The sequence below is a fragment of the Carassius carassius genome, chromosome 38 (assembly GCF_963082965.1).
Source record: "Carassius carassius chromosome 38, fCarCar2.1, whole genome shotgun sequence".
Classification (NCBI taxonomy): Eukaryota; Metazoa; Chordata; class Actinopteri; order Cypriniformes; family Cyprinidae; genus Carassius; species Carassius carassius.
The window spans coordinates 15143873-15382974 of NC_081792.1; the positions used below are offsets into that span (position 1 = coordinate 15143873).

The window sequence follows — 239102 nt, forward strand, 5'->3', positions numbered from 1 at the left end:
TCATCCCAAGGGCTGGACAAAGTCAGTTATTGGCCTAATGAGCTTAAAGCTCAATTTTATATATGGTTGTGTACATTCATGTGTGTCTGTGTGCAGGATTTATATGTATGTAGCCTACTTGATGATGATAAAATAGCTTAGGGTATAAGATATTCAACTAGATTATAATATATGACTTATTTACCTTCAACTAAGATGACCAGTATAAATAAACTACCTAAAGGTTTAATCCTTGCACATATTAATATATGTAGTCTAAGGAGCAAAACTCAAGACCTGTCTTTATTTTTGCAATTAAACAAAATAGACATACTTATGATTTCTGAAACTCATCTGGATCACTTCATAGACAATTCAGATGTTGATATAGGGGGGTTTTCAATTTATAGAAATGATCGAAACCGGTTTGGAGGTGGTGTGGCCATTTATATACGGGATAATTTCCCTGTTAAACTGAGACATGACTTAATGCTTGATGATGTTGAAGTGTTATGGTTACAGGTACAACTTCCACATTTAAAACCGATTATTCTTGGTTGTTGTTATAGGCCACCTAGTGCCAGGATAGAGTATGTAAATGGTTTATGTAATATGCTAGACAAGGTGACTGAGGAAAACAGAGAGCTATACTGGCTGGGCGATCTAAATATTGATTGGCTGTCGGATATTTGTCCTCTGAAGAATAAGCTTAAAACTATGACAGACACCTGTGGTTTATCTCAATTAATGGATCAACCAACAAGAATTTCTAGTAACAATACAGGATCTTTAACATCAAAATGTATTGATCATATTTACACTAATAATCCTTTAATGTGCTCAACACCCGTTTCTGTAATAGTTGGCTTTAGTGATCACAACTGTATTGCTGTCTCTAGGAGAACTAAGCTACCTAGAGCCTGTCCTAAAATCATTATGAAAAGATCTTATAGGGCATTTAATGAGGAGAGTTTTCTAAATGAATTGGATAATATTAAATGGAATTTGATAAGTGACATTGATGATGTGGATGCATCTCTTAATTTATTTATGGATTGTTTTATGAGAGTTGTTAACAATCATGCCCCATTAAAGAAATTTACAGTTAAAGCCAAAAGTGCCCCTTGGGTTGATACTGAGTTAAGGAGCTTAATGGCTCAAAGGGAAGAGGCTAAAAAGGTTGCGGTTCTTTCTGACTCTCTTGAGGACAGAAATTTTTATTGTATTTTAAGGAATCAGGTGACCAAGGTGAACAGAGTGAAAAAGAAAAAATATTTTCAGAAGAGAATTGACGATAGTGGTACGGATTGTAAGAGAATGTGGAATGTACTCAATGAAATCATGGGGGAAAAATCTACTTGTACTTCTTTTGTTGAATTGAATGGAGTTTATTTGACTAAGCCAATACAGATTGCAGAATTATTTTAATGATTATTTTGTTAATAAGGTTTCTAACTTTAGAGAGACAATGAAATACACTGTTGATTCCAACTCAAATGAGCTAATAGAGAGGTGTATTATGAAAGATAAACTGTGTAGTTTTGAATTTCATCAGGTTAATGTTGTGCAGGTGGAAATGTTGCTGAGATCTTTGACTGTTGGTGGGTCTGCTGGTACAGACAACTTGGATAGTCGGCTGTTGAAGTTATCAGCTGGACATATTTCTAAACCAATCTGTCACATTTTTAACAGATGTCTGATTAGTGGTGAGTGTCCAAAACTTTGGAAGGAGGGTAAGATAATTCCTTTACCCAAAGACACAAAATCAACTTTCTGTGGTCCAAATAGTAGGCGTATAAGCATTTTGCCTATTCTAAGTAAATTATTGGAAAAGATTGTATTTAAGCAAGTGCAAGATTACTTTTCTAACAATGATTTGACTACGATGTTTCAGCATGCTTATAGGTATGGTCATTCCACCTGCACTGCAATGACACAAATGTCGGATAGCTGGCTAATATCAATTGATAATTCAATGCTAGTGGGTACACTACTACTGGACTTCAGTGCTGACTTCGGTGTGATCGACCATGAAATTTTGATTTCCAAACTTATTAGTTATTATTATTTATTAGTTAGTTCCTCAGCAATCAAGTGGTTTAAGAGCTATTTGTCGGAGAGCTCGCAAAGAGTTTATTTTAATGGTGCATTATCTTGTAGCAAGTCCCTGGATTGTGGTGTTCCCCAAGGAAGTTGCCTCGGACCTTTGTTATTTTCAATTTTTACAAATGATATGCTGTATATACTCAGTAAGGCTACATTTACTATGTTTGCTGATGATACTACTCTTTATTATGCAGCCCCTACATCAGTATTGTGCATGAACGCTTTCAATGAACGACGTTCACTGAACGCGTTCATATTTTCGCCGGACGCTGAACTGAACGAATCACTTTTCATACAATGAACGTGAACGAGAGCGGCGCTCACTCTGGCAGGAATGAACAGCACGCGCAGTTCACGTTCACGCTCATTTGAAAAGTCAGGTTTTACCAGGGCTTAATTTGAGCCGAAACATGTTCCGTCACCTCCGACATTGGATCCGGCACATCCTGTGTCACTAAAATTAATTGTCTAAATGAAAAAAAAAATTACTGTTTGTGTAGTGTTCAATGTTTTCGACACATGACTTGCGCGCTTGTTGTACTAGTTGAGATTGCTGTTAGCCTCGATCGTTTCACGCAGGGGAAAAATGACAAAAAGACAGAAAAATTTGCTTAACTTTTTCAAATACGCTGGACAGTCAGATCCCAAACAAGCAAAAATCGTTTCTGCTGATCAAAAAGGAGACCACGGTGGACACAGTAGCCTAGTATCGATATCTCGTTATTTCGACATAATAAGGGGACATTCTAATCTGCATTAAGCCACATTAAGCGTTCTTATAATGGTTTTCTATGGGAGGAAAATGCTTAACCGTTCATATTATGGGCTCATCTGATTTTTTGTACATAGCATAGCCTATTTTTTAGGATTTTAGTATCATAATGATTAGGCTAATAAATGCACGCACAATTATCCGTGAACTTGATTTGAACAAATGCCTTTCAACTTGTGTGTGCAAAATTCAGAATTAAATTAATGTGCAGAAATTTGTACAAATAGAAAGTAGGCTATGTAGGCATAGCTACTATACTGTTGTAGCCATTAAAAAAGCGCGTTTCATATTTGTTAAAATATTATAATGTTATTTTTTTTCCTTTTATGTTGATTTATGAAAAGTGAACAGCACGACCGAGTAAGATAGGATGCGCAATATGAGACATGGAGCGGGTCAGACATGATTTTGACCGTTGAAGTTGAAGTTGTTATAGAAAGCCTTTCTTTAAAGTGAATTTCTATTTATTTTGAATTTCTTTATTTTATTGGTACAATAATTTTGATTAGTTTTGGAGTGGCAGTGATTTGCAGCTGGTAATGGATGGTAAAGAGGTTCTATTGAGTAAGATAGTGGCTTATCTTAAAAAGAATTCAACAAATGAACGTGAACTAGTTCGTTTTTAGATATGTGAACTTAGTTCATTTTTTTTTTTTTAATTAACTATGAACATGAACTAGTTCATTATCATCTGTGTGAACTGAACTTTGAGCTAGTTATTTTTAAGTATGAAATGGCACAACACTGCCCTACATGTTCAGAGCTTAATCTGGTTCTGTCTTGTGAGATAAGCAAATTGTATAACTGGATCAAAACAAATAAACTTGTTCTAAATATTTAAAAAACTATGAGTATAATATTTGATTCTAAGTATAGATTATCTGATAATCCTAAAATTAATATACAAGTAAATGGTCAAAATATACAGCAAGTAAAAAAGGTGAAGCTTCTTGGACTTTGGCTTGATTCCACATTGTCATGGTCTGATCACATTAATACAGCTGTTGCTAAAATGGGTAGAGCTGTTGCAGTTATGCATAAATGTGCACAGTATCTAAATTCACAGCTGTTTAGTCGTGTTGTTTGTACATTGGTTTTGTGTCATTTGGATTACTGTTCTGTTGTATGGTCTGCTCCGTCAAGCAGTCATTTAAAAAAATTACAAGTGGCTCAAAACAAGGCTGCAAGACTGGTTCTTGGTTGTTCTTCGAGAACTAGTGTTGCAGAGATGCATGAACGTCTTGCTTGGCTGATGGTCAAGCATAGACTATCTGTTAAGATGTTAGTATACCTTCATAGAATTATTAATACTCGGACTCCTAAATTTCTTTATGATTATATAATTTACTATTCAGATATGCATTCACATTACACAAGAGGGGCAAATAGTCGACAGATTTCTTTACCCCTACCTAAATCTGACTCTAAGGACCGTGTTTTATAGGTCAACTGTGTTTTGGAACAAACTTCCAGTTGGGGTTCATGAAATCAAGGGAAAAACTGGTTTTAAAAAAAGACTAAGACTGTATTTGTTTTCAACATCATAATATTGTCTGGATTGGTTGAGTGAGGTTGTATTATGTGCTATGTTGTTTTTCATTATTTTATTATTATTTTAATTAGTACTTTTTGTATTGTTATTTTTTTTTTTTTTTTTTTTTTTTTTGTTCTCTTATGTGTATTTACATATGATATATTTGGGAGTAATTGTGATTGTAATTATTGGGTTTTGTATGTATTGTTTGGATCCCAGGAAGACTAGCTGTCGTCTCTGCGTCAGCGAATGGGGATCCTTTTAAATAAATAAATAAACAAATAAACTGATTATTTTCATCCTTGAGCAGAATTTTCACCTCTCATAAACCCCCCCGATGGTCATGCATGGGGCCTCAGAGACCGCATGGACACATAGACTAATCCACATCTGCCCTTTCTCTTTCAGACTTACAGTTTTTACATTGTACAAATAAAACAAGCAGTTCCCATAGGCTTCAGCTGAAGCAGCACCCAAGCCTAGGGAGAGGAATATCACTGAGACATGTGGAGAAGATCTTATGACTTAGTCCAGTAAGCAGCTACACTAGAAACAAGCAAACATTCCTTAAACTTTAATTACCATTTGCATGTTAAAAACACTGAAGCAACAACCTGGCTACCACCCACACTTTAGCATAGCAGGAGCAGCTTTTGTACAGGAAAGAACAAATCAGTTTCTTCAGAAAATGTCAAATTCTTGCATGCATTAGCTTGCCAATATGTGCACGTCTGTTGTTTCAATATTTATGTAGAAGGTCTCTCTTTTTGCTAACTTTATTTTCATAACTACCCTACAGTTATGGTTAAATGCCATGTATGCTTTCTTAATGTTTCATTATTGATTCTGTTCACTTTTCCAGTGCTTGTCAAAATAGTTAAGCATTGGCTCAGAAGATAAAAAGTTAAACACAGGCTCAGAACTTACCCAGGATTCACATCTGCTATAGGCATATTCAGTTTTTATAGATACTAGCATTTTTGCCCTATAAAGTCATTTGATACCTGATATCCATCAAACATTGTACTGTACCATGTGCTCTGGTAAGATATGCAAGTTTCACTGCAGTGCTTTCAGTCTCAGGTTATCTTTGGGTGGAGTTGGGTGTCAAATTTAAAGGGCAAAATCACTCCATGACTTTAATTAATCCCACTCCTACCTCTAAACCTAACCATAACCATTTCTTAAAAATATGTACAGTATAAAGTAAAACATCAAAGACAGATACATGCTATCACAATCATGTGTTTATTTAAAAAATGTAAAAGAGTACCAAAAGTAATTCAAATGGCGATGCTTTGCAGTCGTCTCTGGTGAATACAGTAGGTTTGTGTAAGGTGCAGAGCAGAATTTAAGATAATTTCTGAAAATATTATCCAGATTATTATCCTGATCCACTCATGAAGGCGCACATTTCTCATTCAAACACACCTCACTGGAAACATTGTAATTGTCTATTTTCATTATCGAGTTGGTAATTGGGATGCTAGCTTAAAAGGACGATGCTCCAAAATTTCAAAATTATACTCGCCCTCATGTTGTTTCAAAGCTGCATTTCTTCTTTGGAACATAAAAGGAGATAATAGTTTGAAGAAAGTTATATTGAACCACATTAACTTTTATTGAATGGCCAAATACATACAGGGTTGGAACAACATTAGGTAAATGATGACAGAATGATTTTATATTTGGGTGTACAAAACCTTTAAGATGTTCCTTCAGCTGAGTTTGCCCATTTACCTTCAAGTCAGCTACAGTGGCAACTTAATGGTAGTCTATCCCAGTTGAATTTAAGAGTGTAGCTTCAGTGAGTCTTAGCCCCAGCAAATTCAGCCATGTACATCTGGAAATTAAGTGACTTCAAGAAATAGGCAAACTGATAGAATCCTTAAATAGGTCCAAGATCTTTGAGTGCCCCCCAGCCTTTGCTCTCTGCATCCTTTGTGAAAGAAAATGTTTTCTTTAAAATGCTAGTCTATCAGAGAAAGAAAAAGAGCTTTATGAAAGGTCATGGTGAGGGCGTACTGAAGATGGATACAAGATGGTAATCATTTACATTAGAAATGTGGCTTGCACTCTATTCTGAAGCCTTTCTGACTGTAACGCCAATATTATTAATATTACTCAGACTGGCCCAGGTTTTTTTGTTCTTTTTTTCCCAGTAAAATGTAAATGGACTGCTTGATCAAACAGATTTTCAGAGAAGATGTTTGTTCTACTGCAGTGTGTTTTTGTAAAGGTTAATGTATTTCAGGGGGCTTTCAGACACATATCTTATCCTTTCTGATAGACCTTAGACATTATTCTAATAAACTTTAAACTGTTTTTGATTGTTCTTGTTTTTGCTAGCTGAAAATATTTAAATAACTGACTAATCTCACATCATTCTTTGTAGACCGCTGTTATTCCCTGGCTGTTTACACTATAGAATAACAGATCCACAGAGTAATGTTAGGTTGCAGTTTTCTGCAAATGACCTTAATTTTCTTGTGTTGACTCTGAACACTTCACTATTAAAGTAGCTCGGCTGAAAACAAACTGTATAGGTTCATCAGAGACCAAGGAGAGGTCACAGATATCTTATTTTGTTTCTCTACATGGCCAAAGATGCAATCAATTGTTGGGTTCTTATCACAAACTTGCTGTATTAGCAAGAATGTCTGGACAGTAAACTCAGATAATCACTTTTCCAATAATTTGTTCATGACTATCATATTAGCAAAGGACATATGAACAGCATTGCTTCCTTGACTTGAGTTATTGGTCAGCTGAAAGACTCAAGCTTGAATTTCCATGTCGCTTCATGCATGGTTATTAAATCTGGCTGACAAACATTCTAAGGTGTATAGTTATTTTCAGGGAAATGCACAGCTAAAGTTATTCCAGGCAGGTCTTCACCGCATTACATGTCCATATCACTTCACCAAACAATTTCAGTTATTTCAAAGGTCTTTACAGCTTACAACAGCAACAGAACCAAAACTCACAACGACACTGAAGAAGCAAATAAATATACAGCAAGATTAAAATGTCAAATTATTTAATTATATAAGCATAAACTCTCTTTCTCCTGCTCTCTCTCCTTTAAAAATGCATACACATAAATCACATACATACAAGTGCACAAAAACACTGAGGCATGGGATGAAATGCATAAGAAATTAATTCATTAAAGACAAAAACTTAACGAATGTCTTAAAATACAACATCTTTACAGTATTTGAGGTGTGATAACCATAGTATAAGTGGAATAATTAACTCCAGTCCATAGAATTATTAGAAAATAATGCAAACAGGAGGTGTAATGGCCTCAATCTGAATTCAATGGCCCATTGTCAATAATTCCTTATTTATTTTTTATATATGGCATATCTGCATAGCTGACTATAGCCAATTTCTGATTGCTATTTCACTGTTCATTGGCATTCTAAAGCTAAAAAATGGCAAAAAAAAAGCACCCTAAAAGTGTCAAATGCGTGGTCTATGTGACATGAACATTATTCCAAGTCTTTTGAAGCCTTAAGATACATTAGATTTGTGAGAAGAACAGACTGAAATTACCTGTCATGCATAGCTCCTGACGATATATCGATAAACTTTCCTCAGAAGCTGACGTTTATCTTGAGTGAATCCACAGTATGAATAAAAGGGTCGCAAGTGAGCTTTTGGAGTAAGTGACAGTTTTTGTATTGTTTCATCTCTTTTTTCAGTGGTGTTAAATATTGAGGAGGAAGGTGAAGGTGCTTTAATCAGTGGCGACGCGGTGCATGGTAACTAGGAATGATGAATAGGCGTGCTCTCTGATATGAATCTGAGATCTTGAATAATTGATTTTAGAAAGAAACATCAGAAGTAGGAATCCAAAAGTCAGGTCATCAGTGTCAGTGGGTGATGTATGGAGAGCAGACTAAGAGTCCATTTCCCTCAGGTCCACTGGGAGACTGAGAGATGAACGGCCTGGAGGAGGAAAGCAAAGAGTGGACGATAAAAGGGTAAGAAAGGGGCTGGAACAACTAGATGTCTTTGCTTTTGTCTTATCTTGCCATGTCCATTTCGGATCCAGTTTTATGTTTCTCTCTTTTGTATTATTTTAAGGAGACTGTTTAAAAATGTATCTATTGTCACTTTATGTAAAGGAATGTAATTTCACTCATCCTCAAATTTACATGAGGTTGTTTCTTCATCAGAACAGATTTGGAAGAAATTCAGCATTACATAACTTCCTCACCAGTGCATTGAATGGGTGACATCGGAATAAGAGTTCAAACAGCTAATAAAAACATCACAATAATCCACAAAATTATGACTCATGCAGTGTTCCTGTAGCTCAATTGGTAGAGCATTGCTCTAACAAGCGCAAGGTAGGGGGTTCGATTCCCTGGGAACACATGATAGATAAAAATGTATAGCCTGAATGCACTGTAAGTCGCTTTAGATATATGCGTCTGCTAAATGCATAACTTTAATTTTTAATTGTAATTTAAAATATGAGATCTCTATTGGTAATAATGCTTTCTCCAGTGAAAAAGTCATCTCATCTGAAACAAGAGAGAAATATGCTCAGATCAAGAACTGTTTACAATTTGCAGAGGGTCAGACATACTTCATTGCTAGAAACAAAATGTCCCACTTGCCTTCACTCTAATGTTTTCATTATCTGGTGTCCTGTTTTTTGATACCAAAGCTAAAACAGAAGGGTTAGTTGCACAGTGCTGTTTTTGAGGACAGTTACAGCACCATTTAAATTGTGTTGCTTTATCACATTGGATTTTTTTTAACAAAAGGACACAAATGCAATTCCCATGTGCCCTTCACTATCTACTTTGATAGACATTTGATGATGGCTGTCATTCAAAATTATGGCTAGAAGAAAAGCCAGAGGTCAGATGCCTTAATAATCACTTTATGAAACCCTAAGGCAGCTGTTGGCCTCAGAAGGTCAGCGCCTGCTTGCCATAGTCCCCAGAACATGCCCCAGATCAGACGCAATCTGCACTCCATTCAGAAAATTACCTTGAAAACCAAATAGCATTGCTCTGGAGTTGGTTAGACACAAAAGAGGATATAAAAATAGCGAATGGGCCTTTGAATCAATGCTTTTTTTTCTCTCCTCCATTTCTCCACCTTAAACTTTAGCCATCATTTCAAATGTCTTGCACTCTGTGCAGCTTTATTATCATTATTTTTTCATCAAACCTTTATAGATCCCATAAATGTCACTTTTTTTCTGATGGAATAATTCTGAAACCACAGTTATATCATGTTTATTCTGCAACACGTCGAGCTGTGCTCATGTGCTGAATGTTTGAAAAATGGACAAACTGCTCTGAAACTGCCAGTATACAAATGAATTTGTAGCTGCAGAGAAAAGTATGTGAACCCTTTTTGGTTAATTTAAAATTAGGGATGCACTGATGCTGCTCCTGTACTCCGATATCAAAAATGTGTGAGCGTGCTGTGTCCAGACAAAGAAACACCGATAACAGAGAGCAGAATGGAGTTATTTAGATTAAGGATGCCTATGAAGTACTTGTATGTAATTAATGTTAAACATTCAATATTCAAGGCCTGTATACTGATGTGTGCAAGCTTTGCTTATAAGGCAAAGAATGTTGGAAATTACATTGGTTTTCGAAGAAAGTATTTTATAATGCTGTATTACGCAAAATGAGTAATCATTCCTGTCTAGTAAGGCTGAAAAAAGGCCTTTATGAATTGCATGACCTGAGTCTCATTCCTACCAAGCTAGTTGATTTTTAATATATTTTTTTCTGGGTATTCATGAAAGTCAAAGAAGTCTATGCTCAGCCCTTTCTTATCCCAGCAAACACATAACAGTGAGAGAGTCATAAAGGTCCGGTCAAGCCTGAACCGCTTGTCTGTTCTTATTCAATCAGCGTCACCTTCTTTCTTGAGGCTGCCATACATTGGCTGTTGAGTAAATGTTTATTATTTACTCTTTATTTACTCACCCTCATGTTGTTCCAAACCCTTTATTTATTTTAATGTGAAAATATGAAATCAGTATTTTAAAATAAATGTAATGATGGTTATGTTATCTAAATCTTTAAAAAATGTCACTGTTTCCACAAAAATATTAACTGTTTACAAAATTGAAAACAAGAATTGGCACATTAGAATGATTTCTGAAGGATCATGTGACACTTAAGACTGAAATCCTAAAAAAAAAAAAAATTAAGCTTGTTCATCTCAGGAATAAATTACATTTTAAAATATTTTCAAATAGAAATTGTTTTTTTTTTTATTGTAATATTTCTCGCTATTTATTTATTGTATTTTAACTTAAGTAATGCAGCCTTAGAAAGCATAAGAGACTGTAAATGATGACAGAATTATAATTTTAGGTTAACTATCCCTTTAAACTGATTTTAAACAGGTACAGTATGTTACCATTGCAGACATCTTGAAGAAAAAAAGAGTATTTTGATATCACTCAATTAAATTCCACTTTGCAAGAAGGCTGGAAGAAATCTCCAACTGAGGCCTCGCAGGTCCCCGCACTTTACCAACACAACATCTCTGACCTACTTCAAACATGATGTGTGAGAGGAAGAAGAGAATGCAACACAAAACAAGCATCTCTCAGTATCTTCTCTGACTGCTAATAGAGGGTTTATTCCACGGGGATTGCGAGAAGCCACCAATCTGCTCTCTTTCTTCCACACGTAAACACCTCAGAGACAAATATGAAGTCTCAGTCTGTCTTATCCCACATCCTCCTTCAGAACAGCCTCTTTGAAAAATGCACAAACACCGGGTTTTATATCGGTTTCTGTGCCATGCACCTGAAGGAGATTTTACACTGTGTCAATTAGAGCGCGTAGGCTTGTGTCTTCCTTCTTCTTTACCATGAGGGAATAATTAAGATGAGCCTTCAATACGCAACGTTCCACATCATTCTCCGTCCTGAAGCTATCATTAATATTGATTTTAAGGAAAACTGCAGAAATCCTGTCTCTCAAAATGCTGGAGGAGGATGAAGTGACAAGTTTATGTATGTCATTTTTTTATTTGTTAACTGCTAATTAAGATGTAATAATTGAGCAAATAGAGACACACTGTTATTTATACACTTTGGGGCAAATTCACTAATCAGTTGCACCATTTTTGCATAGTGTATTTTAGCACAAAAACATCAACAGTGTGGTCATCATTTTGAGTTGAGTCTGTCTAGGGCCCAAGTTAATATTTGAATAATTTAACAAAACACTGACACGTTTGCAGTTCTGATGTTCTGATTTTGGTTTATGTTTCCATGACAAATGTGACTGAATATTTAGTCTTTGTTAGTAAGTGTTTTTGATTTCATTGTTTTATATTACAATTTTTTTGTTTTATTTTTGATGATTTAATTATTTATTTGTTTTAAATTAATTCCTAATCCCTCTATCGTTCCTTCACAAATCTCAGTTTGGGAAACCTTATTGGTTAGCAGTGTGCTTGGCTTTCAAAATGTGAATCTATGGATTCAGTTATAGTCTATACTATTATATGTAACAATTAGATTAGTGATCTTTATAGTTCAGATGACATACATCAGATGAAAAGTTCTTTTAACTATCAGAATTGTATTTGGGGCCCTAGATGGCTGAAAATTAGGCAGTAAAACAAAGCAGACATTGCATGCAAATACACGTGTACCCTGTTTAGGTGAATTTGGTTTAACTTATGGGCCAATGCAGCTCTTTCATTGAAATTCAAATGAGGAGACAGGAACATAATATTTACTTGTGGAGTTTTAATCAGGTCAGTGCAACAAACAATTTCATAACACTGCAGTCAGGAAAATCAGTTTCAAATTTAACACTAGCACAGGTTCTCTTGTAAAAAGTAACAAGCTAATAATGTCAGGGTGACATATTGGCTTTTTCAAAAAAAGGGAACAATGATGGGTTGGATGGGGGGGGGGGTCTTATATTTCTTAACCCCAAAAGTGGGGCTAATACTTTTTAATGGTAAAAACGGGTACAAAATGGTTAGCATTATTTAATATAATGCTAATGCGTTATTAACAGGTATAAGGATATTTTATCTAGAAACACAAAAGGTTCAAAAGTTGACAACTGGGGCAGTACCTTTACAAAGGGTACATATATTTACCATTTAGGTGCTAATATGTAGATTTTTGGTACTAGTAAGTTGTCTATGCGCAATCTTTTGGGGGAAAATGAAATACAAAGCTGCACCTTTTGAAAAGGTACCAGCCCATTGACAGTTTTTTTCCTTTTTTCTGCAGTAAAAACTGTATAATATGCAGGCAGAATTTTCATTAATTTCTACTTATATATTTCTAAAATAAATATAATTTATGAACTAATGTTAATGAGCCTTATTGTGAAGTGTTCATTTCAGTTAATTTAGCTCACAAACTCATTCCTTTTGTTTTATGTTTTTTATATAAATATGTGCTTCTAATAGGTTTCCTTAATTTGCCACTGACACACATTAGCTTTGCAAGCAATCCTGCCCGGGATGAAAGCACAGGACTTTGTGTATGGGAGTCATTTGCTATCGTACCTGAAGCTGCACAAAGCTTTTTCCACCGTTTTCATTTCGATGAATGGGACGCAACAATATGATTCACACTGTCAGTGTGAATGCTGTAATCTTGCTAACGTTATTGCATGTGATATGTGAATCCGGTGTAACCTTTACTGAAGGTAGTGATTAAAAAGTTATTTGCCAATAGCACACAAGCCTTGAATATAATAATTTGTTTTTAAGCTTTGTGAGAAGGCAGGATCTGTAGAACAGTCAAAACAATGCATATACGTGCATACTGGTTGTACAAGGACTTTAGATAGCATGTCAAAAGAAAAATAAAGCCAAAACCCGGATGTTATAAGGCAATTTGATAAAAGATTATGTATGGTCACCCTAATATTGTCAGAAATTTGCAATGTTTAAATATTTAACTTCAGTGTAAATTTTTGAGATCTCACTTCTGATTTTTATGACAATATCATTGTATCACTTTCAGGGTGGGATCCTTCTCTTGATGTTTTAAGATTTAAGAACATTTTCACTTAGATTCCAGGTAAAGTCTGTTTTTTCCTGTTTTAGAACCAGAAAGCCGAAGTCTTTGTCTGGATCACGCAAAACTTTTTTTTTTTTTTTTTTTTTTTAGCTTTTGTAATTCATTTCCAGGCCCTTTTGGCCTCGAGGCACCTCTGAGCAAAGCAAGATTGTTTCATACGTGCTTCAGACACTCACCCCACTAAGTTTATGAAACATTGAATGCACTTCCTCTTCTTGCTTTAGAGTGTCTCACTCTGAAGACATCTTATGTTGTAAAACATGCACTCCACAAAGTATGCCGCATAAGCCTCATAACTATCCAAGTGTGTGTTAGATTCTCTAATCTACTTGATATAATCTTGGTTACTAATAAAAATAAATAAATAAATAAATAAAAATAATATTTTGTCATTACTCAACCTTAACTCAAAACAATTGTTTTATTAACAAGACTCTTTTCCAAATATCTTTTGTATTTCACAGAAGAAATAAAGTCATACTGGTTTGCAATGACATGAGGGTGAGTAAATGATGACATAATTTATTTCTTAGCTTGAACTGTCCCTTTAGGGCATTTTTCAACTAAGGTGCAATATGGAGAAATCGTGGGTAGCAGCAGCACCAGACCAGCATTTATCTGTGGTGCTTGGATGCAAACAGCTGGCTCCTAGTGTTTGGACTGGTCTAGCCCAGCTTGGCATGGACAGCGGTGACAGATGCTTGGAAATATTAGGAGCCCAAGAGATGAGAGACTGAAGGAAGGGTAGAGAGTGAACGCTACAGTAACGATAAAGCCAGTGGTTTCCCCAAAACACAAGCGTCACGATGTGAAAAAAAATATAATCATAAATGAGAAAACCAAACCCCAAATGACGAAACAATGCAAAACAATGAGACGCGGAATAGATTCGCTGTTGTAAACATACATTATCGCCATGAGAAACAGCTAATTGGATGATTTTTATTTTAAGTCGTCCTTAGAGGCATATAAAGATGTTCAAAGAAAGACCATGTTTTAAGTTTTAGTGGCACACAACACTGATGGAACACAAATGTGATTTTGAAGCTCCTAAAATAAACACGAGCCATTTTCATGAAGTCAGCCAGCACAAAAGGAGTTTTAAAAACACAGCTACTTAAATGCTAATGCATTCATCCAAGCTAATTCAGAAATCTTTTTTTTGTTTACCCTGCTGCCATAATGTAATGGGTAAAACCTTCTCCCCCTTCAGTGTGCTTTTGTGGTAGTGCATTAGTTACAAATTATACTAATTTTGTTACATTCTGTGCTTCACGTCAGTGCCATTAAGTCCTTCATCTGTAGCGGCTCTATTTTGCTGAGTCACGGCCATTACATTACTGTGCTAACGCTCTGATGAAAGCAATGGTCAACAGGGCGGCCATAATAAAATTCAAGGTCTGTGCTAAAAGTTCACAGGGACTCATAAACTTTTTCCTCATTACATACTCATGGTTTCCTTTTTCCTCACACCATGTCAGCGTATCAAAATTAGATTGCTTCCATTATAATCAATGGAGCTGTCAAGACTGGAAGCTACATGACATAATGCTCCTTCAGTTGATGGTAGCCACTTTTATGTTCCTCTTTAGTCTTTTTATTGATGCTTTTATGCAAAGCAACTGTCAGATGCATACATTTAAACTGTATTTAAATATGTAGTATCTTATATTTTCTCAAGATTTTTTTTGTTTTTTTCAGTGGTAGTTTGTAGACTTTCTCAAGCCATTGCAATGCAATGTGGCATCATCGGCCACTAGTGTACATGCATAATTGCCTTGTTAACAGTTACATGGGTGCCAATAAGCTCAGCAGGTAACCAGTCACTTGGTCTCTTTAGGACACCCTACTGAGAGAGTAATAAATATCTATCTCTCGCTGTTTTGGTACACTGTATTTTTTCCCCATGCTCCCTTTAACAACAGTTGTTCCACTCCAGCCAGTGATTCCAGTCTTGGCAGTCTTGCACATGGAGACCATCGAGTGTCTCAGACAACAGCAGGACGAGAAACACCCTTTGGCTAGGCTCACTGTCTGCACTCAAGTAGAACCATGTTCCCACCATCTGAAATGAATCTCCGATTTAAGCATCAGTGGGAGAAGTCAAGTGCTTTATCTGTCCGATCTCGATTCACTCATCTACACTCGCACACGCTCTCAAACATATTTTTCAGCCCTTAGATATTCATGTGACGACAGCGTGGGCAGGTTCTCTGCTCCAGCTGCTCTGTGCAGCATTTGTCAGCTTTACTGTCACTGAAATGTCACAATGTAGTCAGTTGTGTCAAGAAAGAAGTAATAGATCTTGACACGACTGCCTCAGCATACGCCTGTAAAATTTCAAGAGATTTGGTTTGCCTACATTTCATATCCCAGTTGGCCCCCGAGAGACAGTGGTTTCTGTTGCTTATACAGTATAGATTTGGTTAGAAAAAGTAATATGAAAAGGCATAAATGAATATCTAAATATATTCATTTCATATATATATTCATATATATATATAAAAGTGTACTTGTTTTGACTATACTTGTGAGGGCCAGATGTCCTCACTTATATTGTGAAATTCTTGGACAAACCAATAGTAGGGGTTGGGTTTGGTGATCATTAACCTGATACGAAATCAGTGGAAGAATGTTCAATGTCCTCACTAACATAGTGAAACTAATGTGTGTGTGTGTGTGTGTGTGTGAATCATTTTGCCTACCTATACTAATAAGCCATTCTTTGCAACTGGGTCCTGGATTTTCTGACTATTAGAACCCAGGTAGTAAGGATTCACAAGAACACATCTCACCCTTTCATTCTGAACACCGGAGCCCCTCAGGGATGTGTCCTCAGCTCACTATTGTTTACGCTACTAACCCATGACTGTGTTGCACAGCATCAGGACAATCATATCATTAAGTTGGCTGACAATACAACAGTGGTGGGCCTCATCTCACATAACAACGAGACAGCATACAGAGAAGAGGTGAAGGATCTGGAGTGGTGGTGCAAAAAAAATAATCTGACCCTCAGTGTCAGTCAGATGAAAGAAATGATAACTGACTCCAGAAAGACATCTGCGACTCACTCTCCACTGCTCATTAATGGTGCTACAGTGGAAATAGTCGGAAGCTTCAAGTTTCTGGTTGTTCATTTAACAGATAATTTCTCATGGAACAAGAACATCACTTCGTTGGTGAAGAAAGCCCAACAATGACTACACTTCCTGAGAAGACTTAAAAAAGTAGGCATAAGTAGCATTATCATGATCAACATTAACAGTTGTGTAGTGGAGAGCATTCTGACCAATAACATCACAGTCTGGTTTGGCAGGTGTTTAGCCTCTGACAGGGGGGCTCTACAGAAGGTGGTAAAGGCTGCCTAGAACATCAATGCATCCAGTTTCCTACTGTAACTATGGAGGACATCTACAGGGTGCGATTCCTTAAGAAAGCAACCAGAACTATGAAGGACAGCACTCACATGCGGTGCTGAAGTGTTCTGCCTACTCCCTTCTGGAAGAAGACTCCAGTGTTCAAGAATAAACTACAAGACTGAGAAACAGTTTCTTTCCCCAGGGGATCAGGTTACTTAACACCTGTGGTTGACCACTGCCCTCATCTTTTATCTCTGTCTCTTGTGGGCCTAGCAATGGACTATTATCTCCCAACATACTTTGCATATATAGCGCTGCATATATTTGTCTATTGTGCTGTGCTGTCATTATTGTTGCTATTGTTAGATGTGTACGTATTTATTGCATAATGATGTTATTGGATGTTATCGAAACTGTGTTTCGATTCTCCCTCTGGGAGAAATAACAATAAACACTTGAACTCTATACTATTCATATTACACATTTTAACCACATTATTCTGTATCAGGGCCATCTGCAATATAAAAAAATTTCTGGAGTTTTTAAAAAAGTTTTAATAGATTAATTATTATTATTTAAAAGTACCTTTTGAAGTAAATATTCTGTATGATATTTAATTATTTACCTATTTAATTATTGCTTAATTTTTCTAATATATATATATAATATATATATATATATATATATATATATATATATATATATATATATATATATATATATATATATATATATATATATATATTTGTTTTACATAGGTTAGGTTTATATATATATATATATATATATATATATATATATATATATATATATATATATATATATAATATATAAATATATAAAATTTAATGTGCTATCTGATTGTTTATTTATAGTCATTCTTTATTATCCAAAAATCATGTCGGATAATAAATACCACTGAATTCCCACAACAGCATCAGCACATAAAGGGGACGACTGTTTCTGTGTGCCAGGCGTGCCAGCTGCAACTTTTTTCTGGCAACACTCAACAGCCAGCGAGAGCCGCGCGCAACACAAAGAGCCATTTAGATTGCACAAACAGGCAAAGAAACACCGCAGCAATCTGAATTAGAATATTGAATTGATTGCAAACGCAGCTGCGGTCAGTCTTCTATTAAAAGTGTGATGCTCTGAGCATATTTCAGACTCTTTGTTCAAACCCTCCAAAATCTGGAGAATTGAGGAAGCATATTGTGAAATTAAACCATCCGGTCTTGTCTTCTTTCCAGGCTGCAGTTGCATACAGAAATAAACATGCATACAAGATTATATCAACTGTATAGGTGCCTTTCTGTTCGGCTACAGTCGGAAGTCTTGCTTTAAGACGTGTGAGGCGATATTGTCATACACACGAGCACGCCTGCACTCACACCAATCAGTACATTGGGAAGAGGAGAGACTTGTACTGAGTAGCTTCTCCATAGGAGAGAAGAGCTGAGAGGAGAGAGATAGACTGAGAGAGAAAGAGAGAGTGGGAGAGCGAGAGAGAGAGAGAGAGAGAGAGAGAGAGGGGGGTGCCGTCGCATGTGCAGGACCAAAAAGTGAAGAGGCAAATTAGCTTGTTATCCCCCAAAGAAGCTTCACCTTCAGAGAGAAGCGTGAGGAGGCTGAAAAACAGGAGGAAGACGTTGCTTCTCTGGTGATTTAAAGGTGACATGACGAGCCTCACGTCCCTCAAACCCCAGCTAGTTTCTGACAGCGTTTCACAGCTGTGACGGGAGTTTCTGCTGTCGGGTGCCTGACTGTGTTCGGTGGATTGCAAACAGGACTTGCACCAGAAGAGGGGATAAAGGGCAGGAGCGGGAACAGAAGTCTCCTCATCCCTCCTCTGACCCGCAGATCCGAATAGGAACTTTAGCTGGGAAGCTCTTTTCTGAGAGCATGGTTGGATTTATGACTATGTGCTGAGGATATTGGATGAACAATTGACGGCACGTTTCTTCCCACCGTATCTCACAGGTAAGATTAGGTGTGATTGTTGTGCCATGGTAGGATATGAAACAAAATCTTAATTCTACTGGAAGTCACCTAAAAAGAATGACTAGAAAGTCAAAAGATGTGTGCATTTATTAAACGGAAAACTTGACTAGACACTTTTAAGCATGCATTTTGTTCGTCTCTGACTCCGAGTCATTGATAATTTGCCTACATGCTTATCATACAGTCTATGATGCTCATCAGTGATGCTGAGAGTAGACAGTTTCAATACGGTGCAGATTTTCCTGCCAATCCAAAACTCAAATTAACATATGATGGCCAGTATTTTACATTCAATAACACTCACGAGCTGTGCTTTGTAATAAAATCTGAAATACAATGCAAGAACAAAATAGAGTAGTGTTTCTTTTTTCTTTTTTTTCCAGAATATTATGTATGAAACCACGCAGAAATTGTAAAATAATAATAATTTATATTATTGTTATTATAAAATAAAATATTGTAAATGATTAACATTTATTTATATTATTATTAATAGTTTTGTTGTTATTATTTATTTCTACCTTCATGTCAACATCATCTTAAGTGTGTGAGTACAGGATATCTCGTGGTGGTCGTGTGCAGGTGTGTCTGAGGATGGTGATGCTGAGCATATGGACCACAAAGTAAAACATGTAAAAGCATCCAACCAGATGATTTACTGTATCAGATCAATGCATTAATTATACAATAGCTGCGAGCACCTACTCCCAAAGCTGCTCTAACTAACTTGTCTGAATCTCAGACACCATTTCATGACTTACAGTGTTACCTGGAAGATGAAAGATATGCAAGAAGACAGTTGAAGTTTTTAATTTGGGGAGTTTGCCAGCCAAAGGGAGAGAATAGCACTCCTCTGGGAACAGTTCACATTTCCACAAAACTGTGGATTAAGGAGTCTTTAGTGTAGCAAAGGGGATTACAATGTGCTGTTAATAATGATTTGCTTAATTTTGAGACTTGATGAATATTCATTGGAAATTTCAATGTCATTTGAGGGTGCACTGAGTGATGCCCGTCAGCTTAAAGAGTGTAGGAGAACTGTGCCATGTACCAAACTTTAATAAAACACTGTTTGCCAAGATTTTGGAAGATGAGTCGAGGACTGATTTAGAAGTGTTAAAAACAATCCAGATGTCAGTCTTTGGTTTACAAATTTAAATTTAGACTTGTTTAAACATTCAAAGAGCTTGTGTATTGAGTATGTAGGCTAATAGTTTATGTTTTGACTATAAATCATTGTCATTATATAATAAAGCAGAACTCATTTGGTTTGTGTTCCTGTCTCGCAGTGCCGATCAATCCAAGGTTATGCACTAGTTATGAAAGGACTCACCATAAAGTAATGCAAACAAAAAACAAGGTTATTCCCTCAAGATTAATTAGTGTGGTTTTGAGAATATGTAATGATCAGTCAGTGGTCTTAATGTACTTTACCTGATGATCTAAAAAAAAGCATTGTTATTTTTAATTTATACTGACTTAAAAGTTACAGTGTGAAATTATGATTGTTAACGGTGCATTATTCAGTAATGTTGAAGGCTGAAATAATACGTGCAGGTGTGTGTCAGATAGAATAAACATTCTGCTTTTATCTTCTGGCTTTGGTGTCTTTTCTCTTCAGCTGGTGCTCCTGCCATGTCCTGGCTCCTGTGTCTGTGGATAAGTGTTAGCTGCTTACTGCTGTGCCACGCCACTTTGTACGAGACCATCCAGCAGCATCATGTGACCCACCCGGGCCGCAACGCCATACAGATTCTGGGTCAGTGTCTCATTTAAGCCATATGTTCCTTGTCACTGAGTCAGTGATGTGTTCGTTGAAGTGTTTAACTCTGCTGGTTGTGGTATTCCCTGCATCGTAGATGTTCGGTTTAGGGACGCTCATGTTTTAAAAGGCATATGAGATCGAGATGACTTTGCATTGACTTTATCGCTATCAGTTTTGCATAAAAGTGAGCCTAAGTCCATAAAATGCTCATCACTATGATTGTGAAATTTGGTAGGTGTGTTATCCTCTTCTTGTGCCCCACCTCTGTTATGTAAAGAGATTTACATAGAAACCCAGCTCAAGACGCTTTGTTCTTGTTTTCAACGAGTGACTTGTAAAGGGTTTTGCATCGTGAGTTTTCCTGAGACTGCAGCGGTGGAAATCTTCCATGAGCGTATGTGTGCGTGTGCGAGACAGGCTTGAGGCTAAACTCTCCTATCAGCATGCTGTGAATATGAGCAGCTTTGATCACAGAGGCTCTGGTGGAAATGACAATTTACGTCTATCGCCCGCTCTATGGAAGTATTTGGCAATTAAGAAGTGTTAGTCTATGAGGGCTGACGGGAGGAGAGACAGCAAGGTGGGTCTCTCTTCAACACTAAGTATGCAAATGGAAGCGATTGTGGCATACTTCAACAGCGGAGCAAGGCTACAAAGAACTCCAAAGCAATTTAATGCTGCGCGAGTTAGTATGCCGCATGCACATATATTTGCAATGTCCTTATAGATTATGTAGTAAATGTGTTTGTTGCTTCATTAATGCTGATTTAGCATCCAGGGTAGAAAAAGGAACACACCAGGAGTCCAAGTATAGTGAAGTGTGATTAGTGCTTAAACTATTGCAAACTTTGTTTATTTTTTTAACATCTCATAAGACCGCATACATATTACTTCTCAGAAAGCACTTCAAACTCATTAAACCAATACAAGGAGAGAAAAGTGCGATGAACGTCAGAAAGACCCGGATGAATTTTTAACACAGTGCTTCCAGGTCCAGCAGAGCATGGTGCCAGAGATGTACAAAGAAAGAGCATGCCCCTAGTAAGTGTTCCCTGAATTATTGAAGGGGTCAGCTGAACAACAAAAATAAATCATGCCCCATCACACTCCGCGATATATGGGAAAGTTAGACAAAAACGTGTGTGATAAATCATATCTCTGGTGTTAGAAAGGTCAAAAAGGACTCGTAATGGAGGGTTGTAGTTTTTAAATACACTCCCACTCTCGCACGCATCCATATTGCATTGGCTGAAGATCTTGTTTTGCTAAAGTTCTCATGGTTTAGTACATATAGAAATGTTGTTTTAAAAATGTAGAAAATACCAAAGAAGGTTACATGTTTTTACTTCAAAAACAAAACCTGTCTAAACTGCAACTTTAGTGAGTTTTATGTAAGTGTTTAAATAACATTATCTGCGTTGGACCATCATGGCAGTACCACAATCCATGTATGTTCTTTTTTAAATGCAGTGAGTAAAAATGTTGCAAAGATTTTCATACTGAAGTGACCTAGTAATTGAATAACAGGTTGAGTTCTTAGTGGGTCCACATTTCTGACTGAATCATGATTCAAAGTATGAAATCTTAGTCTACGGTAGGCTTGCCACGATAGATGGTGCTGACAGTGATGGTGATGTGCTTTTAACCTATTTAAAAGCAAAGGAAAATTAGGAAAAAAATAGGGAAAATTCAAACGAACTAAAAACAAACAATTCCTTAACACAAATTGCAGCTATGTGAAAGTGAAAGTAAAATGTGCACTCAGCTCTTACAAGCTATTTAATAGAGAAGGATGAAAAAAGAGGGAACGCTCCCGCGGTGATACTGGTATTACGGGTGTTGTCACACGTTGATTAACCGGTGGGAAGATTTCCTCACCGTCACAACCATAGTCTACAGTTCTAACTCTGTGGTGTAATACTGCATCATTTAGATGAACCATGTTTAATGGAGACTTTTTATGTAATTCCTTTATAATGGTAAAGGTGCAAAGACATGGAACACACTAATTAGGTGTCCCTGAGCTCAAGCTTTCCTGCGTAGGCCCAGTTTTGTTGCTAACTGAATCAACAAGCATGTAAAGCTGGGTCTATCGGCAGTATTGTTAATGAGCTTTCTTGATGTCAGGTTTCAGACATAATTGACTACCCTTGAGTATCACCTTCTGGCTTGTGTCATCTTCACTGACTTTAAAACTGTATACTTTGCATGTTATAGAATATCTTACATTGCAGTAACTTATTGAATGGAGAGTTTGATGAAGGTTTTTTAAGACATCAGCTCTGCTTGACACATGTTAAGCACTGATTTTTGACAAGAAAAACCAGCTTGTATGTTTTTACTTTTGTATTTTTGTATATTTTTGAAAAAAAAAATTTGTTTGTCTGTTTTGTTTATACTATTCTTTCTTGCAACTTTCATTTGAATTGATTGAGTTTCTCCACCCACGTGTGCAGTTCTTGTAAAGTTTTGTAAAATAGAAATAGCACTTTCACTCAAGAATTTGATAATACACTGGCTCCTAATCACTTGGACACCAGCAATTTTCTTGGAATTAAAAAAAACTATTAATACCTTAATTAAAATTGATTTTGTAATTCTACAACCATCTCTACTTTCACTAAGAATACCTTTTATTATAAATAGGTTTCCATTGCTTGAAGGAGATCTAACATTTTGAAAAGGTTTTTAATTTTTATTTTTTTTTATCCATGGTGCTATTATCCAGCAATCAAAGCCTATTAAAAAAGTAGCTAAGATTAAAAATGAGAAAGGAAAGCAGAGCATGATTCATTTTGAAAGCTGTCATCATTTATTTAACTGTGAAACACCCCCACCGATGAGACTTGAGGACAAACACTTTATAACAGTGCCAAAAATGCTTCAAAACCCAGATAGGAGAGAACAGCACCAAATTACTCTGTGGGTTAGACAGAAGTGTATAAGTGTAGCCAGGAGCAATTGTATTTCCATAGGTGGACATTTAGGTCCCTGAGCCAAAATCTTTTGTAAATGATGAATTGCAGGCTGATGTCTTTGATGCTGAAAATATGTTTAAGGCAGACATTTATCTTTGTACATTCTCTCTTAATGACAATTATTATAAACTCAAGATTTGACATGTTGTGCTAATTGATTGACAGCAATTTCTATTTCAGGAAGAATGGTTTAGATAATGTTTAGTTTAGTGCTATTTACGGCAGAACATTGGTTTGTACTTGGTTGACTTGTGATAGATAGACATTGCAGATTTAAGTCTGGCATGTAACAAGTCCATTAAATCGGTCAGTATCAGTTATTGGCCATTTGTTGCAAAGTACTTGCCTTTTAAGCTCACCCAGTGATTAAGATAGAGATTACTGTTTATAAAGTGATAACATTTTACTTTTACTCCTTTTACTTTTTTTTTTAAAGAGGCCAAAATGTATTTAAGTGCCCCTATTATACCATTTTTAAGGTCGCTAATATTGTTTTATGAGTCTCTTAAAACAGTTTTACATGCATGCAAGATCAAAAAACATGTTAGTTTTCTGAGAAAATAGTAAAAAAAATTACATTTAAATTTTTTTAAATAAAATGTTTTTTAATAAATTTCGTAAACAACTCATGCAAAGCAGTTCAAAGAATCAGTCTCGCTAAACCCCTCCTTTACATGAGATGGAGCAGTCCTTTTTGATTAGTCCAGAGCCGTAGAGATTGGCTCTGGATTGGTCTACCGCATCAGCGCGTGTCGGAAACGAAACGCCCATTGCAATGACGGAATGACAGGACCGGAGACTTGTCATTACCATAGACTGTGGTCAATACATAGAAAACATAGTATCGATTGAACCTCACCAATTCAAGTCAGAGTCTGATGATGAAACGGTTGAACTGGCTGATCGACAAGAGACTGATTCTCAAGCATGACTGGACTAGGACATTTCAGTGGTAAGTGTCAAGTGTTAACAAGTTTGTGGTAATTATAAGATGTGATCAAACAAATTTACTCTCACAGCGTAGGATACAGAGTCTTCTCGAAATGATGTTAACCACATGGAAATTTTATTGTTGATGAAAAACATGTGCAGACATTATGCAAATGTGTTACGTCATGACGTAGAGCCGTAACAGAATAAGATTTGAATTTCTGACAACTCGTTTAGGCGATTGAGAGCCGACTCTTTTTTTTTTTTTTGATAGACTATTACTTTATTTATCGTGCACTGTAGGCTTCACAACTTTGCTGATAGTTTATGTTCACACATAGCTACATGACACACTGCATGAAAGGTTATGTTCGAAAAGGCGTAATGGGGCACTTCAAAAGAAATAGCCTATGTTTATGCAGTGAATACAGAACTCATGCAGTTTAGTAGCTTTAGCTGCACAGTTAGCAGAATCATTATTTGTTTTAGGATGATGGATACAGTAGTTGTCAGGTCAGAGGTGTCTCTTTACAAGTGTAATCCTCCATGCAGTTCAGGCATTTCACAATACTGCAGAAATCGGCTTACCTCCTATAACAGCAGCTTGACATGAATATCAAAATGGATTTGGTTGCTTTTGAATTCTCTCTCTGTCCCCCACAACCCAATTTTTGAGGAGCAACCAAAACATCCCATCGCAGCTGAGGCTTATATTGAGTAACGAGTTGAGTCACTCCGCTGCTCCATCACCTGTTCAGGCCCCGGCTCCAAGTCGTCCGCATCCCATGAGCCCGTGCAGGACTGGCCCCCGCCCGCGTTCCACTCTCGGCCGAGATTGATGGTGGTCCAATTCCGGGCAGCCAATTCTGGTCTCTCAAGAAATAATCCAATACATTGACTGATGAGCACAATGTGACATGACACAATCCCAAACTCCAGTGTTTCCCTTCCTCCTCCCTCCTTACTAAATGAATGCCCATGCCGCTCTGGTTTTGGCCTGATACAGCGACCGCTGCTGAATATTTTCCGATCAGCTGGTGTTGTAGCCCAGCAACAGAGAGAGAAACTAACCTCATCTCTTTTCGCGTTTATTTGCTTGCCTCCAGAGTCTTCCTGAGAATATGAATGACCAATATCGTAGGTGCATGTTGGGTCATAGTTTGATTTAACCTTAGTCATCGTGGTCTCCTGTTATACAACCAATGACGACAGTGGATTATGAATCAGATATGCTCTCACTTTCATCAAATTATGTTAACTAGAGTTTTTAATAATACAGCAAGTGTTACATTTTTTTTATGCTTGAATAAAATTAATCCGGGTGTGTTTACGTCAGTGGTGGCTGGTGCTTTTCAAGAGCCTGGAAGCACAGATGTTATGTACTGTATGTAGAAATAAAATATTCTAACATGCTGACTGTTGTGTCAATTCATGGTTACAAGTTGTAGTGAGCACTCTAGCCTAGATTCACCCAGGATACTCAGAGCACTCCCAAACTGTAGGGGGCAACCATGCACCAGGAGTTGGATGGTTGACTTTGAACACTGACTTTGTGCTTATGAAACATTTTAATATTGTTTAATATTTTTGTGGAAGCTGTAATATATTTTTAAAGAATTCTTTAATTAATAGATTTTGTATAGACTTTTGTAATTAATTCTGTAACATTAGGCTAGCTGGGATGATTCACTCTCACACACTAACCCCATTTCACCTCATCAGGATCTTCATGCTGCCCACATGGACATCGTAACTAAACTTTATCAGGTTAAACTTTTTTACATTTTTTTCCTTCTCTTTTTTACTCTTTCTTGTTCTCAGTTTTTGTGCTTTCTTTTGTTCTTTCTTTTTCATTTTGCCTTTTCATGATTTCTTTCTTACTTTCACACCTGGCTTTCGCGCTTTCTCTGTCTTTCTTTTTCTCTCTCTGTCAGATGTCTCTCTCGAGCTGCTCCTGATGCCCTTCCCCCTTCCATCTTTTTCTCGGCCTCCTTTTTTCTCTCAATTTCCTCATCTCTATCTGGCCTTCAGACGATTTGTCATGGATCAGATGAGACAATTTGTCATGGATTATTGCTCTTAACTGTGTGTGTGATAGTGAAGGCAGTCACTGGAAAAGCTGAAGAATCCTATTACAGTTCTGTATATGTGTGCGCGCTCATATGTACACGTTTGCGCATTCGAGTAGAATCCGGATCGCACACAAACCTTTACAAATCTATTGCATACAATATGGAATAGCAGAATCATGCGTGTTGGGATGTTTTATCTGCATGTTGTATGTAAAAGACATTGTTCTGGTACCTGTTGGTTTGCGTACTTTGTCACCCAAAATAAGCCACCGTATCAAGGTTGCCCTGATTTCCCAATTAGCTTTACCCATGCAGAACATTAAGAAAGTGCGTTTTATTTGGATTTCTGCTGTTTAATAATGGAAATCTTTACTGATATTACAAAGATTGCAGTAAGAGATGTTCTTAATCTTTTTTTCCTGGTGAGCGCATGCAGCTCAGCAAAAGTGAGATATGGAGGTTATTCATATTTACAAAGCAAAAAGGATGCTCTGTGCATTAAAGGATTTTCTTTGCCAAGTGCAATGAGACAGGACAGGATTAGAGACCTGTTCCCTTATCGCAGCCTCCGCCTGAAAATAAGGTGGGCATAGAAGCTCTTTCCATCCCCAGGAAATTCATTCATTATGACTATATGCATCTTGAAAACGTCCATCGTGGAAGAGCTCCATCTGAGGATATTCTAATTCATGTCAGAGCCTTGATATCATTTGCATTTTAGAATTTCGATTACATGTGCAAATTACAGCTGCATCTGACTCATGTCTTTGTTTGTCCCAAAGGTTGAGTTCTTAGAAGCGCTTTCTGTCAGTCAATTTAGGTAGAGGAGTTTCGAGCGAGAAGCAGAGATGTGGAACCACAGGCCAGCCCGACCAGTGGTCAATGCTTCCGTTAAGTGAAATGATCCCAGACACCGAATTCCCCATCTGGCTGACTGCAATGCAGGCAGAGTACATGAGCCATGTAAAATGTATTCCAGCCCACAAATCATTGTGACTGTTTTGTGCCTCTCATTCAAAGCACTATGAATTCTTATTCTGCTATTTGAAATCACAAGCAGGGTATTAATATAAAGCCACAGCGCTTCTCTCTCTTCTCTTGGCTCTTTCAGTGGATGCTACTGCAGATGGCTTGGACCAGTTTGCACCTTAATATCTACTTTGTTTAGTGACAGTCAGGATTTATAATCCTAAATGTGCCATTTCCGAGACTGTCAACAATCTGTACTTCTCTGAGTATCAGGATGATATTTGGGAATCTCTGGCTGCTGTTGTATAATTGGAAAGACAAGGGCCAAATTTCCGCTATTGATCTCAGTGATTGAACTTAAGGTTTTCAGTTTTATTCCACTTGTTGTTCTTTCTTTTTATTTCTTTTTCTTTTATTTTTTATCTTTTTTTCTTCTTTCTTTTCCACGAATCTCACCCTTCAGGCGTGTAAGTTTGACTAGAGATGCAGTTATTGACTGGGTTGTTCAAAGTGTGATTCAGGTGTAGATCAATCCCCACCATGTTGCCACAGGTCATGTTTTTCCCCTGGAGTTGTTATTTTTCTTCATTTTAACAACTTTGTTTTCCCTTTTCAAGAAAATCATAAGTCTGTTTGAATCACTGAATCGTTATTCATTTTCAGTCTTATGGTTTACGTTTATCACTCTTCTGTTCATAAAGTTGCCAATATATGCATTCAGTAGAACAACTGAAATAATAAATAATAATAAAATATTATATAATTAACAGGAATTACTTAGATTAATTAAATTACTATATATATATATATATATATATATATATATATATATATATATATAGTAGTATTAATTAATTTTGTCCTTTCCTGAATTTGACATTGGTTCATGGGATTGAGGTATCGATAAAGTAGCTGTGGCCAAAATCATTATTTTATTAATTTCCCTGAATTGTTCTGTTTGATTTAGTCTCATTTTGTTTGTTGTATGTAGGATAAGGAGTGAGACTTGATTTTTGTCCTTGGCTAAATGACCTAGTCAACAAACACATCCTTCATCTCTGGCCCCAGTGGACATTACCTTCCGGAAAGCTTTTCCCCAGCGTCTATACCTATTGTTTTACATCCATGACTTGCATGCATCACTGTCTAGTTTTTTTTTGCTGTTGGATCACAGAAACACAGGTCTGAGATGACTGTGCTTTTGTGTCCAATATAGCAAATTTCACTGCGGGTATTTAGAAGAAATTTTATTTGAACTGCTTCAGATAGACACTGAGAGGCTTTTGCTGCACTTTAGTTTTACCACTTTCTAAGTGACCTCCTCCAGAAATGTTCGTAACATCCCGGGATTTATAAACACACTGCAAGAATATACATTTTTGTCATACTGACCCTCCTGAAAACAGCTGAAACTAGCCAAAACTGGTTTGCTGGACTTCCATGTCAGTTTGGAAGGTCTATTTTGGGTTCAGACAACACACTCTCATGTAGTGGTCGACTGATAGGTTACCAAGGCTGATATATCGGCTGATATTTGGCATTTAATTACTACATTGGCCAGTAATTTTTTTCTATTTGGCCGATATGTTGGAAGAGGGATTTCTATTTTGACAGTGCTGAAAACACCAGTGCCTGAACTATAATGTAGTCTTCACTAGTTTACTGTCTCTGTTTAACAGTTCTGACTAATAAATTAATAAACATAGTAATTAAACTGTTAATGTTATGTCATTTTCATTTCATATTCGCTGTGTGCTGTATGTTTATTTGCTTTTCATTCTTTTTTTTTAAAGAATTTCTTTGTGAAAAAATACTTTAATAGACGTTCAGGATTAGAAAGTTTCCATCTAAATAAACCACTTAAATTTTTCTATTAAGTTAACGTGGCTAATGACATCAATCACATACAATTTTTTTTATGCTTCACTAATGGTTAATTTTAAGTGTTGTGGGTTTGGGGTGGACCTTCATGCTTTTCCAAATGAATCACTTGGTACAAATTGCCACCTTGCAAAATATTTTCGATTTCTCGTTTACTGTATGTTTTATTTATGTTTTCCCATTATCCGGTTGGTTTTAACCCAGTGACTGATTAGCTATAGTAAAGCTTGGACAGGCAAATAAAACAAACTAAGCACATTAAATGAATGAAACCCTAAAAATGTTTGAAAATGAAAAGCTCTGCGTTGTCCCCTCCATCTCTCTTTCCCAGAAGTCTTTGTTTATAGCATAACATTATATCAGGGCGGTGGGCATCACAATGGAAGGGAGTGTATAAAATCTTCCCTGTGGATGCAAAGAGCACAGAGAAATGCATTGATTGCCACAAAAAAAAAAGTAGATTAAAAAAACGGCCCTGTACTCTCATAAGCTGAAAACTCTGAAATGCGTATGTGACTTATGGTGTATATCTTCTCTTTCACCACCTGTCACTTCCGCCGTATTGTTCGTCCATTCTGCCGAAGCGAGGATGAAGCAATTATAGTTTTTTACTCTTCGCTGGAGAGGGCAAAACAGGATGGCAGTTTGCGATCTCTCTCCAACTTTTCTTGAATACATTTGGACTGTCACGCCGAATCCAAAAGCCACGAAGGCTGGTAAGGGTACAGGGGCCGGACGTGACAGTCGATTGTGATGTGTTTATGTGTGTGTGGGTTCAGTACGGATAGTTGTGGAGGAGGCAGCGAGGAGTTCTCATTAAGGTGGTGCATGTTTGTGTTGCGTGACAGGTCCTCTGCCTGACACTGTGACACTTTCTGTGACATGGAGGAACAGAGAGGAAGGCATAAGAGAGGGAGGGAAAGAGAGAAAGAGAAAAAAGGTAGCAGCTATGGATGTTGGTAATATGCCTCGGAGTGGTGTTCTCAGAATTTTTTGTCATGCACAAAGGTGCCATTTTGACATCAAGCGTCATGCTTGAAGAATGGCTCTGTATGGCTCTGCACCTGGCTCTTAAAGACACCTGCAAGTTTTTGCATCATATGCCATCATTGCACCTTTTTTCCCCCTGGGGTCGTTCCATGTTCTTGATCAATAAGTCCTCGTATAACATTATTTGTCCATGTCACGACAGTTCAACACAGTTGAGTTGCCATACAGTGGTCCAAAAGTCCAGTGAAGGCCGCTTTTGAAAATGCTTACGTTTTGTATTTTTCTAATTTAATCCTAACTTTTTAAAATTACAAATAATATTATCTGGGTTAGTTTAAAGTTTTTTTTTCTTCTTTTTTTCTTGTAGATCTATGAATTAAGTAAGTTTTTAGAAATATTATGTAATTTGTCTTTTTTATGTTAAGACTAGGCTAGTTCTGTCACAGTGTCTGGGTTGTGTCCCTGGGTGTCCACTAGATGTCCTCCTTCTCACGGTGTCTATCACCTTATCACTTTCTGTCTCCCTTATTTGGTCACCTTCCTCCTTGTTTAGGTAATTGATTGTGTTCCCCACCTGTCTCCTGTTTCCCCATCATCCTTGTGTGTATTTATACCTGGTCTGTCTGAGTCTCAGTCACGGAGTCCTTGTTTAATGTTGTACGTTAATTCTTGCCCGTCATCTTGCCTTGCCTTGCCGTCGTGTTTGTTTATGTTTGGATTGCTCTTCCGGTTTTCGACTCACGCCTGGACTGTTTATGCTCTGTGGATTAACCCCTAATAAAAGGCATACCCGCTATTGGTTCTCTCTCCTGTGTGTTCTGTACACCAGACGTGACAGAAGGACTCCGTCACTTTGAGACCCAGCGGTATGTCGAGTTACGCTTCTTCCCCAGCCTCCGAGCGGGAGAGAGGCATTCAGTTTGAGGGAACCCGCCTGGTCGTGTTTCGCGGGACCAGGGGAGGGCGCCGAGGAGGAGGTGGGCGAGAGGAAGCCCAGCATCGCTCTCCACCATGGCTCCCCTTTGACTCTGGGCTCACGTGGGAGGGACCAGAGCCGCCGTCTCACCAGGGCAGAAGGAGAAAGCCAGCGACACTGCCCATGAGGAACGCGGGTCCAGCACCACAGCACAAGAGGGCCACCAGCCCAGCGCCACGGTGCAAGATGGCCGCCAGCTCAGCGCCAACGCCCAGGAGGGCCGCTGACTCCTTCTTGGATTATTTCGCTACGCTGTCCAAGATCCTAGAGATTCCCAAGACGGTTAATGTCATGGCTGCGGAGCCAGCGCCACAGCACAAGATGGCCGCCAGCCCAGAGCCACAGCACAAGATGGCCGCCAGCCCAGCGCCACAGCACAAGATGGCCGCCAGCCCAGAGCCACAGCACAAGATGGCCACCAGCCCAGCGCCACAGCACAAGATGGCCGCCAGCCCAGCGCCACAGCACAAGATGGCCGACTCAACGCCTGAGTCTCCAGACGAGGTGTCGCCGACTCGCCAACATAGAGGACGGAGGAGGAGGAGACAGGCGTCTACCGTTCCTCAAAGCCCAGAGGACGTTCCCGAGGCGGTGCCCGAGGCCGTTCCCGAGACCGAGGCGGTGCCCGATGCTGTTCCCGAGGCCGAGGCGGTGCCCGAGGCTGTTCCCGAGGCCGAGGCGGTGCCCGAGGCTGTTCCCGAGGCCGAGGCGGTGCCCGATGCGGTTCCGGAGGCTGAGGCGGTGCCCGATGCTGTTCCGGAGGCCGAGGCGGTGCCCGATGCTGTTCCGGAGGCCGAGGCGGTGCCCGATGCTGTTCCCGAGGCCGAGGCGGTGCCCGAGGCGGTGCCCGAGGCTATTCCCGAGGCCGAGGCGGTGCCCGATGCCGAGGCGGTGCCCGAGGCTGTCCCCGAGGCCGAGGCGGTGCCCGAGGCTGTTCCCGAGGCCGATGCCGAGGCGGTGCCCGAGGCTGTTCCGGAGGCCGAGGCGGTGCCCGATGCTGTTCCCGAGGCCGAGGCGGTGCCCGAGGCTGTTCCGGAGGCCGAGGCGGTGCCCGATGCCGAGGCGGTGCCCGATGCTGTCCCCGAGGCCGAGGCGGTGCCCGAGGCTGTTCCCGAGGCCGATGCCGAGGCGGTGCCCGAGGCTGTTCCCGAGGCCGATGCCGAGGCGGTGCCCGATGCCGAGGCGGTGCCCGATGCTGTTCCGGAGGCCGAGGCGGTGCCCGATGCTGTTCCGGAGGCTGAGGCGGTGCCCGATGCTGTTCCGGAGGCCGATGCCGAGGCGGTGCCCGATGCTGTTCCGGAGGCCGAGGCGGTGCCCGATGCCGTTCCCGAGGCCGAGGCGGTGCCCGATGCCGTTCCCGATTCGGTGCCCGTGCCTGAGGCCGTTCCCGATTCGGTGCCCAAGACCGGTCTAGAGTCAGGACCAGCCACTGATGACCTTCCGGGGTCAGGGCGGGTCACCGTGGGACGTTCGGAGTCAAGTCAAGTCACTGGGTGGGCTGCTGCTCGGGCCTGTTGGACTCCGGCATCGGCCACAGGGGGGTGGTGGTCATCCGCTCCGCCCTGGGGGACTCTGGCGTCGACCACGAGGACGTGGTGGTCCTCCGCTCCACCCTGGGGGGTTTCCGCTCTGACCACGAGGACGTGGTGGTCTTCGGCTCCACCCTGGGGGGCTTTTTGCTTTGACCACACGGACATGGTGGTCTTCTGCCCCGCCCTGGGGGGGCTTCATGTTGTGTTTGTCTGTTGTTTTTGTATTTACTCCTGTCCCTGTTCCTCTCTGTAGTCTGGCCCTCCATCCCTCCCCCTGAACCTCCTCCAGTCCTCCTCCCTCCTGGTCTTCCTGTTTTGTGTTTACTGTCTGGTGCCTGTTTCCAATGTCTTTCTTTTCTGGCCCTCCGTCCCTCCCCCTGAGCCTCCACCTGTCCGCCTCCCTCCTGGTCTGTCTTGTGTCTGTCGTGGAGCGTCTGGGAGCCGCTCCGTAGAGGGGGGGTTCTGTCACAGTGTCTGGGTTGTGTCCCTGGGTGTCCACTAGATGTCCTCCTTCTCACGGTGTCTATCACCTTATCACTTTCTGTCTCCCTTATTTGGTCACCTTCCTCCTTGTTTAGGTAATTGATTGTGTTCCCCATCTGTCTCCTGTTTCCCCATCATCCTTGTGTGTATTTATACCTGGTCTGTCTGAGTCTCAGTCACGGAGTCCTTGTTTAATGTTGTACGTTAATTCTTGCCCGTCATCTTGCCTTGCCTTGCCGTCGTGTTTGTTTATGTTTGGATTGCTCTTCCGGTTTTCGACTCACGTCTGGACTGTTTATGCTCTGTGGATTAACCCCTAATAAAAGGCATACCCGCTATTGGTTCTCTCTCCTGTGTGTTCTGTACACCAGACGTGACAAGTTCTGGTTATATGTATGATGTGCATGTTTATTACTTAGTAATTGATGGTATCTTTTTTAAAAGTACTTTTTGGAATATTTGTTTAAAAGTATTTCTTCTTCTTTTTTTAATTCAAAATTTTATATAATATTTTCAAGCATTTTTTCAGACTTTTGGATTTCACTGTATTATTACAGTCAAACTGTTCGATCGTTTTTTTTTTTCATTCCTAACCTTTTTTCCCCCCTTTTCTATTTAACCTGTCCAGCACTGTTAATACCTTTTTGATATTGTTCATTACATTAAGAAAATCTCTCTCTTGTCTCTGTGCATTGCTGAGACACGTGAGCTCTGCCTGTTACGGCTCCTTTCTCTCGTCTGTGCTGCTCGAATGCAGGGGTGTGAAGAATTACTGTTCCGCTGGAATTAGCCTGAGCACCACTTCAAGTCCGAATCAATGAACGAGACTTAAATTACATTTAACAGATGAAAGCCCCTTCACCTCTGATAGCGCACTCTACCCAACGACTACGTAATGGGCAAACCCTCTGAGAAGAGGTGCACTGGATGAGTAAGAGCCCATTCCCTGGTTACTTATCACAGATTTTTGCTCTTGCGTCAAGAACATCTTTGGTACTTCCTGCGTGACAATGAACAATGTGACACTATGTCTATGAGAGATGCACTAAAAACAAGAGGAAAATTATGTTAGATTGCTCATATTTGGTTCTTTCATAGCTTTTATCTATCTATCTATCTATCTATCTATCTATCTATCATTCTGTCTGTCTATCCATTGATGTAGTGATCTGTCAATCTTTAATTCTATCTTTTGTTCTATCATTCTGTTTATCTATCGTTTGTTCTGTCATTCGTTGTTTTGGTCTAGCAATCATTCTGTCTGTCTATTGTTCTGTCTGTCTATCATTCTAGGGTTCTATTAGTCATTCTATCCATCGTCCTGTCATCCTATATTGTTTTATTGTTCTATCTGTTGTTCTGTCTATTCATTTTAATTCTGCACTTCTGCAACTCTTCTTTTACACCAATTACTGAAAAATTCCAGAAATGAATTGGAATTTAAAAGCAATTCTCAATTCAGTTCTGACTGACAATCCCTCTGCTTTGGTTAACGATTCTGTTCTTTAGTCATATGGAGGAAATTCTACATTAATCGGGTCAATCCGAGTAAAACGATACCAAAGAAACAGACTCAGATTAATTGGTTCTAAGGCTGCGCTGACGCTTACATAGTTTATTCCCAAAATGCCCCTCATAAAATGATGCCCTTGTTGGTCTAGAATTACATCTTTCTTTCAGTCTAGTTTTATAGGAAACATAAGATCAGATGAGTTGCAGTTTCGGCCTGAAATGCTAGCCGGTATTTATTATTCAGGATTGAGTGCGATAGCCGCGGGGCCAAAGAAGAAAGTGCTCAGAGGCTGAAGGCTGTAGCCGGCACTGGCCCAGAGAAGATGCACAGGATCAATCCTTGAAAAATGACCAGCATCTATCACTATTTGCAGATGCGTCTCTTGGGAGACACAGAGACTCATCATTGAGGACCGTGCTGTTTGGGCATTTACATCTGTCTGTGTGCGTGTGTGTATGTGTGTGTATTTGTGTTGCTATGCAGACAGATGGTCTCCATTTGATCAGGGAGGGGTAGTAATGGCAGAGGAGATGGTCTAAACAAGTCCCTGTCACCAGGACTCATGAGTTAGCCATCATCTCAGCTTCCCCCTCCATAAATATGTTAACATTGTTAAATGGACCACATTCTGCAGCTGCCCAGCTGAGGGTTGCGCTGCCAGGCACATTGGGCACATTGCCATCGGCACATTTTAGAGTGGGCTTGTGTCAAAATTTTACACCTGAGGATCTCTTAAAACAATTATATGTGTAGATGATATGTCATACAGCTAGTTTGTCAAAGATACTCTCTTCGAAATAAAGATTCCAAAAGGGGATTTTCACAGTGATGCCATGGGAAAAAACTTTTTTGGTTCTCCAAAAAAGCTTTCAGTGAACAGTCCTTAAAAGAACCACTTTTTGCGTAGTGTGAAGAACATTTTTAAGCTCTTAAGATCCCTTTTCTGCAGTACAATCTTAAAAATAAAGGTTCTTAAAGTGTGCTTTTGCAGAAATACCATAGAAAAAACAATTTTGGTCCTCCAAAGAATCCTTTAGTGATAATTTCTTAAAAGAATCATTATTTTCTTGGTGTGAGACTGTGAGGTAAAATTATTATTATTAAAAATTATTCATCTAAAGAACCTTTTTTTCCACTGTAAAGAACCTTAAATGCATGTAAAGTTTCCATGCACTGTATTTTAAAGAGCCAATAAAGAACCTTTATTTTTAAGAGCGTTGAAGGTGAACATTTTCAGTGTACCGCATTTTTCGGACTATAAGTCGCACCTGAGTATAAGTCGCATCAGGCCAAAAATACGTCATGATGAGGAAAAAAACATATATAAGTCGCACCGGACTATAAGTCACATTTATTTAGAACCAAGAACCAAGAGAAAACATTACCGTCTCCAGCCGCCAGAGGGCGCTCTATGATGCTCAGTGTAGACTACAGGAGCACTGAGCAGCATTAGAGCACCCTCTCATGGCTGTAGACGGTAATGTTTTCTCTTGGTTCATGTCTCAGTTCATTTCTCTTGGTTCATGTCAAATTAATTTTGATAAATAAGTCGCACCTGACTATAAGTCGCAGGACCAGCCAAACTATGAAAAAATGTGCGACTTATAGTCTGGAAAATACGGTAATAACAACAAATCCAGCCTGTTGCCTGACTGCAGATATTACTCTGTTCAGCACGTACCATGGATTATATCACATGCTAGGCAATAATATTCCAATAGCATGTAAACAAACGCCAATGTCACCAATGTCTTTTTTTAAAACCGTTGTTATTGCACATTTAGACATGTAGGCGATGCGTCAGAATGTATTTTACTGGCTTATCTTGACACACTCGCAAATCCATTTTTGAAGGTTAGATTTTAATAGCAAGACTAATTCTGCTCTTGTCTGCCTTTTTCTTGGTCTAATGAGATGTTAGATTACACGTTTTACCCTCTGCGATAGACAGAAACTAATCTCTGAATGTTGTATAAAAAAACGCACTCGGGCCATAAAGGTGACAGCTCCGCGGGCCTAAATCATGATATTAGCTCCTTAATGGGCCGATATAAAGCTCAGCAGTGAAACACTGAAGGAGACCTGTTCGTTCGGGAATCCTGACCAATTTTTTATGTCTCGTGTCTGGCTCATAACTGAAGCACTTTCAGGTTAACTGGAGGCTTAGTTGCACACTGCATGTTTATCAATATTGTGAAGACATAGTTGAGCAGAACTGCTGTCTATGCAGTTATGAAACACTTCTTCATTAATCTTACAGACTAAGGTTCTATTTTAGCCCTGTGTGTGTGTGATTTCCATCTGTGCAGCTCTGCATGGGTGTGTGTGTGTGTGTGTGTGTGTGTGTGTGTGTGTGTGTGTGTTCACAGTTTTTTGTCTTTCAGCCAGCTTGAAGAGGAGCGCTATTATACTCTATAAGTAACTGTGCAATTAGCATTTGAATGGTAATAATGGTAAGAATTCATTTTCAATGCTTTCAAATCACACGCTGACAAATTAGCAGTCATTATATGTCACTGAATCCTAATTGACTGAATCCATTGATGAAACCAGCATATTTAAAGGGCCAGTTCATACACAGAATTCTCCGGCAGTTAGATGCCGACTTCATGGTCATGGATGATAACTTCACTGCAGTCAAAAGTGAGTGCTACAATCTCAAAATCATAAGATGATGTAGTCTTCAGTCAATGTAAGCCAGAGGTATCAGAATTAATATTCATAGTGTTTGTTTTAAAGGGTAATGTACAGATCAGTGTCGGTCATTACTACAAAAACACCATATGTATATATATGTATATATAAAAAAAAAAATATATATATATATATATATATATATTGTGACGAGTCAGCTGCCTCCTCCCTGATTGTCACCGGCACCCCGTCCTAAATCGCCGCCCTTCACCAGGCTCCCGACTGGAGTGGGTGTGTGAGAGGAGGGGCGCTGCACGAGTCAGGGCTGGCGGCGTGTGATGGGGCACACCTGAAGGAAATGGAGCCTCATCACATGCCGCTGTTTAAAAGCCCAACGCGCCTCTCCTCGGGAGACCGGTCTCTTCCCCGTGCGCGCACACTGGTGTCCTCGTGGGGCCAGGGAGGGTGCGTTGAGGGACTCCCGCACCACCAGAGATGTGAGCTGCCGGACCCGCGATCCGGATGAGAACCGCACTCGTTTACACGGCCGTCGGGCCAGGATGCCGGGCCGTCCATCCCCTGCCTCGCGCCCCTGACCGAAGAGGGGAGCGCGTGCGGCCGCCGGACTCCGCCCCTTACCTGGACCTTTCCTCCATGAACACTGCCCGACCCACACGAACCCCGAAGCACGACGAGGACACCAGATTCCCTGTTTATTTTGGACACTCCTATATATACATATATAAAGTTCATTGTAAGTTGGTGATGATGATTATTATTATTATTACATTTATTAAATGGCTACCTACCAAATAAGTGTACATTAATTATATTATATTATATAATATTATTATTTTCATAAATAATAATAATATAATAATATTATTAGTATTTATGAAAAAATATTACATTATATTATATTTACACTTATTTGGTATGTAGCCATTTAATAAATGTAATAATAAAGAATTTATACATTTACAAGACAAGAAATATTGATTTGAACTTACATTTGCCTACTTGTGCAGTTCACAATGTCCTTAAGGAAAATTTGCTTAAAAAAATAAATAAATTAAAAAATAAATTAAATAAAAGCATTATTTGCAAATGAAATAAATCAGACAGTGCAGTCTGTTGAGACGCTGAGACAAGATTTAGCATCAGATTTAGATCAAATTAAAATCAATGAAAAGCCTGTTCATGAAAAGAAATTGTATTTTGTGGATTGAGGGAAATGGGAAATTATATTCATTTCTCTCTCTCTCTCTCTCTCTCTCTCTCTCTCTCTCTCTCTCTCTCTCTCTCTCTCTCTCTCTCTCTCTCTCTCTCTCTCTCTCTCTCTCTCTCTCTCTCTCTCTCTCTCTCTCTCTCTCTCTCTCTCTCTCTCTCTCTCTCTCTCTCTCACACATAAACTCTTATTGTTGTTCTATCAAACTGACAGCCACCTTCAGCTTCAATTCTCATCGTCCAAACCACACACACAGATGAGTCATCCACACATAAAGATAAAAGATTGGATGTTTAAAACAATAGCTTATTGAAACTCATCGCTGTGAAGCCAGTGAAATTATATATATATATAAAGACAATGCCCATTTTTATTTATTTATTTATTTTTCTGAACAAAATGTTCCAGATAATTTCAACTCTTGGCTCAGCTTTGCTAAACAAACTCCAAATGCTGTCCAAACCGAGATGAGGAAAAACTGAAAAAAACCTGAGAAGAGTGTCCTGCATAGACAGTTGCTTTTTCCAAAAAGCTGAAACCCTAATTCTGTCTGCCTCCTTCGGTTTTTAGGCCTGATCTAGGACTCTGCCACTCTCCGTATGATAATTGTCTTACTGCTCTAGCCGTCGCAGCCAGCACAAGCATTTCTCAGCCAAGAGAATGTGTCAAGCATTGTATTTAGCCACTCATTCACACTACTCCAGCAGGCTAAAGCAGCAATACTGCCAAATCATATGGTTCTTATAGAGGAGACAAAAGAAGGGGGAGACAGTGAGGATCAGATTTAGGTTGTTAGAGAAAACATCAGAACTTTGAGGCAGAGAGCAGCTCCAAAATATGACACTCAGTGTGATTTCACAAGTAGGGTTCCTGGATGAGCAGCTTTTGTTGCTTCTGGAACAACAGTTCTATCAACCAATCAAAGCTCTAACCCTACAGTCAGGTCATTCCTGTTGGGCAGTATCTTTCGAAGTGTTGTGTTGTATTTTAAGAACATATTTCTGTAAAACCACGAAAGGGAAAAATGTTGCTGGCAAAAAGTTTTAGTTTTTGTTGTTTACTACAAAATATCACAGAATAGACTCGCTTTAGAATTCTTCACTGCTAAGGTTAACAGGGTGAAAATGACTTTGATCAATTATTAAAACTGTATTCAAAACACATTTTTTATTATAGAAAAGGGGACAAAAAGGACATATTTGGTTAATATTGCCATTTATTACTGTAGAAGTGGAGCATTTGTTCAAACTAAAACAGAGAAATTATATATATATATATATATATATATATATATATATATATATATATATATATATATACTGTATAAAATTAACATCTTTTGTAATCATCAATCCTGTAAAAATAAATAATAATGTTTTTCTAGGATAATAATGTTTCCACAAGGAATATTGTCCTACTCACTCTATACAAATCACATCAAAAAAAGAGGCACAGAGGAGGCAGAGGAAGGTGATAAAGGGAGAGAAAAGTGCAGAGTTCTGAACTGGACTGGTTTGACAGCAGTCTAGTTTTTGAGAGATTAGAATTTTTGTGAAATGGTCTTGCAGAGTTGGTCCACTTTTCAGCTTATTCTGGCCAAGAACCACCCACTTAAAGAAGAGTCTGGAAGGAAGGAAAATATCAGGCCATCATGCAGAGTTTGCCAAATCGAGCATCTACTTCTGGAAGTGCTTTTTTTTAGCAGCCTGGCGTCTTGAAAACATGACTTTATGACTTTCAATTATGACATGAGTCTCATTGCACCAATAAAATAACCCTGACTTACCAGCCGGTCAGATTTAGACATATAAGATTCTGAGCCATTTTTGAGCTCGATGTAGATTTATGGATGACAGTGAGTAGGGAAATAAGTACATTTTCTCCTTATAATACAATATTTCCCTTTTCCTCTGCCAGGGCTTTTCAGCAGTGTGTGTGTGTGTGTGTTTATTTGCAGATCTGCATAACAGAGCTGGTTATTGTCACATACTGTGGATACCTGCAGTCTCCGAGGGCAATGCTGTGCCTGTGTCTGTCAGTTGTCAGCTTCTTGTTGTGATGAAAAGGGATTGAAAGAGCAGCAGTTGCTCTCTCCTCTCACTATTTGCTCACTATGTGCAGCTCCAAATGACTTTTTAAGGTTGACTTGCTGGCTCAGAAGACTTTTAATCTTTTCATCGTTGTTGAAAATCTTGAATGGAAAAGAGGCGAGACTTTAAAGTTCACAACATTCTGATTAAGGACAGATGTCCCTCATCTGATTATGAAAGCATGTTACATATACAGTACATGCAGCAGTTAGATTCAGGATGCCCTTTGAGTGTCTTTAAGGTGTTAGTGTGTGTTATCCATTGAAAGGAAACTGTTTCATTTCTATGCACCACTTTAACAATATATAGGGATCAAACATGATGTGTACCTATATATATCTATCTATATATATGAAATCTTCATGTATTAAATGTAATATCAAATCAAGGTAAACATTGCAGTTTACTACTACTATTGTTTGTTGGTATATTGATGTCTGAAAATGATTAAATATAATTAATTTAATTAAAAATAATGGGAAAAAAATATTATTTTGAGCTTGATTTTTACTTCATTTCACTTCTTGGATTTAACATTTATAAATATAATTGGTTACAATGGCTGTTTGCACGATATTAAAATATTTCCTCTAATTAAAAAGAAATGTTTTAGAGCAAATACATAAGCATCAAGATGTAGACTATATCCAATGTCATCAGAAGGCTGAAAAATATACAATTATTATTATTATTATTGGCTTTGGCTGTACTGTACAGCGTGGAGGAGCCGTCGTGGATTTCAGAGCTGTTGAATGCTGTTCTCTCTTGCTTTAAGTGCAGAGGCTCTTTATGTCATTTCTTGCCCTAAAAGACTCTTATTCTCTCTCTCTTTCTCTCTCTTTCCTTTTTGATGCCATTTGCTCCTGGGAATAATGTGCCATTATCTTTTAATCAGGTCCTGTGTCTCAGGACTTGGGCTGATATGCAATGCGTTTGGTGGATCAATGTTTTCAGGCTTCACATCTTGTTTTAATCAGGCTATCATCTCTTCATACTCTCTCCAGCAGACAGAGCATCTGAGCGTCTGAGTGTTTTTCTCAGGGTTACACACACACCTGAAGATGGATCCTATTCTCGTGACTTGCTCTTTGAGTGGTGTAGAAGTGCGGTGGAATCAGATGGAGGTTAGATGACTTGTAAACAGAATGACGGAATGTTACTTTTAGAAGTAATGTTATATTATCAAGTTACTTTTTCTCAAGGGATCTCTCATTTCTAGAATGGTAGCAATATGTTTGGCTTACTTTTATAATTCAGTTGCTGGAATATTTTTGTACTCCTCAGACCAGACCGGCTAATTTATTAAGAAAATAAATAAATAAAAATATATATAGTATAGTATATAAATGTGACAATATAAACTGCATATAGCTTGTTTGTCTACAGTTGTAAATCAGAAAGGCTGTTTTAAATCACAAAATTATAGAGAATAAAAAACCAAAAAGCAGTCTAGATGTTGACTTGTCACCTGTAGGAACACACACATACTCTCTTCTAAAATCATTAACTGTCTTTTATTTGTATATTTGTACATTATGCAGACTCTGCTTCTAATTAGGGTTGGTCACATTCCAGTTACTCTTCTTATAAAAATAATTCAGTTTGATTACTCATAATAATGCATATTTCAGGCTAAAATTTGGGTGCATTTCTCTGATAATAAAGATACTATATTTATCACAATATTAATTTACCATTAATGGGGCAGTAAATGATATCCATGTTTGCTGCTTTGATAATGGATGTAAAGATTTGATATTAGCTAACCAAGATTTGGTTAAAATTCAACTCCACAGAGCAATCTTTTTTTTATTTTCCCCTAAATTCTGTTTTCCCCTTGTTTTTTTCCTAGATTCTCTGTTTTATGATTCGATACAAATCTATCTTAAAAAATGTTGTCTTAATCAATACAACTTTAACAATTTAAACAATCTTTTAAAATGTAATGAAAACATTATGAATTTACAACAAAACTTTGCATTTTTATTTATTTTAATTTAGACACTACACAACAGCACTGTGTAACTGTATATCATACAACTTTGGTTCCTATTATAAATTAGGCTATTATTATTACTTGAGAATGACATTTTATTATACAACATAATTTTATTTCTGTCAGAATTTCATCAAGTTCAACCAGACTTTTTATTATGATGGTTGAAGTTCTTTCAGTATTGCTTTCAGTTTCAGTGTTGGTAGCTTTTCTGAAAGTGAACAGTGTAAAGCCGGTGAAGTGATTCTCAGAGCAGCTCTGGAGACGAAGTTCATGTCCTCATGTATTGAGACGCAGTTGCTGAAATCACAGCGAGTGCCGTGTGTGTTTGTGTATCAGATGAAAACACACCATTCATTTACACAGAACATGTAGAATTAGCGGCAAGCACTGACTGGCTGTTGTTGCATTTATTAGACGTTTTATTTGGAGTGCGATTTACTTGGGCAGCGTGCGTCTTACATAGTTGGCAACCTTGTATACTTTCCAACAATTATACCCCATATAGATGTTTTGCTGCTTGCAGTCTAGACAGTTTCATTGATTCACTTATAATAGGAGTTCTGTTACGTCACGTTGCACTTCTCATTTGTAGCATACTGTACATGCGGTATCATTCACAGTGCTTATGCCCATGTGATTGTTACGGGGAAGGACATAAAGGGTCAATAAATAAATGAAATGTTAACATGTTACTTATTTGATAAAGTACTGTAGGTATTATGTTGTAAAGTCAAAAAATAATTAAAATAATGAAATTAAACTGTTGAATCCCCAAAAAAATCTTGAGTTGAGTTTTTGCTAATACAACAATAGCTGTTTTAAGTTTTGTATCCTTGATTTTAATGTGCACTAAGTATTTATTTATTGTTTGTTTGTTTGTTTGTTGTGCATAAATAAATATGTTGAAGAATGATGTCCACAGGAAAATGATTCATCATTTTATAATACATTCAAATGTAAAACAGGTATTATAAATGAATTATTTCACATTATTACTGTTTTACTGTATCAAATAGATAGATCACTTAACTGTTTTTAAAATTGTAGTGTGTACATTAAATGACTCCATATATACATATATATATATATATATATATATATATATATATATATATATATATATATATATAGACAATCTGTTTTATGAAATGTGTAAAGAAATACTGAGTGCACCTTTAAGTATTAAACATATTAAATAATTTTGGTTTAATAGCTTTGCAGGTATTTTTGAGATTAAGGACAATACAGATATCAATAAGTAGTGGAAGTGCATATGCTGCAACAAACTGAATAAAATAATGGAATAAATGGAGAAATATTCTTGGCATTTTGCCGGTTTGATAAATAAACAACTCCTCTAACTGCATCTTCCTTTCACTTAGTCAGGAAATGTTTTCTAAACCGCGGCCTGCAGAAATAACAACTCAAACAATATATACAGCATATAGGCTACAGTATTTGTCATATCTTGACAAACCTTTGTAAAATCTGGCATGTCAGTGCAAAAATGACACAGGGTGACAGAATTAAACTGAGCGTTTTATTAAAAAGCCATGAGATCCTGGGACGAATCTTCCATTTGCATTGATCAAACAAGTTCAACTGTGCACGCTCTGAGTCCCGTGTGTAAGTGAACCCTAAATAGAAAGGTCAGCATGGCCCTGTGCATTATTCATGATGGAAAAGAGAAAAGAGAACACCGAGCAGTGTCTCAAGGGGTCGTTGTACATTTGGCCCACCAGTACCCCGCATTATGTCTTTCTCTGTAAGCCACCCAGATCTAACCACCCTTTTAATAGCAGCAGAATCACTGTGGCTTGCGTCAATGCTGCAGAACCTCGGCAGACCTCACTTTACCTCCTCCGGGAATTTAACATAACTTTGATCTTCAGTACAATGGCCATGTGAGATTCCCCTCCCTCTTTATGCCTTTGATTTGTTTCCAGGCTTTTTATCAGATGATTAGGAGACAGAAGCCATGGAGGGTTGAAGTAATGGCAGAACTGAAAACCGAGAATGTAGTTTTTTATTTCCTTTATAGACATAGAGCAAATTAAATATTTTGGTTTTATAAAGGTATATAATAAAATAGAAAGTAAACTGTATAATAATTTAATTTAATAAATAATAAATTATTTATAAACAATACAAATGTAATAAATTGTTTGTTATATTATCATAAATGTATGTATAATTTTTTACCTTTAATGTTATTTTTCAATTAGTGTAATTATTTTATTCATTCGTTTTTATTGTTAACATTTATTATACATTTGTATTACAAATGTATGTGTGTAATACAATTTTACAATTAAACTGTACATACATATGATTAAATAGTCTAAAAAATCTTATTTAATTAATATTTATCATTTATTATTAAATATGTAATTATTTATTAAATATTACTAAATGATTAATTGAATATTAACCGCATAACAATTGAATTATACACACACACATAAAACATATAATATATATTTTTTTATTCTGTGTGCAAATTATTTAAATACATTATTATTATTATTATTATTGAAGAAGCATAAAAAATCCACTTGACTCATATCTCAGTATAAATATGCTTGCTTTGTCATGTGAGTGGATTTGCACGTATGTGTATAAATATGATATATTATGGTACTTATCCAATGAGGATTGGCATGCATGTCTGTCAGCCCACAGACATTTAAAATGCTTATAGAAAGAATATCCATATGTGTGCATGTGCATGTACGTACACACATGCTCCTGATGTCATTTGTGTGTGTCTTTATAAAATTCTCCCCAGCAATTGTTGGTGTAATAAGACTGATGAAAAATTAATGGGGTCCTCTGGTTTTATGACTCAGTAATTGCATTTGGATATTCAGCAGTCTTGCTTTTGCATAACTGGCTGGTGGACTCGTTTAAGGGGGAGAGAGAAAGACAATAAGATAAAAAACAATATCAGCTAATTTAAAGCTCACAGAGGCAGTGGGGGATTTTGATACAGGAAATAATATATTTTACAGAGGGGGAAAATATCGGCTTTGATTTCATTTGAAAATATTAGAGTACACTTCTAGAGATAGTGTACTTCTACAATCTAAAAAATGATTTTTTGAAGCTATAAATAAAGATTATTGGAGAACATTTTACATAAATACTATTTCAATCTTCCTCAAAAATGTCATGTTTCATTCACTGTGGTACTTGCTCATGTCTTTGTAATTAATTGTGAAATTTATAACTAGCAATTTCTGGTCAGATTTTTTAGTGCACATATTACATAACATATAAAACATAAATAATGAATCTGTGAATCAGTGAGCATTATTTATTTCCATATGACAGCAAATTAGTGGAAAGCACATACAATTATTTGATAATTATTTTATGATTGAACTATCTTCCTGTGTACCCTCTAAAAAAAACTAAATCATTATCCAGTCATGTATATAATAAAAATGCTATTTAGAGGTCCATATTAGCATGTTTAATGAATCTGCAGTACACAACGGTGACCTGATTTAATGTTACATTATTTGGATGCACTACTATAATGCATTTAATTAGCTGCTAATGTTGAATGGCTGAATAAAGTGTTTTTGGCTCAGTGTGTGCGTTTACAGAGACCATTGTTTTGTGAGTGATTTGGTTAAGCCAGTGTAATCTCTCATTAGCACTGGTGTATTTGAGCTGTGTGCTGTTGTCTTTGTGAGGAGGATTGAACTCATGCTGCTCTGAAATGCTGTTTTAAACGTGGTGGTTAGGGTTAGGCGATAACATGTAGTTGAACGCGCACAGAGTGAACACACATACTTAAATGTACACTTACAGACACTGAAGTGGTGGTTTGAACCTCAAAATAGGTGTTAGAGTATATGGTTGATGTCACTTATATCCCGCTGCGCTGACAGGCCCCCTTTTAAATTGTAATCTTAAGGTTGAGTCCAGCACACTGACATCCGACCTGCACATTTCCTCTTCTTTTCTTACTTTACTACATTCAAAGCTCACCTTGAACCAGGCGATCAATCATTTTTGGAGAAGAAGTGGATTTAAATTGTTTTCTGCTGTACTTTTTAGAAGGGTTCAGTATTGGGTTTGATGTGTTTTTGAAAACCCATGCAGGAAAAGTTCATTAGTAGCAATTGCTCGATCTCAGTTCTGTTAAGTCCTGCTGGCTCAGGGCAGAAATACAATACACCCACTCACACACTGAGATGGACACATGCAGAGATGTCTGGGATTTTGTCAGTGGGCCCAATTCTATTCCCCAACCCACAAAGTTAGCTAATGGAAGTGGTTTATTATGAGGGTTTTGTCTATTAGTGAGGCTCGGTCTTGGTGGAAAATGGTAAAGACTAAATGTAAGACATCGACACAGTCATATTGACAGAGTCGGTTGAAATTATTATTATTTTTTATATTTATTTTTTATTAAAATTAGGTCAAGTGAATTTAATGTCTCATTTGATTTGCCATCCAGCCATGTAGGAGTTCTACAACATGTACTGTATGTATATAAAAATATCTATCATAGATAGATAGATAGATAGATAGATAGATAGATAGATAGATAATAGAAAATATTGTAAATATGTATAATTATATTTCTATATTGTTTTATAATGATTATAATTAATAATTGTAATTAAATATAGAATATTATGTGGAAAACTTAATGTACATAATCTATATAGTCTATTAAAGCAAGCACTGTGCCACATCCTCAAGGAGCTTTTGCAGCAATTTGTTGCCTTATTGCCTGATGAAGCATGTCACCCCTCATCTTCAGTGACATCTACAACTCCCGGCCTTCATTGGAACAAAATGTTTTCTGCCTGTGCACTGTCCCTGGCACTTTAATTGACTTACACAAGCATTTTTTCCCATGTTTTTATTGTTATTATTATTTAGAAGTCTTGTATACTTTCCCTTATGCCACCTATGTGCATTTATAATCATTCTCCCAACCTCCTTTCCCGTTCTCTCTCTGTCGCACTGGGGATGCTGGTTTATGGGGAGCGACAAGTTGCTGGGCTCCTGCAAATCTGGAGCCTGCCAGAGACGCTCAACCGCACTGCTTCAGCAAACCCACACATCAACCACCCAGTCCCTTTCTATTGCTCTTTTTCGATTCTCTGCATGTTGCTGGCATTTTTATATAATATTATTTGGAATTTGAGTAGGTCTGAGTATGTTTGAGGTTTGAGTATGTATAATATCATGGTCTTGGAATTTGAGTATGTCTTTCATTAACTTGGCTCATTAGAGTAACAAGAGTTGTAGGGTTGAATGAAGAGATCATGCCTGGAAAAAAAAACAAGAGCATCTTGAGATAAGAGAGGCAACATGTTCAAGTCCTAGATGCTGCTAGCTGATGATTGTTCCAGTTTGTGAAGGGAGGCTGAGAGTGCTAATGGGGCAGAGTGGCCAGTTTGATTGGCGACTCTGAGACACAGTGCTCCATCTCACTTATCCTCCGTTTGCTCAATTTCCTCTGAGGAAGATGACACACCTGGGGTCCCACTTCATCTCAAACTCTTTCCAAACCTATCTATCTATCTATCTATCTATCTATCTATCTATCTATCTATCTATCTATCTATCTATCTATCTATCTATCTATCTATCTATCTATCTATCTATCTATCTATCTATCTATCTCTATCGTCATTCCATCTATTGTGCTATCAATGTCTATCACTCCATCTATCGTTTTATTGTTCTTTCTATATATTGTTCTATCATTTTATTGTTCTGTCTATCTATCATTATTTTTTTTATTAATCTGTCTGTCTATCTGTCTTTCAATACCTCTCTCAAAATGCCATGGGTATGACAGTGTTAATGTATCTTCTGCTGCTGCAGAGCAAATATGGACTTGCTAAAATAGATACAATGATATACTACTGTGAGCTTTTAAGAAATGCATACATTCCATAGCAGATGTAGACAGGTGGAGCTGGGGGAGGTGGAGGGTTTCAGAAGAGCAAGCTTACACTACAGGACTTAAAGTGAACCCTGTAAATAAATTATCTCTTTATCTTATCTTTTTTAAAAAGTAAGCTCATTTGCTGCAGAATTACTAGAGGCCAATCAGCCTGTACTGTGTAGTAAATTATGTGATTGCCACCAAATTGCATGTAAAGGATCATCTATCCCCATCGATCTAGGGGAAGTCGTGGTTAGAGAGTCGGACTCGCAATCAAAGGGTTGTGAGTTCGTGTCTCGGGCCAGCAGGAATTGTAGGTGGGGGAGTGCATGTATAGTGCTCTCTCCACCTTCAATACCATGACTGAGGTGCCCTTGAGCAAGGCACCAAACCCCCAACTGCTCCCCGGGCGCCGCAGCATAAAATGGCTGCCCACTGCTCCGGGTGTGTGTTCACAGTGTGTGTGTGTTCACTGCTGTGTGTTTGCACTTTGGATGGGTTAAAAGCAGAGCACGAATTCCGAGTATGTTTCACCATACTTGGCTGTATGTCACGTCACTATCACTATCAATCATCTAGAGTTTCATGACTGAACTAGAGCCGTCTGTCTGTCCAGCTAGCCAGCTGCCTATCGTTATATCTATTTGTGATGAGTGGGGTGGGGATGAGAGCCATGGGAATGGAGCGAGGCCAGTGGAGTAATTGATAATGACGGACACCTGTGCTACTCACTGGCCTCAAGTCCCACGGAGGAGCTCTGGAAGGATAAAAGGAGGAGTAAGGACAAGTGAGGACCGGGCCTGGATTTTATGTTTTTCTTAGATTATGTTTCGTGAGGGCATGCCACTTTTACTTTCGTTTTCTGTTTGTTTATTTGTTTATTAATGTTTGCCGGTTCCCATCTCCTTTTTCCCAAACTACAAGCATTGTTACACCATTGTTCTATTTTTCGGTCATTCTTTCATGAGCCTATCCACAATCAACTGTCAGTTGTACGGTCAGTTTGGCCGATACATTTCTATTCTGCTATTAATATCAGAAAGTAGGGGTGCACGATATATATCGGCCAATGATAAATACGCATCTCGTCAGTAAAGCCGGTTCTCTAACAACGTATCCGTGTAGTAACAGCTGCTCTATGTGAAATCACGCACCTGATGGTATTTACCGCTGATTAGATAACCGGCTTTACTGACGAGATGCGCATTAACCATCAGCCTATATCATGTACCCCTATCAGAAAGGTAAATGATATATTAGTTTTTCATGTACTGTCGGCATTTAACAAATACACGTTTATGTCATTTAAACAAGTCTTTAAATATTCAATAAACATTTAATTCCATAAACCTCGCAACCATTTGGCGAATCCACTGTGCATTTATATGGACAGGACAATTCTGCACCAGCCACAAACTATAAATCCTTGATTTCAAATTATGCACACTATCTTCAGTTTGCCACTGACATATACATGTCATTTCCCCTATGTAAAATGAATGTTTCTTGGTATTTATTTGAGAATATATGATTCCCAGTTCAAACTAATTTACAGGATTACCAAGTCCAATGTTGATTGCTTTTTTGTTTACTTCCTTTTCATTTGTGTTTTTAACAGTTTCTTCATTTGTGAAAAATATTATAATTTCTCTGGGTTTACCTTATTTATATGCTCTCTTTCACCACTTCCATGGGGTCAGTTTATTAAAAGCCCTGTACAGTATATGGCACATCTGCCTTGTGTGATCTGATCACAAGTGGTCAGACGAAACAGATCAGTGTCACTTCATACTGATATCATTGAGAAGGAGATTTAAAATACCTGATCCAGTCAGACCTGAACAGAATCATGTTATAAATCTAATGTGCAAGTATTAAATGTTCTATTTTGATTGTTGCTTGCTGTGTACATGCCCTGCAAACACTAAAAGCCCTTCAGGAATCAGATTAAAAATTTAAATCAGTGTGGTTAAGTAGAGGCTTTTTACTCAGGTTAAATTTAAAGAATAAATTCCCAGACCTTTATACTCCCAAAAGAAATTAATAATATGTACTGGTCTCATAAGCAAACAAAGCAAAACAGAGAAAACAAAGCAGACCTCAGATCAGCAGGTAATACAGAGCATACACTTAGGATAGACGCTATTGCAGAGGATGTAAAAAGGATCAATTTTCGTCTACCAGCAATTGCAGTGTTTCGACAATAGAGAGTATCAGCTTAAGTGTTTCCGCTTATGCACAGTCATCTTTGGCTCACGGCAGTGGGCTGTTTTAACGTCACAAATGTGACGTTGTTTTCACGCTCTCACTCTAAACTGTGTGTGTAAGCATCCTCTCTTGAGCAGCGCTAGACTGTGCATGTCTCAAGGGCTTCAGAATCATTAGGTAAACCAAACCCTTAAACTTGAGCTTAAAATCAATGAACAATGCTCCCTGAGAGGAACAAGATGCATAGACAGCCCTGGGCCAACACGACACTTCACCATCACGCCACTACAGAAACAAAAGTTTATTTCAATGCCATCAATCAAGAGAATCATAAACAAACACTGCCCCTAAAGTTAAAGACATATCTTTATTTCTGTCATTTTTCTCTCTGTACGTCTATCCACCTATCCATCCATCTGTCCGTCCATCCATCTATTTGTCTCCACGATCGCTTACACAAAAGCAACATCTCTCTTCTCTCTCCTCTTTTCTCTCCTTCACACCATCTCACTTTCTTTCTTTTACACATGCCCTGACAAAACAAGCACTAATATATTTTAGGCTAATAGAGCTTTTACAGTCTTGAGTATCTCGGCTTTTACTGTAAGTGCTACATTAATGCTAACTGTGTTCATCATTCGCAGATGGAGTATGTTTTATCCCATTATGACAGACTATTGAAAGCTTCCCTGTTAACACTGCTCAAGATTTCCTCTTGAAAGGTGTTGTAAGGTAACTAAAGCTTTCATTCAGTGGGCTCACCTCACTTCCAATGAACATGTATTTGAATCAAGAGGAAGAGCATGTTTAGAAATGACAGCTACTGTATGTCCTGCTCCATTAGAAGTGGATGCTATTGTTAGGATCTGCTTAAAGGAGCTGTTTCTACATGATACAACGTTTAAGATGTATTAATGTATCCGAATGTGGCCACAATAATGATATTTATTTTTTCACTTAAACCTTATTGAGAAATTGACAGTGTGTAACATTGTATACCCGAGTGTGTGTCAGCATGTGTTGAAATATCACTGATTTAAAATGGATTTCTTGGTCTTTGTGGTCTAATTCTTCCATAGGAGACAGTGTTTCCACACATAAATTAAAGTGCACATTTTCCTTAATGTGGCGGAGAATTAGTTCTTAAGTTGAGATTTTGTGTCTTGGCAGTGTTTGTGTAGTGTTTGTGGCTCTGATGTTTGTGGTATGTGTGTGTGTGTGTGTTTGCGATTGGTCCCATGGGAGAGATCGTGTGGGGCTGGGTTTTGAGAAGCTTACTGAATCAGACATAAAAATCAACTTCTGGAACAGCTGTGCGGAGCATTGTTTACAGAGCCCTCATTGTGGACACATTAATCACAACAGCACATTACCCACAAAACCACCAGCTGTGGTGTGTGTGTGTGTGTGTGTGTGTGTGTGTGTGTGTGTGTGTGTGTGTGTGTGTGTGTGTGTGTGTGTGTGTGTGTGTGTGTGTGTGTGTGTGTGTTTGTGTGTTTCTCATCCATTTGTGACAAAGGTGCAAGTATTGTCCGAGGAAAGTCACATCGATGAGCTCTCACTTTATAAATCACTGCTGTCAGTTTGATCCTCACTATCCTTTCTTTCCCTCACTCTCTTTTTGCCCCATCCATCAAGGTATATATATATATATATATATATATATATATATATATATATAAATATATATATATATATTTTATGCATTTAAAATTTGCTTGGCAATGGTGGCAGCAGACTTTAACAGTGTAAACAGACATCTGCAATTGCACAAAGCTGTGTCAGTACTAGGGACAAATATGTTAAATATGTTATCATTTTTCAGTGTGTATTCCATTTTTGTAGGTGTGCATATGTAGTTGTTTTTTTTTTTTTTTTTTTGAAAAAGTCATGGATGACAATGGATGTCCCTCAATGGAGATTTTATTAAATTTAACTATTTTTTGTGCCCAGAATTTAGCTAAATTTGACACAACCTCCCAATGGACATCCAGGGACAACCACAATAAAACACTGAAAACACAGAGAAGTGTAACACTAGATCAAGTAACCAAAAAAAAAAGAAAAAAAGATGAAACATGTTCTCTACAATTTATTATTAACTATAAGTTATTTGAGTACAATTTACAATAAATTACTATTTCTGTTTTTCTACTTCAAAATTTTATGTTTAATTCAATGTGTTACTTGGATGTATCAAAAACATAATGAACCATGACTGTAAAATCTATCTCTCTGTCTGTCTGTCTATCAGCATTTGATATGTTCTCATTCTGTCCTTCATTTCTTTTAGTATTTTCGAAAAGATGGACAGGAAACCTTGAATCTGGCTAGGAAAAAGGCACAAACAGGTTGAAAGACACAAGCAATGTAATTCACAAGGCTCAAGACAAAGGTTTTAGTTGCATGGGGTTGAGCATTTCAAACAGTGTTGAAACTGTGAGCTTAACTTTGTGGAACAGCAACATTTGTATTCAACATCCTAATCAACCACTTAAATTCAATTCAGAGATATCATAAATCTTGCCAAATGAGCTTTAATGCATTATGATTGCACAACACCATCATTTGGGCTAGAAATAGCATTAGGTCTACTAACAAACCCTACACATACATAACACTCATCTGACTGCGTGAATTCCCCTGTGTGCAAATTTATTGGCCGTGCTGGGTCTTGATACCCACACAGTCACATCCTCTTTATCTGCACCCCAGCAGAGATTCATTTTCAGAGCCGTGCTGTATAAATCCAACAGTGGTTGGATGTGGTGATTTTTCTCTCAAGCTGACGTTTTAATGACAGGGGGAAATGGTGGGAGCTCATTTGATAGCGAGGTGATGATATAGCTGGCAGCCCTCAGTAGAGCTGAATGCTGTAGTTTATAAGCAAGGAAGTAGTTGTTGCCGAGACACGCCGCTGCTCATAAAACACATTTTCCTTGATCAGCCACATGGGAAAAACCTGAGTAGCTGCGTCGAACAACGCTTTGGGGAACGCGCTTAGCATGAGCGACTCTGAATATCGTGTGTAATCAGTCCAATGGAAGAGCGTGACGTCACAGGCGGGGTGACGTAAGCGACCAGGAAGCTATAAAAGCACGTGCCGTGCAGCTGGCGTCAGCTTCGCGTCTTTCAGCAAGCGCTCTGTGTGTGAATGTCACTTGTTTGTCTTGTGAGTCTTATTTACTGTTGTCTGTCCAGTTAGAGCTCCAAGTCATCCCGAAGAGCAAGGTGAAATCCAAGCATTCTGATGGCGATTCGTGTGTTCCTTCCTGCCCGCGATATATAACGGGTGGGGATACACACAGCTTATGCGTGGTTTGCCTGGGAGCGAAGCACGCTGAGTTGGCTCTCGAGGGGGCCGACTGTCCGCACTGTGAGCGTATGTCGGTGCGGCTGCTTCGTTCACAGAGGGCCCTCTTCGAGGAGGGGGCCTTCGCCAGCGTTCCCCACGGTGCTGGTCCTGCAACTGCCAAGGCAAAACAGCGGCTGCACTCGTGGGGTTCGCAAGTGGATTTGGTGGAGGGAATTGAGATGGGCCAGTCACTATCTCCTTCCACTTCCTCCAGATCCGGCGCCCAATCCCTGGAATCGGAAGCACGCTCTGCGGCTCTTTCCACCCAGGGAGAGGGATCAACGCGCCGCCTCTATTCCTCAGAGGAGGTCGGCGTGGAGTCGGTCGACAGGGATTCGCAGCCCCATTCGCTGCAATATGAGGAGCTTTTGGAGGTGGTTACTCGCGCGGTGGCCAAATTAAGCATTGAGTGGCCCGCCGAAAAAACGACAGAACCGCAGCGAAGCAAGCTTGATGAACGCTTCCTGTGGGAGAGAGCACCTCCCAGCCGGGGCCCTCCATTCTTTCCCGACCTGCATGATGAGATCGCCAGGTCGTGGAAACGCCCATTTTCAGCCCACCTCTACATCCCCTCGTCTGACTACTATGGCAATGTAGTGGGGATGGGAGAGCACGGCTATAGAGCGATGCCCCGGGTGGAACAGACGCTCGCGAGCTATCTGTCCCCCAGTGCGGCATCGTCTCTGAAGGCCCCAGAATTGCCCTCAAAGCCACTCAGAACAACATCGGCTTTGGTGGGCAAAGGGTATGCGGCTGCAGGTCAGGCTGGTGCGTGTCTGCACACCATTGCGGTGTTACAGGCGTACCAAGCCGACCTGCTTAAAGAGCTAGATGAGGGAGAGGAGATCAAGTCCCATGATATATCAGAACTGAGAAGGACCGCTGATCTCTCCCTCCGCGCCACCAAGGAGACCGCCCGAGCGATTGGGGGCTGATCTGCCAACCCTGCCAGTGTTCCAGGGTGCAGCGGTCCCCAGCAAGCATCAGTCTCAGTATCTTCCGCCCGTGCGCGTAGCGGGGCTGAGACGCTCGCCACCCCTGCGGAGGCCTCTGACACCAGAAGTCAGTCTCGAGAGACTGATTCCCTTAGTAGATTATTTAGCAGCGTGGAAACTACTGCCAAATGTATCTCAATGGGTCCTGCACACAGTAGAAAAAGGCTACCGTATTCAGTGCGACTCTGCGCCGCCAATATTCAATGGGGTCATCCCGACGATAGTCGGCCCCAGGCAGGGTCTGGAAATGTAACAGGAAGTGAGAACCCTATTAGAGAAGGAGGCCATCGAGGTGGTCCCTCCTCAAGACAGGGAGTCCGGATTTTACAGCCGGTATTTCATAGTTCCAAAGAAGGATGGGGGATTGCGTCCCATTATAGACTTGAGGGTCCATCCATCCTTCCACAACACAGGAAGTTTCTGAGGTTCAGGGCATCTGCATTCTCAACTATATCGACGATTGGTTGATTTTAGCTCAGTCAGAGCAGATTGCGGCTCGGCATCAAGATGTCGTTCTCGCACATATGGGGGAGCTGGGTTTGAGACTGAATGCCAAGAAGAGTGTACTTTCTCACGATTGTCCCCTGCTCGTATTGAGTCGATCCTCATCTCAGTCAAGAGAGTCAGAGAAGGCCAGTCACTTACTGTCAAACAATTTCAGAGATTGTTGGGTCTGATGACAGCTGCATCCAACGTGATACCTCTTGGCCTGCTGTACATGAGATCCCTACAGTGGTGGCTCAAGACCAAGGGATTTTCCCCGAGGGGCAATCTACTTCGCACTATCAAGGTCACGCGGCGCTGCCTCCGTGCCTTAGACATGTGGAAGAAACATTGGTTCTTGAATCAGGGCCCGGTGCTGGGAGCTCCTTGTCGCTGTGTAATACTAGCGACGGACGCATATCTCACCGGCTGGGGTGCAGTCATGAGTGGCCACCCTGCCCGTGGTCTGTGGAGCGGTCGCCATCTAACATGGCATATCAATTGTCTAGAAATGCTAGCAGTTTATCGTGCACTTAAGCACTTCCTCCCAGACCTAAGGGGTCACCATGTGTTGGTGCGCACCGACAACACATCGGTGGTCTCTTACATCAACCACCAGGGATGTCTGCGTTCGCGCCCTTTGTACAAGCTGGTGCACCAGATCCTGGTGTGGTCCCAGAGCAAACTCCTCTCATTAAAAGCAGTATAAATTCCTGGGAAACTAAATATGGGAGCAGACATACTGTCGAGGCAGGGGCCGAGGCCCGGGGAATGGAGACTTCACCCAGAGGTGATGAAGCAGATATGGAGAGTGTTTGGCAGGGCTCAAGTAGACCTTTTTGCGACTCAAGAGACATCACAATGTCCCCTTTGGTTCTCTCTAGTTCATCCAGCTCCTCTGGGACTGGACGCTATCGTACAGACCTGGCCGAGGCTTCATCTGTATGCCTTTCCCCCTATTGCTCTGCTCCCGGGAGTTCTGGCAAGAGTACGCCGGGACGGGGTCCGTCTGTTATTAGTAGCCTCATTCTGGCCGGGCCAAGTATGGTTCGCAGACCTGGTGTCGCTCCTCGACGGCTCTCCATGGGATATACCGATCAGGACAGACCTACTCTCACAGACGCAGGGCACGATAATTCACCCTCGCTCTGGAGCTGTGGGTGTGGCCCCTGAGGGGGCACAACTATTAGCAGCTGGTCTCTCCACCGAGGTTTTTGAGACCCTCCTCCAATCCAGAGCTCACTCAATGAGAAAACTGTACGCCCTGAGGTGGAAACTCTTCACCTCATGGTGCAGAGACCGCCAACTAGACCCAGCAAACTGCCCAGTTGGTACAGTTCTGGAGTTTCTACAGGCCAGGCTCTCTGCAGGGTTGACCCACTCCATGCTGAAGGTTTACGTGGCGGCCATTGCGGCCTACCACGCCCTTATCAATGTCCAGTCTTTGGGAAGACACCCCCTAATTACACGTTTCCTCCGCGGTGCGCTGAGGCTGAGACCTCAGTACGGTCCCGTATTCCCCCGTGGAACTTGGTTGTGGTGTTAGAGGCAATGTGCAACCCCCGTTTGAACCCATTCAAGATATTTCAGACAGACACGTTACACTTAAAACCTCCTTTCTGTTGGCTATCACCTCTCTGCGGAGAGTAGGAGATCTTCAGACCCTCTCTGTGGCCCCCACTTATCTTGAGTTTGCACCTGGCATGACCAAAGCATTCATATACCCTCGAGCTGGATATGTTCCTAAGGTTTCCTCTGTTACACCACAACCTGTAGTGCTGCAGGCCTTCTGTCCTCCTCCCTTTCGGGAGCCCGACCAAGCGAAGCTTAATCGTATGTGTCCAGTTCGAGCGCTGGACGCATATGTCCACAGAGCTGCCCTGTGGTGAAAAACTGACCAATTGCTTGTATGCTACGGTCCCCCCAAGAGGGGTTCTCCTGCTTCTAAGCAGACTATTAGTCGTTGGATAGTCGAGGCTATCAACGCCACCTATGAGTCCTCTGGTCGTCCCCCGCTGACGGGAGCCAAGGCTCACTCTACTCGGGGTATGGTGGCCTCCAAGGCCTTCCTAGCAGGTGTATCCATGCTGGACATCTGCAATGCTGCGGGGTGTTCCACGCTTTCTACGTTTGTTAAATTCTATGGCCTAGACATGCCAGTCACTCCAGGCGCTTCTGTCCTCTCGTCCTAAGCTGTGCTCTTCGGATACACACTTGGCAGGGGTTTGGTAGTCTGGCGGCGTTGGTACTCGTTCCCCAAAGCGTTGTTCGATGCAGCTCGAGTTCCTAAAGAAGAACGTCTCTAGGTTACGTATGTAACCCTAGTTCCTCGAGGGAACGAGACGCTGTGTCTCAGAGCCATACCCCCGGCACCCCTGCCGGCGCATGCTGGTACTCAAAGCTGTCTCCAGGTGCGCAGCACGTGCTTTTATAGCTTCCTGGTCACTTACGTCACCCCGCCTGTGACGTCACACTCTTCAATTGGACTGATTACACACAATATTCAGAGTCGCTCACGCTAAGCGTGTTCCCCACAGCATTGTTTGGCGCAGCGTCTCGTTCCCTCGAGGAACTATGGTTACATACGTAACCTAGTCACGTTTTTTCAGTTTTCTGATGGAAACACCAAAAGAACTTGAGAAATGTTTTGAATATGAGGAAAAAAAATGTAGAAAAATCAGACTGTATCTTTTTGCAGTATCTACCTATATATATGTCGGTCTGTCTACCATTCTATGTATCTGTCTGTCCACTTTCAGAGCTGAATCAGTATAAATTACTATGTTGTTTGTCTAATACGTATATCCATTGTAGGAAAATATCACTTCAGTTCCCATGATTATAAAAGAGACAGTTTGATCCAAAATATTGACTTGGGTGCAAAAACACTAAATTGAGAAATTGATCGCATTACACAATTCATCACGGTTATTATGATTCTGTATAGAATGTGGATAAGAAATGAATTTGTTATTGCACTTTTTCTGGCATTTTTCACTTCTTTAAGTCTTGAATGCTGTAATTATCCATCACATATTTGTATGAATGCTCTTTGATGCGGCTGCTTACAGTACCATCACTGGTTTGTCAAAAACTCAGGCTTTCAAGATGTTGTTTAACTTGTCCATTAAGTTATTCACAGTGAGAACCTTTCTTCTCTCCTTAGCAAAAGAAAGGTCCATCAGGTCATATTTCCACACCTAACTTTCTGTTGTTCCATCTCATTCTGTGGTCTTCTTCTCAACTTCTAAAACACACTTGAATTGCATGAGGAACATGAGGCTTGTGTAAGGATGAAAGGACGACTCCTAGGTGCCATGGTAACAAGCAGCAGTTGCAGTCAGTCGTTGCTCACCTTGCTGTTGTGCCTGGTCGCATGATGGTAACTCCATCCGACACAGCAAAGAATAGTCATATTCTGGGGGAAAATACAATAAGGCCAGCGAGGATGCTATCAGTCAAACTACAGTAGGGCTTCTCCTGTAGATGTTTGATTCCATCAACACACACATATGCTCAATGGAATGAATATGTTTTCTTAGTGCAAAGATGGAAAGAATGCATTTACCGTGACCTTTTGATTCAACCCGCAGCCTCCGAGCGCTCACATAAGCTTTTTACACAGAGCCAGCACACATACACACATTCCCACCCGAACTGCCCAGCATGGCCTGTACTGCTCCTAAAAGCTCCTGTACGATGTACATTTGGAGTGCATAATAAAATGCTGTATGTAAAGTTTGGGTCTACTGAGTGTTTATAAAGATCTCAATTACCTCTCACTGTCCAAGGTTTCTTTCTGAACTCATAGTTCAGCCAAAATGAAAATTGTCATCATTTACTCCTGCTCATGTTGTTCCAAAGCTGCTTGACTTTTGTAGGTTTATTGTAAAAAAAATTCTTTTTTTCATTTGCATAGCAGTTATACAACACCTTTTCAGTTGCATTGCTTTGCCCAAGTGTTCTCTTTTTTAGAATTTTATCAGTTAAGCACAATGCATTTCAAATATTCTTTTTGAAAAATATCATGTGTTTGTGCTGAAGTTGTAGATGGAAGTTAAAGGGCAGTGAAATACTATCAAGTATTTTATTGGAAAAAAATTGTAACATATGACCCACTGTAGGAAGGATGAGTCATCAATATTTTTGGGAGAAAAATACTATATTCTTTAAACGTCTATATATATATATTAGTGGTGGGCCGTTATCGGCGTTAACGTGCTGCGTTAACGGGAGACTCTTATCGGGCGATAAAAGAAATATCTCCATTAATCTATTCTCAAAATTGGGTTGGGAGCTGGGTCTATTCTACGCGACCTATGATGACTTTCACCTTGATATTTTAGCTCGGATGTATACCTAGCCGAATCTGTAGGGGGCGAGAACGAGTCTTTAAACCTGAGTGTATGCCTACTGTGAAATTACCACATCAAACGTGACATGCTAACATGGATGCAGCTAAGATGCCGCCGGGTTTGCTTCAGGGAATTTTTTTTTTTTTAAAGAAGCTTCCCAATGGAAACCTCAAAAAGACGCATGCCTGTATCACACATACTCCGTCTGCAGTGCGTATGCAGTCCGTGTGCGTTACGTATGTGGTGCAGAAGCAGCATGGACTCATACTCATTGTGCTTTCACACAGGACGCATTTGCAGTCCGCTACTCGGTACGTGAACGATAGCTGCACTGCTGCAAATGCAACACTCCTGGAACGCACTGACGGACCACAACCGCGTGAATGCTGGAATCCGTTAACATGGGTGCGTAAAAAAATATGCAACGCATACGCACTGCAGACGGATTATGTGTGAAACAGGCATAAGGTTGTTTGCACCTTGTGCAATGTGGAATTTGTTTACAGCTTTCTCAAGCAGTTGCATTTTGGAAACAGGAGATGAGCCCCTGGTCTAATGCACCACCTGTCTTGAGAAACCCGTTCTCAAAGATTTAACGTTACTTTTAGTCATTATTTTAGTTGGGTAGCACACATATTCTGAATGCCTTCGGCAGAATTCAAATGAGCCATTTTAATCTAGATTAATCTAGATTAATTCCAAGATTAATCTAGATTAAAAAAAATAATCTATGCCCACCACTAAATATATATATTTAGGCCACCAGCAGAAGAACAGCAAATGCCGTGAGTTGTGCACTAGACAGTGACCTTGTGATAACTCTGAATGCATCTCTCACATACTAACAAAGGAGTATACTTTAAAGGCTTGTGCACTCAACTGTTTGTGAAATGGAGCTTTGTGCTCGTGTATCCTGCCTCTCTCATTCGACACAAACCCAAATATTCCATAATATTGCCATATTTGTGATGTAACATATCTGAATGCTAAACTATTATTTATTATGTAAATTATATGCTTTGTGTTTGTTCCAGCGGTGACACAGAAGCATGCACACTGATGTTTGGGTCACTGTATTTTATTTTGATAAAGCACCAACTGTGCTGTTAAGTTAGCAATGTTGGAACTGATGTGTTTGTGTGTGTGTGTGCCGGCGCGATCACTTCAACTGTTTCCTTATACCAGCAGAATCAACACTTATTGTCTTATTAATAACGCATCACTGTATAAAGATCTGCTTTTATTTGTGTACACTCACAGTGAAAACAAAACTTTGTGTTATTGTAAAATAAAGAAAACTATTAAGATGTTGCTTTCTGCCATTTGAGTTTCCTTTCTGTGAACAAATTATGCCACAAAAATGAACTGAAACTCAGCATATATAGGCTATGTTACGTGTCACACTGTTTTTTCCCTTGTTTATCTGTAAACTAAATCAAATATATTTCAATAATTTATTAATTGTATGTATATATGTACTGCAGATTATTTAACAATGTAATAATATTTAGTATTTTCACATCTAGGTGGAACATTTTTTTTTTTTACTGTCTGTTCTAAATAAATGGAAGAAACCGAGCATAGTAGATTTTTTAATTTATTTTTTCCTGTTGCACCGAAATTGTATCGAACCGTGACCCCGAACCAAGGTACACACCAAACCGTGACATATGTGTATAAATATATATATCTGCTAGAAGTAAATTTTTCTTTAAGGTCTGAAGGATAATGAACCTGGACTAAAACGTCTTAGGGGTTATATATGGACTTTACAGCACTGTCAACAGATTACTCTGTGAAGAGCAGGGCGAATGTAATGTATATGGATGATATGGCTTTGGAGAACAGGACAGAGAAAACGAGAGAGACTGAGAGAGAGAGAGAGAGAGAGAAAATGAGAGATCTTTCGGCTCAATCTGTTCTCCCTGGTGACTGATAGTGGATTCTGTTTGAGCGCCGTGTTGGGGTATTAAGTCATCTGCTCATTCCAAAGATCAGCAATGTCTATGATGAAAGGGCAGATACTTGCCACACACACACACACACACACACACATACCCAGCGATCTCTGTGCAGCAAACACCAGAGACCTGCCAACTTCGTTTCTTGGAGAAATGTCATTTCATTTTAACATGCAAAACTGTGTGATCATCTCATTTTAACATGCAAAACTGACTGATCATTTAAACTTCTCTTGCTCTTCCTGACAGCTATTATGCCAATGATTGCTTCCAGAAGATCCCTTTGTGTTTAGACGTGCATGCCATGCCTCCTATGATCAGATATTTCATAATTAAAGTGATGTTTTAGCACTTAAACACTGGAAGAAAAAATATATAACCTTTTTTTTATTATTTTATTATATGCCTCTAGGGCCATCGAACAAAAGTGCAAAAACATTTGATTGTTTTCATGTTTATCTCAGCCAGTCTTCCATTGGAAAAACACACAGATAGCACAGCCTCAAACTCACTATTGGCTTTTTTCTATTTTTACCTCCTTGAAACATAGAGATGTCCTTAATGTCCTCAGAAACATCCAACATCTGTTTTTTTTTCTCAAGGGACCTTGGAGCTTTGAGTGCTTAGAGTGCCCACATCACTGAAGCATGTTGAGACGGGACACTGTTCTCTATGGGGGAAATATGACCACAGCAGAGAAATATGGGGTTATGGTGCCACGGCTTAGATGATCCGAACTTATCCGAGAGGAGGAGGAAGAAAGGCAGTATGTGGGTCAGGGGTCAAAGAGACCCGAGGGAATGGGTCAGTGGTTACCGTAAAAGGCAATATTTTTTATCGATCCGCACACACACACTCATTCTCAATTTTCACATGTAGATTGAGGATGATAAATGAGATAGCAGCCGTCTGACTTCAAATGACAACGTCTCATTGTTAATTATTTAAATATGAATTGCAAGGAAGTGGCAGAGACAATCAGTAACACACATCACCACTGTAATTAAAAACCATCCTGATGGTGTATGAGGCTAAATTGGTGTGATGCTGATGAAAATTTCCTATATCACACAGATTTGGAGGCTCCAGGAATGCACAAAGAAAACTTTAGCAAAGCTGATCCCACAATCATATGTCAGATTAGGTCAGGTCCTTGCGGGTGCGATGGCTGGAGGTGGAATTTACTGTGGTGTGCTCTATGCAGGGATTATCATACTTCTCCTGGCAGCTTCTGAGTAGAAGTAGATAACTGCGGGAGCTTTCTGTACATTACTTACACTCATACTCAGTGCTTGCCAAGATGTGCTATATTTGAAATTCCTCAAACATCACCAAGATGATAACTAATAATAACAATAATTATGTAAGGTTAACATTATAAAGTTAAAGTATAAAGACAATGATAAAGACATATTGTTGGAATCACTTTCAGAAGGATTTATATTTTTCCAGATAAAGAATGATAAATCACATTCCGTTTACCTGAAATATATGCTTTTTTTTATTTGTTGCTTTTTGAGATTTCAGTATTTTCCAATTCATGTAAATTGGAGATTGTTTTTTGCATGCCTGGAGTAGCTGCTCAATACAAAGAAGACAAACTTCAAAGCTGCAGACTTCCTGTGTTGTGGGAAAGTGGAGTAGATTATATATTTTCAGAGTTGGGATTTTTATTGTTTGTTATTTGTTACAAAGTTCCATTTGTTATTAAAAACAAAAGCCATATATTGTTGTAATGTTTATAAAAAATATATTGCATGTTCAAAATCTAGTTTGACTGCAGCTTTAATGTACAGTATAATTATAACTATGATTTATTCATGTGATGGAAATAATCAAATATTGTGTGATATTTTACAATATTACAGTTTTTATTGTGTTTTTCATCAAGTAAATTCATTACTGGAGAGCATGAAAAAAAAAAATATATATATATATATATATATAGAGAGAGAGAGAGAGAGAGAGAGATACATAATCCTACCTAAAACTTGAACAATGTTCTTTTTCTGCCTTGCCAGCACTGGTATTAAAATCTTGCTGTTTTTCTCTTTGGAGTTATTTTTTATCTATATTTTTCTTGCCCTATGCCACATCTACTCTCTAGACAGTTGAGGAAGAGAAGTGTGGATAGTGAGGAAGAATTCTGCATTCTCCGCCTCAGTAGTCTGTGTAACCTTGACTTCACGACCTGGGCATCCACATTGCCATTAGCTATAATCAGTGTATGCCAAAACTTTTGCTTCAGTTGCACCGGGAATTGCAATTCATGCATTACAGTGTTTTTCTGGAGTGCTGAAAGCAAACAGGTGTGCTCAGAGAGGGGTCTGCTTTTATTTCAGCACTAGCTGGAGGTGGGCTAAGTGGCGGCTGGGTGAGCAGTAACCCGCTGATGATGGGGAGATGTAGTAGTCATGCCACCAACAGAAAAAGCCAGGGTCCCTCAGCACTCTGAGCCATAGTGAAGCCCTGACAGGGGCAAAGCTTATGTCTTGCTGTGAATAACACTTCGCCAACTGGAAAATATTTGCATTTTGCTGGAGGATATGGTTGAATGTGTCCAATACTATTATTATTTTTTTTAAGTGAGCTTCAGGTTTGTTTAGTTCTAAACATTTGTGTTAACAGGAAAAGTATGACAGCAGCATATTAAAAAATAAATAGAATTGTTAATTTTTTTTCTTATGCTCAAGCAAGGAACATGGGTACTTTCCACAAATGTACGCACTAGGGCTTGAAACTATTAAGTCATTATTTTATTTTATTGTTATTTTTTTATGGCATTTTTTTTTTTGTTTTTGTTTTTTATGTTGACCTGGGATATTTAAATACAGTTTACAACTGAGTTCATGATAGATGGATGGATGGATGGATGGATGGGTGGGTGGGTAAGTGGGTGGATGGATGGATGGATGGATGGATGGATAGATAGATAGATAGATAGATAGATAGATAGATAGATAGATAGATAGATAGATAGATAGATAGATAGATAGATAGATAGATAGATAGATAGATAGTGTGTGTGTGTGTGTGTGTGTGTGTGTGTGTGTGTGTGTGTGTGTGTGTGTGTGTGTGTGTGTGTGTTTGTGTGTGATTAAGACAGAATCAGAGACAGAGGGAGACTATAAATAGCAGTTGCATACTTCAGAGTTTCTTTTCATCAACACAAGGGCACCTGTCCGGAACAACGTCACCCATCATACCATTTGACAGGAGGTTTGGACTTCATCATTAGAGTTTTTCTTTTTTCCTGTCTGACTGAGAGCTCTGTACTGAGACGAGGAAAAATAGATAGATGCAGACAGGGACATAGCGGTTCAGAGAGGGAGAGAAAAAGAGAGATGGCTGGAAGAATGAACGAGTGGCAGAGTCTTCATTTTAATCTTGTTCTCTCCTACGCAGAGTCACTGCAGATATTTGGACCGAGTTGCTTCAGCGAATTACTGTTAGCATATTCATGAATGGCATGAATAATATGACTTGACCGTCCAAGCATATTTAAAGCATATTTTTATGTATGTTTGTATTTATGTATATACAGTTACAGTTACAGTTTTAGTTTTTCTTTGATGAGCAGCATTTATTTTAAAAATAAATTTTTAACTATGTTAAATTCTTTAATGTCCCTTTTGATCAATTTACTATGTCGTGAATTAATAAAATTCATTTTATAAAATCCTGTCATATAAAATTCATAATCTGAATTAAAATATATCTAACGAATATCCCCGAACTTTTGAATGGTAGACTGTATACTTACATGTAGAGACCTATAGCCATTAGTTCAACTTTAATGCTTTAAAAACAGCTAGAGTGAAAGAGAAAACGCCATTAGCATTCAACAGTCTAACTGCACCTGTGCTGTCGCTGTCATTTAAGATAATGAGTTTGCATACTTGCAGTGATTTAAGAACACACTCGCCTCATTTACAGTCAATACACACTTGTCTCACTTGCCTGTCTTCATTTACACACATTCAAACACAGGCACACTCAGCCTCATTACCCATCTCCAGTAAACAGTGGCTGGTCTCCACAGTAAAAACAACATTTTACAAACTAAAGATGAAGTTAAACACATTGGCCAAAAGCTGCCTTTTTATGATACAAAGCAAGGGGACATAAATGTATCCAGCTGATTACAGTTATCTCTCTAACTCAGTTTAAGTGGTTCAGATACAGGGAGATACCAGCAATGAACAGAAAATTGGGTTAGTGTGTGTCTGGTCAAAAATCACTTGAGGTGCAGGAACATAAAAACCTGGTACTAATAACTGCTGTAAATCTGCCCTGCTGGCCACTGACATTGACTTTTCAGTTTTTCACATGTTTTATACCTCAATAGAGTAATTGCTAAAACATCATGCTTTACATAAGGGCTGATAGCTGTATTTCTAAGCTCTAGTATTTTCTTTTTATCAAAGGTTTTGATGTGTTGTATAATGGATAATGACAATTTTTTATTAAAAGTGATTGTCGTTAAGGTGATGACCTTCAGCTTGCAGTTAGGTGAGGATTTTTTTTGCCAGTTCTGTAAAGCATTCATAATAAAACCACAAGGTAAGAGTTGCAGCCAAATATATATATATATATATATATATATATATATATATATATACAACCCGAATTCCGGAAAAGTTGGGACGTTTTTTAAATTTTAATAAAATGAAAACTAAAAGACTTTCAAATCACATGAGCCAATATTTTATTCACAATACAACATGTTTAAGCTGAGAAAGTTTACAATTTTATGCACAAAATGAGCTCATTTCAATTTTGATTTCTGCTACAGGTCTCAAAATAGTTGGGACGGGGCATGTTTACCATGGTGTAGCATCTCCTTTTCTTTTCAAAATAGTTTGAAGACGTCTGGGCATTGAGGCTATGAGTTGCTGGAGTTTTGTTGTTGGAATTTGGTCCCATTCTTGTCTTATATAGATTTCCAGCTGCTGAAGAGTTCTTGGTCGTCTTTGACGTATTTTTCGTTTAATGATGCGCCAAATGTTCTCTATAGGTGAAAGATCTGGACTGCAGGCAGGCCAGGTTAGCACCCGGACTCTTCTACGACGAAGCCATGCTGTTGTTATAGCTGCAGTATGTGGTTTTGCATTGTCCTGCTGAAATAAACAAGGCCTTCCCTGAAATAGACGTTGTTTGGAGGGAAGCATATGTTGCTCTAAAACCTTTATATACCTTTCAGCATTCACAGAGCCTTCCAAAACATGAAAGCTGCCCATACCGTATGCACTTATGCACCCCCATACCATCAGAGATGCTGGCTTTTGAACTGAACGCTGATAACATGCTGGAAGGTCTCCCTCCTCTTTAGCCCGGAGGACACGGCGTCCGTGATTTCCAACAAGAATGTCAAATTTGGACTCGTCTGACCATAAAACACTATTCCACTTTGAAATAGTCCATTTTAAATGAGCCTTGGCCCACAGGACACGACGGCGCTTCTGGACCATGTTCACATATGGCTTCCTTTTTGCATGATAGAGCTTTAGTTGGCATCTGCTGATGGCACGGCGGATTGTGTTTACCGACAGTGGTTTCTGAAAGTATTCCTGGGCCCATTTAGTAATGTCATTGACACAATCATGCCGATGAGTGATGCAGTGTCGTCTGAGAGCCCGAAGACCACGGGCATCCAATAAAGGTCTCCGGCCTTGACCCTAACGCACAGAGATTTCTCCAGTTTCTCTGAATCTTTTGATGATGTTATGCACTGTAGATGATGAGATTTGCAAAGCCTTTGCAATTTGACGTTGAGGAACATTGTTTTTAAAGTTTTCCACAATTTTTTTACGCAGTCTTTCACAGATTGGAGAGCCTCTGCCCATCTTTACTTCTGAGAGACTCTGCTTCTCTAAGACAAAGCTTTTATAGCTAATCATGTTACAGACCTGATATCAATTAACTTAATTAATCACTAGATGTTCTCCCAGCTGAATCTTTTCAAAACTGCTTACTTTTTTAGCCATTTGTTGCCCCCGTGCCAACTTTTTTGAGACCTGTAGCAGGCATTAAATTTTAAATGAGCTAATTAAGTGGATAAAAGTGTAAAATTTCTCAGTTTAAACATTTGCTACGTTATCTATGTTCTATTGTGAATAAAATATTGGCTCATGTGATTTGAAATTCCTTTAGTTTTCATTTTATTAAAATGTAAAAAACGTCCCCGGAATTCGGGTTGTATATATATATATATAATTAGTAAATCGTGCACAAGTTTTAGGACATCTAGGGAATGAATTAGTAAAGTGTGCGCACAATTCATTTATTTTTCTTGAATGTCATGTGCTGGGCTCCATAGAAAAGAGAATTTGAGGAGACAGGAAAAAAATTTACATTTATTATAAATAAAGCAATGTTTGCAAAACTATTCTGTTTTGTTTTAAATGTATCAATTAAAGAAAGAAAAAATGAATATCTTAAAATTTGTCAAATATTTAACAATTCTGACTTGAACATTCAAGTTAGATTTTCTACTTCAGATTTGTTTTTATTTACAATGTCATTTAGTACATAGCACCCTCAGTTATGGCAATAAATGGTAGTATCAACATCAATAGTAACCCTAATATTTCATTTTCTGCTTTTAATCAAATAAATACAGCTTTTGTAAGCATAAGACTCTTTTTTTCAAAAAACATAAAAAAAAATCTTACTAACCCCAAACTTTTAAACAGAAGCATGTATTAAGACAAATATGATGGGAAAATGAAAATACACTGCAAAGCAGCAATGACCCACATATGAAAGCATATTTACGAGCAGCTTGCTAAAGGATGGCAGCCTAAACAAAGAAGGTCTCTACAGAGTTATTTCCCCAGTATCACTTTCGGCTTTGACAGTGGCTTTTCTAAACACCATCTCAATTTCAGCATCTGTACTGTGGTTATATTTTGAACTCTGACAGAGCTAATCGCACATCTGTGCCCTCCAATGTAATTGCATCTGATTGCCCATCACTCCCCTACCTGCTCATCTTTTGAGCACTCAGAGCTTGACAGAAACACTAGAGAGTTTTAAGTGTCAATGTTTTTGTTGTGCTTTCCCTTCACAGGAGGAAAAGGGTAAAAAAGAAAAAAGTCAGCTACTTTGCATGCCCTCAGCTCACTTTCTTATTCGTGCTTATCAGTGCCTTGTGTTAGCATGTGTACTTACAAGAAGGCACAGGATATACATTTCTGTAGTGCAGAATCTAGGATGCATTTTAGCATTAAAAATGACAGTGAGGTCCAACTAACTAATTTAGCCACATCAGGCTCATTGGAAAAATTAAATATTTCACCCAAATTATGATTACGAGGCAGGTTATCAGTTAATGAAATACTCACTTCCGCATGGTTCCTTTCACAATTCTATGTTATAAGCTCAAAAAGTTTGTTCAGTAGTGCATGATATGTAAAGTAATATGTTTTATCATTTGGATCACATATTCATCTTCATATGACTTTTCCAAAATAATAAACTTGTTTGATAGCTCACATGGTACAGCATTGAACTTTTGATTTGAAACACTCAGGTACGAGCCCCATGAAATCCGTTCAGTAAAAGAGCTCAAAGTCATGTAAAAACAAGGTAAAATGGCGTAGTAACTTCAGCAAATCAATTAAAAAATTATACCTCATGGTTTTTCTCTTTAAAAGTATTGGTTAGGTTTAGGGTATAGGGTTTATTATAGGTGGTACGTTGATTTCTGAACTGCTGCGATACATGTGAACCAACATAATAAAACATTTTGTTTTTGATACAATCTCATATTTTTCATGTGCAAGGTACATTTGTAGTCATTTGGTCGCCATGCACTGTAGCACTGTAACCTGGCATCTCCCTTATGCATATATACCCCACACAGTAAAAAAAAAAAATTCTCCCTTGTGTTCAGACCCCCAGTCTAGTTAAGTTCACATTCAGGGGTCTACAAAAGCTCATGCATTTTCAGCACTCGCTCTCTCAAACGGAGAATGATGCTAATTAGGAATGGAACAAAGGAGCTCCCGCTCTGATCTTCCACTGCAGACTGCTGACTGTCAGGCTTTTTTTAATACTATAATTACCTTCACCAATTATACCCAGAAAAATAACTGATTCAAAAAGAAAGTATTGAACTTTTTATTGACATGTTTTGCGATGTCAGGTCCTCACACAATGCAAAGATTTCATTTTGGAGGTGTGTGCAAAATTGGTTTCTTATATTCTTTCATGCAGTAAGTGAAGTTTTAGGTTTTGTGCTGTAGTTAGTTAAGTAAATCAGATGGCATAGAAGTAATCTAAAATATAATATTTGAGACTGTGCAAAAAAGTGTGCCCATATTTTGATACTCTTTATATATATATATATATATATATATATATATATATATATATATATATATATATAGTTTTGGATAAAAATGGAAATAAATCATCTTTACAGTACAGAGTCATTCACAAGTGGCATGCAATATAAAGAGCTGCTTCATCATTGCCAAATGATAGAACACATTGGCAAGTAAATTATGTGTTTTTTTTTTTTTATATATTTTTTTTTTACTATGGATTGTAAGTAGATATTCACCTCATTCAGTGCTCTTTATTTTTTCTGTCTTATAATATATCCCATTAGTATTTTGGTATGAGAAACCCCTGCTAAACAGCTGATAGATATTTTACTGGGACACAGCTGTATTTTTGCTGGGGTTTATGCGACATTAAGAATGTTTTTAATAGATCTTTAATACGTATAATATTTAATTCATATTGGATAGGGTTGCCATGGCTGCATTTATTGCAGTACCCAATGAGACACCAATCTGCTTTGTAATGAACAGTGAAAAGAGACAACTCTTCAGATATTAAGGGCTGAGTCAGTCTTTTTATTGCTTCTAAATGGAGTTTAAATTGAGTTCCAATAAAGTTTCAAATAGAAGTGTTCCATTCCATTCTCTATTCATATAGACCAAAGGATGGATGTCTTATTTGTGTTCTTGTCCCTGCTAAAGTTTTGAAATGCCAGCATGATTTTGAACAATTCCATTTCTGAAATTGCTTGTGATTTCACCTTCACTGCCCAATTTAACACACTGATCAAACAATTATCCTTTATTAGGTGAAATGTTGCGATTCACTGGATTTATAACTGGCCCCATTGCTTTCACGCTGTTTCCAGAAATCTGTATTATATGAATTGAACTTTTCTTCTCTTAATGTCAATGACAGATGCTGATTAGAGTAGAAGAAAACAGACAATTACAGTTGTGGCCTTTTTTTGTCAGAGATGACAGAGATGATCCCGGCTGATACTGAGTGAAGGAACTGGCTTTGAAAGAGCATTGTTTAGAACAGAATGAAAATTAAAGTTAATTTCCAAATTGAAATTCAGCCCAGCTTAGGCCATTCAGATCTGAGAAACACTTTTAAAATAATTGTAGTTTTGCATGAATGGCAATGAAGATTAATAAAGGAAGCCACTTTTGTTCAGAAAGGGCAGTGCACAAAGAGTTAACACACTTGAGTATTTAGGATGTACATCTCATGCTTTAGTGCCTAATCTTGAAATCTCGATAGTTTTCACAAAATCTCACTTCTGAAAGGTCTATTCAGTTTTATTTCTATAGTGAAGTGGCTCTGGATGTCTTTCTTTGCCTTTTGGTAGATATGAAAGATGATGTTAAAAAAAAAAAAAAAAAAAAAAAAAACTTACATATGCAGTATTTTATCACACCTTGAACACATGTGAGTGTAACGTCTTAATGAATATTATTAAAATGAATGAGTAAGTAGTTGAATGTATACATTGACTGAATGATTGATTGATTTTACAAATATCATCATCTTTTATAAATAGCAAAAGTTGTTAACATAGAAATACCATTTTACAACCAGAATTAACATGGGTCTATAATACATACACGCACACACACACACATATATATATATATATATATATATATATATATATAGGTTTGTTCATTCTGCATGTGTGAAGTTTTTCAAATAATATTGAAGTGAAGCTGTTTTAAAATATGTATTATTATTATTATTATTATTATTATTATTTAAGAAAGTGTAATAACAAATCATGCCAAACTAATTCATACTTTAAATGAATTTTATTCTATTAGTAAGGCTTTTTTTCTTTACTATGATATAAGGACAGTACTACCCTGACATAAAAAAATTTATATTTTATTGTGAAAATTAAATGAAAAAAGGGCCTAAATTGACTGATATGAATCGATTGTTGATTTATTTATCTACATATGTCCTTAGTCCATGTCATTAAATAATGGTTCATTTGAGAAAAAGAGAAACACAAGTCAGTCAGAGTGAAATTCACAGTTATCCTCCTAAACTCCCAAAAGATTAACTAATTCAGTGTCAAAAGAGACAGTTATTGCATCCGAAGTAAACCGTATTGGCTTTACATGTATTTGATGTTTGCCATCAGTGACCCCTGAGGATGTACACAAAAATATGTGTATTATTCTTTCTGATTCGGCAGCAGCAGCATGATCCCATTCAAGACTTTCATACAGTGAAGATAGGATGAGAGGAGCCGCTGCTAGCACACCATTTCTTAAACTAATCCAATTTACCATGAACAGACAGAGCGGAAACTTACCACAACATTATCTATGGGGTCCAGAATTTCCTCAGACTTCAATTATGCTCTCTTTTTTAAGGAAAAAAGTAAAATTCTTTCATCTCGTGCATGATTGCTTTAATTTTTCGGGGGCATGGATTATCCCCTGATATTTTCCAAAGAGTATTATATATCCCAAAAGCAACTTAGGTTTAACAACTAACGTCAAGCTTTTCCAGTGGGTGTTTTTTTGTTTTTTTTTTTGTTTTTTTTTATATACACTGCTGTCTGGGGTTGTAGGGTTGGAGTTAAAAGCTGCAAAAAAAATCAGCTCCTCAGAATGATTTTGCTCAGATCTGCGTGTGGAACCACTTACTGTAATACAATAGTTCTCCCAAACTGCACTTCTACAGTACATCTGTTTGCCTCAGATCTATATTCAGTACTTAATGGTAGGGCCATGCAGAGGTAAACTACTTCCTCTCTGGTTGATCTATTTCCTGTAAATCTATGCAGAAATTAGGCAAGTTTGTAAGTCTGCAGAGGCAGCTAATTTCTCAGGCCATGTGCGAGATAATACAGAGAGCTCTGGGAGCAACACTCACCACAGCCTGCTTTGCATTATAAATATTCACTGCCTAAACACTCAGTCGGGGTCTTTTGCAATGTGCAGCGTGATGGATTACAGTTTGATTTTACAAATGACTGTAGACCTAAGACAACCGTAGTTTAGGACTAAGTTGTTCTTTTGTTGCAGTTGTGTTATTTGGTATATTTTCCAGTATGTGTGCTGAGCACATCCCTATATGGGACATTGAAGGGCCACTCTGTTAGTTGTTGATACGTGTGTAGCAGACCAAACACATGAAGTGCTGACTGACGTGAAGTTGAAGAGTGCAGACTTAGAAATCTCCTAGAATGTTATTCTGACTAAATCTACAGTACCACCAGATTTACACTTTCTATATCATATGAAAAATAGATCACCACTGAAAAGGAGAAAAGCACTACTTTTCAAAAGTTTGAGGTCTGTAAAAGTTATTATAATACTTTCTGTAAAAGTTATTTGATGAAAAATGCAGTATACAAACTATAATACTGTGAAACATAATAATTTTAAATAACTGAAAGTTATCTAACTATTTCAAATTCTAAGTTCATGGAACACTTAGACCAGCGTTTATCCTCCAGAACGACTGGTTTGAAGTACAGAGTATGTGGATGTTGATCCTGCTGAACTCCCATTTACTTCCATATTCCCTCGATTTGTCTAAACTGAAGTTCTGTTTTTAGAAAATGTAGTGCTTTTAAACAAGATCTTGTTAGCAGCCAATAAATATTTTATTTATGAGATAAGTTGATTCAGTGCCAAAGTGTTTGAAGTCTCAAGATACAACACACACACACATACACGTGTTGCCCAGTTTCAATGGATGAGCCAAGCAGCACAGAGGTTAATGAGTGATAATCAGACTATATTAATTAGTTCTGGATGATGTCTCCAACCTTCATAATTGGGTCTAAGTGCGTGTGTTCAATGTGCGTAATGCTGTTTGCAATGTTGTGGCAACAGATAATGAAGTTAAAGGTGTATGTTATTGCACAAGCAGACACATCAGCTCAGCCTGTTATAGCCTCTAAAACCATCCCTGGTGTGCATCTCAACACTGTGCGTATTATTACTCAGCTCTGTCTCCTTCACTCTCCCTCTCGGTGACTTTTTGTTGTCTCTAAGCCACCGGTTTGTGGATTTCACCACATGCAGCAAGTCTAATAAGCCTTTTACTGTCGGATAGTCAGCTGATTAGTAGATGGGTGTTCCGATAAGATCAAACCTTTGTTTGTTCGCAGCAGGTGTGGGTTGAAACAAAACACTCATCTTGAAATCACTTCCCAAAGACAGGTATGAAAACAAACAAGAGTTGCCTGGGAGATAAAGTTGTGATGGCTCTGCTAATAAAAGTGTTATCTGAGTGACAGCTAGGTGGTGTGTCGCATCTTCACCTTTCGCTCATAAACAGATAGAGTTGTGATTTATTCCTCTGCAGCGAATGCCACATTTGCCCTGGGCAGATCCATCAAGTGCAGATGGATAAACGACATAGATCAAAGGTCAATGAGTGTGCAAAGCGCATCACAGGAAACAATGGCTTCTGAATTATTGAGCACTTCCTTTTAGAAGAGCCTCTTCCCCTGCTCCTAATGGACGCCTCGCTGAAAGGCAGAATGAAAGTGAAAACATAAATTATTTCTGAGTTAAAGACATAAAGATCTTCACGTCAACTTTCTAAACAGACTTGATGCTGCACTTGAATTATGTGCAGATGTTTTCTCTGATATATACAGTCCCCATAAATCCCCTTTCTTCCCTGTTCTGATGCTCGGTTTGAACTTGCCGCCATATGATTGGCTGACTAGCAATTTGTGTTACCAAGCAATTGAACAGGTGTATCTAACAAAGTGGCCAGTGAGTGTGTGTGTGTGTGTGTGTGTGTATATATATTAGTGGTCGACCGATTTTTTTTATTATTATTATTATTAATATTTAAGAAATTTTAAATCATTTGACAATGGATTAAAAATATACTTATACTTTAAATGACAGTATTTTTCACAAAGAAATACATATTTAATAAAAAATATATTTAAAGATAAAGTAAACACTGTAACCAATAGGGCACTCAGTATTCTGGGAAGTGTGTGTGCATTGGGAATCATATTTTTCAAAAAAAGCCAGAGTAACCCTCATTTTACATACAGCACACAGTGAAAATGACATGAATATGACAATGGGCAAATGCATAAAGTGCAGCATTATTTGAAATCATGAGTTTAAAGTTTAAAGCATTCAATTTAAATGGACTGACCATCACGCAGAGAACACGTAATCATGCTGGATAAAAATAACACTTCACAAGATCTCACAGCTGGATTTGACAACGTTTGCGAGGTTTGTGAAATTAAATGTTCATTAGACATTCAAAGATTTGTTTAAATTATATAAATGCATATTTTGCTTAATGCTGACGGCAAATGAGAAAGTATTATAATGTTTGCCTTTCTATTACTAATAGACCTAATATAAAAGCAATCATTATAATACTTTCTGTATACATTATATATATATATATATATATATATATATATATATATATATATATATATTAGGGGTGTAACGGTACGCAAAAATCACGGTTCAGTACTAGGGGTGTGCACAGATAGTCGAACATTCGAATATTCTTTCTGCTCTAATTATTCGATAAATAAAAATTATATTAAAATGATAAAAAAAAATTCACAATAAAACCTAATTTGGTCACTTTCTGTGATTCTCCACGGCATATTTGAAGATGTAGATAATTCATACTGCTGCTGATCCAGAAAAAGCAACACAAACTGACTTTTCAATCACAAATCATTATTTCTGTGTTACAGACATTTAAATAACACAAGTACTGGGATAAAAGTAAAGTAAATGACTACTGCTATGTTCATTATTATATCCAACATCAAAAAACCTTAGTCACTTAAGAGTCATGCTTGTCTGATTCTCTCACTTATGATGGCTCACTCAGTGGGTCTGAGGTAAGACAAAAGTCCAGTCTGTGCTGAAACGCTGCTGTCAATCAAACAATCGTGGGAGGGACCTCCGACCGTGTGACGTCACACAGTCAGACGACTCGAATTGAGAAAGGGGAAAACATTTAACGAGATTACAAAAAAAAACACTTGGTTTTTATCATTATAGGGTGGTTGTGTACATACACTGCCAACACACATTTCAGTTCAAAAAAACTTGTAAAAGTGCATGTTGCATTATATGACCCCTTTAAGTGAAAATGAACATTTTGTCAGAACCATTATTAATTAATTAATTTGTTTAGTTTTCCCAAAAAAAATGTATTATAAATTTTATATATATATATAAATATATATATATATATATAAATATATATATATATATATATAAACATGACTCTCAATTTATCTAGAATCCTGCAGCTCTAATTAACATGTTGTTTATTGCTGTATATAATTAATTAAAATAGAAGTATAATTTCGTAAAGCACAAGTTTATTTAAAAATGCACCAACATTTTAGCATTTTGTGTTTTTCAGTTGAATAAAAGATTATTTTCCCCAATATATTTAGTCATTGAGGATTTCTCTAAAAAAGTAGAAAAATCTTGTCTCAGTCTCGTGAACCCAGTCTCGTGTCTTGTCTCGTCTCATGGGATTAGTGTCGCCACACCCCTTATATATATATTTATATATATATATATATATATTAAATTGACTGTTTGAGTCAAAACCCTTGTGACAACTAGCCCCGGTCATTCCTATTGTTTGAATTATGTCCTTAGCTCAACTTGCTGTTTCCTAATGAACAAGCACATACTCTTCTTCTGTGCCCTTTTACTCTCTTTCTCTTCATTACATCTTTCTTTCTGAATGTGTTTTCTTCCAGCCATATGCCTTGAGCTGTAAGCTTTTAATAGATGTCCTCCAATGTTGTCATTTATTAAGAGCATGTGTTGTTCCTGCTCTGCCAGGTGGCTGTTAGTAGCCTGTCAGGGGTCTTTTAACTTACAGAGAAGTAAAGGGAGGATAGACAAGATCTCTAGGAGGTAAATCAATACCTGTGTCACTCATTCTAAAAATGGAGTTGCTTTCGGTGGTCTGTCTTTCTAAGTAAATACATAAAAAATAAATGTAGATGAATGAATCATGCATTGTGTTTAAGAGTAGGACGCATGCTATAAATAATGCACATTAGTTGTTATGAAGTATATATATATATATATACATATATAGCCTATACAAACTGTTACAGTTAGGGTATTTTAATTTTGTAGTCCTTTGAAGACTGAAAAAGGTGATTTTCTGTTCTGTGCAAGATTATATCTGCTGTCTAAGTATCTGTTTGGGACAAAAATGTCAAGATGACACCAGGAACCATAATCCTCTAAAGCAGAATATGCAGCATGGATTACCAAAGATGGAATTGCACGGTGCCTCAAACGTCTCATTACTGTCAGTTTTGGGCCACGAGAGCACTGAATCCTCTTACCTTGCTTGTTGGCCCGGTCCTGTCAGCTTTTTGTCATTTACCCATAATTTCCTTTGCTTCTGTCTCTCTGGTAATAGTTGCTGTCCTCTCACACGTAAAGAGTTTGAGGTTGTGATACGGTTGGTTGGTCTTAATAAAGATGTACAAAACTAGTTAGTGGGTTACTTGAGTAATTGATCAGTCCACCTTAGGAAGTGATATTAGCTTGATGCAAATTGGACGTTTTATATACAAATGTAATTTAAATATACTGGCCAAAAGTTTTTGTTTTTATTTTATTTATATATATATATTTTTTTTAAGAAATTGACACGTTTATTCATCAAGAATGAATTAAATTTCAATCGTAAAAATGCTTTCTATTCATTAAAGAATATAAAAAAAATAAAAGTGTTTTCACAAAAATAATGAGCAGCACAACTGTTTTCAGCATTGATAATAATAAGAAATGTTTCTTGAGCGGCAAATCAGCATATTAGAATGATTTCTTAAGGATCATGTGACACCGGAGACAAATTTCTCAAAGGAATTGGAGGTTATATTTAGACCGTTAGTATAGTCTTTCCAAAACAGAAGAAATGATGAGAAATGAAGGCTGAAGCCCCTTTCACACTGCCATTCCGGCAAATACACAGGTAAAGTGTTCCAGCAATTGTTCCCGGGTCTCTAGATTTTGCACTTTCACACTGCCAGTGATTACCCGGGATATGTGCGTGCTTTCACACACAACCCATAAATATCCTGTAACGACACGTGACATCAGGGCGTGACGTGTAATGTACGAGTCGAAAACGTTAGGCACGTTATACTTTCACTGAAGCAAGCGAACAAACTGATCTCTGCTTCATTACAGTTTGCACATATTTTTTCATCGCGAACGTTGATCTTCCTTCAAAAACAGCTGGTAAAAGAGTCGCGCGATAAAGCGCGTCATCACTTCGACACGTCATTAGATCTGGCTTTTGTTCACACAGCGCTCGTCCCAGGTTGAACCCTGCAATGTTAATAGGTCCCCGACCCGGGTTCAATGCCGGAATCAATCCTGGGACGTGGTTGCTTTCACACAGAAGGCGACCCGGCAATGTTCCAGCAATTTGCTGGGTCGGACGTGCAGTGTGAAAGGGGCTTGAAAGTAATAACATGATTCCATGATATTGTATCTTCTTCTTTTAGAATTATATATATATATATATATATATATATATATATATATATATATATATATATATATATATATAAATATATATATATATATATATATATATATATATATATATATATATATATATATATATATATATATATATATTTGAATTTTATATATTAGTTTGACACCATATTAGTATGACCTTGCATACTTGATAAAATAGTATGGATTCATGACTATAGCTCACAGATGTGTATACATAACTGTCAGGAAGATATTTGTGAGCACATCTTCTTGTTTTTGTGGCTTGACAAGCACAGTATCAAGATTATTTATAGAAGTGTCAGAAACACGTCAAAAGTACCGTCTCTGTCAGCGCGATAATGTGTTGTCAAACTTGGTGGTTCACTCACTCAATGAAGATTCTTATATCAACGTTTTGATACATGGACACTATAAGATACAGAGAGACATTTCAGAAACTTTAGAATACAGTGCACAAATCACATTAGATGACAAGTAGGACAGCTGCTGTGAGTAAAGACACTGGTTACTTTCCATGAATAGGGTACTTACTTACTTTAGAAGCATCTGTCTTTTTTAAAGGAAAATATAGGATTTTCAGTCATTTAATTTAACCTTGGAAGTCTCAACAATGTCTGGCTTACTTTACATGTTCTTTTTTTATTTGCATGTAATATTTTATGTATTTTAGTAGATTTTTATGTTTATTTAACGTGAAACAAATTTTAATATTAAATTTCATTTAGACAAGGTCACAAAAATGTAAAACCTCATATAAAATTAATTGAATGTTGAATGGCGCAACCTTGTTTTGACCTTCCAAAAAAGTTAGCAGTTTATTTCTGAAGGTTAAGGCACTTTAAAAAAATGTACATCTGTTTTGTATCTATTCATGGAAAGGACTGATTGCTGAATGAATTCAATGTAAATTACAGGAGGTTTATGACATTTGCTGATAGGAGAGAAACAACTTCTGTGAGTACTAGGATCATCAAACAAATGAGCATCAAATCAAGTTAAAACTTAAAACATAGCTAGGAAATGGATTCTGTAAATAAGATGGTGGGAAAACAGAAATTGTGACTCTAAGCATTACCCATAAGTCTTCATACATATGTTTTATAATGGCTCAGACATAGAGATGAATGTTTATAGTATTAACATCTGCTTCATATTCATCTGCTTTGAGACCTTGAAGCCTCCGCACTGAAACCTGAACTTAAAAGCATAAAACCTGGATAACAAATTCAGATGTGCAGACTGTCTACCAAAGTCAGACATATATTTTTGATCTTTTATTCTCAATCTGTTGACTAAGCACTCTTAAATTAAATAGCATAGGCTTACAGTGTGTTTGACTGATAGGTCGGTATTCATCACAGTTTATAAAATGCACTTGCATAATACATTCAAATAATTTTTTTTTCTGCTGCGCTTTGTTGTTGTTGTTATGTGTGTGTGTCACAAGCTTTCTGTGTGCTGATTGATATACAGCATTTTAATTTTTTTTCTTTTTCTTTTTCAACATTTTGATATTCAATTGTTTAAATGCTTAAGGTAAAAATTGTTTTAAGAGATGTAATAATGTAATATTATATAAAGAATAATAGATTTTTACATTCTTTACATGTTATATAAAATTACATTGTCTTACTGTCACAGCCAAGCCATCATCTTCACTCGCTCCACCCTCTCGTTCACTCTCCCCTGAATTCTAATCACCCTCACCTGGCCATCTCATCATCTCATGCCCTTTATAAACCACTCTCACTCACCAGTCATCGTCTGGCCTCGTCAATACCAATGACAACAGACTCACCCGTGGTACTTACCTCAGAGCTAACCACTTACCTTCAGAAGTCTACTTTCCCATTCATCAGCCGTCAGCCAACCGTCTTCCTTCTGATAACCTTCCCGAACTCTTCCTCCAGCTCCTAAACCAGAGACTTTGGTTACCACTCAGTTAAGTCACAGAGAACGATATCTTCAACTTCATAACTCACCTTTGCATCCCGGTTCTGTTGCACAAGATTAATAAATCTCAATTCTACTCACCACCTGTCTGCCTCTTGTGATTACCTGACACTTACTCAATTAGCATTTTTTATTTTATTTTGTAGTTTAGTTTTTTTTTTTTTTTTTTGATTTATATTTTTTTATTTTATTTGGTTATATTCAAGCTGACAAAAGGAAGAAATGGTTAGAAAAAAAAATCAAGCTATATTCTCTGAAAACATTTCTATCTTATTTCATTTTGCTTCTCAAACAAATTTCCCATTTTTAAGAATGTGTGGATATAAATATCTGTCCTTTTTTTCAGTAAAATTTAATTCTACAATGCAGAAACGCTTTTAAATGGAAAGGGCAACATCACTCTAGAAAGAGCAAAAGACAAACAACAAAACTCTACAGTTGTTTTCCGATGCATTATTTACATCCGAAACTGTGAAATTGTATTTCTTTTAAATATATCTCCGTAACATTAGAGAGGAATTGCACTGTCTATTGAGTTTACAAGCCGCCAGTATTTTGGTTTCCATTATCTGGGCTGTGATCCACTGAAGCCCAAATAATTAAGCCACCCATGTGGATAAGCATTACATTAAATGTTGTGCTGGATGAAGTTATTGGGATTAATACAAAAGTGCTTCTTCGGCAAACTTCTAACACTTCTATTTTTTCCTCCTTTGGAACAGCTACGACCTGACAAGCAGTTTAAAATGGCACACATGTAGAACCGTGGTCTGAACACTTAGTTCACACGTGCACACACACTAGTCACAACTCCTATAGCTTTCCGCTCTCTTAGGGAACTGTCAGTGCATTTAACACCTACACTTACACACTCTATACTTGGTGACACTGCTTTTCACAGTTACTGAGACAGAACCTGAGAAAAGAGAACTTAACCTTAGCTCAAACTGTGAGGCACGTCATAATGTATACGCAAAGTCTCATCAAGTTAATTATCATGCATATATCAGAATTCAAAATTGAATTTCATATGTGGAATATTGCCCAGTGGACTTATATGCAGCTTATATATGAAAACAGTTCACAACAGGCTAATTTACAAGCTATTTTAATAACTTCCTGGTCATCTGTAGAAATGTCGTTTTTAGAAGAACACATTTGTGTAGTATTTTACAAAAGCTTTTCTACAGTGTGTAAGCATAAAAAAAGGTTTTAAAGTCTAAGAATAAAATTGTTGGCATTAAGCGGCATTAACAAAGACTCATTCTTGTTTTTAATTATAAAAAAAAAAAGACTGAACAGTCACTGTAAAAATTTCTCAACTGCCTTCCAAAAACATTAACAAAAAGTCAATCAAAAATAAGTGTGTCAGCAGCTGTCACTGGTACTTGTGATACATGTACACTGGACGGTTCACACCCAAAAGTACAATGTGAAAATAGACCTGCAGGGGCTGAGGGGTGGAACTGAATTCGGGTTCGAACCAAGCAATCGAACAAATGTGAAAGCAGTCTTAAAAACAGTGTGGGAGGTTCAGCACAGTTTTGTAATCTAATAACGTGACCTTTAAATGAGCAAAATAATTGCAGGCAGTTTGATGGCACTTCATGAATATATTCCCATTCATCCAGCTGGAAAAACAGATGCTGTGTTAGAGAGGGAGAGGGAGTGTATTTCTCTCATTTTCTCTAATCTCATATTTGCATTGGAGGGAGATTGAGGGGATGACATTGTGTCAACTTGGCCAGTGCTAATCTTACAGTAATACTACTTGCAAGTGAACCACATTCAGTCAATTTTAATGTCATTAGTTCGAGCTACAGAGGATGAGCTTGTCAACGGGAGAGTAATTGCATCCTTGTGTTTCTTTGCTGCCTGTGTCGAAGATGTGATTAGATTCCAGAATGGTATTAAACACACTTGGCCACAGGAATAATTTGCATGTTCAGACTAATTAATGCAAACATAGCCTAATTTGTATACACATGTTGACATTGTTTCACTAATTTTTGACAGTTGTCAGTGTTCAGATTGCTAAATCCTGTTTGGTGTACACATAGTTTGGCTATTTTAAGGAGACAAATAGATTTTCAGTTAGTGATGCCATTTAAAAAATGCAGAATTCACATTCAGTAATTATTATCAAATCTTCCATACTTATCTTGCTGGATCTATCTGCTTTTGACATGGTTAACCATCATACAGTATACTCCTGTCAACCCTAATGGCAAAGGACATCTCAGGAACTGCACTCCAGTGGTTCGAGTTGTACATTTTAGATTGGTCCTTCAAGGTATCTTGGAGGGGCGAGGTGTCCAAGTCGCAACATCTAGCTACTGGGGTGCCTCAGGGGTCAGTTCTTGGAAGGCTTTTCTTCTCTATCTACATCTCTATCTCTATCGGCATCACTTAGGTTCTGTCATTCAGAAACATGGCTTTTCATATCACTGCTATGCTGATGACACTCCACTCTACCTCTATAGTTGCTCGAAACTCAGCATGTCTAACAGACATTTCTTGCTGGATGAAGGACCATCACCTTCAACTCAACCTTACTAAAAAAGAGCTGCTTGTGGTTTCAGTAAATCCAACACTTCATCACAAATTCACCATCCAGCTAGGTGCATCAACCATACAGTATACTACTTCAAGTACAGGTTGAATTTCAAAGACCACATTGCAAAAACTGCCCGGTCCTGCAGATTTGTCTTTTACAACATTAGGAAGATTGGGCACTGTCCATAAGAACATGTTCCACAACTCCTTGTTCAAGCTCTTGTCCAGTCCAAGTTCTGTCCAGGATTGACTATTGCAATGTTCATTTGGCAGGCCTTCCAGCTATTCCTGCCAAACCTCTGCAACTAATCCAGAATGCAGCAGCAAGATTAGGCAAACAAAAAAACAAAAAAGTCACACCTCTGTTCATCACTTTGCACTGAAAACATAAAAATTTAAGGAATTAATGTTTGCCCACAAAACAACCACTGGCTCTGCACCCCTTTACCTAAATTCACTGCTTCAGACTTATGTGCCCTGCAGAAGGAGAGAAAGTGAAAATGAATGGTGCATTATAGTGCTATCCCAAAGAGGCACAAAATCACTTTCACAGACTTTTACCTTAACTGTTCTCTGCTGGTGGAATGGCCTGCCCAACCCGGTCTGAGCAGCTAAGTCTTTATCCATCTTCAAGGCTAAAAACACATCTTTTCCATCTTCATTTGACCCTCTAACACTAGAACTCTCTATTATCTTTATAATTATTCTATCTACTTGTTTTCTTTTTTAATTATTATGAAAAAAGTATAATAACACAACCCTAACATGACAATAACACTAGCTCTATCTAGTTTTTATACTTTTTATTTACTAACCGGCACATATCGTTGTCCTTTTGTTGTTTTGACTGTTGCTATTGTCCTCATTTGTAAGTCACTTTAGATAAAATCATCTGTAGCATGAAAAAATGTAAATGTATTATAAAAAGTTTTCATTTGTTCTTTTACCCTCAGATTTTCTTGTTCAAATAAAAGCCTAGATTTTAGAACTATAGCTTCTGAATGTCTCCGGCTGTATATTCTCCTCTCCTCTCCTCTAAACTCTGTTTGTCATGCACAGCAGCATGTGAGAGATACAGATAAGATAGAGCTCTGCAACAATGCAATCACACTGATCTTGGACATGTTGAGCTGTTGAGCTCAAAGAAAAAAGGCACTGATAGATAAGGGATAGCTTGAGTTTTTTTCAAATGACTTCATGACGTCTGTCGTCATGAAGTCGTTTGAAAAAATGGTTCTGGCTTATCTGAAGGACATCACTGGACCCTTACTGGACCCCCTGCAGTTTGCGTACCGAGCAAACAGGTCCGTGGATGATGCAATCAACATGGGATTGCACTTCATCCTGCAACATCTGGACAAAACAGGGACTTATGTGAGGATCCTGTTTGTGGACTTTAGTTCGGCTTTCAACACCATCATCCCAACAACCCTCCAGACCAAACTGACCCAGCTCTCTGTTCCTAGCTCTATCTGTCAGTGGATCACCAGCTTTCTGACAGATAGGCAACAATTAGTGAGACTGGGGAAATTCATGTCAAACAGCTGCTCCACCAACACTGGTGCCCCTCAGGGATGTGTTCTCTCCCCTCTGCTCTTCTCCCTGTACACCAACGACTGCACCTCTAAAGACCCCTCTGTCAAGCTCCTGAAGTTTGCAGACGACACTACAGTCATCGGCCTCATCCAGGACGGTGACGAGCCTGCTTACAGACAGGAGGTTGAGCAGCTGGCTGTCTGGTGCAGTCTTAACAACCTGGAGCTGAACACGCTCAAAACAGTAGAGATGACTGTGGACTTTAGGAGAAACCCCCCTGCACTTTCCCCACTCACCATCATGAACAGCACTGTGGCTGCAGTGGAGTCATTCAGATTCCTGGGAACCACCATCTCTCAGGACCTGAAGTGGGACAATCACATTGGCTCCATTGTGAAAAAAGCCCAACAAAGGTTGTACTTCCTTCGCCAGCTGAGGAAGTTTAACCTGCCACAGGAGCTGCTGAAACAGTTCTACTCAGCCGTCACTGAGTCAGTCCTGTGTACTTCAATTACTGTCTGGTTTGGTTCAGCTACAAAATCAGATATCAGAAGACTACAGAGAACTGTTCGGACTGCTGAAAGGATTATTGGTGCTCCCCTGCCCACCCTCCAAGAACTGTACACATCCAGAGTGAGGAAAAGGACTCAGAAAATCACTCTGGATCCCTCACATCCAAGTCACCCCATCTTTGAACTTTTGCCATCTGGCCGGCGCCTCAGAGCCGCAAATACAAGAACAGCAAGGCACAAGAATAGTTTCTTCCCCCAGGCAATCTACCTCATGAACAGTTAAATGTCTCCCACTTAAACTTATGCTTATGCAAAAATGTGCAATATCCTTATATTTATTTGTTACCCCTCCATCCTAGAACATTCCTGCATCTCACTCAATCCTATTCCATTATCATTTATAGCACAATTGTTTATACACTTATTTTTTTGCCAATTTGTAAATCTCCTGTAAATTTTTTTTTTTTTTTTTTTTTTTCTGTGTGTTGTTGTCTCTGTTTACTGGAAGCTTATGTCACTAAAACAAATTCCTTGTATGCGCAAGCATACTTGGCAATAAAGCTCTTTCTGATTCTGATTCTGATTCTGAAAAGGGCCTATAAAGTAATATAACTTCCTCTTGCTGACCAGGCCCTGCAGCCATGCCTTTCTTAAGTCAATTCTTTGCTCTCTGATGATGCACTGACGGGGATTCTGCACTCTTAATCTGAATACTAGAGTAGGTGGGTAAATGATATATAAGGTCCAAGATAAAGAAAAATCGAATAAAATAAAAATGTAAAATTTAAAATTAATGCGTCAAATTGGTAATCTTTGTACTCATGGTTCATGGTTATATATAAAATAAAAATATGGAATATTATATATAATATTTAATAATATGAATTATTAATTCATAAAAATAATAAAGTCTTGCGGGAAGTTACACCACATGACATTTTACAACCTGAACAAACCATATCTTTTCATAAGAAAGTCAAATGATCAGATATATTAAGACTTACTGACATCGACTGGGTTTTCATGGGTCCTTTCTATGATATAATTTCCTTTTTTTTTTTTTTTTTCCTTCATTTTCATTTTCTTTTCTCTTTATTATATCAAGATGCTTGTGACACCCTAGTATATAATACTACATTTCTAATTTCATATCCTGTCAAACAATATTACTATTTTTTTACTTTTACTTTTAGAAATTTAAAACGTTTATCATAGAAGATGTATATTTAGTTCTTTAAATGTCTAAATTTATGTTTAATGTATTTTTAAATGAATTGATGCATGTCATAGGCCCAGGTATGAATGCAGAGAATTATCACAGTGCTCTGCCAGATGACATATACAGATGGACAGTGTTTTTCTAGAGTACAAATAGAGTGGGCTGCCAAAACATAATTATATCTGTTTGAGAGAACACCTGCACTTGCCTTTGTTCTAATAATTTGATTCCAACAGAATTAATATATTTGTGCAAAAGGATCAGCAACAGTTTAACTCCTGTGCAGTGTAAATGCATGCTAAAGTGTTCAAAATGGTTAAAATAGCTCAAGAGTTTATATAGTCGCTAGATTTCATATGAAAAATGTGAGAGGAGAAAATCAACAAAAATCCTTTCAGTTTGACAAAACAGTGTTGCAAAGAGAAAGAGGGGTAAATAAAGATGTTTACTCGCCTGACAAAAGAGAGCAAGATAAGTTGCAAAGAGAGAAACAAGAGTACCGCCTTCAATGCCAAGTCAAATGCAAAGCCTCTCTCTCTCTCTCTCTCTCTCTCTCTCTCTCTCTCTCTCTCTCTCTCTTTCTCTCTCTCTCTGTGGCTCTTTAATGCTGAGTTGATATGTATATGGGTCCTTTATTATTGAACTTTGGATTACTTCCCAGCCAAGGATTTTAGGACATTGCCCATGCGGTGCTGTTAATTCTGATCCCAGACCTGTCATTTCTATCATGACAGCTAAGATTAGATTCAGAGTAAAAGGTCTAAGTCCCAGATCAGTGTCTAGCTGGAAGAGCTAAATTGATAAATAATGAAAGTGAGTATACAGTACAGACCAAAAGTTTGGAAACATTACTATTTTTAATGTTTTTGAAAGAAGTTTCTTCTGCTCATCAAGCCTGCATTTATTTGATCAGAAATACGGAAAAAACAGTAATATTGTGAAATATTATTACAACTTAAAATAATAGTTTTCTATTTGAATATACTTTTAAAAAATAATTTATTCCTGTGATGCAAAGCTGAATTTTCAGCATCATTACTCCAGCCTTCAGTGTCACATGTAACGTCCAGTCTATCACATGATCATTTAGAAATCATTCTAATATTCTGATTTATTATGAGTTTTGGAAACAGTTCTGCTGTCTAATATATTTGATGAATAAAAGGTTAAAAAGAACTGCTTCTTTTTTTTTTTTTTTTTTTTTACTTTTTATTCATCAAAGTATCCTAAAAAAGTATCACATGTCCTGAAAAAATATTAAGCAGCAGAACTGTTTCCAACTTTGATAATGAATCATCATATTAGAATGATTTCTAAAGGATCAAGTGATAATGATCCTAAAATTTCAGCTTTGCATCACAGAAATAAATGATAATTTGAAGTATAATAAATTTAAAAACAATTATTTTAAATTGTAATAATCTATCAAAATATTAATTTTTTTTTTTGTATTTTTCATCAAATAAATGCAGGCTTGATGAGCAGAAGAAACTTCTTTCATAGTAATGTTTCCAAACTTTTGGTCTGTACTGTATGTCTGCAGATTATGAGTGGCAGCCTCAGGCAGGCTGTAGGCCAGTGTCAAACTGTAGTGTGTGGTTCTTCAGGCCTGAACCGCATCTAGTTCAGACTGTACATACAGCAGAAGTGTCTCATTTATGATGCAGAGATGTTTAAAAAGTAATGAGGATTCCAAGGATAGTTTCAGAAGCATGTATTTAGTGGTTTGTGACCAAACAAGTAATAAAATACAGCTGATATAGCCCATGATGGACAATGGTTATGATTATGGTCTTGGAGAGCATGTTTGTCATTGACGTGTCTTGGAAGGGCTCACTCCTACCTTAATGCTCATTATGATGCTGTATATGTGTCTAAATGTCTAATGTCTTATACACCATAAGGCCAGACGCATGTAGAGACACGCATACCGTGGCCCCAGAAAGTTTTTTGCCACTTTTGGCCATCTACTAAACTTATAAAACAGACGGAAATTGTAAATCTCGGTCAGTTAAATTCAGGGGCTATTCTAGGATTTGTTCAACTTGGGGATGGGCACAATTAATACAGAGGGGCCAATCTTATGCTGTGTATTTATATGTAGAACTGTAGATATCCAAATCATTGAAAGATCAGTAAGCTTTAACCAGTGATACCTTATTACCTTTTAATGGCATTTATTCACTGCTTTAAATCATAAAAGTCAAATAAAATTTGTATTAACTTTTCATTCTTCAGAAGTAAAAAAAAAAAAATTATTCTGTGAATAGAGGATAGCTCACAAAAATGATAACCCTCAACATTAATGCTTTAATGCAGAGCCAACTGATGAGCTGATGTGTGGCAGTTGATGGTATAAAGCTGTATGTTCCCTTAATGTTCGGTAACCAAGAAAAAACATTTTTAAATAATTTAATAAAAAAAGCACTTTTTCAATTCACTGGAGTTCACTTTTATTCCTGAAGACTTCATGACACTTCAGAGCCATGTCGGCTTTGTCCGTGCGTGAACAGAGGTCACTGAGCAAAAAATCTGAGTAGGCATCCTGTGAGCTACACCTTTCTCGACTCCCACAGAGGAGCTCCAGAACGATAAAAGGAGTGACGATAGTGAAGGAGGAGAGAGGACCAGGCCTGGTTTTATGTTGATGTGTGTGCAGCAATCATCTTGAGGGCCTGCCACATTTACTTTAGTTTTGCTTATTTATTTTGTAAATAAAATGTTTAAATGTTCATCTGAGTTCTTAACTTTGTTACAGTGTCGTATCCTCACAGATTGCATAACACTAGATAGATATTACACTTGTATACTATTAAATATTTACTTAAGAACAAATTGTTAGAATAAAGTGAAATTCACAATGGGGGGTTATAAACAAGTATATAAAAAAAACTGCAAACACGAATGACTGACATTGAATTATTGGATATATTGATAACTTTAGTGTCAGTTCATCAGTCGCCTAAGGCTGTTTATCTGTTGCCTTAAATATCAAGAGGTCGAGATCATACCAAAGTCAAAATTTTAGTATCGATCCAATTCTATGCTGTACCATAATAGACATGCCCTTTAAAAGAACACACGTTAAACTGCCATAGAAGCCACGAGCGGGCCCTCTATTCTACCAGCTCATATGCATACATTATGGAAAGAATACAAATGCCAGTGTTTTTTTCTGTTGTTGTTTTGTTTTTTTCACCCAAGATTACAGCAGCATTTCTGTTTTAGAGACAATACCCCGCATGAAGCCAAAATCTGGACAAGGCAGAGGAAATTATGGCGCCAAATCATGTCTCACACTGCAAACCCCAGTCAGCCTGCTCATTTATAAATGATCTGAAAGGTTTGATTCCATCATACAAGAACTCTCGGGCTGTTGGAATGCATCTCATGCTGCTGTGGCTCGTCACGTGGGGAAGTGAACTTCAGATGAGAAGACTGTTATTGCATCATATCGACTGCTGTACCGTTGTTGCCCACAACCATCAGTCCAAACCATATGCACTGGTATTTTGCAGGTAATATACAGTAATCAGACAGTGTTATCAACATCTAGTAAAGCTACAACAGTTGATGTAGTAATGACTTGAGCATCAACATAATGCCAAGAGACATGGGAGAGACTCAACTCAGTGAGAATGAAAACCTGGAAATTTTGCTCAAGTTCATGTCCATTCATCAGTGTATCAGAAGCAGCACTTTATTTACTGTCATATACTGTCTGAAACCATTCACTCATGAACTCATTCACAACTCATGTCAGTGTAAATAAAAAATCTGATTTGACCACTCAGACTGAAATGCATAAAAAAAATACAATTTCACATTCACAAAGTCACTTTTATGAGAAACAAAGTCACAGCTGTAACTGTCACAGTTCTGTATCACAGTTGTGAAATATGATTTAGTTATGAGTCACATTTTTTATGAAGATCTAGGAATAGACAACCATACCAGACTGCATATAGTTTCAAGTTTGTAAACTGTAAATATATATTTACCATTTTATATACATATACATATATATATATATATATATATATATATATATGTTTGTGTGTGTGTGTGTGTGTGTGTACATTGTTTTGTTTTGTTTTGTTTTGTTGCAGCACTGCATAATTCATGCCATATTTTCTGAAAGCAAGCTTTAATATTTTATTAAAATTGACATTAATTTAAGTAAGATTTGATATTTTTGTAGCAAACAAGACTACCACATTATTTACTTAGCAATCTGTGCAAATTTCAAATAAATTAACTGATATAAATTGAATACAAAAACATTTTTGCTAGCTGCTGTGTCTTGTACTGTATGTAATCTAATATGATTGCTCTAGTAATCTGCGATTCTCAAGAGTCATGACCAACTTGGTTGCTTTCATACCTTTTTAACTTGATTATTTACTCCAAAGGATGTTCTTAAGTAATGTATGCAGTATTTAATACCTTGTCATATTTGGTCTGGCTTCATGTAGACACTAAATCAAATTAGCTAATTTCCCACACTTTTCACACCGCAGGTGTCAGAGTATCATTTTAGCAGTAGCTTAATTGCAAACTACTTCAAAAGGATGGCTTTCAATTATTTATTTCTGTCCTAAATAAAAGGTTATTGAAATCATTAGAAAAAGCCAGAGGATATGTTAGATGCTCTGTGTATGTGCGTTTAAAGATATCCGCACATACACACAAACACTGCGCTTGCCTGTCAAGATACAGAAGGATGAATATTTCAACAGAGCAGAAAAACGTCCCCTCAAATGGCCATGACCCCACAACAAACGACAGGGCTCACGTACAGCGCACCCAGATTTACGGATGGTTTCCTTCCAGCCATTTGATAGAGCCGCATTGTTGATGTGGACTGAAAAGACACAGGATATGCACCATTAATGGGTTTATTAATAACTGAGATATCGACATAGACTGTATCTCAAGGAACGGGTACAGTGTGCACTCAGAGCTCCAACTTTGTCTCCCTATAGAGAATGTTCAGCTTTTAACAAGCCAGATGGAGTTGGAGCAGCCACTGATTTAATGGACCAGCTACTGTAGCATGCAGTGGATCAGGAAGAGGTCAGTCGCAAACACCCATAGAGAGAGATGGACACTAGGACAGGCAGGAATTCCCACACACACACACACGTTCGAGTGCTTTCATATCATTTATATTGTTCCCACTTCCCAGCATACTGAATTCATACATTTATTTACATTCCTGTTCACTCATAGCACATGCGCTCAAGGCAGGTTTGATTGACAGGCCAAGGATTTGCTGGTAAGAATATCTTACCCTCCTTACACCACCTTACACTTTTGGGATTTCTTTAACCAGAGACCAGACCTAACATGTATTTTTATAGTAACTGTCAGAAGAGGTCTGCTCATTTTTCTGCGACAGTCCAGCTTGTATTGGACCACCATTTTTTGCTTCTACCATTGACTTGGAATATGAAAGCAGAGGTCAGTGTTCTGAGCAAATTAACTTGCATTTTTATTATTTCTGCAGAAACCCCTTTTTGCAATCTTTATTTTTAATAGTGTAACAAAGCTATTAGAAATTTCTCCAGGTTTATCTGAGTTTCCTTGTGTGTGTGTGTGTGTGTGTGTGTGTGTGTGTGTGTGTGTGTGTGTGTGTGTGTGTGTGTGTGTGTGTGTGTGTGTAGCTTTTAAAGCTAGAAATGGAAAAGCATATTATGCCCTATGCTTTGCTTGGCCTTTTAGCATCTGACAAACAACTTTAATAGCAATTATTCTAGGAAAATTCCCATCAGATATCAGAACAACTGACCTAAAAGACCATGAAAATGGCGGTTTATTAAGCGGATCAGAGACATCAGTGATGTAATGTTTCATGGCAGAGGCATATAAATATAATTATACACGGTCAGAAGAAAAAGAATGTTTAAAATAAGGTTGTAGTTTTTTGTTTTTTTTTTACTTCACAGCTTACCCAAGTCTGTTTAACATAAAACATAGCTGACTGTGCAGGATAGATTGACACTTTGACATTTTTCTTTTTGGTCTTACATTTTTGCTTAGACTGTTATTTTGAGCACTGGGCACGTTATCTTGACTTGCTGAGCTATTATGCGATAATGGCTAATTACTGGCCCAGTGTACTATTAAAATATATTTTTTTATTGAATAATTGACTCAGGAAAAAAAAATGATTTCAGATGTTCATTATAAATATGCATAATTTATAATTGTGTAGTAGATGTTGATTAAAAATAAGGCCATGACATTAATGTTTCGTGAAAACCAATATTATGCATTTCAATAGGCATTAAAGAGAAAAATAATTCCTTCAAAGAAGGGTTGAGTCTGCAAAATGTTACACTCTTCTGACATTGACATATTCATGACATATTGTGAGATGCTGCATAATTATTAGAGGTTTGATTAATGGCACTATTACACTCAATCAAAAGATAATGTTTCTAAATACTTAACTTACTCATTTGTGTAATTTCAGGCGTGATTATCTTAAAGAGTTTAAGGGGCTTTATGTGAAAATAATTCCGTTTCACATGACCACTTTTAAACCTGGATGGATGGATGGATGGATGGATAGATAGATAGATAGATAGATAGATAGATAGATAGACAGATAGACAGATAGATAGATAGATAGATAGATAGATAGATAGATAGATAGATAGATTGATTGATTGATTGATTGATTGATTCAGGTGTGCATGCACCAGTACACTATGTTGAAATAGCTTGGCATTCCCTCTACCTGTTTTGACAGATTCTAGGCCCAAAATCAGAGGTGGCTTTTTGGTCATCTACCTCTGGCCCAGTAATTCTAACAGTCATTGTGATTTCCCAGTGGTAAATGTGTGCAGGGGACCCCATCTGTGTTTACTGGGCAACACAAGACTCATAAGTCACATCCCATGTAAATTAGATGTGTCAGCTTCCAAAGATGAAACAGAAAATCACACTAGCCAATCATAAACCTTGCTGCAGATACACTGAGAAATGGTGAGGTGTGCTTTTATAATCTCCATTTCATTCAAGGTGACCTGGAGGCGGATTCCTGCTCCCATTTTCCTTGCAAGCTGGCTGCACTTGCTCTCGACAGAGCAGAGTATGCTGGGTAATGAGACAGCATGATTGATCAGCTGTCTGTTCACTGGCTGCCTGCCTACTTGTGTAATGTCCAATGACTAGCTTCAACAAGCTCCAAATGCAGGAAGTGAGGAAAAGCTATGGCTGTTACTCACTTCAGGCATGACAGGATGATTAACCATTAAAGAACACTGACTGTTTTTGTGTGACATTTATCCAGACACACTCTCACTCAATCAAGTACAATCAGACATATGGTAGCTACTGATCATTTCAACCTTGTTCTAAGATGATTATTTGATGGTGACAAGTCTAAGATGGACATTAGCTAGTTGGTTACTGGTATAAGATGACTATTAGCTGGTCTAACTGGTCTTAGATGGTTTTTATCTAGTGCAATTGAGTCTAAACTGTTCAGTAGATCATTTAAGATGTTTGTTAGCTAGACTTAGATGGTTATTAGCTGATCAACTGTGATATTAGCTGGAAGCTGGATGGTAACTGGTTTAAGATGGACATTAGCCAGTGTAAACTGGTCTCAAATGGTTATTAACTAGTTTAAGGAGGTCTAAATGGTCAATAGATACTCTAGAATGGTTATTAGCTAGTCTGAAGTGGTCATTAGATGATCTAGATGGACATTAGCAGGTCTAAACTGGTCATTAACTAGTCTAAGATAGTCTTTAGCTTGGTCTCAGATGATTATGTACTGGTGTATGGTGGTCTAAGGTGGTCAGTAATAATGTTCATTAGCTCATATAGTCATTATTTTCTCTATGATTGTCCAAGCTAGTCATAAAGTTGTTGTCTATCCATCATATTCCAAAACCAGATTGACTTTAAGTTACTAGAACTAGGTGGTAGCTGATATGTCACCAGTTCAAAGCGGCCTTGGACTAGCTGGAAACCAGCTACCATGATCCAAAACAAAGCAACAATTTTAATCTGGATTTCCGAGCAGCTTTCAATTGTCCAAAAGATTTTTTAGTGTGTCTTGGAGCCTTTCCAGCCCTTTCATCTGCACACTGACAATAAAATGCTTTTCCAAGCAGAATCTTTAGGGTGTGGATAAAAGGTAGTCACAGTGGCGTCTTCTCGATTCAGCCGCTCACTCTCCAGCCAGCTCTTAAGTCTAGATGTAACTGAAGGAATGCTGTTCGCCAATCAGAAAGGCAGGTGCAGCAGTAACGAGGGTGCTTGCACATATAAATGCAGACCGTCAAGAGAAGCATGAAGCATGTGAGCTTAGAAAAAAAGTTCCCTGGATGGACACAGCAGAGCAGAACAGCTAGGCCATCACTCCATGTACACCTCTCGAGGAGTCATTGTTATTTATGAAACCAAAATCTGAAGTTTTATCCTAAACCTAAATTCTAGCCCTTGAATTCTTAAATTCTAGTGTGCACCATGACCTTCAACCCTGAGACATTGGTGCCCCAAGGCTGTTGTCCCAATATATGCTCAGTTTGTGACTTGTAGAGTTTATATATAAATAAGTAACTGTTTAAATAATTCGTTTTCTAAAAATAAAAATCTGTGTGTGTATATGTATGTATATACGTGTGTGTGCGTGTGTGTGGTTTCTTTATTTTCTGTATAAACTCTATTACAGTTCATATGATCAATATATATATATATATATATGTATATATACACACACTCACTGTAAGGTGTAGAACCCCACTGCTTGATCATGAAATATCTCACAACACTCGTTACTGTTAATTATTAAAATCTATATGCGACTGAGAAGGAGAAAAGAAGAGACAGCACAATTAATGCACCTGTAAAGTGTGAACAGAGAGTGTGTTTATTTTCATGTGATAAAGAGCAAATGTGAGGAATAAGATCTAAAGTTGCTTACAGTTTTGTCCATGTGATTCTAAAAGGGTCAATGCCTCATGAAAGCCTCTCTGAGCTTTTTGGGATCCTTTATCAAAACCCATCAATTACTCTCTTTCTTCATCTCCTACCCTGAATAGCATCTCTTCAAAATAAGGACATCAACAGAGCTCAATTTACTGCAGTCATCTGCAGGGTTCGTTTTCCCTTTTCTCTGTTCTCACAATACATCTCTGTACAATTTCCCCTCTTCTTTGGGGGTTAATTGAGTCTTTTGACCCTATTGTCAAAAGAGACTGTTTGTGGTTGGAGGGGAAATGAGTTTGTTTCTCTGGCTAAATACAATAGGAAGAATTGAAGTCCGTCGGATATTAGGAAGATTATGTGTCATTCATTTCTGAGAATGCTCTGTGTTTTCTGACCATATTGGCATGCCAAACTGGAATAGAAATACATGCATGAGCTCAAATGAATGCCAAAAACAGTATAAGAAAACTTTTTTTATTTGGCAGAAGGACATATTCTGCATTCACTTTTCGATGCAGTATACAGACTTTTAGATTAGCATTATTATTGTTAAGCTCTATCTAAAGCTGCAGTATACATCAGTCAGAATATTAGTACTATAAATCAGAGTGTTTCAAGCTGATGGTGTTAAATGTTTTATCTGAGCCTTATGTCAGCCTGTACAAAGTGATTAGCTGCGTGATAAATTAGCCTTGGTGATAAGAGGCTAATAACTGAATCACAAAATTGACCTAATGGAGTCTTCTGAGGTGCTACTGATGTAATTTAATATTGTTGATGTGATTTAATCTAATTAAAGGTGTCTAAGGAACTGTACATCTGATAGCTAGTACTTAGGAATTGCGGTTTTATTTTTTAAAGTGAACATAAAATCAATACTGATTTTTCTGCTCTGAATTTACTGATCTTATTGGGAACTATTCATCAGTGCATTGTTATTTTATAATTTAATCCAAATCTAATGACTTGCTTCTCCTCTGAAAAGACATTTCACACATGCTTAGCCAAATAGTTCTTTTAGCAGTGGTTTATCAGTCAAAATGGTTCCATCATGTAACATGGGTTGTAAACATAAATTATTTAGAATAAGAAATCTAAAAATCGTTAATTTTTCGGGAATTTTTTTAGCATTTGATCTGGCTTTTCACTTTTTACTTTTCAACTTTTTGTGGTCCATTCAGATCAATGTTAATAACTTAAAGTCCTGCTCTGCATATATGTCATTGTTCCACTCTCAAATATATCTGATTACAGAAGGTTGTGATTGTCATTGCTGCACACATAGGGCTAGAAGAGGGTTTCCAAGGCTTTGAGAGACACACGAGACCAGAAGCCTGACAGCTGGGTTAATGCGGCCCGTGCCTTATGGATCGCCGCTCAGGACATGCTTTTGCTTGTGAATTCACACACTTGGGAGGGACTCGAGCGGCAGGAGGTCAGGGCTTCAGGGTTTACTATCAGATCTGAAGATTTCAGATGCATTTTAGTTGCATTTTCTTACGTGTTAACTGTTGCTTTCCTCTGGCTATATTTGAGCAGGAAGCACTGTACCATGTGAGTCAGTCAGTCATCTTTGTGCTTGTCTAGTCCTACAGCATAAGCTTAACTTTTACCTCTAAATTAACTCCCCAGAGAGGAACGAATGATACCCCTGGCCTGAGGAGTGCTCAGCTGATGTTTCATTGTGCTTTTGGCTTCTTCTCTCACTGGACCACTAGCATATGTTTACCAAATCTAAACCAGTGATGGGGGTAATGCATTACAAGTAACAGAAGTTAAGTAATCAGATTACTTTTTTCAAGTAACTAGTAAAGTAACGCATTACTTTTTAATTTACAAGAAAATATCTGAGTTACATTTTTTTTAAAGTAACAGCCAGTTCCCTTTTAGTCGATGACTCTCGATGGGAAATCGCTTTGATAGACCAGTCTACTTTGAGTGTAACTAAACGAGCAATGCACATTGGCATGCAATTATTGCATCCAGCTGCAGCTGATCACAGCATGAGTATAAGAATGCAGCAGGTGCAATGCATACCAGCTTTTCGCTTCGGAGCCGAGTGACAACATTGTTCTGCTCCATCCAAGTGTCTTCAGTGAGCTTCGAGTTCAATGCGCTCTTGGAAGCTTTTGGTATTGGTTGTACAGTGCTTCCGTGTTGGTCGTTCCTGTGTCAAGTGGGTTGCATACTTCAGGTTGCACTACCCCCTGTTGTGCTGCAAATAGCCATTCACCTGTGTGCCTCAGCATATAAAAAAGGATTTCCCTAAAAGAGCAATTTCTCTAAAAGAGTGATGAATCGTCCTCATAAGGATGCGGTTTCACCCGTGCATTTCTGGGTGCAGTCATTGCACCGGGTGATAGCCACAATCGCTGCCTCACATGTCTGGTCATTAAACACGCTGAGCTGGCCTTCCTGGATGAGACATGTTCCCACTGCAGGAAGATGACCATCTTGGAGCTGGGAACCAGGCTCCGCTATGAACCACTTCCAGCAGTAGCACAGGTGGTTTGAGGGTTACAATGGTGGCCAACCCCTAAGAGAACCAACCCTCAGGGGCCCACCACTCCTCCAGCACCTCCGATCCAGTGGAGCGACCCATGGAACGTGCTGGGCCCTCTTCAGTGAGCATACCAGTGGTGTCCAGTGGACCAACCAGATTATCTCAGCTTTGGAGGAAGAGCTCTCTGAGGAAGATTCGGCTGTGCTGCCATCATTCAGGGTGGTGGCAATGCCTGAATCAGATCCAGAAATGTCAGCTATGCCTTCCCGGGGCACTGAGAAGGTAGGGCATGAGTGGAAAAATCCACCATGTCCCGAGCCTTCTAGGTTGGTTTCGATTGGTTTCTTGGGGTGGCTTGCACTGGTTCTCAGTACTGTGCCTTTCTTCCCGGAAGTGCATGAGGAGCTCACTAGGTTATGCGAGTTTTGAACCAGGCCCTTCATCAGTTACTGTTTAAGATGTTGATACTAAAACGCATCTTTGGGTGTGTCTGTCCCTGAGATTGGTTTGCAGTGATTGACCTGAAGGACGACCTGAATTTCTGCAGTTCGCATTCGAGGGGCGTGCATATCAGTACAGAGGCCTGCCCTTCGGGCTGTCCCAGTCTCCCCGTGTCTACACAAAGGCCGCATAGGGTGCTCTGGCTCCCCTGAGAGAGTTAGGTGCTTGCATCCTCAACTAGCTCAACGATTGGTTTATTCTAACACAGTCTTGAGACCAGTTGTGCGAACACAGGGACTTGGTGCTCCGGCACCATAGCCTGTTGGGCCTTTTGGTCAATTAGGAAAAGAGCAAACTCCCCGACAAAGAGGATCTATTTCTCTGTATGGAGTTGGATTCAGTCAAACAGACAGTGCGCCTCACAGAGGAACGTGCGCAGTCCGTGCTAGCCTGCCTGAATACATTCAAGGGCAGGACAGCAGTACCACTGAAACTTTTTCAGAGGCTCCTGGGGGATGTGGCATCGCAGCAGCACTAACACCGCTCAGCCTGTTACACATAAGACAGCTCCAGCACTGTCTTTATGGTCGAGTTCTGAGGTGGGCGTGGAAGTGTGGCACTCACAGGTTTCCAATGTACACTGGAGATACCTGATTGCTGTTGTGTTTTCCTTTCTGCGGCAAGGGATGGAACAAAGGCTGTCTCCCTCCACCCTCAAAGTCCAGGTTGCTACTGTTGCTGCATACCATGACCCTGTGAATGGAATGTATTTAGGTAAGCATGAGCTTGTCTTCAGTTTCCTTAGAGGGGCCAGGAGGTTAAATCCTTCCCGGCCCCCCTATATCCTCTTGGGACCTGTCTTTAGTGCTAAAATCACTAAATCCCTGAACTGCATTCAGTTGAACTAAAGTTTCTTTCATTAAAAACTCTGCTCCTGCTTGCACTGGCCTCCATCAAGATGGTAGGGACCTGCACATATTTTCGGTCGATGATTCGTGCCTAGAGTTTGAACAGCTGACTCCCAGGTAATCCTGAGGCCCCAGCCCGTCTACGTGCCCAAGGTTCCCACTACTCCCTTCAAAGACCAAGTGGGGTGAACCTGCAAGCGCTGCCCCCGGAGGAGGGAGACCCAGCCCTGGCTTTGATCTGTCCCGACCAAGAATTAAGATGCTATGTAGACTGGACACAAAGCTTCAGGACCTCAGATCAGCTTTTCGTCTGTTACAGAGGCCGGCAGAAGGAGAATGCCGTCTCTAAGCAGAGGATGGCCCACAGGATTGTGGATGCCATCACCCTGGCTTATCAGGCACAGAGTGGTGCCCTGCCAATTCTGGTTGTGAGCTCACTCAACTATGAGTGTTCCATCCTCCTGGGCACTGGCTTGTGGCTTGATTCATTTGTTGTTTTAGAGTGACATTATTTAAAAAAAACGAGCTTCCTCAGGCTGCATGCAAGACTTTATTAAAGGCAAAGAATGACAGAAGTACAAAATGACTTTGAATATAGCTCTGAGCATCAATTCTTAATGGAGGCCCATGCTGAATGTTTTCTGCTGTGAAATCTCAATGTGCACATATAAACACACATGTCTTAACGGGCCTGTCACATTGATAATGCTGGAAGAGAGCAATGTTTATTTTTATAGCACACCAAAGAAAAAAAGGGTTGAATCTTTGCTCTGTGTATTTGAACAATGGTGTTGGACACCCCAGACCCGCCATTTGTTTCTTTCAAGCAAACTGAATCAAAGTCAGTTCACAGCGGCTGCTCCAAAGTACAATGTCCATGCAGCCGTGGTGACCTTTCGAGACCCCAAAAGTGGACAGAGAGACTGAGTGCTCAGAACCGCTGAAAAATAGCTTTTCTTCTGCCAGCAAGCAGTGGCTTCATGCCACAACTATCCAGTCAAACTCTCTCTTTTTCAAGAGGGCAGTCGGACAGTCATAATATGACTGAGCTGCCGCTGCTGCCCCAGGCCATGATGGTCAGCTGATGAGATCTGTCGAAGACACAGAGGTTTGACGAGACATTGAGTCAATGGTGTTCATCAACCAAACCAAAATAGATGAATTTCGTTCTTCTGTTGAACATGAAGATATTTTGAAGAATTTTGGTAACCAAACAGTTGCTGGTAGCCATTACATTCCATGAAAAGGTTTTTTTTTTTTTTTTTTTTTTTTTTTTACTTTATCTCCTAACATACTGTAGTTTGCATAAAATGACAGACAGGCTACTGAAGAAAAGTGCTTTTCTCAACTTTTTTTACTGCAGTATGTGCATTTTGTGTGTATTTAAATAACATTTAGACCTTATTCGAATTTAGAATATATTAAAACTGTATAAAACAAATCTGGCAAAAATTTTATAATAGTTAGTTTATATATTCTTTCTATTTGTATTCTATATAACACTATATCATGTATAAAATATGCCGATTGTTATGGCAAAGTGAACGACATTCTAATATTTTGTCTACTACAAATAATGAACACAACCTTCTTTCACTTAATCACTTATTTTATTCATTTTTATTTTACTTTATTATTGTTTTATTTATTTATTTAGCTACTTCCTTTTTGATCTCTGTATGCTGCATAATAGCTCAGTTTTATGGGGATGTATCACATTACTGAGAGACTGTCTCAAGGTTACACATATATGTGCTGTCCCTGAGAAAATCAAGCAGATGCCCTCATTTCTGATGAAATGTTTGAAAACAGAAAATGGAAGAAGGATGTAGGTTTATGTAACTGCTGTGGTTTAACATGCAAGTGTGCTTAATCCTTTTTGATAAGTAGAAAAACGTTTGCTTCTGCTTTTGATGTTAAATCTTATCAGTACTTTTTCCACTTCATGAAATAGAGACAAGAGATTGGATGGAGATTATGGTAGAATTTTATCAGGTAATGTTTCCGTAAAAAGCAGGAATCAAACCTTTGTCAGCCACCTTTGCACATGAGCTCAACATGTGCGCTTACCAACCACTACACCACAAACGTTTTTTTCTGTTGTGGAAATGTTATCTTTTTTCTTTTTTTATGCTTGTTTGATCAACACACTGTCCTCAGCATCCTCAGCAAAGCTTAGACTTTTATTTTTATGGCAGCATATTTACATTGTATATTCTTACATTACTTTTCTCTTTAATATGCTTTATGACAGGTGTGGTGGCACCACCGCTCTGATGCCACTTCCTTTTTACACATAAAAAAGATGCACTTGTCAAACAAAGAATAATATGACTAAAAACTGATTAAATATTTAAATATTTTTAGTGGTAACTATTTTTCTGTCCCATGATTTCTGAGTTATTTTAATCTGTCTTTTGAGCACTATTAGAGTACTTTACTAGCTGAGAAAGAGGTGTATTATCCATGAGTGTATACTTTATACAGACTATGGTAATGCACTAAAACAGGCCTGATGCAATTTGCATGAGGTTGTTTGTTTTAATAAGATTCACTAGATAAAGAATCATGTCCTAGTGGCTTTAATTCCCCCTTAGCCTGAATGTAGTATGAATACATTACCGTGTGATCAGACATGCACGATCCCTAGTGCATTTTCACTGGTTTTAAAGGAATAGTTCACCCAAAAATGAAAATTACTGCAGAGCTTAAGTTTACCAGAGTTTACACTTCACCTATGTCCAACATCATCTGCTGGAACGCCACTCTTTAGTGAACATGGGTGTGACAGCTGGCGGAAGCTAGAGATTACGTTTGATAAAGTTTTAAATATGGATATTTTTCTTAGACAAATGCATCGATTCACTTCAGAAGGCCTTTATTAACCCCTGGAGCCATGTGGAGCACTTTTTATGATGGATGGTTGCACTTCTTGGGGCTTGAAACTCAGATTCTGTTCATCTCATGATCAAGACGAAATCATACACCTTGCTTGAAGGTGAGTAAATCATGTAGTAATTTTATTTTTGGGGTGAACTTCTCTTTAAGTGTAAACAAGTGAAAAATCTGCCTATTATATAATTAATTTATATGATCATTTTTAAACATTTCAAGTAATTTTGTTTTAAGCACAATTATAAAATAAACTTCATTCAATATATTATAAAATTAAGTAAGGTTGTTTTTTGCTAGAGAAAAAAAAATACTCATTAGGAAAATGGCTTTCAGTTAGAAAGTTATTAGTATGCATCTGGAAACTTATGTCTGCTTGTACATTCTCATTGCTTTAGCGATGACTCATCTGAATTAATCTGAATGAGACACTTTGTGTGTGGATTCCACTGGCACTGATGCTAGTATACAGTAGTGTAACTGCAGTCGGCAATATAAGGGACTGAGAGTGTCCCTCAAGTCTCCTGTTCAGGTCCATTAAGCAGACAGTAAAGTTTTGTTTTCCACCACTCATAACTTACTCAGCTGAGTAAGCTGATTGAGCTGATTATTATTATGATGATGATTTATAATATATTTGAATGTTTTTTGAGAAAATCTTTAATTATGTTATATTATTTATATATTTATATTACCTAGATATTACATGTAGGTAATATTTATATTGCATACAAGCATTTCATACTTGAACCATTATACAATACTGTTTTTATTACGCTGAAGCACTTTCTTTTATGGTACTCTACTACAATTTTAATTGGTTTTGTCTTATTGTTTTTATTTAGTTGTGTGTGGTTTTAGTTATTTTAAAGCATATTGGTCAACATGGGTGGTTTTTAATTGTGTTATATAAATAAATTGTCATTTTCATATGTGTGTACTATGTATATTTAGAAATTATATCATTTTAGAAAATATGTTTTTTTGTTCTATGTGAGAAGAGAATAAGTTAGAAAGAGAGGCGTAAAATTGATAATGACTTTTTCCTCTTATCATTAACAACCTCAGATTCTCTTGATTGCATTTAAGTTCCATGATTCTTGAGGATTCATAACACTTTTCCTTTCGCCTTCTATCAATTTGTCTTTCACTGTTTCTCCATTCTTGCTCTCCTGGTCACAGTTCACTGAAGGTATGAACACCTCCAAGAGCCCTACTTTCTCCCAGAATTCTCCCTGCTCAGTGGGTACAGGGCTGTGGGAGTTTCACAGCTTGTCAGCTAACAGCACAGCACATGTTATATTGATAAATCTTTTCTGCCAGTAAACAGGGGCAAGAGGGACTGTTACAGCAGATATTCCCTGTGTACACCGCAATACGATGGATTTGTTTGGTTTGTCCTTTTGGTTGATGCTTTTCCCAAGGAATTTTTGGGAAAGGATTTTTGTGGTGCAAGAGGTGAAAGAAAGAAAAGGTATCAGAGATGCACATCTGCACTTTTAATAAGTCCTTTCACCGACGTCTGTTCTTTTCTCCAGCACTCATCCCTTGGAGTTTCCCCACAAATAGAGGATTAATATTGAATGCACGTGTCTAGCCTCTATTCCCACCGTAGGCAAATTCTCTCTCCTTTCACACAACGTATGCAACATTCATAACTCAGGTATGTGGTCTTAAAAACAATCATCAATCATGACACAGGAGAAGCCGAGTATGAGATACCCTTGAAAAAGTGATTTTTGGTACTCATCAGGAAGCGCAAATGAAGGTGTCTGTATGGTGGAGAGGGCAGCACATGCTATGCATTCTTAGAGACCACCTCTGTTTTGGGTTGCTGTGACCAGACTATATCACTTTTTGAGGGGGTTAGTTTGAGATATGGAGTCTCTCTCTCTCTCTCTCTCTCTCTCTCTCTCTCTCTCTCTCTCTCTCTCTCTTCTCTCTCTCTTTCTGTATTTACTGACCTGTAAGAAAAGAAAGAGGCTTTTCTACTGACTGTTTTTAGGTCTGAAAATCCAAAGGGCACAAGACTTTAAAAAGAGTGAATACTCACTTAAAATAATTGGGTTAAAAATAATGGTGGGTGACTATAGCACCTACAGTACCTAATGTTGAACAAAGCTAGTACAGACAATGTAATTACAGCTGAAACAGGCTTGAGATATGCAATGTTCCAAATGTAAAATAATCTTAATCATGTATCAACTGCATGTAAAAAGACGGCCTTGCTTAAGTGCGATTTCTCCCATAATAATGAAGGATGGATTTATCCCAAAACTGCAGGACATGAGGGTATTGCCTTTGTTACCCCTTCTCCTCCTTCAAATGCAGAATGATATTTGTTCCAGCCTTTAAACTGAAATTTAAAATGGCTAATATGCATACTTACATTGGATCAAATATTATCCAAAAATGTATTGTCATAAAAGGTGCACTTACCCACTTTGTATGGCAATGGAGCAGTTACAAGAGTGGTGTTCGTATCATTATACAAAGGTCATATTACATTGTTATGCTAGTGGATGGTAATGTCAGTGTATCAGTGACATATAGAATGAAATTTAAGTTATGTAAAAACTATATATCACTTTCATAATCATGCTGTTAGACTCTATATCAGCAGGCTGTGGTTCTCTTACGAGAGTTCTCTCGTACTGCGTCTTAGCTAAGACGCTACGGGAAAAGTCTCTTTTCACGAAATACTGAAGCAAAAAATTATCCTTAATTTTGAATTTTTGTAAAGCGCATTTGCAGCAGTACACAGCCATAGGCGAGACGGCTCGCTCGCTCATTGGCTGCTTCTGCAGCAAGTGCACAGCCTATCGAGCACAGGCTGATGCAATATCAGACCAATTAGGACGCTTCGCGCCCATCACGCCACTTCCCGCCGAAACGGGTGTGGCCCAACCCTATAAAAGGAGCTCGAAAAGGCTGACTCACCTGATTTTTCATCTCTTCAGCGAAGCTCACGCATCGCTGGATCACGGAGGAAGCAAGCGCCGTCTGAGAGGCATATCAGCGGGACGAGCCATTCGTTCCTGCTGCGCTGTCCGGCGCCCATATGCTTTAAATATCCTTATATCCGTGTGTGCGTTCGCTCTGCGACATACACTCTAAAAGAGCTGCGTCTATTTATAGATGCCCTCGTGCGGCTTGTGCAGAGCCCCGCTCAGCGAAGGAGATCGTCACGTTATCTGCGTCTCCTGCCTGGGTGAGGACCATGCAGCGCTCGCACTCGCTGACGGCGGATGCCCTCATTGCGAGTTCGCCGGGCGTTCTTCTCGAAGCCTGCATCATCCGCTGTCTGCCGCCGCGTCATCGGAGGAAGTGGATCTCAGGGCCGCGTCGGAGGAAGAGGACACATGCTCTCTGCTTGCTTCGGGCAGTGAGGGTTGGGCAAGTTCTGTGGATCTCGCGCCCTCTGCTCAGAGGCCCAGCAGACGGGCGGATATCGATAAGGAGCTGATGCGAGTGCTCTCGTTGGCCGCGGCGAGCCTCGGCCTCGAGTGGTCTGCTCCAGCGCCTCCTTCTCGTTCCCGGCTGGATGGTAGCTTTCTCCCAGATGAGCGTTTTTCTCCCAGCTCAAAGCACGCCCCCTTTCTCCCTGAGCTTCACGAAGAAGTGGCGAAAGCATGGAACGCTCCTTTCTCGGCGAGAGTTCGGTCATCTGTTTCGCCAGCATTCTCCACACTGGACGATGCTAAGAGCAGAGGCTACCTGTCACTTCCGCCGGTGGAACAGGCTATTGCAGCGCACCTTTGCCCGCCCTCTGCTGGACGGCGGACTAAGGCGGCGTTGCCATCCAAAGTCTGCCGCATGACGTCATCGCTGCTCGCACGGATCTTCTCTGCTGCTGGGCAGGCTGCGTCTGCGCTGCACACCATGGCCACTCTGCAGATCTTCCGGGGCGATCTCCTCCGCAAGCTGGATGAGATGGGGCCTGAAGCAATCTGTCTCGCGGATCTGAGGAGCGCTTCGGATCTCTCCCTCCGCGCTACTAAGTCCGCTGCACAGGCCATGGGACGGGTTATGGCTTCCGCTACGGTGGCTGAGAGGCATTTGTGGCTGACGCTCTCTGACATCAAGGAGTCTGAGCACGCTGCGTTCCTCGACGCGCCGCTGACTCCTGCTGGCCTCTTCAGATCATCTGTCAGCGAGTTTGTGGAGAGATTCATCGAGGACCAGAAAGCATCGCAGGCGTTCAAGCAGTTCTTGCCGAAGCGCTCCGGTCCTGCAGCTGGCCGCGATAGACCGGCCCCACAGAGCTCTCAGTCCCGCCCACCGCCAACTGCGTCATCGCGACAGCGTCAGCAACGCAGCACGGGACCCCGTTCTCGCTCTTCCAGCCGTCGCCCCGCACCGCGGGAGCCGCGGCAGAGGATTGCGGTGAAGCCAGAAGCCCCGAAAGCATCCTAGCACCGCTAGGAAAGCGCCGGTGTATGAGTTCCGCTGCGGCCGAGCTCTCACCCAGCGTACCGCTGTTACAGTTCCAAGAATTGTGACTGTCTCAGCGTCTTCTGCAATGCTCAAGCCTGCACGAGTGCCCGCTTGCCTGCACACAAAAGCCGTTATCACGGCTACCCAGATATTTCCCGAAAAGAGTGTTATTTCTGGTGTTCCGGCCACGGCCGATGGTGGTATAAATGTTGTGACGATGCCCACTCCTCAGTGCCCATCTCCGCATATAAGCACAGCCCTGCACACAGGGCTCGCGCCTATAAGATCGACTCAGATCGGTCACGCGCACCACCATAGTAAACGTGCCCACTCCTCAGTGCCCACAAACACTATGTCACACATGGCGCGTGGTTTCTGTAAAAACTAAGCCCGTGCTCGTACGATCTGCCCAGGCAGACAGCGAGTCAAAAGCAGTGAATGTGCACATTTGCAGCCCACAGTTACTCCTAGACATCATGAGTCCCATGGGACCCGCTCAGCCCTCCCTCGATCGGTTAAGCGTCGAGACGGGGTCGAGGAGGAGCGATCTGCCCGCTGTGATCAGCGCGCTCCCCGCCTCAAATGCCACAGACGCGATGCCCATGTTGCAGCACACCGAAGCGCCGCCGATGCTTCGCATCCAGCCCTTAGCCATTCATGCGGATGCATGGTCAGCGCTTACAGGGGTTTCGGATTGGGTCCTAGGCATTATAAAGAGAGGCTACTCGCTACAGTTTTCTCGACGCCCTCCGCGCTTTTTAGCGCGCGTCGAAACCACGGTAAAAACAGAAGTAGCACACCTACTTCGGGCCGAAATATCAAAACTGTTGAGCAAAGGGGCTATAGAGCCTGTGTCTCAAGCTTAAAGCGAGGGAGGGCTGTACAGCAGATATTTTCTGGTGCCCAAGAGAGACGGGGGTCTCAGGCCCACACTGGATCTAAGACAGCTGAACAGGGCATTGATGAAACGCAGTTTCAGAATGCTTACGACCAGGAAGCTCCTCGCGCATATTCGCAGAGGAGACTGGTTCATGTCAATAGATCTGAAGGACGCGTATTTTCAAATACAGATAGCGTCAAATCACACACGATATTTGAGATTCGCCTTCGAGGGCCAGGCATACCAGTTTACAGTCCTGCCGTTCGGCTTGTCCGTAGCTCCTCGTACGTTTACGAGGTGCATGGACGCATCGCTCGCTCCTCTCAGACTGGCTAATTCTGGCTCAATCACGGGCGGAGCTCGTGGAGCACAGGGCCGTTCTACTCGATCACCTCGAGAGACTCGGTCTCAGTGTCAACTGGGCGAAGAGTTCGCTGAACCCCAGTCAGACAATACTGTTCTTGGGTTTAGCTCTGGACTCGCGTTCCATGACGGCGCGGCTGTCACCACAACGCGCGTTGAGCATGCGGCGCGCGGCGAATTCTCTCCGCTGCAATGACTGTTTCGCTCAGAGAATGTCAGAGGATGCTGGGTCTCATGGCCTCAGCATCCCCGGTTCTGCAGCTTGGCCTGCTCCGCATGCGCCTCCTGCAGTTCTGGCTGAAAGCGCGGGTACCGGGCGAAGCGTGGGTATCTGGTCGACTGCGTCTCAAGGTCAATCGAGGCTGCGTTACAGCCCTGAAACCCTGGACAGAGATCGACTGGTACCAATCAGGTGTAAGCCTGGGGACTTCCTCGACAGTGAAGATGGTGTCGACGGACGCCTCCACGTCGGGATGGGGAGCGCTGCTCGAGGGCAGACCGTCCTTTGGCCTGTGGTCAGAATGGGAAAAGCTCCAACATATCAACTGTCTGGAAATGTTGGCAGTGGAGAACGCGCTGACGCGTTTTTGTCCCCAAATCTTGGTCCGTTCGGACAACATGTCTGTGGTGTCCTACATAAATCGCCAGGGCGGTCTCGGGTCCCGAAACCTGTACAGGCTGACGGAACGCCTCCTGGTTTGGGCTCAGTGCAACTTGCGCTCGCTGAGAGCAGTGCATGTGCCTGGGCTACAGAATATGGGGCCAGACAGGCTGTCCAGAAACAACATTCCCACGGGCGAATGGTCTCTACACCCGCAAACAGTCCGGCTGTTGTGGGAGAGATTTGGCAGGGCGGAGGTGGACCTTTTCGCGTCCCACGAAAACGCTCACTGCCCCGCGTTCTTTTCCAAGAACGAAAGCGCGCTGTCACGGAGATGGCCGTGCTGCCCCCTTTATGCTTTCCCTCCCGTCTCCCTCCTTCCGCAGGTGATAGAACGGGTGAGAGAAACGAGATGTTCCATACTGCTTGTAGCACCTTTTTGGAAGAACCAACCATGGTTCCCAGATTTGATACGGTTAGCAGATATCGCCCGTGGCCAGTGCCTTGGAGGAGGGACCTCCTATCGCAGGCCAGGGGCTCGATTTGGCACCCTCAACTGGAGTTGTGGTCCCTCCATGTGTGGGCGCTCAACGGTTACCCGCTGATCTCTCAGTGGGAGTGCTAAATACTATCACTCAGGCTAGGGCTCCGTCGACGCGACGGCTCTATATATCGAAGTGGTCGGTGTTCTCCAGCTGGTGTACAGCTCGGGGATGTTCACCCCTTAGTTGTGAGGTGAGGGAGGTTCTCTCCTTCCTGCAGGAGCTGTTGGATAAGGCCAGAGCCCCATCCACACTCAAAGTCTATGTGGCGGCCATCGCAGCGTTTTCTGAAACGGCGCTGGGTCAGTCAATAGGAAGGAACGATTTGGTCATCCGCTATCCAATCGATTAGCCTCCAGCATCTGTCGTTCAAGACGGTATTCTTGTTGGCTCTCACTTCAGTGAAGCGTGTGGGTGACCTGCACGCGCTCTCGGTGAGCCAGTCGTGCTTGGAGTTTGGGCCTAATGACTCTAAGGTCATACTCAAACCTAGGCACGGTTATGTGCCAAAGTCCCCCAACACGCCGTTTCGGGCCCAGGTTATTGCCCTGTCTGCCCTGTCGGTGTCAGGAGAGGATGGAGACTCGAGTCTTCTTTGCCCTGTTAGGGTTTTAAGAGCTTATGTGTCTCGCTCTGCTGTTTTTCGACAGACTGAGCAGCTGTTTGTCTCGTTCAGTGGATGTTCCAAGGGAATGGCTGTTTCAAGACAGACTCTATCCAGATGGATAGTCGACGCCATAGCGTTAGCTTACGCTTTCAAGGGCCTTCAGTGCCCGCTGGGCGTCAGAGCACACTCCACAAGAGGCGTCGCCTCGTCGTGGGCGTGGTCTACTGGGGTCTCCTTGCAGGATATTTGTATGGCGGCAGGTTGGGCCTCGCCGTCTACATTTATCAGGTTTTATAACCTGGAGGTTCCCGCCTTGCAAGCAAGGCTGCTGTCGGTGTAGCCGAATCAGGGCCCTGAGGGGAATTCTGAGTTCGTGAGCGTTATGTGCTACCGACTGTTATATGGGCAGTATTGTGTAAGACCCGGATTGCCACATTGGTCAGGCCTTGCCTCGACTGTGTGATGGTTGTATTGCCGCATCTACGGGTGCCGCTAGATATGGGACGGAAGGCTTTCCCCCCCTCTCCTGTCCTGGGCTCTCTGTGAGTCCCTCGGGTGACTGTGCACTGTAAATCCTGGGCGTTGCTTCAGGTTTATTGGTGTGTGATCCCTGCGCGCATGGCGTTTTACATGGGGTTCCCGTAGTGTCTTAGCTAAGACGCAGTACGAGAGAACTCTCGTAAGAGAACGTACTCGGTTACTTACGTAACCTCGGTTCTCTCTAGAAGAGGGAACGAGTACTGCGTTCTCAACCGTGTGTACGATTCACTCTGGTTCGCTTCGGTGATGAAATAAATCAGGTGAGTCAGCCTTTTCAAGCTCCTTTTATAGGGTTGGGCCACACCCGTTTCGGCGGGAAGTGGCGTGATGGGCGCGAAGCGTCCTAATTGGTCTGTTATTGCATCAGCCTGTGCTCGATAGGCTGTGCACTTGCTGCAGAAGCAGCCAATGAGCGAGCGAGCCGTCTCGCCTATGGCTGTGTACTGCTGCAAATGCGCTTTACAAAAATTCAAAATTAAGGATAATTTTTTGCTTCAGTATTTCGTGAAAAGAGACTTTTCCCGTAGCGTCTTAGCTAAGACGCAGTACTCGTTCCCTTTTCTAGAGAGAACCGAGGTTACGTAAGTAACCGAGTACGTTATCTGTGGTTTCATACTTAATCTATATTGATCTAGAGTCAAAATTCACATTACAAAGATGGCACAGAAGCACTTCTAAAAGTAGCTTTTATGTGTTTTTATGTACTGTTTAATGCTGCAATGCTTTACAGAGAATTATGAGCAGGCACAAGCAGCCTTAACTCAGCTATTTAAAGACACATTCACAGTACTCTTGTTTGTGTGTTGTGTTTGTGAAAAAAAAAAACCTCAAGGAGATGTGGAATAACATGAGTAATAAATTATTTAAAAAAAGTTTTTTTTTATTATAATTCATTTCAGACGCATAATTAAGGGGAGGAGAGTATTCAAATTAATCAAACTATGCATTTTACTAATGTTTGCACTCCTCAAAGTACTGGCATTTGTGTAATTATTTAACCCCCCAAAAAAGCATGTCTTGAAGAAATAGTTCACCCAAAAATTGTAAATTATTTTATTAATTACTCAACCTCATGTTGTTCTAAACATGTAAGACCTGTAAGAAATACCATAGTGAGAGTAAATCCTAGTAAATACGTCATCATTGACACTATATCATTGATATCGCAATATGACACTTTTTTTTATCATGTAAAAATGTATACCGGTGTTATCGTGGATGGTATGATATGGAACACCCCTATGCAGTAGAGATGAAAATGTGAAATAAAGTCATTATTTTTGTTTTATTTCCATAAGAAAAAAGAAAAAAAGTATTCTTGTAGCTTTGTAAAATTACAGTTGAACCACTGATGTAACATTGACTACTTTGTTGATCATCATGGTACTTTTCTGTGCCTTGACCGTGGTAGTTCCCTTGCTGTCTGTGGGAGGAACAACATGAGGATGGGTAATTAATGACAGAATTTACATTTTCAGGTAAAAAAAAACAATTTTGCACTTGAAATGGCTGCAATTATTGTTGCTATAGGATGAGGCACCACAGAGAACAGAGAGCGTGTGGTTGAAGGAGGAGGAATTTTTTCCATACATGTTAATTTTATTTGGAATGCCAGCAGAATACATTGTCTGAACATAGTGTTTGCCAAGCCAGGTTATTTTTAGTTTGCTTCAGGAAATAAAAGATGTCTTGGGACCCTCAACTAGGAGCCACGCAATACCAGCTCTATCAAAACTTCTTGCAACACTTAATTTTTTGGCCTCCAGTTCTTTTCAACATAGCCTACTGTGGCTATCTTTATTCTTTATTTGCGACTACACTAATTTGCGCTTGCCTGGTATATTGCATTGGTCGATATGTAAATCAGATGTTGTGTCAATTATTCTTTAATTTGCGTGTTATTAATAAATCACCCGCACATTTGGCACTGTTTTGGAATTTGGAACTGTTTGGTAAAACTGGCCCTAAGTTTGTGTTGGTATCCTTGTCAGTCCATAATGTAAAATATTCAAATTTGGCATGAAAATACAGAAATACAGAATTTTCTCACCAGAATAAATATACGGAAGATCCTAGGCTATCTTCTTTGTCTTGCATTATGCGATTATCTGTTGAGACCACTGATCTATAATATAGAACTGGATTGCTCATGACGTCATGAAAGTGAAGCCGCTGCGCCGCCATATTGGTAATCCCCAGTGTGTTTACATTTTCAGTGTGTTTAAACGTTCTATTGAATTAATATGAAATTGTATGATTTTATTAGAAAACATCACCTAACAAGTCAGCGCTTATAAATCTGAAGTATTTCTGTACATTATTACAATGCAGACACCCTAGGCAAGTAAACGGTTATTTTTTTTAAATGTCGTAATTTCCCCTACTTATTAAAAAGCTACGTTCATTACAGTAGTGAGCATCATGAACAAGATAAACATCAGACCGACACGACCTCAACATATATAACAAACTACAAACTGCTCATTCTGAAATCTGGATTTATTCAGAGAAATAACTGACTATATACAGTACGGATTTAAAGACATAAACTTTATAAAGCTTTATTTCCAAGATAGTAAGTTAAGCTTTTCATGTATAGAGCAATATTAACAACATAATTGTATTAATCATTGTAATATATTCAATTCATTTTCTGATACTAATACGTTCATGTTTAATAATTCCTGAATAATTATGTTCATAAAGAAATAAGCCATTTTTTGTGTTTGATCAGTTACCTGTGTCGTCAGTGCGCAGCAGACTGGGCCGCATTAATGCACAGGCTTACCTGGGCTTAAGCCCAGGGCCCCGGGCTGGGGGAGGGCCCCGATGATGCCGGAAAATATTGTAATCGGATTTTATAATTCGTTGGCTGTCCCTGTAAAATTACGCTTTATCGCTTTGCTTTGAACACACGTGCAGACGTTGCAAGTCCTGCTCGCAGGGCCGTCGCTAGTGGGGTGAAAGGTGGTGACGATCTCAACAGTCTGGCTGAAGCCAGTCTAAAAAGACGCTCAAGACAGTTGACAGAACGCTGCTGCGTGTCGTCACGAAAGCGTATAATTTTCACGTGCTATTAAGCCTTGCCACCTGCCAATTTAACCATTCAGAGTACCTTAAAACATTAAAACACAAGACGCGGAAAAGCCTAATAGAGTTGCTGGTTACTCGCGTGCTGTGTTCGGTTAGCACGCGGAGAGAGAGCTGCGTCTCACAGACAGCAACACTGAACCGAGCTCTCCTTTGCGAAGTTCTCCTCTCCTGCACCTGAACGAACAAATCTCAGTTTTAACAAACAGAAAAGGATGTGTCAGAGCCCAATTCAGCACCGCGGTGTTCTGCTGTTCAGGGCTCACGCAGAGAGACGTGTTTCAAAACACTTGAATGCCGAATACCCGTAATATGTTCGAAAAAACTGTCGGTTATGTCTTAAGTGAAAGTAAACAGTTGACAAAAAAAATCGTATATGTATTATATTGAAAGAACCACACTAAAGCTGTGGATTATAATAATTTTTCGTTGGCGAAATACAGCTAAACAGACGATTTGGTGTCTAAAATGTAAGTCACTTGATATTAAGTTCTTGTTTATTAAACTGTACGCTGAATAAAATCATCACATTTGTAATCATGCTAATATTTGGAGAAAAACGGCACTCTTTGTGTAATATTGGTTAACATAGATATTAAATTATATAAATATGAAATATATACAGGGGCATATTTGAATTCTGAGGCATTAAGACTAAATCACGTGCACAAGTCTAATTTAGTCTAACTAGACTACATCGTAGTGCATGCGTGCACAGAATGGGTGTGTTTTTGTTTGTTTTTTGTAAAGTGAGATGCATACTCGATAATATCAGATCGTTAAATCAACAATCACGATATCATAGAATACATAAAACGCACACCCTACAGCACTGGCCCGATCGGGCAAGTGACCGTTCCATCCACTGTCCTGAGCGTCATTCACACTAGCCTTGGGTAATCAGGCAGCCCTTATTGTCGAGCCCTGGAAGGGCCCCTCAAGAGGTAAAGCCCAGGGGCCCCTTATAGTCTTAATGCGGCCCTGGCAGCTGACACACCCACCTTAACGGTTTAAATGTATCGCTTATCCTGCCGCAAAAGACCGTAAACACTGCATATAACATCTGAAGCAAACATTCATTTCCATACACGTAACATAAAAATGAGTCCCGTTTGACTGATTTGCTTCAAATCGAGTGATTTTAGGACAGCGGTTTGAATGTGACTCAATGGAGCTCTCTGCTGGTAGGGATTAGTAAAATGGCGGATCGAACACTCCCGGTGGCTTCACTGTCTGTTGGCAGTTTAGAACGCGATGAGCGATCCAGTCATATATATAGATCAGTGGTTGAGACCCATGCCCTTTAGAGCTCAAAGTCTATCCATACCTGACATATGGGTATAATATACATAAACTAATAAACAGAGTGAACAGAGACATACATTTTTTATGGCTTTGTGGGTTTCATATATTATTCTAATTAAACTAGTTTTTATACAGTACACCAAAAATCACACTATGAAAAATATTAAACATAAATCATTCCAAAACAAAAAAATCAAAACAGTACTACATTATAACAAGATTATGACTTCACATAAACACATTACAAAAATAAAAATCAACTACTTAAATATTTTAAACAAATTTTTTGTGTCCTTAATATTTTCATTTTCACAAACTGTTACGTACAGTGTATATGTAATACAAACTTTTTAACTTTTCAAATGTGATTATATGTGTGTGCTTTTGAAAATGGATATTTAATTAGCCTTATAATTTTCCATTTAAGCCTCTTTTTGAGCATTAAATGTAATTACATTTTTAAAATGTTATTGTCGTATGTCCAATTATTTAGTTGTATTATCATTTATACATATCAGGGTTTACTTTCACTCAAGTGGTATTGTTAAGATGTGTATGGGGTTTTGACAGTGGACCTTTCATTAATTTTAAAAACTCCAGCATCCTCTTCAGACCATATTATATATTACATAGTAACAGTATTAATTTAGTTTAAAAACGGTTATTAGGTGACTATACCTTGAAACAGATAATGGTGTTTTTTGATAACTGATGATAATAATGCTCCGCTCTCTTCCATGTTCAATTCTTCGTGGCTGAAGAAGCAGCACGTTTAATAATCAGAGTAGCTCGCAGTGGCGTCTGTTGGTAAAAAATAATCACTACATGACTGGTGATAACCAGCAACTTTCCAGAGATAAAACATTTTATTTCTGTTTTTTTGTAGTGTTTTAATTTTACACTAGTTTCCAGACGAAAGGACACGTCGTTTTGAATAAAAAGATGACATACAGTACCTTCACTCATAGTGGACATGAAACCGGATTGCAAGAGGCTCCTGTTGTCAGGGATCAATCAGGTTCATTCACACCCACTGCACAAAGATCAAAATCACCTGAGTATTAACCACTTGCACCTGTCGTTCAATCACACCACTGAGCACTACAAAAGAGCACACTTCGCATCCAGTCTCCGTCGAACCTTGAACTAGGAACCGACCTGCTTACATTCTCTCTGTGATTTCCAGATTCGTATACTCTACTGTTCCAGTGTTACTCTACGGAATTCCAGCATAAGAACTTACCTACTGCTTCTCTGCCCAAGACCCACCAATTCCTCCTGAATACTCTTCGATTCTCCTGTGATCCTTTCCTGTGTATCCCGGTTTGCATATCCTTTCTACATCCAAGCATTCTTCTGCAAGATATCATCATCGCACTTATTACTGCATCTGTCTGTTTCATCTGACGATCTCCTGCCATTCTACTATTAAAGCTTTCTGAATCCTACTTACCTTGTTGTCCTCGTATATATCCTGACAGAAGGTTCGACCCAAAACCGCCATGGATTCAGAAAATCCCGCTCCAAAGAGAAATCCAGCCGAAATTCCTCTGCCTATGTTTGACGAGAGCGGAGCAGCAGCCAGTCTCGCTTCCGCATCAGCAGTTTCATCTCCGTTGTGTGTGGCAAGCCCCATGGTCAAACCAGTGCCCTTCTCAGGCAAGGAGAAGGATTGCAACGGATTTCTCCTTCAATGTTCCCTAGCGCTAGAGGTACAGCCATATCATTTCCCTACTGAACGTTCAAAAATCTCCTTTGTTATTTTATTACTCACTGGCAGAGCACTGCAGTGGGCCGAAACCATCTGGAATCAGGCTGGTCCAGTCACCAATACCCTCCAAACTTTCATATCCCATTTCAAAGAGGTGTTTGGCTGTCCTCTAGGTGATTCATCCACCTGTGAACAACTCTATCATCTACGACAAGGTACAAGTTCAATCACTGAATATTCCTTGAAATTTAGAACCTTGGCTGCGGCAAGCGGATGGAATGAGAAAGCACTCATCACTACCTACCGGCAAGGTTTAAATCCCGCTCTTCGATTGCAACTTGCAGTATATGATGATATTGTTGGTTTAGAGAAATTCATCCAGTTATCCATCCGAGTGGCCCGACGTGTTCAGAACTGTTATCCTGAGAATCGACAACCAGTACATCCTGTTTCTGTTCAATCATTGGAAAATCCTGTGGCAAACGATACAGAACCCATGCAGATTGACAATACCCGGTTGACTGTTTCCGAAAGAGCCCGATGGATGTCGAATCATCTCTGCCTGTATTGTGGAGACAACACCCATTGTATCAACGTCTGTCCTGTCAGACCACCGAGTCTCCTGGTGAGTTTGTTGTCCACCAATACTCTAAGTGTTGCTCCATTATCTGCCACAGTGTCATTGATTACTGCTGACGCTAGTATTTCAGTCACAGCCCTCATCGACTCCGGGTCAGCGGGTAATTTCATCTCGAGCGACCTCTGCAGGCAACTTCAACTCCCGAAGATCCACTCTCCAACCCCGTTCACCGCAAAATCAGTGACTGGAAAAGCCCTGAATCCCGGGTATGTGAAATATCAAGTCAAACCCATCACATTACGAGTCGGGTGTTTACACGAAGAATCATTCACTCCTCTGATACTTGAAAACTCCACAGCAGCAATAATTCTGGGCAGACCCTGGCTCATACACCACAATCCTGTAGTTTGTTGGAGGAAGGGAGAAATTCTGCAATGGGGATCAACATGTTTCCCTACTTGTTTTCCTGAACTTCCCAAGCCGGTTTCTCTCTCTCCCGCAAATATTCCCATCGCTGTGACATCCATTGAAAGCCCTCGGGAAAAACAGTCTATAGACATTCCTTTCTGTTACTCCACGTTCGCCGATGTCTTCAGTCCCGAAAAAGCTTCCCATCTTCCACCACATCGACCCTGGGATTGTGCGATTGACTTGGAACCAGGTGAATTGGTACCCCGAGGTCACATTTACTCCCTTTCCATCCCTGAACAGCAAGCCATGGAAGAGTACATACAAGAAGCCTTAAAACAGGGATACATTCGCCCATCCACCTCTCCAGCAGCCTCCAGTTTCTTCTTTGTCGCCAAGAAAGACGGAGGATTAAGACCCTGTATCGATTACCGAGCACTGAACAAAATAACCGTCAAGTTCCAATATCCCCTTCCTCTGGTTCCCACCTCTCTTGAACAACTGAGAGGCGCACACATCTTTACCAAATTAGATCTCAGAAGTGCGTATAACCTTATTCGAATCCGCGAAGGGGACGAATGGAAAACTGCATTCATTACCCCATCTGGCCACTATGAGTACCTCGTTATGCCATATGGATTGGTCAACGCCCCTTCCGTGTTTCAAGATTTCATGAATGAGGTACTCCGTGACTTCCTGAACAAATTCGTGATTGTCTACATTGACGACATACTCATCTTTTCTCCCAACTAAACTGTCCATCGACACCATGTCTCAAAAGTTCTCCAACGTTTACGAGATCATTCTCTTTTTCTCAAGGCAGAAAAGTGTACATTCCACCAAGAGGCTGTTCCGTTCCTCGGTTATGTCGTCAGCAAACATGGAGTGAAGATGGATGACAGGAAAGTCACAGCAGTCACCTCATGGCCAACACCTCAATCCATAAAAGAACTCCAACGATTCCTGGGCTTTGCAAATTTTTATTGATGTTTTATCAATAACTACAGTACCATAACCTCTTCACTTACCTCTCTCTTAAAGGGAAAACCCAAGTCCTTAACCTGGACTCCAGAGGCGAACACAGCATTCAATATCTTGAAACAGGAATTCACCTCTGTACCCCTTCTGCATCATCCTGATCCAAACCTCGCCTTCTTTGTAGAAGTTGATGCCTCCACGACCGGAGTCGGTGCCATCCTATCTCAACAGCAGGTAGATACCAGCAAACCTCTCCCTTGTGCATTTTTCTCCAAGAAGTTGTCTCCAACAGAACAAAACTATGATGTGGGAAACCGTGAGCTTCTCGCCATCAAGCTGGCTCTGGAGGAGTGGACACATTGGCTCGAGGGTGCTCAAGATCCATTCACAGTCCTTACTGACCATAAAAATCTGCAGTTCCTAAAAGAAGCCAAGAGGCTGAACCCGAGACAAGCTCGTTGGGCACTTTTCTTCACCTGTTTCCATTTCCACATTACTTACCGCCCAGGATCCAAGAACATCCGCGCTGACGCCCTTTCCAGACTCCATGCTCACCCAGATCTCATTGAAGAACCTGAATCGATCCTACCAACATCTGTATTCATCAGTCCGATCCTTTGGGATCTTGACGACCAGATCCAAAGAGGTACACGACGAGAACCACCTCCACCTGAGTGTCCAGCCAACCTTACCTATGTCCCACATGAGTTTCGTCTACCTATTATTGAATCTGCACATTCCTCCGTGGGTACAGGACATCCCGGAGCCACTCAAACGTTTAATATCCTACAACCACGGAACTGGTGGCGAGAGATGAGAGGAGATGTGAAACGCTTCATCCAAGGATGTCAAATCTGTGCTAAATCCAAGGTTCCACGCCACTTACCATCCGGGAAACTCTTACTACTCCCTGTCCCTCAGAGACCCTGGTCTCATCTGGGGGTGGATTTCATCACCGATCTACCATCATCTGGAGGTAACACGTGCATCATTATCATCTTGGACAGATTCTCTAAGGCTTGTAAATTGATTCCATTACCAGGACTCCCCACGGCCTTCGAAACCGCAGAGAATCTTTTCAATCAGGTGTTCCATCATTTTGGCATCCCAGAGGATATTGTATCCGATCGTGGTCCCCAGTTTATATCTCGGGTCTGGAAGGCTTTCTTCTCTCTCCTTGGGGTCACGATCAGTCTAACATCTGGGTACCATCCTCAGGCGAATGGGCAAACGGAAAGAAAAGTGCAAGAAATAACCCGTTTCCTTCGCACTTTTTGCCAGAACCACCAAGAGACATGGAGCCAGTTCCTCGCATGGGCCGAATACGCCCAGAATTCTTTACGTCAGGGCACTACTGGACTAACACCTGTTTCCTGGGTTTCCAGCCACCTTTGTTTCCATGGTCCGGTGAACCGTCCGAGGTTCTCTCAGTTAATTACTGGTTCCGAGAAAGTGAAAGGGTTTGGAACGAAGCACATTGTCATCTCCAACGGGCGGTCAACAGGCATAAGATGTTCGCAGATGCCCGAAGAGGTGAAACACCTACATATGAGTCTGGTCAACTTGTCTGGCTTTCCACAAGGGACATTCGTCTACGCCAACCATGTCGAAAGTTAAGCCCACGATATATCGGACCTTTCAAAATTATCCACCAAGTCAATCCGGTCACATACAAGCTTAAACTCCCTCCTCAATTCAAGATTCACCCCGTGTTCCATGTGTCATTGTTAAAACCTCACTATCCTGCTGTTCTCCCTCCTTCCACAGAACCTGATCCTGACATGCCCCCCATTGAGGAAGATCCCATCTACACTGTTCTTGACATCCTGGACTCCCGACGTCGGGGTGGTCGCCTAGAATACCTGGTCGACTGGGAAGGATATGGACCAGAGGAAAGATCTTTGATTCCACGAGACGATATCCTTGACCCAACACTTCTCACTGAGTTCCACCAGCAGCATCCACAGCGACCGGCTCCACGACCTCGAGGTAGACCACCACGACGTCGGGGTCCCCGTTCTGCTGGCGCGGACCCTGGAGGAGGGGGTAATGTCAGGGATCAATCAGGTTCATTCACACCCACTGCACAAAGATCAAAATCACCTGAGTATTAACCACTTGCACCTGTCGTTCAATCACACCACTGAGCACTACAAAAGAGCACACTTCGCATCCAGTCTCCATCGAACCTTGAACTAGGAACCGACCTGCTTACATTCTCTCTGTGATTTCCAGATTCGTATACTCTGCTGTTCCAGTGTTACTCTACGGAATTCCAGCATAAGAACTTATCTACTGCTTCTTTGCCCAAGACCCAGCAATTCCTCCTGAATACTCTTCGATTCTCCTGTGATCCTTTCCTGTGTATCCCGGTTTGCATATCCTTTCTACATCCAAGCATTCCTCTGCAAGATATCATCATCGCACTTATTACTGCATCTGTCTGTTTCATCTGACGATCTCCTGCTATTCTACTATTAAAGCTTTCTGAATCCTACTTACCTTGTTGTCCTCGTATATATCCTGACACCTGTGGGTCTTCAAGACGAGCGCATTGGCCAAATTTCTGAAATATATGTAAAATTTGCCCCAACAACAATGTCCAGACGAACAGAAAAAGTAAGGAAACTGTCTTTCTTATAAGTTTGAAATTGATCGGCTTCAAAAGGCTTGTGTCAAGTCAAGAGCGCAGATAATGGATTTTTACCGGATTAAAATATCTGTTTACAGGGGAGATGTAAACATTCTCGTTGGAAAAACAGCAATATTACTGTGTCAGGGCTTAAAGACGCTTTATAGCAAAAGCCAACATAAAACAAACATATTAATTCACTACTGTCATCTGTCCCAGTTGCACCTGTTGACCGTAAGGAATTTAAAATTTTAACCCAACTGGTTTTGTTGTTATAGAAATAACGCATTAAACATAGGAATAACCCAAAAACACGACTCAACATGTTTAACCCAGATATTGGGTACAGTAAATAACCCAACATTTTTTAGAGTGTAGAGTCTATCAAACTATCCATATATAATTTATAATTTCTGTGAGACCCCTCAGATATTTACTTTTAATTGAGCTATTAATACCGCCATCAAGGTTAATAGGGAAAAAAATGTCTACATTTATTTATATAAATGTAAATTTTTAATACATTAATAAATACAGGAAATAAATGCCCAACTAAAATCATGAATTAAACTAAATTGCATTATTAAATTAAATTAAAGTGATAATTCGCCCTAAAAATGAAAATGCACTTACTTTCAAGTTGTGCCAAATCTGTATGAATATATTTTTTCTGCTGAACAAAAAATTTAATATTTTAAATTTGTTTATTTCCAACTATAATATGGAATTCAATGGTGACCAGCAACTGTTTGTCTACCAACATTTTTCAAATACATATTGTGATGTTTTGCAGAAAGCAAAAAACAAAACAAAAAAGCAATTCATACAGGTTTGGATGACAGAATTTTCATTTTTGAATGATCTATTTCTTTTAATGCAGTTTTGTGTTTATTTTGTCTATTTGATTTTGTTTCAGAAGCCATGAGGCACATATCGTCTGCCGTTCTTCACCAGAAGGGGTGATTTCTTTTCTGTTTTTGTGTTGGGAGGGAGACAGACAAAGAAAGGGTTATTTAAAGTATTGACACAATATATAGGAATAAATTAATATTCTCAGTGCTGCTTGGAAATAATAATTGCAAACTCTTGTTGTCAAGCCCATTGAAACAGCTCCCAAAACAATGACTCTAGAGACAGATGAAAAAAATAATAATAAAGCAGCGGTCACTTGCGCAGGGAACAGGTCCAATTTATTTGTACTATATATTATATTATTATTATATTATTATTATATTATATTATATTATATTATATTATATTTACAGCATAAAAGTCTCAATAAAAAGCATTTGTAACAACCTTCATGTGGTCTATAATGTGTATTACAGCAGCAAATAAAATTTTTATAGACTGATGCTGTGAAATCTGATCACAAGACTGATAAGAACCTACATTTTCAGAATCTAAATTTTAACAGGGACAGCTTGACCACATTCATGCTCTGTAAAACATGATGAATAGGTGTTAAGACACTTTTTTTGTTTTGTGACAGTGCTTTTAATTTCTGCATTTTGAAGACTTTAAATTTATTCATTTCCCCTGTAGGGATAATGAAAATGTGCATATTTATTGGGTTCATCCCTCGGTGCGATTGCTCCACTGCCTCCCTGACTTTGTGGGTTGTTCGGCTGGATTGGCATGACGAAGAGCGCTGAAGTGAGACACACTGAAGTGCCATTGTGGGCTGATCAGTGTCATAACATCCATACCAGTGACAAGCTGAGAAAGAGAGAGAGGGTGATGGGATTGATAGTCCATTTGCTGACCATCTACTCTACTTTATATTGCACAAAAAACTGGAAAGTATGTTCGTGACAAGCTAGAATTCGATTGGCTGGCATGAGTTGGTATATGTAAGAAAATCTGTACAGTATACTCTTCTTTTTTTCTTTAGTCTACAAATTCCTATGACAGAAACTGTATGTTCCCTTTCAATGGAACTTCGAACTGCGTCCTCTGAGGGGACACTATGGGGAACACCTCGTCGTGACCCGTGTCTGAAGCATACTTTGAAAAACGCCAACGTGTTGGCCGGCGACAGCCTCTGACGTCACTACCAGCGCGACTATAAATACGCGCCCGTAGGACCCGTCAATATCTTCTTCGTCTTCAGTTGACTGTTTTGTTTGAAGCGTGCATCTGAGAAATGACCAAAACGGTAAGAGCGATCTATTACTGTTTTCATCATGGCTTCCACTAGCAAGGCGTTTAGACAGTGTGTGCATCCGTGTCAGCGTTATCTGACACCCGATGACACGCACACTCTTTGCGTCTCTTGTTTGGGTGAAGAGCACGCGCGCGATGTCCTTGAGGGGGCGGTCTGCGTGCACTGCGAGCGTTTCTCTCTGAGAAAGCTCCACTCTCGTTTGTCTTTCTTTTGGAGGAAAGAGGGACAGCCATCTGGATCCCGCGGCTCAGGTCCCGCCGTTGCCGAGGCACGGAGGAGAATGAGCTCGTGGGGATCACAAATGGATCTCGCTGAGGAGTGTAGAGAGGGACCTTCCTTTTCACACTCTCCGGCGGCGAACGAGAGCGAACTTCGGGAGGCAGATGTGGTATCATTAACCCATTCTGACACTGAAGTTAGTGCTCTGCTGGGTTCTACCCAGGAAGAGCAGGAGATGTCTGAGAGTGGTGAAGAAGCTGAGGCTGAGCCTTCTCAATCCTCCGGTCCCGCGTATGAGGAGCTGTTAGAGGTTATGGATCGCGCCACGGCAAAATTAGATTTGCCATGGAAGCGTGCCAGCAAGGTGGCGCCACGAGGTCGCCTCGCTGAGCGGTACTTGTCTGACCATAGCCCTCCAGCCCAGGTGAGCCTTCCATTCTTGCCTGACTTACATGCAGAAGTCGAAAAGGAATGGAAGAGGCCGTTTTCCTCTCGCATCCACCGGTTTCAGCATACGAGCTATGCTAATATCGAGGGCTTGCATGAGAACGGCTATGAGAGGATGCCCCCTGTAGAAGAGACGCTGGCTTGCTATCTCTCTGTGGGGCAAACATCCTCTCTTAAATCTCCCGCTTTGCCATCTAAGCCCCTCCAAGATACATCCCGCTTAAATGGCAGGTCATACGCGGCAGCCGGTCAGGCTGTGGCTTCACTGCACACGATGGCAGTGCTCCAGGCCTACCAGGCTGACCTGCTGAAGGACCTGGATACAGGTGAGGGCCTTTCACCTGACCAGGTAGCCGAGCTGCGCCGCACCACAGACCTCTCTCTCCGAGCTACCCAGCAGGCCGCCTCCGCCATGGGCAGGTCTATGGCGGCCATGGTGGTGACGGAGAGACATCTGTGGGTGAACCTGGCTGACATCGGGAAGGAAGAAAGGGGGTTTCTTCTCGATGCTCCGGTCTCGCCTTCTGAGCTTTTTGGTACCTCCGTCGAGATGGTGGTCGGGAAGTTCAGGGAGGCAAGGGCGCGCTCAGCGGCCTTTAAATCCTTCATTCCACGAAGGTCCAGGTCCGAGCCCGAGCAACTCAGGGGTCCTGGCCCATCTCGATCTGAGGGTCGTAGAAGGGCGCAGAAGGCTAGTGTTGCGGCTCGCGCTCCTCCCCCGCCTAAGGGCAGGGGCAAGAGGAACCGCGGGTCATGGAGCGGTAAGCAGGGTCTGAGGGACGTGATTCGGACGAGGCAGCGTCCTCGCCCGGGTCAGAGCGGTAGGATGACCTAGTAGCTCCGGATGTTTTTAACCTCTGTTTTTAACCTCTGTTTTTTGTCCTCCCCTGCCTAATTCCCCTGTAGCCACCAGCTTTCCACCTGATTGAGGTTAGGTGGACGGTCTCTCACATAACAGTCTCCTTTCTGGACCTATGATGTTTTGGTTGGTTCTATGTTCATAGCAACCGCCTTACTGACGGTCCGGACCAGAAGGGGGCGCCCCGCAGCGGGACTCCAGTACAGGAGGGTGGGTGAGTAGGTAACCCTTGCTCTACCTGTTTATGGACGTTATGTTGCTGGTGGTTATATGTCTCCTAACAATCTCTGTGAGTTTCCTTTACAGTAGCTAGGTGGCCAAAGAATTGGCACAGCACTGCAGGGAATTCCATAGATGTCCGGCCAGGTCACCCTGAGGGGCTGCCTGGCGCATTCCGGGGAGGTGGTGGTTACGGCAAGAAGCTCTGTATTTACTGCCTCAGGTGATGCTCCCCTCGCCTAGAAAAGAGGGTTGGAGCTCACCGCTCCCGTGCGATCCAGCGCCTCTGCGATGCTTGGGAACCTCTCTGTACACACGCTTGCCTGTGTACTTTCTCAAAGCCACATAGTGGTCAGTGTGCACGTTAACGCTTTGCGCACTGTCTGAAATCCACGTAAAGTGGTAAGTGTGCACGCAAGACTCTGCGCACTTTCTGAAATCCACATAAAGTGGTAAGTGTGCACGCAAGACTCTGCGCACTTTCTAAAATCCTGTATGGTAAGGGTTACGCGCTCCGCTTCGTTCCCTTTCTTGGGATGATTCGCCCCCGGTGTTCCTTGGGCTTCATCCAACCAGTGGGTATTTGTTATGCACCTCAAGCATCGCTTCCCTCAACATGAGGGGCTGGGTGGACTCCCACATATTGTGGTTGTCAGGTGGTAGGCTTCATCAGGCCTCCCTGATGGTGAGCTCCCATATACGGTGGTCGCCAGGTAGTAGGCCTCACCAGGCCTCCCTGGAGATTTGGCTCCCACATACTGTGCGTCTCCACTAAATAGCATATTGTGGTCCTTTCAGATAGTAGGCTTCACCAGGTCTCTCTGAAGGTGAGCTCCCACGTTCTGTGGTCGCCAGGTAGTAGGCCTCACCAGGCCTCCCTGGAGATTTAGCTCCCACATACTATGCGTTTTCACGGGGTAGCATATTGTGGTTTTTTTTCAGATAGTAGGCTTCATCAGGTCTCTCTGAAGACGAGCTCCCACTTACTGTGGTTGCCAGGTAGTAGGCCTCACCAGGCCTCCCTGGAGATTTAGCTCCCACATACTATGCGTTTCCACAGAATAGCATGTTGTGGCTTTTTCAGATAGTAGGCTTCACCAGGTCTCTCTGAAGAAAAGCTCCCACATACTGTGGTTGCCAGGTAGTAGGCCTCACCAGGTCTCCCTGGAGATTTAGCTCCCACAGGCTATGCGTTTCCACGGAATAGCATATTGTGGCTTTTTCAGATAGTAGGCTTCACCAGGTCTCTCTGAAGACGAGCTCCCACATACTGTGGTTGCCAGGTAGTAGGCCTCACCAGGCCTCCCTGGAGATTTAGCTCCCACATACTATGCGTTTCTACGGAATAGCACATTGTGGTTTTCAGATAGTAGGCTTCATCAGGTCTCTCTGAAGACGAGCTCCCACATACTGTGGTTGCCAGGTAGTAGGCCTCACCAGGCCTCCCTGGAGATTTAGCTACCACATATTGTGCGTTCCACTAAATAGCACATTGTGGTTTTCAGATAGTAGGCTTCATCAGGTCTCTCTGAAGAAGAGCTCCCACATACTGTGGTTGCCAGGTAGTAGGCCTCACCAGGCCTCCCTGGAGATTTAGCTACCACATATTGTGCGTTCCACTAAATAGCACATTGTGGTTTTCAGATAGTAGGCTTCATCAGGTCTCTCTGAAGAAGAGCTCCCACATACTGTGGTTGTCAGGTAGTAGGCCTCACCAGGCCTCCCTGGAGTCGAGTTCCATATTGCTTTCAGTTTCCACTGAGGTGGTTATCTGGTAACAGATAGTAGGCCTCTCTAGGCCTCTCTGTAGGTGAACTCCCACATATTGTGGTTATCAGGTAGCAGGCTTCACAGGCCTCTCTGAATGTGAGCTCCCACATACCGTGGTTGTCAGGTAACCTTTCAGTACACACGCTTGCCTGTGTACTTTCTCAAATCCACATGGTGGTCAGTGTGCACGTTAACGCTTTGCGCACTGTCTGAAATCCACATAAAGTGGTAAGTGTGCACGCAAGTCTCTGCACACTTTCTGAAATCCACATAAAGTGGTAAGTGTGCACGCAAAACTCTGCGCACTTTCTAAAATCCTGTATGGTAAGGGTTACGCGCTCCGCTTCGTTCCCTTTCTTGGGATGATTCGCCCCGGGGTTCCTTGGGCTTCATCCAACCGGTGTGTACTTATTGTACACCCCAAGCCCCCTCAACTTGGGGGGGCTGTGTGGGCAATTCTCGGGTAGTTCAGCAGCGCTCCCCTTTCTGAAAGGGTCACCTATGAGCATGCTGCTCGGAGCTCGGAGTCTTCCTCTCTTGGGAGACTGATTCCCGGTTCTTCAGAGCGCTCCAGTACCACATACTGTTTGAGACGCTCTGTGAGAGCAGGCATCCTGCTGAGGCAGGGGCTGAGGCCTCCAATTGCTCTGCTCCCGGGCCACTCTTCTGCGAGCTGCTCTGACAGAGTTCCACGAGAGCCCCTCCTTAGAACAGTATTTGTAAATCCATGTTATGGTAAGTGTGCACGGGAGTCTTTGCACACTTTCTGAAATCCACATTGTGGTAAGTTCGCACGCTAGTCTCTGCGTTCTTTCTAAAATCCCTAGATGGTAAGGGCTTCGCGCTGCTGCTTCGTGCCCTTTCTTGAGTTGGTTTAAGCCCCGTTCATCTTGGGCACCACTCCACCTAGGTATCCTCGGATACCTATCTAGAACAGGGCACCGCTACTAGAGTGCTGTGGGGACAGCCCTTTCGGCAGGTTTTTGCGAAAGCTAGCAGTAGCCCCCTGGGTGACAGGCAAAGACTTGGTAGAGGAAAGTGCCAGGCTTTTAGCCGTATCCCTTTAAAGGAATCTCTGTGATTCCATGCCTTTAGCTCTACCCCGGGCCAGGGCCCTACAGGATATGTTGGGTATGTAGCTTAGGCCTTTGGCCGTAAGGGATAATGTCATAAGGCAGCCGTCAGACCGTCCCAGGGGCGACTCCCGGTGAAGAGAAAAGCGGTAGAGTTGGTACTTAGTGTTTGCCATGATTCTGGTCTGCACTCCCCTCAGCATGGCGGCGTGGGTATACTGTTCCCCATAGTGTCCCCTCAGAGGACGCAGTTCGAAGTTCCCTTGAAAGGGAACGTCTCAGGTTACGAATGTAACCATGGTTCCCTGAGAGGGAACGAGACACTGCGTCCTCTAGCTCCCTGCCATGCTTCGGACGCAAGCTTCACGAAGAAGATATTGACGGGTCCTACGGGCGCGTATTTATAGTCGCGCTGGTAGTGACGTCAGAGGCTGTCGCCGGCCAACACGTTGGCGTTTTTCAAAGTATGCTTCAGACACGGGTCACGACGAGGTGTTCCCCATAGTGTCCCCTCAGAGGACGCAGTGTCTCGTTCCCTCTCAGGGAACCATGGTTACATTCGTAACCTGAGACGTTTTTTTGAACAGTAGTTCCATATTTTCAGATCAACCACTTATAGAAGCTACCACTGAATTATTAAGATTAATTATTATTGTTAAACAATTCACACTATGAAAGCTTGTATATGCCACGGGATAATAATATAATAAGATTATTGTTTATATATATATGTATGTATATATATATATATATATATATATATATATATATATATATATATATATATATATAAAGAAAACAGAGAGAGAGAAACTCTGAATTGAGAGATTCTAAGGAGTCTGAATTGTAATATTTAAACTTGCAGTTCAGTGAAATAAGTAAGAATTGTGAGCTCAAAATTCTAATTTATAAAGTATATTTAAAAATAAAAAGTATGTTTAAAAGTATATATACTTAAAAACAGAATTGCAAAATGTAAACACAATTGTGAGATGTGAGCTCAGAATGTAATGTGGACCAGACTTTATGCCGAAAGCTCTCTACACTGTAAAATTTACCGTGATTTTAATGGTAAAATACTGTGAAAATTCTAAAGTACAAACCTGCTCAAATTTACCAGGAAAAAACGTAAACTGACATTCCCAGAATTCTCTGCGTTGCATTTCAAATTTTGTTTGAATTGGATGGTTTTTCTTTGAAATAACTATGTTTCTTCTTATTTTGTTTTCTTATGTTAATTAGGGTTGTATGTTACATATAATGTTGTTAAATTAATGTTTATTGCATATTTCAGTTTAATGAGTCTCACCATGATGGTTTAGTGCTTGTGTGAATGACACTGTGCACCTTCTATGAATGTTATCATTTAAAAGCTACTTGTGATGGGCTTTGGTTCATCACGTGACTGTCTCATCAACACCTGCATTTAGTGGTTATCAGTGTATTACAAAGGTACAAAACAAAGATTAAGGTAAAACCTAAAACTTTGTTACCGTATTTTTTACAGTAGAATTACGGCAACCACAGCCGTTTTTTTTTTTTTGCCGGTATTATTTATTTATTTACATTTTTTTTTTTTTTAACAGTGTATCTCTCATTTTCTTTCTCTCCCCTTTTGGCAGGTGTTTATGTTGATAAATGAGGCACGTCTTCTATAAATACAGATTTCAGTGTAAAGAAAATGAGAGTCAAAGTAGCAAAGTAGCATTTCTTCCAATCCAAAAAAATTTCTTCCAATTTTTAATGACACTGTCTCATTTCATGCGTTGTTACCTTGCAAATTATATCAGACTGTAATTCATAACACAAAACAAGTGATCTGTTGTAGACATTTCAGTAAACTATCGTCTTTGAGGTGAACTGCTAACATGGAACAACAGTTTGAAGGAAAAAGTGATATTTGACAATAGCACAAACTTTTGAAAGTTACTCTACTTACCCAAAAATTCTGTCATCATGTTCTAACAGCATTTGCATGCTTTCAATAAATTATATTTCTGGCCTTAGCCTTAGTGGGTTAACTTTTGACTGAACTAGGCTAAGAGAAATATCACTATTATTCGATATAGATGTGACAAGGTTGAAATTGAAAAATCACCTATTCGAATCCACATATCCCATGGAGAGGAGGAAATGTCTTTGGGTGAATGTAGCTTTCTGTACCTTACTTCATTCTAGAAGGTTTTAGAGTGTGTGCTAGAGTGAATGAAAGTGAGTAGGATAAATCTAAATGATGGTGGTCAGCCCATTTCATGCCCCAGCGGGAGTGAAAGACCGTCCTGCTGCTGGGACTCAGCAGCTCCAAACTGTCTGGTGGAAAACTCAGCATCCCACTGTGAAGATTTATGTGGACAAGAATGCACTATTTACATAATTTCTTTACATACAGTATGCACAAGGTGAACTCATCACTCGCCGTTTTGATGAAGGTCAACAGCGCTACTTCGTGGTGTGCTAAGCCTTGATATGATTAGCATGTCACATCCAAGATATTTCTGGTTTGGCGCTTATGAAATGCTCTTGACTTTGTTCTAAAACAGTTACCTGTGCTGTCTGTTTAAATGTAAAGTTTGTGTAAAATTGTTCATGCTCCAGCAGTGTTACTATTAGCAATAGCTAATGGATACCAGCTAACAGAGAACATTCTTCCAACATTTGCTAATATATTTTTAAGTTGTATAAATGTTAAGACAAAACAATTAGTAAAGTAATATTTATCAATAATATTTGCTAACTTTTCTAATATTTGATAGACATTCTCATAACACCGAGGGAAAACATTGTTATAACAACATTCTTGAAACATTCTCGTGATGTTGTTTGTACAAACCCGATTTGAAAAAAGTTGCAATAAGAGACCAGACCAGCAATAAGAGACCAGAAAAGTTAAATGTACATATAAGGAACAGCTGGAGGATCAATTTGCAACTTATTAGGTCATTTGGCAACATGATTGAGTATAAAAAGAGCCTCTCAGAGTGGCAGTGTCTCTCAGAAGTCAAGATGGGAAGAGGATCACCAGTTCCCCCAATGCTGCAGTGAAAAATAGTGGAGCAATATCAGAAAGGAGTTTCTAAGAGAAAAACTGCTAAGAGTTTGAAGTTATCATCATCTACAGTGCATAATATCATCCAAAGATTCAGAGAATCTGGGACAATCTCTGTGCGTAAGGGTCAAGGCCAGAAAACCATACTGGATGCCCGTGATCTTCGAATCTTAGACGGCACTGCATCACATACAGGAATGCTACTGTAATGGAAATCACAACATGGGCTCAGGAATACTTCCAGAAAACATTGTCGGTGAATACAGTCCACCGTGCCATTCACCGTTGCTGGCTAAAACTCTTCAGGTAAAAAAAGAAGCCATATCTAAACATGATCCAGAAGCGCAAGCGTTTTCTCTGGGCCAAGGCTTATTTAAAATGGACTGTGGCAAAGACTGTTCTGTGGTCAGACGAATCAAAATTTGAAGTTCTTTTTGGAAAACTGGGACACCATGTCATCCGGACTAAAGAGGACAAGGACAACCCAAGCTGTTATTAGCGCTCAGTTCAGAAGCCTGCATCTCTAATGGTATGGGGATGCATGAGTGCGTGTGGCATGGGCAGCTTACGCATCTGGAAAGGCACCATCAATGCTGAAAGGTATGTCCAAGTTCTAGAACAACATTTGCTCCCATCCAGACATCGTCTCTTTCAGGGAAGACCTTGCATTTTCCAACATGACAATGCCAGACGAAGAAGGATCCGGGTACTGAAATGGCCAGCCTGCAGTCCAGATCTTTTACCCATAGAAAACATTTTGCACATCATAAAGAGGAAGATGCGACAAAGAAGACCTAAGACAGTTGAGCAACTAGAAGCCTGTATTAGACAAGATTGGGACAACATTCCTATTCCTAAACTTGAGCAACTTGTCTCCTCAGTCCCCAGACATTTGCAGACTGTTATCAAAAGAAGAGGAGATGCCACACAGTAGTAAACATGGCCTAGTCCCAACTTTTTTAAGATGTGTTGATGCCATGAAATTTAAAATCAACTTATTTTTCCCTTAAAATTATACATTTTCTCAGTTTAAACATTTGATGTGTCATCAATGTTGTATTCTGAATAAAATATTGAAATTTGAAACTTATACATAATTGCTTTCTGTTTTATTCACAATTTGTACAGTGTCCCAACTTTTTTGAATCGGGTTTGTACTTGATGAACGTTCCAAGAAATGTTTTTTTAACCTTTAAATAGCGTTCTAATCACGACAGGAAAACTGGACACTTTAATATTCTTAGAATATTAAAAATAAATGTTCAAATAATGTTATATTATGGGTGAAAATAAAGGTAGCAGAATGCTGAAATAAACATTTTTGTAACATTTAAATAACATTATAACCACAACAAGAAAACTGGGCATTTCAACATTTTAGAAACATTTCTAAACAATGTTCTGACAATGTTTTTTCATAAACTTAGGATGGCTGCACATGCTTTTGTCAAAGTTGTGTTAAGAATATACCAGGATGCTCCAACAAGTGCTTTCAAGGCAAGGTTATATATAATTATTATTATAAGGTTCAAGGCAAGGTTATTATATATAAGGTATATATATATATATATATATATATATATATATATATATATATATATATATATATATATATATATATATATATATATATATATATATATATTTCAGCTAGTTCCTGAACTTCCTGAGGCACCTTTTCTCACTTTTGTTATAAAGTAATAAAATAACTCAAATTAACTAAACTAAAACTAACTCTGATTCAAAATATTGCTAAAAGCTATAATACTGTATCAGTGATGGAAGAACTAATCTGTGGATTTGCCAAAGTTAGAAAACAAGCTAATAGTTTAACACTCACAATTTTGTTGCATGAGGTTATCTTGTAAAAACTCTTTGTTTGCGTGGTGGCAGCAGGTTGATAATCTGTAGCTGCGAGTTTCCAACAAGTTAGCCATTAAAGCGCTGTAGGTTAATGGTTGACATTTTACTCTAAGCCTGTCATTAACCAGTCAGTCAGTAGTGGACATCAGTGGGTGACCATGATCACTATTAGTTTGCTGACCAGCAGTGGACCTTCTTTATGGACCATTATGGGCCTACTCAGAATGATTGTATATTTACAATATTGTATTATCCCATTTATCATGCCTTTTCTTTTCCGAATGCACAGGTTGTGACCTTTTCTAAGCTGATTGCTTTTAAAAAAAGGTGTGTTTAGCACAGCTTTAATTATCACTCTGCCTATGAAGCAGGTGACAATGTGTTTAAAATATGAGAGCGAGGCGGTAGGAGCCTTTCAGAAAAGCTGTCCTCCACGTGTCCTTCCTCGAGATGGGCTCCCTGGGGCTTCATAATTGAAACTTACGAATGTTTGGGCCGTGATTAATCTGTGACATTTTAGCCCTGCTGTAGCCAACCCTGCATATCAACTTAGGCAGGGGTCAAGAGATACATCTGTGGGAAGATACACACAAACACACACATCCATACGCAAGTAGAACTGATAATGCAATGTGTCCTGACAGCTTTTTAATTATCACACTATCCCAGGTCGTTAAAGGATCCCTCCAATATCCTGGTCATGTTTCAGCAGAAGTTTAGTCAAAGGAGTATCTCTTTTTTTTAATGAATTATCATATAAAGTCATAAGGTGAGGGTGGCAGGCTCCATCATGACTCCTTTAAACGCTCATTTATGAACTTTGTTCTTCATGCAAAAAAGAATTAAGCAAGTTATTACTCTTGTCTTAATTAGAAGAAAGAAAGGATGAGAGGGAGAGACGGGTTAATGTGCTTGACACTTCCTGGCCAAGATTGGATATGATGCAGATGCTAAACTGTTTAGCCACAATGAGTCAAATAAATGTATTGGAATTCTTCCATAGAAAGGCACAACTAATATATTGTTCAGGAAAACATAGAAAGACTAACTAGTAAGCATCTTGCATGTGGAATTAAATTGTGAGCATGTAATTTGCTTTACTTTTAGAACATTTTAAACAGAATAATCAACATCTCATTAAGACAAGTACTTAAAGTAGTGTATTACAGTGACCTAAATAAATGTTTCTCAACTAAGTGCATATACTATGCCATGCAAGTGACAAATAATTTGTAAAATGGATAATGAGCTTAGTTCAAACATAAAAATAATTGCATTTCCTAATGGTTTAAACTAGCTCACTATAATAACAATGAAGTGATGGATAGCAGTGGAGGAGCAATGGCAAACCTGTTGGTGTTCATTTAGTACACTGTATGATAACTAGCATTTTCATCTAAGTGTGAACAACTTGCAGTTTTGAATATGAGCAAGTCTGCTTAAAGCAGTCCAGCTGCAACCGAGCAGTTGTGCCCCTTATGGGTCTCTACACTCATGACAAACATTTCAGATGAACAGCCTATCAGCAAGACTAGAGCTTGGAATCCGTTCACATTCTGACACAACTTTCTGGTGTATTAACAAATTAAATGGAGATTTTTCAAATTAAATGAAAATGTAAAAACCAGATTAAAAACAAATTAAAGTTTAATTTCAAGGGTATCTTAAAGCAGTGATTAAAGTGGATAAACTCCAGATTTTACATTATATATTAAGTGGCAGCCCAACAGTATGAAATTATCTAATTACCTAATTTCATTGGCTCAACAATATGCAATAGTATTTAAATGTTGGGCTGAATTACTACAGTTACTGTAGGTTTTTAAAAGTCTCTTGAATTTTGATGGTTTCAAAACTTTACAAATTGGTTCAATTTATTAAATAGTTCAGCATTAATGGAAAATACTTCTAAATTGTTTATTAATCTTGATTAATGTTCATTTATAATTGTACTAATACATATTCATATTTTAAGTTAGAAATTGACATTTAATGTATTATGAACAAGCATGAATTAACAACTTAATTAAACTTAACTTAATAAATGAACTTTCAGTATTAATAAGTTTAATAAATGCTGTACAAACTTATGTTCATGATTAGTGTATTAAAGTGCCCCAATTATGCCATTTTTAATGTTCCTAGTATTGCTTTGGGAGTCTCTCCTACAATAGGTTTACATGCATGCAAGGTGTTTTTTTCAATATATGCATTTATTATCATCTCTTTTTTCAATGATTCTCAAACGATTAATTTGAAGCAGTTCTAAGATTCAGTCTCTCTAAACCCCTCCTTTCCATGAGCCTCCTTTCCATGAGTTGTGGTTCAGAAATGATTCACCCTTTGCCGTAGTTCCATATTTTAAATGTTTGATAGAAAATATAAACATCTATTGTTTATCATACGTGCAGGTTGTGATTCAGGGGAGACTGCTGGTCTAAATAAACTGGGTACTGTGCCATCTTTTAAGAGCAAGCGTTTTGTGAATCCTGCGTTGCACCCCCCAAGATTATAAAAGCAGCTGCAGTAAAATGACAGGAACACAAAAAGATTGTGGTTTTACTGCTGTGGTACTGTGGAGAAAATTAATTTTGGAATTTTTCTTCATTTGGAAGTGAAAATAAAACAAGTTTACTTTCACAGCATAGGACATAGCATCTTCTCAAAATGAAGAAGCTACAGTGTTTGAGGATGGGTCAAGTTTTTCACAGCTGGCCAACGTACTGTAGTACGTAGGCGTTATGCAAAGCTGTTACCCCATGATGTGTATCCAACATGGAAGTGGGATTTGAATTACTGACGTCTCTATTAGGCTGTTCAGAGTCGATTCTATCTTTTGAGAGACAATAACTTTATTTATCGTGCACTTTTGGCTTCCCTGACCAAAAAGTAGTATACTTCAATTAAGTTTATTAAGTATAATTAAGTAAAGTTCAAGTATATTTTTAAGTATACTTTATGTAGCAAGTATACAAATATCTGTGTGTTCTATTATTATACTTGTAAGTGTACTGTTTCAATACTCCTTGGGACTAAATTGGCCCACTTTGTAGTAAATATATACTTTTAAGTAATATAAATACTTTTAAGTATAACAGTAGCAAACTTTGAGTACACAACTAGTTTACCTCTATGTTTGTAGTTTGTACTGCAATTATACTGAAAGTGAACTTATAGGTATACTGATAGTTTACTAATTAAATATTTTGTACACTTTGAAGTATAGTCTGAAAAAAAGCTGAAAAAAAGAGTACGAATTGGATTCAGAATGATCAGATGAGAGTCGATCAACACCCCAAAGCTTGACTGTAATTATTACCTCTTCATCGGTCGACATTATATTCCATAACGTTACAGTTTTGATGCTGTTTCATATCAGATGATTGTGTTACATGTGTTAGTATCTGTTGTTTCTTCTTCTTTTTCACTTGTGTTTTTTGGGAAATTCTGTATAGAAGATGTGTACTAGCGCCCTCTACCACATAAAAATGAAAACACGGATTCTAGGAGCACAAGTATAGTTCAAATATATTTAGACTTTTTGTATAAGTCAAGTATATACTTAAATGTCATTTGAAGTATATTTCTGAGAAGTACATAAAGCACATTTCTGAGAAGTACATAAAAAAGTAAACTAAAAGCATTCTTTACTATTTTTAGTTTACAACAAATTGTTTATGTTCACATACAGCTGCATTACACACTGCATGAAATGCAATATTCAAAATTGCATAATAGGTGCATGTTAAACTTGATGCATTGACTAATGTTCACAAATTGAACCTTGTCAAATGTTCACGTAAAACAATGAATTTGATACTCTAAGCCAGGTATCAACTGGACAAATCATATTTATCCTCACTGCAAGTCAACATGCATTTTATAGTGTCTGTATATAATTGCATTTATTTGCATTTATTTGTATTTTGTTTTGTTCATGGTTTTAGAGGATGAGGGCATGTCACACAACCTGTCCATACTGGCATCTATATAATTCTGCTGATAAATTTGACAACAAACATATATGACATATTTCTCATTATTTCAGGCTCATTTTTTGAGTCACAACCCACCACTATCTTAAAGTATTTTTAGAATCTAAATTACAATCTAAAATGAGCAATGCAAAGTAAAATTCAGTGAGATGTGGAATAATGTAAAAGTAATGAAGACCCTTAAAACATCTCTTAGCTCGTCTAATATTCTGCATGGTCTCGTGCAAATGTATTGCACAACTTCATCATTGCCTTCTAAACCTCGATATCTTCAAGCCCCTCTGAAATGCATTGGTTCTGCTGTGCCACAGCAATTTAAAAATGAGTCAGTGGAGTGTGCAGTGTATTTCACTTCTTTTCCACTACACAGTATCGCATTCTTTCCATGATCATTACTTTTTGCATGTTCAGGAGACAGGGTGCTCTTGGTCTGAGCCTATACCTCCAAATAAAGGGATTCATCATAATGATAGTAAGCCAGAGCGTTATGTTAGTTGTTATTTATCTGCGAGCCATGATTGATTCATTAGCATGGACAGTATGCTGCTTTTCTCTAGTCTCAGTAAAGAGCAGAGTGTAAAGGAGAGGCGACACTTGGCCCAGTCCCTCGTTTCGCTCTAGCCTAAGACTCGCTGCAGCTCATTAGCTGCCAAATGTATTAGCTTGGAGCTAATGCCCTGTGGCTGAGAACACAGAGATCTTAATGAGAACATACATATGCCTGAATTCTGTACAACCCAAATGAATTATGGCAGCGCAAACAGGCCACAGTGCCTGAAACCTCTGACTAGACACATACTGTTCTTGCAAGCTTTGATTTATTTCTGTGTCCATCAATCTTTTAGTATACTTGTTAAAAATGCATCGCTTTAAAACCATCAATTGTCCTTTCTATTCAAGTGTTTTAACCAGTCAATAATGTGATCAAGAGAAGACTTTCTACAAAATCACTGACTGCAGGAGTCGCAACCAGTAAGCTAAACTAGATTTTGTGCATTTTCTAAAGCTAATAAAGAGCTCTGTTATGGTTTTTAACATGTTTTAGCATGTAGTTGCTTAAGTGCTCGGGTGGTGGTTTTGGTTGCTGTTTCTGTCGCGGTTGCTAGGTGTTCTAGGTGATTGCTACTGTGTTCTAGATGGGTGCTGTGCAGTTACAAGGGTGCTGGCTTACTGTTCTGTGTTTTGTTGCTGGTTTTTAGCTTATTCTGGGTGGTTTCTAGGTGGTTGTTATGGAGTTGCCTGGATATAGTGCTTATAGGGGGTTTGTCCTCAATGTGGTGAAATTAAATTATGTTGTTATAACTTGGCTCATACAAAAAAAGGTACAACTATTGAGGTTTTTTTTTTCACATTAAAATCATGAATAGGAGGAGAACAGGAGTTGTGACCACTAAATTAAACTCGATTTTCTGAAGCAAAAAACAAATGGTCAGTGTGTACACAAAGCTTGCCGCTACAATGAAATTATTTCGGTACAACTTAGCTCAGGAAAATGGAATGAATATGTTCGGGATTGTTACAATCATGGTTTTGTTGAATTATTACTCGTTATGTGACTGGGCTGAAATACTAGCAGTAGCATTGCCTTAATCACTACTAATAATGTAGACATGAAATCAAAGCAGTGCATAAGCAATAGCTGTATGGATAGTAATAAGAAGAATGATCATCTTTAATGTTACTTAATTAAGAAAATCCCTAATGGTCTCTTCATGACTTTCAGCTGCAGTTTAATTAAAGTTTTCCAGTATCTGCATCCTCATTAATGTCTATCTGTCTGTCTGTCTGTCTGTCGTTCTATCGTTTTATTAATCGTTCTATCGATCTATTGTCTGTCAGTCTAAATATCTGCCAGCTACAGTAAATCATACACTACAGTGATATATGTCAGATATGACTTTAAGATGACAATTTGACCTGAAGTATTGACTGGAACTCAAAACAAGACAAGACAAAACAAGAAACAACTCTCTCTCTCTGTCTTTCTGTATATCTATCTGTCTGTTCTGTTCCTAAATATATTTGAAGACACTTAAGACACTATTTTTCAGTGTAGTAGTTTCAGGCACCCTGTGGCATCAGTGTAGTGAAGTGTTAGACACCCTGCTGTTTCACTTTACCATAGTTTCAGATACCCTGCTGCTTCAGTATAGTATAATTTCAGCTTCAATGTTGCTAAGTTGCTGATGACAGAATCACTGCAGTGTCAACCTATTTAGGGCTCCGTCAGATCAATTTTTTTTTCTGTGGTATATGGCATTGTTAATGTGGGAATTATAGTATTACACATCCTTAAGGTAAACAAGAGCCAGATCTTGTGTTTTAGCAACTTGCTTAAGTACTGACCAAGCTAATGATGGTGGCTTGTGTTGATGGAGTCACTGCAAGGCAATAACCGTACACTCACGACCCAAAACATTATTTTCTATATGACAGCCACCCCCAGAGCATCAACAGCTGTGGATGGAGAGACACTGAAAAGTCCAGAACAAAGGAAGTGTGGGGGGAAAAAAGCTAAGGTAGAAACACCCAGCGAGAACATGCCGCTTTTTGAGAGAAAAGACAGGAGGTTGATTAATTAAATTTCTGATAGGCTCGACATTTGAGCAGAAAAAGACTTGCACGAGAAAGGACAACAATGACAACAAAGGCAGCCTGAATGTGAGTGATATGAGGTCGTTCTCTAGTTCGATTAGTGACATTTAAAAACAGGAGAAATTGACTTGTCTCCAGATGAATTACTCTTATTTTTTCTGAACTTATAATGCTTTTAGCAAATGAAAAAAACTGTGGTGAACGCAGACAGGAAAAATGCACATTTCACAGTGTCAAGCATTTAAACTACCCACAATGCCATCTGTCTCATATCTGCCCATTTTGAGAGTGCAAGTCTAAATGAAATTACATGTCCCTAACAGCTGGCAAATTAATAACGTTATTATATTTTCTGCTAATTAGTTTGTATAGATGTTGACAAATCAATGTAATGATGAAAATATTAATGCCCAAATTACTCCAAAACAAGATAAATCATGTGATTATGAACATCTCTGGCGATGCTGGAGAAAAGACAATTATCTTTTCACTTGGTCTGATATGAAGTGAATCATAACCTTTATTTCAGTTGATTGCTTTTAATGCATTTGTGAAGCAGACAAATTCACAAATATCATATAGCATTTATGTGATGTATTATTTTCTTTCTTTGACGTTTATAAAAAGTGCTTAGAATATATGATATGGTGGATATGTTATCACAAAAATTATAATTATATCAATAACAACATTTATATATTTCCCTTTCAGTCAGTCTCTCTCGATGTCACATCGGTTACCAACAATCTGAGATCCCAATTTGTCGGTCAGCGACGTGACATCTCCGTCTCAGTGAATGGATATATATATATATATATATATATATATATATATATATATATATATATATATATATATATGTGTGTGTGTAGCACAGTTCGTAGTCACGGGAAGAAGGAGGCAGGAACCGGTGAACATTTAAACACTTTAATAATAAAATAAACCAACAATAGTGCAACTCTGTGATAACAGAACCAAAACACAAAATTAAATCAAGGCCTGGTCCTCTCTCATCTTGCACTGTTGTCACTCCTTCTTTTATCCTTCCGGAGCTCCTCTGTGGGACTCGTTCCCACGACTATTGGCCCGCCGCCCTCGTCACATACCCCGTCATCTCTCTGCCCTCCACCAGCTGGGTAAACTGTTCCGTGATGCCTGGCGGCGGCACTGGATAGCCCTCAGTTGACGGCCCAACACTCCTCCCCTGCCCGGTGGATGGCAAACATTCCTCCAGGTTCCGACAGCCAGCATGAGTCTCCCAAGCTCTGGCCTCATGCAAACAGCAGTGACCCCTCCGCTCCCTAACAGACAGCAGCCACCCCTCTACACACAGGGTGGCTGACAGTGAGTTCGTCAGTCCCCTCAGCAACTCACTCCATCCCACCGCCTCAAACATCCATGACAGCAGACTGCTCACCACAGCGGCAAAGGGTTCTCTGGCAGCATGTCCCTCCTTCCTCCCGGGTTTCGGCACCAAAGTAACAAAGTTTGTAGGTAAGGAAGAAGAAGGCAGGAACCAGGGAACATTCAAACAAAACTTTAATAATAAAACAAACACAAAATAGCACAACAGCCCCTCGTGGAACCAGAACACAAAATAAAGTCCAGGGGTCTCATTTATAAAACTATGCGTAGGATCTTTACTAAAAGTTTACGTGCGCCCAAAAGCCAAAAATGGCGTACGCCAAAAAATATTCCGATTTATAAAACCGTGCGTACGCACACCTGTAAGCAATGTTCCCTTTATAAATCACAGATCACCCGCAGATGTGCGTACGTGAACCAGCCTCATATCCCGCCCTGTACACGCCCATTTTTAACCATAAATAGTCAATGCAAATCACCTCATGATTGCTGATCAGCATGTAAATGAGAGTGGAATCCCATATATACCTGGAAAACTGGCATGCGACCCGCCAATTAATTAATCCAAGAAAGTGAAAACGTGCATTTCTGTTAGCCTAATTTTAATAATGGCGACAGGTGAGAAAAGAGGAAAAAAACGTAATTTCTCAGATACTGAGATTGAAACACTTGTAGGGGAGGGGAGGCTCGGAAAACTGTGTTATTTGGTGGCCACAGCAGTGGGGTCACTAATAAAAAGAAGCAGTGCGAGTGGCAAAGTATTGCTTCTGCCGTCAATTGTGTCAGTGGGACAGAACGGACAGTTGCAGAATTAAAGAAAAAATGGTCCGACCTGAAGGTATACAAATTTTTTTTTTACCAACATATTACATTTGTGTTTTATTAGGCTATATACCTATATAAATAGCAATATTGATTTTCAAAAAGTTTTATTTACATGTGCTTACAGTATGCAAAATATGTGAAATAAAGATTCTCATTCATTCAAGGTGGAGGCAAAGAGAAAACTGTCCTCCCACCGCCAGAGCGTGGCTGCAACTGGTGGGGGCCCATGTACAGCTGATCTCACATCAGTGGACAGCAAAATCGCGGCTATAATTGGGGAGGTCAGCGTGTGTGGTATTGTGTCGGAAAAGGAGGGAGACACTGACGTGACTGAAACCACAGAGGAGCAAGGTTAAACCGATTTTTAATCATTAACGCTGTACATTTGAGTGTGTGGGGTGATAAATGGATAAATGTTGCCAATTGTTTGTCCTCCAGTCCTTCCGGAGTCTGAAGCTGTAAATGAACAGGAGGTTCAGGGTGAGGGGTTCTCAGATGCAGATGCACAGCGTCCGGCTCAAAGCAGTGCCCCTTCTGCGTCTGGCACGTCCAAAAGTGGTCGGGTACTCACTGACGCAGTCCTGCAGTTACAGCGAGAGACAATAAACGCTGTCAACAGGGTTGCAGATGAGCTACGGCAGATGAGAGAAGTGATGCAAGAAATTGCACAATCATTAAAAGATGCAGTTAAAACATGAACCTTGAGTTTTGTCTTTCTTTACAAACGCCGCATGACATCCTCACGGATTCTTGCACCTCGTTGATATCCCTCTTGTCGGCCAGGGGGCTGTGGCTCGGGGTCGTAATGCTGGGGTAGAGGGAGATCAGGAGGGAGAGGAATACCGTTTCTCAGTGCTATATTGTGCAAAACACCACACGCCCTGACAATCTTGCACACTTTTGCTGGATGGTATAAAAGTCTGCCACCCGAGGCATCCAGAGCACGCCATCTGCATTTCAGGATGCCGATGGCACGCTCCACAACTGCGCGGGCACGAGAGTGGACCTCGTTATAATGAGTTTCCTCTGCGCTCTGCGGGTTTAAAAATGGGGTGAGGAGCCAGCGTCTCAGGGGGTAGCCACTGTCGCCTGCAGGTTATAATTATATTAAAAACAAAATTGTTACAGTTTCTACTTTTTAATATTGTTAAACTCACCAAGAAGCCAGCCATCACGTACTGCGCCTGCATTTAGTCTGTTCCCTACACTGCTATGTGTCAAGATAAAGGAATCATGTGTTGAACCAGGCCAGCGTGCCACAATGTTTGTGAGGGTCATGTTGGAGTCACATATGATTTGCACATTAATAGAATGCACATGCTTTCTATTAACATAAGCAAATTCATTTTCAGATGGTGCCCTTATAGCAACATGAGTGCAGTCAATTGCGCCGATTACATTTGGGAAACCAGACATTGCTGCAAATTGCGTTTTAATTTCGGCCTGTTCTCGCACAGTGTAGGGGAACCTGATGTATCGACTAACCATATTAAGTATACCATTTAAAACGACAGATATTATGGCACTCAGGGACGGCTGTGATATACCAGACCTATAGGGTGAGATGATAGATTCCAATAGAATTATTTCATATACAAAAAGGTCTTAGAGACAAATTTGAGGATTACTTATTGTTTTTTTATATTATTAATTTACCTGTCTGCCAATTCCCGCTGGAAACAGCCGGTTGCCAAGAACCCCAGAGTGGTGAGGACTTGTATTTGGCCTGGGATGGCATGGTTCCGGCGTGTTGCCCTCTCTAATACTGGACCCAATTCAGCACATAGATCCAAGAGCACAGCTCTAGGGAATCTAAATCGGCTTATTAGCCAGTCATCATCATGGGCCAGGAAATCATCATGGTCCCTGAAAACTCGTTCTCTCCTTATTCTGCCATTAGCGTAATCCTCCAACAGTGCCAGGAGTGCCATCATGAAGCATTACATACCCGGGTCACCGGAGAATTTATATGTTTCTAGCAAATAGACTGATCGTTAACACCTTGACAAAATCACTTAATTAATTTGTGGGCGAAAATTTAAGACGAAAATGTTATAGTGAACACATGCTTCTTGACGGTTTTGTAATGAACACCGTAATAGTTAGGACCGATGATGAGTAGCGATTGTGCTTCATGACTGTATTTGCAGACTTTGACATTTTATGATATAGGCTATGTACATTAAGGAAAATATTTCCTTTTTACACTGTGTTCTGCAGTTCTCTAATAAAAGGGTATTTCATGCTATTCTGTAGGCTATCACATGTATCGCGCCATGTCCTCCTGTGCTCCCGTTGTGGACAATGTGACTGTAAGGCAGCGCTGATAATTATTTTATTTTACTTTTAATACATTTTGAATTACGTTTGGATTTTACTAGATGTATATAGCCTAAAACAATCGGCACAAATAACACTGTTGGATTTAATCTTCATGATAATGTGGATATAACGTATGAAATGGAGTGAAAATTAAATGTCATTCATTCTTATAATCGTTCTTCTCACATTTATTTTCTACAATCTAACTTCAGTTCACGACCTCACCATCGGTGTCGCCAATTCCCTTTGTCTCCAGAATGTGCGTACGCACGGCTCAAAGTTTGCTTAAAGGTGCGCACATTCTCCCGTCAAGTTTGTTTTTTATAGATCACAACCTTTGCGTGGGAACTGGCGTACGTACGTTTCCAGCCCCGTTTTGTGCGTACGCACGCTTTATAAATGAGGCCCCAGGCCTGGTCCTCTCTCATCCAACACTGTTGCCTCCTTTTATCCTTCCAGAGCTCCTCCGTGGGACTCGAAACCGGTGAGGGGGGCAGGGTTCGTGCATTAGCATTGACTCCACCGGCCTCGCTCCATTCCTACGTTTCAGCCCCGCCCTCTTCATCTCAATATATATTTAAGATTAAGATTTTAAATGATTTTAAATCAACATTTTTAAGGCTGTGTGTATGTGTGTTTAATGATGTTTTTATTAACAAGATTCAGGAGGAGCGCGTCAGATACTTAGCCTAATCGACACAGGTGGACCATACTCTAGGTTCGGGCCATTCCCGAGCTCGGAGCCCTTTATATGTAAGCGTGTTGTAAGCTAATTATATGTAAGCGTGAACTAGTGAAAGTCATTTTATTACATTGAATTGCTTTTGAACTTTTGCATTTTGGATTCCATTTTTAAACATAAATTAATTGTATAAACATAATTAAATGCATGAATTAAGATCCTTCAACAAACACAATTGAAAATTAACTTTTCTCAAACAGGTTTCCCCAAATACATTCTCTATCTGTCATTGATCAAATAAACCGATAGTCTCTCACCAAATTTAAACTACTGGTTATGCCATTGTTGCCATGCTGGTCTTGTCTCGATTTTTAAATAATCAAATAATGTTTTGATTTTACACTTTTAAACAGCTTTAATAGATAACTACACTTTTTAGAAAACTTAAAACACACTCCACACCAACCACTCATGACGTTAAATGTTTGCCAGTTCAGAGGCAACGTTGGTAGGCTCTTTGCTTCTGTCCTTAGACCAGTGCCAAGGGTTTCTGTGGACCCTGACCTTGAGTAATGAGAGCCCATCTCTTGAATGATCTGGCCGGCTTTGACATGACAGGGTTCAGGCTGGTCACTCATCCCCTGCCCCCCTCTCTCCGGCTCTGCTCACTCTAATGAGTATGTCCAGTATGTAAAACAGTATGTCCAGCTATAGACAGGCTCTAAAAACTGCTAGGGCAGAGCATATCCACAAGCTCATTGAAAATAACCAAAACAATCCAAGGTTTTTATTTAGCACAGTGGCTAAATTAACAAATTACCAGACGCCACCTGATTCAAATATTCCACCAACGTTAAATAATAATGACTTTATGAATTTCTTCACTGATAAAATAGATAACATTAGAAATACAATAGCGAATGTAGATTCTACAGCGTCTAACACTTCAGTTTCATCCATCGCACCCAAAGATAAACTGCAGTGCTTTACAAATATAGGACAGGAAGAGCTAAATAAACTTATCACTATATCTAAACCAACAACATGTTTATTAGATCCTGTACCCACTAAATTACTAAAAGAGCTGTTACCTGTAGCCGAAGAACCGCTTCTCAATATCATTAACTCGTCGTTATCTTTAGGTCATGTCCCAAAACCATTCAAGCTGGCGGTTATCAAGCCTCTTATTAAGAAAGCAAAACTAGATCCTAGTGTACTGGCAAATTATAGGCCTATTTCAAATCTTCCATTTATGTCTAAAATTTTAGAAAAAGTTGTGTCTGCTCAATTGAGCACCTTCCTGCATAAAAATGATCTGTATGAAGAATTTCAGTCAGGTTTCAGGCCCCACCATAGCACAGAAACTGCACTTGTTAAAATTACAAATGACCTGCTTCTTGCGTCAGATAAAGGCTGCATCTCATTTCTAGTCTTACTTGATCTTAGTGCTGCGTTCGACACCATAGATCATGACATACTCATAGATCGATTACAAAACTATACAGGTATTCAAGGGCAGGCTCTAAGATGGTTTAGATCCTACCTGTCCGATCGCTACCATTTTGTTTACTTAAATGGGGTGTCATCTCATTTATCATCAGTAAAATATGGAGTGCCACAAGGATCCGTCCTAGGTCCCCTTCTATTTTCAATATACATGTTGCCCCTTGGTAATATTATTAGAAAATACGGAATTAGCTTCCACTGTTATGCTGATGATACTCAGCTATATATCTCAACGAGACCAGATGAAACTTCCCAATTATCTAAGCTAACAGAGTGTGTTAAAAATGTAAAAGATTGGATGACAAATAATTTTCTCCAATTAAATTCGGATAAGACAGAGATATTAATTATTGGACCAAAAAACACCACACAGAATCTTGTAGATTACAATCTGCAACTAGACGGATGTACTGTTACTTCCTCTACAGTCAGAAATCTGGGTGTTATATTAGACAGCAATTTGTCTTTTGAAAATCATATTTCCAATGTTACAAAAACTGCATTCTTCCATCTTAGAAACATTGCCAAACTACGAAACATGTTATCTGTTTCTGATGCAGAAAAGCTAGTTCATGCATTCATGACCTCTAGACTGGACTATTGTAATGCACTTCTAGGTGGTTGTCCTGCTTCGTCAATAAACAAGCTACAGGTAGTCCAAAATGCTGCAGCTAGAGTCCTTACCAGGTCAAGAAAATATGATCATATTACCCCAATTTTACAGTCTCTGCACTGGCTACCTATTAAGTTCCGTATCAGTTACAAATTATCATTACTTACCTATAAGGCCCTAAATGGTTTAGCTCCTGTGTACCTAACTAGCCTTCTACCACGCTACAATCCATCACGCACCCTAAGGTCACAAAACGCTGGACTTTTGGTAATTTCTAGGATAGCAAAGTCCACTAAAGGAGGTAGAGCTTTTTCACATTTGGCTCCCAAACTCTGGAATAGCCCTCCTGATAATGTTCGGGGTTCAGACACACTCTCTCTGTTTAAATCTAGATTAAAAACGCATCTCTTTCGCCAAGCATTCAAATAATGTATCTCTTAAATTGTGAGTGTAGTTGCATCTGCATTTTTATTCTTTAGCTTGGGTTAAACTAATTTTACTTTGTTGGATCAGCAGCTATGCTAATGATGTCTCTATTTTGTTTCTATGTTTTGCCACGGGATTTACATCCCGTGGTAACTAGGATTTACACAAGCTCCAGTCTGGATCCAAAACACCTGAGAAGAGATGATGCTGACCCTCAGAGGACCCCAGATGATCCTAACCTTGAATCAACAAACAGAACTAACAATTATTGCTACATGTGTGACTGCATCATATAATTACTATTAATTAATAATATTGATAGTTCATCATCTAGCTGACTACGTCTTGTATTATTATTATTTTTTTTATTTTTCTAAAATCCTGTCAAACGTGCACAAACTACTAGCTACTACTAAATATTGTAGAAACATAATTTTCTGTAAAGTTGCTTTGTAACGATTTGTATTGTAAAAAGCGCTATACAAATAAACTTGAATTGAATTGAATTGAAAAGAGTGTCCCACTAACAAGCGACTTCATCAACGTGAGCAATGAGCTGACAGAAAGGATCTCTCTTTTGACCTACCTACAAAAAGAAAGAAAAAAGAGAATGACCACATAGAGAACAGCCAAATGAGGACCGGCTGAGGCAGAGACCATCCCAAACATGCCAGAAGCGAGCAGCTCTTTGTGCCAACACAAAGTAACAATATGCTTCTGGTCTTTCCGGAATAAAGCCATTATCATCTTACATGAAGAGACCAGCTGACAAATATATTTTCTTCTGTTAACTTAAGTACTGTTATATACTATTAGACGCAGTACTGCAGCTACAGTTAATAGATCTAAACTCATAAATGCATATAAACGTTTAGCCTGTAGTGTGTTTAGTGTGTGTGTGTGTGTGTGGTCAAGTTAAACCTTGTGTTGTGGATAGGATAGAAAACCTGAGATATTTAATCTTGTGGGGACATTTCTCTGTCTTTTTTAACAAATGTAATTACTGTACATTATAATATTTTTTAAATATTGTTTTATTTAATAGTTACACTCACTGGCCACTTTATTACACCTTGCTAGTATCGGGTTGGACCCCCTTTTACCATCAGAACTACATTAATTCTTTGTGGCATAGATTCAACAAGGTGTTGGAAACATTCCTCAGAGATTTTGGTCCATATTGACATGATAGCATCACACAGTTGTTGCAGATTTGTTGGCTGCACATCCATGATGCGAATTTCCCGTTCCACCACATCCCAAACCTGCTCTATTGGATTGAGATCTGGTGACTGTGGAGGCCATTTGAGTAAAGTAAACTCATTGTCATGTTCAAGAAACCAGTCTGAGATGAGTTGAGCTTTGTGACATTGTGCATTATCCTGCTGGAAGTAGCCATTAGAAGATGTGTATTCTGTAGTCATAAAGGAATGGAAATGGACACTGTGGCATTTAAACGATGCTCAATTGGTACTAAGGAGCCCAAAGTGTGTCAAGAAAATATCCCCCACACCATTACACCACCACCAGCAGCCTGAAGAGTTGAGACAAGGCAGGATAGATCCATGCTTTCATGTTTTTTATGCCAAATTCTGACACTACCATCTGAATGTCGCAGCAGAAATCGAGACTCATCAGACCAGGCAATGTTTTTCCAATCTTCTGTTGTCCAATTTTGGTGAGCCTGTGTGAACTGAAGGCTCCGTTCCCTGTTCTTAGCTGACAGGAGCAGCTCCTGGTGTGGTCTTCTGCTGCTGTAGCTAATCTGCTTCAGGGTTCAATGTGTTGTGCGTTCAGAGATGGTATTCATTCTGTATACCTTGGTTGTAACGAGTGGTCATTTGAGTTACGGTTGCCTTCTATCATCTCTAACCAGTCTGCCCATTCTCCTCAGACCTCTGACATCAACAAGACATTTTTGTCCACACAACTGCCGCTTACTGGATATTTTCTCTTTTTGGAACATTCTCTGTAAACCCTAGAGATGGATGTGCGTGAAAATCTCAGTAGATCAGCAGTTTTTGTAATACTCAGACCAGCCCTTCTGTCACCAATAACCATTCCACGTTCAAAGTCACTTAAATATAAAAAGAAATAAAGCAATATCTAACCAGTGCTGTTTTAGATGAAGAGATGGTAGATCACTGTAATGTGGATTGTGACTCTTTTCATTTGTATTAATCTCAGTGTAACACAGATAGTCAACTTTATGCAGTCACCTTTCTCAAGACAAAGGACATACACCTGCTTAACATTAACATGCCGGCCAATTCTGGTCACACTTTGATGTGTAGCCACATGATTTCACAGTCCACATTGATAGCACAAATCAAATTTAAAGGTGTGTTGCCCAGGCAGATTAGAAAAGCAGCGTCCACATTTAATCTCTGCTGAGCCGGCTGTGTTGCCATTAAAATGGCTGAAAATGAAACGCCTCAGGTTGACTGTGGAAATCGGTTATTTGTCAGCACGGTTGTTGGCAGTGAGTAGAAAACTTTCTCTGTCATTTTTTTCCCATCTGTTCTTCCTTACTCTGTAAAGACAACATGCTTATTCAAACAAATAGAAAAATCATGATACAGAAAAATAATCTTTCACACACATGGTTTCAGTCTATCTCACTGATAGTTCTGCATTACCTAATCAAGTTAATTTCTTCCTGTCTCCATGTTTTGGAACCAAAATGACCTCCAGGATCTTTTACATAACAAAAACATAAAATCAAAATATGACGATGAATAGTCTATTAATATAATCAGACTTGCACATCTTTTTCTGAGTCTCTAATCATCATTATCAGATGATATTGCACTTTATTCAGTTTGATTAGTTGTACAAGAATAATCATGTAGTTTCTTGTTGTCAGTTGTTTGTTCGATGTCAATATTTTTAGCAAAGTTTTCTTAACATTTGTCTGCAGCTGTTAACCACACTGAATCCTCCCATTTCCTTTTTTTTTTTCTTTACAAAAACAGTGACTGATAAATCGTTGTTTACTGAGTCAGGTTTATATAGGCTTGTTACACTATGAACGAATAAGGATCTTTTTTGGTTGATGGGGAAGATCATTTGTGGATAAATCTGTCTTGCTTCACTGTTTCTGTTTCCTTTTTGGGTCATGACTATAACACTTTCAAAAAATGTAATTTCAGAGCTCACTGACATAGAATAGATTGCTTTTGGCCAGTGTGCCTATTGCCCCACATTTAATTTATTGTACACTATGTTTTCCTCTTGTCTGTGTCAGACTCTGCTCTGTGTCTGTGTATGTTTTCTTCCCCCACATGCTCCATGTTATGTTTATGCCCTTATTTGGTTCTTCCTGTCCCTGTTCTAATTATGTTCATTCATTATTTCCAGGTGCGTCTCGTCTAGCCCTGTGTATTTATAGTGAGTCCAGTTCTTAGTTTCGGCATCCGGTATTGTGAATGTCAACCTCCTCAGCTATGTGTGTTTTCCTGGTTCCCTCGAGTTCATTCAATCTCATTCTTGATGTTCTCTACATCTTCTCTCGTTCCGTGCTCCAACACAGTAGCAAACGTAACAGACTGTTTGTTAGGTGTCATTTAGTTGTTGTGTTCTAAACTAAATAACAGTCAGAGAGATTCAGTATTACAGGTTTTCATTCTACCCACATGATCACAAATATAGCTCCTTTTACAGAGTGTCTACGTTCTGTTAACTCTTCATATTCTCTTAGACAAAAAAGGGACTTTTTCTTATGTATTGGTCTTTTATATTTTTTTTATGTTTATGCTTATGTTTATATACATATACTGCATTATCCATATAGTAAATGATGTCTAAATGTTGTTTTGGTCCCCAATGACTTTGACTGTATGGGCAAAAACAGCTGCGACTTAAAAAAAAAAAAAAAAAACTACTTGTAAGGTTTAATAAGTAAATCTTGTACATCTCACACATGCCATGCTACTTAAGTTAAAATAAGTTCAACTCACTTTTTTCCCTAGTTGATTATGGTATCTTGTGTTTTTAAACACTAAATCACTTTCTGTGGGAATCGCTCATAAACTATGACATTTTAATTTGTGGATGAACTATCCCTTTGTTGACAAAAACAAGCTCTTCACAAACAGATATCAGTCAAATTGTGTATTTTCATACTCCAAATGTTGATTGATCCAAAGTGATGGATGCACAATTTCATGGCAAATAACTAAAAGCTTAAGAGAGCCATGTGAGGATGGTTTTACTAATATGCTTGGCAACATCCCCCTACTCCCCCACCATGAAACACAAATATGAATGTCACAAGCAATTACACACAAAGCATGACAAAAGAGTGCTATCATGCATAGCTGTGTAATGACACTAGCATTGATGCCTGGCGGGCGCTCAGAAGATGACTGTAGAGACTTACCAACATGTCGCCTTTGGAGTGAAGCCAGTCCTGTTAAAAAATGCTTCGAAAAGGCTTCAGAAACAAGCAACATGCAAAAACAACTGGCAGAATAAATTGGAGCTTATGGAAAATGGAGGCCTGTTATGCAAACTCATGCATGACCCCAATGTGCCATTGTAATGGAGAAAAGGATTTTTTACACAGCATTGCGTCTCTCTCTCTCTCTCTCTCTCTCTCTCTCTCTCTCTTTCTCACTCTGTGTATCTGTCTATCTATTTCCCTCTCTAGACACATACAGTGATTTTAGCATGCATGCATAATTCAGAGCAGATAAGTGGCAACTGAAGCATTATGCCTATTAATAAATGAACAGTTTGTGAGATGCCAGACACTCAGTGACGGGAACATGAACAGCACAAGGCTAAAGCAGGAGAAGACTGCTATTAGAACTGCTATTAGAAAGTGTTATAGGCAGAAACACTTTTGTTCCCCGATAAACCTTTTAGTAAACATTCCTTAAAAGAGCATGTTTTTGCTTAGTGTGAAGAATAAAGAACACTCTTCCAATTGGAAAAAATATATTTTGTAGAATGGAAGGTTTCCATTGATGTTAAAGGTTCTTTATGGATCCACTGATGCTAGTAAAGAACCTTTATTTTTAAGTGTTGTTCTATTATTTAATGGAATATTGTATGTTTGGACACTTTTTGTTTGACATTTACAGTTAATGTTGAGCTGTAATTATAATAATAATTTAATTTCTCATATCCCAGCTTATTGTAGAGAGACAACTACTGTATGAGTAAACCATAAATTGATCTGGATATTAAGTTTGCAGTGGATGTCAAAACTCAAATGTTAACAATTTCACCGCAAAAGATGATGCAAAATAACGTGTACAACGCTATTCAAACAATTAAGATAGTACATTGATTCATAGTACATTGATTGACTATTTATCTACAGAAAGTTCAGTCTTCAGTGATTTGTGCTCAATTCCCAAGCAAATCTGATATATCCTTATGTGATAACTCCATGATTTTGTGTATTCAAGGCAAGCATGTTCTGTGCACCACTTTTCTGATTTAGCACTGTCAGTGTTATCTCTTGACAAGCACGTTCTATCTCTCTCTTAACCATTGACAGTCCTAGTAGAGCTATGAATAGACATTCAGATCAGACATTTGCCTTTTGCTTTGTTAATACAGGGTCAAAAAGGCACCTTAAACTGTTTGAATCAGTATCAAGTGCTGAGAATAAAGAAAATTTTATTTTAGATCAGATATTAGAAGATAGGTAGGCCATATTTTTGATCAAAGACTGAATTGTTTTTGTTTGTTTGTTTTCTTTTTTTTTTTTGACATGCAAACATAAAATTCTTTCATTCTGCTGTAATTGTCTTTCTTTTCACATTGAGCAGTTATTCTCATCATGTGGTCCAACTTGTCAAGAGGGGAATTCGTAATTATTGACAATTGTTTATTTGCATTATTTGCATTGTTTTAGCATTTAATTCACTAAAGAAATAGTGTAAAATAGGTATTGGCATTATCAACATGCTCTTAAACTTAGTGCAGAATGCCACGTGGCACCATTCCTTATCTTGTGGTTTAGTTTTGAGTTCTTGAAAGTTCTTTACAGCACCATCCCAGCCTAAATTCAATTACTCAAATTTAAAAAAAAAAAAGATCTGTGAAAGTTTCTGTTCCATTTGGAGTAATAGGCATCCCATAATGTCCCGTCAGCCGTTGACCTCAGCGTAACCTCACAACAACTAAATATAAGGTTTGGTGCACACCTCTCTCTTTAGATGTGCGAGGCGGCTTTTCTTTTTTTTCTTTTTTTTTTGTTTTGCAGTTTTCTTAAGGCCTGTTGCAGAAGTCCCAGCAGGCTTTGGTTATTTCATGATAGTGTTAGTATTGATAGTAACTTTGGGCGCTGGGGGCTCCATAAGACAGCTTGGGTCATGTACAGCTGTTTTGTGACACACATTAAGGATTGATAGAGCCCATTTATTTTGGTGTAATTACCACTTCCCATACTTTTTACGACTAGTCTGGATGCAGCAGAGACTATGTGTGCACAAGGCATTTTTTCAAGATCAATAAGCTGGCAGAACACGGCTAAGTGAAACAAAGTACAAAGAAATGGTTGTTGTTGTTGTTTTTAATAGCCATAAATATATTTTCATATATTAAATATATTTTAAAATGTATTTAAGTTAAAAAATATTTCTTAAAAATTAGAGCTCTCTGCAATGCTCTTTAAATTTATTTAAAATGTATTTATTACATAATACTAAATAATTATATATATATATATATACACACACATACATACATACATACATACATACATATTTATAATAAATATTATTACATATATATATATATATATATATATATATATATATATATATATATATATATATATATATATATATATATTCCAAGTTCTTGGAAATTCTTTTTAAAAGAGATTAAAAATGTATTTATAGCTCACAATATATTTTTTAAAGAGATTAAAATTAATTTAGAATTTATGTATTACATTTAAATACTGTACATATATTGTAGTATCATCCTGTTTTGTTTAACACCTGCTCTTTACATGTATTGCTAGTGTAACAGTTTCTATACAGGAATTAATAAGTACTTGCTTAACTTCCTGATTTCAGTATCTCCTCCAGTGGATTCTAATCCTGTGTTAATCCTGTGTTATCTGTTTCATTTGGTGCGATGTATAAAGCTTCCATACATGCTGTCGGCACTGCGAGTAGGGAAATTGAGAGATAAAGTGATGTGTGTGTAAATAAACAGGCCAGACTTGTGTTGCTCAGCTGCGACGAGGTCATTGACTCCATCTGAAATATACCCAGGTTCTCTGCGCTCTTGTATTATGTTTGCTTCAGGCTATGTTTGAATGTGTGTGCAAGTCTCTCTGATCCGAGCACCCACTGGCACATGTGTCCATTGGCTGATGTGTATTTACTTGTATGTGTTTGCTTGTTTCGCCTCTCAGGGGAGGCAGATCTCAGCTGCGGGGGATTCTGGGTATGTATACTGAAAGGAGGTCACAGACATTCATATGAGTTTGTGAGTGGGAGTATAGACTAAAAACACACAGATATTTTACAGATGTTGGAAAATTGAGGGAAATGGCTTTATGTTTTGTTCATTTGTTCAAAACATTTGTTCCTTTAAGCTGTCCTTACATTGCAGAAACGCTCTGAGACAGACAATAAATTTCCAGCAGGACCATGAACCATGCTTAGCTTCAAACTATGGGGTGCTTTGGCTTTTCATACATGTTGATGTTGACTCAGAGTCTCCGTTGAGTCTCTCCTATGGCTCAGGGTTCTGAGGAGCTACTTGAGATATACTGGCAAGTGAATGCAGACAGTGTGTCACTTTATATCTCATGGAGAAAATGTCCCTGTGCACATCCTTTTTTGCATGGGCCATTTATGTGGCTTCGTAAGAACTAACCAGATCAGACAGGTGTTGTGTCAGACTTCTTTGGCCTATGACCTAGCCACATTAATGTTGCTAAAACTTAAAACTTAAATTTTATGCATTTAAATTTGATGTTCTCTCAAGTGTTGTCTTTAAAAACCCTCTTAATAACACTACGCTGTTTTGTCAACTTGAATTTTCTGACTGGATCTTAAAAGAGGGACCATATCTGCTGTGTTTTAGCATCCCTTCACTGGCTTCACGTTAAATTCAGAGTTTAAATTTAATATCCTCATAATTTTAAATAAGGCATTGTTTGGCCATGCACTGAGGTACTGTATACTAGTGATCTCCTTGTGCCATATTGTCATCCCCATCCCCCCCAATCCCCTCCACCACTAACATCCCGAACACACAACACAAACAAGTGCAAGTAACAATAATACTGTAAGTGTAGTAATTAATAAATGTAAAAAGACGGAAAAGAACAGAATAAGCAAAAATAAACAAACAAATAAATACAAATTGTTAATACTCTTCTATATCTTCAAATGACAGATCAATATAGTATGAATATATTTCAAGGTTTCCATGCTTTCTAAAATGTTTTTAAAGACCCTTTTAATGAAAAACAAAATTTTCCAGTCTTAAACACAAAATGTATTTTATCCATCTTTCATATGAAAGAGGGGACTCATATAAGCCTCCTAGCTAGCAGTGTGGTGAAAGCAAATACCTCTTGTGTTGTTGAAGGCAAATTTGGCTTAAAAGGAATTCCAAACAGAGTTGTAAAAGCGTTTGGAGTAGCTGATATGTTAAAGTTTTTTTTCAAAAGTATCAAATATTCTAGACCAAAACTACAACCCGAATTCCGGAAAAGTTGGGACGTTTTTTAAATTTTAATAAAATGAAAACCAAAAGACTTTCAAATCACATGAGCCAATATTTTATTCACAATAGAACATAGATAACATAGCAAATGTTTAAACTGAGAAAGTTTACAATTTTATGCACAAAATGAGCTCATTTCAATTTTGATTTCTGCTACAGGTCTCAAAATAGTTGGGACAGGGCATGTTTACCATGGTGTAGCATCTCCTTTTCTTTTCAAAACAGTTTGAAGACGTCTGGGCATTGAGGCTATGAGTTGCTGGAGTTTTGTTGTTGGAATTTGGTCCCATTCTTGCCTTATATAGATTTCCAGCTGCTGAAGAGTTCGTGGTCGTCTTTGACGTATTTTTCGTGTAATAATGCGCCAAATGTTCTCTATAGGTGAAAGATCTGGACTGCAGGCAGGCCAGGTTAGCACCCGGACTCTTCTACGACGAAGCCATGCTGTTGTTATAGCTCCAGTATGTGGTTTTGCATTGTCCTGCTGAAATAAACAAGGCCTTCCCTGAAATAGACGTTGTTTGGAGGGAAGCATATGTTGCTCTAAAACCTTTATATACCTTTCAGCATTCACAGAGCCTTCCAAAACATGAAAGCTGCCCATACCGTATGCACTTATGCACCCCCATACCATCAGAGATGCTGGCTTTTGAACTGAACGCTGATAACATGCTGGAAGGTCTCCCTCCTCTTTAGCCCGGAGGACACGGCGTCCGTGATTTCCAACAAGAATGTCAAATTTGGACTCGTCTGACCATAAAACACTATTCTACTTTGAAATAGTCCATTTTAAATGAGCCTTGGCCCACAGGACACGACGGCGCTTCTGGACCATGTTCACATATCGCTTCCTTTTTGCATGATAGAGCTTTAGTTGGCATCTGCTGATGGCACGGCGGATTGTGTTTACCGACAGTGGTTTCTGAAAGTATTCCTGGGCCCATTTAGTAATGTCATTGACACAATCATGCCGATGAGTGATGCAGTGTCGTCTGAGAGCCCGAAGACCACGGGCATCCAATAAAGGTCTCCGGCCTTGTCCCTTACGCACAGAGATTTCTCCAGTTTCTCTGAATCTTTTGATGATGTTATGCACTGTAGATGATGAGATTTGCAAAGCCTTTGCAATTTGACGTTGAGGAACATTGTTTTTAAAGTTTTCCACAACTTTTTTACGCAGTCTTTCACAGATTGGAGAGCCTCTGCCCATCTTTACTTCTGAGAGACTCTGCTTCTCTAAGACAAAGCTTTTATAGCTAATCATGTTACAGACCTGATATCAATTAACTTAATTAATCACTAGATGTTCTCCCAGCTGAATCTTTTCAAAACTGCTTGCTTTTTTAGCCATTTGTTGCCCCCGTGCCAACTTTTTTGAGACCTGTAGCAGGCATTAAATTTTAAATGAGCTAATTAAGTGGATAAAAGTTTAAAATTTCTCAGTTTTAAACATTTGCTACGTTATCTATGTTCTATTGTGAATAAAATATTGGCTCATGTGATTTGAAATTCCTTTAGTTTTCATTTTATTAAAATTAAAAAAATGTCCCAACTTTTCCGGAATTCGGGTTGTAGTATTAACAATAATATATATATATATATATATATATATATATATATATATATATTAGGGGTGTAACGGTACGTGTATTCGTACCGGACCGTTTCGGTACAGGGCTTTCGTTACGGTGCACATGTGAACCGAATGACTGAATGCAATATTTTGTGTGCGGAACATAGGTACATTTTCATGTTTCCAAACGAACATATTAACTGGCGGAAGTCTCCGCGTTCAGCGCAAATCCCGCCCTGCAAACGCAGCTCCTGTCGGCATTTAAACAGACCTTTGTTCTTAATTCCGAAACTTGTTTCTTAATTCTGAAACTGTTGATGCTGCACTTTACACTTTGGAAAAGTGATCTATATTTTTTAAATATGAGCAGGCCTACAAGCTGGGATTGGTAATGCTGCACTGTAATCATAGTTATTTATTTATATTTTTCATTATATTTTATTATATGATATTGTTTGAGACTGAGAGTATTTCATTTAGTGGAGAACTTTGTAGCAGTATTTTATTTCTTATTCTTTTTTAATTTTATATATATATATTATTAAAAAGTGTTTTAAAAAAAGTGTAAACAAATTGTTAAAAAAAGTTTATAGTAATAAACAACCTGCAGTTTAATGTTTGCATTCTTTCCCTTACTGTACTGAAAATGAACCGAGCCGTGACTTTAAAACCGAGGTACGCACCGAACCGTGATTTTTGCGTACCGTTACACCCCTAATATATATACAGTACAGACCAAAAGTTTGGACACACCTTCTCATTCAAAGATTTTTTCTTTATTTTCATGACTATGAAATTGTAGATTCACACTGAAGGCATCAAAACTATGAATTAACACATGTGGAATTATATATGGAATTATATACATAAAAAAAGTGTGAAACAACTGAAAATATGTCATATTCTAGGTTCTTCAAAGTAGCCATCTTTTGCTTTGATTACTGCTTTGCACACTCTTGGCATTCTCTTGATGAGCTTCAAGAGGTAGTCACCTGAAATGGTCTTCCAACAGTCTTGAAGGAGTTCCCCGAGAGATGCTTAGCACTTGTTGGCCCTTTTGCCTTCTGTCTGCGGTCCAGCTCACCCCTAAACCATCTCAATTGGGTTCAGGTCCGGTTACTGTGGATGCCAGGTCATCTGGCGCAGCACCCCATCACTCTCCTTCTTGGTCAAATAGCCCTTGATGCCTTCAGTGTGACTCTACAATTTTCATAGTCATGAAAATAAAGAAAACTCTTTGAATGAGAAGGTGTGTCCAAACTTTTGGTCTGTACTGTATATATATATATATATATATATATATATATATATATATATATATATATAAAGAGTGTCTACCAGTCTGGTCAGGGGAAATGACAGCAGGCAACATTTGGTGAAAGCGGAGGGCAAGGATCTTAGATAAAAATTTTAAATCCACATTTAACAAAGAAATTGGCCTGTAGCTAGCAGTGGATCTTTATCTTGAAATTGACTTGGTGATTGGAAACCGACCTGAAAGAAATGCCTCATTATATTCTCTTTGTAGAATTGGGGATATAACAGTAGAGAAAGTCTTATAAAATGTAAAGGTTATGCCATCAGGGCCAGGAAATTTACCATTCTGAAGTGAATGAATTGTTCCTGTACTTCCGTGGTAAACACAGGCCTGCCGAAATCATCATTTACACAAGGGAAAATTTGTTGATCAAAGAGTTTTGAGTCACATCATATTTTTTGTTGCATTCTGAGGAATAAAGATCTGAGTAATATGTTGAAAAAAAAAATATTAATTTCCTCAGGTCAGAAACTATGTCACCCTTAAGAGATTTAACTTTGGGGATCAGTGTAGCTGTGCGGACAGTTCGAGATTGAACTGCAAGTAATTTGCCAGCTTTTTCACAAAATTCAAAGAAATGCTGCTTGGCAATCAGCAGCTGCTTTTCAACTTTATGAGTTAGAAGTAAATTCTAAAAATTCTAAATAAAGATGTTTTTGTAAATCGTGGGTGAAGGGGTCAGAGAATATTGGAGGTGTAGTTTAGAAAGTTGTGAAAGAAGTGAGGGAAAAAAAAGAAGACTTTGCTAGTCAGAAACCTGGATCTCCAGGGATCTGTCAGGCCAGTCTGTTTAGTATAAGATTCTAAAATTCTGTCAGAGTTCAACAACGTGGAATTTTTTGAAGGAGAATAACTATTGCAAGAACCTGATCCATATGATGTAAACAAAGAGATAAAGACAAAAGAGGGAGGGGAAAAATGAAAACCGAGGTTTCAAACCAAGTCCGTTGCCCCTAATACCCACCCTAATCTCATCTTAAACAAACAACCAGTGACTTGTGTACCTCCCTGGATACCTTACTTCCTTCTCCACTCCTATTTAAACTGCAAACCTTATATTACCCAAATATCATAATATGTGAAATAATATACATTAATGTATTTTTAACAGCCCATCGAATGAAACTTGTTCAGTCACAAATATGGTATAAAATGACTATTCAATTTCTAATGCAGCTCAAAGACATTAGAGCCCGTTTTGGTGGGTGCAAACAACATCAGCTAAACAAGACAGCAGGAAAGGGCATTGCAGAACAGATACAGCTCCCAATTTACATTGCTCCTATAATAAAGGTGTCATCCAGCATAAGATTGTGCCGCTTCTTACTTTAATTTTCAAGTGGCAAAAATGTCAGTCACATCAGATTTTGAGAACCGGCGTGCTGAGAATCCAGATATTGAGCCCACTGCTCCATTACTTCAGGACTGTAATCTTCATAGATGGTGATAGGTTTCCCTTGATACTGTAGTTTGGCTCGTTTTTTATGTGCCTTGCGAATTATTTTTCTTGTAGCTGGTAACGATGAAAGTGGCCCACAACTGCTCTTTCATCTCTCCCCTGGTTTAGGTTTAGCAGTGAGGAATCTATGTGCCTGGTCCATCTCTGGGGGGAGGATAGTATTCAATCACCAAAACCTTCAAAAAGCAACTCAGAGAAAAATGGTGTTAGCCTCTATTGACACTCTATTGACTCTCCAATGATCCTTATGCTGTTCCGTCTACTCCTCACTTCCAAATCAGCGGTCTTGGCTTTGAGATTTGCGTTGCCTTCTCTCTTAGATGTTTTAGTTGCCATTTTAGACGAACACTGTTATTCAAAAGTCTCCTTGTTATTTTTTGCAGTTTGTCAGAAAAAAGTTGGTGGGTAGTTGAAGAAATAAGTGAAACTGAACTTGGAAGAGTGACAAACGCATCTACTTTGCGCTGCTCACTGGAAGCGCCAACATTGGATATATTTAAGTCTGTTCATGAATCCTGTTTTTATTCTTTAGCTTTTGGATGTTTGTAATTGTTGTTTTTAATTGTGTACACCTGCTTGTGCACACTCTACAGCACTTTGGATCAATCTATATTGTGTTTAAATGTGCTTTATAAAGAAATGTTGTTGTATTTGCTTAATGCAAAATGCCTTATTCAGCCAATAAATTCATTGAAGAACCACAGTCTTTTTCAGCAAATGTTCAATTAGTAATACAGTGGCATGGAAAAAATTTTGCTCAGAAAATGCTACATTTCACAAATAACTACAAAAATGTTTGTAAAAGTGTTCGCTCAGAAATGGTACAGTTCATAAATAATTACAAACAAACAACAAGTAACACATTATTTTAAATGTTACATTTTGAAGTAAAAAAGTAGTAGTTAAATTATTACTTTCTTGTAAGTACAAAGTATTCAAAGTATTGCTGCGAACTCAGAAACCTTTAACATTTCAGCAGTATTGTTCAGTTTAGAAATTATTTATTCAGACAACTGTGTTTGACTAGTTGGGACAGAATTTTGACAGAATTTTTTTTTATCTACAGTGCAGTTATGTCTGAACTTAACTGTTTGTAATAATTGTGCCTATATCTTTGTTTGCTATTGTGCACAGGATGACACCACAATAAGGAATTTATCTGCAACATGCAGTGATAAATTTGTAACACTTTCAAATGCAGTGCAATAATAAATGTTAGGCTCATAATATGCAGACGGCATCTTATTGTTCTGTGTTGAAAAAATCCCTCGAAGAGCTTTCAAACTGAATGATTTGTGTTTACACATAATCTTCCCAGCCAATGTGGGCTATAAGATTGCTTCAGACAACTCCGCATTCGGTCTTTGTACCATTCACGCTTCATTTCCCAGCACATTTGTTTGAAATATGTCATGTGAGCAAAATTAATGTCAGCCCAGAGGGAGTACATGTCGAGAGTTATCTTATGATTCCACAGAGCTTAAAAAAAGGCTTTTGGCTGCATTTTAAGCTGTGAGAAGTTTGTGCATACTGTTTTAAATGCAGGGCTAGAATTCAGATTGGTGATTTAAAGATGAGAAGTTAAATTCTGACTGTCGGCCCTGAAAGATATAGCTATTAAACATAAATGCATGATAACAGCTGGTTCATATTCCCTTTGATGGAGCATGTTGTAGGGAGATGTGTTGCTGATTTTAATTTCTGATAAGAATCAATAAGAGAAGCCTCTGAATGCATTATTGAAACACACATAGTTGGTTTTAATGAGGGGAAAAAAAACTTTCTTGTGTATGATTTGTGTTAGTTCAAATGAAACAGGTACGTCTGACTTAGAAATATATGACCCAAGAACAGAATATTTCAGCCACAATTACATCCGGTCACAATGTGACATATATTTGCATAACTTCTGCTGTGGTACTTTGTATATACAGTACATATATATATGTGTGCATGATGCTTAATCTATGTGTGTTTACACAGTATTACGATAAATATATTATAATATTTAATATAATTGTAATGTGTGGAAATATAATTTCAATATTGTATGGAATTTTATTAGTTAAATAGTATATATTTACACAAAATATATACTTTTTCAAAATGATCAATCTTTGGGAATTATTCTTATCTTATCAACATTTTTGATGATTAAAAAAAAAAAAGAGTTAGTAATTACTTTTCGTCCTGTGGATTCATACTGATGAAATGCTTTAATTTTTCTTGTTCTGGTTCATTTGTTTGTTTAGTTTTAGCATGGGTAAAACTTTCAACATTTTTTATTGGCAAAAGAGAAAGACGAAGGGACAAAGAATTTGATAAATAGTTTAAATTAAATAGTTTGCCAACTTCAGTAAATATAAGAATTTATAGCATCACTTCCCTGCAGGCTGTGCTGTAATTAAGCCATGTTTGATGGAAACTCTGAATCAGTCTGGTTAGCTGCACTGTTTTGTGCTTTGCCTGTGCAATACATTACAGTTTAATGGGTGCCATTTGAGAATGAGTACCTGTCCACACTAGAGTAATTTCCAATTAGAGCATTTTCTCTCCAGATCTCTGTCGAACCACTCCTCGAACCACCCCCTCTCTCTTGCACTCTATATATTACAAGCCCTATCATGACCAGTATTAATTCCAGGATAGATCACAGGTGCTCGTACATCAGATATGATATCAGGTATTCCTGTCACCACAAGGTGAAAATGAGTCAAAAGAACCTTCACACATCTCTTCCTGTTATCAAGCTCATCAAATACACTGCCCGTCCAAAAACTCTATTATATACTCTAACACTCTAATATTTCATTGAACCGCCTTTAGCTTTGATTACGACACGCATTCACCATGGCATCAATAAGCTTCTGCAATGTCACAACATTTATTCCCATCCAGAGTTGAATAAACTTTTCGCTAAGATCTTGTATTGATGATGGGAGAGTCGGACCTTCGAAGTCTTCTCCAACACTTCCCAAAGATTCTTAATGGGGTTAAGGTCTGACTCTGGACTCTGTGGTGGCCGATCCATGTATGAAAATGATGTCGCATGCTCCTTGAACCACTCTTTCACAATTTGAGCCAATGAATCCTGGCATTGTCATCTTGGAATATGCCCATGCCATCAGGGAAGAAAAAAATGTATTGATATAATAACCTGGTCATTCAGTATTTTCAGGTAGTCAGCTGACCTCATTCTCTGGGCACATAACATAATCATCCATGCAGTAATTATCCAATGGGAGGAGCTTACCTATTTGCTTAGTTAAATCCAGGTGGTGACTTTTTATTTAGAACAGGTAGTGTATTTGTTGTTATCACTGAACCACAACAGATTACAAAAGAGCAATGATTTTAATGTGTAAAGATATTAAATATGGAATTATTACTGCAGAATGTCATGTACTGAAAACTTGTATTTTTATGTGTTTAAAAATCGCAGGCTGCATTTATTATTATTATATATATATTTTTTTTTTATAAACCATCCCTGAGAAATATTATTTGGAATAAAAAGTGACATCTTGCTTTTGAGGTAAGCTATTAATAATAATTAATCATGTTATACTCTCTGTATCAGTTACTATCTATGTCCACATAGAAAAATAAATGGCATATACGCCAAATAAAAAAGTAGCTTGGAGTAAAGTGTGTCAGAGCTGTATTAATTACTCTGAACCCTTTGCCCCACTGCTACATTCCACACTCCTTCATTACCGTGCTTTTAATTAGCACTTTGACTCACCAAATACACTAAAGCATCGATTTTCTTAAAGGTAATCTCTACGTGTGCTACTGTAATGACCTCGAGTCTAGAAAGGCCTGATGGGAGAATGACCAGAGTTGCACTGATTGATGTGACCCACCTCCAACACAATCTCAGGGAAGAAAAAGAGAGAGAGAGAGAGTGAAAAAGAAACAAGAAGCAAGTTAATTTTACTAGTATCAAACTTCTTTAACTTTACTTACCTTAAAGGAATGGTTTACACAAAAATTAACATTTGCTTAGAGTTTACTCACACTAAAGCCATCCAACATGTAGATGTTTGTTTTCACCTGCTGGAAAGTCTATTTGTTCATCAGAACAGATTTGAAGAAATTTAGCAATACAGTACATCACTTGCTAGCTACAATGAATGGGTGCCGTCAGAATGAGAGTCCAAACAGCTGATAAAAGCATCACAATAATCCACAACATGACTCCATTAGTTAACATCTTGTTAACATCTGTTTGTGATAAGCTAATTCATTATTAAGATGTTTTTAACTTCAAACTGTTGCTTCCAGCTAAAATAAGAGTCATCTATTCATAATACTGTTTTCTCCAGTGAAAAAAAAAAGTAATCTTGTCTGAATCAGGAGAGAAGTGTGCACAGATCAAGCACCATTCACAAGCAAAAACAGTTATAAACAAACATGTGGGCAGATTTTGATATGAGAGGAAAACAGTCAATCGACTTTTCTCTGGAGGAAGTGTTATTATGGATTATGGACTGGTATTTTGGCCAGAAGCGATGATTTAAAGTTGCAAGCATGCATCTTTTTTGGACATAAACATAAAAGTTCTTCAAAATACCTTTTTTGGGGGGGTGAAAAATCCCTTTAACTCCCAAAAACTCTGTCATGAATCAAACAGATGTACTTCTGCCCATTCTCTCTCTCTCTCTCTCTCTCTCTCTCTCTCTTTCTCTCTCTCAAACACACACATACACACACTCACACAGGTAATGGAGTAGTGATTACCTGTAGCTAACAGAAACATGGTGTGAATGAGTTTAGCCTTGGCAGCAGGGCTGGAAAGGCCATTTGTCCTCTAAGAAATTCAGCGTTATGCTAGCTCACAGTCCAGAGGCATCATTACCCCACATTCATTCTGAGCACAGATGGTGCCAGTGCAGGATGGTTTAATGTCCACCTGTCTGATGGCAGTGCAAAAAACTGCCTCTCTGGCCTCACTCTTGATCTCTCACCGTCACACACATACAGCTTAAACCAGCAAGCACACCCGCACACACATACTTCTGATGCCACAGGATGTCAAAAGCATTAAATCCCAATGAAAGACTCCTTGCGGTAGGTAAACCTATTATTAGCTTCCATTAGACTCACCTCAAGTCATTACAGTCAAACTCAGTGAGATACCGTGCAAGAAAATAGACTTTTCTGTGTCACATAATTTGTGATTTGAGCCAGCGAGGTGCACATAAAACAGATATACTTAACAGCTTTTTATTGTCACTGGATAAATGTGCTCTCTAAATGTTCTTTGCAGTCTGATTCATCTCTGAGCAAGTCCAAGATTAATAACAGAAGCGGTTATGTGAAAGGAGAGTTTTGAAGGCCAGTTGTTTAGATCCAAGATACTAAAATGTGCTAACACATTAAACATGAAAAATCAGTACAGATCAGTACAAAAAGAGCTTGTTCTGGACCGAGTTCTGGAAGATGTTTCGCTGTTCCTGCTTGAACTTTATCCCTAAAACTAGAGGACACTCATTGGTTCATGGGAAATTTGATTCAGGAACACATCCTTTAAGTTCTTTGATGGGTGGTGTTTATGCTGATTCTCAGTTTGTTTTTAAGGCTTGTTATAACTCCATAAATTCTCCATCTGCTCACAAATGCTTGTAGCTGAGAAGAAGCTGAAACATTGAATTACCTCCGGGAGGTGAATGTTTTGTTTCAGGATATCACTTCACATTTGAATGGTCGTTTCTTTGTGAACGTCAGAGTGGTCTACAATTTTTCATTTTGTGTGTCAGCTCGTTTTCTGAACAGTCATAAACCGAGATGAAAATTTTCTTCTAATGGTTTGCTGGGCCAGTATCGGATCAATGAACTAAAGCATGGGTTTTAAAGCTTCCAGTATAGGGCAGAGTCATAAAGAACCTATTCTTCATGACAAGCCATTCCCATCTACATGGAAATACACGTTCCACAATAATGACGATTATCGAATTTCTGCTGTATTAAACATTCACCTCCTAAAAAAACAGCATCGGAAGCTATGATTCACTAGTCTGACTGAACGAGTATGAGAATGTTATCCAGAAAATAGCCTTAGAAACCATATATGAAGGAATTCTGAGATAGTAAAATAGTCAATAAGACATTTAAAGCAGTTAACAGAGGTTAAATAGAATCCTGAGGGATTTGTGAAGGCGTTTTGTGGTTTCAGATTCTCCAGTGAATGCTGAAATATTATCAAGCTTATTGAGAGCACTCAAGTAATAGGTCCAGAGTGAGCTGTCATGAATGGCAGAGAGTGTTTTGAGTCTAATCCTGTCAGTTTGATGGGGTTGATGTTTTAATGCAAGGTTAAAACGAGATATACGTGTTGCCAAACATGCTTAAAAAAATGGATGCCTCCTGCTCAAACGTGAATACTGATGACAGCTCAGCAATGGCAATCATGTTCACTGCTGACCTAGCACTGTTAGTTTTCCATTGCTCACTCAAACCCTGAAACAGGAGCTTGAAAAAAGATTTGAAGTGCAGAGAGATCAAGCATGAGAACACTTTCATTTCCTCTCTTATGTACACCTTGTATATACTTCATAAAAAGTAAATAAAAAATTCCAATATCACCCGATATAAAAAATCTAATATTGGCTAATCATGTATATATATATAATTATCGACTGATACTGATAATTACATTTCAGAAAAAAAAAAAAAAAAACTCCTAATCAGCCTGCAATTTTCATGCAAAACGTGCAAAGCAGTTCCTTGAAGCTAAAAACACTGAAATAATGAAATGGCCAGCCCAGAGTCCTGATATTAACCCAATTGAAAAAATCTGGAAAATCCTTGGCAACAAAGTTATAGCTAAGAAACCCAATACAGTAACCACACTATAGAATGGAAGAAGAGTGGACCAAAATCACACCATGTAGTGTGAGAAACTAGTGTTGTCCAGCAGCCACAGATGTACTGAAGTCATTCAGAACATTAACATTTCCTCTACATTGGCCTCTACATTTCCTACTAATTCCTGACAGCTGTAACCCTCCAAAATGTTTATTTCATGCTACAGTGGCTATTGTGTGTGTGTGTGTGTGTGTGTGTGTGTGTGTGTGTGTGTGTGTGTGTGTGTGTGTGTGTGTGTGTGTGTGTTTATATATATACTACACTAATATAGATCTAGTATTGATCTAAAACATATATAAATCACCAAATAATATAAATTGGTCAAAATTGGCTGGTATGTAACTAATATTGACCAATAATTATATATTCAACAATCTCTAATGTCAGCAGATATACAGTATATCTGCCAGCTTCCACAAATACCAATAAATAAATAAAAACACTTCCAATGTCAACATGAATGTAATCTATCAGCCGGTAACCAATGGGGTACTGATAAACTGTACATCCTAAAAAGCCATGTTGACTCTCAGAATGGTTACAATGGTGGGGAACGGGGCATCTCCTCCTCTTTCTTCTTGTTCATATGCTTTCACTCCAATCAGAATGGAACAATTTCTCTTGTATATCCTTGCATGAGCTCTGGTGTAATTGAGGGATGTGGGAGCGGATGGGTGGACAGCTGTCAAGGGAAGATAAAGAGGGTTTCCGCAGGTGTTGGGGAAAGGGGAGCATCTGATGAAGGGCCTCGCTGCAGCAACCTCACTGGCTGAATTACCTGGCCGCTTTATAATTGTGCGAGAGGGGTGCTTCCAGCAGCTCTGTCATTACTCAACCGGCCCGGCCCGACCCGGCCCAGCGAGGGAGCTGCCTGCCTCCTTCCCTTCCTCATGCTCTTTTCCTGTCCTGCACTTCTGTCCTCCTCTGTTCCCTTGTTCTTTCCTATCTTGGGATTGGTGTGGAGCCCTGAGCCCACTGTTTGAGGGGGAAACAATTACCTCTCATCAATCCTCCAGCACTCCTCGGAGTGCTCTCTATTGTTATGGTGACCCACTAGTAGCTTTTTGCGCATTCTGATCTTTTCCCTTTCTTTTCTCCTCTTTTTGTCACAATGGGGTCCACTTTGCTGCAGTGCATATGGTGTAGCTTCAGATATCCTGTAAAGTGCGTGTGTTAAAATGGCAGGAAGCACAATAATGACTGTGAGGACTTCATAACTGCACTGTCACAAGGCCTTTTATCTAGAACGAGTCTTGCCTATTTAGTCACATCAATGTCATACAGTACTATATGTCTCCACTTTGTCCAAACCCACGACAGCACCCTCACCTTCCTGTACTCCCCATAAAAGCCTTTGCTCACATCAGCCCAGGGTAAAAGGCTTGTCATTTGATAAGATAATCAACATGCTTCAAGGGCAATTTGCAACGCAGAGAAAAGAAAGAATACATGGTAATTACACAGAAAGCAGTAAGAGTCTGTAGAAGAGCCTATAATTGTCTCTTTAGAGGCTTTTTACAAGGGCCATTTGCTCTAATGCTTTTTTAACTGATGACTTTGGAAGTTAATCTAATTAAGGAGCTGCGGCTTCGGGTATTTTTTTATTATTGCTTTTTTACCCTTACAGACTTAATTAAATGGATCTAAACAAACACAGACACACACACCAAAACAAATTTAAAATAATAATAATTTAATTTAATTTAAAATTAATTAAAATTACAATTAAAAACACCTTTTCTTAGTGCAGAAAATGATCATGATTGTGGAAAATTCAGTGTTCTGATTGTTTTGATCATTGCAAAGAAGCTGAATCTCATTGATGATTAATGAGGGATGCTCATCAAAGGGTAAAAAGCAGAAAAGCATAAGGTTTCTGAACAGAATAAATGAATTCAGTTGTTTATACAAGCAGAGTGAGATGCTTGTATAGGTTAATCGATTTCATTATTTATTTATTTTTAATGTGATATTGTTATGAGGTAGGGACAATTAAATATTTAGCTGAGCTTGAGCTCCTTACTTGTAGCTTCGATCGAAGTCAAGATAATATTGTTTTTGTGTATATTTTCATTTTTGTACAAAAGTTAGGAAATGTGGTTAGTGTGAGATCAATTAATAATTACTCGTAATTAATCCCTGCAAATCATAATGAATCTGTGCTGTAAAGCGAGCTGAACCCCTTTTTACTTATACACCATCCACATGAGTTTGACTTCTTTTGCATTTCCTCTTTAAAAGGCTTTTGCGAAATCTGGTTGGTCTCCCACTGTTGACCTCATGAATGTCTGCTTGTCACTGATGTGTTTGTATCTCAGGTGTGCGTTACCGAAATGGGTATTTCTGATGCATGCCACTGATGCCAATATGGTGAAATACATGCATCTTTATTGTGTGTCGAAGGTGAAGGAGTATCTCATATGTGCCACTCATGTACATGTGTCTGTTTATGTGTTCACAGAGGGAGGAACATGTGAGGTCATCGCAGCACACCGATGTTGCAACAAAAACCGCATTGAGGAGCGTTCCCAGACAGTCAAGTGCTCATGTTTACCAGGAAAAGTGGCCGGCACAACACGGAACAAACCCTCCTGTGTAGACGGTAGGAATCCAGATCTAACTTCACAGCATTATCACAATCTAAATTATCACCTTACCTAAAATATACCACCACCTTTTAAGTGCAAAATCATGTTTAGACACCTTTTTCATGATCGGATGTAATACATTATTTAGGGAAATGTCTGAAAAAATAAAAAGCTTTCTCCTATAAAAACAAATCTCATAATGTGCATCAAATTGCAATTTATTTGACATTTAGGTTTGAGTAAAATGGACTAGAATAAATAGGACTTTATAAAATAGACCAAATATAAAGGACATTTTCTTAAAAAGAAAATAACTGACGAAAAAAAGTGAACACTGACACAAATTGCATAAATCACAAACTTGTTGTCTCTTTTTCTTTTTTAAGCTGGAGCAGGTGTATAAAGTGCTTTGACAAGTCCTGCTTGAGCCATTCGAATATGAAAAAAGGAATGCCCATTATAAGTTTAGACAAGCATAATTTGGAATTACAGACTTTTAAAGCTTTTCTCAGATGACATTTCGCTTCAGCTGTCACCTTGACGTGATTTTAGAGGATTTATTCAAATCTGATGCAAATGCCAAGGGGCCCATATGACCTCTCCACTAAATCAAGATAACCCTGTGCTAACACATAAATAAACAAATATTTAAAAGAAATATATGTACATAAACTTTGTGTGTGTGTGTGTGTCACGATTAGAGTTCAACCTAATCTTTAAGCCAGAGGATCAAGATGTCCATGGCAGATGCAAGATTTACAAACATGTATATATGTATGTATATATGTATATATCTCACCTGCTCATATATATATATATATATATATATATATATATATATATATATATATATATATATATATATATATATATATATATATACAAATATACATATACATACATATATATATATTAGTAACATATTCAAAAGTGACAGTAAGTTAGTATTCCACTTGAGTTCCCTTCCACCAGAAGAATACAAAATTCTAAACTTTGAAAGGTCACTTTTTTATGCTACATCACTTTCAGCATTCCTCAGAAGTATATTTCAAGCTTTCCACTATTTGTCTTTTGAATACTTTCAATACGGTGATTTCACCTCCCTGTTCCACAACAGATCGTACTGAATGCCAAGCTCTAGGATTTACGGTGCACTAGAGCTGGAGCCGTGTGTCTCTTCACAGCATACTGATGTGATCTGTGTAATAGCATAAAGAAAGTTTCACACTTTATGCCTCCATGCAAGTGTCCTGCAGGGAGGGCCAAGTCTCGCACATCTGCTATTGTATCGTTCAAGCCAGGCAGCTTGTTATGTGGATGAGATAAAAATGGAGTTGACAGATCACTAGGCAGTGATGTGTGAGGGGTTGACTGTCTGGATGCAGTCTTCATCTACATATGGTTGCACATACACTGCATTAAAAAATGCATGTCCTTTGTGTGTGTCAAGGGTAGGTATGGCTGTGATGGTATCTTAATCAAAGATGGTATCTTTGGTACAGATTTTGGTGCAGCACAGTACTGGATGCTCATAGTTCAGATCAATACACCAGTCCAACAATGCAAGCCAAGTCACCTTTATTTATATAGCACTTTATACAATACAGATAGTTTGAAAGCAGCTTTACAGTGATAAACAAGAAAATAGTGAATCAGTAATGCAAAAAAATAAATAAAAATAAGTCTGCTGTAAACTGTCATAAAGTTCCCATTCAGATTGAATAGGATATACAGTATACCTACTCAATTGGAGGCCTCTCATTATAAATTTGAATAAGATTGAACTAGCGACTAATTGGTATGTTTCTGAGAAGTTATTGAAATAATGCGGAGTTAGTAGGATTGTATGATATTGCTCTTATACTGTATAGCAGTTCAGTAGAAAAGAAGTTAATATTAAGTATTGCCAGTTAGTTGTCTGTTAATGTGTCAATGAAAATACTTCCAAAAGAAGTCAAGCACAACCAACCCTTACGCATCTTCGAACAACTTGTGGTGTTTCTTTCCTGAATTTTTTTTTGAACAAATCTGTTGAGTAAATGAATGTAATATTCATGAAGACAGTCACTAAGTCTGAATATGGTTACTTCCCTGCTATACAGGGGTGTAGCCATCATTTCAGAAGTGAGACAAATATAATAACTTTTTTTTATCTAGTTGACTAAATATAAATAAATAATTAAATAAATAATAAAAAAAATATATTAGTAGTAATATATTTATCAGTCAAAATGCTTTTGCTTTATATTCAGTTTAGCTACAATGATTGCTGGATGGCTTTGTCCATGTTAGGGATTTCCTGGCACGTCATTAGTTATTATTACTTCCGTGAGTCAGTTTTAGACTTTCTGCATTAGAGCGCACTCTGACTTTGAGTATGAATGAAACAAACACTTAATGAGAGTGTTTAGCGCTCCGTAAAGTTCACATCATTTTGGATACAAATAAAATGTATCCAAAACAGTGTGACTATCTTGTCTCTTTGAATTTAAATATAGATGTATTTACATTGGCCCTTGAAAACCTTTACATGAAAACATTGCTTCAAAAAAGTGTGGGGGACAAACTTATGTTTTACACGTCTCCCATGTATACTATGCTCATGCTACTATATATTAGGCTAAACTGTAAGCGAAAAGTTCCGGATGCCCACTTCTGCTGGTGAGATGCCGAAATACATATCTGATAGACGTATTCTATCCGAGGATTTGTGAATAGCAGTGAATCGATGCAACTGACTCCATAAGTCACATGACAATGACAGCATGGCAGATGTACTGTAGTATATCCTACTATTGATTGTGAAGTACTAACATATCGTCGCACTGGGGCAGTTGTGGCCTAATGGGTTGGAGAGTCAGACTTGTAACCTGAAGGTTGTGGTTTCAATTCTCAGGTCTAGCAGGGATTGTCTCCCCAGGCACTGCAGCAATATGGCTGCCCACTGCTGTGTGTGTGTGTGTGCGTGTGCGTGTGTGTACTTGGATGGGTTAAATGCAGAGCACAAATTCTGAGTATGGGTCACCGTACATGGCCGCATGTCACTTCACTTCACTGCTACCTTGAGTCTTGTTTCGTGATCTGGACTTGTTTCATGGTCTTGTTTTTAAAGCCTGATAGCCAGGATTTCTCTGTTTTTTCCTGAGCTCCTTACTACGCAAATGTTTGGACTGATTTTGTATATGACCTCATGCCTGTCTGACTACGATTGTGTATTATTCCATTTAAACTATTAAACTTCTGCATTTTGATCTTAACCTTCACCTCCCTTGCAGTCTCATGACAATGCTGCACTGATGCTACAACCAATTGCATTATATTCTCTGAACACAAATCTGTGTATCACATCTGGTCTTTGTGTAAACCAACACAGTATAATTATTCATCAGAGTGATACATTTAAACAGTTGCAGAAGAGTTTGTGTGATTGTAAATGCTGATTAATGAATTGTTCTGTATATTCATTGAATCAAGACAATCGAGTGATTATACAGTTGTGGAGGAAGTTCCCACTTCCCTCGTGTGTGCTCTGGCCTGGATATATACTCATCTTCTGCTTGATAATAATACTGTCGTTTTGAGTAATGACTCTGTCCACTGAGCCTGACGGAGACCTGAGGGAGGACCTGCGAGGATGGACTCAAACACACTGCTGCTGTCACTCACGAGAGCGCTTATGCACATAGTCACACCCGACACACACATTTAAAGCACACACACTGTTTGTAACCACCGTTCTCTCTATATTACTCACACACTCCCACAATCTGTGTTTCCCTACTAAAATATATATATATATTTTTTTTTTTTTTGTTTTGTGTTTGTTTGTTTGGATGGATGTAGGAAAAACTGTTTAAAATATTTAATTAGAACAGGCAGGGAAGCCACAAAATAGCTAGTTGTGTTTCACTTGCTAGTTTTAGATACATTTGTGTTGAATCTCTGTAATTTCTTAATGAAAAAAAAGTCTTTAACCAACAAAGCCAAAGTGATGTGGTGGCTGGTTTTATGGAGGTCTTTGGCACTTTTCTCCAGTTAAACAAAACCTTGTCCAGGCTGGGAAACATATTAAACCAACTAAGTCCAGGAAACCAGCTTAAAATTTAAATGTATTAAAATTTTATTTATTTAAAATATCCACTAGTTCAAAAACTTTGGTTTCCTGGTCTTAATGGCTCTGTTGGGCTGGTTTTAGTGGGGGTGGGATGGGAGACCATCTTGAACCAGCTAAGTCCAGCAGACCAGCTTAGGATGGTTAAAGTATTTACACTGAACAAAACACTTTTGTTTTTGCCCCCATTTTTCATTTGCTGAACTCAAAGATCTAAGACATTTTCTATGTACACAAAAGGCCTATTTCTCTTAAATATTGTTCACAAATCTGTCTAAATCTGTGTTAGTGAGCACTTCTCCTTTGCCAAGATAATTCATCCACCTCACAGGTGTATCATATCAAGATGATTAGACAGCATGATTATTGCACAGGTGTGCCTTAGGCTGGCCACATTAAAAGGCCACTCTAAAATGTGCAGTTCTCTTACGAGAGCTCTCTCGTACTGCGTCTTAGCTAAGACGCTACGGGAAAAGTCTCTTTTCACGAAATACTGAAGCAAAGAATTATCCTTAATTTTGTATTTTTGTAAAGCGCATTTGCAGCAGTACACAGCCATAGGCGAGACGGCTCGTTCGCTCATTGGCTTGTTCTGCGGCAACTGCACAGCCTATCGAGCGCGGGCTGATGCAACATCAGACCAATAAGGGCGCTTTGCGCCCTTCTTGCCACTTCCCGCCGAAACAGGTGTGGCCCAACCTATAAAAGGAGCTCGAAAAGGCTGACTCACCTGATTTTTCATCTCTTCAGCGAAGCTCACGCATCGCTGGATCACGGAGGAAGCAAGCGCTGTCTGAGAAAGCATATCAGCAGGTCGAGCCATTCTGAAGCTGCTGGCATCGCCGCCTTCCACTGCCGTTCCTGCTGCGCTATCCGGCGCCTATATCCTTTCAATTCTGTTATATCCAGCTGTTCTTTATGTGTGTGTGTGTTCGCCCTGTGACACACACTCGTAAAAGAGCTCGCGTCTTTTTTAAGATGCCTTCCTGCGGCTCGTCAGAGCCCCACTCAGCGAGGGAGACCGGTACGTCATCTGTGTCTCCTGCCTGGGTGAAGATCATGCAGCGCTCGCGCTCGCTGACGGCGGATGCCCCCACTGCGAGCTGTTGCCATGGTGACTCTGAGGACTCGCCTGGCCTTTCTCTCTGAGCCTGCATTCTCCGCTGCGCTGAGGCGCCGTAAAAGCATCGCTTCCAGCGGATTCCTGAACCGTCTTCAGCTCAACCGAGCTCGCCGGTTCGCCCTGCTTCACCGGCCCCCCCTGCATCGCTTCCCGGTGGGCAGCGCCCGCTGTTTGCTCGTGTTGGCCGCGATGAGTCTCGGCCGCAAGTGGTCTGCACCAGCCCCCCCCCCCCCCCGTTCCCGGCTGGATGGTATTTCCCTTTTCGGATGAGCGTACTTCTCAAAGCCCGCCTCATTTCTTCCTGAGCTTCACGAAGAGGTGGCGAAGGCCGGTGGAACAGGCGATAGCTACGCACCTTTGTCCGCCCTCTGCTGGACGGCGGCAAAAGCGGTGTTGCCATCTAAAGCCTGCTGTGTGACGCTGCGTCGGCGAAGGTCACTTCCGCCGGTGGAACAGGCGATAGCTACGCATCTTTGTCCGCCCTCTGCTGGACGGCGGCAAAAGCGGTGCTGCCATCTAAAGCCTGCTGTGTGACGCTGCGTCGGCACTACACACGATGGCTGCTTCATCGAAGCGCCAGTGTACGAGTTCCGCTGTGGCCGGGCTCTCACCTAAGCGCGCCGCTGTTTAAGTTCCAGAGATTGTGACTGTTTCAGCGTCTTTTGCAATGCACAAGCCTGTACGGTTGCCCGCTTGCCTGCACACAAAAACCATTATCACGGCTACCCAGATATTTCCCGAAATAGGTGTAATTTCTGGTGTCCCGGCCACGGCCGATGGTGCTATAAATGTAGTGACGATGCCCACTGCTCAGTGCCCATCTCCACATATAAGCACAGCCCTGCACACAGGGCTCACGCCCATAAAAGCGACTCAAGTCGATCACACGCACTACATAGTAGACGTGCCCACTCCTCAGTGCCCACAATCACTATGTCACACGCGTCATGTGGTTTCTGTAAAAACAAAACCCGTGCACGTTCGTCCGGCCACGGCCGATGGTGCTATAAATGCAGTGACGATGCCCACTCCTCAGTGCCCATCGCCACATGTAAGCACAGCCCTGCACACAGGGCTCGCGCACATAAGATCGACACAGATCGGTCGAGCGCGCCGCATAGTAAACGTGCCCACTCCCCAGTGCCCACATACACTATGTCACATACGGCGCGTGGCTTCTGTAAAAACGAGGCCCGTGCACGTACGCTCTGCACAGGCAGACAGCGAGTTGAAAGTGGTAAATGTGCACATATGCAGCCCACAGTTACTCGCAGACATATCGAGTCCCACGGGACCTGCGCAGCCTTCCCCCAGTCAGCGTCGGGACGGGGTCGAGGAGGAGCGATCTGCCCGCTGTGATCAGCGCGCTCCCCGCCTCAAATGCGCAGCACACCCGAGTGCCGCCGTTGCCCAGTCAACGGAGCGCGCTTCGCATCCAGCCCTTAGCCATTAATGCAAATGCATGGTCAACGCTTCCAGGGGTTTCAGATTGGGTGCTAGGCATTATATAGAGTGGCTACTCGCTACAGTTCTTTTCGACTCCCTCCGCACTTTTCAGCGCGCGTCGAAACTACGGTCAAAACAGAAGTAGCACACATACTTCGGGCCGAAATATCAAAACTGTTGAGCAAAGGCTAAAGCTCTATACTTGTACAGCAGATACTTTCTGGTGCCCAAGAGAGACGGGGGTCTCAGGCCCATACTGGATCTAAGACAGCTGAACAAGGCATTGATGAATTGCAGTTTCAAAATGCTTACGACCAGGAAACTCCTCGCGCAGATTCGCAGAGGGGACTGGTTCATGTCAATAGATCTGAGGGACGCGTATTTTCAAATACAGATAGCGTCAAACCACAGGCGACATTTGAGATTCGCCTTCGAGGGCCAGGCATACCAGTTTACAGTCCTCTGTGGCTCCTCGTACGTTTACGAGGTGCATGGATGCAGCGCTCGCTCCTCTCAGACTCAGAGGCATGCGAGTGCTGGATTATTTGGACGACTGACTGGTTCTGGCCCGATCACGAGCGGAGCTCGTGGACCACAGGGCCGTTTTACTCGATCACCTCGAGAAGCTAGGCCTCAGTGTCAATTGGGCGAAGAGTTCGCTGAACCCCAGTCAGACGATTCTGTTTCTGGGTATAGTTCTGAACTCGTGTTCCATGACGGCGCGGCTGTCACCACAGCGCGTGATGGGCATTCAGCGCGTAGCGAGTTCTTTCCGCTGCGGCGCGACCGCGTCGCTCAAACACTGTCAGAAGATGCTGGGCCTCATGGCCTCAGCATCTCCGGCTCTGCAGCTGGGCCTGCTCCGCATGCGCCCCCTGCAGTTCTGGCTGAAGACGCGGGTGCCACGCAGAGCGTGGGCATCTGGCCGGCTGCATCTCAAGGTCAATCAGAGCTGTGTCACAGCTCTGGCACCTTGGAACGGCTGGTACCGATCAGGTGTAAGCCTGGGGACTTCCCCGAAATGTGAAGATGGTGTCGACGGACGCTTCCACTTCGGGATGGGGAGCGCTGCTCGAGGGCAGACCGTCCTTTGGCCTATGGTCAGAACGGGAAAAGCTCCATCATATCAACTGTCTGGAAATGCTGGCAGTGGAGAACGCGCTGATGCGCTTTTGTCCCCAAATCAAGGATCACCACGTCTTAGTCCGTTCGGGCAACATGTCTGTGGTGTCCTACATAAATCGCCAGGGCGGTCTCGGGTCCTGAAACCTGTACAGGCTAGCGGAACGCCTCCTGGTTTGGGCTCAGCGCAACGTGCGTTTGCTGAGGGCAGTGCATGTGCCTGGGCTACAGAATCTGGGTCCAGTCAGGCTGTCCAGAGGCAATGTTCCTGCGGGCGAATGGTCTCTACACCCGCAAACAGTCCGGCTGTTGTGGGAGAGATTTGGCAGGGCGGAGGTGGACCTCTTCGCGTCCCACGAAAACGCTCACTGCCCTGCATTCTTTTCCAAGAACGAAAGCGCGCTGTCACGGAGATGGCCGTGCTGCCCGCTTTATGCTTTCCCTCCCGTCTCCCTCCTTCCGCAGGTGATAGAACGGGTGAGAGAAACGAGATGTTCAATACTGCTTGTAGCACCTCTTTGGAAGAACCAACCATGGTTCCCAGATTTGATGCAGTTAGCAGATGTCGCCCCGTGGCCAGTACCGTTGAGGAGGGACCTCCTCTCGCAGGCCAGGGGCTCGATTTGGCACCCTCAACCGGAGTTGTGGTCCCTCCATGTGAGGGCGCTCAACGGTTACCCGCTGATCTCGCAGTGGGAGTGCTGAATACCATCACTCAGGCTAGAGCTCCGTCGACACGACGTCTGTATGCCTCGAAATGGTTGGTGTTCTCCAGCTGGTGCACAGCTTGAGGATATTCACCCCTTAGTTGTGAGGTGACGGAGGTTCTCTCCTTCCTACAGGAGCTGTTGGATAAGTGCAGAGCCCCATCCATGCTCAAAGTTTATGTGGCGGCCATCGCAGCGTTTTCTGAAACAGCGCTCGGTCAGTCAATAGGAAGGAATGATTTGGTCATCCGGTTCCTCAGAGGAGCTAGGAGGCTGAATCCTCCCAGACCTCCGTCAGTCCCTATGTGGGACCTCGCGGCGGTTTTGGAGGCCATGAAGGGTCCCCCTTTTGAGCCTATCCAATCGGTTAGCCTTCAGCATCTGTCGTTCAAGACAGTATTCTTGTTGGCTCTCGCTTCGGTGAAGCGTGTGGGTGATTTGCACGCGCTCTCGGTGAGCCAGTCGTGCTTGGAGTTTGGGCCTAATGTCTCAAGGGTCATACTCAAACCTAGGCATGGTTATGTGCCGAAATCCCTCAACACGCCGTTTCGGGCTCAGGTTATTGCCCTGTCTGCCCTGCCGGTGTCAGGAGAGGATAGAGACTCGAGTCTTCTTTGCCCTGTCAGGGTTTTAAGAGCTTATGTGTCTCGCTCTGCTGCCTTTCGGCAGACGGAGCAGCTGTTTGTCTCGTTCGGTGGACGTTCCAAGGGAATGGCTGTTTCGAGACAGACTCTATCCAGATGGATAGATGACGCCATAGCGTTAGCTTATGCTTCCAGGGGCCTTCAGTGCCCGTTGGGCGTCAGAGCACACTCCACAAGAGGCGTCGCCTCGTCATGGGCGTGGTCTACTGGGATCTCCTTGCAGGATATATGTATGGCGGCAAGTTGGGCCTCGCCGTCTACATTTATCGGGTTCTATAACCTGGAGGTTCCCGCCTTGCAAGCAAGGCTGCTGTCTGTATAGTCGAATCAAGGAGAGCAAACGAGTACTGCGTTCTCTGCCGTGCGCACGATTCACTCTGGTTCGCTTCGGCGATGAAATAAATCAGGTGAGTCAGCCTTTTCGAGCTCCTTTTATAGGTTGGGCCACACCTGTTTCGGCGGGAAGTGGCAAGAAGGGCGCGCTCGATAGGCTGTGCAGTTGCCGCAGAACAAGCCAATGAGCGAACGAGCCATCTCGCCTATGGCTGTGTACTGCTGCAAATGCGCTTTACAAAAATACAAAATTAAGGATAATTTTTTGCTTCAGTATTTCGTGAAAAGAGACTTTTCCCGTAGTGTCTTAGCTAAGACGCAGTACTCGTTCGCTCTTCTAGAGAGAACCGAGGTTACGTTTAGTAACCGAGTACGTTTTTTGTGCGAAGTTGGTGGATATCGCCAGGAACTGGAAAACGCTGTCGTATACGCTGATCCAGAGCATCCCAAACATGCTCAATGGGTGACATGCCCGGTCAGTATGCTGGCCATGCAAGAACTGGGATGTTTTCAGCTTCCAGGAATTGTGTACAGATCCTTGCAACATGGGGTTGTGCATTATCAGGCTGCAACATGAGGTGATAAATGGCATAACAAACGGATCTCGTCCCGGTATCTCTGTGAATTCAAAATGCCATCAGTAAAATGCACTTGTGTTCATTGTCCATAACTTACACCTCCCCATACCATAACCCCACCGCCACCATGGGCCACTCAGTCCACAACACCTCCACAAACCGCTCACCCACACAACGGGTGAAACAAGTGAATACCGGGATTCATCCATGAAGAGAACACATCTCCAAAGTGCCGGACGCCATCAAATGAGAGCATTTGGTTAAGCCGACAAACTGCAGTCAGGTCGAGTCCCCGATGAGGACGACGAGCATGTAGATGAGCTTCCCTGAGACAGTTTCTGATAGTTTGTGCAAAAATTCTTTGTCCAGACGATCTTGGAGGTGAAGATGCTGGATGTGGAGGTCCTGGGCTGGTGTGGTTACACATGGTCTGCAGTTGTGAGGCCGGTCGGATGTACTGCCAAATTCTCTAAAACATCTTTGGAGACAGCTTATGGTAGAGAAATGAACATTCAATTCACGGGCAACAGCTCTGGTGGTTCCTGCAGTCAGCATGCCAATTGCACACTCCCTCAAAACTTGCGACATCTGTGGCATTGTGCTGTGTGATAAAACTGCATTTTTGAGTGACCTTTTATTGTGGCCAGCCTAAGGCACACCTGTGCATTAATCCTGCTGTCTAATCAGCATCTTGATATGGTATGATAGAGGTGGATGAATTATCTCGGCAAAGGAGAAGTGCTCACTAACACAGATTTAGACACAGATTTAGACAGATTTGTGAACAATATTTGAGAGAAATAGGCCTTTTGTGCACATTGAAAAAGTCTTAAATCTTTGAGTTCAGCTCATGAGAAATGGCGGCAAAAACAAAGGTGTTGCATTTATAATTTTGTTCAGTGTATTTCAGCAGGGCTTTTTGCCATCTCACAATCTTGCTGAAACTGTATTTATAGGAACTAGGCCAGCTAATACAAGTTTTAGAGTAAAAAAAAGGGGTAAGATCTTTTTACAAATCTTTCAATTTTATTATCTTTTTTTTTTTAACATTGCAATAAAAATACACTTAGTTCAAATTCAAATTATCATAGGGATGATGCTTCTTTCATAAAAAAATACCAACTTTCTCCACCTGAAGGGTAAACAAACAAAAAATATTAAGTTCTCTGCGCTGAAAATTTTAATATCTGCTCTTAATATATTTAATTCAAACAGGCAGCAAAGACATATAATAGCTAATTTTGTGTTAGATTGGAGAATGATTGTTTTGGGAGATATGCAGCTGTGTGCACAGAGACAGTGGCACATTAAATAGGAGTGTGCTGTCAGATTATCCCAGCATGGGAATTGATTATTAGCTCTGACAAGAAGAACTATGCCCCAGTTATGTCAGGCACAACAAGACTCTTAGTAAAGAACATCCCTTTTAACATGTCAAATGCATGGCTTATTCACCACATACACACATACGGGGCCGTTCACACACATTGAGATTAAATAAACCAACTTTACACCCTATTTTGCAGGGTCATAAGTACAAAAAACCCTCTCAGAAATGCTTAATCTTTTGCTAATGCTAATATTGTGCGAAAGTGTACTGCTCTTTCCACTTTTACGTCCCTTATGCTGTTTTTATTTATTTATTTATTTATTTATTTATTTATTTAATATGTTTTCTGTCCTTTTTTCCCCTTTCCTCGTCTCTCTGATGCATACAGACACACACACACACACACACACACACACACACACAAAACCTTTCCGTAACCATCACTGATGTAGAATGAGCCTTTCTGCTTTGCTGGGGGCCGTTAATGCAGGGCATGACAGGTTGTCATGGTGCATTTGATAGAAGCCCTGAAGAACACATCCAAACAAGATACACTTGAAGAGAGCAAAAAAACAAACAAAAAAAAACATGGTATCAGATTACGTACATATAGGCTCCTCCAGTCATGTGCAATAAGATAGTAAGACTTAATACAGAAGCCCAATCAGGAGCAGTGATGCACGACACAATGAAAACCAGCAAGGGCATTGCAGGATGCAAGCTTTTAAATTACCATTATGTGTAACTTCATAATTACAACCGCTCATGTAATGTTACTACATTTGCATATTCTGTCTGTTTGTTTAGTCGCAATTAAACTTTGGCCCAGTTCTGAAGATTAATTGCATATTTATGGTGTCATTCGCTTCTCACTTTAATAACAATGTCTTAACAGCGTTTAGTGCTCATCTGAGGTAGAGGTGGTATTGTGACTGCTAGGCGTCCAATGGAAGTCTGAAATAATGAACATCAGTGGCACCCTGCAAGGACGGAGCTGTCAGAATCCATGAGCACACAGTTTTCTGAGCACCTGGGCAGAAGAACTCTGAAACAGCTCTACATGTGAGTCAGGTGCCTGCAGAGAGGACAGGTCAGAATTAGAGCAACTCTGTACCAAAAAACACTGATCTAGATCACTAGATCTCTTTCTCTCTCTTTCTCTCTTACACACACACACACTCTGTCTCGCTGTCTCTAATAGAATCCCTTTTCAGGCTCAGAGTAAAAAATTAGGATACAAAGGTAATTGTGACTTTATTCCTTTTGATTGTGACCATAAATCAACATTGTGGCATCATAGCTCACAACTTCTTCACAATTGTGAGTTTATATCTTTCGAATTAATAGGTCATGAGCAATTGCAATTGTAACTTTATCACAATTGTGACTTTACTTCACATTATATTTGTGACTTTATATTTTACACAATCAATCACAGTTGGGAATTTATATGTCGAAATTACAACTATTACAATTAGCACTTTACATATGTCTCACAATTGCAACTTTTTTTTTAATTGCAGGTTTATGTCTCAAAAATGTGACCTTATATCTCACAATTGTGACTTTATATACAGTATATATACACATGTATATATACATACAGTACATACAGTATATATATATATTTATACCGTTTAAACTTTTTTTTTTCAGTTTTGATTAATAACACTTGCAGCTTTGTCTCAAACTTAAGCATAATTGCAACTTTATACAATTTAATTAAGGCCTTATTTTTCACAATTGTGACATTTATTTCACAGTTGCAACTTTATAAATTACAATTGGGATTTTACTGCATTTATGATGACTTGAGAATGTCTGTACCCTTATACAACAGGCAGCCAACTAGCAAGTAACAAGTCATGTTTCTATTAAAGGATGAGCCATTTTAATCTGACCCACCCACACTTCCTGTTTCAATGGGAACCAGGTAAATACAGGAAACAAAACTACATTTGTTAAACATATTCAGAAGGTTTTAAGTAGTTTACCAGCAAGTTTCAAAACCTTTGCTTTCACATAGCTTAATTAGTGGGATGAGAATTTTCTGATCCTTTAAATATTTACTAATTGTTTTATGCATTTATTGAGAGCTGTGGACATTCAGCATAATCGACCAAACAATGCACTCATCATAACACCATGGCTGAGTCAAGTGTTTCATTAAGAAGAACACACACAGTCAAGCTCACTTTGAGGACAGGCTAAGAACTCTTGAGGTGTATTCATTAAGAGTTGAGGGCTTTGACGAGGCCTTACGCTGCTCTTTGAATGTCTAATAAAACCACACTTCTTCCTCCGTGTAAAAGTGATTTATGGTGACTAACAGCACTCCATCCCTTCCGAGGTTGGCCTTCTCTCATCCTCAGATGGAGACCTGATCTGAGATCTCTGTTAATTGTACCCCAGGTTCATTAGAGCTGCTCAGCTCACCCTCTGACCTTATCCACCTTTATTGCGATCTGTGCCTACTCAAAAAAGAAAACACAGCTAATCCGTCCTCACCAAGAGCTCAGCAAAGGCCTTAATTTTATCAATCAGTTCATTAACAGACCGTTTCTCTGGGCAGATAAAGAAAGAGAGAATGGCTGGAGTGGATTTAAAGAGCGAGTTCATTCTTCACTTGTGAACAACTGAACATGATGTGCAGGACGAAGGGGGCGGGGTCAGAGGGGGCTGGCCATTATCTGCACTGATGTATCGATCCGGACCCCAGAACTGTGAATTAACACCTGCAAGAAAAGCATGAGAATTTAAAGTGTAATTGCTTAGCGCTCTTAATCTCTGCTGGAAGGGATCGATTGAGTGACGCTGGGAAAGCACAGTGTGCAGCTGAATCCATCGTGGGGTCCCTGGTGTTTTCATATAAAATTCAAATCTACATGGGTGTACCAAGATTGTTGTTTCAAGAAAATTTTGACACTTTTAGGTTCTGTAATTACCATTATTATTTGGGTGCAATACTTGGTATTCGTATACAGTATTTTACACATATTACATTTATAATTAATGGCAGCTGTAAGTAATTGTAATAGCAACTACAATGTGTAAATGAACACAAAATAGTTGTAAATTTAATACATATAGTTTACACACAAATGGTAACGTGTGCACAAATGTGAATGTAGTGTCTTTTAAATAAGCTTTTTTAAATATTCATAAACTATATAAATTTATTGTTTGATTATATAATATATAAATAATTAATATAATACACTGAAAAATATAACTAAATCATATAAAATATATGTAATATAAATTATTTGTGAGGGAACACCTTATGTTAGCAGTATTGCAAAAATAAATGTCTCGTCTAAGTTATAAAAAAAAAGCTTTATTAAAATTAAAATCTTTACTAAATACGCAATGCACCCATACAGAGCGTGTGATCTCTGTGACACCCAGATGTACAAAACAGACCCTCCTACCTCTGTAATAAACATGGAGATATTAGTCCCGTCCGAATTGGTACATGAAAATCACAGATGTCAGGTGGTAAGATCAAAACTCGAACATAGTTCCGTCTGAATAAGGCTATAGTAACAACACTAATGTGTGGAGATTCAGCGCATTGTGAGTTCCACAAATCTGAACACATTATTTGTAAATTGACTGTTAATGTATACATTTTGCACAATTTATCATCTGTAATGCCAATGTGAAGCCACTAGATGCCTGTATAGCCTTATATAAAACATATGTAAACATGTTTATCCAATCCCTAGTTGCGAAGAAATTGTCATCGCACATAAATTAATTTGGATTTGTGTCCATGTTAAAATATTATCAATGACTACTTTTTGCCTTTATCCATTTTTTAGTTGTTTTGCTGTTGTTTGAAATATTGATTTGAAGTATCAGTTTTTGCATTATTAAATCAGTCCTGTAAAGTATGTGACCGACCCTGATTGAGAATGACACTGCTCCTATTAAGCACTGTTAGAAGCAAATGAATTGATTCAGCATTTCAACACTGAATCCATAAGGATGTTAAATTTGACGAAACAGTTTAAGAAAGGTTGTATTGACCTTGTTAAATATCAAATTTTACTATGCAAATATTTTTTTAATTGACTATTAATGTTTTATATCAGAATATTATACAACACACTGATCTTTAACAATGCATTGGCACAAAAATGCATACCTTTTGGACCAATTTTGCACCACAGTTACCTCGACTTCCCCAAATACTGCCCTAACAAAATACAGATTTTGTGCACATTTTATTTGTACCAATATTTGAAATTGAAACTTAGCTTTATTGCATGGCAAAAAAAAAACAATAATAATAATAATTTAATTCCCAAAGAATTGACAGAATCCATTGATCTAATTATGTTGTTGAGCACTCCAAATGCAAATTTTGCATCCAAGAATCAGGCAGCATATGACAGTGCTCTAATCCAAAGGCATGCAGCCATCGTCAGATTAACAGTACTCTACCCCATTGATGTTGGGGGATCCAGTGGGGGGGGGGGGGGCAGCAATCATATTTCAGGTTGGCCGTGCCACACTTTATCAGAACTCTGCTAAAATGTAGTGCCAGTTGTTGCACTTATTGGCGCCACTCCTGCTGGTCACTCCTCGGCGTAGTTTGCCTAGAAATGGGCCTGGTTGAATCCCTTATAACGGTTCCTCAAGGAGCTTTCTTCCGCAGATGATTGACACATACTTTGTCACTCTCAGTTTTGCTTTTGAATGACCCTCTGTATATGCGTGTGTTTTTTGTGTCTTCATGTGAGAGAGAGGGGAAGTTTCACCTCTGCATCAGTGATAGACAACATAGTGTGATGTTAATGACACACCCTTTGACAGCTTGATTTATGTAATGCTGGGTGACAGATGACATTATGTGATACCTGACAGTGCCTTCCAACCTGCTTGTTGCTCGGGGTCACTGATCTACAAGCACATCACAAGGTCCACACCTGCTTCAATAATACAGCACTTATGGTGATCAAGGACCTTCTCCAAACGCAACCACAAGCCATTACAACAAACTGGAAAAACTGCTCTTAAATCAGCCTGAAAGAGTCAACCTCTACCTACGCTTCCTTCATGCTAGCGACTCTAAGAAAACAGATGACCAGGAAAGTGAGACCTGGGCCCCATGGGTCCTGCTCTGCTCCAATAATCCACTTTTTCTTGCCCTCCCCTGGGAGGAAACACTATCCTGCTGAGGATACGATGGCAAAAAAGTTGCTGAAGTTGTGACTTTGTGATGGCCAGGAGGACCAAAAAGAGGGCGAGATGCCGGAGGGGACCAAATAAGGATCAAGGCTTGGTGAGAAAGGCCTGTCTTCAGGCTGAGAAGGTCACCTGAACAGGGTCTGGCGTGGATCCAGACAGATAAAAGTCTGAGAGCAAAAGCACTGACCCTAGTGTCCTCTCTTGTGAGCTCTCTCCCGCTTGCCAAGTTTGCAATGGAAAGAGAGAGAGCAGGCCATCTGTCAGATGGGTCAAACACTGGTGCGGCAGAAATCAGACCATTTGTCTCACTTTGAATCTGCTGTATCCACACATTTAAGTACTGACAGGAAGTGCTGAAAGTATCTTCTGGACTGTTCCAGAATTTTGAGAAAATCTGTCATGTTGCTCATGTTTTGTCAATGTTTTTCAGATATAATTCCAAATCATGGAAACTTATTATAAGCAAATAGAATAGTACACTATACTAGAGATGTATAAATCAAAAATAATTTTGAATTGAATAATAAAGCCATATCACATTAGTGGAAGCAAAGCAGACAGTGAATAATTGTGAGTGGGATATTGCTTTTTTATAAAAGTTTAACATACCCTAAATCTACACAATATCTAATCCTTTGATTTATCATGTTCAGGACCTGTAACATTTCATTTGTAACCAAACCAAAGTGTTGCACTTTTTTTTGGTGAAGAGATGAGTATTTTCTTATCAGATGCTTTTTTATCACTTTATTAGAAGCACAATTATATGGTGTCGTATGTTACATAGAAACAACTGAACAGACATTTAGAAGTTTATTTTAAAATCCAAATTATTGAATAGCCAACTTTGTAAATAAAGCACTGTAAAAACTTTAGCATTTTTACAACACTGATGTAATTGTGTCCCATCAGGTAATCAAATGTTCTGCATCTACACAGTTATGTTTCTTCGTGCCTACTAGAACACGTGGGCTAAATATCATGCCTGTTTTACAAATAAGTCACTGAATCATTCACTCAACAGATTTTTTCAAAAACACTGATTCATCCAGGAATGTTATTACTGGTTGTTGCTTGGATACACATGATAGTCAATTTTGCTATGTCTTTGTAACTATTTTTACTGGTAAAAAATATACAACTAACTAGACAAAATTGTCTGAAATATAATTTACTCAGTATTGGTTAAGGACAAAGAGCTTTGCTTTTTTCAGACCTTTTAGTCTTGCACACCTACTTCTTGTTGCATACTCTCACTTTCGTTGAAAAAAAAAATGTTTTGCCATTAATCAGTACATTATTCAATGGTTCAGTCATAAAGAACTTACATGTTTAATTCTTGAATGAATTAGTGGCTGCATTTGAAATCGCATACTTCCCTACTATATAGTACTGTAGGTGGAAAACAGTATGTGACAAAATAAGTATGTCCAAATTAATAGTACTTTACTTTCCCATGAGGTTACAGAAGAGGAATTATAAATGGCAGCGGCATGAGACAACTGATGATGATCATTTGACAATGATAAAATGTAGTAGGTTGCATTCATACTATTTAGAAACTATTTGAATAAATCAGTTGAATAAATGATTCAGTGACTCACTCGTAAAATAAATGTTGCCCTTGCTGGCTTAATGATGTAACCTGCAAAAAGAGTCACAATGTTATATCAGACCTTTTGGATCACGTTTAGCCATACAAATCCGAGGACCAGAACTAACTATTGTGTTTATCATTTGAATGTTGACATGCTACTTAATACATTTCTAATAGCCATCTTACAGTACATGTGTTGTCCTAAATGTGAATTTATCTACATTCTCCTCAGGCAGTACAAGCCTGAGTGCACTGAATACAATTCATTTTACAATACATTTTACAGTATGTATTTCTCCCTGTTAGGCCAGTTTTAATCTGGTCTTCAGTGCTTCCATCATTGCTCTGTTCTGTGAAATTGATTTCTTTTTTCTCTTTTTTGTTTTTTGCAAATATTACTTTATTATTTTTCAAATGGCTTCAACATTTAGAGTGTCTGAATATAAATCCTTCACAATGAAAAAGAGGCTTGTTGGTTGCTCTCGATTTCTGAGCTCAGGAACATTACATTTGAGAACAAGCACCCTGTGGCAAAACACCTGTGCAATATCTGCTCTCAAAAAGAATGCAACATTTCATGTAGTTCTTTGTCATCGTCACATTTTTTTTCCCCAAGATGATTAAGAAAAATATTTATTATGTCAAACTCCAAAGGCTTAACAAACTCAAGACAGCATGACAACATAAACGAGAAATACCAGACAATAAGGGAGAAGAAGTGAGCAACTTAAGTACACAATGGTAAGGTTTGGTTACTTTATATTATGTTTTTAAATGTGTTTTAAAATTGCGTGTCAAAGATGGATGTCACTGTCATTTTACTGCAAAAGAAATTTACCTGCGAGTATAAATAAACTCAATAAAATCTAAATAACAACATGATACAAGATACAAGTGCTCACCATCCTACAGCTTATTTAACACAGTTAAAACAGTGAGAACAAAGCTGTTTTTAGACCACTTTGTCTTACACCTTGGCACTAGAAACCTCCGTCCAGAGGGAAGAGGATGGAGCTCACTGTGCAAAGGGTGGGAGTCAATTACAGCCAAAATATTTTAACCTTATAAAACTAGAAAAAGTAAGGGATTGGCAGTAGACCTGAAAAGTATTATGTATTAAGGGGCTCAGTGGTTCCTGTAGGTTGTCTACAAACCGGAAGGTTGGTGGTTCAATCCCCGACTCCACCTGACCAAGTGTCGAGGTGTCCTTGAGCAAGACACCTAACCCCAGCTGCTCCTGACGTGCTGGATGGCGCCTTGAATGGCTGACACCGCAGTTGGTGTATGAATGAGTGTGTGAATGGGTGAATGTGAGGCAACTTGTAAAGTGCTTTGGATGGCCATGTGTCACTGAAAGCGCTATATAAATGCAGTCCATTTACCATTTATTGTGCCATTGTTTAGTTTTTTTCAAAAGTGTAAACGTGCAACATGAGGTAGCCCTGTATGAATTAAATTAAATATTGTATGTTTGAGTTGGCCAGTGGTTCCAAAAATTTTTCTGCCGGGCCCCCTTTTGTAGGGAAAAACCCCCTCTCTCTGTTTTTTTTTTTTTTTTTTTTTGAAAGTATAGTAAACTCTGTATTATTGTGAAATATTGTCAATTTAAATTTAAAACTAACTCAATCGTGACAGTCATTCTGCTCATTTTGTTTTTCACAATGTACCGACTGGACAAATCAGACACATTATTATTTGTTATATTTAACAGATAAGATCCCTCAACCAACAACTGGATTGTGTACCTTCATGTCTGTGAACAACCCCCAGGCCACTGGTTATGACAGCAGCAAGGACAGCTTGGCCAGATAAGATCACTGCTTGTAAACAAAGTCAATTTAACGAGCCAATCTGCGCTAAGTACCTAAAGAAAGTTATCTTATTGAAAGTATTGAAAATATCACTTCTTAGAGCTGATATGAAATTACACTGAACATTTGCTGAGTGAACAGATTAGTTGATTGTAATATTAATCATGCTACAGTTCATTCTGGCAGCAGATACAAATAATTGTAATTAATTATAATTCATTGTAATTATTTAAACATGTTTCCCTTTTGAGCTAATTTGCTACAACAGTTTTAACAAGTATGACCACTCAGATAGGTGTTTCCATTTGTTTTTCTATGAAATATTCCATGTATTTTGAAGACGGGCTATGATAACAAAGCTATATCCACGGATAAGTGCAGGTGTCTGTCCTGCACTGCAACCCAATCGCAGTGTATCTTTAACCTAGAAAGAATGTGTATACACCCCTGCTGACCGCTAATTGCTTTGTGATTAAGACTATACACAGTAAAACTGAGCTGTACAGAAAAGTGGCGGGTAAAGGAACAGGAAGAGTCTGTGGTAATCACTCTCCATCCTTTTCAGACCAGAGGGAGTTTAGTGTTAAATGAACCTTGGGCTAGTGTGTGCACCACACATGAAAGTGAGGAAGTATGGGACAGATAACACTGTCAGAGTTTGGGTATCTGTTACGACTGTTAGGCTGATGTCTACAGTAGGTGGCAATTAGTCAAATGGTAATCTGTGTGAATGCTTTCTGACCTACAGTGGAGCTTCAATGGGTGCCATGGATGTCGGCCAACTAAGGAAACGGGTATTATAGTGATTTAGATATAGGAAGATAAACTGGTGTAATTTGAGGGGAAAAAGTTAAATATGTGTTAAAAATATAATAATTATGTATATATTTGACCAAATGTTTATTGTTTTAGTTATATTACATGCTGTTTTTAATTAGATTTATGTAACAGGTAAATATTGTTCACAAGGTGGGGATTTTTTTGGCATCGTTATATGGTTTAAACAGGAATTGGGTGATTACATGAGAGATGATGCATGTCAATAGACCCTCATTTTATTTTGTGTTATAACTAGTAGTAGATAGAAATAGATTATTGATTCACTCGTGCACCGTGCTGCTGTTTGGACGACCTGACACGCTACATTAGAGCATCGAAACAACATTTGTTGTTAAAATTTCATTTTAAAATTAACAGAAATTGAAAGCCTAGTTGTTGTTTTGTTAAAATCAACATTAAACTGTAACAATCAGATTTTTTTTTTCCACAAACAACATTACTTTTAGATACTGGTATCAAGTTATTTGAACTTGGACTTAAAGTAGGCTTTCTCACTTGCACACCTATGCACAAAAGTGCAAGCTGTTTCTGACTTTCTGAGAGAAAAGTAGAATGAGGATTTCACAAAGACTGAAAATCAGCTGTTTAAATGGATGTAAAGCAGTGAGCTAAGAGTGTGTTTGTGAGGAGAAAGGAGTCAGCCTCTGCTTGGATTTAACTCGGTAGTGAGTGAGGATTGCGCTAAGACTATATATTGATTCATTTTTACCTTTTAACCTTGGTGACAGACAACAAAGATAGCGTACAGAATAATGAAATCTAAGTTAAACTTTTAACCTTCAAATCCCAAACAATTTACCTCAGAAAATCCTTTTCTCTGCAGCCAGAACTAGAACAGTAGAAAAGAGGGATGGTTCATAAACGGATTTAAAAGGATAGTTCACTCAAAAATTATACTTCTGTCATTAAAGGGATACTCCACCCCAAAATTTACATTTTTTCATTAATCACCTTCCCACATGTTGTTCCAAGCAAGCTTCGTTTGTCTTTGGAACACAATTTAAGATATTTTGGATGAAAACAGGGAAGCTTGAGATTGTCCCATAGACTGCCAAGTAAATAACACTGTCAAGATCTAGAAAAGTATGAAACGCATCATCAGAATATTCCATCTGCCATCAGTGGTTCAACCGTAACGTTATGAAGCAATGACAATACTTTTTTGTACATGAATAAAACAAAAATAACGACTTTATTCAACAATTCCTTTGTCAACAGTCTCCACTGTATCTTTCCATATCACCATATGCTGCATATGCTCTTCTCTGTCAGCCGCGCCACAAGGATTTGCTGTTTTCTTTCAAATCAAAGCATAAATACACGTAGAAACAGTGCATCCTTGTGGCGTAGTTGACACACATGAGCATACGGTGATATGGAGAGACACAGAGGAGACTGTTGACAAAGGAATTGTTGAATAAAATCATTATTTTTGTTTTATTCAAGTACAAAAATTATTGTCATTGCTTCATAACGTTACGGTTGAACCACTGGTGGTAGATTGACTATTCTGACAATGCTTTTCATACTTATCTGGATCTTTACTTGGCAGTCTATTGGACAGTCACAAGCCTCCCAGTTTTCATGTAAAATATCTGAAATTGTGTTCCAAAGATGAACAAAGCTTTTACAGATTTGGAACAACATGTGGGTAAGTGATTAATGACAAAATTTTCATTTTGGGGTGGAGTATCCCTTTAACTCCTCCTCATTTTGTTGTAAACCTGTGTGACGTACTTTCTTCTATGAAATTAAAAGGAAGATATTTTGAGAAGTGTGTCTGTAGAAGAAAGAAAGTAGCAGAAGAAAGTAAGTCATGCAGGTTTTGAATAGCATGAGGTTAAATGAGGACTTTTTATGTGAGGAATGGAACATTTCCAGTTTACCTTATGAGCATAAAATAATAGTAGTAAAATTGAAAACATGAGCAATGTGAGCTGAAATATACACTGGATTAGACATAGATGGACTTCATTTCATTATTCCATTTTCATTATTCCATTACTCATTTCTAAATGAGTACACCAGCAGCTATAGAGCACTGTCAGTGTCTGGAGGAATGATACCTTTAAACTACTGTACATATTTACATGACCAGTGCAACAAAAGTAATGTTTACATTCATTAATTTCATTCATCTCTTGGTGGAAAAAAACACCTCTCACATCTTTATACTGTGTTTTATTTCATAAATATGGTAATTGAAATTATTTTCCACTGTGATATTAGTCTGTTGGCTTGAAACTGAAACAGAAGCTGTGCTGAAACTGTGGAAAACATTTCAAGAGCTCGTTTTGTAGAGGGAAAACAGTGACTCGAGGCAGCCTCCATTTCTGTCATCGCCACGTTTCTTCCTCTCTTCCTCCTCCCTCTGTAGTTTGTAGCATTGAATGTTCCCTGACAAGTACACACACAAATACATACTCAAAACCCATGATGATTAGAAGTGTTTTCTTCTTTTTTATATGTTTTGCTTTTAGCTTGAGAACACCTCTTCAGCAAATGTTATTCAGAAAATATTTATGTCAAAAAATACTGAATGCCTTTTTTAATTACGATGTAATGTCAACGTAAAATAAGAGAACCTGGATTACCACATTTTTCAATTTCCGGGCTAAATACTTACCCATTACCCTAGTTTATGATACCCTGCTCTAGATTTTGCAGTGTTAAAACTGAATTACCTTGCAAAAAGTGTGCAGTGTGTCATACAGTGCTACAATAGTTTAGAAACATACAATCAATCATAAACTAAACAGTGCTTGCCTTGTTAAATATTCATGAGCTTTGTTCAGTCACAGAAACCTTCACATGCTTTATCAGGTAACCTAAAACATATTGATGTACATGGTGACATTAAAGCCAGTCAAATTAAAGCCAGTCACGTACCTGTTGCAAATCCAGTCAATGTTATTGACCTCATAAATATGTAAATAAGAATGGTAACCCAAGGTTTACAAAAGTACAGTGTGAAATCTTGAAGCCTGATTTTACAGGATTAATTTCTAACTCATGATAAATGATTAATAGTGTGAGACATTGTGTTTAGAATAGCCTTGGTTAATGGTTTAAACTGTGAAAAGCCAAGAATTGTCATATTGCTTTGGATTAATTTAATAAGTCAGATATTGGGTACAGTGGGGCTAAGGGCGCACCAGGGTAAAAGATGCATTTAATTTTATTCTTCTCTATATCACTAGATGGCACAAAAACTTACCACATCGCTTACTAAACATCAGCATTTCACTGCGAGCATGGAAATTTAAGAGATTCTTGACCCAATCGCAGACTGCAATGAAAAATGTATTTTGGAATAAATAGAATGTGTTTAACATTCAATGTTTTTTATGTCTCTGATGATCTTCAGTGTTGTTGAAGTACAAGAAGTTAGAACATGATAATAAACTTTTTCATTTATTGACATGACATGGTTAGATTCAGAGAGTTAATATCATTTTATTAAGTTGAGTGTCTACCTTAGATATAAGCATCATTTATAATGAAACCATCATATTTAAAAATACAATATTAATCATAGAATATAATAAAATATATGTATTTTTACTACTCTAAAGACATAATACATTATTATGGGATCTCCATCAAAACTTTCAGATATTTATATGTATACCTGTATGTGTGTGTGTGTGTGTGTGTGTGTGTGTGTGTGTGTGTGTGTGTGTGTGTGTGTGTGTGTGTGTGTGTGTATGTGTATATATATATATATATATATATATATATATATATATACGCATGTATTTTAATGATAGTATACTTATTAAACAAAAGATGTATTATTAAGAAAATAGTACAGACTTGCTGAAGTGATTTTGTTGAAGTGATTGTTTAGAACAAAAACAATTTTAGATATTATGCAAAATGTTTTACTTTAGGTAAAGTATTTATGTATAATGTGAGTGGGTTTTAAACAAGACACACTTTAATGAGTTATTTGCTCCATTAAAATTATGTTTTATTTTTTTGCAATCATGCACTATGGGTGTATTGTAAACCCTGCTGTACTTCATTTGTCCATGTGTCTGAAACTCTTTTTTCTTGTTTGTGTGTGTCCATCAGCCTCTATCGTGATTGGAAAGTGGTGGTGTGAGATGGAGCCGTGTCTGGAGGGAGAGGAGTGTAAGACACTACCAGACAACTCCGGCTGGATGTGTTCCTCTGGAAACAAGATCAAGACCACGAGGGTGAGGGCTCGGAACATGCTGAACATCACTTCACACACTTACAAAGACACACATATACACACATGTAACTCTGGCCCTCACTTACCTATTTATTCCTCATGATATGATGTGGCAGTAGTTTGTGCTCCGACAAACACCTCTTCTTCATTTAGTCCTAATGCAGCATTATAAAGGATGCGGTGCTGAGTTGAACTTAAGCAATTAGAAACTAAATCAGTTCAGGACATCAAGAGACAAGTCAGACAAATATAAACTAAACATCACAGCTTTGACAGGAAGTACACATGACACAAAATTAAAACTTGATGAGCAGATCAGTATTCCCATACGCTGATTCAGTAGAGAGGTGACAGACAGCGGATCTGTGAGAGTCATGTGACACTGAACACAAGCAGTTAGTGTTACAGGGGGTTTGGTCCCTCCTTGGCATCTGCACACGTTTAAACTATCCCAAGCCCTGCTTATCCGATGGTGGCTGGATGATTTTCAAGATTTCCAAGGTAAGATCATGCATACAAACCCAATGAACCAGAGAAAGCATCTCTTGATTTATTAGTGTAATATAACTTTAAAGATAATTAATTAAATAATGTGCGCACTTGTGTCAAGCTTAAAAGCAAAATTTATACAAAAATTATTATATTGTCATTATATATGCACACTTGTGTCGTTCCAAACTAGTATGTAAAAAAAATATATATATATTATTATGCTCTTTCCTTACAACAATGTCAAGACTAGGAGATTTCAAGCTTCAAAAAATAAATAAAATAAAATAAAAACATCAGAAAAGACAGATAATGTGCTATTATCTGCTAGATTTCGGAGGAACAGGTAATCAGATCTTATTATATATGACTGATTATTCATAATTTAAAACTTATATTTAAATTTAAAGCTCACATCTTGTCCAAGTTTGCATTCATTTTTGTTTAAATTCAAAAATTAAATGTCATGTTTGGTTACTACACATACAAGAACCAGTGCTGAAGCATCTGGTGCACCATTTTGCAATTTGGATGTTTGAAGACGAGGGCTTTGGTAGAGATGACTAATCCAAGTTGATGCTAACTAAACATTCAGTCTTTACCTCACAAAATCATACATTTTATATGAAAAAATAGCATAAAAGTCATTGACTACTATGTTTTTGTTATTTACAGCACTGTCATTGTTTGGCAATAATTGCGAAGCAATTCTTCAAAGATTTCTGCTTTCGAGTTCCATGTAAAAAAAAATGGTTTGGGGCGACATGAGGTTGAGTAATTGAGATTTTAAGGTGAATTATTCCTTAAGCTCTAATTGAGATTAGACAAAAGAAAAGGACTGTAAAGAAACAACCATATTTTAAGGTAAATGGGAAATAAAAACCTGCTATTATTAACTATTACATTTCCTCTTTTTTCCCTTCATATCTTCCTTCCCAGAACACCCAGCCTTATTCAACGTTTTAGCTCTGAGGGCCACCGAAGCTGGCTCGCCTGAAGCTCAGTGGTGTCCTTCTCCTCATCAAGGTTGGCGTTTTCATTTTTTTTTTTTAAACATCTTGAGCCATATTATTAGACTTGCACATTTTAATCACTGCTCATCAAAATCATTACACTCCCAAGCATAATTATTGCTGAGTCAGTGTTTGTGTTTTTGAGCATGTGTATATGCTGCGGATGACTAAAAAGCCACAAATTTATTCCTCCTCCAGTGTCTATTCCCCCGTCAGCGTAATTTATAAGCGTGTGCACACATGAACATAATGAAAAATGTGAACGTGGCAGTCGGTGCAGTAATTACCAAACACAAACAAGTATTGAAGTAAGATGAAGTAACAGATGCACAAGCAAACCATCTTTGTTGTGTGCAGTCACACACTCCAAAACATACTGTGCCATTGTCCTAATGCAGCATAATTGCGTGCATGCAAACAGACAGTCACACACACCCAGGGACAGACTCAAATTAATAAGCGTGCAAACACACACACGGCATGTAGTCGGTAATAAGTGCATAATGCAGAAATCATTATTTTGCCTTGTCGTTTGCTTCCATTGTCTCCCATTTTGTAGCTCCTAGGCATGGTGAGGATTTGATTACAATGTATGTTTATGGGTTCACAGACATTATCACATTTTCTTTGAGGTTTGCAGGGTATATTTGTGTGTGTAGGTGTGCACGTCCTGTTTGAGTATTGTGTGACCTCCTAGCCTGGAGTGTCTGATCTGCCCCACTGGAGAGTTGGTATCTATTTGTGTCCAGCGTTGGCTTTTTATAAACACCTTTGACCATCTTGCTGGCTCAGTCCCCTTCATCCCCCATCCTGACCCCACACTGCCTCCCAGTCCTTTTAAGGCAATCTAAGCACGTTTGTATATGATCACAGCAAACAGAAAGAAAGCTAAATGCTAAAACCATCACTTGCAGTATTTTATTTAATTTTTTCTCTGAAAACTACTTTAAGCACTCATGCTACACACTATAGCTTGTTTACTCACAAACGCTGATGTGGCATCCATTCTCGTTTTTTCAAATTGGCATGTGAGTAAGAAAAAGCCAAAGCGTGTGCCTGACACCCTTTTTTCTCTTTTTTTCTTTATGTCTTACAGAGAGGGACCCCTCCTTGCCTGTAGCTCCAGACAAGGCAGGCCTCTTTTGAGGAAGGCACTCAGTGAGAGAGGCTGAGAGATGCCCTCACCCTCGCCCTGCATAGACCTACTTTTACCTGTTCCTAATGGCCATATCTTTCAGTTGCTTAAAATACAACCAAAATCACTGTGTAAACAAAAAGACAAAGTTTACATCTTCCCCCAGTTTATGTATCTTCATTTTCCTCATTTGAGAACAGAGATGGACTCAACCTGTAGCTATTGCACAGCTGTGAGCCATTTTCTCCAGGCTGGATAAATCACCTCGGGACTGGCCTCTAAATCCAGCTGGTCTCGAGCGTCAGAGGCCAGAACAATTTCGGTGGATAAGAATCCTAATCTTATTAGTATTCATAGGTATCTATAAACACATTTAGATGATGTTGAAATGTATAACATGGACATATTGATGGTATCTAAAATCTATTTACTTATGCAGAGATTTAGAAACATAAATATATGATTCCTTTATATTATATTTATATTACAGATATATCTCTATAGTTAAATTTTTTACAGTTGTAGACATTTCTGAGCCCATAAACCCACAATTAACCACTTTTCTACTGTGTAAAAAAGTAATAGGTGGATAAATGTACAATGACATGCATTTTAGTTACAATTTAACTTACTATTATATTGATATTTTTAAGTCTTATTTTTCATGAAGCAACTAGTTAAAAGACAAGCAAGACATGCAAGATCAAACATTGTAACGCTTGAAGGTTTCAGTGATTCATGGGTGGCCAGTGGTCTAAGAGTTAAATTGTGGCCTTTTTCTCACATAAATCTATCATATGGTTCATGGTGACTTTAATGTATTACGTCTGTTATTATATGGTGCATTTGTCATTCTTTGTTGAAGTACTTTGTTGAGATAAATGCATTAAATACATTAAATGTGATGGGATTGAACATATTTCATAAATCTCACCAGTGAAATACAATTTGATCAACCTAATAATTCCATTAATTCAATATTATATTAAGCTAAAAAGGTTTGGAAACTATTTATATATCTCGAAGGTTGTTTATATGTGACATGCATACAATTTAGATGCTGTCAATATGTTATTATTGTACATTTCAGTTTCTGTGTCCATGTACAAAAATGTCCTAGAACTACACTTTAATGAGATAAGTAAGGCGTAAGGAGTGTGAGTACTCAAATCCAGCCAATTTGTCCAGAAACTTTTCCTGCATGTTCTACAAATAAACACTTTTACAAGGAAACAGCATGTTCAGTTCTCAGAAAATGTAATGGCTTGTCGTTTCCTCTGTTTGAAACACGTTCTTAACAAGAGGCTTTTTTACAAGATACCTATCTATGCTGTTTAAAGAATCCCATCTGTTTGGATTTTCAGAGCAAAAGTAATCTGCCAAGTGATGGTTTAAGATTAAATCACATGATGATTAAGTCAGTTTGTCCCAAGATTCCTGTTAAACCCAGAGCCGTGATTGTATCTGTATCTCTTTCAGCTGTCAATGTCACTTTAAATTAATTTTAACACATCCATGCTGTCTGGAGTCTTGCTGTATGCTAAGTCACATTCAACAGCTGCATAGTCTAAACCAGATTACATTTTAGTGCATGGAACACAACAAAATTGAGATATCATTTGAGAATAGAAAAGCAAATGGTGTACAACAAATGTCTTTGGGATGTGCTTTTAACCCTGGATCCAGACAATCAACAGAAGCAGTAGCAGACAGTAGATGACACCTGAGCAGAGATGGAGGAAATATGGCAGCATTTGCATAGAGTCCAATATAACAAACCTTACTGGGAGAGACCGATCCATACATACTAGCAGGCAGCTGAAGACAAATGCATCAGGGTCACTATACTGCTTCTTGCGTAGTATGTGGGGGTTGGAAGCATGCAAATGCTTTTATTTGGAGAGGAAAGACCAGGGACATTTGGGGTAATGGCAAACTAAACAGTTAGCACAAAAAAAAAGAATAATAATAATAATCTGTCACAGAACTGCGAGCTAATGTTAACATGTATATAAAATAAGCATTTAAGTCCAGCAAAACAAAGATATTTTTGCATCTTTTTTCAAAGAAGCTGCTGTTTTCCCTTTGTCTCATGTTAGTATTGGTCCAATGCCACAGAGTTGCATTATTTTACTGATGTCAGCCATTGGCTGGATACCTATTTTTGATTGGCATGAACTGGTCCCTTTCCAGGGGGGATCCGTTATGATTGACAGCTCCTCCTCCTCTGCCGTGCCTTGCCCAGGATGATGGGAGCACGTGGAGCGTAACTCTGCCGCATGTCTCTCTGTTGGGTTATAGGGGGCCCCAAGGGGTGCTTCTAATTTCTGTCCCCAGTCACTCTCTCTGTCTCTGTCTATGTCTCTCTCTCAATCTGTAGCCCACACCTGGCTGCCTTCCTTCACATCTAGATGGGGAAATGTCAGCATATGCTTTATGTGCTGAGGGCGAGGCCAAAGGCTTGAGCATTTAATTAGCTTCATTGCACTACTGACATCACAACTTTATTATAAAAACGCCACCTAGCTCTGAGTGGGATAGATTGATTGATGGATGAATGATTGGGCAATTTTGGAAATATTGTATGTGAAACGATCATGCCAGTAAAGTACTTCTTTAGACAGACAGAGAGATACGTGGAAAGACAGGCATATCTATCTATCTATCTATCTATCTATCTATCTATCTATTTATCTATCTATCTGATAGATGGGTGGCGTGACAACTCAGCAGTGGTGTCATAATTTATGTGGCATATTTGAGATTGATATTAAACATTTATGTGAGGACTGCTATATGTCCGTTCAGTGACAAGCTTTCTGGAAGCGCATCAAAAGATGATTTGCACTGACATAAGATTGGCTAATTGTTACTGACTGTGGCTGTTATCGTTCGTTTCCTCCAGTCTGAGGAGGGAGAAGACAGATCATTAATAACGCTCTGATGAAGCACAATGTAGCACTGAGAGCAAGTCACACTCACCAGACAGACTAAATAGTGGTCCCTGAAGTCACAGAAAAAGAAAACGAGCGATAGAGAAACAGAGAGGAAGAAAATAATCTTATTTCCCTCTTGGCAATGCTACTGAGCTCTTTTGTGTGCAGTGTAAACAGGGAACATACAGAGATTGAAGATGGCAGATGGGCAACGAAACACATACATTGACTCACACTGGGCCAATTGCTCCATTACCAGTATACTAGATGTGTTATAGTAGACAAATTATAATTATCTATAAACAAACAATAGCTCCACAACTCAAAGGAGCTTTCTTTGCTGATTTGAAAATATCTAATTTAGGAATCGTTCTTCAAAAGTATTTCACCTTTGTTCTAAGCATGCATGTGTGTCTTCTCTCCCTTTCTGTCTGTTTTCAGATTCATCCCCGGACCTAACAAAGAGCTCCTTCACAGGCAGTGAATGTGGATTCTTTCTGTCAGAATGGACGAAACCATTCATTCAAAGGGGTGTTTGACTGGATTACCTGTGACTGACATTCTTGGGGATAAAGATGATATTTGCTCATTCAGTGCCAAGGAATATGACAAATAGAAATAAAGCAGGCTAATCTGTGTTTTTGATCAATGAGCCCAACGCTGCAGACTCGACCATGTCCAAATTCTCTTGATTTTCTGCATTTCTCCTGACCACCGTCCTCTGGTTCTAAACTCATACAGCTTATCGGAGCCTATTTGAAGACGTTACCTCCCTTGGTAAACTGGACAATCCTGATATAAGCTGTGAATGACTGTATGAAGGATCATGACGGATAAGCACTGGTCTGTGAAAATTAGGTGGAAATCAATCGATTTTTTTTCCATCCCCCATCAGTTTGTCGTTCCACGTCCACACTGGCATTGGTAACATACTAGGAGCTCGTGAAGTCCTGCTATTTCCCTTCATTTCTGAGTTTTCTGCTCACCGCTAGTGTCCCACATGCTGTCCGTTTGGAATTCCCCCCAAGTCAAAGGTCACCTCAATGTCTACTTGGGCCAAATATCTTTTCATTTGTCAGCATGCTCAATGTATTTTGTGGGAGCTTTGTATTGAAAGTAACTGTATATATTTCTGTATATATATATATATATATATATATATACATATAGATACATATTAAAAGACATCATATGAAGATCTATTGTGCCCTAAAACCTGTTCAGTGGGTTTCAATTAAGACTGTATTCATAGTTTTGGTTCCTTGAACATGAAATACAATTAATCCCTAATTTAAGGCTGTCTGTGAAAATACATATTCTCATGATGTAATGGAAACCCGGCCTATTTTGCTTGAATGAGAATTTGTTCCAGTGGATCCATTCTGAAAAAAAAGAATGAAATTCTTGAAAAAAATGAAAAGAATGAAAAAGAAAAAGAAATGAAAAAGAATGAAAAAAAAGAAAATTCATTAAACAGTTGCAACATTTTTGTACACAATATTTCAGCGCAAACCTATTTTTTTAGTGTTTTAATATTCCTGAGCTGTAAGTATTTAAGTCATTGTCATTCATTTCAAACAAGTTTCCATGCAAATTAGGCTTATTATAGATTGCGTTTTATTCACAAAACTGTACTACTACTCTAGTGATACTACCACTGGTGAAAATCAGATGGCAGATGACTTCATGTACATTTTCTACTGATCACAGCAAAAGTAATTCAACATGTAATGAGCAAATATTGGCAAAGAGCAGATGTGTGGAGTAGTCAACTACACTTGGTGCTGTACTGTCCCATTAAAATATGTCAAATGTTGGTAATGTATCCTCCAAAATAGTGCACAGAAGCAACCAGCAAGTTTGATAACTGTGCCATTCACATAATTTGCTGGTGCTTTTGTTTTGTTATCTGACATGCATAATTCTGAATCAGACACTTCAATAGACCCCTTAAAAGTTTGTAAACATTGCAACGTCTCCGGGTGGGCGGGGCTTAGCTGGAGGCAGAAAGAGGCGCGGACGCAATGTTGACAAGCGTAAGATAGCACGTTTTAGGAGGGATTTATTAAACATGGATGCAGAAGAAGGTTCGGAACTCTCCGAATATGTACAGTCACTGACTCTGCGGGACCGTGACAGCTATTTTTGTAAATTAACTCTCGCGGATGGAAGCAGGCTACCTGACCCGTATGCCATACGGCCATATGTATTAGTTTTGGGTGGTTTGGGGAATTTTGTCAAGGCTTATTTTCTAATGTAACCTATCGCTGGGCTAACTATGATAATCAATGTGTATCATTTTAAGAGACCATTCAAAGGATGGCACACACATCTATCGCTGTATGTTTGTTTAACATTTAAACTAACTAGTGCGCTGAAGGTTGGCGACTTTTCACCTATAAAACAGAAACTTGCTGATTTACTAGATAAAACCAACACACCAGTTCATATGCATAGATTATTTTTCCTGATATGAAGTGTGCACTGCAAACACGAGCATTATTTATGATCATCTCCGTCCAGTCTGTACGTCGTATTGCATTCAACCACAATTATCTTCTTGATTTCTGTGAAGGAATTTCTGCCGGGATCCGGTAAAACTTTAGTTTTGAAACAAAAGTGCTGTTCCTTCTATTCTGGGATCCAAAAACACAACAAGAAGACATTTTAAAGTCAAAACCTCAAACTTTTAGCGCACCTGGTATGAGTTCTGCCTTATGTTTTGCCTCCAGCTAGAGTGGTGATGTCACAGTGACGTAGGCGATTAAGGGGTCTATACAGCAAACAATGTAATTATTTGCCTCTGTAGGTGGACCCAACTCATTCTTAGTAATGGTTGCACTTTATTTTACAGTATTTGTACTTATACATGTACTTATAGTGTATTTAAAGTGTGTATATCTAAGAAAGTTCTGGTAATACAAGGTAACTACATGGGGTAGGGTTAGGTTTAGGGGTAGTTTCAGGGTTAGTACCTAGTTATTACATAGTTATTGTAATTACTATAATAAGTATATAGTATGTAGATGAGGAACAGGACTTTAAAATAAAGTGCTTCCTTAGTAATTTTGCAGGGATATCAGTCTGTCAGCCCAACAAAAAAGGTAACAATCACCGACTGGAACTCAGATTACCATTGATATTTACCTATAGCCAGTTCAGACCATGATTAAATTTGTTCTATGTTGTTCTGAGAATAGATAGAAAGTGAAGTGACATTCAGCCAAGTATGGTGACCCATACTCAGAATTTGTGCTCTGCATTTAACCCATCCGAAATGCACACACACAGAGCAGTGAACACACACACACACAGTGAGCACACACCCGGAGCAGTGGGCAGCCATTTATGCTGCGGCGCCCGGGGAGCAGTTGGGGGTTCGATGCCTTGCTCAAGGGCACCTAAGTCGTGGTATTGAGAGAACTGTACATGCACTCCCCCCACCCACAATTCCTGCCGGCCCGGGACTCGAACTCACAACCTTTCGATTGGGAGTCCGACTCTCTAACCATTAGGCCACGACTTCCCTTACACAAGATAGGCTTCATCATGCTTGTGTAAGTTTCATAAATACAAGTCATTAAATTTGTTAAAGGTGATAACCATGATAAACAAATACTGGATCTGTGTCACTGGACAGAAACCTGACTCAGTTCAGAAAAATGAAGCCCTAGTTTGATAGGGTCAGTGTTGTAGGGAAGATAGGATCTCATTTTTTAAGAGATTTGTTTTCGGTGTAATAAAGTTTCGAAGGGTTGACAAAAGGGCGGGCTTCATTTCTCTTTACTGGCATCAGTAGACATGCAACTACAGTAGCTCTGGTAGATAAACATGCAGCCTTATCAGAATCAAATCAATATTAAAATGGTTTTCCATACACTGTCTACTTTTATGTCTCTGTTAGAAATGTTCTTCTCTGTTGATAGCATGTTTTATCCATTTGATTACACACATTGCTTCTGCTAACATTTAATGTCATCCATGGATATGGGGAACATTGATGTTTTAAACAGATTTCTAGAAATCTCAAAGTAAACAAATAATTGTTAGTTTTCCATACTGATAATTTCTTCGTGATATTTTGGTTTATTAGTTAAACTACAATGAGTAACTTTGTAGACATTGTAGACATTTTAGGAACAGCATTGCCATTTACTTACCTATTTTTGGGACTGCCAAAATAAGCAGCTGGACAGTTACATGTCTCCAATTAACACACAGCTATTGTTGTTTCTGAATGAATCAGTGGTTTTGAATGCATCACTTGAGCGAATCATTGAATGACTCATTTATTAAACAGTTGCTTGTTTCATTGCTGAATTAATCAGAGTTTTGAACAAATCCTTTGAGTGAATTATTCAGTGCTTCACCTATAAATATAGTAACTTGTTTTGTCCCTGAATGAATCAATGTTTTTGAACAGATTGGTAGCTTCCACCTACTGGCATAACAATGTCACTGAAAAATCATCACCAGAATGACTGTTTGAAATCAGATTGGAGAATGGTTGAAGACTCATGTCTTGCAACGATTTCCTCTCAAAGAGGAAAGCTGGCCTCCGATAGAAGAACTTGAACATGCGTCTTAAACAATAAAACATTACACAGAAATTCTAAAGTCCGATTTGTGAATATAACATTAAATGTTACAGCAAGGTGTGCATGGCAATGCAAGGCAATGTCTGCGTTCTGTATATAAAGGCATAACTGGGTCTTTGATTTCTATAGGATATAGGATACAAATTTTCAATTCCACATCAAGAATATTCCCATCTGACTGCCATTATAAATCTTCCTTACAATCATATTTCCTATGAATCATATTCATATATATATATAAATCACTGCTTTTTTGTTTCAAGTCATTTTCTTTCTATCAGCAAATTCACAGAGGGCTAGAGACTGACAGTTACATCGATCTCCCAGCAGTTTTCCCAGAATGCTAAGCAGGAAATTACAAACAAAAAGCTGTGTTTTCTCTTCTTCAATGAGGCGTTCCCACATTTTGTTATTGTTTTTCAGTCTAAAAGTATGCAGAGCAGCTCAAAGCCTCAGTGTGCATGTAATGCGTTATAGGAACAGCAAACCTTTCATGAGAAAAAGATGTTGCCGCTGAGACAGAACTGTGAGATTATTTTGGGGGGGGAAAGTATGTAAATGGGAATCAAGGGATTTTTTCGTTGTGTATTTGGGGTTTTGATGTGGATGGGTCGTAAAAGGTGCTTTGGGATGGATGCTTAACGAAGAGCTCTCAATTCTCTTGCATGCATCTGGGTTTTCTGAGTAAGAATGCTGGTGTCTTGCTGTGAAGAGAGCCCTGCTTCTTTTTAGAGCAAGAATTGCTTTGCATAGATAACTGAATGCATTTACCATCGCCCAGTTCTTTGTTGTTTTGCTGAGGAAACTTCAATCAAGTTCTTAGAAGAGGCTTTTGCTCTTGGGTTACATTTATTTCTAACCACCTATTGTATGATTATTTGATTGGGAAAGTTATTGTACATTACAGCATCACAGGCAATGACTACAATGACTGAAATAACTAATCCTATTGACAATACTCTGAAAAGTAAATGCAACCAGCATTTTCATATACCTTAATTCAAAAACAGTCATATTTGGAATAAGCATAATAGAATTAAAGAAAAAGTTGACCCAAAACTTAAATTCTATCATTGTTTACAAACCCGATTGTTGACATTACCAAATGACACACATATGTAATTATGAAAAAAAAAAAATTTAAATAGGCTGCATATTGTTTTGACAAGTTAAATAGGTTTTTGCAGGCTTTATTGAAGTCTTTTTAATCAAAAGACAAGCCTCACTGATGGTAGAGCCTTTTTCATCACAATATTTATTCTCATCCACTGCCTACAATCTTCATTGGATCTTCTTGATGTAAAAATAAAAATTAAACTGTTTCACTTGCCCTTGGTGGGTTTAATACACATACAAAAACTCTTTCTCAGCTAATTCTCTTGTTTATTTATTTATTCATATACTTGTTTATTTTGCCTTAACATTGATTTTTGTAGTCTTTTTTCCAAATCAGGAATTAATGAGGAATATTTAATCAACATCTAGAAGCGAAATGTTACATTTGAGAGTAGCCTACAAAACAATATGATTAAAATATGATTTTTAAGTATTTTGAAAATGTGCAGTGCTATATAGATATACATGTACATATAACTGTACTGATTCATAAATAGAAAATGAAAATAGCTTCTTGCAGGTGGACAGTCTCAGTGGACAATAATAGTGCTGTGCATGCAGATATCTGTAGCAGGTGCCCAGCAAACAAAGGAGCCAAGCCCTTCAAGCGTGTCATTTTTAATACAAACTATATGCTGAATATGAATCAGCAAATTTCTGTATGTGTCAAGTAATAAACATCCAAAACCATGCTCTAGTTTACATCACCGTACAATCCCACTATGCAAGACCAGAAGATCAATAAAATGCAGGTCAACACTGCACTCCTGCTGGGTCATCAGATTCACTCCTGACAGCAGGCCAAAGACTTCACTTCAGCAAGGAAAGAAACTCCAGGCTTCAAGCACAACTCTGTTTACTTGCTGATTCTTTTACTGGTTCATTTTCCACCCGTTTCGCTCTGCTATTCAATTCGAAGGTAGAAAGTGCTTATGCACTAGGCAATGGGCAATAGATTTCCATTCTATGAAGAGAGGCTTTCTCGTCAAACCGCACTGACTGACCCATTTACAGTAAATGCTGTTTCCTATAGTGAGCTGTATTTTTTTTTATCCATGTCTATTTTCATTATTTTGTGACTGCAGACTAATAAATGTTCTGTAGAAATGTCATTCATAATGTTTAATGAGTGTTTTTGTTGTATTTGTGAGTGTGAGAAACTCAGTAACACGCTAATGTGACACAAGGAAAGGTTCATTCCTCTGGGGCGATTGCTGGATCAAGGATGTTCCTTTAATAATATATAAATAACACATTGTGTTTCTAAATTTAGCTTCAGATTCACAATGAACTGGTTTGAAGGACTCTCTCAAGCTCTGGAGAAATAGATCAGGGTGAACAGTTTGTTTTGATAAAAGCACAGGGATTTTCACTGTTCATATCACTCAGCTTGTCTGTGTCTTTGATTTTCAGGCAGACTGTCAGTCTGTGCATAAGTGGCTGGTGTTTTTCAATGACTCTTTCTCAAGGTTAGCTCGATACTGCAGTAGGTGGCGACAGGTGATTGTCCTTATGAGTGAATCTGGCTCATTAATTAAAGTGATCAGAAAACGCTAATTCATTCAAGAACGGAACACCACCTGCTGTGGCTTTCCTCTGCAAAGCAGGAACAGACAAGGTAACCGGCAAATTTGTATCTAAAATGTGAATTAGTCAATATTAATAGAGCTTAGTCAGGGTAGCGCCATTTACTTTTTGGAATGAATGAAAATGAGCCTCTGAGGGATTGAAGTATAGGCAACAGGGTGTTCAGTGGATTGTGCTTTTGTTCAGCAACATATCCATTGTTATGCTGACTTTCACTTTTCATAAAACAGTTTTGAAAGATGTAAGTTTTGAAATTTAAGTGATTTATTAGGACCTTTATATATACGTGCTATTGTAAATAGGCTACTGTAAGTCAGTGTAGTCAAACTCAATTCCTGGTGGGCCAGAGCCCTGTAGAGTTCAGATTCAACCTTAATTAAACATACCTGATCCAACTAATCAAATCCTTCAGTATTATTTGAAACCTACATGTTATGTGTGTTGGAGCAGGGTTAGAATAAAACTCTGCAGGGCTCCAGCCCTCCTGGAATTGAGTTTGATACCCCTGCTGTAAGTCTATCCCTCACATCTTCATTTTCATCAGCATTAAATTTAGTATGGTATATCTTTCTCCCAAATATTTTACAGCGGTTTTTTTTTTGTGTGATAGTGCTGAATAACAGCACTGTGTTTGTGTCCACATATTTACATTTTTACTTTATATATTTTTTATTGAGCATATATATATTATACAATTTCAATCAACAATATAAAAGAGGCTCAAATATTTTTGTATAAGTGTACATACAAAACAAAACAGAAAAGAAAAAAAAAAAGACAGCGCGAAAGTAGAATACAATTTTGTAGCAAGAAGTACAATAAGAGTTTATATAAAAAATGAAAGAAAATACGTGTTTATACAGATACTGATTGTAAGAAGTCTATGAAGGGTTGCCAAATATTATAAAAACCTGAGAGATTGTCCTTCAACAGATATCTAATTCTTTCTAAATGTAAAGTATTGGACAGATCTCGAAGCCACATTTTGTCAGTAGGTATCGCTGGTCCTTTCCATGACATCAAAAGTAACTTTTTTGCAGTAATAAGAGAGTAGGAAATGAACCGCTGCTGGGCTGAAGTAAATTTTCTAAATAACTCTGATGTGCCAAGAATAATCAACAATGGTTCAGGTGACAATGTAGTCTTAAAAATTCTTGACAGTACATTAAATACATCAGACCAATAACTGGTGACCTTCGGGCAAGAAAAAAAAGCATGGAAAAGTGTTGCATTAAGGGACTGACATTTATCACAATTCGATAAAACGTTCGGGAAAATGTTGTGGATCTTTACTTTTGAAAAGTGAAGCCTATGTATAATTTTGAATTGTATAAGACGATGTCTCGTATTATAGGAGCAGGAGTGTGTGTATTCCAGAGATTCTTCCCAGATGTCATCAGGAATATGGGTACCCATGTCCTTCTCCCAACTATCCTAATATTTCTTGGATGAGGGGGAAGATATTGTTTGTAATTTGTTATAAATATTAGAGATAAATTTATCTTTATATGGGGGTATAGTGAAACATTCATCAAGCATAGATTGTGGTTGTGTCTCGAAACCTGGCATGAATTTTCGGATGTAATCTCTAACCTGTAGATATCTAAAGAAATTATTGTTATGTAGTTTGAACTTTGTTTGTAATTGTGCAAAGGAAGCAAATTTACCCTCAGTATACAGGTCACGGATACAACATAGTCCTAATTTCCTCCAATTAGTAAACGTCAGATCTAAATTAGAAGGGGCAAAGGATGGATTTTTAGCAATTGGTAATGAAAGAGGCAACGTTTTGTGGGTAAAGTGTGATTTAATTTGCTTCCATATACGAAACAAATTATGTATGATCGGATTTTGAACGTCCTTTGCTTTGTCAAGTGGTAATGGTGAAAGTACTAGGGCTGCAGGTAAATATGGATCGCAGTCTTCCACTTCAATAGCTAACCAAGTGGGGAGTGTGTTAGAAGTGATGTTGAGGGAGTTAATATTTTTAAAGGCACACGCCCAATAATACATCATAAAATTTGGGAGGGATAGACCTCCGTTCATTTTAGATTTGGTTAAATGTTTTTTGTTAATTCTTGGAGTTTTATAATCCCATAGAAAGGGTTGAATAATTGAATCAATTTTCTTGAAAAAGGATTTTGTTAAGAAAACAGGAATATTTTGAAACAAGTATAGTATTTGTGGTAAAAAGATCATCTTTATGGCATTTATCCTCCCAAGTAGTGATATTGGCAAGGTTTTCCAAAACTGAATTTTATTTTTAAGTTTATCCAATAAAGGTGGAAAATTAGATTGCATGAGAGAGGAAAGTTTCTTTGTAACCTCTATACCCAAATATGTGAATTTGTCATTGGTAACCTTAAAGGGGAACCTTGCCAACGTTGTTTGAGGAATGTCATGAACTGGCATTAATAAACTCTTTGTCCAATTTATCCGATATCCTGAAAATTTCCCAAACATTTCAATTTTTTCAAAAATGGATGGAATAGAGAGGAGAGGTTTGGTCACATATAACAAAATATCATCTGCATATAGCGAAATTTTATTTGTTGTGGTCTTTGTCTGATAACCATATATTTGGGGGTCTAAACGGATACTTTGTGCAAGTGGTTCAATAGCAAGAGCGAAAATTAGTGCTGACAGGGGGCATCCTTGCCGTGTTCCTCTGAACAGATGAAATGAGGAACATAAATTGCGATTTGTATGAATTTGTGCTTTAGGATTTGTATATAAAAGTCTTATCCATTTAATGAACCTCTCACCTAAATTAAGTCGTTTAAGTACTTCGAACAGATATTCCCACTCTATCTGATCAAACGCCTTCTCAGCGTCGAGAGTCAGTATGGCTAGATCGTTGTGAATTTTCCTGTCAGTGTATAAGATATCAAACAGACGCCGTAAATTAGACGTTTAGGATCTATTTGATATAAAGCCAGTTTGATCGCTGTGAACTATTGTATTCATTAAAGGAGTTAGTCTATTGGCCAAGATTTTTGCATATATTTTATAATCTATGTTTAATAGATAAATTGGACGATATGAGCCAACATTTAGCTCATCTTTACCCTTTTTATGAATAACAGTGATTGTAGTCTGAGTTAATGTTGGTGGCAGGGTGCCGTCTAGTTGGGCTTGGTTGTACATTCTATGGAGAAATGGTGTAAAAATATTACTAAATTGTTTTAAACTAAACTAAGTTCGACCGACATACCATCAGGGCCAGGTGATTTTCCGCTTTTAAGGGAGGCTATTGCCTTTTGTATTTCTGTGGCTTGGATATCTGTATTAAGCATTTCCGAGTCTTCATGTGAGATTCTTGATAAGTTACATTCGTCTAGAAATTTATTCATAATATTGGGGTCACTATTACATTTTGAAGTGTACAAGTCAGAGTAAAACTGTAAGAAACGCATATTTATCTCCTTTGGCTTAAGTAGTATTTGTCCCCTGTCATCTCTAATCCTGTGAATAGCTCGATCAGCTTCTATTTTTTTAAGTTGACGAGCTAATAATTTGTGAGGCTTTTCTCCAAATTCAAAATGTTTTTGTTTAATGAATAAAAAAGCTGATGAAATTTTCCCAGAGAGAAGTTGATTGAGTTGATATTTCAGATTAGTTATTTCTCTATGCAAGTCGGGAGTGGGGTTTAAAGCATTCTGTCGGTCTAATTGTTGTATCTGTTCTTCAAGATGTTTACATTGAGTTACTTCTTTTTTCTTTTTGGCAGCTTCATATGAGATTACACATCCTCTCAAATAGGCTTTGAAAGCCTCCCATAGTGCATGATGTGACTTCTGGGGTATCATTCGTTTCAAAATATAATTTTATTTGAGCTTCAATGAATTTACAGAACTCCTTGTTTGTCAGTAAATAAGGGTCTAATCTCCAAGATCTACTGGGTGGGTCCATACCTTCCAAATATAAATTGAATGTTAATGGGCTGTTGTCTGAAATTGCTATGGTATGATATTTCACATTAGTTGTGAATGGAACTAGTCGAGCGTCAATTAGGAAATAATCAATTCTACTATAAGAGTTATGAACTGCTGAAAAAAAGGAATAATCTCTGCCAGATGGGTTGGTAAAACGCCATAAATCTATTAAGTTCATACTTTTAAGGAATGAATTTATAAGAACACTTGAATTATTTTGGGGTATTTTACGAGATGCTGATCGATCAAGAAATGGGTCTAAAGGTGTGTTAAAATCTCCTCCTATTATTAACATTGTCTGTGATAGATTGGGAAGTAAACTGAAGACTTTCTTAAAAAATGCAGGGTTATCCATATTAGGAGCATATACATTGACGAGGGTTAAAGATGTGTTGTATATCTCTCCCGAGACAATGATATAACGACCATCTTTATCTGCTATAGTGGAATTATGAATAAAGGGTATGCCTTTCTTTATTATAATGGCTGCTCCTCTTGCTTTTGTGGAGAAAGACGTGTGATATATCTATTTTACCCATTTAGCTTTCAATCTATTATGACAATTGTTTTTTAAATGTGTCTCTTGCAAAAAGGTTATGTCTGAGTGTAATGATTTTAAGTGATTCAAAACTTTACCCCTTTTCACCGGGTTGTTTGCGCCACGTGTATTCCAGCTTGTAAATGTCAGTCCCTTTTTAACATTCAATGCGTTCGTCATGTGTAATAAGAGGGAAAGTTGGGATATGAATGAGATGGGAAATCAAGTATCTATATGAATTATATTGAATGAAACTTGCTTCTATTGCTGCACAAGAATTCTGCATATTCGCGAGCATAAACATAGTGAACAACAAATAAGTGAACAACATAAACTTAAATACCTTAGGCTAACCTAATGTAGCCGCAGGAAAATCGTTCGTGGGAAAAAGCTAGAAAAAATACAAATAAATAAAAAGAAAAAAAAAAAAAAAAAAACTTCCCTGTATGAGTAACCTAACTTACTAAGACTGTTACTCCTTTTGGGGAAAGCTCCTCAAGCCAAAATATAAAGTCATGGCCATTTGTAACACAGAACAAAATATTTGTAGGATCAATTTAAAAATGAAAAATGAAAAAATAAGTACAATCTGTATAGTAATCATTCATTGTGAACAGTTTGTGAACTTGAGAATAAATTCTTATACATCTTATTGGATACCTCCAGAACAACGTTTAAGAAGCGGTGGAGAAGCACTTTGTCAAATAAAAATGAGGATATTAATTTGAGTAAACCTTCGTAGCATATTGACAGTAAAAGTCTGACATAAAAGTCTCTCTCCACTTGCATTTCTTGTCATCTTACCACATTTTGTAAGGATCCCTGCCTAAGTAGGATATCTGATGTCTTATCAGTCTTTTAACTTCTTCCAGTTGATCCCGGTGGTGTTGTTGTGAGATGCGCGGCATACTCCTCGGCCTTTTGCGGATCTGTAAAGGATGACTGAGAGCCATTGTGGGTCACTAGGAGTCTCGCTGGGTAAAGTAAGCCATACCTGACGCCGGGTTGATTGCGCAATAGTTGCCTGGCTTTGTTTATATTGCCCCCTCGCTTTGCCACTGACGGAGGGTAGTCGGGGAAGATGCTTATGGGTTTACCTTGATATTGGAGGTTTCTCATAGCGGCAGCTTTGCGGAGGATGTCTTCCAGGACGTGATAGTAATGGAGGCGTATTACGAATGGGCGCGGTGGATCAGAGGGGTTCGGACGCTGGCGAAGGGTCCTGTGAGCTCTGTCAATAAGCGGGGCTTCGTCCAACGAGAGTACATCTTTCAACAAGTTGGCAATAAAGTCCCTCGGCTTCGTCGCTTCCGAGCCTTCTCGTACACCTGTAATTCTGATATTGTTTCTATGGGATCTTCCTTCTAAATCTTCATTCTTTTGTTTAAGACTGACAACTTCGGCGCTGAGATTAGCCACCTGTTGCTCAAGTTGGCTAATGCTATCAGAGTGTGCAGTGGCGGCCTCTTCTATGTCAGTGACTTTAGCTTGTAGCGTTTGGGATTTTGCTTCAAGATTAGTAATAGACACTTGGGCGATGTTGTTAGTCGTAACAATCTCCGCTCTCAAATCGTTATACACACGCTCAATGCGTCTTTCCAAATTCTCACAGATGTCATCTTTTATCTCTTTTGTCATTTCACCTCTGAGTGCTGTGATGGCAGCTCATCACCTCCTCATCACCGCTGGACTCATTGGGCTGGGTGCCAAGCAGGGTCGGTGGTTGGTCGAGGCCTAGTTGAGTCGATTTCGTTTCTTGGGTTTTTGTTTGCTCATGTTGAGATATCCAGTCGAACTTGAAGTCTTATTGTTTTAAAAGTAAATGTGTTCTGAAAGGATAGAATTTACATAGTTGTTGGCTCTTGTAAGTATTTTTTAGCGGATTTGGCTAAGGGAGCTCTTAAAGACGCGTCTTACTCCGTCATCGCTCAGTGGCCCACATATTTACATTTTTATATTTGTTCAGCATGAAGTTCAATAGCAATCCACACAATGTCCAGAATTGTCCCACCTAACACATCTCACCTCCACCCTGTGCTTTCAAACATTAATCCAATTCATTGGTTCTAATCACCTTACGTTCTTGCCTTTACTTTCTACAAATAGTTTGCATAGCCAACTTGAAAGTGCAAGAGTCAAAGAAAGCTGTAATTAACGTGGACGACTGCGACACCTAATAAGAGATCTAATTAAGAAAATGAATAAGGTGTCAGGGCCCTTTCAGAGTCGGTTCGACAGGAAGATTAATCGCTCGCTGGGCTAATTTGATTTGTGACAACGAACAGGATGACCTGGTGAGTTGTTTTAAAAAAGATTCCATACCCAAGAGCTTATGACATTAATAAAACATGAATGAATTGGTCTAGAGGAGGGAAAGACCCCCCTTTTCACTTCAAAAGCTCAATGGATCACCTTTTTTAGCCATTTAAGAAGGGAACAATTCACTGAACAGCTAAGGAGCACTAGGAAGCCTGTCTGTGAGGACTCCTATTACTGTAGTATATAGGCTACATCAAGGAATTACTACTAGTCTAAATCTTGACCCAGCTTTGTTTAGATCCTGTAGTTGGTAGCTTCTTCAATTACAGACACTTGTATGTCCCATGGGTTGATTTTATTAAAACAGATTTTAAACTTTTTCTTTTAATCATACGTAGGTCACACTGTGTTCATTGTACTTTTTAAATGCCTTTTATATAAATGGATTTAATTTTTGCTTTCTTTTATTATCTTAAAATATGAAAATATCATGCATAAATAATATTACTGTAAGGAATAACTACTAGAAAAAAATATTTTGTAATGTTTAATACTAGCTAAATTAGCCTTAGCCAGACATTGTAGTCGGTCGTTATCAGAATGCTATTAAAGGATCATTTAACCAAAAATGAAAATATTTTCATTATTTATTCACCTTCATGTCATTCATCCTCACATGAAAGAAGATATTTTGAATGTGGAATGTTGGTAACCAAAACCAATGGCATCCACTGACAATTTGTATAATCTGAAAATGCTCTGTATAGACATCGTAATGCTCTGCACGAAGGTCTGCATAAATGCACAAGAGTCAAACTGATCAAATTAAAGCTGACACTAATAACTGTGTGATTAATGTGGACTACAGAAGAGGAGACATATGTGGGTGGTTCCTTTGCTTATGTGCATATCCTCCGTTCAGCGTCAGTGCCCCGTGTGTCCAAGGATCAGAGACTTTGAAAGCAGATCATTGCTGCTGAGACTCATCAATCATGGCGATTCTGCCTCTGAATGAGCAACCACCCGAAAGATCACATTCAGAATATTTGTCTGGGTGCCGGCAGTAAACATGGCAGATTTCATACACAAGTCAGCTTACTTGAAGGCTCATCTGATTTTAAATTGAATTACATGCTGTAAAGACTGACCGAGGTACAAGACAGGCTTTCTTGATGAAAAGGATGTACACCATCTTACTGACTCCCATACATGTCTTTTAGCTTCTCTGCCAGACTTTCAATCTAAAAGTAAAATAGATTTTCCATTCCACTCCTTTAACCATGAAAGGCAATCTGTCCTCCACCATCATTCAGAATGTACACATCAGGACATTTTCTTTGAGCAGGCAGTGCCTCCTCAAAAAATATTCAGAAAATCAAACAGTCAATCAAGAGTTCAAACAGTCTGTAAATCACTCATTTTTATATAAAAACACTGTTCAACAGTGACAACTGTGGATATACAATATATATATATATTGTATATATATATATATATCTTCAAAAAGTTTTCCTCCAATGAACAGGCGATGTGTTGTACTTGGCAGGTAATTTTAATGAAGAAAAGGTAAAACTGAAATAACAACTGCCACACAGTTTTCTGCATGTCACACATTTGTAGATAAGGCTGTTGATGACTCGTTTTGCTCCCACTATCCATAGGCCACTTCCACGCACAGCACCTTCTGTGAAGTGCCTTCCCTGGTGTTTAACCTGTTTGTGGTGATGGCGAATAAGTAACACAGAAAGATGATGCTTGCCAGGGATAAGGATGGGATGAGTTTCATCTGCAGGTAGGTTTGAATGGGTAATGGGTCCTCCTACACGTAGCAGACCCTCTTTGTCCCTCACAGGATGTAACTTCTTTAGAGGACTACTCCCAGGTAAGTCTTATTTGCTTTCAAAGCATGTCATCTCTTCTGCGTAAACTTCACATTGCACACTCTTTATGATGACGTGTTCTGCCTTGGTTAACTCAGCGCTTGTAATGCCTTTCTTGCAGTAGTGCCATCCAACACATTCTGCGTCATGTGCTGGTTTGTGTATGCTTCGTGCCACATGTAACAGTCGAGCTACAGCTCTTGTCAGTCTACTCCATGATGAAAACCATTCAAAATGCTTGGTGTCCAGTTGTTCTCCTGAGACCTTTGTCGAAAGCACTGTGACCTTTGGGCAAAGTTCCACATCGGAGTCTTGATTGACCAGTTCAAAGGGCATAATGTCCGTTGTTGACTCCTCAGGTTCTAATAAAATCTTGGTCCGATCAACCAACTAGTTCCTTGCAACTGACTTGCAGGCACAGATCTTGAGCCGAGATCGGCTGGATTGTTTTCGGTGGCTACATATCTCCACTGACCCGGATGGCTGGACTGTCTAATGCGCTGCACGAGGTTATTCACATATACGTAGAACCTTCGAGATTCATTAGTTATATATCCCAACACAACCTTACTGTCCGTGAAGAATGTGATCCTGTCCAACTTAAGCCCTATTCCCTCTCTGATCTGGTCCGCAATTTCTGTAGCCAACACTGCAGTGCAGAGTTCTAGTTTTGGGATGGTAAGCTCTGCCAGAGTTGCCAGTTTGGCCTTGCTGAGTACGAAACTGACTTCTGTGTGACCTTCGTCAGTTTCCACCTTTAAGTAGGCAACTGCTGCAATTGCCTTTACAGAGGCGTCAGAAAAGACGCATAGCTCTGTAGCTTTGGCCCTGGTCAGTGAACATGTAGAATAGGTGTGACTGATGTTCAGATGATTAAGACCTTGCAGTGAGTCCTGCCACCGTTGCCACTTCTCAAATTTCTCTGGAGGCAGGGGAGTGTCCCAATCTGTACCTTGAGAGACTAGTTCTCGTAGAAGGAGCCTGCCCTCGACCGTCACAGGCGCCAGGAAGCCCAAAGGATAAAACACGCTGTTGATGATCAAGAGCTCCCCTCTGCACGTGAAGGGTTTCTGGGGCTCTGGAATGTTAAAGGTGACTGTATCCCTTGTCCTATCCCAGGCTTGTGGAGCTTTATGTTCTAACCTGCCAGTAGATTTTGGGCTCTCTTTAGAACATCAACTGCTTCAACCTCAGTCGGAAAAGACCACAAAGCCCAGGAAGCCCAAAGGATAAAACACGCTGTTGATGATCAAGAGCTCCCCTCTGCACGTGAAGGGTTTCTGGGGCTCTGGAATGTTAAAGGTGACTGTATCCCTTGTCCTATCCCAGGCTTGTGGAGCTTTATGTTCTAACCTGCCAGTAGATTTTGGGCTCTCTTTAGAACATCAACTGCTTCAACCTCAGTCGGAAAAGACCACAAGGCGTCATCCACATAGAAGTCTTTCTTAATGAATTCACAGACATCCCTGATGAAGAGGCTGACTTAAATACTCCTTAACTTTGACAAGGTTCTCACAAGGAAGCATATAACTGGGACGGCCATTGCCCATAATACATGTTTTAAATGTGTCTACTTCTGTAGGGGTGTGGGCTCCACCTAGGCAGACATCACCGACAATGACCCAGCAGAGATCGTGCTTCTGGGCAAATGGAGCGTTGTCTGGGCCATTAAACTGCTGACGAACCTTGTGGACCTGGAGAATGTCCCTCCCTAACAGGAGCAAGATGTCTGCAGCGTCATCGAGAGCAGGTATTTGGTCAACCATAGCTCGCATATGGCTGTGGCAGTACGCTGCTTCTGGGGTTGGGATTTCTGCTCGGTTGTTTGGGACATTATTACACTCTATTAGAGTTGGAAGGGCGATACTTAGCTCTCCTGTTAGTGGCTCAACCATGAAACCATGAGCTCTTCTACGGGTCACCTTGACAACTCCAGCACATGTAGTCAGGATGTATGGAATTTGTGGTCCTTGTATTTGGAAGGCGTCAAAGAACTTGTCTTGGCCAATGAGATGTTACTCTGATCATCTAAGATCACGTACATCCTTTTACTCTTCTCTGGATGACCTTCAGGATAAACATTAACAAGACATATCTTCGAGCACAACTTTCCTCTGAAGCCTTAACCACAAACTTGTGTACACAGTGGTTTAGCCGCTAGGATTTGTTCATCATTTGGTGTGGTGACTGGCTCCCCGCCATGAACCTTGGAAGGGCTCTTTTCTTTGGAATCTTTTTGCTCCTTATAAGATATCAGATCCTTTGACTCTCTTGGAGCAGGGCCAAAGTGCATAGCGGCCACATGATGTTCCCTTCCACACTCTGCGCATTTGATAAAAGCGCCACAGTCCTTGGCCTGATGGGAGACTGAAGCACAGCAGCGAAAACACACTCCCTTATCCCTGAGGAAGTTCTTCCTGTCATCCAAGAGCATAGCTCGAAAGCTCTTGCACTTCTTAAGTGCGTGTGGTTTTTTATGTATGGGACATAGCATGTTCACGTCATCTGTTTGGTTCCCCTCTCTATCTGTAGTTTTTTCCTTGTTGCTCACACTTGTCTTGTGAATAGAAACAGGAGTCTTGTAATTGAGATTCCCCATTCTCTCCTTTCTCAGAGCTGGTGCAACTGTATTGGTCACGTAAAAACTTGGATCGTTCCTTGCCCTGGCTTGTCTCCTTACAAATTCAGAGAAGATTGAAAAGGGTGGGAAATGTACCCTGTGATCTTCCTTATACTTTGATCCTACTGTCATCCATTTATCCTGTAAATGGAAGGTCAATTTTTCTACAATGGGACTTACGCCTCTTGCCGTGTCCAGATAGGCTAATCCTTGGAGATAACCATCTTCCTTAGCAGCTTCAAGTTCGCACAGTAAATCCCCAAGTTCTCGAAGTCTGTGGTTATCATGGTTGCCTATTCTTGGGAAGTTGTCCAGTTTTGTGAACAAAGACTTCTCTATGGCTTCTGGAGCTCCATAAAGTTCATCTAGTCTTTCCCAGATGAAGTTGAGACCCACCAATGTTTGACGGACATTGGCAGCTTTCATCCTGGAAGCTTAATAACTCGATTCGGGACCTAGCCATTTTATGAGCAGATCAATTTGTTCATGGGCAGAGATATCAAGTCCCTTCACAACACTTATAAATGTTGACTTCCAGCCGAGGAAATTTTCTGGTTGATCATCAAATTTGGTCAAACCCCCTGAAACCAGCTGACTTCTTATTAAGAACTTAGCCAAGTCTGATGTGTTGCTCTTTAGGTCCTGGCTAGGAGAGGGATAAGGAGTATAGTGGCTGAACACTTGCTGCTTTTTATGATTGGAAGTATCAACTTGTTGCCTTTCTTCAACTTAGATTTTTTGATGTAGGCTTTGGAATTGCTGACTGGGACATTGCTGGCTATCTAGCTTAGGGGTATGTTGGTAGCTATCTGGCTGACATAACTCAGAGTGATGGAGATGTGCCTGATGTGGGCTTGAGTGTTTTGGTATCTCACAATCTCCATAAGAGTGGTTTAAAACTGAGGGACTCGAATGCTTTACAAATGGATCCACGTTCTTCATCCAACGTGCGATGGTAATGACTCAATGTCCCGCTCGCTCCCATGAGAGCTTAATTCGACAGCAGCATTTTCCATGACAATAGCCTTCCCTATAGCTGCCTCTGCTTCTGCTTCCTGCTTGAGTGCATCTAATTCTGCCTCTAGACGAGCTTTTTCGATTTTAATGTTCATTTCCTTTCTGATGAAGGAGGCTCTGGCTTTCGCTGCTTCCGCCTCTGCCCGTGCCGTAGCAGCTGCCACGTTGACCATAGATCGTTGAGAACGTGTAGATCGACGTGCACTAGATGACGTGTGTGATTTTGCATCAGCATTCTTCATATTGTCTTGTATTTTTGGGGTCTCATTCATTGAAACTTGAGACTGAGGTTCTTTCTCTGAAACCATCTTCTTCTCAGAGGACGTCATTTTACTTTACTGTTCTCATCTAACATGAAACAGCAAGCTAAACTCGTTCCTTCAAAAAGTTTTCCACCAATGAACAGGCGATGTGTTGTACTTGGCAGGTAATTTTAACACATAACAAATACAGATAAGTAAACAAAATATATTCAGCACAAATAATATATTACTCCTTAATTGGGTCTTAAGATATTAAATTAAATATACTCACTGATGATGCCCCATGAAAAAACAAAAGATGGATGGATAGAGATGGCATTAACTACAACGTGCTTCTTCAACAGCACAACAGGAAATTATCTCACTCACAGGAAATCTAAATTACAAAATAAAACACACACCTTCAAAATAAAGGCATTCTACATTAAAAGTCTCTTGTAATTTTCTTAATTACACCACAATATATATATATATATATATATATAATTGGTTGTTAATTAAAAAATAAAGTCAACATGTCTTTAACCTGGAAACCATGTAAACATCAAATTAAATTTGAATTAATATTGGACTAAAAAACATTATTTGCATAAATATTAGACATTGTCTGCATATGCTGCCTCATATCAGACTTTCTTTCAGGTTGTGGTTGTCTTAGCTGTCCAGTTATTTTTTTCTTTCATTTTTCTTTTTCTGGGATTTTAACAACTCTCAGATTGCTTTCTACTTTTAATTTATTCACCAGGGCCCGTATTCACAAAACATTTTATTGTACCACTAAGAGCTCTCCTAAATAGCAGTTAAAGTTCTTAGCAAAGAGTTTTCTCTTAAAACCTATTCACAACGCTGCTGAGACAAACTTTAACTAAAAAATAGAGAAAAGTCTTCATCAAAATAGAGTGATGTCAGCGTGCTTACTAACTATGCACACAGTGATTGGCTGATAGTCTCTGTCAGAGATTTATTCATAGAAAGATTGTAGAGCATGATGTTCCCATATATAAAGGTTTAAAAATAAAAATGTTGCCACATTCAAATAAAGATTTTAAAATGCAGGCTAAGTGTCACTAATTAAACAAGTATATGTTCTTGTAAACGATTAGTCAATATGCATATAAACACCCTTTTAATTAAGTAGAATAAGTGAAGTGTCCTCTTCACTACTCCTAACCTTTAACAGTTTTAGAGCTAAAATGCTTTGTGAAATACTCTTAGAGCAAAAATGTAGGAGTCCTAAATTTAAGACTGACACACCGATTATTTTTAAGAATTTCTCCTAAATCGGTGAGATATGAGCTACTTTTAGCCTTAAGATGTTTTGTGAATATGGACCCAGTTGTCAGTATGTGTTTTATGTTCAAGGGTGCTGGGTATTAGCAGAATAAATCTTCTAAAATAGAAGATAAAGTCAAACTTTGTGCCGACTTCTCTAGTCGAGGTTGTGAAGTGGCAGACATTAAACTGTTTTTAAAAGCTACTAAAAACAAGAGAGGGGTCTGTGTAGCTGATTTTTTTTCTGACATAAAGCAGTTCGTTGATAAAACCAAGTTTTTTATGTCGGAGAGTTTGTTTACAAACAAGGAGTTATATCGACTAAAAAAGATTGTGAGAAAACTCACTTCTGACAATGCCAATGATGGTAGTGAGAAAGTATAGCAGCCTGGCTAGTAATGTGGTGTGTGTGTATGGAGTGCTAATTTGTGTCTTAGTCTCTTTCATTTCTCCAAGCATGAGTGAAGTGAATATTGCGACATTAAACACAAATGGAGTAAGATAAATGAGAAAAAGAACAGCTATGTTTGAAGTAGTTAAACAAAAAAGAATAGATGTTCTTATGTTGCAAGAAACGCATAGTGACTTGAGGAATGCATCTGATTGGGCTGAGGAGTGGGACAGGGTCTCTGTGTTGAGCCACAACACCTCAGTTAGCGGAGGGGTGGCTATTCTATTTTCTAAGGCTTTCAATCCAACTTCTTATCAGGTGGATGAAGTAGTTAAGGGTAGGCTCTTAAAAGTAAGAGCTATTTTTGAGAATTTTATTTTTGTTTTTATTTGCGTGTATATTCCAACTGCACCAATAGAAAGAATGCTATTTTTAAATACTTTGTGTTCGGTCTTACAAAAATGCTGTGTAGAAGAATATTTATTCGTGGGTGGTGACTTTAACTGTACACAGTCAAACTTTGACAGAAACCATATTGGACCTCAATTGCCATCTCGTAATCGTTTGATTAAACTCAAAACGTCACTAGAGAGACAAGTTTGATTATGAACACCTTGGAGACTGACATTTTAAAACTTCTAGAATTAGCTGAGTCAAGTGATGGCCAGAGGTATTTAGATTGATTGTCAAAGAAAAGGACACAGTTGGCTGATTTATTGAACATCAAAACACAGGGGGCTCTGGTCAGGTCAAGGTTCCAGAGTGTGGACCAAATGGATGCTCCATCCAAGTTCTTTTTTAACCTGGAGAAAAAGAACGGTCAGAGCAGAGTCATCCATGCTCTGCGCTCTGAGTTTGGAGGTTTATTGACAGACTTTGCGGACATTCGCAAGAGAGCAGTTGTGTTCTATGAAAACCTGTATAAAACCGAACTTGGGCCAGAATATAGGAGTGACAGCGATTTTTTCAGCGACTTACCCCAGGTGTCTGAGGAAGTCAATGCTGAGATTTCTGGTGCTTTGAGCATGGGTGAAATGTACAAGGCTCTACAAGGAATGGAGTCTGGAAAGGCGCCGGGCATTGATGGCCTGCCAGTAGACTTTTATAAGTCCTTCTGGTCAGAACTGAGTGAAGACCTTCTGGAGGTATTGAATGAAAGATTGGTTGAAGGCCAGCTGCCTCTGAGCTGCCGTAGAGCAGTGCTTACCCTCCTGCAAGTTTTGTCAGGTTTACTTAAAACTTTTAAAGGGTTATCTTTAGATATCTTAAAGGGTTATCTTTCTAAAAGTGAAACCTTACTTTTAGGTGAGTGGGCACGTGGGAAACCAGATCCCCCTAAAGGGTTAGTTTGGGGGAAATCAGGTTTTAAATACTTAGGAGTGTATATTGGTGATGAGTTAACAGTGCAAAAGAATTGGAAAGGAGTCATTGAAAGAGTGAAAGGCCGCCTGGATAAATGGAGATGGTTAATTCCAAAAATGTCATATAGAGGGCGTATATTAATTATAAATAATTTAGTTGCTTCTTCAATATGGCATAGGGTTGCATGTATTGATCCTCCATCGCATCTGTTAATAAAAATCCAGGCAATTTTAGTAGACTTCTTCTGGGATAAATTGCATTGGATCCCACAGAATGTGTTATTCTTGCCTAAGGAGGAGGGTGGACAGGGCTTAATACATCTTTAAAGTAGAGTAGCAACTTTTCGGTTGCAATCCATTCAAAAACTTCTTCTTGGTTCAGCTGAATGTAGATGGTGTGCTGTTGCATATGTGATTTTACGTAAACTTGAGAATCTGGGACTAGATAAAACTCTTTTTTTACTCGACCCACTGAAATTGAAAACTTCTGGATTACCAGTTTTTTATAGGAACCTCTTTAAGGTGTGGAGTCTTTTTGTTTTAAAAAAACAGAGGATTCAGAGTCACTTCATTGGCTGTTAGAAGAGCCTTTAATCCGTGGAGCATGTCTGGATTTGTCTGCCAGTGGACTGTACCCAGGACTTAACAAGACACTCACTGACAGTAAAATCATCACTTTGGGACAGTTACTGGAAGCATCAGGAATGGATTTCATGCATGATGAAGCAACGGCTCAACATCTGGGGATTCGATCAACCCGTCTAGTTGCACAACTATTGGTGAAGGGGCAGATGCTCCTCAATGTAACGGAAAAACTTTTATTGGCTGAGTATGGTGATGGTCGCTGTGAACCAGATCCTGAAGACTCTTTTCCTTGTCTGTTTCTTTCACCGAATCTTGAAGAGGTTTCTGGAGTGTTTTTAAAAACTGTTCAATCCCTGTGTGTAGATTTCTTTTCTTGTTCTGGGAGAAGTTTGTATAAGTATTGTGTTGTTATTTTTAACAAAAGATTGTTAAGTAAGAAAATTGAATCTCCATGGCATGGTTTTTTTAAATTGAATTTAGATAGAAAACCTGAGTGGAGAGCACTTTATAAACCACCGTTGACAAAAAAGACAGGTGACTAACAGTGGAGAATTCTTCATGGCGCTGTCGCCGTTAATGCTTTTATTTCTGTTTTAAATCCTGAGGTTGATGCTCAATGTCCTTTTTGCACTGAGAGAAAAAACCATCTTTCATGCTTTTGTAAAATGTGCAAGATTAGAGCCTTTATTTTTGCTTTTAGAAGTAATTTTTCAGAGGTGTAATGAAACTTTTTCTACTGTGTTATTTATTTTGGGTTTTAAATATGTGTTGAAAAACAGATTTGTATGTCAGTTGTTAAATTGTGTGTTAGGCCAAGCAAAACTGGCTATTTATATAAGTAGAAAAAGAAAGTTGAGCAAAATTTGAGACAGAATGTAGTAGCAATGTTTTCAAACATGGTGAAAGCAAGAATATTGATTGATTTTGCTTATTACACGCAAATGGATGATCTCATAACCTTTGAAGGTATTTGGTGTTGCAATGAGGCTTTGTGTTCTGTATCTGAAGGGGATTAGTTTTTTACACATTTATTGTGAGTTGAGGTTGCTCTTAATATTTATGCACATTGTAATTTAATTGTACTGTGAGACGTATTTGTAATAAAAGTTTTGTTAAAATTCAAAATTCTCTCTCTCTCTCTCTCTCTCTCTCTCTCTCTCTCTCTAAGTTTTGACCTTGTAATGTTTAATCTTAATGTCATAACTCAGTCTTCCCCCTGGTGATGTTTGCAGGACTTCTTCATTCTTTCAGTCCGCTTAAATCTGCCTCAAGTACAATCAAGTACAAGCTCACATTCATTTTACAAAATCCAAACAAAATCCAGTGCATAGAACCAAGTCTCCTTCCTACATTTTTATTTCATCAATCCATTATATTTGAATGTACATCACAATAAAGAAGAAATTGCTATGTCATCAGATTTTGTACAGTACATAAAAAGTTAACCACCCACAGACCAAATTAATATAAAAATAAAATTTAGGCTAACAATTTATATATATATATATATATATATATATATATATATATATATATATATATATATGTGTGTGTGTGTGTGTGTGTGTGTGTGTGTGTGTGTGTGTGTGTGTGCAATCAGTTACAAATTAACTATATACATTTTAAAAAAGCAAAACACTTGTTTAATGGAAAAAAAAGAAGAAAGGTCTGTAAACGAATAAAAGCTCTATAATAGACAATAGTCCTGCTAAAGATTCAAAAATAAATGAACAAATAAAGACTTTAAGCTTACAAGATTTGTGACATTTGTAATATGTCTTTCAAATTATAACAAGTACAGAACATGACATTTTTTTTTATGTGGGACACAGCATTTAATGCTAGACCCATTTCTCCTGCTGAATATTGCCTCCTTTCTGGTTTCTCAAAGTTTAATTGTAGATCTCAGTGTTAACTGAAATTCATTCCAATATAATCCCTGGAGGTAGATCATCTCTTTCTAGTGCTATCTCTGCCTCAACAACATGTCAAATATGCCCTCTAGGTAACAGCCTAACCTTGACTTTGTCACGGTTGGTAAACCGTGATCTCTGGGTTTGGCACTTTGTGGGTGAAGTCTGTGTGTTACGCGTCAGCACTGATTAGTTTGTGGGCATCTCCGTTAATTGTCATCAGCAACAGCTGTCACTCATTACTCATCCCTATATATTGGCTTGTCTAGCGCATTGTGTTCGTGAAAGCGTTGTTTCATGTTTGTAACTTATGCCTTGATTTCTTGTGTGTTTCTGCGTTGGATGTCCGTGTCTCCCCAGAACCCCGTCCACTCTACGCAACCCACCACCAAGCAACACCACTTACCTTCGGCTTGCTTCCCCGCAGTTCCTGTGTCACCCTCTCCTGCTGCCAACTCACCTCCGCCTTCCGGATTCGTCATTCCTCACCACCATCTTGGACTGTGCATTCCTCCCAGCGTTATTTGTGTCTCAGTTTTGTATTGTCTCATTGTCTTCATTAAATCTCATTAATCTCACACTTGCTTCCTGCCACTCCTTCACCCACTCGTTACAGAATGCTCTCACCAACCATGGAAGCAGCGAGCACCACTTCACTGTCTGAATTCATTCACCACAGCGTCAACTGCATGGATCAGCAGCAGGAGAGCATTGTGAACACCGGACGCGCGATCCAAGCGCTGGTAACACAGGTGTCCGAGCTCACCCAGCAGATTCATCAACTCACCTCTCCCACTGCACCCACTGCGCCGCCCGTCCCCCGGGAGACCTCCCAGGACCACTTCCGGCAAGAGCCACGACTTCCGGCGCCAGAGAGTTACTCCGGTGAACCAAACTTTTGCAAGACTTTCCTTAACAAATGTTCCATGCATTTTGCATTGCAGCCCCACACCTTCGCGACAGAGGAGTCCAAGGTTGCGTTTGCTCTTACCCTACTCTCTGGCAGGGCTGCCTTATGGGGAACGGCGGTGTGGGAGAATCAACATCCGTGTTGCTCCTCGTTCCACTCCCTCTCCGAAGAGATGAAACGGGTCTTCGATCGAGCCGCGGCCGGCAGTGAGGCCGCTCACCAGCTCTCGGACCTGAAACAAGGAAAATCATCATTGGCGGACTATTCCATTCAGTTCCGCAACCTGGCGGCCGCGTGCCAGTGGAACGTGGCGGCGCAGTGGGATCGATTCCTGCATGGGCTGGCTGACCGTGTTCAGAAGGAGAACTACCTCCTCGAGCTGCCCCCAACGCTCAACGGCCTAATCGACCTGGCCCTTCGGGTGGATGCTCGGATTAACCGCCTGGGTAGACAAGTCAGTCCTACACGCCATTACGTCGCTCCGGAAAGGGGCCGCTCGAGTCGAGAGAACATGGTCAGTCCCGTCTACGATCACGAACCCATGCAGGTGGGTAGAGCTCGGCTTTCCCGGAGGGAGGGAGAGCGGCGGAGGTCCCAAGGACTGCGTTTATATTGCAGTGGCTCGGAGCATTCCATCCATTCCTGCCCGGTAAAAAGAGCCAGCCCGGTAGTAAGTTTGAGGCTACTATCGGGTGGGATCTCCGCCGGGAAGTCCTCAACCACATCATCGACTCTCCTTCCGGTGAAACTGCGGTGGGAGAACAACACTCACGACTGTCACGCCCTTCTGGACTCTGGGGCCGAAGGTAATTTCATTGACTCTCTCCTTGCACGTCACTTGAACCTTCCTGTCCTTCCTGTGTCTCATCCCATCCATGTCACCACACTCAATGGCCAGGAACTGCCACACGTCACCCACTACACTGAACCCATCACTCTGCTCACCTCAGGCAACCACAGTGAAACCATATCCTTTTACCTCATGGACTCCCCTGTAGCTCCCATTGTTTTAGGTCACCCCTGGTTAATCAAAAATAATCTACGAGTGGATTGGGGTTCCAACACTGTCACCTTGTGGAGTGAAAGTTGTCATTGAGTCTTGTCTGGTTTCTGCTTGTCCTGTTTTGCCTGTTTCTGTCTTTCAGAAAGAGACAATGGTGTTATCAAACGTGCCCGCAGAATACTTGGACCTGAAGGAGGTGTTCAGTAAGTCCCATGCTGCTTCTCTTCCTCTGCATCGTCCCTACGACTGTGCTATAGATTTAGTGCCAGGTAAATCTCCGCCTAAAGGCAAACTTTACTCTCTTTCTATTCCAGAGAGGGAGGCCATGGAGAAATACATTTCTGATTCCTTGGCATCGAGGTTCATCCGCCCTTCCTCCTCTACAGCGGGGGCGGGATTCTTTTTTGTGGGTAAGAAGGATGGTTCTCTGCGACCTTGTATTGACTACCGAGAGCTGAACAACATCACAATAAAGAACACCTATCCATTACCGTTGATGTCTTCAGCTTTCGAGAGGTTACAGGGAGCATCCATATTCACAAAATTGGATTTACGTAATGCTTATCATTTGGTCCGCATCAGGAAGGGGGATGAATGGAAAACTGCCTTTAACACCCCTAGAGGGCACTTTGAATATTTGGTGATGCCGTTCGGGCTCTCCAACTCGCCAAAGGTTTTCCAAGCACTCGTTAATGACGTGTTGAGAGACATGGTAGATCAGTTTTTTATGTGTTTACCTGGATGACATACTGATTTTTTCTTCATCTCCCCAGGAACATGTTCAACACGTCAGACGAGTGCTCCAGAGATTACTCGAGAATGGGCTTTTATCAAGGCGGAGAAATGCGTATTCCATGCACAGTCTGTTCCCTTCCTAGGGTATATCGTCTCGTCCGAGGGAATACGTATGGATCCTGACAAAGTTAAGGCTGTAATAGATTGGCCATCTCCAGATTCCCGTAAGGCTCTACAGCGGTTTCTGGGGTGCACCAATTTCTATCGACATTTCATTCGTAATTTCAGCCAACTAGTCTCACCTCTGACGGCCTTGACCTCCCTCAGTACTCCGTTCAGGTGGTCGGATGCAGCCAAAACTGCATTTACCAACCTCAAGAGCCGCTTAGTTTCGGCTCCCATCCTTGTAGCCCCTGATCCCACATGGCAGTTCGTGGTGGAGGTCGACCCATCAGAGGTGGGGGTAGGGGCAGTTCTTTCCCAACGTGCTGCCTCGGACTATAAGATGTATCCCTGCGTCTTTTTCTCTCATCTGTTATCTCCTGCTGAACGCAATTATGACATTGGTAACAGAGAATTGTTGGCCGTCAAATTAGCTTTATAGGAGTAGCATCACTGGTTGGAAGGTTCAGGGGTACCTTTCATTGTTTGGACCGATCACAAGAATTTAGAGTACATTAGAACTGCCAAAAGACTCAATTCCAGGCAGGCTCGGTGGGCACTTTTTTTCGGTCGTTTTGATTTTACTCTGTCGTACCACCCGGGTTCCAAAAATGTCAAACCCGATTCTTTGTCACGTCTTTTTGATCCCTCCGGCCGCCTGGTGACTCCCTAGTGTATTTTAACTGAGAAAATAGTCGTCTCAGCACTCCTATTCGAGGTCGAATCGAAGGTCAAGACGGCCTTAGAAGGTGTAATGCCTCCGCCCGGTTGCCCACCGAATCGTTTATTTGTGCCGGAAGAGTTACGGTCCGAAGTTATTCAGTGGGGTCACTGCTCTATCGTTGCTTGTCATCCAGTGATAAGCCGAACCAAGGGGTTAGTTAAACAACGATTCTGGTGGCCACTTATGGCTCGTGACTTTCACGATTTTGTTTTGGCTTGCTCAGTTTGCGCCAGTGGTAAGTCATCTAACCGGCCTCCTGATGGGCTTCTTCAACATCAGTCTGTCCCTTCGAGACCCTGGTCACATATCGCACTAGATTTTGTTACCGCCCTCTAATGGCATGACAGTCGTTTTGACCATAGTGGACTGGTTCTCGAAGGCGGCACATTTCATTCCCTTGCCCAAATTACCGACAGCCAAGGAGACAGCGGTCACTGTCCTAGATCACGTCTTTCGGATACATGGCCTCCCGGTAGACATGGTTTCTGACAGGGGATCCCAATTCATATCCAAATTTTGGAAAGAATTTTGTAAGTTGCTAGAAGCGACGGTTAGCCTGTCTTCATGTTATCATCCCCAGAGTGATTGGCAGTCTGAGCGAGCCAACCAAGATTTAGAGAGAACGTTGCGATGTTTGGTCTCCAAGAATCCTTCTTGCTGGAGCCAACAACTCTCATTGGTGGAGTACGCTAACAATTAGTCAGCCACGGGCCTCTCTCCGTTTCAGTGCAGCTTCGGTTACCAGCCACCAGCTTTTCCTAGTCTGGAATCTGAAGAAGCGGTCCCCTCCGCTCACGCATTTGTCCAGAGGTGCCACCGCACCTGGACCAGAGTCCGCGAGACTCTGCTCCGGATGAGGGAGCGCACTAAGGCCAAGGTCGATCACCACTGGTCAAAGCCTCCCGTTTACGTCATGGGTCAAAAGGTGTGGCTTTCTACGAACAATATTCCTCTCCGTTCCGTTTCTAACAAATTAGCTCCCAAATTCATTGGCCCATTTACTATCACCAAGATCATTAGTCCGGTGACAGTCCGCCTCAAACTACCTCCAGCATACAGGAGGATACATCTCGCCTTCCATGTCGTCTCCGTTAATTGTCATCAGCAACAGCTGTCACTCATTACTCATCCCTATATATTGGCTTGTCTAGCGTTTTGTGTTCGTGAGAGCGCTGTTTCATGTTTGTAACCTATACCTTGCTTTCTTATGTGTTTCTGCGTTGGATGTCCGTGTCTCCCCGGAACCCCATCCACTCTACGCAACCCACATTACATTACATAATATTAAACACTTTAATGTATCTTGCATATTCACCTCAGAATCATCTTACAGCCTTGTTCAGATGTTTCATGTATTGTATTTTGTCAACTTGGATTACATGCAATGAAATTCTTTATTCAAGACTAATTAGCTAATCAACTGATCAGTATACAGTGACATGCTGGACTGTCCTGACACATCATAGCATGTTGTTGGACACTATTACTACTCACAGTTTGTTAGCACCGTATATTACAATAAGGAATTGCTGATGATATCAACTCAGCAATAACGTATTAGCTAATGACTGTGCTCCCAATGCTTTTGTTGCATTAAAAGGCTATTTATTATCGACAATGTAATTATTATAGCATTGTTCATAATATAATGAAAGTGTCACTAATGGATCTTGAGACCTAATTGATCCCACTCTTCTAACCTATTAATCTGACACTTATTTATTTTAATAGCACCTCTATTTTGATATGATTCATCCCTGCTGGGGTTTCACTCTGATTTGATTGCTTTCCACTGTGGTCTGATAATCTGCACACACACACTTTACATAATAGACTGTCTAAATAGATTGTCACTGCCACTCGCTATGAAGGATATGAAGGATATCATTTTAGATAACCACTTGTGAAAGATAACCACAAGCCTCCCTAGGTTTCATTCTCTAAAATTGTGTGCAATGGCAAAACCATAATTTCCAAAATTTCATAATTACCTCTAGCAGTAATAGGCAATCTGCATGACAATTAGTATTTTTTGGAAATTGGTTTGATATGTCCCTGACTGAAAGGAGGTTATTATGTGTAGATGTGCCCATTATAATGTCTCTAGGCTGCTAAGAGACCGGCGAGACTGGAATACTGCAGCCTGCTGGGTAACATGTCATTTCCAGCGCAGTGTGAAATCTGGGTGTGATAGGCCAATAGAGCCTGATGAGTAAACAAGTTCGGATCTGCCATCTAAAGTGTGAGACACAGGCTAACATCTGCAGGCTAAGAGGGCATTTAAAATTTTAATTCCCCATAAAACGAAAATTGCCCCTATTTGCATTCCTATTACACAACCTGGTTTTATTGTGAATTATTAAGTACATGTTATTCCAAACAAAATATTTTGTCTTTGTAAGTGTTAAGTAAAATGTTATAACATGCTCCATCTCTGAAATACCCATGACTAAGACTTCCCATATTCACACTCCTCCAGCCACCTGTCACGTAGCGAACATATTTCACTTTTTGTAAATAGTCTAGTACACTTGCATAAACATAGAAAACAGTATAGTTACCATGATAGATATTTTGATGCTTCAGTTTTAATAGTAACACAGTGCAAGGAAAGTAATGTTTGACAAAAGTATATATATTTTTTTTTTATCTTATTGGTAGCACTTTAGTTTAGGGATCAATTATCACTATTAAGCTGTTTATTATAATAAATGCATGTTACTACTGTAGCATAGTGCATATTTATTATTTATAAAGCCCATATTATTAATGTCTTATTCTGCATGGCCATAATTTAGATCCCTTAATTCTATCCCATACCTAAACTTAACAGCTACCTTACTAACTATTAATAAGCAGCACATGTTTAAAAAGATCAATTTAAAATTTAATTTTAATTTAATTTAAAAGATCAATTGCACCCCACCCCTTGTCTTTGCTCATTTATGTGACCATTAAATTTTTTATATTGTTGAGACATTGTTAGGTTTAGGGTAGATTTGGGGATATGGGCTCAAAAATATCTTTATAAAAGTAAAAATGAACTATACAAATATATTTATTTACAATATAAATATGAAGGATTCACCCATATTTTTTTGTTTCAAATGCTGTGCATATTAAATAATTGTATGTTTTAGATGCTTTCAATACACCCATTTTGTCAACATACAAAAAGGCAGGCATGTCAGTGTTCGATATGAATACTAATGACGAGACCAAACTGATACTAAAGCACGCTGGAAACAGCTGTAGAGAAAAAGAAAGAGGTCTGATTAACTGAAACTTTGCATGTTTCTAACAACTCTAACCCTGACCTGAGAAATCTCTGTAGGTCAGAATGTCAACATGGTGGCTGTGACCCACCCCTCCTTCTGCTGACACATTCGCCTTAGCGCTCCGGGCCCCTGACAGAGCAGGGCTCACCCTCAGTTGCTGCCCTTGCCTTATAACTCCTGGAGACAGTCAAAGGTCTCGACGGGGTGACAGCAGACAGCACTCCACAGATGGACGATGACTAGTGTTGTGCTCCTGACACATCAGCATGCAGTGGTCTCCTCCTGAGGGAGTGAGGGAGATGAGATGAGAGGGAGAGTGAGCGAGGAGGAGAGGGAGAGAGACCCCTTCCCCAGGCCTTAGTCAGTGGTAATGAAAGGGGGCACAGGGGCAGGATGGGAAACATGTGAATTAGTGGTGTGCCGACGAATGCCCTGAGGCACCTTGGCATTTACAGGCAACTAGCAGGTGGCAGAGAGTAAGGCAAAGTCTGTGCACAACACACACATACCCACGCGCTCCATCTATCCCTGTCTGAATGTCACAAGCTGGGAACACAGCCAAAAGAAATCCGGGTTTTTGTGGAATTGGAGCATGTCTTTGTCAGCACGAGGGTAAAAAAGTAAAGAACTTTTTACAGTTCAAAAGTGGAAGACTTCAGAAGCCTGAAGTACAGTCACAGTAAACGTGTTTGATCAGCATGTTGTCCATGATCTGAAGACATGCACAAAAAATATGGACAGAAATCATGTTATTTATTTATTTATTTATTTATTTATTTATTTTAAATACTAATTTATACATTTTGGAAATAGCTTTATTTTAAGTGAAAAGTCTTTAATATGAAATAAATATAAAAATCAAACACATTAAGAATGAACCCAAAATATTTATCAGACAAAATATATTTTAAGCAATGTCTGCCAGTGGCCTTTCTTTCTTTCTTTCTTTCTTTCTTTCTTTCTTTCTTTCTTTCTTTTTCTTTCTTCTCGTGTGACAGCTCACTGATGTCATGTTTTCAACCCAGATGAACTTAAGAATATTTTAACAGGTCCTTCTCTAATATGTCTTTTTATTTAATCTTTACAGTATTATAAGGGATATCTGACAATGAAATATCATAACTAGCATGTCAGTATTCATTGCAATTTAAAGTTCAATGTGTAGAAATACTGCAATATAAATTTCAATGTGTTTAATAGTCTTGTATCTCTAATGCCCAAGAAAACTTTTGCAGGCTGAACTGAGAACTGAACCTGGTTGATGATCAAATCAATTCACTGACTCAGTGATTGGGTTTGTAGATTTTGTTTTGATTTTGTAGACATTTGTAGAGCTTGTTTGGTGTAATATTTGACTATGTTGCAGATGAACTGCAATGGCCATTATGAACTGTCATTGTGTGTAAAATACATTCATAGGGATATATGTAATTTTTGTTGCACAAAAGAAAGAAATCCACATGGATTTGATGATGCCTAGTGATTTAAGGCAAATTAAGGCAGTGTTTATGTGTTGAGGTAAACTGTAAAAAAAATGCACATGAGATTTTCGCTAACAAGGAAACCATCACTGGTCCACTTCCTCACCCTTAAACCACTGTGACCTCTGAGGAGACATGACTGCATGCTATGTTTTGTTCAGTCGATCAGCTGTTCAGTTATGTAAGTGCACACAGAGTCTGTACATCACGTCTCCAATCCTGTGCACTCTGACACTGTATCCACTACAGTGTCTTTATCTCGATCATGCCCTGCGATCTTAAATACACTTCTTCTGCTAAAAGATATTAAACGTGACAAACCTGCCAACACCTTTAAAGATTGAAAAGAAAGATAAAAACAGAAAGAAGGAGGCACAGACAAGTATCCCCTCGCAAACACATACACACAGAACACAGTCCCTGGAATTACTCTCTAGTGAAATGAGAACTGTGGCAGAAAATGTCATGAATAATTAGTGTGAGACACATTTATGATATAAACGCAAATGTCCATGATTATGAAACATGCAATAATTAATATAGAGCAACAGACAGGGAGAAGGAATTCTGTATTTCGATTTAAAACACAGCCAGCCAAATAATGGAAGACATCTGTAATCTGCCTCTCTCACATTCCCACTCTCTCTCTTTTTTCCCTATGAACATTTTTAGAAAGAAATTTAAGGAAGACAAAGAAATAAGGAAAAAATTAAATTGAAGAAGAAAAAGGGGGAAAGGACAGATGGAGGAAGCAAGAGTAGGAATAAAATGAAAGAAGCAGAGAAAAGACAGAAAGGAAAATGCAAGAAAGGAAATTAAAAAATGAAGGATGATAAGGAAAGAAATGAAAAACTGGACAGAGGAACTGACAGGCAGAAAGGAGAATGGAAAACGGACATGAAAAGGGAGGGTCTGAACAGAAGGAAGAAATATGGTAGTAATAAAGTAAGTGTATTAAAAGAATAACTAAAGTTTTGATGGAAGTAAAAAAGTACAGAAGGAAGCACTGTAGGAAGGAAAAGGAAGGAAAGAGAAAATAAGTAAGGAAATAAAAAAGGAGAAATGTAAGAAAGGAAAAGATTTAAAGCGATCATATGATGTTGCTAAAAAGAACATTATTTGGTGTAATGAATTGTTTGTACGGTTTAAGTTTAACAAAACTGTATATTATTGTTTCTCCTCTATGCCCCGCCTTCTGAAATGCGTTGTTTTTTACAAATCTCATCGGTCTGAAAAGCGAGATGTGCTCTGATTGGCCAGCTATCCAGTGCGTTGTGATTGGATGAATGCCTCAAGTGTGTGACGGAAATGTTATGCCCCTCACCATACTCTGATGACGTGTGTCCTGTCAAGACAAGACAAAAACATTAAAAACCCATCACAAACGAGACATTTGTTACATCCAGTGGGGACATAAATACTGATTATAATGACTTACACTGACTTATAACGCGTTGCTTTGCATTGCGTATCGTGTGATACACATAAACATAATACCATGTCTGCATTTGTGATCTGCTCAAAACTCATGTTTGAATCATCAGTGGCAAATCATTTATATATCTAAACATTCTTACTGTGCATACAGTGAATTAGAAGCTCCAGACTGTCCTTGCAAATATGGAACTGCCCCTACTTTATAGAAACAGACCCCAGATTCACGAGTTCATCTTGCAGATAATAAAGCGAGAAGAATAGTATGCATATTTGGCTGCTATGATTATTTATAGTGGTTCTCTCTCGTGGTGTTTAGAGGATGTGATTACTGATGGTGAATTGGCCGCGTTGATTATCTGTGCGTGGTTCTTTCTTGAGGTGGTTGGATGGATGGTGTGGTTATTGATAGTGAATTAGACGTGTTGATTATGTGCACGTGTTCATCCAGAAATTTGTTAATAAAACATCACGTTGCAGACTACTCTCACAGGAAACAGTCCTCATCCTCCGTAAAATGCGTTGCACACATATTTGGGTTGAACTGTTCTGGAACAGTGTTGTAAATACAACTTAACCACTGATTTCTAGTTGTGTCCTCTTTTGGAAGACCAAAGAAAGTAGATTCGCTTTTACAATGAAAAACACAGCGTCTCCATGACATGGCACCAGCAGAAACAGTGAGAATAAAAGTTATGCCTTCTTTCTTTGGGTGAACATCTGGGTGTCGTGTTTTGTCCCTGTTTCTGTTCCTGTGCTTCCTTATTTGGTCCTTCCTGTTTCCATTAGGTTCCCTGATTAGTTCTTCATTTGTTTCCAGCTGTGTTTAGATAATTATCCTCATTTCCCTATGTACTTAAGTCCTAGTCTGCCTCTGTTGGGTCTACTTTCTTATGTTCATGTGTTTCTTGGATTAAAAATGTTTTGTTTATTCCTCGTCATCACAGATTGTGACAGCAGGAAGTTGGGAATAATGAAGGAAGTGATGGAGGGTAAAGAAGGAAAAAGGTTCTACCTCAAATTCCTTAATAAAGAGAAAAGGAAGGAAGGAAATGGAAAGGAAAAACTTGAAAAAAAAAATATTATAGAAAAATGGAAAAGAATCAAGGTATGGAAAGAAAAGGAAAACAGGTACAATGGAGAATCCAACAGATGGAAGGAAAGATGGAAAAATGGTGAGTAAATAAGAGTGGATGACCATAAAGAAGAAAAATGTAAGTAAGGAAAAACTAAAGAATTGATAGAAAGGTAAGAAAAAGTCAAAGAAATTAAGCAATTAATAAGGAACAGGGAATTGAAGTAAAAGAATAAAGCAGTGAAGAAAGAAAGAATGCATTTGGGCAGTACATTAGAAAATGGGAAGAAAAAAAAGAAAAGAAGGGGGAAAAAAGAGAGAATAATCAAGATACTTGTAAGTAATTTAAAGGCAATATTAATTGTTTCATTTTGGACAGAAATATGTTCATTTTATGCTCCAAACTCCATAAAATTTCTATGCTTTTCCCCTCTTCCACCCATGAAATCAGACACAATTTTTCAAGTAAACAAACTATTAATCTTTAAACGGTTACAAATCCTGTATTCTGGGCATGAATGATGAATTATGTATGAGATATATAAGGGGCAAAAAACACCACTAACAACAAATATTTCAACACTTGTTCTGTGCCAGAGAAAACCAAGCAGTTGTTTAGCACTATACCCAAACGTTGCCATGGGTCATTTGCTAACTGCGGTTTCTAAATCTTATCCTGCACGCTGCCTCCTTGACAGTAATTAAGAACGGCAGTAAATCATATTTCCAAAATTTTTGGGGGCAAAGTTCTTTAAATAACTTTTTAAAAAGACATACTCCCTAGGCTGTGTTGGGCAACATGTTTTTCCTAGCCAATCATATCGTATTACATCATTTTCCAAAGGTTTTATAAGATGTGTAATGGACTCTCTGTCTATATTGAGTGTGTTTGTGATTTATGAAGTGTGGTTTGGCAGTCTGTGTTTATGCAGTATGTGACAATGAGAAATCTGTCCATCTTGTCACAAGAACAACGGAAGGAAGACCGACTGAAAGAGCAGCTTGATTACAAGCCTCAGAGGTGATATCACTTACACATTTGCATGGATGTACATATACCAAGACACACAACTGAACAGCGTAATCACATATGCATGAGTTTTATCACTGACAAGCACATTTTGATCCATTTACACATAGTATATGTGACAATATCCTGTATCGTCATGCATATATAGATGAAACTCAAGCAAAACATAGTGCAAGGCTATATGTGGCATATAAACACTCAAGCCACATACCCAGCTCTGTTTCTCTCTCAGGGTTCCTCCATTACAGTGGCTCTTCCTCTAAGCATACAGATGTAACAACTGTCGCAATATCTGCTGCTTCAATCCCATTTGACACACTTGCTGTGCCATGACAATGTGCCTCCAGCACCGGGACCCTGGCCATAAGTTAAAGTGAGTTCCCACAGGCGTCTATGTTATCAGGCTCGGTCACATTGGCACCTCCCTTGGCACATATTACTGAAAAGCAGGGTGGTATCTGAGGATAATGAATCCGGGATGTTACTGAACCCCATATCCAGAGCAAACGCTGGGGTCAACATAGAATGCTAGTGTGGTTAATTGGTTTCTGGTGATAACAGATTTGGATTGTTGTAGCACGAAGAGACAAACAAAGCTAATAGTTTCAGGGTCACAGTCTGTCTCAACATCTATGCGCTCTTAAAAACTGTCCTGGCGAGAGAGCATTTTGCAAGTCTTTCCCTGTTCTTTGTGTCTTTGTGAAAAGTGCAAATTCCTATATATGATTACGTCACATTTTGTAGCTATATTCAGATTGTCCCTGCTGAAGATATCCAGCCACTTATGAAGACCTCAGATGACCCAACACCTGTAAGTAGGATTTCACAATCCCTTGAGAGGATTTTGGATAATGGCAACTCTTGAATAAACATATAAAACTGCTCAGTTTTTTCTAAGGCTGCTTTGAAGCAATGTGTATAATAAAAAAGTTCTATACAAATAAGTGTGAATTGAATCAAACTTGATGCATCATTTGTTGATTATACATGTATAAATCCATTACTGTGAATAAGTGCATAGACATACATTAAACTACACGATGAAATGAGTAAAACACATTTTTATATATATAAGTTGTTTATATAATTTGAATATACAATGAATATATTAATATATCAATAATTGAGGGGTACACAAGAATCAAAAACATTAAACATTTCACTTAATTTAATCTTGTCTCACATCTTTTGCAGTGTCTCATGCATGATGTTCAAAAAACATGGCACTCAAGTTAAAGAAAGTTCAACTTGAAAATTGTAAAAAATAAAAAACTCTCATTTTTCCCTCATTGCACTGTGCCTTACATTTTTACGGAAAAGACATTCTGAGTAAATCACCCATAACATGATTAATTTTTTGTTAACACCTAAATTTAAATGCTATAAATAGACTGAGATTTTGCATTTCTTTTCTTGCAGTGCTTAGCCTTAGTTAACCCAGGATAACTTTCTTTAAATATATAAGCTTTATTACCTATGTCAAAAAAAAAAACATTGTCTTCAGAACTGCAGTGTCATTTGACTCTGAAAAAGCCTTCCCAAATGTCCTCAAAATCCAGGTTTTATATCTCCTTTCAAATGCCCGGAACAGCAATAATTCTTTGTAGCTGGTAGTCATATGCTGCAATTAATTTCAGCTCTCAAACCAAGCGGCACATCACTCTAATTCAAAGACTAGATGAGATGTCATTTGCTTTTCATACT

General features: G+C 39.3%; 1 protein-coding gene across 4 annotated transcripts; it reads left to right on the top strand.

The window, feature by feature from the left end:
• Window positions 1-18325: 18325 nt before the first annotated feature.
• Window positions 18326-201599, top strand: LOC132119402 (chemokine-like protein TAFA-1). 4 transcript variants are annotated; one of them, XR_009426153.1, is made up of 6 exons: window positions 18326-18791; window positions 20434-20571; window positions 169493-169633; window positions 194535-194659; window positions 196087-196173; window positions 200673-201599. XR_009426153.1 is itself a non-coding variant. In XM_059529311.1 (5 exons), the coding sequence occupies exons 2-5, from the start codon at window positions 20448-20450 to the stop codon at window positions 200688-200690; spliced, it is 408 nt and encodes a 135-aa protein (XP_059385294.1). In that variant the 5' UTR covers window positions 18326-18791; window positions 20434-20447; the 3' UTR covers window positions 200691-201599. The 4 variants fall into 4 exon arrangements, 2 of the variants coding, with proteins under 2 accessions (XP_059385294.1, XP_059385295.1); XR_009426154.1 differs by lacking the exon at window positions 200673-201599 and adding an exon at window positions 197257-198964; XM_059529311.1 differs by lacking the exon at window positions 196087-196173.
• Window positions 201600-239102: the final 37503 nt, after the last annotated feature.

Coding starts and splice junctions, on each gene's coding strand:
- LOC132119402 (XM_059529311.1), top strand. CDS start 20,448: ATGTCCTGGCTCCTGTGTCTGTGGATAAGTGTTAGCTGCTTACTGCTG. Junction 20,572..169,492: donor CAACGCCATACAGATTCTGG/GTCAGTGTCTCA, acceptor ATGTGTTCACAG/AGGGAGGAACATGTGAGGTC. Junction 169,634..194,534: donor CAAACCCTCCTGTGTAGACG/GTAGGAATCCAG, acceptor TGTGTCCATCAG/CCTCTATCGTGATTGGAAAG.